This window comes from Lutra lutra, chromosome 17 (assembly GCF_902655055.1).
Source record: "Lutra lutra chromosome 17, mLutLut1.2, whole genome shotgun sequence".
Classification (NCBI taxonomy): domain Eukaryota; kingdom Metazoa; phylum Chordata; class Mammalia; order Carnivora; family Mustelidae; genus Lutra; species Lutra lutra.
This window is the reverse complement of record NC_062294.1, coordinates 9,487,036-9,775,393: the sequence shown is the minus strand read 5'-3', so window position 1 is coordinate 9,775,393 and position 288,358 is coordinate 9,487,036. Positions and strand designations below refer to the sequence as shown.

The 288,358-nt window shown below is 45.4% G+C and overlaps 3 protein-coding genes and 1 non-coding gene across 6 annotated transcripts; 3 read left to right on the top strand and 1 right to left on the bottom strand.

The window, feature by feature from the left end:
* Positions 1 to 55,681: 55,681 nt before the first annotated feature.
* NUDT7 (nudix hydrolase 7) lies at positions 55,682 to 65,958 on the top strand. Its single transcript, XM_047712206.1, has 4 exons — positions 55,682 to 55,807; positions 57,938 to 58,091; positions 60,194 to 60,352; positions 65,295 to 65,958. The coding sequence occupies exons 1-4, from the start codon at positions 55,773 to 55,775 to the stop codon at positions 65,661 to 65,663; spliced, it is 717 nt and encodes a 238-aa protein (XP_047568162.1). The 5' UTR covers positions 55,682 to 55,772; the 3' UTR covers positions 65,664 to 65,958.
* Positions 65,959 to 104,298: 38,340 nt separating this feature from the next.
* Positions 104,299 to 240,078, top strand: VAT1L (vesicle amine transport 1 like). Its single transcript, XM_047712388.1, has 9 exons — positions 104,299 to 104,652; positions 127,175 to 127,304; positions 131,696 to 131,911; positions 161,647 to 161,789; positions 171,265 to 171,368; positions 173,754 to 173,809; positions 177,360 to 177,554; positions 235,140 to 235,223; positions 237,483 to 240,078. The coding sequence occupies exons 1-9, from the start codon at positions 104,420 to 104,422 to the stop codon at positions 237,579 to 237,581; spliced, it is 1,260 nt and encodes a 419-aa protein (XP_047568344.1). The 5' UTR covers positions 104,299 to 104,419; the 3' UTR covers positions 237,582 to 240,078.
* LOC125090066 (small nucleolar RNA SNORA15) lies at positions 130,625 to 130,770 on the bottom strand. Its single transcript, XR_007124172.1, has one exon. It is a non-coding gene; the product is annotated as a small nucleolar RNA SNORA15 (small nucleolar RNA).
* Positions 240,079 to 269,840: 29,762 nt separating the features above from the next.
* Positions 269,841 to 279,028, top strand: CLEC3A (C-type lectin domain family 3 member A). Of its 3 annotated transcripts, none has more exons than XM_047712604.1 (4): positions 269,841 to 269,921; positions 270,963 to 271,215; positions 275,659 to 275,742; positions 277,452 to 279,028. In XM_047712604.1, exons 2-4 carry the CDS (start codon positions 271,101 to 271,103, stop codon positions 277,841 to 277,843), a joined length of 591 nt encoding a protein of 196 aa, XP_047568560.1. In that variant the 5' UTR covers positions 269,841 to 269,921; positions 270,963 to 271,100; the 3' UTR covers positions 277,844 to 279,028. The 3 variants fall into 3 exon arrangements, with proteins under 3 accessions (XP_047568560.1, XP_047568561.1, XP_047568559.1); XM_047712605.1 differs by having other exon boundaries at positions 269,859 to 269,921; positions 270,960 to 271,215; XM_047712603.1 differs by lacking the exon at positions 269,841 to 269,921 and having other exon boundaries at positions 270,598 to 271,215.
* The last annotated feature ends 9,330 nt before the right edge of the window (positions 279,029 to 288,358 follow it).

The following is a 288,358-nucleotide window of genomic DNA, read 5'->3' as shown; positions in this document are numbered from 1 at the left end:
TCCTGTTCCAGACGCGCTCCGCTCGGCGGCGCTTCCTACCGCGGCATCAGCCTTCCCGGCCGCCCGGCCACGCTCCCGCAGGACACTCATTCACACGGGCCGCAGGGACATCTCCGCCACTCGCACAGCACGCCACCTGGCATAGGGATGTTTAATTTCGCAAGCCGTCTTTTGTTTACTGGGTCGACTTTTCAAGGGGAAAAAAACACACCTCTGGCCGCCCGGGAGCCGTCTAAGGCTGCCAAACGGCTCCCCCTAGTGGCCGGTAGTGGCCTTTCGCGGGGAGTCGTGAATCATTCAGGACTGGGGAAGGACGAAGACCCTCCAGGCCTGCAGCTCTGGAGGGCCACTGTCCAAAGGGGCACTAAAAAAAACGGCAATAAAACAGTACATTGCCAACCGTGTGCAGTTCCCGCCTCGTTTATTCCTTTATTTTGCCAGTGAAGATCATTAGAAAATAAATATCATTTGACATTGCTTGAAATTCATAAAGCGCTACCAAGATGTCCTTCAGGAGGTGAGTGGATAAACTCCGGTCCATGCAGACAATGGAGTATACTCAGCACTAAAAAGAAATGAGCTGTTAAGCCATGAAAAGACACGGTGGAAACTTCAATGCTTATTCTTAAGTAAAAGAAGTCAATCTGAGAAGTGATTCCAATCATCCGCCATTCTGGAAAAGGCCAAACTACGGAGAGAAAAAAGATGAGCGGTTGCCAAGGGCTGGAGGGAGGAAGGAGTGAAGAGGCAGAGCACAGAGGATTTTTACGGCAGAGAAACTGTTCTCTATAATACGATAATGATGGCTACCTGTCATTATCCGTTTGTCCAAGCCCATAGAATGCCTAAGACCGAGAGTGACCGTCAAGGTGAATTACGGACTTTGGGTGATCAAACGTCAGTGCAGTTTCACGGATTGTAATAAATTGATCATTCTGGCAGGTGATGTCCATGTGCACGAGACTGTACGAGTACGGGGCAGGGGGATGTGGGAAACTCTGTAATTTCTGCTCACTTTTGCTCTGAATCTAAAAGGGCTCTAAAAAATAAAGTCTATGTTTAAAAATAAAAAATGCATACGTGAATAAAGAAAATCCAGGGCGAACCCTGTTTTGGACATGTCAATAACTAATTAGAAAGATGTAGACCCTTCCTCCTCCAAGCGTGGTCTGAGACCACCAGCATCAGTACCACCTGGGAGCTCTTTAGAAATTCAGAGTCTCAGGCCCCACCCAGAACTGCTGAGTCAGAATCTGCATTTGAACAAGATCTTGGAGCGATTTCTATTAAAGCGTAAGACACATTGGTATAGCCTGGTCCCTACCTTTAATGGAGCTTCCAGCTCCATGAAAACATTTGAGGAGGGGGGTTTTTGGTATAGTTTGCAACGGAAAGAGAAGCAAAGCAAATATAGTAGTAATGAATTTCACACTTTTGATTTCACTTCTTAGTTCCTCTACCCACAGGTTTTTCCCACCCGAGACATCTTTACCTCCTCCGCCAAATGTCGTTCAATCAGAACCACTGGAACTTGCCACATGCCTGGCAAGTGAGAGATACCGGGCAAAGACCCTTTTCTTAAAAAGCATATAGAACAATTAACAGGGGATTACAGTTTTGTCTGGCTCCCCTGTTAGATTATACAGGTCAACAGGAACGAGCACAGGGGCTCCTCTTGAAGGGGGTAAGAGAAAGTAATGAGTCATATTTTGGGGGGCATCCATCACATGCCAGGCACGATTTGCTATCTCATTTACTTCTCACAATGATTTCACAAGAGGAGAATTATTTTCCTCCTTTACCTGATGGAGAAACTGAGTTACTATGTAGTTCGGCAATTTGCCGAAGATCTCACAGCCGAAAGCAGCCACAAAAAGGTTACCCCACTCCAAGTAAGGGCAGCCCTTGAAAACTAGAACTAAGTATTTCTTTATTTAGCCATTTTAGACTCAGTACCTAACATAATATCTGGCAATAATAGAGGTTGAACACGATAGTTGTTTGACATTTGAATAAATGAATGATTATCCACATCTGTCAAGGCTGAGAGAAAGGATGGCATACTTGTCTATAATACTCTAATTTGATGTTGATTTTTTTTTTTCTTTGCCTTGCATCAGGCCTCGAAAACAAGGATAACTGCCACTATCCCTTTCTGGCACTTACTATGTGCAAAATACTTTAAATCTATTTGAAATTTGTTGTAAAAAATTTTTTTAAAGTAATGTACATGAAGTAACTTGCCCAAAGTCACATTGTCAACAGACAGCATTTACTAAAGGCTTGCTTATGAATAACTGAGTGAATGAATACACAAACTTACAAAGCCCGACAGGAGTCGGAATGAAATCCCTCTAGGCCTCTGTGGCCTTGAACGTGAATACAAATCCCTCACTTTTATGCTTCAGGATGGTTTGCCCCAGCCTAGAAAGGCTCATGAGAGATTTTTCCACATGAAATCCTGGAATAGAAACAAGACAAATGCTCTATTGACAAAAAAGTTAACTGCTCAGGTTACAACCATTTATAAATTAGATTTGGAAACACTGAAGACACACCTGCCCCCCGGACTTTGAGAGGAGATCCGGGTCATAGCGCCCTGTTCATCTGTAATTTGGCCAGAGATCCTCCAAAAACACCACAAAACCTGATTAATTTGAAATAGATGAACTTCTACGTTCCTGGGCCACACGACATTGCAGGCCAATTATCCAACCTTTCAAGCTTGAGAAAACACAAGGAAACACACTATGTATTTGGCCACACGCCTTGCTCTCGACTTTTAAACCCCTATGTATATTTTAATGGCAATTTGACCCATTTGGTTCCAATTATTTGCATTAGATGCATCAGAAGCAACTTTGAAAGAAGCTACGCTCCAGTAACGTCCTCAGTGCTGTGCTAGACTTGGACACCTTCTCCATGGGTTCCCCCAGCAGAGTCAGCTGGGTGGAATTTGTATTAATAAAATATGGAGATTAAGAGCTGGGACCCCAGAGCCAGACCCCCGGGGTGCAAATCCCCCATCTCGTGGTCATCTCACTGCTTAGGATATGTGTGACTTTGGAGTTGCTTCCCTTGTCTGAAAATGCATAAAATAATAATAACCCCCATGGGGTTATTAAAGATTAGCCAAATCCATGTGAAGTCCTTAGGGAAGTATCACAGCGTGCCAGGCATGATTTCAATCATGTATTGTCTGCAGCAATTTGGAGTGTATTACTACGCCATAAGCCACAAGTAAAAGAAAAATAACATCAGCGTGGCTTGTAGATGAGGATTTATTTCCCTCGCACATAAACACAGAAAGTCCAGGGTGAGGGTGATGACCTCAACCCACCCAAAACCTGATGCTCCACCACACTCCACACACGATCCTTTCTTTCTGATCCACGATGGCGACCCCCATGCCAGCCGACTTGTCCGTATTCCAGCCAGAAGGAAGGAGGACAGAGGAGGAAATTACAATCCTCCGTTCAAGAACACTTGCCAGAAGTTGTGCACGTCACTCTGTTTACATCCCATTGAACAGAACTTAGTCTCGTGGTCACGTGTAATCTTAAAGGAGACTGGGAAATGTAGCTCTTTATTCTGTTATTATTTAGTCTATCATTACTACTGCAGGGCAAAAAAGGAAGGACAGATATTGGGCGACAATTAGCTATCTTGGCCACGATTCAGAGTAGAAGATAAAAAATACCATTGTGGGGGTGGCTTGGGCCATTTTAAGGAGTTACTCAGTTTCCCTGATTATCTTCAGTGTACACAGGAGGTATACATGCTGTTAAGCTTGTTTGTTTTTCTCCTGTTATTAAAAAAGAAAATACCATCTGCATCTAGGATGCACACCAAATGGAGATCTTTGGATAATGGAATGCGGTTGGAGAAGACTGCAGCTTTTACTGTGCGGTCGGCTGCCTCCGCATTCTGTTTGCTTCTAAATCCCGTAAGTATATGCTGTACGAAACACTAAATAAATGTTTATTCTAATTATTGTACAAAACTGACCGCAAATCTCTTCTCTCCAGTCTCACCAGAATTGTACCCATGGAAGGCTTCAGATGATTGCAGATTTAAAAAGAAAAGGAGAATCTGGTGACTTTGAACATTGCTTCAGTGAAAAAGGAAGGCTCCCACACTCCCAAGGCCAGGCACTTTCCTGGCCATCGTAACTGAAAAGGAGATGGCATGCCCATAGACTCAGGGTGCTCCTCCCAAAATTCATGTGAGACAAGACACCTTCCCAGCCCATCTGAGCCTTTGTGAATAGAAGACGTTGACAACGCATACATAGATAATAGGAAACATATGTTTGGCCAGTGAGCTCACTTTTTGGTTAGGTTTGAAGACTGTAACAGATATTCTGGAAGCTTCCCCAGCATCCTACCCTACTCTCTCCTTCTGAAGAGTTGTATTTGCCAGCCTTGTGGTTCGGCTGGGGATTGGCTTGAGTCAATCAAAGAATGCAACCCTGTGTCCACAATAATTATTTCAGAGTTGGGTACTGCGATGGAATGAAATGTGAAGGAAAACCGCTGGCCATTCCCTTGGGACCACAAAGAGTATCTGGTCTTAGAATGAAGGTGGCAGATTAATAGCCTGTATTACTTATACAAGGTGAAGAGAAATTGGTCCTTCATGGCATTGTTGAGGCAGGAGACGGAACCTTGTAAAAGCCCACGGCCTTTGAAATTCACAAGCCAGTAAATTCTCCTACAGCTTCATCCCCTTGTGTTAATGGTTCTGTTTAGTGTTCCAGTTGACTCTGAGTCATTAAATGAAAACCTGAAAATAGACAAATTAATCAGGAAGTCATAACCAAACATCTGTCCTATCAGTCATACCAAGGATGAAATGCTGCTCTACCATTTTGCCACATCTGGGAGCCCAGTCAGCTCATTGGAAGAAACATGAGACTCAGTTCTTTATCAGGAAATTCGAGGTAACGATAATGGTCTCTCAGGATTGTTAGGTATATAATCTACAACGTGAACAAAACGGCCCAGGACCAAGCCCGCTTCCTAGACAGAGAAACCAAGGAAAACACAGTAAGATCACACATGAAGGGAAAAGGAAGAACTTATGTTTACTGAGAATTAAATTCTGTATGAAGAAGCTCTCTAACACACACCCAAAGAGGAAGATGGATGGATGGATGGACAGCAGTGGACGCCAGACTTCACAGGACATCACGAAGATAAAGGATCCCAGACATTCCCTGAGCAAAATTTACATATAGTTTAAAACAAAACAAAACAAAACAAAAAAACTGTTTATGGCATAGCTCTGTCAGTTTTGCAAATGCATATAATTACATAACCGCCATCACACCCCAGGAGCGGAATAGTTCCACGACCCCCAAGTTTCCTTCTGCTCCTTTGAAACTCACTCCCCTCCATCCCCAACTCACACTCCCTGAAGATCAATAAACCACTGGCCTGTTTCTGTCCCTGCGGTGTCACCTTTTCCACAAAGTCATACAAATGGAATCATGCACAATGGGTCTTTGAGTCTGACGTCAGGCACTCGGTACAGCGCACTGCGATTCATCTATGTTAGGTTGTAAATCAGTCCTTTGTTTTTACTGCTACCCCTAAACATTTGATTAAAGCTCACCTTCTCAGCCATAGGCACCACAAAGATGATGATCTTTGGGCACGGAGAGATCGTGAGCCCCCAGTTTTATATATGTATTTGGAACTGTTGAAGGGAAAGAAGCATGTTAAAGTGTGCTACGGACTGAACTGTGCCCCCCCCAGATTCTTGTATGGAAGTCATAACCCCAATGTGACTATATTTGGAGATAAGGTCTTTAGGAGGTAATTAAGGCCAAATGAGGTCATAAGGGTGAAGCCCTAATCCATATGATCCCCAAGATATGTCTCTCTCTCACATTCTCACTCGCTCCCCCCCCAACCCACCATGTGAGGACACAGTGAAAAGGTGGCCATCTACAAGCCAGGAAGAAAGTCATCACCAGAAACCAGCCCTGCCAGAACTTGATCTGGGACTTCCAGCTTCAAGGACTGTGAGAAAACACATTTCTGCTGTGAAAATCTCCCAGGCTGTGGTACTTCATGACGGCAGTCCCAGCAGACTAACAAAGTGACTCAGAAGAAAGACCTGGAGTTGGTAATCAGTGAGATGGGTTTGGTCCTAAACATCTGTTTCCTGTTTCTGTGGGAGGGGGATGAATATAACCTTCCAGGCACGCTCATTACGAAGGCTAAGCCACTTGGGCAATTTATGTAAATTGCTCAGCACAGTTCTTTGCACCTGGAAGAGCTCAGTATACAGCACCTCTTACTGGCTAGCTCTGCATCTGTCCCTGTACCCAATATGAACCCTTACACACACAGGGATGCTCTGGAAATAATGGTTAAACACTGAAATGAAATGAGCATGCCAGGAGAACTGTCTGTATTTTAATTTAATTTGTAAAAAGAAATCATTGATGCCAAAGGATGTTTCTGACATCTGACACCATCAATTTCCTGTTTACCACAATCTAAACAGGAAAGAATCTTATAGTAGTCATTTTCATTTTAGTATAAGCGGATTTCAGTCATCATTATCATAATTAGGTGCTAAGCTATTTACCAGCAATCATAAAAAGAAAACATGTGTATCTCCCTGAAGCACAAACTCTCTAAAACAAGATGGGAACCATTTGGAAGAGGGGGAGAGGAGGTGGGAACAGACAGTGAGGTACTTTCTTTTGTGCCTGAAATCGAAATTGGTCCTTCTCAGGGCTATGCAGGGAAACGGAAGGTAAAGAGGAATGCAAAGGGTGTTGTGTCTCTTGAACTTCGCAGCTCCCTGGGGAAGGAAGGTGGCTCTATTGACTCTCCTTTGACACCCACGGGGGTGTGCTGAAGTCAGCTCATTCTAGCTCTAGAGAGCGGACTGTACACTTTGCCCAATTCCCTAGTCAGGGATCTCATGTTGGTAGCTTCAAATTGGCAAATGCTATAAAGCAGGGCTTCCCTCCCTCTCCCCAGAGCCGGCTGTTCAACACTGACCAGCATATCACTGGGTCCGAGGCCTGGCTTGCTACTGCTTCCCAGGGGAGGAGACCAGAGCCACCGAAACCACCCCTCAGAAATCTCTAAGACGGGTGGAGGGAGAATGGATAGCAGCTGTCAGATGAAGGGACCAAGAGGAAGGTTCGGGAACATTAAGGAAGCCCAGAATTCAGAGTTTGGATGTAAAACCGTTCTTGATCTTTTACCATTTCTGAAATTCGGTGGAAATCTGTGACTCAGTTCTGAGAATTAAACCATATATGGTATTGGAGAAAATTATCCTCCCAGATGCTGACTGCACCTGCTAACTTAGCAACAAAGTTACTGCTCAGTTACTCCCAGGGAAAGTGTTAAGAACACGTGCCAGGATTTAGTCACCAAGAAGATGCCCAGAGTGAGCACATTCACGCAGTGTGTTTGGAACTACCCAATAACTTAATTTTTGCTGTTGTGGGAGGAGTCACAATACAAAATAAGAACAAGTTACAAAAGCAGAGTGATTTTAATGACCAGAGTTGTATAAAATGTAAATGCCTTGAAGGTTATACAGGAGTTAACTCTGAGTGGTGTGGTTCGTGGTTACTTTTTTCCTTTTGACGTTTTTCTAAATTTTGATTTCTTCATAGTGAGAATACATTACTTTTTGAAATGAAAAAAGAAATGCTATCTTTTTTAATTAAGTAAACTCTACGCATAACATGGGGCTCAAACTTATGACCCCGAGATCAGGAGTCCCAGGTTCCACTGACTGAGCCAGCCAGGCACCCCCAGAAACACTACGTTTTTTAAAGCCATTTCTCCCAACTAGATAATCTGAGAAGTTAAAAGTTTAAACTGGTTTTTAATTTAATTGATTAAGGAACGAAGTTTAATACCCAACATAATAAGGATCTTGAATCATTGATTGTACCTGTAACAACCATAACTATTTCTTTTTCCTCTTTCTTCTTCTGGCAGGAATAATATTTACTCAGATTTACTAAGCATCTTCCTTATATCAGCCATGGTACCAGGTAAATGAAATACATAACTCATTTATTCTTCAGGGGAAAAAATAAAACCCAAGAACAGTTACTATTTATATCTCCACTTAACCTACGCACAAACAGGGGCTTAGAATGGAAAGAACTTGCCCAAATCCCCACAGCCGGGAAGTGCCAGGCCTAGTATCAACTCCTAGTTAACGGAAGCACGAATTTTGTGTGGATCACAAATGATGAAGTTAATCTTTATTTCTCACAGGGTCACACCTTTAAAGAAATGGTAGGCTTACCAATGACAGTGTTAAAGATCAATTCACATTTCTGGTTCCCTCGGATTCTTTGGGCTGTGATAATAAACACAATCTCATCAACAATTGTTGATAATAATACCATGACCCACACTGCAGGTACTTATCTAAAACATAAAGTAGCTTTTCATCGGTACACTACCAGCGTGACGAGAGGCAGTCAACAACTTACTAAATTTCTGTATACTTTAGGTATACAAGGCAGGTATACAAGAATTGGCAGATTCTGGGGATAAGAGTATTAAATAAGGTAAACACAGGCTCTGTCCTCATGGAGCTTCTAAGAAAGTAAGGAATCCAGTATGCAAGATGGGCGCTGTGATGGGGAACCACAGGGTTCACAGGGAAGCGGCCACTCTCTCCCTGGACATAGTAACGGGCACACTCACAGCTGTGACCAGCCATAGCCCAACCTGACCAACTTTTTTTTTTTTTTATAAAACTGTGTGTAGCCATTTTTTAAATCCCTTTTTTACTCTTTCCATTCACTCTTCCAGATCTTTGTGAACCAATTTCTAAGGATCCAAAGATTTACAACTAGAAAAGACCAAGATTCCTGCAAAATGCCTCTTAGCAATATTCCGGGAGTTTGAGTCCTAGTAAGGAGTGGGCTGTGGTGACCGCAGTAGAGGTCTTTCCAATATTCTGCTCGAAACACTAACACTCGCCCTGCTCAGCCCCTGCTCCTTTAATAAAAGCAGTATCTTCCCTTCCTGGATTCCCAGAAACCACCTGACACAGACCCCTCAAAGGACCCAAAGATTGCCTTTTCCCCGGAGAGAATCACAGCGTGATGTCTGGCTGGCTTTAAGGGTGGGTGTCTCACCTTCCTTTGTGTCGATACACGCATCCCCCAGCAGAGGGCAGGAGTGCACAATGCAGCCCATTCCTCTTTGGGTAGGAAAAACCAAAGGAGACAGGAGAGCCCAGATTGACCAGCATGGAGGCAGATTAAAGCATGGAATCGATCACTACCTGTGTCCTCTGTGCTTGACAGCATAAGAAATATTCTGGGCTGAGAGTCAATATGTGTGGGTCCTAGTGTTGGTGGAAAGTCAGTCACTTCGCCTCTGGGTCTGGTCTGTGCTGGTCTCTGCCTTCCCACAGCCAGCATTATGGCTGGACCAGCACTTGGGGTTCTTAAAATGATCGCAGGACACCCTCGGCAATAACCATCAAGTAACTTAGAAGAAAAGAATACTTACAAGTTTACAAGTCTTGGAAATGACATAGGACACCAGGGGCCACATAGCAAGGTCACAGGTACAGAGAGAGAGAGAGAGAGAGCAGGCCTGGGGTTCTGCTTTTATTGAGGTGGAGGGTGGGGGGCCTGGGGTTTCTCCGGCTCACTCTTCATTGGTGATTTTAAAACATAAGACCCAGAGTTTAATTTGCAAGAAGAGGAAAAACAGGTGGCCCTCATGGTCAGTTACAGATCACTGAAATCAACCAAGATCTCTAAAACAAAGGAGCCTGGGGGCTGGGGGGGGGTGGCCTGGTTTTTATCTATTCCTGCGGCTGGCAATATGTTTGTTTGAGATAGCCTTATTTGAACTGGGTGCCTCTTTGAAACGGATGCCTAGGCAATCACAGCTTAAATCAGACACTTGCATGACAAAGAGAAAAAAACAATTGTCTGTGTTTCCACTCCAGGCTTTCAGTGTCCCCCATGGTGAAGGCATTATCCTAGATTTTATTTTTTCCTGAAATTTCTGTGATACTATACTCCCACCTATCCTGAAGTTACTCTCTCTTGAAGCCCTAACCTTGCTAAAATGTAAATCGGAGTATGTCTCCCCAGTTTATAATCTGGGAGTGGGAGTTAGAACTCGAGACCATTCCCACCCCCAAGGCTCCAAGTCTGTCCTTCAAGTAGAGGGGCAGGATCTTCTTTCCGCACTGGAGAGTCGGAGGTCGGGGCGGTTGCAATCGTAGTAATAATAACAGGATAATATTTATGGATGTGCCAGGCAAGGTGCAAAGCGCTTTACACGGGTTAATCCATTAACTCCTCCCACCAAACCCATTATCCAGATGAGGCAATGGTGGCACTGGACGTGAACTCCAGAGAGTGAACTACCGCTGTTCTCTGTTACTGTGCGCAAGGACTTAGGGGATGGGAGAGGAGCTGACCAAAGACAACTATGGCTCCTAATTCGGACCAAGATTGGCTCATTCATTCACTCACTCATACCCTCTCTCAGTAAAATATGCCAAGTGTCCACTTTGTCCTGGGAGCTTCCTTAAGCCCTGGAAGCCATACAGCTGTAATGAGGACACCTCTCCATCACGTATTTTTCTACCACAAAGCTCAGCAGCCTGGGGATAGGACAGATTGAACACTGACCTGGAATTGCAGTAGGCACAGTGACAGGTGGGGTTTTGGGGAGATGGCAAAAAATTCTAGGGAGGCAATGGTTCAGACAATCAACCATGATTTTTTTTTTGCCCCGGGAGTCACAGCTGGTCAAGATTTTATGAACCTTCCCCCACCCCCGCCCCCCACCCAGCTCTTTTCCAGAATGGTCTTCACTCTATGATGCTAAATGGGCCAGTTGCCCCTGAGGAATGGCCAGGGCTACAAGGTTCCATCAAAGCTCTGCCATCGACCATCTGTGCAACCTGGGAAAACCATACTCTGTCTGAGCTTATCTCCCTCATCTATAAAATGAGGCACCATTCAGATTCAATTACTAGAGAAATACTTTTGAACCGAGTAGAATGTGCCTGGCACTGTGTTTGACACAGAGGACACAGTGCCCTCCTCCAAGATTTCACATTCTAGAACATTCTAGTTATTTTTAATCTGTAATTATAAAATTGCTCCTACCTTCCATGGAAGGTTCTGCAGGGTACCACAACTACTATTACTAATAGTCTATGTTTTAGCACACCTATTTTGGACTAAACTCTACATATGAATTATTTTTGTAATCCCTTGCCATAACCCTCTGGAGCAGATACTGTTATTATTTCCAACTTACTGATGGAAAAACTGAGGATTAAAATGATTCAGTCAAACTGATAGTGAGAGGTAGTAGAACCAGAACTCAGACACAAGCTTGTTTGTTCCTAATCGCTATGGAAACGGAGAACGAGGGACCCAGCTCTCCTAGGGGGTGAAAATTCAAGCCAACAATTTCAGATGATGCCTGCCTGCCTCCATTCCTGAGAATGAGTTGTGCTAATCTTATCAATTCCTCTCCCAGAATTAAATTTCTCTACTGACTCTTCAGTGCTTATCTAAGAAAAGTTGGCTTAATATACAGAAATGGGATTCAAGGACTCTTGATTTCTTCAAATGTTTCCCATAAATTTTAGTCCAGAGCTCATCAAAAGAGATGTGAAAAGATGTGAAATGTTCATCGGGTGCATTCCCCCCAAAATAACACAGTCTTGTCTTAGTTAATTCGTAGCTGTTGGTTGAGAAATGCCATTTATTTCCAGGGCCTGCCTTGGATACAGCACAATTATGGAAAGGGGCTGTCAGCACTAATTGCTCTATCATATGCCCAAAAAGTCCTACGGAATCTGAAATGCTGACAAGAAGCTCAGATTTAGTGGGAAACATCTGTAAATCACAGATCTTTTAATATCAACTAACATGGAGAACATTTCGGCTTCAATGACTTACTAACTCCCTGAGCCATCTTTTTTTTTTTTTAAGATTTTATTTATTTATGTGACAGAGATCACAAGTAGGCAGAGAGGCAGGCAGAGGGACAGTGGGGGAAGGGAAGCAGGCTGTCTGCTGAGCAGAGAGCCTGATGTGGGGCTCAATCCCAGGACCCTGAGATCATGACCTGAGCTAAAGGCAGAGGCTTAACCCACTGAGCCACCCCGGTGACCCCTGAGCCATCTTTAAAGTCTGTGCTGTTTTCTTTCCTAAGCCAAAGAACGGAACAGCCTTCAGAGCTGTGTGTAAAAGAGAGGACAGCCCAGCACAGGGAACATAGTCAATGGTAGTGTAACAGCATTGTATGGGGACAGGTGGTAGCTGTACTTGTGGCGAGCACAGAGGAATGTGTAGATGTGTTCAATCACTATTATACCCTGGAAACTCTTGCAGTATTGTATTATAGTTTACACTATACTGCAGTACTAGTGAGTAAATAAATAAAAGAGTTAGGGCCAAGAGTTACATAATGTTTAAAATGACACTTCAGATAGTCTAGCTAACCTGAACAGAAAATTTAGTAGGTTACTGCTCATTTTTTTATTTTTTAAGTTTTTTAAAGGAGGATGCCTGGTGGCTCAGTTGGTTAAGCGTCTCCCTTTGGCTCAGGTCATGATCCCAGAGTCCTAGGATCGAGTCCTGCATCAGGCTCCCTGCTCAGTGGGGCAGAGGGTGGGGGTGTTGCTTGCGCTCTCTCTCTCTCTCTCTCTCTCTCTCTGGCAAATAAATAAATAAAATCTTTAAAAGAAAAAAGTTTTTTAAAGGTATAATTTACACACCATAAAATTCATTTAAGTACAATTCAATGATCTTTTTAGGAAACTCTGAGAATTGTGCATTCGTTACCCCAATTTAGTTTTCCCACATCCTGTCGTCCCAAAGCGCTCCTCTGTGTGCCAGCCTGCACTTACTCCTCGTTCCCACTCCCAGATCCAAGAAATCCCTAGTCCCCACTCTATCTCAACAGGTCTGCCTTCCTGGGACACTTCATCTACTTGGGATCATACAAAATGTGTTTACCTCTGGTTACTTTTGCTTGGCTTATGACTTTGGGGGGTCATCCATATTGTAGCAAGGAACAGAACCTTGTTCCTTTGTATCAATCAGTAGCCGGAGGTAGACCTTTGTGTATTAATTCACCAGCTAATGGGCATGTGGGTTGTTTTCACTGGGTTGTTTCCATTTTCTTACAGTTGCGAATCAGGCTACTATGAACATTCTCGGACAGGTCTTTGCTCAAAGGCAGGTTTTCAGTTCTCTTGGGAGGATTCGAGGGAATGAAATTGCCAGGTCATGCACTAAAATGGTTGTTTCATTTCTTTTTTTTTCTTTTTTCCCCACTTTGTTTCACTATCCTTGTACTTGTAGCTTTTTCAAGAACAGGCAGAGTTTTCCAGAGTAGCCGTACCACGTGACATTCCCGTGCTGGTCACTTTTAATAAGACACATTCTTGGGAGCACATTTTCCAGTTGTTGCATTCACTCCACAATGTTGAGAATTTCAACAATCTTTAATCCATTGGAGGCTTTCTGGTTTTAAGCTGCTTCGAACTTTGCTGTTGCTCCACGTGTCGCAAGAGGTTGTAAAGGGAATATTATGCCTCTTGGCAAAGAATCCAATAGGTATATATTTAAATTGTCACACACACCCCCACCTTTGCACAATTCTCTTACTAGCTCCATGCTACTATGGTGAACTCCAGCCCCAGACCTAAACCTGAGTCAAGCCCCCCTTTTTCATGCTGACAGAAAGGCAATGTGTGCCTTTTGCTACTGTATAATGCCCCAGCTTCTCTCTATTCTCTCTAACTGTATTTCGCTAACCTGGGTCTGCTGCCATGGTCAGCATGGACTCTGCTTCATTGTATGCACCCGATAACTGTCTATGGATCAATGAATGAATCTATGAACACAGAACACGCCTGTCTGTTGAGTCTATCATCATAGTCTCTTTATTTTTTTTAAAGATTTTATTTATTTATTTGAGAGAGAGAGAGAGAGAGACAGGGAACACAAGCAGGGGGAGTGGGAGAGGGAGAAGCAGTCTTCCCACTGAGCAGGGAGCCTGATACTGGATCGATCCCAAGACCCTGGGATCATGACCTGAGTGGAAGGCAGACACTTAACCACTGAGCCACCCAGGCACCCCTATCATCATGGTCTTAATCACAAATAACTAAAGCCTGTTATAAATGCAGATCATGAAAGACTCAGATCTCTGCCTAGATAATTTCTTACTTTCTTCAAAAATAACTAGCATTGGGGCGCCTGGGTGGCTCAGCAGGTTAAAGCCTATGCCTTTGGCTCAGGTCCTGAACCCAGGATCCTAGAATCGAGCCCCATGTCAGGTTCTCTGCTCGGCAGGGAGCCTGCTTCCTCCTCTCTCTCTCTCTGCCTGCCTCTCTGCCTACTTGTGATCTCTGTCTGTCGAATAAATAAATAAATAAAATCTTTAAAAAAAAAAAAAATTAGCATTGATTTAATCCCGAGGGTCGAAAGGAGGCTGTGAGCTCTAGAACAAAACTCCCTGTTCTATCTCTCATCAGCGTGTGGCCTCAGTCTAGTTAATTTCACCAAGCGTCGGTTTCTTTAAATGCAGTGCTGTGAGGATTAAATGAAATAATCCACATAAATCCCTAAGTTATTATTTTATGTCACCATTCTAACGTTTATTGCATATTTACTAAAGTCCTTACGAAAATGAGCATGGGGGTTGATGTGTCTTGCTTATAAAGGCAATATCTCCTGCTCTGGGCACTCCTAAAAAGTACTGATGCCTCCCACACGCCCAGGGAGTCTGGGCTCACATCCATATAACAATCTCAGGTCATCAAACCAACCTCCAAATTATAGCCATTTACTGAGAGACTGTAAAATACTAGATCATGAAAGCCAAAGATAATAAATGGCAATGAAGAGATCTATTGTGCATGCACGTGTGCACACGCACACACACACACACACACCCTTCCACTTTCTTCAATCTCGGTGGATCCCTATAATTTCAGAACCGGCATCCAGGGAGATTCTTGACTAAGGGAGGCTGGTTTCAGCACAACACCCATTGTCAAGAGCTCCAGCTCGCCTGTTGTGGCTTCACTGCACACTACCCACCTCTCCTGTCTCTCTCAGGGGGGGAATGAGCAAAAGCCATTGGAAGCCTCTTTGGAACCCTCAAGAGGGACAGCAAACCACAGCCGTGGAAGGAGCATCTCACCACACGCGGTCCAATCTGAAAACAAGCAGTTTACTAGTCTGTGCTGCGTCACTGGTGCTGCAGTGACCGGCATCATCCGTCTCGGGGCCATGGGAGACGGCAGACCCAGGAGGTGTGATACAGCTGTGCCTCTGTACACCTGCTATTTACGGAAAACTGCCATCTTTCGAGGCCAAATTTGATTAGGATCCTCACTGACCACTTGCTACTCTTGGTCAAATCATGTAGCTTTTCTTTTTTTTTTTTTTTTAAGATTTTATTTATTTATTTGATGGAGAGAAAGCACGTACACAAGCAGGGGGAGCTGCATCAGAGGGAGAGGGAGAAGTAGACTCCAGGCTGAGCAGAGAGCCCCATGCGGGGCTTGATCCCAGGACCCTGGGATCATGACCTGAGCTGAAGGCAGACGCGTAACCAACTGACCCACCCAGGCGCCCCTCATTTAGCATTTCTGAAACTCAGTTTCCCTATATGGAAAAGGGGATTGCATACTTGCCTGACTCATTAGGATAATTACATACCATAAATGTAAAACCGTCCATCTCCCTGAGATGGAAAAACAAAGGTAAGCGCCTTTTCAAGGCTCTCTTCTCCATGAGTTTGCATACTTTCTTTCACATCAGTCCTCCTGTCTATACTGACTGGCTGCCACTGAGCTGATTTGGTTTTTCCATCTGTATATTCTGATGACCTCTACTGGATGGTGAGGTCACTGTGTCAAGCAAATGAATGAGCCTGCTGAGAACAGGAGGTCCCCTGGCCCGAGGGTGCCTGGTTGCCTGACAGGAAGACTGAGCAATGGGGAGAGAGATGACCCAGAAGAGGTAGCTGCAGCTTCCTCAGCCAGCCTCAAGCTCCTGAGACAAGGTCACAGCCCCAGACTCTAGCAGAACACTCACCCTCCGAAAACTGGTAGCTTCTCAACCCCACCTGTCTCCTGCCAAGACCACTGGACTCCAGAACACACTTCTCCAAAGACAAGGAAAGTTGCCCAAAGGGGCTCAGAGTGACTTTTCATTTCAACAAAGGCTAAACACTGGCTCCTCAGTAAGAGGGTACAGTCTGGCATCATGGCTAGTAAAACCTGCCATAATTTATTACACTGTTTTCCTAATTGCTTATGAAATTTATTCTACAATACTGTGTAAATAATGTCAAGATTCGCCATCATGAAGTTTACTCAACAGACGTCAGCTGTCTTCCACTTAAGCAACTTAGAAACAACCAAAAATGAATTAGGATTATTGAAAGCCGACGTGGTAAGCTGAGATATTAAATTCTTAATGCCCCGAACATAATGATGTAGTTGATTTTGTGTTCTTGTTAGTTGCGGCTTTATCATTTTGCATCAGTGATCCTGTGAAAGCGTTCATTTTTTTGCAAGGCTCATCGGGCGTTGCTATGGCAATGAGAGCTGCTCTGACACACTCCTCCCAGCCCTGTTTGCTGGCTTTTTCTGTAAACACTTAATTATGCGTTGCATTCTGCAATCACTGTGGTCGGAAGAGAGTTTGCTTAGCTGATTTCAGGATAAAGATGAGTCCCCCTCATAAGCGCATGCTTTCATAAGTCTGTTGAGTCTGATTTTAATAAACAGAGTAAAATCAGGAAACCTCTAAGAGAAAATCAAACAAATAAGAAAGCAAAGATTCTGTCTAATTATTTCTGAAAAACTACCCATATGAAAGCTTACCAAAGTCTTATCAATAACTTTAATTCCATACTAAAAACCCTGACAGTTTGGGGAGGGGTATGGATTCTTCTAAACCATACAACCTTAGCAGGGAAATCAAACAACAGAAAACATTTCTGAGGACTATTCTGCTTAGGAAGAAGGTTTTATCAAAATATAAGGGGCTTCTTTAGGTCAGGGATTCTCAACTCAGGAATGGGCTTCTGGAGTCTGTGACCTCCCCAACTTCCCAAAAGTATAGGCAGAATATTGTTTCTTTGTGTCTATGTGTATGTTTTTGGAAACAGGACCCATAATTTTTATCAGAAATTCAGAAAATCCTCAGACAAAAGGTCTGAGGTAAAGGTCCACTGATGAGTGTAGTCTAGTGAAAAACACCCCTCTTCTTCTGAGAAAGCCTATTAACTCTGCCTGCCATGTTTGACTGCCAAATGGGGGAAGGGCTCTTTGGCCATAGGGACCCCTCCCCCACGTGGGTTCCCCATCCAGGTCTGACTCTGATGCAGAGGTGCCTGAATGTAGTGAACTTCTTCCTTGCGGGAAGGAGCAAGCGTTGGATGAGATGTCCCAAATGAAGAAGCGAACTCACCCACATGTTCTAAATTCCAACAAATGCTGTGCCCCAGTGAATGACTCAGTTTTATTAAAGTGATGTGATTCAATGAGGCCACTTCCTTGACAGATGCTGGCAGGAATCAGATCGCCATTTGATGCAGTTTTTCACTAGTTATTGACTGTATACCGGGAACTTCCTTACACACACTCCGTTTATGTCCTTGTGACTTTAGTGTACTTGGTCTACACTGAAGCTAGAAACAGAGGCGAGGGTTTAGAGTCAGACAAAGCTCAGACATACCCACAGAAGCAAATGTGGAAACGAAAGAGGCAGAGAGGAAGATCTCCTGCAGGTCAAGGATTCTGGACCTCACTGTCACTAACGACACAGGGTTAGGATTCATGCAGCTCCTCAGAACGCATAACACACTCACCCCAAGACTTGGGGGCTCAAACTCACATCTCCTCCTTATCATCTCTTGTGGTTCTATGGGGTAGAGTGGGAGTAGCTGTCTCTCTTCCACCATGCCTGGGGCTTCCCCTAGTTTGACCCAGTAGCCAAGGACTGGACCATTGAGACCACCCGCCATCTTTCTCAGTGTAGCTCAGCCTCTCTGAGAGCTTGCTCATGTGGTCTCCCCGACCTGACACTCTCAGGGGGATCAAACCTCTTACATGGTAGCTCAGTTCTCTAGATCAAGTGTTCCAGAGGGCCAGGGCAGAAGCTTCAAGCTCCTTGCTCAATTCTAGAGAATCGAGAACATCACTCCATTTGTCAAGAAGACAAGAGAGCCTGTCCACTGTGAAGAAGAGGGGGACTTGGCTCTACACTTCAATGGAAGGAGTAGCAAAGAATGTTTAGCTGTGTTCAGCAGCTCAAAAGGCAGGATGGACGTATTGAATAACGCTGTTAAGTAACAGCCCCAACTTCTATACATATACATTATGGCAGTTACCTCTGCAAAGCAGTCCTGTCATCCCATTGTACAGATGGGAAAATTGAGGTTCTGAGAGATTATGTGATTTGTCCAGATCGTGGCAGAGCAGGAATTCAACCCAGGACTGTCTGCAAATTCTGAGCCATTCACTTCTACCCTTCCTGGCTCTACCATGCTTTGATTCAAGTTACAAACACTATAGCCCATGTTTTCTTCTCTCCTTCTCCTAACACAGGACCTATTTGGATCCTAAAATATAGTATGACCACTCATCTTTTCAGGGGGTGGGTGCAATATAGGCATCTTCCCAAAGAGATCACAGAATCACACAGTAGGAGAGCTCTGGGTTCTGAGATGAGAGATGGCATCTTGGCCAGCATCTTGCCTAAGATCACACAGATGACTCGGGGAGAGGCCTGTGCTGGACAGGGCAGCTTCTGGTCCTACCCCGGGCACTGGCTTCTTGTCCATGTTTTTTGGCATGTACAAGCCCCTGAAAAAAAGATGCGGTGAAACCAGTGATCACAAGTGATAGTCCCTTCCTCTCCATTCTGTATAGAGCTGCACCTTGTCTAAGGGAAGATCATTTACACTCTAATGAGAGTGCTTGAAGTGCATTTCTTAATGTGCCTGGAGATTTCTGTCAATTTTTTCATCTAGTCCTAATCGAATTGAGCCTAAAGCCATTTTCAGCTAATTACAGGAAATGCTTATAATGGGTAAATTAAGTCTCCTGCTAGACTGGGAGGCTCACCAACCAATATCTTTTCTTCTTTTCCCCAAGGCTCACTTTGCTTTCTTCTGAAAGGGCTTCTCACTCCCCAAACCTCCAGAATACCCAGCCATGTTAGAAACTTCCAGAGGTCAGTCTGCCCCAAGATAGAATAGGAATCCACCAATTAGATGTCCAAGAGCCCTGAATTTACCGACCACAGTTGCTAATCATTGTAGTGCAATAAATTGCTCATTCTGTCTTTATGAATACAAAAGATGGTTTGCCACTTACTTGGAGGCTACAATGCCTGCCAAAAGCAAAGTGGTGGGAGTTGGAATTACCCCAAAAAGAAAAAAGAAAAAAACAACAAAAAAAGAAAAGCTTTGAAAATGGGAAAATGCCTGTTTCAACGCAGTGCTGCTTTGCTTCCTTTCAGAAAGGAGCCGAAGCAAACTCTGGGTCACCCAGCCCTTGGTGCTTGTGTTAACAAAGGGACTGGAGAAGGCCACAGTGACAGAGAAAAAAACACTTGGCTGAGATTGGGCCTAGCAGGAAGCCCAGCTGCTGACAGAAAGACCCTCCAAGCCAGCTACAGGCTATTCAGCAGGATTATCCATCACATAGCCCGTGAGGTTAAAAAGAAAAGAAAACCCAGAAAGGGTAGATCCTCATGTATTTCTCCAATGGTTTGCCTCAAGATCAAATATGTTAATCATCTATTCCCATGAATCTTTAGCATAGTTAATGATGTGTCTGCAAAATAAATAAAACCAAGCATAGACTCTGTCTCCCAGGCTACACGTCACCCAGTCGACCTACACCTAACTCCTCACAATTCGGGCCCCTCCCTCCTCCCTGCTTTGACGCCATCTTTGAGGACATCTTCTGATGTCTTCCCCTCTGGTTAATGTCCCCCCCACCCCAAGGTCAAAACAGAATCTTATTTTGCCTTCTTGTTAGTCTCTAGGACTGATCAAATGTTTGTGATGGCTACTCAAATAATCAACCTGACAATACTTGCAAGAGAAAATGGACGCCTGGGGGAATTAAAATGTTCCACTGAAGGTTTAGCCACCATTTAATGGCAGGATTTGAATCCAGGTCTCTAGCCTCCAAAGCTTCGGGTCTTTGCTATCCCCAGCTGTGAAATGTTGCAGCCTCCCCCCATTAACACCCCCAGCTAGGATTCCTTTCTGCCAGTCCCCTGTACTAGCCTTGTTATTTCTTAGAGTATTCTAGTCATCTCCTCATGAGGCTTTATCATTGCAACCTTGTCCCCTTATCTATCCATCCCTTAAATTGCTTGTAGGATGGTTTCTCAAGCCTGGACCGATTGAGGACGTGATGATCTTGGAGGTTTGATGGTATTAAGATGGAATTAGGAAAAAAAAATAAGATGGAATTAGGACAGGGAGCTGGCAGTGCCTGAGCCTCACATTTGCCAACCATCCATTAGTCCTCTGAGGAACTGGAGACATGGAAGCAGTGGGAACAATGGCACCTGAAGGATGAGGTTCCACTGTGCAAAGACTGTGCTCATCGCCCTTCAAGTGGGGCTCCGGAAAAATGGGCTGGTATGCCTTTTCATCTTCCCCTCACCCGAGATCCAAATCTGTCACCAACCAGCTCCAAAGGCCGAAGTCTTGAGACACATGTGAGAGACAGAGGAGAAGGGACAGTGGAAAAGCAAGGGAGGGAAGGGGGAAGAGAGAGAGACAGAGATAAAGAGGAGGAAGATGATAGTGGATTGGGGAGATGATAGTGGATAAGGGTTTTTGTGAGTAACAGGCTTCTGGGTTGGGTTCTAAATGGGGAATAGGACTGTGTACAAGTTTGTCCCTCTATCTGAAGCAGAACTGGAAGGCCACCAGATATAGGAAACGAACAGTGAATTCAGGAGTCAAGGGAAACAGTAAAAAATATAAGTTGTGGGGTGCCTGGGTGGCTCAGTCAGTTAACCGTCTGATTCTTGATTTTTGGCTCAAGTCATCATCTCAGGGTCATGAAATCAAGCCCATGTCCAGCTCCTCACTGGGCATGGTGCCTGCTGGGTTTCTCTCTCTCCCTCTACCCCTTTCCCCATAAAATGTAAGTTGTCTTTGAAACAACCAACAGCATTCACAGGAATAGTTCTTTCAGGGCTTGGATTTAAAGACTAAGATAGCAGCTTGGCACCTACAGGTTAAGGGGCATGGAGGCCACTGGGAGGACATACAAGCTGTTATCCTGTAGGCTTGCTAATTAAAAGCACAGGACCTAAGAACAAAATGCCTTGGATTTAAATCTTGGCTCTGTATCTAACTGGTAAATCTCAGGTATTTGTCCTTGGTATCTTCATCAGTAAAATGGGGAGAAGAACACTACCTACATCTTAGGGATGGGAGAGTAAAATGAGACTGTGCTTATAAAGTGTCTAGCACAATTTCTAGTGCATACTCATCAATAATTGTTAGTTACAGTTACATTCTATTCAGCCAGAAGGTCCAGGCACCCACTCCAAGTTGACTGCAACCACCACATTGCCGGGTGAGGTCATTCTAATGTGGCAGTCTAACATGCACACACTGTCTTGTGGATAAGAGGAATATCAGCCCTGTGCTTTGTGAACTGGAGAAATTGTTGTGGGGAGGACAGCCTGGAGACCATGTTGGCCACAGTGTTAGGATTCTCAGCAGACTCCTGGAATGTTACTATTGAACTGAGCCCTCCAGTCCCAGCAGGTTCAGCACTGCAGGCACAGAAAGCTGAAATGAACAAAGCAGGTGCTGAGTAGGAGTACATTACAGCTGGGTATCACAGAGCTGCAGCACAAGTACTCACTTCAGCATCATAAAAACAAAATTCTCCCTGTAATAAATGTTGCTCTAAACTCAGCAACATTTATCCCACCAGGATGCTTTCCTGACCAGGCTGAGGGGAGTGCCCCTAAGGTCTAAAGCTCTCTTCCACCCCACTTTCTATTAGACTTTTCACACAGCCCCTCAAAACAGAACTCCCAACCTTCCAAAAAAACAAACCTGTTACCCAAAAGACCGCTCCGAGTCAAGATTCTGAATTGCCCACCAGTTCAGCTGCTTGAACTGCCTAGAGAAACACATGGGGGAGGGTTCTGAGAGTGAATTTGAGCTCAGCGGTTAAACACACAACAAGTATTGTTGGGTCCATTATCAAAGGAAAGAGACTGAGACAAAGTTACGCAAAGCCTTATTCTATGCCAAGCATTAGAAGTCAGACTGACCGGCCAGGGCCGCCTCTGAAGAGAGTGACGCCCCTTGGTCTTACAGGCTAGTTTTATAGGTCACAATCGCAGACATCTACATATGTGGCTTTGGCTGATTGGATGTCTCCTACCTGTGTGTTTTAGTAACAGTTACCTGGAACCGATATTAGTAACTGTTGAGGTGTTTATTAGACAACAAAATGGCCTTGTTTTAGGTGTGTGTTTTAGCAACAGTTACCTGGAACTGATATCAATAATTGTTGAGGCATTTATTAAACAACAAAATGTCTACCTAGGCAACATGGAGTCACTATGGCTAAGTAGGCCCAGGCAGGCCCTAGGGGTTTAACATGTTTTAACGTGGAATCGACCCCAACAGTATTTTAAGTAATAAATATTAGATACCAGTAACTGACCTGGAGTATTCAAATAGGCAGATTTTGCTTGAGGAGCTTTTCAAACTATGTTCAAAATCCATAATTTGCCTTTTTCCTGAAGTGTGTTGCTTTTGCAGATACGATTTTGCTAGATTTAAAAAACAGGCTATTAAATTTAGAACATCAAAGAGCAGAGCCTCTGTCTGTTCTAGACAGAGGGAGAATATGAACAAGACCTTCATGTTGGGAAGGTCAATGGTAAATTCAAGAGGCATTGATCAGCCATTCTGGAAGGCACAGACCACTCCTAAGGTGTGTGTCATGCTGCAGGATACAGGGAAAGGCTTAAATTCCAGGCTAAGCTGCTTGAGTGTTTTGTTTTTTTAATAAGAATTTTCTGTCCAAGAGCACAGTGGGCTAATTTTTGAGGGAGTGAGCCCTCTGGCTCTGGAGGTGATCAAGCATGGCCAATATTCTCTGTCAGAAATGCTGCAAAATTCAGACAGGAAGGTAAACTAGATCAGGGGTTATAATGTAAGTCCCATAGAGTTTGCTTTTCTTAAGAGGTACAGGGATTGGGGGAGGAAGACCATCAGTAACAACAACACATTTGGGATGTACAGGAAAAGCATCCAGAGTTTCTTGAAAATGTAGATCTAAAGATATTGGGCCCACTCTCTTCAGCCACATTTAGGACTGGCAGGCATTGCTGAGTAGCTGTCTACTCCTTTAGATGGGTCGGGCCCTTCTATGGGCTCCCCCTCATTAATTTCAAGTACCTGGGGTGCCCCTGGAGGTATCTGCAGATCTGACCCAGATCAACAGGGAGCAATCATGCCTTGACCATTCTGTACTTCCATTATCTGGCTGTAAGGGGTTCTCAAGGTCTTGATTTAAAACAGGTCATCTAGGCACTTAAAAAACAAAATTCAGTACAGCAAATCAGAAGATCTAATTGGCTTTATGAAGCCACTCACGAGTCAGGCAGCTTCCCATCTAGCAAGGGTACTCCCAGGAGGAGTACAAAATGCTAGGTTTTTAGAGGAAGGAGGGCGGGGCAAGGAGCCATCAGCCAAAAAAAAAAAAAAGAAAGGATTGTTTCAAGGACGAGGACCCTGCCTCACAGCAAAGGGCTAGGGGTCAGTCTTCTCGTACAGATTACCTCATCTTCCCCTGGGGTACAGAGAGGGCCTTTGTGACAGATCACTTTATTGATGCTGATCAGAAAATGCCCGACTGACCAGTTAAAACTACATTATAAGGGAGGCTGAAACTACAGCTGGGGGGGTACGCCTGGGTGGCTCAGTGGGTTGAGCCTTGACTCTTGGGTTTCGGCTCACGTCATTATCTCAGGGTCGTGAGATCGAGTCCCTTGCCAGGACCACTTGGTGTGGAGCCTGCTTCGGACTTTCACTGTCTGTCTCCCTCTACCCCTCCCCCACTTGAGTGGGCACACTCTCCCTCTCTCTCTAAAATAAGTAAATACATCAAAAAAAAAAAAAAAAAGAGAGAGAGAGACAGAGAGAGAGAAACAGCAATTAGGTCACGTGTTAAGTTCAGATTTGGTGACCTCGCTTAAGAGATGCCATTTGGGGCCTGTGGTTTTCTTTTTAAGAAGTCTCACTGTGCTTTCTGGAGAAGGGCAAGGGACAGGTCCCCTCTGATTTATCACCATGCCCTGCACGTCCCCTGATCTGCATTTTTGCAATAACATTCCCCTCCAATGAAAAGATGTCACGTCTGTCATAAGCCTCCTAAATCTGGAATTCATCCCAAACACGCGTGAGATGAAGCAGAATCAAAGACTCCCAGGTTTAGAGGGGAGGGGGGGACTGGTGATGTCGACACCATGAAATCAGAGGCTCCTAATACTGTGCTTTCTCCCCAGAGCTACTATTTCCACAGACACTTGAGAGGTACCTCATTTGTATAATTATCTGAACTCTGCACGTAATGAATGGGAAGCGTTTTGAAATCAAATTTCCTTTCCACTCTACTATCCCCTCTTCTACCTCAGTGATGCTTCTTTTTTTTTTTTTTAAAGATTTACTTATTTATTTATTTGACAGACAGAGAGATCACAAGTAGGCAGAGAGGCAGGTAGAGAGAGAGGAGGAAGCAGGCTCTCCAAGGAGCAGAAAGACCGATGTGGGGCTCTATCCCAGGACCCTGAGATCATGACCTGAGCCGAAGGCAGAGGCTTTAACCCACTGAGCCAGGCATCCCCTCAGTGATGCTTCTAGAACACTTCTATGATTGTAGTGGAGCAAAATTTCCATCCAAAAAACGTGCCTCTTTGGCAGGCGGATTGTTTAAGGCTGATTATTTTTAGGAAACAGAAGACCCAAGATGTTTGTCTTTTTGTTTCCCCTCAACTGCCTAAAGGAAATTAGATGGAGGACCTACTCTAGGAAGGGAGCCCTCACCATAGATATCTATAGTGTAACATGAACTAGGTGTGGTAGACAGGGAGGAACCCAGTAGGGCCCGTTTGATCAAGGTCCTCTCTATGTTCTGTTGTTTCCGGATGGCCCAGCAAACTGCCTTTCTCCACTTTGATGCCCCAGACCCCTACCCCTCTCCTTAGTTCAGGATGACACATGATCTCATTTTGTCTGTCTTGGGAATATTTCATGTCTGTGCAGATTCCTAGTAGGTATTTGATTAAATCTGATTTTCTCCTGTTAATCTGTGCCGTTTCAATTTAATCCTCAGACCAGCCAGAAGAATCCTAAGGAACAGAGAAAAACATTTTCTCCCCAATGTGATACTCTCATGTACTTGCTTATAATCATCCAACCTTCTCTTTACCTGCAGCCTCACTCACAGAGGGAGATGTTACATGTGAGATGATGTAGACAGTACAAACAGTACACAGGAGAGCCTCTTATGTTTTGACAGTCATGTATATAATTTAATATGTATTACATAAAACCATAACTTAGCACATCAAGCTCATAACTTCATTTTGAAATGTAACATTTCTTTAAAATATTTTGTTTAAAATTTTCCTCCCTAGATACATTTAAGTGAACAAGATAAATTAATTTAAAGAAAACAACAACTTTAATAGTATTGATACTATAGGTGGGGGAGGAAGAAAAGTTTTCACTCTATCCTTCCAGATTTTTTTACTTAGACCCTCCTATAATAAAAAACAGATCAACAGAAGAGAAAAAAGGAGGTATTTCATAAAATGTACACTTCATGTATGCACAGGAAATAACCAGAAAACCAAGTAACTCCTCCATATGGCCTAAGCCACCACCTTAGATACTGTTTCCAGCTAAAGACAAAAGAAGATGTTGGGGGCAGGGGAACACATCCTGGCAGATTACCAGGAAAAGAAAAGCTCAGTGAACAAGGGTAAGGCTGCGGTACAGATTTAAGCCTGTTCCTTGTCCACTGAGAAGGATTTCTAGAGACTGGAGTCATGCTTCTGCTCAGAGGGAAACACTCTTACAAACAGAGGTTTTCCTTATTAATGTAAATGTCTTAACTGAAGGTTGCTGGGGGGAAGGGGGTAGGGTGAGGGTGGTGGGGTTATGGACATTGTGGAAGGTATGTGATATGGTGAGTGCTGTGAAGTGTGTAAGCCTGATGATTCACAGAGCTGTACCCCTGGGGCAAATAATACATTATATGTTAATAAAAATAATTAATAAAAAAATGTGAATGTTTTCTACTCAGTTTTCAGAGCTTTTCCTATGTCTGCTAGTTCTTAAAAATAATCCACCTAAACTGATCCTTATGCCAAAGAGGCACATTTTGGGGTGGTATATTCTGCTCCCCTTCAGATGTATATAGGGAAATATCATGAGCGATGTTACTTGAATGGTTGAAATTGGGTTTTAGAAACACTGACCTGCAGGAAAATGTCCACTTTTGGACATTTGGACATTGGAATGTCTTAATTTTTTTAAAGTATTTGTTTATTTATTGAGAGACAGAGAGAGAGAGAGAGAGCAGGGCAGTGGGGGAGGAACAGAAGGAGAGGGAGAGAGTGAATCCCAAGCAGACTCCACACTGATAACAGATCTCGATATGGGGCTCGATCTTACAACCCTGAGATCATGACCTGAGATGAATCAAGAGTTGGACATTTAACCCACTAAGCCATCCAGGCAACTCTTGGGATGTCTTATATGCTCATCACAGCCTGGCCTACCATAAACTTTCCAGTCTCATCTAACTGCTTCTAATCTCTTCATCTAATGGCTGCTAATCACTATGTGTCTGGGAACCTGCATGCTTATTTAGGCCTCAGGGCCTTTGCACATACAGTATCATTATGGCTGAAGTCCCTTCTGCTCCTGTTTCCATCTGGTGAACCATCTCACCTATGTTGGAAAGTCTCCCCAGCCTCGCTAGGCAGATCTAACTCTCTACTTTGTCCCCTATAATTTTTTTAGTATTTACCCTATTCAAATATGCAATCATCTGACTCTATTTGCTTATGTGTCTGACTTTACAACTAGGCTGAGACCCAAGAGGTAAAAAAATGCCTTACTTATCCTTGTACACAGAGGCACTTAATAAATGCTTACCAAAAAAAAAAAAAAAGGAGAGTTTTTCCAATGATCTTCAAGCCAAAGCAGTTTTTCCATTTTACTCCCTCCAACCCTTGCCCTGGTTCTAATTTACTCTTCTAGAGACTATGGAAGCAACGTGATACTCACTTAAAACATGAAAGCTGAGGATGACATTTTAACAAGGCACCATCTCTCACAGATAAATGACAAGGCAGGAACACACACTAGTGACTTATTTTTCTCCTACAGCACTATGCTGAGAATTTAGAACGTATCTTTATTCCCCAAAGACTCCTTCAGGAAAAGAGATAAGATCCCATCATGAGTCATTAAAATTTTTTAAATGCTAATAGCAAGTATAGTCACACAGAGATGAGGGAGAAGAGAACGCTTCTTAAACTTGCCCACCAGCCCTCTCTCCCCAGCCATGCTCTCCACCAGGGCAACCTCCCCTCTTCCCTGGCAGGTGTGATTACTCACAGCTGTCCCCACCACCTCAACTCTGCCCTCTCCCATTGTACCCAGGACAACTTCAAAGGCCTCCTGTGGTCTTCATGTGGCCCTCGTGGTCCCCTCCAGCCCCTCAGGGGACTCAATGGCTCTACGGGCACTAGACAGGACAAGCTTTTCCTCCAGGGGCCTGTTCCACCTGTAGCTTTCACCCCTGGCTCTGCTCCAGGCTTCTCATTCAGATCCTGGCTTAAATGTTGTGTCCCCAGAGGGTCCTTTCTGGATCTCTCTATAGAAAGCAAGTGCCTCTTCATTTCCTGGTCAGCACATTCTGGTTTTTTTTCTTTACCATTTTCATAAGCATGTGTGTGTGTGTGTGTGTGTGTGTGTGTGTGTGTGTGTGTGTGTTTAGTGTGTTTAAGGCATTTGTTCTTTTTTTTTTAATTATATTTTAATTCCAGTATTGTTAACAGTGTTAAATTAGTTCCAGATGTCCAATAGAGTGATTCAACAACTCTATACATTACTCAATGCTTATCATTTGCTTTCATTTTTAAAAAAGTAAGAACTTTTAGGTTAGACTATCCCCTCTCCCTTGTTCTTGTCTGTATTCTAGCACCTGGCTTAAGGCCAGCAGCACAGCGAGGACGTGTGCATCTGAAGGGAGGAAGAGAAGAGAACAAGGGAGAGAGGAGAGGAAGGGAGACAGAGAAGGAGAGGAAGGGAGGAAGACAGCCGTCATTTCCAGGAATCCTGTTCTTCCACGCAGTGCATCCATTCATTTCCCTCCAGCAGAATTCCACTTCAGAAGTTGAGAATTAGTGGAAAACGGTGTTAGGTCAGTCAGGATGGGGGAAGCAGGAGAGGCACGCAGAAAAGTGTTCTTTGTCTGGAGTATCAGGACCAAAGATGTTAAACTGTATAGACACCATGATTTGGCTGATAAATGCAGTTATGCCTCTAAATTGTTGTTGTTGTTGTTGTTTTTAAATCCAGGTAACTGTTACCTATTCCTTTCCTCATCCTCTGTCTTGCTCCCCGGAAGGAGTAGATAGAGGTAATATCTCTACACCCAGTTGCCGCTTCTTCCGGGCTTTCACCGATGCTTTATGTGTCTTCACTAACTATGTCACATGGTTTTAAGAGGATTATCAGTCTGAGAGCGGGAAAGAAGTCTTTACCCAAGTGTCATAAGCACATTCTGAGCGCCGTGTAGAAGTACAGTAAAGCTATCATCTCTGTATGCTCATGAATTTAACAAAGGCATTTATTCCAGACTTTGTCTCAATAAAACATATTGAGTTCATTTCTCCCTCTGCTCCTGTGACGTCACACTCACCACTCTTTGCGCCTATGCTCCAACCACACTTTTCTATTTTCTGTCTCCCTTGCTGGCTCCTTCTACTTCCCTTTCACCTTAAATGTTGGGCGTTTCTCAAGACCTCTAGATCCTACGTACTTCTCAGTAAGAATAACACCAAGAATAGAACAATAGCAAACACTTCCCAGGAGCTATTCTTCTGTGAGATTTCCTCAAGCTTTCTCATTTGCCTTGCCAATGCTAATAAGGTACCATCCCCTACTGAGTTCTCTATTCTAGAGCACAGAAACTGAGCCACAGGGGTTCGGTAAGTTCCCTAACCTGGGTAGCATGGCTGGTCATGGACACCATGACCTCAGTTCCTAACCATAGTTCTCTACCTATGGTTCTCAACCAGAAGCAGTTTCGTCCCCCTGGAAATAGGTGAAAATAGCTAGAGATATACTGGTTATCACAACTGGGGGTGTGGGGGGGTACCACTGGCATCAGGGATCAGAAGTCAGGGACACCGTTAAACACTCTACCGTGCACAGGGCAGGTGCCCCAGCAAAGAATGATCCAGCCCAGGATGTTAATGGTGCCAAGCTGAGAAACCCCGGTCTATACTTCTTTTGTAACATTTTACAAGGTGAGCTTTATCTGCCCTCCGAAGTCCAACCTGTAGGCTAAATATACTAGGATTAATATTCTTAGCCCTGACTTCTCTTTTGACTTTTCCAATGCTCCTGCATTTGGATATGCAACTTCACATCTCCGTTAGGTATCACAAATTCCTTGTATCCCAAACTGAACTCATGGGCCTTCCCTCCAGTACACATCCTCCCCCATGGCTCCCCATCTCCACAAACAGCACCACCACCCAACCATCTGCACAAGCCAGAAACCCAGGAGACCCCTTGGCCCTCCTTCTTTTCCCTCACCTCCAATTCTATCCGACAGAAGTACAACAGATTCCACCTCCCAAGCATCTCTGTGGTCCCCCATCGCTCTCCACCACCGCCAACATCACCCCCTTGGTCCCAGTTTCCCGGCAGGCATTTCTAGCTTGGGCAGTTACAGTCCCCTCCGGAGCTTGGCTTTCCCACTTCACATCAACCAGGGGACCTCTCATATATTATGATCTCCCAGAAGACATCATTTAAGAATGGCTATGCTGATTTAAAAAGAAAAACAAGTTTGAAAGCTATTAAATAGCTCTTTCCCCCAGCTCCAAAAGCATCCTTCTATGAGCAGATTTCCCAGTTTGGCCCTTGTTTATACATGGGTATCTGAGCAGATGGCTCGTTTAAAACAGGATGTTTAGAACCAAGATGGCAGAGTAGGAAACCCCGGTTCTGTCCCCCAACAAAGAAAAATAATGAGGCAGTCGCTTGTGAGTGAAATTACTCTGGAAGAACTCAGAAGTGCACTGAAGAAGCTGCTTCAACACAACCTGAGACTCGTGGGAATATGTACCTGCGTCTTTTTTCTCCATCTTAACACAGTGCCTGACACATAGAAAACACTTAATAGATTTAATAGATTAAAAATAAAAAGACCCTGGATATATAGCGAGCACTTTGTAAGCACTGGGCTCTACACTGAATGATGGGATCGCATTGGTGGAGAAGACTGGCCTGGTTCCAAAGACCTTACACTGAGGGCCTTTGCTGATCATGAACCAAACGTCTTCCCAGTTCAACTCTTCCAATAGGGAAGCTGTTCCCTTTGTTCCCGGTAGCCAGAGTCCCACTGGCCCTATCCTCCAGAGAACACCAGCTTTGGGTCCTTTTCCATTTACTTTAATTCTTTTTTTTTTTTAAGATTTCATTTATTTATTTATTTATTAAGATTTTATTTATTTATTTGACAGACAGAGATCACAAGTAGGCAGAGAGTAGGCAGAGAGGCAGGCAGAAGGGGAGTAGGGGAAGCAGGCTCCCTGCTGAGCAGAGAGCCTGATGTGGGGCTCGATCCCAGGACCCTGGGATCATGACCTGAGCCAAAGGCAGAGACTTTAACCCACTGAGCCACCCAGGTGCCCCAGGATTTTATTTATTTGAGGAGAGAGAGAGAGTGCACACGCATGAGCAGGGGGAGGGGCAGAGGGCAAAGCAGACTCCCTGCTGAGCAGGGAGCCCAGTGACAATGCGGGCTCCATCCCAGACCCCAACATCAGGATCCAAACCGAAGGTAGACGCTTAACCGACTGAGCCACCCAGACTTGCTCCTTCCTTAATTCTTGCGTGAATTTCTCTCACCCACTCTGAGGTTTGAAAGGCTTATTTTTCACGATCTTCATTTTTTGGTTTATCCCCCTAGGACTGAAAGCCTAGCCAGAGTGACCAGGCAGAATACGAAAAATCGATGCGTTGTTGCCCTGAGCGTCCTCGAGGGAGGTTATGCTCCCTCTATTGATTCGCTGGAACACATTAAACCCCGGGATCGAAATGCTGACAAATCCTTGCCTATTTTCATGGATTTTATCAGCCAAAAAGATAAATTTTGTACGTTTCCTGCCATCACACAATTTCTGCAGCCTGCAAGAGCTTCTGGCTTCAGACCACCACAACTGTTTTATTCGAATCCAGTATAAAATGCTCTGGAGAGTAATTGATTTATGGCTTAATGACTTTCCAAACATAGCATGTTCTAGGACAAATTATCTGCAGGGAACAGCATGTGATGATGGAGTGTAGAATTAAAGCCATGTTAAGGATTCTTCGTGCTGCTTCTTGTCACCAGAAATCATGTGATTGCTCTGCTCTTCCACATCCCCTAAGAGATCCTTGAACCTCTGGCTCTTGATTGGAGAATGTCTTACATTTAAGGATGTTGCTTGCCCTCAATGCAAAATAAGAAACGGTCAGAGAATGAACGTAATGGGACAGCATGGTAGAACAGGAGTAGAAATAAATTGAACACCCGGAGGCCTGGCTTCAATCCCCTAACACTGTCACTCACTCCATATACACAGATGTCACATTTCTCCTTAGCATCCCGACCTGTGGCATAAAGAAGCTGGACTAGATCAGAAACCACAAACCTTCCGGAAGCCAACATGTTTTATCAGGTCACACAGCACAAAACAAATATAAAAACAAACACACAAACTAACATCAAAACCCAACAGAGACAAGGTTTTTCAACTAAAAAGACGTCCACTCAAACTCCACATTTCCAGGCTTTCCTGAAAAAGCAAAAGATTGGGCCACCACTATCCGCATTCCTCGTGGACACGGCTGTTAGAAGTGTGTAGCTGCTAGCCACTTTCCCTGGCGCCCTGGCAATCAGTTTATCAACATTGCCACACTCTTCCTATCAAGCCCTGGTATTGAGGCTGAAGTGAGTTTTCATTTCTATTCGCATTACTTTGTTGTTCTCCTTTTGTAGAGAACCACTTCATTTTCCAACTCACGATAGGGGAAAAGATTATGTACAGGGGCAGACAGACAATGAAACCCACGTGCTTCAATAAAAGTGGCAAAGAGAAGATATTTTTGTGGAACTGAAGACTATTTCTAAGTGTGCCCTGTGCAAACAGAGTGTGTCCTTGTCTAACTGATGCAACAGGCTGATTTCACTCATTGATGCTGCCCATCTGGAAGGCAGGTGTTAGTGTTGCTATCTCCCGGATGGGAAGATCTCAGGGGTCCCTCCTAGTTCTAGAAATTTTGTCTATGAAAAACACGTGTTCTGCTACTAGAAAAGCCATTTATAGGCTCCTGGCTGGCTCAGTTGGTGAAGAGTCCCACTCTTGGTTTCAGCTCAGGTCATGAGCCCACGACCCTGAAATTCAGCCCTCACATGGGGCTCAGCACTGGGAGTCTCCTTAAGATTCTCTCCCTCTCCCTCCCTCATCCCACCCACTGATACAAATGCACGAGAACTCTTTCCCTCTCTAAAAAAAATAAAAAGAAAAAAATACTTAAATATAAGAAGAAAACAGAAAAGCCATTATTCACCTTTTAGGACTCTCTTTCAACCGTAATTCACATACCAAGAAAATGGATGTCTCTGAAGAAAAGGATCTTAACCATATTAAAAGGGAAGTATGAGTCGACGAAATGAAACACTGCTTGTGTTCACAACACATTATATGGGATGAGGCCATCAACATAATAGTCTGTTTCCATGAGTAAAAATCACCTACGCTCTTCGGCAGGGGCAGAAATGAAACTGCCAGCATGATGGGTGGTATATTGATAGGCTGCATTTGCAAAGGCAGCTCATTTCTCTCTGTGTACATCAGCACCCATCACCTACAGCTGGAATTCTGAACTTGGAATCCATGGACCCAATTAGGTCCTGCAATGCAATAGGCTTGAGAGTCTCTGAAACATTTTAGAAAGTATAAAATTTTGTACACCCATGCACACAGGTGTTCTTCTGAGACGAGGATCCAGAGCGTTCACCAGATTCCTGAAAGCCCCATGACTCCTCACCTCCAGGGTATCAGCTAAGCTAACCAACTGTGCGTGTTTTTGCTGGGGCACAGTTACAATGACTGTCTTTTCAAGACGCGAAGCCGGGGTGCAGATTTGGGCACAGAGCTGGACACCAAGACGGGATCTCGAAATGACGACTGTTCCAGGAAACCCAAGACATCTGGTCACCTTAGAAAGAAGGCCGTCAGGATGCGATGCGAGCTGGGGAAATGCAGTTTACCAGGGGTCATGCCGAACCAGTTTGAACAGGCCGCTGCCCTGAAGACCACAGGGTTACTGGCAGAATCAGTACGAGACTCTGGATCCTTTATCATCCTTTGCAGTGGCCCTTTTCACATCTCCATCCCCTTGCATTTATTCCAGATCAGACCCTCTACCCCGCCTCCCGTCCTACACACACACACTTCTTGTTCTAGTCCCATTGGGAGAAAGCCAAGCCAAACACCTCCTCTGGTTGTGGCCTGCTGTCTCTGGCTTTTCTTCTACCCCGGGACACATGTCAGGTTATTTACAATAGTCTATGCATGTATATTCTCCCTTTCTTTTTTTCCTCCTCCTCCTCCCTCCCCACCCCCGTGCTCTCTACCCTCCCCACCTCCTTTAGCAGCTGTGATTTCAAAGACTCAAATTTTGATCAGAGAGTCTGTATCCCAGTAACAAACAGGAAAAATGGAAAGAAGCCGAAAAACCTCTCAGACACTAAGTTTCCATTTGTCAGTCAACCCACAAAAGTTCCTTCTGCCCTCTCACTTGGGCACTTGCTCTTCGGAGCGCCGTCCCAGAACCGGCGGCACCAGTATCACCTGGGAACTGGCTGGAAAGGCAGCGTCACGGGCTGGTAGAATGAGAATCTGCATTTAGCAGGGGCAGGGGGTGGGGGGTGCGGGGTAGTGGGCGCGGAGACTTGGACACGCGATACAGTTGGAAACGCTGCAAGACAGGCACGCGCGCAGCTGGTGGTTAGAGTGCCCCAGCTGGTCAAAGGCTGTTATTACAGCCATCTTCGGGGAACCGAGAGAGAACACGTTGTGCAGTAAACTAGCTGCATACACAGATCACAGGGGTGTCCCTTTTTCCTTCACGAAGAGTCAAAAATGGTCCCTTTCCAGAACACGAATGCAGCATGATGGACTATTGTTCTAGTTGTCCAAAACCTGTCTTCTAACGGCAGCTCGGCCACTTGCCTTCAGGTCACTGGAATTCCCTAATGCCTTGTTTCGTCTGATTCAAAATTGAGCAGATATTGCCTTTCCAGTCTATGGGGCAGCGGTTCTGTGAATGTCCAATGGAAGGGAGTACAGGGTCATGGCTGAGAATGAATCCGGACCCTAGACTTAGCTCCAAATGCAAAGTATTTGTCCACCACTCCTTAGCTGAGTAGCCTTAGGTAAGCAGCTTGCCCTCTCTGTTATTATAGTACCTCTGCCATAAAGTCGTTGTGAGGATTAAACAGTGTAACATTTTAAAAAGCCACAGGTACTTGGTAGGTACACAGTAAACAATGGGTCTCTCTTCCCACCTGTGTGAAAGCCTTTTGGTACACTGGACACACGGGTTTTGTTCTCAGTCATGGGTGGGCATGCAAGGCGATCACCCCTAGATGAGAATTAAGCTGTCACTTGTGGCTTACCAAGGAATTTCCCAGACCTCTGTCCCAGAGGCACGGGGACCTTATTTTGAGAGTAACTCAGGACTTCTCTGTCATGTGTAGGGAGCCAAGCCATGCAGTCACAAGGCTCTTCGTAAAAACGTATGAAACGGTATTTAATAACGAGTGTTGACTCCTAAATGCTCACAAATGTTAACTGCTGGCATTGCTGTTGTTTTATTTTTAGTTTCATAGGAAATTATCTTGTGATAGATTTTAAAAGCCTAAGAGGCAGACAAGCCCCGCAGGGTCAATCAATAGGATCTCCTCAATTTTCCAAACATGACTTTATGAAGCTCATTTTGTGTAAATTAAAACAGACCCCTGTTTTGTGAAATTATCGTGTTGTAAAGGCTTTACAGGTAGCATCCCATCTGATCCTCACAAAAACCTGACGGGTTAGAGGGGAGTAACACCCCCATTTCACACAGAGCAAGACTGAGACCCAAGGAGAGAAAGAGATTTGTCAAGGGCCACGCACCCTTCAGGAGCAACTGAAGCCGACCCCGGTCTATGAGAGCAAAAGCCCTTGCTTTTTTGTTGCACGAGCCTGTCTCACTCTATTGTTTGGCTCCAGCCAAGGTCCAGTTCACTAAATATCTGGGAGAAAAGAGTATGAGAACCACCAGGGAGATGGGACTGTTGCATAGCAACCCTGTGCTTGAGCCTGGTGAGGGGAGAAAGGCTCCTCAAGTTTTTAAAGCACCTTCACTAAAAATAGCCCAAGAAATGACAGCTAAACACAAGGTCTCCTCTGAGAAGAAAAAGCTATCTTGCAACTGAATGTCTTTGCTATTTGTCCTTGAGAAAAGCATGTGAAATTATGGGAGGCTGAGCACTGGCAGCTTTTCTCAGCAAACCCACTACTTCATTCCACTCCTTCACCTCAAAGGTGAGGGTGCGTCATTTGTACGGTAGCCGTGACGTATCTACCTCCATATTTCTTCCCATTCCAAAGCTGGAATCCTATCCAGGTCACGGGGAACACAGCCTACTTGATTGCAAAACATGGCCTTCAGCTTCCCTGCATTAATCTCCCAGAAGTTAATCACCTTGGTCGGAATCACCTTTGGTGCAAATGTTTCTAATGCCTACATTTGTCACTCCCGGAAAAACCATATCAATTATCATGGTACCAACTATAAATCTCATGGCTTCTAACGAATATTAGATATTTAATTAGATCTTGAAAACCCTCTCACCCAGTACCTTAAGGGTCTCTGGGCCCTCTTCTGAGGCTGATCACTAAAGAAAGAACTCTTTCCTGAGTCTACTGTCTTCCTCCGGCCATCAGAAAATGCCCATCAGACTAACTACTAAGCCTGAATATTGGCTGACCTGCGTAGGCACAAGAAACAACAGAAGAAATGTAAATGCAGCCATTTGCCCACAAAGAATTTTCAGGTGAGTTGGCCATTTATTTATTATTCAGGTGTTCCATAAAAATTTATTAAAGCAGAAGTAATGGTCCCCCAAGATATTCACCTCCTAATCCCTGGAACCTGTGAATACGTTAAATTACATAGTGAAGGGGAAGTAAGGATACAGATGGAATGAGAAGTGCTAATCTGTTGACTTTTTTTTTTAAGATTTTTTTTTTAATTTATTATTTGACAGAGAGAGACACAGCAAGAGAGGGAACACAAGCAGAGGGAGTGGGAGAGGGAGAAGCAGGCCTCCCGCTGAGCAGGAAGCCCGATGTGGGGCTCGATCCCAGGACCCTGGGATCATGACCTGAGCTGAAGGCAGACACCCAAGGACTGAGCCACCCAGGTGCCCCTAATCTGTTGACTTTAAAATCACGAGATTGGCCTGAAGAAAAGAAAAGAAAAGGAAAAAAAGGAAGGAAAAGAAATTAAAATAGTGAGATTACCTTGGATTATCCAGGAGGGACCCAAGGAAATCACCAGTGTCCCTAAAAGTGGAAGAAGGAAGCAGAAGAAGAGAGTCAGATGAGTATCTGACTGTAAAAGAAAGACACAGAGAGATGCGACATGGTTGGCTTGGAGGATGGAGAAAGGGGCCATTAGCCAAGGAATGAGGGCAGCCTCCATGATGGAAAGAGCAAGGAGATGCTCTCCCCTAGAGCATACAGAGTCCCTGGAGCCTGCCAACACCTTGATTCTGGCCCAGTGAGACCCTTTCATACTTCTGAACCCCAGAACTGTAAGTTGATAAATTTGCACTGTTTTAAGCTCCTGGTTTGTGGCAATTTGTTACAGCAGCCACAGGACACTAATACAAGCTCCATTAACAGCTCAGAGCTCAGTACTAGGAACGTAGGGAGAGGAAGATAGCCACTGCCATGACCCTCTTGCAGTTTAGACTCTGGTGGTGTAGACAAGAGGGAAAAACAAAGAACCACAGTCTGCAAGATGGGCAATAAAGAAAAACCAAAGAAGGGTTGACAAAGAGACTAGCAGAATGGGAATGGGGGGAATTTAGTTTGGAATCATGGGAGGTATTTCTCCAGATATGACATTTCAGCCTAAAGGAAGAGAGGGAGTTGAGAGGGAAATAATTCCAGGTTGAGAAGACAGCACATGCAAAGTCCCTGAGGTGGAAAAGAGCCTGGCACCCTCGAGGCACCCATGGAAAGCCAATGTGGCTGGAACGCAGTAGGCCAAAGAAAAGGAAGTGTGAAATGACAGTGACCAACAAAGAAAGGGCGGGTCATGCTGGGCCTCACAGCCCTCAGTGCCAGTTTGCATTATCTGCTAAGAGTTTTGGGTTTGAAGGACTTTAAGTAGAAGACTGACATGATGCCACTCGAATTTAAGCAGATCCCGTCTGCTGCTGTACAGAGAAAGGGGTTGCAACGGGAGGACACAGAGACACCAGGTCTTGGCCATTGTCCACATGGGGAAACGAAGGTGGCTTACCCATGGGTATAACTATGGAGATGGAACGTCAGGTTCAAGATGTATTTTGGAAAACTGCATTTACAGACTAGTTGACGGGCTGCCTGTGAGAAGTAAAGATGAAGAAGTATAGCACCTGTCTTTGTGTTCATTTTTTATTACCACTGCTACTATTTTCTTAAGCAAGAGGGAGAGAAGAAGTAGGGCGCCATCTTTACCTTCTACACTAGTCAGCTCTTGCTTCCATGGCTCTTTACTCAACAAGTCTTTACTGAGTACTGACCACGAAGCAGGTGCTATTTTAGGTACTAGGAACAGTGCAGTAAACTCAACAGGGCCCTCTCCAGGGTGCTTAAACTCTAGTGGGTTACGTAGCTAATGAATAATTCCATGCAAGCACGTACAATGGAATTTCAGGTAGTCACAGGCTGTGAAGAAAATAATACAGCGGGGCATTCCCACTTCAGGTGGGATGGAAATGCTGGCTAACTCGTGGAAACTACGAGTTCATTATTTAGTCTAACCAGGACATGGGAAATAGAGATGTTAATTGTGTGGTTAAGATAATTCATAATAATGGCAAACAGGGGTTGTCACGAGCCCCGAGACAGCTACCCTCTTTTTCTGTCAGACAAGATATTGAGGTGAATCCTGGATTGGGCCGTGGAGAATGCTTTTGTCTCTGACTGAAGGAACAGAGTAGATAGGTAGGAGGGGAAGATGAAAAGGCGGAGCGACAGGAAGGGGAAGGCACAGAAAGGGCAAGGCCAGCCCTCAGTGAGCACCAGGCTTGTCCCACCCAGTCATGGACCAACAGACATAGCAAGGTTGCTGATGACACTCGGGCACCCGTTTTCCTTGGTTTCCACAAGAGGGGGGAGTAAGTGAGGAGGAAGTCCACTCAGGCTAATGATTTACTCTCACAGATGTGCCCAAGCTCTACGATTTGTGTAGAATACTGAAATTCAGAATTGCCCCACAAAATAACATTGCCTTTGTTTTCAGATATTACCATAATCATTGAGACCAGAAAAGCACAGCTCCCCAAACCAGAGGTGAACCAGCCACAAACAGTAACAGTAGTCAGGTAAGTAAACTCTTCTGAAATTTCTCTCTGCTGAAAATAGAAGGCTAACAAAATTCTGAGCGCACCAGAAACACAGAACATACATTCAACTTTGGGCTTCTTGACGGCAGTGGCTGACTGTACAGCATTCGGTCAAGACCAAGTACATAACAAGGGCACATGATGATGTCCTAAGATTAACAAGTGTGCTTGAGCAATAAATTAGTAAAATAATAAAGTGTTACTGTATAACTGTTGCTTACAAAATTCTGTTCTGTTTCTTGACATAATGCCTGGGACACACTCTTTGGGGTAAAAATGTTTGTCATCTATCATTATTAGATCAGGGGAGAGACTTAAGAAATAACAAGCATTTATAAAGCAACTTTATGAAGTATGGACACTATGCTAGATGAGATAAGACAAGACATATGCCACGGAAGTACCCTTGCTTTTGGAGAGGTTTCCACCCTAGAGAGAAAAAAGAGAAAGATAAAACATGAAAATTATTTTGATAGTTGATGTTAAGAAGGAGGAGGAGGAGGAGAAGAATGTCCAGCATTTATTGAAGTCTTCATATTGTTTAGAATTCATTAAAATTGTTTGTGTATTTCATCACCGTTAATCCACACAAGAGCCTTATGAGGAGACCACCAGTTTTATCCACATTTTACAGAGGAGAAAACTAAGGAACAGAGAGGGTAACAAACTTGCATAAAGTCACACAGCCTACAAATAGTAGAGCTGGGGTTCAAATCCTTATAGCCATGCTCATAAGTCTTGTTCCACAGCACTTCCCTGCTACATAGTTAAAGAGGAGGCATTTGATCTACAGAGAAAATAACAGTGAGTATTAACCGCAGCCTGATACCCCATATTACACACCTTAAGGCTTCCTCCCATTTCTCCAGAAATCCAGTGTGAGAGAGGAGAGGGGGTTCTCAGCAAGGAGGGGAAACACAAGTTACAATTTCTCAGCACTCAGACAGCATCACTTGTGCCATAGGTGGAGGGGAACTCAGCACTGACCCCCAGGGCCAGAGGGATTGAGCAGATTCCCCCACTTTGTTCTCATGAAGCAGGATGGGTTCTACCTGCACGATTCAGATGCGGCTGAACAAACACTTAGAGCATAAATTCTGTGTTTCAACAAATATGGGAAAGGGTGTTTGTAGAAGTGAAAATGACTCCTGTTTTTTTCCAAAAGTTTGAGTCATAGGCAAAGAAAGGTATCTTGCTCTCCTCTTTCTCTCACTTTGCTAACATCTGTCTTACAGCAAGGGTTGTCCTGCTTCTCAGTCTGGAGGACAAGACGGGGAATGGTGCAGACTTTGGTGAACGACCACCACTTGTCTCCAGCAAATTGGTGTCATTTATTTATTTATTTATTTATTTATTTATTTGAGAGAGAGAGAGAGAAAGAGAGAGAAGGAGCAGGGAGAGGGAGAAGGAGACTCCCCGCTGAGCAGAGAGCCTGATGTGGGACTCGATCCCAGGACCCCAGGATCATGACTTGAGCTGAAGGCAGATGCTTAACTGACCGAGCCACCCAGGCACCCCAAGTGTTTTGACCTCAAAATGTAGTATGCAACAGAATTCCCTGAGAATTTTCATAAAAATAAGATTCCTGAACAAGAAAGCAAAGATTCCAGTCATGGGGCCCAGAGCAGTGTTCTGGAATCTGCATTGAAGTCACCTTATAGCAATATTAACCAATAAAAGCATAATGTTGTGCTATAATTGCAAGCCCCATATATAACTTTATATTTTCTAGTAGCTACATTTTTAAAAGGTAAAAAGAAACAGAAGAAATTCATTTTAAAAATGGACTTCATTTTAGGACATCTGTGGCTCAGCCAGTGAGGGGTCAGACTCTTGGTTTTGGCTCTGGTCATGATCTCAGGGTTGTGAGATTGAGCCCCTCATCGGGCTCTGCACTGAGCAGGGAGTCTGCTTGGGATTCTCTTTCTCCCTCTCCCTCTGTCCCCCCCCACCTACTCTCTCTCTTTAAAATAAGTAAATAAATACTTTTTTTAAAAAAATGTACTTCATTTCACTTCATATCTATCATTTCAGAATGTAGTTCTTATTAAAAAAAATTCTTCTTTTTTTCCAAATCTCCAAGATTCGGTGTGCGGTTGACACTCCCAGCACACCTCAGTTCATAGTAGCCGCAGCCCAAGTGCTCAGCTGTCATTAGCGCAAGAGATCCATCGTTCTCATTCAGCTTTGCAAAAATCATACTTGCATCCATTCCCATTACTTCAATAAAAGCTGCCTGGCTTAGTCTGTGTGGGTTCCTACAACAAAAAACCACAGCCTGGGTGGCTTACACACAACAGAAGGTCATTCATCACAGTTCTGGAGGCTGGAAGTCCGAGCTCAGGGTGGATGGTCGGGCCAGGGTGGTCAGGCAAGGACCTCTTCCCTTCAGACTTCTCACTGTCCTCACTCAGCCGAAGGAAGAGGAAGCTCTGTGGGTCTCTTTTATAAGGGCACTAATCCTATTCATGAAGGCTCCCCCTGTATGACCTAATCACTTCCCAAGGACCTTGCCTCCTAACACCAGCACACTGGATTTTGGAATTTCAACATACACGTTAGGAGGACACAAACATTCACACCAGAGCTGTGCTCCAGGCCAGACAATGTATTCGGCTGCTATCATTTGCTCCAAAACGCCCCTCCACACTTGGAAAAGGAGATTCAGTTCCCAGACCAGGTCTGCCTCCTATTAACGTCATGACCTTGGATAAGTGGACACTTTACCTGACAAGATCCCAATTTCCTCACATATAGGTAAATCTCTTGAACTGGAGATGCTTCTGTGAAACTCGGTATGCTCACAAGGGGATTATCTGTCCTTTTGCTCCAGGAAAAGAGCATTTTTCTTTTCCTCCAGTCTTTGTTTTGTGATTCCTCTCAGGGAGGACAAGGTGAGGCACGGAGGACCCGTCCAGTCCTTTAGAAAGCTAACCAGGTGGCAGCAGTTCTGTGAGGCCGAGTGACAGTGAATCACCAACCCGTCTAGGAGGTGGCCATGCCTGGGAGAGTCTCTCTGAAGAAACGCTGCTCTCAACTTCATGGCCACCTATGAGGAAGCTGAGGATGTCATGTGTGCAGTTAATTTAAACTTCTGGTGTTAGTTAGGACAAGTGAGACAATGCTGGTAGAACAAACAGCCCCCACATCTCAGTGGCTGAAAACAAACATTTCTTTTTCCCTCATGCGATATATCTAGTATATGTCAATATTGAAGTCCTACCCCACACTACCTCAGAATGTGATCTGATTTGGAAGTAAGGTCATTATCCCAGTAATTAGTTAAGACGAGGTCAGCAGGAGTAGCTTAGGTCCCTAATTCAATATGACTGGTGTCCTTATAATAATAGGAAGTTCAGAGACAGACATGCACACAGGGAGAGATCCATGTGAACATGAAGGCAGAGATGGCAGTGATGTTTCTAGAAGCCAAGGAACACCAAGGATTGCCAGGACACCACCAGGAGCTAAGGAGAGGCTGGAACAGATTCTCCCTTGTCCTTTCCCTCAGAAAGGACCAACCCTGAAGACAGCTCAATCTTGGATTTCTAGCCTCCAGAACTATCAGGCAATACATTAAGCCACTTAGTTTGCAATACCCTATTACAGCAGCCCTAGCAAACCACGGCACTCTCCCTCAGGAGCCTGCCATACTGTCCTGTAGCTGTGCCACATGGGACTCATGGCCTTCTTGGCAGTAAGACTCAGGAAGGAGCTGCCAGAGAATGACAAAAGTGACACAGGCTACTTCTGTCAAAAGGCTGTTGGCCAACACCACTCCTACAGGTCCTGATGCAGAGCTGAGAAACAGGGACAATGTCTGGTGAGCCTCAGTGCCTCCAGCACCCTTCTCAACAGGAACTCTCCCCATGGACTGAAATACTAACACCAGTGAAAAAAGCTTTGCCAGGTGGAAACTACATCATCATGCCAGTCTTCCCCTTGGTGAGTTTCAGGGCAGTCAGAAGAGAAGGCCACTAGGACTGAACTGTCCTAATTATAACGGGCTGTAGGGACGATGGTGTCAGGACAGGCTCAGCTCAGAATGAGTTCTGGGATGGGTGAGTATCCGTCCTGATGGGTGAATAATGAGCGAGAACGAGTTACGTACACCATGCACTCATCCCTCTGATTCTAGGGGGAGCAGACACAGACGTTGGGGCAACATTTATCTCCACAACAGAAAAGAGGTCAGAACCCCTGATCTTGGGCCTCGGTCCCAAATGACATGTGAAAATCCTTCCTTAAACATGTATATCCCTTTACTGTGTTCTCTCATTCAGTAATTCTCAACACTCTCAGAAGGCAAGCATTTTTGATAAAGCGAAAGGAAAGTTTTGCAGAAGGTAAGTAACTCTCCCAAAGTCACATGGTGTTAGTGACTTTTAAAAACCAGGATTAAAAATCCTACTTTTCTCATGGATCCTAGCAGAGGACCTTGCCATACTCCCTGGTGCAGGGGCTTAGCTCTCATTAGCCACTGGCAACCCCCCTGGTCTCTGTTCTAGAAAGAAGTTTGAAACATGGAAAGGAGGCACTGTGCCCAGCAGCCCTCAGTAAGATACACGCCTTGAGCCAGCATGTAGGGAGGACCTAAACAAGGAGTCGGTCACCATTATTTCTCTTGACCTTCAGGACTCCCCAAGGTATGGCTGGTTCTGAAAGATGGATGGGCTAGAGCCCTGTTGCTCTAACACATCCGAGGGAAACCAGAGCTGCACTGCTCCAGAATTTAACAAGCAGGCCGATGTAGAAACACGCGTGCAAACCCCAAGCCTTTAGGTGCTCGGGGGACGTGATCAGGTAACATGTCCCGAAACATCGGCTTGAGCAGCTTCTCAAATGTGCAGCATGAGAAAGATTATTAAAGTGTTTCTTTTAAGATGACTTTTTAATTGCAGAATACTAACATCCCAGCATCCCTGCCTCACTGAGCGGAGGGCAATATCTATAAAGTGTTTGTGTGTCCTAAGAGAAAGGCTGGTACATAACTGCAAATTATTGCGACTTCCGCAGGTCATGCGCCGAGATGATCTCCCAGCAGGTCGACCATCAGAAATCCGCCTCTAATCTGGTGGTTTTTTACAGCTCGTCACCTTTTCTTTTTTTCCCGGAGAGAATGGAAAACGAGTGCTGTATGCCTACTCCTGGTGCTTTCACGGACCATTTATCATATCAAAGCCCATTTGTCTGTGTACCAGCCTAACCAAATTAGGTAAACAGAGATCCAGGAGGAACCAACAGCTGTTCACGAGACAAGTAATCACAAAACACAAAGCCTCGTTGCAGCAGCTGCCACCTAAACACAGTTTTCAAAAATACGGCAGCAGAGGCAGTTTTAGGACAACATCTTTGGGGGACTGTTCATAATGCTTTGTTTCAAACGGAGGCTTGGATTCCCCATTCCTTCTTCTGGCCACAAAGCCCTGCAGATCTGGCCTTGCCCACCTCCCCGAGCCTTTCCCTGCCTGCAGAGTGCCACAGCCTGGGCCGAAGATACTCCGTGCCTCACTTCACTCCCTCCTCACAGTGCTCTGGGGCAGCTCTAAGGATCGCTGCCATTTTCCAGAGGAAACAAGTCAGAGAGGTTGAGGGAGCTACCTAGGGTCACACAGCTAGAAAGGGGAAATGCTCCTCAAATAAAAACACTCTTTGTCTTACTCTTATGTGTCACTCAGTCATGGGCCACATGCTCTGCTCTGGTCTGGGGATCCTTAAACAAAACCTTCAGACATTTTCCTGAGATGGAGCCCGCGTTGGGCTCTGCGCTTGGCGTGGAGTCTGCTTGAGATTCTCGCTCCCTCTTCTGGCCCCTCCCACTTGTGCACATACTCTCTCTCTCTCCTCCTCCAAAATAAATAAATAAACCCTGAAAAAACATTCTGACATTTGTTACTAAGGTAAGGAAGACTTTACTCAGGGTTATTGCAACGGGTGTTGAGACTCTCACCGCAGCGGAGAGAGATCAGGCTCAGCTCTGAATACGACTCAGAAAGTGGGGATTCATGTCCAATGAGCAAAGTGGACAGTCAGAGGATGGAAAATTACTAGGAGGTGACATCAAGGGTAGCAGCATTCTTGCAAAACTGACTTACCAGGATTCTTGCCAAAAGTCTTATACCTTGCGGTGGAGGTCAAGGTCAAGGTCTTATAAGGTCATGGACTTACACCTAGAAGGGGGGGGATGAAGAACTTGACCAGGTGTCAGGGTAAGGTGATCCCCATTAAGCTGACTTAACAGGAGTCTTGTTAAATTGGCCTAAGGCAACCCAAAACAGGATGGGGCATGAGCAAGGTTGATGCTTCATAAGAAAGAGGGCTCTGAGGAGCCAGACTGAAATTTGGTCACGGAGGGTCTTTGGTCAGAGAGCTGAAGTGAACCAGGCAGGCATTTCTCCTACCCTCAGGGAGTGCTGGAGTCAAACAGTGACAGTATTGCCGCCTATGAGGCCCCAGGAGTCCACAGTGGGCCAGCAGCCTCCCCTGGGTTCCTTCTCCTTTATCGGTATCTGACCAGGTGGTAGAAGGTAGAGGGTGGCGGCAGCAGAGAGGAGAAGGGGTAAGAGGAGTTCTTGGAAGCCTGTGTGGGTAGGTTTTTGGACCGTCCAATAATCCATTCGGTCCTGAACAGGCTGCCAGCCCAGAGCTGGGTTTTGGCTCAGGTCTGTATCCCTTAGTTTCTGGCCGTTTCTCGCTGGCTGTCTCGTCCAAGGTGCGTCTTCTAACCCTGAGGTACCACTGAGATTTGGACAGTGCCAGGGCGTTTGCTGGCTCTGATAGAGAGGTAGCTCCAAGAGCAGGGAGACTGGGGAGATCACGTCCTGCTTGCTTATACTGGATCCTTCTCAGCCCTGCATTTTGTTAAACAAGGGGGCTCTGGTCCTTACCAGCAGCGAGAAGAGCCTATTGCTTGTGGACATGCAAGGACAATGTAAGCTGGAAACATTTAATGGGCTGTAGACGTGGGACAAAAAAAGAGAGGAGGCTTCTTGTTTTCCTTCCTCCCTCGGCTACCTGGAAGTTCACAGATAAACTTGAATGCAAGGACCATCTTGCCACCTTGCCTTCCTCTTCTGGGATAATTTCCTCCTCTTTCCCACTTACACAATCCATGTCTCCAGGCTCCTTTGGTTTTAATATCAGGCAAAGCACCTTAAACTCTTCTCTAATAGGCAAGGTATACATTACAAATAAGAGACATCTGAGGGCATGTATATTACGTATACATACATACACATGTATATATTAAGTAGCAGTCAAACAGACACAAAAATACAGAAAAATTACAAAAAAAAAAACATGTTCAATAAGGAGTAAAATGTCATACGTGGATATTGCCATTGGAGTGAAGTGGCTTTTATGCAAATCCTAGCTCCGTCTGTCCTGCTCCCTGCTGTTCACCTGTTTATCTGTTCGGTCTCAGGATGTTTCTCTACAAAAGCAAAGAGAGGTCTCTACCTTGGAGGGTAGTTATAAGAATTAATTAAACCCATCCACGTAAAGCAAGGAACACGCGTTCCCACAATGTCTCACACATGGGCCCTCAAGAATAAGCGGCTGTCACTGATGACGATTTTTTGATATAGAAAGCGTATAAACATTTTTCACAGCATTAGGGAAAGGAAAATGAGCATCCCGGGGCTGCCACGATGCAGGAGGGTGTTACCAGGGGTACCTTTTTACCTCTACTAAACTGACATACCTTTTAATGTCAACCGGAGGTCGGAGTTGAGGCATGGTGATGGCCACTGCCAACATCTCATTGCCCACGAGACTATACAAATTAGCCTACTTAGCTGCCCAGCTCCTATCTGGGGAACAAAATGTTCCTTTAAGCTGAAGAAAGTACAAACAAACGTAAAAGAAACAGTTCTGCTTTTTATCCCTTCTCTAGAGCACCTCTATATTCTGAATGACAACGCAGAAAGGAAATACAGCCCGACAGCAGATGTCTTTTCCCAGAAAGATGACTCACCTCCTCCCTGAGTGTCCCACTGAGACTTGTTCATAAGGATGGCGTCCTTTGCGAACCTCTGGTTCGCATAAAACATAGCATGTTTTATGCTATGCATTTTGCTTCCGTGTAGATAAAGTGAAGCAAGTTCATTATGAATGTAGTCTTGTAAAAATTTATAAAAACAAATTGCATGCATACAGCATATATGTATGTATATCACTGGGCATGTTGTGTGCGGCGAACACCAGCCAGGAGTGCGAGAAGATGGAGTGGCCCACTGTCCCAGCGTCTTGTCCCCAGTAAGAGAACCACAGCACCCTCTGGGGACAGAAGGGTGACCCCCACATCTCACCCCTCTTAGGGTTTTGTTCACTATACAGCAAGGTGGCCACTCCTCTCTCTCTCACCTCCTCCCAGCTCCCGTCTCTCTCGCTCCCACACTGGCTGCCTCTGTACCTTGAAGGGCTTTCTCTCACCACTGGCCTCCCCCTTGTCTTCAAAGAAAGCCAGCTTCTCCACAACCCTCCGAGAGCTTTATTCTCTGTGGTCTCCTTCCTCCTAGAGTGATTGTCTCCATCACCAAAGCCATCAAAATCCTCCTGTCCTGGGGGTGCCTGGGTGGCTCAGTCAGTTGAATGTCTGCCTTCGGCTCAGGTTGTGGTCTCGGGGTCCTGGGACTGAACCCGCATTATGGTCTCTGCTCCCTGAAGAGTCGCTTCTCCCTCTGCCTCTGGCCCCCCGCTTGCTCTCTCTCTCTCTCTCAAATAAATAATAAATAAAACCTTAAAAATAAATTCTCCTTCCTTCAGAGCCCAGTTGAAATGTTTTCTTCATTCCACATTTAGCCAAAACTATGTATTGCTATCTGGGTCCTGCAGCAACAGTGGTGGGGAGAAGACGCATTGCTTCCTGTCTCCCAGAGCTAAGGTTTTAGTGGGGAGAGGCAGGGAATCATGCAAAATTAACATATATGATATCATCCAGTGATGAGTGCTTTGAAGAGAAATAAAGTAGGTTAAGGGAAAAAGGAATGGGGGTGTTTTAGGCAGTATTTGGGGCAGCAGATCAGGATTCCCCATGAAGATCTCCTTTATCCCCAGGAGGAAATAATCCATCCTTCTCCTACACCCCTGCCCAGCTTGCCTTCAGCAAAACACTAGTTCCATTCAGTGCTAGCGGGTATCATGGGGCAAAAGGAACTCTGAGGCCAAATACTTCAGAGAAAAGCTGGCATAAGCAAAAGAAAGGAGACTTCTTTACAGCTGTACTTTTTGGAAACTTTGCCATGTTAATACAGATCATAAATCTGCAAGAGGAGGGTCGCCTATAGCTTTTCCCAAACATATCTGACCGTGGCGCTCTCCCACAGAGCACTTGACGGGCCTATGTTTGCTTGGATCCCACTATGGTAAATACCATATTTCCCCTTCTAAAACATCAAATTTTTTTTTTAATTTATTTGACAGAGAGAGAGAGCACAAGTAGGCAGACAGGCAGGCAGAGAGAGAGAGAGAGAGGAAAGCAGACTCCCCACTGAGCAGGGAGTCCCATGCGGGGCTCGATCCCAGGATCCTGGGATCACGACCCAAGCTGAGGGCAGAGGCTTTAACCCACTGAGCCACCCAGGCGCCCCTAAAACATCAAATTTTTTTTTTCAAAGATTTTACTCATTTATTTGAGACTGAGAGAGAGAAGGAACATGAGTGGGGAGGGGCAGAGGGAGAGGGAAAGGGGGAAGCAGGCTCCTTGATGACCCTGGGATCACTACCTGAGCTAAAGGCAGATGCTTAAGTAACTGAACCACCTAGGGCCCCCCAGAACGAACGAACCTGTCTTTAACGACAGGTATGACACCTGATTTAACAACAGGTATGACACATGACAACACAGCTCACGCCATGGAGAAGAAGGCATCAACAAATAAGCACTTTCATTGCTAACAGATTTTTGTCTTGGGTAAATCTAGAGGCCTGATGCAAATCCTCACTGATGTGATAGGAGCAAGGACAGGAGCCGGTTGTGGTGTCCGCTGGGGGGGAATGTGAGCTCACATTTGTTGTTGTTGTGGAAGAAAAGAATAAGGATGCCTGCTTCTGGGCTCCAGCCCCCAAAAATACTCCAGGAAGAAACTTCTAAGAATTTTCCCCAAAGCATGTGTTTAACTAGACATTAGGTACTCGAGCTGATATTTCCAAGAAGGTTGCAAGATGACTGGAAACTCAGAAACTACGACCCTCAGACTGTGCTAACTGCTGGCCACTAGACACACGTGGCTATTTAAATTACCTGAAAGTAAATACAATTTAAAATATTTTATTCCCCCTACTGTCTCTCTTCCTGCCTCTCTGCCTACTTGTGATCTCTCTCTCTGTCAAATAGATAAATAAATTCTTTAAAAAAAAATAAGGGGTGTCTGGGTGGCTCAGTGGGTTAAGCCTCTGCCTTCAGCCCAGGTCATGATCCCAGGGTCCTGGGATCGAGCCCCGCATCGGGCTTTCTGCTCAGCGGGGAGCCTGCTTCCCCCTACTGTCTCTCTGCCTCTCTGCCTACTTATGATCTCTCTCTCTGTGTCAAATAGATAAATAAATTCTTTTAAAAATATATTTTAGTTCTTGGGTGCCTGGGTGGCTCAGCTGGTTGGGCCACTGCCTTCGGCTCAGGTCATAATCCTGAAGTACCAGGATCGAGCTGCGAATTGGGCTCCCAGCTCCATGGGGAGTCTGCTTCTCCCTCTGACTTTCTCCCCTCTCATGCTCTCTCTCTCTCTCTCTCTCTCCCTCTCAAATAAATAAATAAAATATTAAAAAAAATACTTTGGTTCTTCAGGCACACCAAGGACTCACACACATCTGGTTGGCGGCCACTGCATTGGAGAACACAAAGATTATTTCCCTCACTGCGGAAAGTTCTACCGGACAGCGCCGCTGGAAGCATAACCCTCTACTACCAGACCCTTGAAATTGCTCCAAAACAGCCTGTGTCCTTTTCTGAGGTCTTCCACCGAAGACCTCAAGCAATGACCAGCACCCTCCGTCCCCAATGACACTATTCTGGGGCAATTTTAAGACAGCCAACCATGGGACAAACAGGAAACCAGAGGCAAACAGCAAATTGGCGGCATCTTCTCAAAGGGCTTGTCCATCTGTCTGCCCACCCACCAGTGTATACCAGTTACACCAGGAGAGGCTGCCTGCCAGGGAGAGTATTGTTCCCGAGAGCAGAGTGCAGATAGTGTGGTTTCTGCTGCGGTGTCAAGAATGGGTTGGATAAGGCATCAAGATGGCTGAGTGATGGCATCCGGATTTGGGGAGGGACCTGAGTTTCTGCCTCCCCCCGCCACACACACTTGTAAAGGCAAGAGACTTGAGCCAGGGTTGAGTGGTGAGTTCTTGGTGGCCCAGGGTTGAGTTGTGAGGACACGGAGGGTGAATTCCCAGTGGAGCAGAGTCTGTGGTCCCTCCACAGACAGAGCTTCCCGCACACGCTGGAAAAATCTTAAGCCAATTTCACAACTAATTCACAAGCTAATTGGGACCAGACTGCTCCTCCTTGTGTGGCACGGTCACGCCATTCCCTGCATCTGAGACGGAGCCTTCATTCAGATTACAAATTTCCCAGCACAGTTGCTACTGGTAATTAAACCTACTTGATGGTTCCATTACACAAAGATTACATGACAGTAAAGGAATCAAACATAACTAATCTTTATCTCATTTCTAAAGGGGCACAAAAATGAGAACCAACAATGGTATAAAACAAATGAATGATGCATGCCCAACAGTTTTCGTGGGTTTTTTGTTTTTTTTTTTTTGCTAGCCTGGCTCATCGAAACGCAGAACTTTAACCCATTTTAATATGCAAGTATATATCTGTTTTATTGTAACACAATGAAAATTAAAGGTGGATGAAAACACCATGAATTACTTTGAAAAATCACATTTGCGGTGCTTGGAAATAAATTCTCAGCAATTTATGTTTTTGTAATCTAGGGCAGTACTAATAGCATTTCCCTGTAATCCCTACTTAACCTTTAATTCCTAGTCTACACCCGCTGCCAAAAATCAAGGGCTGTCTCAGGCAACTGACTTCGTGGCTCAAATGCCTACCCAGACTTCCTGGGCTGGGCTGATTTCCACTTTTATTTTATTTTATTTTACTGTCTTATTTTATTTTATTTTAAGATTCAAGTTCCATTTCTCCTCGCTTCGAAGCATACACTTATACCACAATTACCCAAAGGTCAGGACACAAATGGGGATGCTCAGGCCCCAGCTGAGTCCGTATCCCTGAGGCCACAACCCCAGAACCTACATGTTTAATCAGCTCCAGGAGATTCTTGCTCACACCAAAACTACTCACTGCCGTATCTGACGCCAAACCCTCCAGAGCAAAGACCAACTTCTGTGTGTCTCCGTATCTCTAACACCCAGCTCCCTGCCTAGCCAAGAATGGGCACTTGACCCGAGAGTGTACTGAACTAACAGGCCTTTAAAAAAAAAGAAAAAACATCAAGGGCCGCATCATGTAGGAATCCGTCCAGCCCAGCCTACCGTCTACTAAATGATCCACTCGGCTTCCCTGGAGCCTCTCCTGAGACGGATCTGCCTCAACTGTCAACACCCAAGACCAGAAAGGAAGAGTGTTCCAATGGTACCAAGAATTATAGTTGCTGGCAGGGGGACCACCCTCTGCCCTTCCTTCTGAGGCTGCCGTATTAGCAAGTGCTGGAAGGAGGTGGCTTTGATTCTCAAGGTCAAACATCTCCTTTGGGAAACCTTAAACCAGTGTCCTCAGGCTTCACAGCAGAATCACCTAGCAGCTTGCTCAGAAATGCATGTTCCAACGTGAGTTTCACCCTGAGGTAAGTACCTGTGGGGTGGGGTTTGGGACACTGAGCTGTCCGTGCAGCATCCTTGCCCCCAGATGATTCTGATGCTGAGGACCCCTGACCCTTAGAGAAGTTCCTCTTTAAACCTAGTCCTCGGGGCACCTGGGTGGCTCAGTGGGTTAAAGCCTCTGCCTTCAGCTCAGGTCACGATCTCAGGGTCCTAGAATCGAGCCCCGCATCAGGCTCTCTGCTCAGTGGGGAGCCTGCTTCCCTCCCCCTCTCTCTGCCTGTCTCTCTGCCTACTTGTGATCTCTATCAAATAAATGAATAAAATCTTTTAAAAAATTAAAAATTAAAAAAAAAAATAAACCTAGTCCTCAAAGAACTCCCTCAACTCCCTCTCCCAAAAAGGGGGGAAGGCTGTGGCTCCTTAACTCAGTCGGATGTGGGGGTAGGGGAGAGTTGATGGAGGATGGGCCTGGGAGCTGGCAGAGGGAGAGGGGGAAGTGTCTGCTTCTAAGAATTTGGGGCCCTTCCTGCAAACTGAAGAAGGAGAAGAGGAAACTCGGATTGCCTCGGAAAATAATGCTCAGTGCTAAGTGTTCCCTAGGATCTTACCGGCTCTCCACAGCCTACCTAGACCCCACTGCCTACGTCCAGGCAGAATTCATTGTTCGGTGCTGCTCCTCACTCCCCAGAGCATTTGGTCCTTTTTCTGGATTAAAGCACTTATCTGGCATTAAAGCTAATTGTTTGTTGTAGGTCTTTTCCCCAGACATCCTTTGCTCCTGAAGGCTGATTGGTATTTTCTTATCTCTGTGCCACCCCTGCTGGCCATGAGGTACTGCTCAAATAAAGCTTCCAGGTGGGTGGACTGCAGATAAGGTCCCCCCGACCCCCCACGCCTGCGATGTGCTTCTTTGATGGAACTGCACCAGGGAGGTGTGAGCTTTGCAGGCTGGCCAGGACCTCGTCACAGCTTTGCCTCTCTTCGACACATTTTTCCAGAACTATGTCACTGCCAACAAATCTGTGTGCAAACACTACAGAGACAAGACATTTGCCCTAAAACACGATGCCGATTAACCTTGAAGCCTGTGTTGTTTTGCAGGTGCAGAGACAGACACACACCCATACATATATAATCTTATTATGATGCATTTCACCTTGCCATGTTCCCTGTGCTGTGGCTTCCAGTCTTGCAAAAGTATTTTTACAGCAGAATTTCTGATCTTGAAAGAAGACGCTGTATGTATAGCCTTGGCATACAGCAGAGCATCTTGGGATGCCGCGTTATGCATTAAAGTGACCCAAACCCCTGCCACACTCTGACTTTCTGATCTGGGGAGTGTGTGAATTTTCCCGAAAGTTTAAAGCATCTTTTTCTGCACCTTGGGCCCAGACTTTTGGGACACCCCTCTGATCACCTCTGGTCTCTCCCCACTTTCAATCCTTCCTCACCCAGCTTCCACGGAGATTTTCTGGAAACCCCTGCTCTGATACTCCTTTCTCTTCAAGAAGTTCAACTTCCATTTTGCTTTGGCTTCCAAAGCCTTTTTCTCTCTTCCCAGAGCTCTACTCTGCAGAGCATCCCTTCTTGTTCCAGCTCTGCTACCCTGCCTTACGCTTGGAACAGGACTCTTCACCTAAGCTTGGCTTCCACCGTTCCCTCTGCCCAGAATGTCAGCTTCCCACCTTGTGCTCTTGAAATCCCACGTATCTTTGGGACTCCACTACAGCTCCAGCTGCAGCTCAGTGGGTGGGGTCAAAAGCCAGCTTCTGTCTGAACATGAGCCAGACACTCAGCCATTTTGAGCCTCATTTCGCTCACCAACAAAATGAAGATTCAATCAAAGGGGGTCTAAAAAGAAGAGCAAAGAAAAGCCTCAGACAATGATTTTCAGCCCTCACCTTAATCTTCTGAACCACATTCGCATCCCTTCTCATCCAGAGCTGAGAACACACTGAATTATGAGAGCTGAGGCTCATGTTTATTACCACCCCCAATAGACCGGGAGGCCTTAGAGGTCACGGGGCCCCATCTTAGACATGGCTAGCCCACAGCTGGTACACAGTGGATATGCGATGAGAGGTTTAATTAACCTCCTCACTCACAACCAGAGCCAAAAATTCACAGGTCAGTTGCCTCTGGGAAGCAGTGTCAAAATAAAAGAACACAAAGGTCAGAACCAGCTAACCTTGAACCGTAGCCATGTGACATTATTTAAGACACGTTTGTATTGCCTAATCTGGAAAGTGAGGATGGTAATGGCTCTATGGAAATAACTCTACATCGTGTGGTTGCTCAGATTAAGTCACCAAGGTGGGTGAAAGTGCCATCAACATTGTCATTTGGATGTCATCAAGTTTTCAATTTGAGTTCTTCCAGCCTCGGCAAGGACTGGCCAGTAGAACATCTGAGCTGAGCTGAGTGGGTTTCAAGATCTTAGGAACTGTGGCTCAACTGTTCCACGACCAAAGACCACCCTGTGACTTTCATGGGGCTCTGGGCAATTTTGTTTTTGAGGACCCCTTCCTCCTTAAATGAAACAAAATAATTATATTTTATGACTGCACTGGTATAAGGAAGGATATAACCCAGGCTGCATTCATTATTTCATATTGCTTATCATTATACTCATTTTCTTCTGCTGCTTTTAAAGATTATTCATTTATTTATTTATTTGAGAGGGAGTGAGCATGAGCAGGGCAGGAGGTGTGCAGGGGCAGAAGGAGAGGGAGAAGCAGACTCCCCGCTGAGCAGGGAGCCCGACTAGGTCCTCCATTCCAGGACTCCAAGATCACCACCTGAGCCCAAGGCAGACACTTAGGAGCCATGCAGGTGCCCCTCTCCTTCTGATTTTAAAAGAATATAAATTGAAACATTTTTGTGAGACCCCAAAGTTCCTGTGGGCCCCAGGCGTCGTACCTCCTGTGCCTCTGCCTGATGGAGAAGTCAGCCTGGCTTTAATTCCCTGATGTCTGGTGTCTTACAAGTGTCAGCTCAAACCAGGCTTCTTCCCACTCACTCTTTCCTAACCACTTCTGGGGTCTTTGCACAGACTTGTTCTCTTCCTGGAATCCTCTCCCCTGCCTCTTTCCCTTACTTACTTTCCCCACATACCTTGCAGTAGCTCTCTGATGATCACGCTCCGCTTACAGCCCAGACTGCTGAGGCTTACCCCCAGTTTCTGACCCAGCAGCTCTGGGGGGGGGGGGGTGTCCCCAGAATGTACATTTTTTAACAGCGCCCAGGTAATTGATGCTCACGCTCTGGTCCGAGTACCACACCTGGTGCACAGCTGATTTCCAGGTCCACCCCATTTCCACCTTCTCTGATAAGCCCTCTCTGACCGGCTTCACCAGCGTTTCTCCCTCATATGCTCTTCAAGGATTAAAGGTCTCTGCTTTATCTATGCAATTGTGTGATCCATCTCCCTCACTCTCTCTCCCACTTGTCTGTAGGCGCCACCGGTCTTTTGGCTCGCTGTGGGATCCCCATCGTGCTAGCACATAGTAGGCGCTCAGTGAACTGCTGCTCAGAAAAGTTGAACCAACTTAACCTCCTAGAGACAGTGAATGCGGGTATCAGAATCCTCTCAAACCACCAGCACTGCATTTGTGCGTTTTTCCCCCTTCCCTTTTTTTACAACGATCACCCTTAGAACTCCTCATTCGCTTCTCCTTCAGAGAAAGATTAAGCGGCTGAGCAGAAACCGTGTTGGCCAACCCCAAACCTCCCAGCCCTAAGCCCCTCCCTCCCTCCGTCCCGCCCCTCCCTTAAGGCCCTAGGCCCCGCCTCAACCCCCGCCTCCTAGGCCCCACCTTCTAGGCCCCGCCTCTCCCCCAGCCCGAGGCCGCTGCTGCTCTGCGCATGCCCGCCCAGCTGAGGGCTTCCGCGGCGTCTCCGTCGGGAAACAAACTTTCTCCTAGATGTCACGACTCTGTGCATCCCCGGAGAGGCTCAGGTAAAGCCTCCCCCGCCCTTGGCGCTCCGAGCAGGGCCTGGCCTGGCCTTGACGGCGGTGCCGGAGTCTGTTCTTGCCGAGTCCACCTGCCTACCTGCAGAGCCTGCGCTCGGGCGCTTAGCCTACTTGGCTGCTCGCGGGCCCGGCGCGGCCGAGCTTCGGCCCCACGGGCTCACACCCAGCTTCATAGGTTCGCGCCCCCTCCCCGCGGGCAGAGCGTGTCCCCCTGCCCAACTGCCTTCCCTCTTCAGCCCAGAGCTTCTCTGGAGTTTGACCCCCAGAAACCACAAGGCTGCACCAGGCAGCTCCGGGTTCAAGGCCCCAGTGGCCACTTGCAGAGGTGACCTTGGGTCTCTCAGTTGCTACCCTCTCCGTGCCTGGCCAGGATCGAGTCCTCGCCTCGCCGGGCTGTAGTGAGGCTAGAAGGAGAAAAGCGTGGGAAGTGCGCTGGATGCGCGCGTGCTTAGAACAGGGTGGCTGCTGCCATCGTGTTTTCGTGGTGGTTATTCCAAGGACCAGCCCCAAATATGGACAGGCACGTTTTTGCAGACTTTTGCTACTGCTGGTCCCTCCGGCCAGTTCTGGGGGCCTCTTAAAAGTCACACTCAGTCGGCCCGGAGCAAACTGGGCTGGTTTTCTGAACGCAGGCCGGTGCTCATGGGATGCACCCCGGCATCCACTCCAGTGCCAGCATGCTGTGGTTCTTTTTAGGTATTTGGTCGTTTTTTTGAAATCCACTGCTGTCACCCACCCAGTTTAAAGGAGCAACCCGCCACGCAGACAGAGGCACAGGGTAGCAGCACCTCCCGCAAACCACTGCCCATCTAATGCCTGAGACACTGATGACAGTGGTTACCATTCGTTGGGCCCTGGCGAGTGCCAGTCACAGTATGTTAACAGTGTCATCACATGCTCACAAATAGCTCCAAGCGTGTCACAGATGAGGAAAGCAAGGCTCTGAGAGGTTCTTCCTAAGCATCTGAAAACCAGTTCTGCCTGACTTAAATTTCTGATTTCGCTCATGATGCAAGACTGCCTTTCCCCCAGAAAAATGAAAACCGAACTGTTAGTTTCTAGGGCTGCCCTAACAATGTACCACAAATGTGATGGATTAAAACAACAGAAGTTATTCTCCTATAGTTGTGAGGCTGGATGTCTGGACCTTCCTGCCCGTTGGCAGTTCTGATGGGTGTTGATGTTGCTGAGCTCGAGGTAACATCACTCCTCTCTCTGCCTGTGTCTTCACATTGCCTTCTTCCCTGTGTGTGTGTTTTCTCTCCTTTTACAAGGACGCCAATCACTGCATTTAGAGCCCAGGATGATTTAATCTCAAGATCCATAACTACATCTGCGGAGATACTATTTCCAAATACAGTCACGTTATGAGTCTTCTGGGTGACATGAATTTGGGGGGAACTCTATTTAAACTACTACACAAACCAGCAACCAAATACACCAGTCAGAAGGACCAACACATTCACCATCATGTATTCAGGGCACCCAATGTGCTTATTATGAATCCAGATACTTGCACATTATCAGTGATGGTCTTCAAAGTGGGTTCCCCTGGTTCACAACATCACCATCACCATTGCTTGGGAGTTTGATGCTAACTTCCAGGCCCCACCCCAAACTTACTGAGCCACAGTTTTGGGGTGGGCCCAGCCCTCTGGGAGAATCTGTTGCCACTAAAGTTTGGGAACCACTGTTATAAGGCAGTTGAAGACATAAGGGTTTGATAACCTAAGGGCCAGGTTAAGAAAAAGTCTTTTACCTGACAGTTGTCTAACCTTACAGTGACTTGTTTACCAAACCTGTCTTACTTGAATATACTTAAGAATTAACATTGAACTCTTGCATCGTTGAAAGAGTATATTAGCATAATTTCTACTTAAGTTTCAAAGTGCCCTTGTGTACTAAACTGTCTCCTTAGTACTTTTTTGCTCATTTTATCTTGCCAACAGTCATGTGATTTGGGTGTTATCATTTCTGCTGTGCTATTAAAAAAAATACAGTGAGAGTCAGAAATGGTAAGCTCCAAGACACACAGTGAAACAGAAACATAGGCAGGACTAGGAGTTTTTTATCCTAACTCTGGTTACTAAAATGTTTGGTTTGTTTCCATTTTAGAAAAAGTTTGATAGATGATGCTAAGGCCCGCTTAAAAAAGCATGATGTTGGAACGAAATATTCTCACTTGTCGTCTAACAAATATTCTGTCCTTTTACCATTGTTGGCCAAAGAAGGAAAACTCCAACTGTTGTTCACCCTCCGGTCGGAGAAGGTAGGTAACCAAAAAGCTCCTGCCATTCAAGTTCCAGGACATTTGAAAACCTCACAAAAATTATTTGCCACTTGCACACATTTTGGGGCTGTGGATTCTTAAGTGAACTTTCAAGATTGTGTTCAGGGGCCCAAGAAGCCACAGGGTAACATGACATTTTTGGGGAGAAGTTTTAGAAAGATAAGTAATTTAGCTAGCAAGTAATTTGAAATACTTTTAGACCAGGGTTTTTTAATCTTGGTGCTACTGGCCTTTGGGCTGGGTGACTCTGCCGAGGGAGCTGTTCTGTGCATTGTGCAATGTTTAGGATCATCCGTGGGCTATAGGCACTAGGGGCCAATAATACAGACACCCACACTCCTTTGTGACAACCACAGGCTTCCCCAGATGTCCCTGAGGGGTACAGTGCCACTGCCAACAGCCACTCTTTAAGCTTCCCACCCCAGGTACAATGTGGAAATTCTAGAGCACAGAAATTAACAGCCTGGGCACTGAAGCTGGCTGCCCATGTTTGAATGCAGGCTCTCTCCTCGCCAGTTCTGTGACTTTGTCCTAGTTACTTCTCTGTGCTACAGTCTTTACTTGCAGAGGTCGGACAGAACACTGCTGCTTGCTTTGTAGGGCTACTGTGAGGATTTCCCAGGGAAACAAATGGAAAGCGCCTAAACCACCCCAGCACTTGGCAAGGATTCTGGTCAGTTTCAGCTGCCCTCAGTATTGCCATTAGCAGACAAGGCCTAGGTTTTCAGAGAAACCATTCTACTTTTAAAGAAATGTTGGGCTGGGAATGGAGTTCCCTTGGGTACACCCCTGGATATAGTCATTCTCCTTTGCTGTTGAGGTGCTTCTGAGGAAAGGCTGGGGAACCAGTAACTTTAAAGTTATCCAAGTACAAAAATGAAAATGGGCCATAAGAGCATGGCTTTCGAAGCAGAACATCAGTAAACAGTATCCCCTGAGCGGGGAAAAGAAAGCCAAGGAATCAGCTCAAGTTTTGTGGGTTTGGGTTCTTCTGGGTTTGGGTCAGGCAACAGTCACATAAACACAGGAAATAAGAAAATCCAGGTTCCAACAAGAGATAACCTAACAGGAAACCAGGGGACCTGGGTCTGTTCTCAGCTCTGCCAAAGAGCAGAGAAGGACGTCAGTGTTATTTTTCAAACTATCAGACAAACAATAATGTAGACAACTGAGGCAAGACTGAAATGGATTTCTGGTTACTTTTTCACCCATGCATTATGTGAGAATCATCTTAGACCATAAACTCTGGTGTGCAAAGATCACATTAAAAACAAAAAAAGAATATTTAAATCTCAACACCTATCTAAAGAAATTCCTTCCCAGGTGTTGCTGGAGCTATACCTCTCCCTGAAGTCATACAAGTAGGGTTCATGGGTTTCCTCCCAGTAAATGGGGAAGGGGCACCTGTCCTCACTCCCTTCTGCTTCATTGTGGGCTCTCCCACCAGCTCTGGAACCTAGAGCCAAGTTAGCCCGGGTGATCGCAGGGTCCTGAGATCGAGCCCACGTCGGGCTCCACACTCAGCAGAGTGGGCTTCATATTCTCTTTCTCCCTCTGCCTCCCACCCCCCATCCCCACTCACTTTCTCTCTCCCTCTCTAAAAAATAAAAAATAAATAAAATGGTTCATTTTAGATTATGTAAATTTCACCTCAACTAAAAAAATACTTTTAAAAAAATACCAGCATGTGGCCCTGTTCTGAGGGCTCAGTGGAAAAACTTGTGAAGCGGCATGTCCAGAGCAGGGTAAGCCCTCAGTCAAGGCTGTCTACTGATAACATTGCCCTTTTTATTCTACTTCCTTTTGGCTTTATTCTCCCATCAGTGTAGATACGTTTTCATGCATATGGCATCTTTTAGGGGCAAGTAGAGAAAAATTACAAGTGAAGGAAGTTCTCAAAAGTCATCTTTTAAAAGGATTCAAGTAAAAAATTTGGGGGGGTCTTACTCCCCGCCTCTTATTACCACCCGGGTGGGAGTGGTGTCTGGCACAAAACTGAAGTTCAGTAACTACTTACTGAACAAGGGCGTGGTGCCAGAACTGGAATCCCAAATGGAAGCTCTGTTCTTTTTGATATCCAGCTACGAAGGTCACCTGGAGAAGTTTGCTTCCCTGGAGGCAAGTCTGAACCCGCAGATATGGATGATGTGGCCACGGCGCTCCGGGAAGCCCAGGAGGAAGTAGGGCTACATCCTCATCAAGTGGAGACTGTCTGCTGCCTGGTGCCATATCTGCTTGACGTAAGTGCTAGAGTGGACCTGGCTTGCTTCCGCTCTCATGGCCACCCAATGGACCTGTAATCATTAGCATTCCACATGTGGCCAAGCAAGACAGTGCTGTCCACGAACTCAAGAGCCTCGCTCTTATGTGGGTTTTGCCCCTTGTGAGCTAAGTGGCCTTGAGCAAGCCCCTTTGCCCGTCTGGGCCCCTCTTACCCCATCCAGAAATGAAAGGACTGAACTCCATCAGTGGTTTTCAAACTGGATTCTGTAGAACCCCGTAGATGCTTCAGAATTCTTTAAGATTCAGTTGACATTTATTTTTTGCCAATATACATTTCTTCTGAGAACTCATTTGAAAAAAATATCACACACTTGAGCACGCCGTGTTCCAAATTTTAGCTTCTTGGAGGCCATCAGTGCCTTACTTTTGTCTTGAGTACTCATTTTTATACATATTTTAGAATCAAGCTTCTCCATATCACATTAATTGAGCAGTACCCTGAGATCACTAGGCAAGCTATCTAATAACTATTACTATTTGTAACTACATTTTGCTATGAATCAGGATTTCCTTGATTGCATGCATACATGAAAAACAAACAAACCACGAAAGCAACAAAATGAATTCTGGGGCTGATATAATAGCCAGATCTTATTTCACATGAGCTTATGACTTGCATTAATTGACTTTAGAAGGAGTAAATGTTGTAAATTTGTGCTTGGTTAACAGCATTATTTTATTGGTTTAAAATTTTTAATGTAAACTTGCAATATTAGAATAGGTAAAGATCTATAGAAAAGTTGCAAAGATACTACGGAGAGTTCTCATATACCCAAACCCATTTCTTCCTATCATTAACATCTCACGCCACTGGTGTCTACTTGTCACAACTAAGAAACCAATGTTAGTACACTGCTATTACCCAAACTCCACACTTTATTTGCCTTTTACTAATTTTTCTACTAATGTCTTCCTTTCTGTCCTGGATCACATCAAGGATACCATATTGTATTTGGTTGTCATATCTCCTTAGTCTCTGGTCTGTGACAGTTTCTTAAACTTTCCTTATTCTCATGACCTTGACACTTCTGAGGTGCTCTGGTCACGTATATTGTAGAATGCCTCTCCATTTGGATTTATTTGATGTTTTCCTCATGATTAAGCTAGGGTTTTGAGTTTGGGGGAATAATACCACAGAGGGCAGTGCTCTAATCATATATTGGAAGTAGGGATAAACTGTATGTTTTATACATTGGACTTTCAGGTACATTTTCATTTCCAGAGGAGAGTCCCACTGATACATAATATTAGAAAACCAGTGGTTATCACCATCCTTGATGTTCCATTTGCCTCCCAGTCTCGGTGGCACAGTGTTGTCATGGTCAGTAATGCTGAGCCATCCATCTTAATAGGTCCGTTTTCAAAACAGAAAGGTCACCACTCAAGGGAGATTTAGTTTGGAAGAAACTAATGACCTCTCAAATAAATGCTTCCTAAATGAGAGCAGAAAACGTGAGATTAGGACAAGAAATGTATCAGTCACTTCCTAGGCAACTATGTTTTCTAATGGGAACCCCTCTGCTCAGCTTCTGCAAATCCCTTGGCCTATTTGGGAGGATTTATTTTAAAACTCCGTCGACAAACTGAACCCTCATGGTAGAAAGTTCCCACAGTGAGAGTAACTCCATTTCCAAAGCACCCGGGAGCTACTGAGTCCTGCCTGTGAGGGGCAGAATACAACAGTCTCCACAGGAGAATGTCTGGTCTTCAGGAGATCTCGGTGGGCCAGATACTCCTGAAGCCGGAGCTTTCTAAAATGACCTCCTCTTGATACAATAATGCCAGTCACATTATCAAGAAGGTAGAATGAACAAAGGCTTTCAAGAACGGTATCCTGTGTTTGGAAGTGTTGGCGAGGGTGGGTTTGTTCTTCGGACTTTGCAGATCTTTTAAATGTAGTGCAAAATGTACTAAAAAATCTAGTGCAAGAAAAAATTACAAAAGTGTAATTGATTCGACGACTACTTAAAAGCAGAACCTAATCCAGTGGTTTTTAACCCATGCTGATTTTGTCCCCCGGGGAACATGGCGATGTCCGCAGAGGTTTTTGGGTGTCAGAGCTTGAGGGGCTCTGGCTGTTTGCCACCTGTGCTAGCCCTGCAGGTTAGCGGGCGGTGGGCCTCCAAGCCCACCCCCGGCGTCCCTTTGCCGTACGTGTACGTACCGCTCTTTGCAACGGCCTCAGGAGACTGGTCTCCTCCTCCTCTGTACATGGCCGATACGTTTCCATTCATTCTTGTTCACTTCGCTCCCTCTGAAGCTTCGATTCCTGTAAACATATCAGTGCCTTTCAGTGGTGTGTCCTTTCCTGAGAATGTTTCTAAAAGCATGTGGCCTCTTCCAGGGGCCCTGAAGTGTTCCTCGTCTCTGGGGCCACGGCAACAGCCAGTCTCCACGGGATCCCAACTGAGCAAGTGGCTGAAATCCGGTCTTTCCTTGGTCCCACGATGTCTGCCATGCATCCCGCATCCTTTTTTCCTTCGGAGACAGACACCTGTATTTTGGGAACAGTGTGTCCAGACCTGCTTTTCATCCGCAGATTTCTAAAACCTCTCCGACTTCTCTAAACTTGAACCATGCTAAACGTGCCTGACTTCCCTTCTGAAACTTTCAGTCTCAAACCATTCTCTCCCTTTGTGGCTTTGATTTTTTTCCCCACCAGTTACTTCCTCAGACTCTGACAGGCGAGGCCAAGGGCCAGCACTGGCCACGCGAAGTTGCTTGTCCACACCCGTGCCTCGCAGTTTGGCCCACAGAGTGAGGATGAATTTGTGCTCCCAGCTCAGCCCTCGGGAAGCCCTCAGCTGAGAGCTCTCCACAGCAGCGTGTAAGCCATGTGCGAGGCTGGTGCGTCATCTCTTTGAAATGTGGCGATGTTTGTGTCTTCAGAGCCTGTAAGCACCGTGCTCTAGAGTGTGGGCAGCAGGCTGGTGAATCCCGGTTTCTGCCAAGTACTAGCTGGCGCTGACCTTGAGCAGGTTGCACAGGTCTCTGATTTCCACTGTTAAAAGCTCCTTCAGGGTCACGCTGTCGTGCAGAAGCAGGGAGAGGGTGCTGGGTCCTAGACCAGCGCCCCAGAGGCTATGGTCACTTCATGGTGACAGCAGCCACAAACTGCATGCTGAACCAACACTGCGAGTTCTGTCCAGAATGTCCCTTTCATATTCTTAATTATGTTTCTGAAAACTCACACCTGCAGCTTTCCACCCTTCCCTGCTCACAGGGAGCCTGGAGGGCCTGAGAACGCACTTGGCCAGATAGTCCTTCACCAGTGGCTGTGCTGAGGGGCATGACAGCCCAGCTCTGTGGTGTACTTTGCCCCAGATGCCCCGCAGGGTCCTCGCCTGCCTTCCTCCCAACGTCCTGCTTTGTCCTGAGAGCACTTCCTTAAGAAATCACTGGCATCCGAGTGTTCCCCATCTCCCAGAGACCGTTTCTGGGAGCCCTGTGGCCCAAGAGGCTGAGCATTCACCCAGGGCCAGGCGGTGATTGCCATTGGTGGAACGCCGCTTCTGCCCTGGGGCCACTTAGGACCCCAGATTTCCCACCCAAAGGATGGCTGAAGACTATGCTCCCGTCTTCCACCCCTGGTCTGGACATTGACTTTCACCATTAATTCAGTTAATGGTCTGAGTGATCACTGTTCTTAAACATGCTTCAGCTGTCACTCCCTTGAGAATTTTCCACAGACCTGTTTATCCTGCTCTCCTGTCCCAGCCTCAAGGTACAGCCCTGGCTTTTCCCAGCCCCTTTCTTTCTGTATGCCCCCCTCAGAATTCCAGATTCTTCTGCCTTTCCACGTCAAGCTTATGCAGCTTTTATCTTATTATTATGCAGCTCCTACACTAAACCCCAGGCCTCCCCGGAGAGTCCCAGCAGGTCTGTCACTTAATAACACCCTGCATTCATTTGCAAGCAATTGTGGTTATAAATAGAAATCCCCGCCCCCCCATAAACATCTGTTATGTAAAATAGTTCATATATAATTATAAATGCAATTTCCCATAATTGGGTGTATGCCACAGTTAATATGTCACTTTTCTATTGATAAGGTGGTACATCCTTGTCTGTACTGACAGGGAAAGGTGTCTCACGTTCATTTTGAGGGCTGCAGAGTATCCCATCATACAGATACACTTGTAATCGACCTACCCTGAATGTCCATCAGTGGAGGAGTGCTAACTTTAGACTGGGGCTGTTGCAAATAATGCTTCAGTCCAGGGGCACCTGGGTGGCTCAGTTAATCGTGTGCCTTTCGTGCTCAGGTCATGATCCCAGGGTCCCGTGTTGGGCTCCCTGCTTAGAGGACAGCCTGCTTCTCCCTCTCCCTCTGCTGCTCCCCATGCTTGTATGCTCACACTCTCTCTGTCAGAGAAATAAATAAAATCTTTAAGGAAATGCTTTAGTCTTGTATCTTTTCTCACTTGTAAGAATTTATCATACCGATAAATTTATTCAAATGCAATTGCTAGGTCAAAGGGACCACATTTTTTTTTTTTAAAGATTTTATTTATTTGTCAGAGAGAGAGGAGAGCGAGCGAGCACAGGCAGACAGAATGGCAGGCAGAGGCAGAGGGAGAAGCAGGCTCCCCGCCAAACAAGGAGCCCGATGTGGGACTCGATCCCAGGACACTGGGATCATGACCTGAGCCGAAGGAAAGGGACCACATTTTTATAACATTGCCAGATTGCTCTTCCAAAAGATTTTACCAGTATGTTCACAAAAATACACTTTCAGAGTCATCTCACAGATACTGCCTCAGGAGGGGTGAGACTAACCCCATTTCACAGGGGATATGACTACTCATGTCTGGAGCAAATTTTTCCTCCTTCCCTCCCCACCTTGTATCACTGACTGGACTGTTTTCTTAATTTGTGTATTTTGTTTTCTGCTTTTAGAGCGACACACTGATAACCCCAGTTGTCGGATTTCTAGACCACCACTTCCAGGCCCAGCCTAATCCCGACGAAGTTAAGAGTGTGTTCCTGGTGCCTCTGGACTATTTCCTGCATCCACACGTCTACCACCAGAACTACCTGACATGCTGTGGTCATCACATTCTTTTTCATTGCTTTGAGTACACAAACCCTGAAGATGGTGTCACTTACCAAATCAATGGGATAACTGCAAAATTTGCCCTGTTCCTTGCCTTAATTATTCTGGGGGAAAAACCCATCTTTGAAATGGAGTTTAATCTCAATGATCTAATTTCATCCTCTGAAGAGATCTTCCTGAAACTAAAGAAGCATGCTACAAGTATGTTATGACTTATGAGACCACCATCCGAATAACTGAGAGGAGTTTGTGTGTGCTTATCCATAAGAACAACAATAATGCGAGCTGTTGGAAACACAGGTGCAACAATTTCTCCTGCAACATGAAGGGGAAAAACCTTGCCTTTTTCCCACTTGCCCTGTAATACCTAAGAGAGCGAAAGGTTTTGCAAAAGTGGAAAAATGTGTTCATGATGTTGCATAATTTCACAACACAGTATGTTAATATTTTTTTTCTACACATGTATCTCGCACATAGTAGGCACTTAATAAATATTTGTTGACTATATGACCATGTAGCATTTATTTTATTCGTGGGAGGTAATACCTTTCTGTCTGTTGTTCCACATGACTAGAAACTTCTGGCCAGCCATCAGAAGCTATCCACATTTTCCTCCCTGGCAGTAGAGTCGAAGCAAAGCTCCTAGCTCCCAAGAAGAAACAGCATTACCCAGGATTCCTTACAGTTAAATGTAAGCTCTGGAACTTAATGTGGGCTGGATGTGAGTGAAAGTTGACCCTGCAGGTCATCTCCAATTGGGAGAGAGAAGCCAGCTTCCTTGGACCCTTTCGAGAAGCTTCAACATAGATTTACCTGCGGCCTAGCCTTGACCATACAAATGAGGACAATGCCTGGGGGGGATGGTAGAACCCAAAGGGGGTGGGAGTTTGGATCTCTAAATGCCTCTTTAGAGTAAAGCAACCTGTCACCCTATGTGCTGTTCACTTGGACCTATTACGTGAGAGAAGAATAAAATTCTGTCGTTTCTGCCACTGTTACTTGAGGTCATTTTGTTAGAGCAGAGCTATTACCCTAATATACCGTAACACTTGAAAAAGGCTCGATGGATGTTCACCCAAACTTGAAGTGTTGCCAGCAGTTAGAATTTGGGATAATGTGACCTTTCACACATGGGTTCTGTGACATGTACAAGATGCCCGTGGGTGTTGATGGGTTTAGCAGTCATCATCCAGAGCAACTGAACTGAAGGAATTGCAGAGACCCATATGCCCGCTAGTCGGGAGAGATAATGTTCTCTGTCTTCAGAGGATGAAAAACACTGGCTTCGAGCACAAGACCCAGACGAAAAGACAGACATTCTGCACTGCATCCCTGGAGACCCAGCGCTTCTTACGTGGGCCTTTCCGTACCTCGTGCCTTCAAGTCAGCGGGAATTTCTTCATTTAACTGTACTGTTAACCATCCTGCACGAGGTCAGGGAGACGAGTGCATAAAGCAACATAACCTTAAGTCCGTGACAGCAATTATCCTATCTGACCGACTGCTACAAGAGTTTCAGAAAGCCGAACCTGTTATAGGAAGATGCTGGTCTAGTTGAAAATGTGATGGCCGCACCAAACTCATCGATCAGCCTGGCAACTGCCCACGGCTTCAGAGTTTTCCTTTCCTGAGTGCTGGCAGAGGAAAATGACCGATCGGCTGCTTTATACCCATAAACGGAAATGGCACAAATCTGGCTCCAACCTTGAAAGCAGATGTTGGGTAAGCGTCTCCATTAACATTCAGTAACCGGCCCCGCATGAATAGGCCTAAACTGTGTCCCAGCAATTATAGAGGCATTTGCAAATGTGTATTTACCGTCTGACAGCAGTGTACTTGCCTGGTGGGTTGTGGAGCCCTCTGGCAGTGCAGAAGGCCGCCTTCCCCAACCGTTTGTTTTTGTGAACTCCTCAGATCGGCCTGCTTTCTAAGAGGCGTTGGCCCAGCCCAAGTCTACAATTAGAATGACACCCAATTCAAGGGGCTAAATATTTAGCAATGGAGGTATTGCCTCCCCTTGCCCCCCCCCCTTTTTTTTTCTTTTTCAGTGTATTTCCTGTATTTTAGGACATCTATGTTCAGGGTTCTAGTTAAACATCCTTTGGTTAAAAAGAACAGAAATCTAGCAAATCTGGCTCAAATGAAAGGTTACTGGCAGGGCAGAGATCTCAGGGAATCTGCAAAACCACTGAACAAATCAGCTTCAAGAAGCATAGCAGTGGGGAAGGAGCGCCCCAGCTAGTTACCTCAAAAGCAAAGAAGTTGTAAACCTTCCCTTTTGCGTCCTGCCATTACTGGGGCAAGAACCATCATCTGGGTTGACTGATACAGGCCTGCAGCTCAGTGTGTCAGTCTCCTGGTCCCCGGAGGAAGCTTCATTTAGCCTAGCTTGGGTCACCGGGCAGGTTTCCTATAACTTGTGGACATGGTCAAGGGTGGGGGTTGGGACCACAAACGCCCCCAACTCTGAGTCCTGAGAGTCATCAGGGTGTGGGGAGGAGCATTTCTGAAGAAAGCGGGCTAGGCGAACATTCCAAAACATTTACTGTCTCCAGTCCCTAAATTCTGTAGATTGTGCCATCCAGACAGCTCTGCTGGGTCTCCTTCTTTGCTTCCCTGCAGCCTCGGTAAGCAGGTGGTTGAGAGCTGTGAGTACGAGAGTCAGGGTGCCCACATCTGAATCCCAGCTCCGGCATCGGCCCGTTCGGTGACCCATTAGCAAGTGACTCATTCTCTACAGGCCTCAGTTTCCTCTTCCGTAAGTGGGAGAAAGAAACATTTTGTTTTAGGCCTTTTGAAGGGATTAAAGGAGTGAATACATGTGACGCCTTTACTGAAAGCTCAACTAAGTGCTCAGAGCAATGCCTGGGAAGTAAAACTGGCCCGTTACTGGCCAGCTAGTAATTATGGCATTATTATAACTACCAGGTTACAGTTTAACAATAATCTCAAGTACTGTCATTTCTCTGGCTTGGCACATCATCATTTCCTTATGCCAGAGGTTCCCGAACTTTCTCGGTTCACAGTGAGCATCCTTGACATCTCGGTAATTTTTTCCAAGTGCATGTAGGCCAAAAGAAACCCTGACTAATTTGGTTTGTTATATTGTTACATCCAACATAATTTAATAAGTGTTTATGTCCTACTAACTTGGTAGCCATTTGAAGATACACCATATCCTAGAAAAATACTGTGTTTATTTGAATCTTTTAAAATAACCACGATTGCTCACCAATGAGGTGTATGCCACACATGTAGACTGGAGAGTCAAATACAGTTTTGGGATAGGAATAAACATGGAGACACAGAGAGGAGGGACACCTCCTGTGGGACTCAGGGGACCATCTCAGAAGAGGTGGTGGCAGGGCTGAGCCCTGCTGGATCAGGAGATGCTACCCAAGTGAACGGCATGGTGGTGGTGATGAGAGGGACTAACACTGGTTAAGCACCTGTGCTATACCTGGCCCTTTACTTTGATGACACCTTTAACCCTGACACCAGATATCTGTGGTGAGCATTATTCTTATTCCCATTTTTAGAGAGAAAAATTGAGGACCAGAGAAGTTAAATATTTGCCCCTGGTCACAAGGTTCGTAAATGGAAGAGCCAATATCCCAACCCACATGTATGAATTTTTTGGAGCCTATAGTCTTTACTATTACCCACTGACTCCAAGGCGAGGCTTGCTTCCTAAGGACAGAGGCAAGAAGAGAAGGTTAAGTTATGTTTCCCTTGATTCCCTGCATGGGAGGGAAATACAATACAAACTTAATAAATTGGAGGGAGAGCAGTGTTTGTTTTTGCCTTCATCATGTCCTCCAGCTTACACAGCTGACACTGCACACGGTGAAATGACTAATTAGCTAGGATGATTTTAATTAAAATGGAACTGACCAATTAATAAATGCAAGTGCTAGCATACTTGCTAATTTAACAACTCTGTGCTGCTCGCTTTCCAGTCTAAGAACCGAGATGGGGAAACCTTCCTTCACCCCTCGGACAAGATGATTTAACAGAACTGAAGTCTTATTCTTGTTTCCAGTTGGTTTCTCATCTGAGAATAGCACAAGGTTTCAATACAATCACTGGAGTGATCATCACTCAGTCCAGCTGTCTTCGACGGGGTGTACTTGGGCTGCTCATGGCGTCTGTGTGTATCCTGCACTCAGAATTCTTGACTGCCTTCCCATCACCACTCTGCCCCTCCCTGCACCTTCCCATTGTCGAACAGCACTCAGATTTTAAGTGTCCGTTCCTGTGTGCCCGCCATTCATTCACCCATGCTACACCACAGCGTGGACATAGCTTCATGCCACCACTTTGCCTATCTGTTTAATATGTGTGTATCTTTGTGTTTATTCCGGCTATGACCCAGAAAGGAACAGATGGGCATGCCAAGAGACCGATCAGGCTGACTTCCCCTGGACTAAATGAAGCAGGGATCGATGGCCAACCCAAAGGCAATATCTCATTTGGTGGCTAGTAATCTCTGACTTGTGTGGTCTACTTAAGTAATTAGGCCACATCTATTAGATTTTCCAAAGAATTTGAACAGAGCCAGAACATAATACTTGCTCAGGAACCACTGTGGGCCATGTGCATAGTGATGAGTGAGACCCAAAAGTCAGAGTTGAAAGGTTAGTTAGCCAATAATTGGTCGCAATGTGTCTTTAATCTAGGCAGTGGTCGTCCTATCAGAGTCTACCAGATACAAGTGGAAGAAGAAGAAATATTTCCTGAAGCAATTTAAAGATCCTTTTTAAAGGGTTCATATTCAAGTCCATAAATTTTTATTTTATAGGTATAGCCTTGGTTTGATATTTCCTTGACGATAACTTTCCTCATTTTTCATTTTATATTGTTAAGCCTTTATTCTGTACTTCATCATGGTTGTCAATGCATTTCTGTTTCCCTTTCCCCCCCCCCCCTCTTTTTTCCAGTTCTTTCTCATGTGAAACCAAAGCTTTCTGGTTATTTTGTTCTACTTTCTTAATTCACTTGTGTTTCTTTATTAATTTGTGAATGGATTCCTCTCTGGGCTCATTTCCTCTCCTTCCACCAGCCTGGGTTTTTCTTCTAAATCTGCTATATCCCACGGAGCCTGTAAAGCATTCTGAGAAGTTGCCTGCATTTTTTTTTTCTGACTATAAATCTAAATGGCCTAATATTGAACCAAATGATATACTGGAAATAGTTTTGCTAGAGCTCCTAACCTCTTATAAACATTTACCAATCTATCTTAGCCCCCTGTAGTGAATTGAATAGTGACCCCAAAAGATATGTCCAGGTCCTAATCCATAGTACCTGTGAATGTGACTTTATTTGGAAAAATGGTCTTTGCAGATGTGATTAAGGATCTTGAGATGAGATCATCCTGGATGAAAGGGCCTTGTATACGGGCCCTTTGTAAAGGTGGGCCTTATCAGTGCATGGAGAGGGAGATCTGAGACACACACAGAGACACAGGGAAGGAGCCACATGAAGATGAAGCAGAGGTTGGAGGGACAAGCCACAGGCCCAGGAACACCAGGAGCCACCAGAATCAGGAAGAGACAAGGAAGGTGTCTTTCCTAGAGTCTTCAGGGGAAATGTGACCCTGTCAACACCTTGGGCCTCAAGGACTGCAAGAGAATGAATTTCTGTTGTTGAACGCCAGCAAGTTCATGGGCAATTTGTTACAGTGGCCCTAGGACATGAATATCTCCTGGTTCTGAACACTTCCCCCCACAATTTTGAGGAATAGGTCTTCCCTCTGCCTAAGGATTAACATGGAAACAGTCCACTGTTGACTATCTAGGGACTGGCACACAGCCCAGACTTTTAATCAGTATTATTGGTTCAGTAATTCCCTTGGGATTAGGACAGGCAGCACCAGAGCCTGTCTGCCTGCTCTCTGGAGAACATCCTTGGGTGTTCTCACTAACTAGACTGTAAATTCTAGTGAGTGGTTGCTAACTAATTAGTACTGCTAGACCGTAAGGTCCACGAAGGCAGTGATGACTTTACCTTGTTGGCATTCCCAGGGCATGGCAGTGTCTGGTGGGCAACACCTTCCAGTGTTTTCTATCTCAATAGCCTGGAAATCTGAGTTGTCCTTGACACTGTCCTTGCCCTTACTCCCTAGCAGACATAGTCACCCTATCTCCAGGTCCCCATCAATGCAATGAGCTCCAGACCACTTCCAATAGCCAATTCTTACATCTCTGTTCCCGAAGATTTTTCTAAATCTATAGCAGGCAGGTTGGAAGTGCCTGAAAATTAATGGCCCCCATATCAATCCTCAGCCAATGACTAGAAGAACTGGGTATATCAGTAGTCCAGCTTCTTCACCCCTCGGGTGGGATAATTCTGAGGTGTGATTCTTCATTGACTCCGAGAATGAACTACATTCCAGTCATCCACTATGGGAGCTGGCTTAATACCTCACTTTTTAGTGGCTGCCTTCTTTTTCTTATCTCATTTCCCCATCCCCTACCGATGTGTCCTGTATATTCCAATAAATTACTTGAGTTTTCGTCCTAGAGTTTCTAGTAAACTCAAATTATTTCTACATCCAAACTGTTGCCAGACTCCACTGATTTACCTTCTGAATATCTGTCAAAGCTAGTTTTTCATATCTCTACTGACATCAACTTAGTTGAAAGCATTGTAGGTTTCTGCAAAACATCTGTCTGGTAACCACTGCTCTGTACCATGTTTCCCTACAGCCAGAGTTATTTTTTCAGCATTTAAATATGATCATATTTTCTTCGAGACATCGTGATGACTTCCCATTGTTTTTACAGGAAAGACTAATGGAGCATATAAGCCCTGTATTCTTCTCCTGCCTACCTACTCCAGCTGTGTATTGTATCACTTGCTCCCTCCCTGCTCATCCCACTCCTATATTACTTGCTTTGCTTTAATTTGTGAATGCCACAGGACTCTTGCACAAGCTGATTCTTTAGTCTGCAATGATTTCACATTAGCCTTTGCCACTTATACTCTCTTACTCATTGTTCAGATCTCAGCTTCTCAGGGAAGCCTCTTCTGGCATCCTAAGTAGGTCAGTTCGCCTGGTGATAAGTTCTCTCCGTACCATATACCTCTCCCCTATCACTCCTATCACAGCTACATTATTACATCCCTTTGTCTGATTCCTTGACTGATGTCTCTTTCCTCCTGCAGACTCTGAGTTCCACAATAGCATGATCATGTCTCAGTTTTGGTCCATCATTGTACCCTACCATTTAGTGCCACACTTGGCAAAAAATGGATGCTCAAAACATATTTATTAAGGTAAAGAATAAAACTGAACAGGCAAAGAGGCAACTATTTCTAATCAAATAGCCAGTCTGGTGGGCTGAGGAAAAATCCAGTCTTTTCCAGATAGAGTACTTGACAAAGATCAACCAAGATGGCTCCATGTTGTTAATCAACCCCATTCACTGCATGAAGGGGACAAAGTGCCCTACCCAGAGTGAATCAGGGAGGCGCTATCTTCAATCAGTAACTTAGCTGTCCCCATACCTTGGTTGTTTCCATACCTAGCTGCCTTGATATACTTTCCTAGGAACACTAGAGGGCAAGAACTAGATCCTCTTCATCATATCTCCAATGCATGGCACATGTTGGGACCCATTCTTGCACATTTGGATAAAGTTGACTTGAATCTCCACTGTAATTCCAATGCAAAGTTCAATGTCTAATGTTCTGAGGCTTATTCAAACCCTTAAGGGCTTACATTTCCAGGAATTACCTCTGGTTCAATTTCCAGCTTCAGGGAATCTTAGTTCCCTGTTCTGTATCTTCAGGTCTCGCCTTCCTCCCCTCCCCCCACCCCAGTGTCAGCCTAAATCTGGTCACAGACCACCCCTCCATGTTTTTTTTGCAAGATGCCTTATATAAAAACCTGTGTGCCTTTATTCAGTTGGAGACTGAGAGGCATCTGCCAGGTAAGCAGACTGTAACATGAGAGAGCAGAACTTAAATTTGAATATCATGTTTTCTTTTTCTTAAAAAGGTCCTGCCCATTTCTACCAAACCAGGCTCCAGGTTGACACTATTTTCCGCACTCTGGCCCTTGCCTTCTTTGCTCTCTTCACTCATACCACCAAAGTGGCACTCATTTCTTTCGTGGAAGAGTTGTATCTACTTATTAGACTCCCTGCATCTCATGACCATCAGGACTTACCTTCCACGTCCAAAAAGCTTAGCAGTGATTTTTCCTAAATAAAAAGAATTCATCTAGATGTGGCACATGGATTCCAATCACATTTTTTCCTCATTCCACTGAACTTTTTTTTTTTTTTAAATGAAATGACAGGGTCAAGTGAGGACAGGCTTATAGCCAAACTCATGGGTGCTAGGTTAAAAAAACACATTTGTGCAAAATACTTTTGGTCTGTAAATGCATTGATCTTGTAAGAAGATAGATGAGCCTGAAAAATGGTGGTGGGAATGATGATAGGATTGGAGGTAGGAGCTGGAGTGGGAAGTTGCATTTGAGAAGTGGGTGGGAAAAGAGGGAAGGGGGGGCATGGGTTCAGATGGAGGTGAAGAGAGTGGGAAAGGAAGAAAGGAGCAGTCAGTAGACCTTTGTGGGGAGGAGTTTGAGAGGAACAACCTTGAAACACCTAGAGGCGGTTTTGGGTCACCAGCCAGGAGAGTGGGGGCATTGGCCCTGGCACTACCTATTAATATGCTGTGTGACCTTGGGGACATTAATCAACCTGTCTGAACCTCAAGTTTCTTATGTATAAAGTGAATTTGAACTAGTTGCTCTCTAACAACTTCTACTTCTGTAACCTCTCATTCTGGACCTTCTCCAGCCATGTTTGAGCATAGATAGGTATCTAAGCACTTTTACCTACGTTTCACAAAGGAAAAAATCTGACTGAGGAAGAGAAAAGAATTGCTTTTTGTCTACTGTTTGAAGCTAGCAGCGTGCAGAGAGCTCATTATGAGAAAATGCCATTTGGGGAGATTAATTAAAAACTCTGACATTCAGAGCAGGGATTTGGGGCAGGAATGTACAAGTCCAGAACTCTGGGTAGAATTAGACAGGCATCTAAACGTTGAACCTTATTAGGTACCTAGCTAGGCATTAGGAGGGGGACATTTGGAAGCCAATATTCCAAACCCAAGTGCTGGTTGGCTTTGTACGTTTTGTTTGAATTATTGCACATTTAATAGGGTTTGGCTTCACCGCCTGTGCTCAATAGTCTGTTTCCTTCCAATGCAATCCCCAGAGGGGCAAAGGCCATATGGAACACATGGGTCATTTTGTAACTTAGTAAGTGAGGCGAACGTGTATCCCCCCTACACACACAGTTAGGGAAAGAATGGCCAGCACGTGGTAAGTACTCAATAAATGGAAGGTACTATTACTCATATCAGCAAAAAAAAAAAAAAAAAAAAAATCCACACTATGCTTCATATTATAATAGAAGCGCAAACAAGCAATTTTTTCCAAAAATCCTTACCAGTCAAAATAACTATTTTTCTCAGGGGCTTCATTGGCACGCTCTTTGATTCTAGGTTTCCCCCTCCACCTCTGTCACCTGCATTCCACCAGTCTTATTCATTCTGTGTCCAAGTCAGACCCCAAATCCACCCAGTTCTCCGCATCCCCCGTGATACCTGGTTTCAGCCACCATCACCTCCCACCTGGACCCACAACAGCCTCCTACCTGATCCCTTCCTTATGTCCATTCTTGACCCTGTGTCCTTCACATCTGCAGTGATCTTTGGAAAACATGAGCAAAATAATGCCACTTCTTGGCTTAAGCCCTTCTTGTACCTTCCAACTGTGCCTATAAGGAAGTTCATGCTTGTTTCCTGGCTGACAAACTGGTACATTCTGGACCCTGCCCGCCTCCAACCCCTCTCACCCTGGGCCACTTAGCTTCCTTCAACACAGTGTTCCTTCTCTCCCTGAAGCACGCGAGGGTCATCCCTACGTAGGGGCTTTGCACCAGATGTCCCCTCTCCTTGGGATGGTCCTGCTCTGGTCTTTGCATGCCTGGCGTTGGTTTTATCATCAGTTCTTGGTGTACTTGTCCTTTTCTGGGGGAGCCCTACCCTGATGCCACTCTCTATTACAAACCCTTATTGCAATTTTCGGCATACCACTTCCATATCTAATATTCTTGTGTGTTTATTTACTTGTGTTTTTTCCCTGTCTCTCCCACTAGAACATAAGCTCTGTGAGTATGGGAACATTTTATTAGATTTTATTTTCTGCCAGGACTTCGTAAATGTATCTTGAGTGCATGAATGGATTAGTTTTATTGAAAACTAGGTGGCCAAGTCATAATTCTTTGCCACAAAGAATTAGGTCAGCACCATAATGAAATCATATCAATGGTGAGGTTAAAAATTTCCCAGGTATTTCAATTTTATTTTTATTTTATTTTAAAATCGGTGATTTGTTTCACCCTGGGACAATTTTTTAACCATTTATCCATCTTTAGTTTTAACCATTTGTGCATCTTTAACAATTTGAACTACTTCAGAATTGTTAATGTCTTTTGTTTTCTTTTTTAAAAATGTCTAATTTACTCCAGCTAATTAGCCTGGCTCTGTATTTGTATACATTAGGAAACAAATCAGGACAATCTAGACACCCAAACAACTTGTGAACTGTTTAAATAAATTTTTGTAAATTATAGAAAAATTATATATGATTTCATTTCTGTCAAATAATTTCATTCATACCTCTCTTTTTAGATAGATATTCACCAAGGTGTTTGAAATTGTCTTCGCAGGAAGGGGGCTGGGATCGTGCTACCCTTTAACACAAAAACTTTGAAAGGCTATTATAAAGTGTAAGGACTTGAGATGTTTGAGTAGGAGGATAGAATTTAAAAAACAAAAAAAACCCAACCTAATGCCCAGAAGAGAAAAAGGAAGTAAAAATCTAAATTCTGGAATCAAGAGTTTCAGTTATAGCATTCGGCTGGGGATTCAGAGAACGGTGGTCCTGGCCGCATCTTTGGTGAGCATTAGCTCGGGTGCCCGGGCAACACTGTGGTGGCCTAGGGATGGCTTTGAGACTGTCTTCTCTAATGTTCTCTCTCCTGCTCATTCCCTGCATGTCCCATGTCAGCTGTGTACACCCCAGTGTATTATATCCGTGTACCTGCATTACAAACTGGTCACGCGGAGAACATTTAGAGAAGTCTGAGATGGTTTTCTGAATGTATGGAGGATACGTGTGGCTATGACCGCTCCCCTTCTTGGGCATGTGCTTTCACCAACTAATCCTCATGCAGGCTGAGCCATGGCCCAGGACATGAATTAAAACTTGCCAGTGGGGACGCCTGGGTGGCTCAGTTGGTTAAGCGGCTGCCTTCGGCTCAGGTCATGGTCCCAGCGTCCTGGGATCGAGTCCCATATCGGGTTCTTTGCTCGGCAAGGAACCTGCTTCTCCCTCTGTCTCTGCGGGCCTCTCTGCCTACTTGTGATCTCTCTCTCTCTGACAAATAAATAAATAAAATCTTTAAAAAAAAAACAACTTGACAGTGATGTGGTCCAACAATGTGCAGGAGCGTGAGAAGCTAGCGGGGGACCCCACCACACACAGGTTGTCAGGAAAACCACAGAGCCCCCCGGAGAAAATCAACCTGGAAGAAAGTCTAGAATAATAAACTAATATTGGGGAAAGACTCTGAAAGGTCTTTTGAATTTCTGAAACGAGAAATCAGGCGCCTGGTACTCCTCCTGCCATTTTGACAGTGCACGTGTGCAACTGTGGGAGAAAGCGCATGCCTTCGGAGGGCCGAAGGTGTGAGATCTCTGTGGCCTTTGAGGTTCTCAACACTCCTCTGTCTTAAACAATGTTGATGTAGATCTAGCCCAAGACCATCCCCAAAGACTAGTTCTCCAAGATGGGAAAAAATATTTTTCAGTCTTGCGAAATTTTAAGGCTGCTAAATAATCACAAATGCCCTGAACTGAAGATTTCTAGTATGGCCAGATAGAGGTAATTACCAAAGAAAAAACATATATTGTACCTACAAGAGAATCTGAGCCTTTACATATAGAAGACACTTGCTTCTCATTCTATAGATTCTTAATACAAGACCACAAGTGGGTCCTTTAGTGGGATTCATGGATTTTGAAAACCTTCACTGGTCAGGCAACTCTTTGCCCACAGCCTCGTCTTCTACCCACTCCTAGTAGAAGTGTTCGGGTCTACAAGGATCCAAGCAACGAACAGAATGAACAATAATGTGTGCTTACAGAGGGTTTTCTCGCTATGCTTCTGGTTTAGCTGTTGTTATGATCCTATGTGCTAGACGGGGAACTGTTAGCTCCATTGTCCAGCGCAAGTAAAGAGATTTGTGATGTCTGATGCTCTCCTAGAGAACAAGGCTAATGCAGAACCACACTCTAATTCCACCTGCTCAGATTTCAGGTGAAAGACAGGAGAGACGTCAGGAACATTACTGTAAGGCTCTACGGTAGCTGTGTGTTTTGGATGGCCCTAGCGTGTTTTCAGATCTCCTTCAGCCTTCCGTCAGGGGTGACTTTCCTCAATCCTCTGCTTCGGAGGCTCCTGTCCTAGATCCCAGTGTTGTTCTTCCTCTCTGGGCAGCAAACTTCAGATCTTAAGGAGGACCTTACGGAGGTGCTGGGGGGGAGAGAATACCATTCACTCTTGTGTCCTAACAACTCAATGCAATAGTAGGTCTGGAGGACAGGCCCTTCCCCTGGAGAAACACTAAAAAATAAACTAAACAAAACAAAAACACTAAGCAGACAACAGAGTGGAATCTGTCTGCCAATTTCTTTTCTATCTCTACTTGAGGCAATCTGACAAAATTCATTAATTTTGACCTCCAGCTAATAACGCATCAGGAGATAGCTGGCTGATGAACGCTTTCATTTGGAACATAAGGCCGCTGATGTTTGCAGGGCAACCCAGTTAAATTAATGCTTATGCTGTGTTAGTGGGGGGAAATAAAGTTGTGTTTCTTGGACTGAAGTCATCAGATAAATTGGCTGTAAGTACTCAGACCTCAGGGACAGCTAAATGTAAACAATTAGATTATCTTGGGCTACTCACATTTTGCACTTAACTGTTCCTTATAAAATTTCCCTTCTCCAGCTCTGTGGTTGAATCTTGACTATGTTAATGAGAAATGAACCAGGCTATCTATTATTTATTTCTCAAATTATCCTCACTTACTAAGAGTTTTGATCAATAAGAATTAAATCATGAAGGGGCCAACATATTTAAAAAGTGATACCCCAGGGCACCTGGGTGACTCAGCGGCTTAAAGCCTCTGCCTTCAGCTCAGGTCATGATCCAGGGTCCTGGGATCGAGCCCCACATTGGGCTCTCTGCTCAGCGGGGAGCCTGCTTCCCCCAACCAACCCCATTGCCTGCCTCTCTGCCTACTTGTGATCTCTGTCTGTCAAATAAATACTTTTAAAAAGTGATACCCCAAAAACACTTGGGTTATAGAATTCTGTTGTCAGATTTAAAGCCCAAAGGAAAGAATCCTCCCTGTACCCCTACCACTTCCACACACAAAGAGACTACTCCACAGAGGATTAAAATAGATGGTACCAGCCTCAATTTTTGAGAACCTGGCTGCTGAAATAAAGAGGGTTAGGTCAATATGAGATACTTCAAATAACAATAGTGTAGATTCATAATTGCTACTGCCATTTTGAAGTCTTACTTTGTATTTTTTAAAGATTTATTTATTTATTTTAGAGAGCAATCATGGTGGGGATGGGGAAGGAGAATCTCTAGCACACTCCCTGCTGAGCATGGAACCGAATGTGGGGCTTGATCTCAGGACCCTAAGATCACGATCTGAGCTGAAACTAACCATCTGAACCACCCAGGCACCCAATCTGAGCTGAAACTAAGACTCTGGCGCCCAAAAGACTGAGCCACCCATGCGCCCCAAGGCTTGTGTCATATTATTCTAAAGCAGAGATCTGCAAACTCTGGCCTGTTTCTGTAGTGTTTTGTTAGAACAGAGCCACACCTATTCCCTGATACATCGCCTGTGGCTGCATTTGCTCTACATTGACAATGTTGAGCATCGCCACAGAGACCCATGACCTACAAAGCCACAGATATGAATTCCCTGACCCTTGACAGAAAAAGTTTGCAGAACCCTGGTCTAAATGGTCTTCCAGCATTCTCCTTTTTAACCCTCACAAAGGCTTTGAGGTAGGCTGATGCTATTTCCATTCATTTGTCAGCTGAAGAAACTGAGACCCAGAGGGTATCGAGTAACTTTTCCAAGTAAAGCTAGGGTTCAATCCACTTCTAATTGTAAAACTTACAATTGGGAACTGGGATAGGAGTCTCTAAAGGGTGGACTATGGGCGTGGGTGCAGAACGTACAGGGAAGGCCCTTTTGTATCATGCAGAACATAAACATGATCCAGCAGCCAAAGGTGTCCGCACAAAATTAAAACTTCCCTGCCCGAACATACTCTTTCCTTTCCCCTCCTAACCTCTGACGATCTTTAATAACTTAGGAAAAACTCAAGGATTTCCCTATATGTTCTAAGCCCCGGAACAACAGGACACAAAACAACACCAATAAGGAACTTGCGGGAACTCTCTGGCAAACTCTTATCTCAGGTCATCCTGTTCCATCTCAGACTATAAACCCAGCAATGCATAAAGACCAGCAGACAGAGTGGCTGCTTGAAGGAATCCATTTCCGAGACAGCTTGAGAATGACAGGCACTTCACGTAGATGAGTCCTGACCTCCACCACCGCCTACAGCATCAGCATGAGTGTTCCCACGCTAATGATGAGGAGCCCACCACCGCCACAGCCCTGGTGAGGGGCAAAGGACATGGTCTTCCCCCATGGCCCCTGTTTGGCTCCGATACCATTGCTCTTCCATTCTTGTTCTGGATCTGCATGTTCTCTTCCCATCTTAGTCCTGCCACACTCCCTGGGCTTGCCGAATGCCTTTGGCTTCTCTGATTTGACCATTTGGGAGCTCTGTAAAGGCCAGCTCATGCTTTTAATGCTTAGTCCTCCACTTCCTCCTCTACCCACCAAGAGGAAGCCTTTTACCTCTAGACCCTCTCAGCACCCGTGCTCTAGAAGGACTCCGCCCCTCAGCTCTTGGACTGTCACTTAACCCGAAAGAATGCTCTGGCAAAAGCTCTCGTTCTCTCTCAGCCTCAGTCTTGGCAAGTCCAATCTCAATGCTGGTAACACGTGCCTATTTCCCCTGGGGATGTGAAGATCTCCACCGAGGCGGGCTCCAGACATGGCAGAAAAACTGAAAATATCTCTTCTCCTTGCAAAGCCCCACAGAACATGCATATTATTCCTTATTGAGAAAAGGTGGTGGAGGGAAATAGGGGGAAAAACCCACTTATTTTGGATCTGTTAGGTCTCACTCCATGTGGGTGTGGCCACTCTTTTAATAACTTTGGCCTTCAAGTTGTCATCTGTCATCTGCCTCATTTGCAGGCCTCTGAACTCCCAACCAAGAGGGCACTGAGGAATCACTGGTACCATCATACACCCATCCCAAGGCCACTACCACATAGACTCCCACCCAGTGGATCTCTGTCTCTAAATCTCTGTGCCCACAGCTGCCTCTCTAAAACTCTCCCTTTGCTCAGTCCAGTTTGTGTCCACCCACCGCTCAAGTCCGCTGCTTCTCAAAGTGTGGTCCCTGTGCAAGCAGCGCGGTCCTCACCCAGGAGCTTATACGAAATACAGAATCTCTGGCCCTTCTTCAGACCCAGTGAATCAGAATCTGCAGTGAAACAAGATCTCCGGTGATTCTTGCAAAGTTGGGGAAGCATGGCTCTATTTTATTCTTCCCCAGTAAATACCATCTGTAAGTTCTGTCCCATCATACATGTTACCTGGTGTATTGGATTCCTCCTGCTGGTGTAACAGATTATCACCAATGGAATGGCTTTCAAACCCCACAGATTTATTCTCTTGAACTTCTAGAAGTCCAAAAGCAGTTTCCTGGACTGAAACCAAAGTGTTGGCAGGGCCATGCTCCTTCCAGAAGCTCCCGGGAGGAAGCTCTTCCATTGTCTTTTCCAGCTTCTAGAACCACATTCCTTTGCTTGTGGCTCCTTCTCCATCTTCAAAACCAGCAGACAGCATCTTACTTCATTCACCCTTCACATGGCCTTGTGTCTCCCTCTGCTTCCTCCTTTAAGGAATCTTGTGGTTACATGTAGGGCCCAAATAGATATTCCAGGAGAATCCCTATATATGAAGATTTATATGTAGTGTGTGTTTCTCACTCACCACCACCTTAATTTAATCACACCTACAAAGGTCCTTTTGTCACCTAAAGTAACATTCACGGTTCTAGGGAAGAGGGCATGGGTATTGGGGGGACCATGCCTGGGGCTCCATTCTGGCACATAGTAGGTCTTTCCTAAAAGTCAGTTGACTCTGCTATTCATTTATGGGTGCCACAGTTAGTACGTGCCCACCCAGACATGCCTTCGTGGAGACAGGCAACTAAATAAATTGACTGTAATCTATCTTAATCAAATATTAATAAACGTATCCCTTAGGTTCAGATGTTTTCAGTGGAAGACGTAATTAACCTTCTAGCCTTCACAAAAGAGGTGAAGGAAGTCCTGGAAAACGAATAAAAACTCAGCAGATGACTGAGGCAGGGAAAGCCACTGCAAGCAGAAGGGAAGGCATTTGACAAGCACAGAGACATGAAATAGCAAAGCCCATTCAAAAAGCTGTAAGGATTAGGGGGAAGAAAGCATCAGGATGAAGCCAGGAGGAGGAGAAGATGACGCAAAGGCAGTCAGTAGGAACCCCATGAGGCAGGCCTTTGAATGCCTGAGCCAGGAAATCGGCGACCACCCTGTAGACAACAGGCAAGCATTACAGGGTTAAAATCGGGGTACTGACAAGATCAGACCTTGGGGAAGAAAAGTCATTCTGGTGACCATTGGAGGCTCTTTTAGAAAAGCTCGGCACAACTGAATTAACGTTCAGTTAGTGGTAGGTGTTGGAACAAAGAGAAGCTTGGTGTTTCTCACGCACCACCACACTTGAACTGCCGTCGCAAAAGGGACCCAGAATAACAAGATGTTCTGTTCCAAGCAGATGCCACCCTGATCTGAGCGTGGCCACCACTGCTCAGTGGTCATCGATGTGCCAGTTGCCGCCTCAGTCCTTTTTAACTAAAGAGGGAACACCAGGTATTAAATGGCAAGAGAGCACCTTGCACAGCATGCCTGGAAGGCACCTGATTCCTTCAAGACGAGCTCGATCTGTTCTCTGCTCAGCGCTTCTCAGACTCAGGAGATTTGCACCGGTTATAGTCAACGGTCTGTTGGACGGGCATCTGCAGGCAGTTCTGCCGGTCGGCAGGATTAAGGAGCGCTGGCCTGACCGCTTGAGTTTTCCTTTGGTAGTCTGAGATCCCTGAGCCATCTGGTTCAATGTAGGTGGACAAGCATGAGTTCTGGCGTGTGCAGAGATGGAGCTGACAGTAAAGAAGCTGACGGTCACAATGATCACTCGATCACTTCCTCTGTGCCTCGCACACCTGCTTTACTTCACTGCCTCTAATCTCCACGACAGCGTTCCTAAACCTTCTGGATGTCACCCACAGGAGGAAATTCATTTTCTACTGTAATGCATTGTACACATACATGTGCATACACATTCCATGAAAACTATACACTGTGGGTAATCCATGATGGCATTTTCCACTCCATTTGTTCTATTTCACTTTTTTTTTTCAAAGATTTTATTTATTTGACAGATAGAGATCACAAGTAGGCACAGAGGCAGGCAGAGAGAGAGAGAGAGGAGGAAGCAGCCTCCCTGCTGAGCAGAGAGCCCGATACGGGGCTTGACTCCAGGACTCCAGGATCACGACCCGAGCCAAAGGCGGAGGCTTTAACCCACTGAGCCACCCAGGCGCCCCTGTTTCACTTGGTTTTTTAAATGCTGGTCATCGTGTCCCAGATTGACTTAGTGATCTGTAGTTCAAGAGTAAAAGGCAAGCAGGGCTGTCCCTGATCTCCTAGCAAAACAAAGGTGAGATGCGTTCGGCACCATGGCCCAGCGCAACACAAACCTGGTCTGCTGCATCTCCCTGTTCTTCCCAACCTGTCATCCTGTGTCCCAAGGCACAGAGCCTCTGCTAGTGGGAGAAGTGCTTCAGCGCAGCAGAGAAGGGATACAGCAACCACAGCAATGAGGTAACAAATACTAATAGCTAATGCCTTCTAAGCCCTGTTGACGCGACACCGTGTCCTGAGCGCAAGTGTAAGAGGCTTCCTGATTCCGGCGATGGAGAAACACACCAGAGAGACAACACACGCAATGCAACATGTCCTGAGCTGAGCGCCCAAAGTTTTGCGTTTGCTCCACTCTTGACCCTGACCCCTCCTAACCAATTCCAGTTTCGGATTACTTAACTGGATAGGGGACCGATTACTCGCTAGACGCCAGGAAAAGGATCTACTGGTTCTATTATGGATCAAAAGTGCTAAAGCCATTTGTAAACTGTGCAAATGTCAGTTCTTTACTTGTTTACCATTCTTGAAAGGCCCACTTTGCAAAGAAGATGGAAAAATGTGAAGCCCTCAGCTTTGTCTTTTCATCAAAGAAGGCAAATATGAAGGTCGTGGTGTTCCTTGCTTCAGACAGGAAGAAGAAAAAAACAAAAAGGCCTCACACAACAGGGCATTTTGCCAAGAACAAAAACAAAAACACCCCACAAAACCAAAATCTTATTTCCTTCTGAGAAAGGTAATGCAGCCATCATCCACCTAGCTGACCCCTCGTGGGGATCTGTCCCTTCTATAACCATTGGGATATCGGCGTGGGCCCCGGAGACCCATGCCCACCACCATGCGCCCAGCAAAGACAGGAACATTCGATACCCATGCTCTGCCTGTTCTTAGCTCTTCCAGCAATGCCTTCACTCATGAAAACTAGAGAACCAAGGGGCAGAACTTGCATGAGAAATCCGGAGCCCAGTATCAGAAGGAACAGCTCTACAGACTCTTAAAAATTGGGCCCCCGACAGACACCCACCAGAAACCCTGCTCCCAGAGCCGGCTGAGATGGGTGTGCTCAGGAAGCACTGAGTTAGACGGTCCTTCTCGTGTGTCCCTGTGCTTCCCTCTCACCCCCCACCTTTGTCCACACTGTTCCTTCCCCTGTGACATCTGCTCCCTGCCACTGTCTTACCCAAATGTTGAATGTCCTTTGGTGCTGCCTCAACATTACTACACCAACCTCTGCTCTCTTTTCCCCTTTCTCCTTCCCCTGTCCTGTCACTGTCTCTCTATCTGTCTCTCTTGTCACACAGCACTTTCACGTACGTGAATTCAGTTCAATGAAAATATAAGTTCTCAGATCACAACAACACCAAATTCAAGAAACATAATTGTATAAAGGAAAGACTGTGGGTTCAAATCCCACTCTGCCTCTTACCAGTGTATAAGCAGATCCTTCATACCATCCCACACCAGCCCTGATGGTATAAAACCTGGGATCTGGGCCACGGTGCTGGGTTTTAATCCTGCTTCCAGCACGTGGCACATAGCATGTCACACATTTGGGCAAGATGCTAACACCTGTAAGTCTCAGCACCCGCATCTGTAAACTGAGGAAATGACAGTACCTTCTTCCTGTCGTAGCCCTGAGGACTGGCGAGGTAACAGGACATGCACGATGACATCATGGCTGCTGAAGGCTCAGCTTCGTCCTCTCTGGACCGCTGTGAGGATGAAGGGAAAGGCTATGTGAGGTCCATAGCACTGTCTCTGGCCGCGTGAGTGGCTCAGCAGCTGTCCTCCCTGTGGGTGGCTGGGGAGAAGGGACACCCTCATTCCCTCTGGCTCATTCTTAGGGGTTCTCTCTGTGTCTAACGATATACTTTGCCCATAGAAGGTTCTACGTTAGTAGCTGCGAACAGCAGAACACCACTTTGGGAGCAGGTTAACCGAGATCCCTCCCAAATCTCCTGAGCCCAGATCTTCCAGGAACGGGACGAAGCCACAGAGGTTCAACTTGCAGCTGGTGAGATGTGCTCAGGAGATGTAAGGGCTGGGCGCTATAACCAGAGATTGACGGGTGAGTACCTCATTCCTCTGAATCCAACCATTCAGTCAATCAGTCAGTCGATCATTCATTCGTTCATTCCATCATTCATTCATTCATTCAGTCACTCAGTCAGTCAGTCAGTCATTCATTCAGTCAGTCAGCAGGGAGGCAGGCAGGCAGGCAGTAATAAATGAGACCATTCTTTTCCTTCTCTGAGTTTACTAAACCCAAAGAAAACGTGTGTCTTCAACATTTCCGTCTGAAACATCAATTTCGCCAGAGTCAAGGGCCTTCATCCCAGCATTCCAAAAAACCAAAGTCATGAGGACTGACCCCTCCTGCCAGACAGACTGAGAGCAAGAAGCATCACCATAGCTGACACAGCATTTCCCCTACGCACAACACAACCAGCCTATGGCCCCGTGGAAAAACACAGGGCAGGAGGCCAGGTTCCTGCACCATAGCCCCAAATGATCTCCACTTGCTGTGCACCTCTGGGTGAGTTGCTTTACCTCTCTGAGCAGACAACAGGTGCATGCTTTTTTTTTCCCCTTGGTTCTTTTTTTTTTTTTTTAATTTATTTTCAGCTTAACAGTATTCATTGTTTTTGCACCACACCCAGTGCTCTATGCAATCCGTGCCCTCTCCAATATGCATGCTTTTTTATATGTAGATACAACACAGCTTGTCAGCAGAGCCCCCATACTCTGCTGGCTACTTGGCATTTGTTATCTCATTTTATCTTTACAACAGTCCTGGGCTGGGATTTGAACTAGAGTTGATCTGACTCCAGATGCCACGTTTTTCAATTTTTCAAAAAGTCAATTGGCTTGGGTATCCTCTCCATGATTTTTACCTTAAAAAAAAAATGCCACGTTGTACCCCTATTATTATTTTCCAACTTACATACGCTTATCTTAAAGGGAAAATATATTTCACTACCATGGAAAGAAAACTGTTTATCACTTGAGAAGATCAACTCAAAATGAGGAACAAAACAATGTTATAAAAAAAATTCTACGCAGATATCAATGCTTACTAGTACGTATCCAGGGCTCCCCAGAAAACAGATGATACTCTCAAATGGGGACACCAAAGAGGATTTAATGGAGAAATTATTAACAGCGGTGCCGAACAAGGTTAAAGGAAATTAACCTGGCAAGTGACAGGAGCAATGACCCACCAGGGTAGGCTTGATAGATTTAGCAAATAAAAACACAGGATATCAGGTTAAATTTGAATTTCAGGAAACCACAAATAGCTTTTTTAGTATGCTATGTCCCATGCAATATTTGGTGCCTACTTGTACCAAGATTATTTGTTGTTTATTGGAAATACAAATTTGACTGAACATCCTGTACTTTTCTGGCAATGCTGCCTTAGGAGGGAAAAAGGAGGAGAAGTGGTTATTAGAACACCACAGAGCACAGCATCTGGAGGAGAACCAAGGGGGCAGGGAAGGAGCTGGGGGAATGAAGATCTAAGCGCTTGCTTCTCCTCCAGTCTTCCAGTCGCCTCCTGGTGTTTCCCGTTATTAGAAGAATCCAGAAACTAGTGGGCAAGTGAACCTGTGGACAGTCTTCCAGTTGTTTCCTTGGAGAACAGCCTCTCAGGGCACGAGCAGGGTAGAAAAAGGAGAGTGCACATCTCTAAATCTAATTTCTTATTCTTAAACAAAGGGAGCCAGGGTTAGTTGGAGAGGTGTGAAATATTTCCTAGCACCCCACCTGATACTTTCTCCTTCACTTCGCCAGAAGGTATGGGAAAAGGAAAACATCGTCATGAAGTGAGTAGTGTTATCTAATGTCACGGCCATGTACCACCTAAGATTATCTTGCACGTGGTGCACACTTTGGGAAACCGTGCTGTAGGGTCAATCACTGCAGGGCCAGGACTGGGGCAGGGGAAGGAGGCACTGGCCTTGGATGTGCAATTTAAAGCGACACCAACAAAGTAATCAAGGTCAGAAGAGTCTAATGCATGATTTCTGGAAATCGGAAGGAGTGCAAACATGCATAATTACTGAAACGTCGATAGTTTAATAAAGACAGGATCCACCCCTGCGTTTGCAGAACTCCTTCTTATTTGTGTCCTCCTAATCCAGGGTCTGTAGGTAGTATCTGCATTTGGTAGGTGTGGTAGTACCAATACTTTTCACCTCTAGGGAGTACTCTTTAATACCCCCAAATTATTAGCATCTTATCTGAAGCTCCCAATAATCCAGGAGGGAGCCAGGAAAACAAAATCATTCCTATTTTATAGTCACGGATGGGTGGTTTTAATTAGGGACCTGGGTTCAAAGCCTGCATCTGCCTCTTCTAAGCATGCTAGAAACCAGGGGCGACTTGTCAATAACCTTCCTGGAGCCTTCAGACTTTCAGGTGAAAGTGCTCCCCTCTGCACTCCCCATCCCCTGCAGAGCCTGCTTAGCACCCCCTGAAAGGTGGTTTCTAGAACGTGCAGGGAGAGCCCCTCTTCACTGAAGACTCTTGGTTTCCTACCACACTCATTCACTCTCACTTACTTCCTGTCTTATCCATGAAAGGAGCAGAGAGAAGGAACGCTGAGGGACTGAACAATCATTTTCCACCATATGTGCAGAGAAGCAAAGAAAGGGGGTAGGAGAACAGCAAAATTTCAGAGAGAAGCAAAGAGAAAGCACCACACGGCCCCCCAGAGACCTAGAAAATGCTAGTCTGGTTCCCAGATTTCTTGTGTTCGGGCCCCATCCGCCCCTGGCATTCTTCCAAACACCATCCGGCTTCTTCTTTAAGCCCATGGCTAGAGGTTTTCTTTTGCTTTTAACAAGGACGTAATGAAAAAGCAAAAACCACTTTCACAGCAAGCTAATTAATTCACCTATAGCTCTTGGAGTTTCCATGGCTTCCCCCCTATTTGGAGTGAATTTCCCCCTCTCCAAACAAGAGGTAGAACTGAATTATGAGATTCATAAAATATGCCAAATAAATATTCATCACTGCTTCAACTGCTTATTCAAAATCACTCCTGGATATTTACAGATTTTCTTGAAGACTCTAAAGCATGGCATACTTGGGGCCTCTCTGTACTGTCCGAGCTTTGAACAGAGCAACGGAACTCTCTGGAAGACAGCGATTGCTGTGACCATGAACTTACTGTAGGTTCAATGACTGTGCGAAGTATGACTCTTTGAAGAAGACGGTCTGGGGATCTGTGAGTCAGACACGGGGTACAAATTCTAGTTTTGCCACTTATTTGCTGGGTGGTGTTGGGCAAGAAACTTAGTCTTTCTGGATCCTATAAATTAGAAATTTATAAAGTGGGAGTAACATCTTCCTGGCAGGAGTTCTAGAAGAATCAAAGAGGATGGTGTACATGAGGGGGAAATGAAGTTGGCTCCAACATACATGGTGCCGGAACATCACATTTGTTTTTCCTAATAAAATTTAGCCTAATAGCCTTCTGCGTCTCAGCTACAAACAAGTAAATACACGGAGTGAAAAAGAACCTGTGGTAATGACCGATGCCACCAGGATGGCGGGAAATACAACAGTGGAACTCCTTCCAACGTGTGAAGGTCCTAGAGGCCTTCACAAGAGCAGAGCATCCATTCAGGAGGCTCCTGGGCCTCATCGATATGCTCCTGTTGCTTCCAAACACAGATGAGAGCAGAGGCGTTGCCGAGGATGCTGAGGGTCCTGGTACCTGGGGTCTGCTACCTCTCCGCTGTGCTGGGAGTGGAGTAGGGGTCCCGATCACTCATGGGATGCACAGTCCTCCCTCAATCTGAAGAAAGGCTCTCACACCTGTGAGAGAGGCACCTATGACCTGGTGCTTCTGCCTCCCCAACCTCCCAACCCCAGAATCTTTCCTTTCCGTGGGAGACATTTCGACTCTCTGCATTTGCCTTGGCCAGAGATGATAGACTCACAGCCCGCAGAAGTATTTTATTCTATTTTAAAAACTGAATTAGTTGTTAAGATTTAGAAACTAGGTAAAAATAAACTTTGGCACACAGAAACAATGGATTACCGAGCAGCTGTAAAGAGAACGAGGAATGATCTCCATGAACTGATTATAGAGTGATTTCCAGGAGAGATTGTTAAGTGAAAAAAAGCGAAGAACCAAAAGGCATATACAGATTGTGTGAGTAGAGACATAAGGAAAACATACATATATGCATTAATATTTTTTTTTAAAAAGGAAACACAAAGATAAGCCAGAAAACAAGGAACTTGGTTACCTACTAGGCTTAGAGAGGAGGCATAGGGAGGAAGAGATGCAAAAGGGAGTGAGCTTCTCTGAGTATACCTTCTCGTATAGTTTTGACTTTTGGAAGCATGTTAATGTTCCACATACTCAAAAAATAAAGTGCAATCCACAAGGATGACCAGGAAGGAGAGGTTCAATCCAATGGGAAGCAACCTAGGGTCAGTCGGTCGCTTACACACTCAGGGTCAGTGGGAGAGAAGGGGTTTGAGTTAGACCAGCCAGCCCGTACCAACCCTAGGGTCAGTGGCTTCCCTACGTCATCATTTTGGCACCAATTCTCCCAGCAAGTGAACAGAGATGAGACCTTCCAACTCTAAGCATTTGAGGTCATGCCTTAGCACTACCTGTTTTGCAGTTAGAAGGTGAAAAATACTTTCTTCCTTTGGAAATTCTATGTTTTTCATTCACTGTCCTTGTACCTCTAATCCTTTATTTCTCCCCACCTTGGGGCAAAGGGGGTCCCACTTTCTTTCTTTCCTTCCTTCCTTCCTTCCCTCCTTTTCTGGGAGAGCTCCCTGGGAATAAAGACGCATCTTCATCTTGGACTCTGCAAATGCAGCATCTTCAAGGCAGCTGGGGGCTCCCTCTGTGCTATCCCAGAGGACCTTCTCTCTTTCCCCACCCTGTGTCCTTTTACCATCTATCGGCCTAGACTTGGTACACTCTCTGTCCCAGGAGAGGGGCAAGGAAGGGAAGTAATCCCACCCCAAGGTAAATATTTTGGGGTGTTTAAAATCCAATAGACCAAATTCCTGCCTTCCCCCCAACCCCAGAGAAGGAACTCAAAGCCAGTTTGAGCACAGAACTCTGGGAAATGAAAAGCACAAGTGAAAGAGTCCTTCAGGAGATCCTTTGGGACCAGGTGGCAGCTAGTATGATGAACAAATACGGGCTTTGGAACCAGTCAACCTGGGTTGAACCCAGCTTTTCCATGCTCTAGTGTGTGCATCTCAGTTTCTTGTAAACGTCAATAAAATTAAGATAAATGTACTTTCTACCCCATAGGCTATTGTGTCAGCTAATGAGATGATATATATAAAAAGATCATACACCACATAGCTATTCAGTTACCAATTAAAAATTACTTCTTTCCATCAATAGAGCTGGGAGGGAAGATGTATGCCAGACTTCTTTTCTTAAAACAAAGTCATTTAAAAGTATTCAGTATAAAAGCAGTATATGCTAACTGTAGAAACATTATAAAGTACAGATATGCATAAAGAATAAAAATTTCAGGATATTCATAAAATAATCAAGCACAGAAAATCACCATGAAGACCTTCTTTGATCTTTCCCAATCATCTTAACATTAAATACATAAGCATGTATGGAGGTATTGCTTATGTGGATGTTTTTTAAACCTGTTTAACATATTCGTCCATTGATAATGTTTTCAAAGATCCCATGAATTTTAATTTTATCTCTCATCCTCACTTCTGTTGTAGAAGTTAAGATTTCCACATTCAGAGTATTATAATTAATGCCACAGTGAAAAATGCTTAGAGTGGAGATATTTGCATACATCTTTACTAATTTCCTTAATATATCTTTCTAAAAAGGAATTGCTGAGTCAAAATTTACATCTTCCAGAGGCTTTTGTTTCACAGGCACAAATTTCCTACTCAAATGTTTGTACCACTTTTCACCTCCCAAAACACTCCACGTGGATCTTCTGCCCTATAACCCAGAGTCACACTGGCCTGTAGCAAAGATACACACGGACACAGTCATTACACGCTTTACAAATTTCCTGGCAAGAGGAAAGAAGTCAGCATTCAAATTTGTATTTATTTGAGCTTATTTTTTCGGATGCATCTTGCTTACCAACTGGAACATTCTTAAATAAATCACTGTCCTATCCAGATTGTGTGTCTTGGGCCTTTTCCATGAATGCTGATGGTCTTCTCGCTTGAACTGTGTCTATCTGAAAATGACTTTCGCTTCCGAGCATATGCCTTTCCATGAAATCCCAAGTTAATACTCAAAAATACAGATGGAAAACTCTTGAATAGATTATACACCCCATCTGTTTCCAATACTCTTCTTATGGGAATAATTTTATTTTTTACATAATTATAGAAAAGTTGGCAAAGCAAATTTACCTAGGACCCTAGAATTTTTTGTTAAAAATAATAAAAGCTTCATTTCCCCCCAAAGAAACTCTGGTATGATGACTGAAGTCAGCGAGAACTGCTGCTCAAGAAGTCTTAATTAGAAGGTTTCCTTTATGTTTTATTTCCAGGAAAATACTTTATTTTCCAGACTGGAAAGCCATCTCACCTTTGACTGTTCTCCTACTGTTTTTTTGTTTTTTGTTTTTTTTCTGTAGGACATTTGGTTTTCTTATAAATGCTTTGGTCTTTCTTGATTTTGTACCCATGTGTCCTTTCTTCAAACCACAACTGAGGTTCCCTACCCTTTAAAAGATCTCTTCCCATACCAAGTGGAATTCTTTTTTGCTCTATTCTAAAAATTGCACTTCCCTTCTGGCTCCTGCCTAAAGATTCATTGCCCCAATCTGTTTGTGTTCAAGAGCTGAAGACCTAACAGAAACTGTCTCTTTCTCTCCCTTGTCACCTTCTTCCCTCCTTTAAGCACACATTCCATGCCTACTTTTGTCCACAAAGAAATAAGTAAGACATGACCCCCGTCTTCCAGAATGAGATGTTCTAACAGGCATGAAATGATAAGACTATATTGTGCTTATGTACCAAAAACACTTCCCATTTCCTTATCTGGAAAACTTTAAAACTTTTTTTTTATTTGACCACTTTAATACTTTTTGGGGACACTTTTGTGGATTGTCACCAGCCAGCCAAGCTTTCCCTTTGCCTCTTTAACTCTGACATACTAAAGAAAAAAGAAAAGGGAAAGATTGGAGGGACATCAGTCAACTTTTTCTGACCCAGCATCTAAACCTCCTTCCTATGTCTAGGGAATACCCCACCTGGAACCCTGAAGGTAGACAAAGCGTGAATCCCACTCTAGAACCTGATGATACAACATGTTTGCTTTGCCAGCCTTCCCCCTTGTTCGGATGCAGGCTTGTGGTTCATGTGTTACCGATCAGATTCACACCCAGCTTGGGCTTTGAAGCAAGGAGGCAGAGAGCTAATTCTGGGGATGGGGGGCTGGAGCAGTGGAGGCCATGTCAAGGTCTTAGGGTCGACAGAGTAATGGAACAGCAGTGGTACCCAGCGTCTGCTGTGGGGGGTGGTGGCACAAAGTGGTTCCCTGTTTATCAGAAATGGTGAGAGCAGTGTCCTCACCACAGAGCTTCCTTGGTGTAATTTCAGCTGGGGTCCTATCTTCTTCCCAACTCATGTTGTTCTAGCAGCTTTCCAGAGCCTGGACTCTGCAGTCCTCCCACAGAGCCTGTGAGTGACCCAACATACCTCCAATTAATTCCCTTCCTTTCTCTGTCAGATCATTCAGTTTCAAGTAAGAACCTTGATGGAGAAAAGAACCTTGACTGAAAAATGATGCAGTATGTCACACGACGACCAAATGACCTCAGAGGTACAGGACTGACTTTGTGCAGCAGCTGGAATGCAGAAAAGTCAGGGGAAGCCTAGGTACCAAAGGATAGTACTGGAACTCTGGGTTCAGAAGAACCTGTCCCTTGGTGATGAGCGCCATATTTACACCACAAAACTTGATTTTGTTTGACCAAACAACACCACCCATTGCCTCAAGCTATTGCTGTAATTTTGACTTATAGTCCTTTTGTTAAAATTGTAATGTGTAAGCATGTTTTGCCTTTTTGAGTCATTTTTAAGAGCTAGAAGCATAAGGATATTACAGTTGGCTTGCATTCATGTAAGTAGCAGGATGGTAATAATAGCTTAAATCAATATGCTACAGCAGGTGCCAGCACTGCCCAACCCAAGTGCCCTTAGCACTCCCCTCTGCCCTCCTGAAGCTGCTGGCTTGAGGACCTGCCGCTCTCAGCCTGAGGGCTTCTGCTGTGGGAGCCAGTCGGCCTGAAAGCAGGGCAAGCAGGAAGTTCTGAAAAGTTAATGCTCCTAAAAGCAGCCCTCAGCAGATCATACAGGGGGAATTCTCGTTGCCTAAATACCTCAGCTTCATCAGTGCTGCCCTTGGAATAACTCAAAGGCAGGTTTTCCGCTCTCCTCCATCATTCTCCAGGGGTGATGGGCCCCAGATACAACTTGCTCGAAAGTGCACTCGTTTCCTGGTTCCTTCCAATCCTCATCTACCTCCCCACTTCATTACTACTGCATCCTGGGATCTGCTCCCAAACAAGCCGTCTGAATGCACAGCCTAGCCTCAGTGTCTGCTTGTGGGGGGAGGGGGGTGCTTAGCCAAGACACGTGCACATCGTCAACATTGTACGTTCACCTGGATTGCACCTGTGTGAGGGACTGGCGGGGACCGCATGCATTCACACACACACACGTATCATGCAGGAAGACTGATTTTCCAGCCCAGTCAGCTAAGGGTACAGGAAGTTACTGGAAGAGTGATAACTGCCCAGAGAAGGGGCAGAACTAGCACATTTGGCATCGTTTCTCTGGGCCCCAGAGCTCCTCACAGGGGTCATAGCTGCTGAGGACACTGTGCACCCAGCATGGGGTTTTGCTTTGTTACTGCTGCTGTATCTTCAAGCTCGTGTTACCATTCTAAAAGATCTTGCCCTAACCATCTATACACCGCTGTTAATGCAAATGTTGCACACATCTAGATCTTCTGAATGTTTCTGAACACAACTCAGCATCACCAAAGGTCAACAAAGGTCCCAACAACTTCCTATTGCAGGATTGGGGGAGGGGTGGAAATCGGGTCCATGCCCAGGATCCCTAAACAGCATCCCTGCCCGTACCTTGCCAGGATCACAGACACTTGGTTAGTTTGTTCCATTTGGGAAACTACACAGCAGGTGGAGGAGAGGAATGAGGCCACAGGAGGGCAGCCGGAGTAGTGGGTGGCTCATCGCTTGGGGTGGGGGTGAGCTCAGAGTTCACATTAGCAGTAACACGCTGGCTGTAATGTCACACCAGCTCCACTTACCCTCTGTCCTGTTCCCCCTCCATCACTGCTTCTCCGGGTCGAAGCATCAACCCACCGCAGCCTGCAGCCTGCCTCAACTCCACTGTGGGCATGATCGAATTCAATCCTTCAGATAAAACAAAACAAAACAACACACACATACACTCACACAAACTTAGTTCCTGATAACCAGCTGGGTGAAGGGGTTCATGCAATGCCAAGACTCCAGTTCAGTACCTGGGAGACTGTCCTAGTCGGAAAGGCAGGGGTATCTTGAATTAAAGCATGTCCTTTGACATTCTCCTCAACAAAATACAAATTGTCACTAAAACAAAACTGCCCAGGATGATTTAGCAGCCTTCTTAAATCAGCTTCAAATTTATTCAAGTGTCCGGTGTGAAAGCGGCAGAAAACAGGCTTCTGAACACTTCCAAAGGACAGGCTCCGGGTTGGACACATCGCCCTGGTGTGTGCTGTCATCTCAGGAGCTATCATTGCCGATCGACGTCATTTCTGCCGAGACAGCCCTGGTGCCAGGCCACTGCCAAGAGTGATGACTGATGGGACCTCAGCCCCTGGGCTGGAAAGTCCCTTGAGCCTCAATTAGTCCAAGCATCTCCTTTTACCACCTGGAACAAGGACATTTCCAAAGTCACACAGGCAGCAAGTCGAAAGCACAGGCCTCCTCACTCACAGGCTCTAAGGATCCATGGCTTCCAGCAGGATCTCTCGGTTCTGACACTGTGGCATTTGGGGCTGGGTGATTTGTTGTGGGTGTCGTCCTGTGCATTGCAGGATCGTCAGCAGCGTCCCTTCCCTCCACCCATTAGATGTCCACAGCCCCAGCTGTGACAACCAAAACTGTCTCTAGACACTGCCAAATATCCCCAGACCGGCAAAGTCAGCCCCAGTTGAGAGTGGTGGCTTAGGGCAAGAGTCGCAAACTTGTATCACACGAGCTACACTTGGCTACTTGTATCACACGAGCTACACTTGGCTACTTGTATCACACGAGCTACACTTGGCTCAGCTACGTTTGGCTCATCCTATGTGGTATTTGTTAGGATTTTAAAAATCTGGGAGATTTCACCTAAAAATCCAGACTTCTGGCTTCTCCTGAACATCTGGAAGACCTGGTGTACATTCTGTGAGCATGTGTTCTCGCAGGGCCAGGAGGGATTGGGTTTGTCGCTTTCTCCACACTCTCTCTTGTGCCCCACACCAGACACTTGATTGGTTTCACCATCTTCTTGGGCCCCATGTTACTGTGGAAGTCTTCTCAAAAGCGCTTGTAGTCTTATGTTCTCTAGAGCAAGCCTCTCGGCTCATCGAGGGCAGGTCATGTCCTCTCCTCCTTTTGGTTCCTCTCTAGGGTCTAGCTCCAAGGAGGACATTCAGAAATAGTGTTCCATTGATTTGTCTAGAGCAAGGTCTCCCAAAAGATACCCTGCGGAATGCTGGTTGTGGACTTCAAGGAAAAGGAGGTAGGAGTGGAGCAAGTTTGGGTGAAGCTGCCTTCTGTGTCCCCATTTGGAGATTCAAAGGTCACACTGTTATCAGGCTCTAAATGTCCTTAAAGAAAGCTGCTTGGCTGCACTTGACCTAGAGTGTCTCAAGCAAATTTGACCACAGAGCCTCCTAGTACCATAGGCCTAGTCACTCTTCCCAAGAAACTACTGTTTTATGGAATGTACTTTGGGAAAGATTGGATTAGAACTCTAAACTTTTTGAATTAAACACAGTTGTTGAAATACTAAGAGCTATGACAAAAGCAGTTACCAAGTACTCACAAGAAAGAGTGATTTTTTCCAAGCACAGACATTCATTTGGGCTACCTCTTTTAATTTCCCACACAAATTTGTGAAGTAAGTATGATCAATATCCACATCTTACAGATTAGAAAATAAAGGAACAGAAAGATTAGGGAATTAGCCCATGATTACATAGCTAGGAACAGTTCAAGCCAAGATTGGAACACAGTCTGTCCAACCCCAGTTTCTACCACTTATCCTCTACCTATATTGCCCTGCCCCCCCCCCCCGGGGCCTTGGACCACGTTGTTGATATGTCTGTCTCCCTCACAAGATGTGTACCAGGCCTTAGTCATGAAGGAAGCAGAAAGGGAACTATTGTCCATTCACCTACTGCTATGTGTGGGAAATGATACTTGGAGGAGTTTGGCACGATATCTCATGCAGTTTTTCACACCATGCCTCATTTAATTTGGGCAACTCTCTTAACCTCTTGGAGTCTAAAAGCCACATAGCTAGTAACTGGAAAACTGGGATCTGAACAAGTTCTGGAAATAAGGTTATGTGTGCCTTCCACTTTGCTTATTGCACAGCAGGAATACAGGGACTGGAGGGATGGATGATGGGTGGATGGACAGATGGATGCATGGATAAATAGATAAATGGATGATGGATGAATGGATGGATAAATAGATGAATGGGTTGATGGGTGGATAGATGGATGAGGGGTGGATGGATGGATGGATGGATGGATGATGGGTGGATGGATGGATGGATAAAGAGATGAATGGGTGGATGGATGGATGAGTGGATGATGAATGGACATTATTTCTTGCCTTAGTTTGGATAAATCACCCCACTTTGTAAAAAGGAGGTGCACATTAAAAGGAATAGTGTAGGATGCCTGCCCATGGAAAGCTTTTCTCCTAGGACTGGAGTCTTCTAATTTCAGAACAGGCAAGGCAAAATGTGCCTTTCTCATACTGAGCATTTTCAATTTACATTGAGATTTTGTCACTTCACACATCCGCAACCAACTGGAAATGGGTCAATAAAATAAAAAAGGAAACAAAACTCTCAGGGAAATCAACTCTTAGCCCCAAAACATCAGGGAAATAAGAGGCTGAGTCAGCCAGAGGGTTATTTCATCCTGATTTATAGTATGATGCTCTCAGCTTATAAGAAAAATGGTGCTGATGGGGTGGAGGAGGGAATGTTCTTCCTTTCTGGTTTCTCTTGCACTCCATCTGAGGAGTAAATGCTTTGTCTACTTCTGAACCTGCAACTTTACATCCCCATCCCTTTACCATTATTCACGGTGATCTACAGCAAAGTACTTTGGGGGAAAACACAGCTCTCTGCAACAGTTTAAAGAGTCAGAGCGCATCACTGTAGTGATGGTTGGTGCAAGAAATCAAACAGCCTCGAGCTGGGGGAAAACCCTAGATAATATTCGGAGGCAGGGGTAAAAGAAAGCACCTAGAAATTATCTTTTGGCATGAGCAAGGGCTCAGAAACATAAACTACTTGATTTAAATTCCTTACTCAGTCCTAGGTGGTATATTCTCCTTACTTAGCCAACCACGTTTACCAAATGATACTAAACAATTGATAAGATCATCTCTCTATGGATAACAGGATAAGAATGGGTGAAATGTTTCTATTTCTATTCATACATGATCATGATCATACAGAAGTAAAATGGTTTTCAGTGTCCTATGATTAGGATCTTTTGGTTATGGAACAAGAACTGGGTTTTCTTATTAACTTCCATTATAAAATGACAATTTCTATGAAGAGGAATTCATATGGAGAATTCCTATGATGAGAAAATTCCAAGAGGGTGGAAAACTGCCTTAAAGAAGCTGGTGAGAGAGCAGCACTGGGTCACAGGGGTTGAGATCCTTGGACCATGTTGTGCTCTCGGGAGGCATGGGAAGGACTGGCCTCCATCCTCCACACGTTCTCCATTCTCCTCTAGTGGCATCTCGATAGCACAGCTATACCTCTCAGTGCTCTCTGTCCTCTCTCCCATAAGTCATAGAACCCTGACTTTTACCTACGACAATGTCATATAAGTAAGAAAAAAACTATATGTCTTCATTTCCTTTTTAACAGGATGTGGCCATGTGACCAGACTCTGGCCAATAAGAGGGAAGTAGATGGAAGCAGAGGACTCCTGGAGTCTCCTTTAAAAAGAAGGATGTGGGTCTTTCCCCCTCCCACTCATCCCAATCCTGCTCCCTGGAACGTGGACATGAAGACTGTTCCTTGAGCCATGAGAACGGGGGCTGATCCACACAGAGTTGAAGTACAGAACGGGAAGGACCGTCGATCCTTGGTGACCTTGTAGAGACTCCGGTCCATCCTTACGCATGCTCTCTTCTCTAAGCCCCTTCTTTGTTGTTGTTGTCTGTAGCTGAATCTACTACTTTATCATCACTTTCACAGGGAAGCCTTCTCTGACCCTGTAGGCAGCACCATCTGTCTCTTCTTTACAGCACTAACCAGGCTGGTAAATGATTTCATTACTTATTTAATATTTTTGGTTTACTATTTGTAGCAGAGTCTGTCAATGCTCCTCCCACACACTCTTGGGACTCCTGCCTGCCATGTGCCATGATGCCATGTGCCACTGTCTGGTGGCCTTACACTGAAGTACCGGCCACGCGTTCAGGATAGCAGTCTAGCTGCTCACTCCAGAACAGCCCCCACATGGGGCAGACTTGAGGGGCAGATGGTTAGCAGCCCCCACCAAGAGCCCTAGACCAAGGGCTGCAGGAGTTGGTAGGCACCCCATTTACCTTGCCTCCTGATCAGGATGCCTTTGAGGTGTGTTTTACGCCCTGATCTAGAGATCTCCAGCAGAATTTAACTGAGCCAATGACAGTGATAACTTGCTGGATAATGCATCTTCTATCGACGTCTTTCTCTTTTTGGTCTCATTTCCACAGACCCCTATTTCCTGGAACCACCACTCAAATAAGTCATTTGCTTTCAGAATGAAATGAATGAAGAGAAGTTTGCTTCTGGGGAACCCAACCTCAACCAATATGTGTCTCTGTGGGACACATGCAGCCGCTTTAGGACCAGGAATATGTTCGTCTCATTCACCACTCTACCTGCAGTATTAGCAATAGCCCAAGGCCAGCACGCAAAAGATGATGAATAAATGTCAGTTCACTTTTTTGTCTCCTCTGACACATCTAGACTCAGTCGCTTGTGACTGGTCCTACGAGATATAATTAGGAAGCTTACTCTACCCCATTCAGGATGGGCTGCAAACCTATCCAGTGCTTCTCTGAAAATAATTCTGTGCCCATGGCAATCATCCTCCATTATCTTTTAAATTACACCAACACAAACTATAGGACATTATGGCCCACATCCTTCCATAAGAGCCCTTGGATTTTACTAAGAGTTTTCAATGGCCAGGATCTGCTACCTTTCTTTAGCATTGACCTTCTAAATTTGTCTCCTTCCTCTTGACCCATTCAGTGGCATTTTGAAACTCTAACAGCATATAAAACTACAGACATTATAGCATAGTGGGTAAGTAGCCACATTTTAGACTCAAATGGTTCCCACTTAAGTCGCATCTCTACTGCAGTCTAAGTTGGTGACCTTGGGAAAGTTATTCAGTTTATATTAAATTTCCTCCCATGTAAGAATAATAGTACCTATGGTACAGGATTATTTTGTAGACTAAATAATATAAGTTATGTATAATAAATGATCCTACTTGTATTGAGGAAAATACAAGAAAATAAATATTAATTTTTTAAAACTTTTCTTAAGAGGGAGAAAGAGAGAGAGAGAGAATGGAAAGGGCAGAGGGAGAGAGGAACCCAAGCAGGCTTTACGCTCAGTGTGGAGCCTGCTTGGGGCTTGATCCCAGGACCCTGAAATCGTGAGCTGAGATCAAGAGTCTGGCACTTACTGACTGAGCCACCCAGGTGCCCCAAGAAAATAAATATTATTGAAGGATATAGCTAAAGACATTGACGGCTTGCCATAGGTGACATATTTCCCAGGAAAGTTACGGAACCATTCCAAGTTATTTAGGAAACCACTGCTAAAACTGCACTATGATTGTTTCCCATATATTCCTATTCAAAGACCTCACCTCTATTGGCCACTCCCTCAGATGGCCAGTACCTTGAGGGATTCCTAAATTTGAGTCTACACTCCTCTCAAAGGCTGTTCTCAGGCCATAGGCAGGTCTATAAAGCTGAGCTGTAATACTGAGTTCCACCAGAGGCGGCCGCTGTTCAACATCGCCCTACAATGTAAGCTATTTCCCAACCGAAGCTCTAAAGTGAGTGAATGCCCAAGAAAGCAATTTTACAAATTGAAAATAGATTTATTGTGTTTATTTGGAGGGGTGCCTTGCAGCATGGCTCTCGCCACATTCCACCAGAGAGGAGCAGGTTTGGGAATACTTAATAATCCAAATAGTGGTATATAGGACTCAGAGGAAGGCTTTCCTCCCCTAGAAGCACAGACTGCGGTGTGTTTCCTCTTGGTTGTTGTGACAATCAGCTGCATACCAATTATAATCCAGGGTTTGTAAACAGCCAGAAGATTCCCTTGGAGGGAGTAATTATACTTCCTTTAACATATAAGGCAAACGCTTTTTCTTAAATATGCTATGTGCTGACTGCAAAGTAAATTTACTTTACAGATGCTAAAGGAAAACCCTCAGGATAAAAGCAAGGAATCTTGGTGGGACAGAGATATTAGGAAGCCAGTGAATGAGCAAAGAACATAAACAATGCCATGGAGTATTATCATTCAGGGGATGAACCAGCTTGGCCCGTTCAAATAAACAGGCATAATGAGATGTTAAGAGCATTGATGCTAAGATTCAGTTTCCTCTCCTAAAAAGATTTTATTTATTTATTCGACAGAGAGATCACAAGTAGGCAGAGAGGCAGGCAGAGAGAGAGGAGGAAGCAGGCTCCCTGCTGAGCAGAGAGCTCGATGTGGGGCTCAATCCCAGGACCCTGAGATCATGACCTGAGTAGAAGGCAGAGGCTTAACCCACTGAGCCACCCAGGCGCCCCTTCCTCTTCTGTAGAAGAGGAAGCTATTCTGAGAATCTCATTATAAACCATACCTGAGCACTAGATACCCCAGAGTGCTAGATACCCCAAAACAACATCATATACTGTAGATGTTGTCAGCCGCAAACCCGTATCCCCTTCCAGCTCATCATCCCCTCTACAAGACAGTGGCTTCCTAGTGAAAGCGTCCAAATTTCTCTGCCTGGGGCTTCTCTCAGCTCGGGTGCATGGGGCAGTTTGGAAGTGCCAGGGAGTTAACACTTCTAGGAATAGCCCTTTTTTCCAATCGTACAGAAAATTTAGTGGTAAATACCTATTTCCTTGCTTTCTGGGCGGGACAACTCTGAGGCTTGTTCCACAAGGGTCCTCTGTGGGTTTGAGTCCCCTTCGTCCCTGTGCTAACCTGCTTATTCATGCACCTGGGATTGGCTTCTCTAGCTTCCCAGTCTACTTTCCCCCTTCCTGATGGGAGCCTCCTGGGATGACCTCCAAAGAAACCCCACTGGCACTCAAAGTCTCGTTTCAGGATAGAATCCAGCCTAAACACTGGATCTGACAATGGAAATAGACTCCCCAACTTGGACAGTTGGGTTCACAATGACATGTTCAATTCACCAAACAGCCTTGTCTGTTCAGTTTCCTATCCAGCCCTTCTTCTATCCTATAGCCACCGCCTCAGTTAAGGCTCTTTCTATTTTTCTGTTTGTTTATTTATGTCGGCACCATAGTCTCTAAGCCATCTGCACACTTCCAGTAAGCCTACCGTCTAATCCACCACCCACTCAGTGCCAAAGTTATCCTAAAATACAGTCATACCATTCCCTGGTTTGTTCGTTGTTTTTTAAAGACTTCAGTGGCCCCCAATGCCTCCACAATTACATCTTAAATTTTAAAACATGGTATGTAAAACACCTCAAAAGCTGGTTCCAATCAATCTTCCAGCCCAGTCTCCAGTGACTGCTAACCACACCGATGGTCTGCCCACACAGAACAAGAAGTGCCTTCTCCTTCCACCTGTCCCCTTTCTATGTATTTGAACGTGCCTGTAATCTTCTCTGAGGAACCTGGCTTACCATTCAAGGTCTAGCTCAAACTTCTTCACCTCTCCAACTCCACGCAGGACCTCTCCAACTCCATGAGCCGGTTCCCTCCTATGGGCTCCCACAGTAGCATGTGGATTCACCGGCTCATTCATTCACTCAACAAAGGCTCTTCTGAGCATTTTCTACTATGTACCAATCATGCGCTAAGCCCCAGGGAAACCATGCTGGATAAAAGCAGAAATCACTCTTGCCCACAGGGAGATCACAGTTGGAAAAAGGAAACGGACGTTCATTATCAGGTGATCGTATAAAAGCTCATTACAACTGCCATGAGAGTTTTACCATAAAGGATGCAGACCCAACCTGTGGATACACAGAATGGGTGCTTAAGTTGAAAGTGAAGTAGAAGATAACACCGGATGAAGAAGTGGCACATACATTCCAGGCACACATGGTAGGAGGGAACACAGTACTATTTTTGAGGAAAAGAAGAGAGGCACAGGGAGAATGGAAGAAGTACTCAGACCATTCACTGTGTCATTTCTATTTGTTGGCTGTGTCCTCCCTGCTTCATGCTTGAGAACAAGCTCCTTAAAGGTTGTCACTGAAAGTCCTACCTGCCCCAGCATTTAGCACAATGCAAATAACCCTAAGTAATGTACCCTTTTTATGGATGAGGGAGCTGAGGATCAGAACGGTTGAGTGAGTTGCCCAAGGTCCCAAAGCTGGCAGTGGCTGCACAGGAAATAGAATATAAACCTATCACGCCCCCACTACAATCTTTCTATAAACAGCTACAAGGCAATCTCCTTCCACCTGAGCCCTCCATTGGCAGGGGGTGCCACCCAAGGATCTGAACACAAGGCAGACGCTTAACCTACTGAGCCACCCAAGCACCCCCCAAAAGTCCAGGTTTTTGTATAAGTTCCTTTTCAAAGGGCTTATAATAAAACCCAAAAAGCCAGTTACTCTGTGTGTGTGTGTGTGTGTGTGTGTGTGTGTGTGTGTGTGTGTGTGTTGGGGAGGGAGTGTACACTGATCTTCTGGGGATCAAAACAAAAAGAGGACCCTTTCCTGCTACAGAATTCTTGTCTGAAATCTCTCTGATGGCCAAAAATGGTGCGGGTAGGGAGAATTAGCCATCATAAGAGGTTCCTGGCGACGCCTGGTAAAGAACATCTGCACTGACCCAGAGGGTCTGGAGTGAAAAGACCCTGGTTTAGACTCTTCAGGAGAGTAAGTGGGATTTCTCGTTTCCCGCTTCCCAGAACCTCTTCCCCTTTCCAGCCGGTACCAGCGATTTGGGAAACAGCCCCCTTTCGCGTCTGCCCCGCCGGGCCCCTGCAGATCTGCGGGAGAGGCGGCAACCCGGACTCCAAGAGGCATCCTCCAGGCCCAGACATTCCTCTCTGTCCATTTCAAGGCGCCGAGCCTGCGCCGTAAATAACAAAGTACTGCGCCCACCGCGGAGGACACTGCGTCCTCTCTGTGTGTTTTATCCGCGAGTCTTGGGCAAGTCTGGGCCCAGGGGCTTCGATCAAGAGCCCGATTTGAGACTGGCTCTGGGACTGGAGTAAAGGCTCCGCTTGGGCAGCGAAGAGAGGCAGGCAGCGGGGTCGGGGGCGGGCGGGGGCGCGGCTCTTGCGAGGATTACGGCGGAGGCTGGGGACCTTGGCGCGGCTCGCAGAGGCTGCAGCCATTGCACCGCCGAGCATCCCACATTCAACAGGAGGAACCCGCGGGAGAGGAGCCCGAGCCCACCGCCGCAGCCGCCGCAGCCCGTGCGCCCCGCGCCCCCGAGCGCCATGGCCAAGGAAGGCGTGGAGAAGGCGGAGGAGACGGAGCAAATGATCGAGAAGGAGGCAGGCAAAGAGCCTGCTGAGGGCGGCGGCGGCGGCGGCTCTCACCGCCTCGGGGACGCCCAGGAGATGCGCGCCGTGGTGCTGGCCGGCTTCGGGGGACTCAACAAGCTGCGGGTCACCAGGAAGGCCATGCCTGAGCCGCAGGACGGGGAGCTCAAGATCCGCGTCAAAGCCTGGTCCAGTATCCGCGTCTTTCTCGCTTTCTCTTTGCGCGCTCGGCGTTCCCGGGGCGGGGGTGGCGGAGCCTCGGCGGGGCCGCTGCGCGGGGAAGAGTGGCCGTGGGAGCCTCCTCCGCGCCCTTCCCGGGTCTCAGAGCCTCCCGCTGCCGGCGGCCGGCTGACGCTGGGGGGGATGCAGCGAGGTGGCCCTCGCCCTCGCCAAGCCGGATCTAGGGGTGACCGGAGGGGACTGTGAGCTCTTGCGCGGGGGAGGAAAGCGGTGGATGGTGGCGCCCAGCACTGTGGTCTGGAAGATTGCGCTCCGGGGGCTCTCCGTCGGGTAGGACAGCCCGGCTGCCAGGAGAGGGAGTTTGATAACACGGTTAAAAAATAATAACCGTCGGCTTACTGTGTACCAGCCTTCGTGTTTAGAGTCTTACGTGTGCGATCTTATTTAATACTTGCTGGGACCCGATGAGTTAGGTACCATCATTACACCCCGTTTCAGGTGAGGAGACCAGGGCGCAGACAGTGATTTGCCCAACATCTCGCTGCCGCTACTAACTGACCAGGCTAGGATTTGCTACTCGATCTTTTCAACCTCTGTGCTGGGTTTCTGCTGGCAACAGAGTGCAGGGCTGGGGAAGTGCGTTCTCTCTCCCCACTCCTGCACTCTGTCCCTCTGATGCCCTGGTAGGGAGAAAGGCACTGGGAAGCAGGGGGTTAGGTCCTGGAGCATCTCAGCTCGGTGAGCAGTGAGGCCAAGACTCCCCTTTTCCCCCACGAGCGTCTTCTGTGCTTCTCCAAAATGGAAAAATAAACAAACAACCCGCGATCTTCTCAGAACTATCCCCATCTCAAACGCAGCTCAGCAATCTGAGTGTCCTTCCATTCCCCACTCCTCCTGGGGGAACTTCAGAGTTATTCCCAGCTGGGATTCGCTCTGGAGGGCTTAAGCCTTTCTGCGTGCTGTCACTATCGGATCATTTCTCTGAAGTTCTAGGAGGGAGGGCTCACCGCTCCCTGCAGAGGGTTCACTGGACCCAACACTCTTGGGTTCTTTGTGCAGCAGCGTGGGAAGCACCTAAGGGGAATTTGCTCTCAGCACAGTGAGGTAGACTTACCCTTTCTCATGTCTGTATTTTAAAGCCCCCAGTAGATGCTGCTCCCATAAGCAGCAGTCGGCTTACCTGTTCCTAGGTTAGACCCCAAACCTGGACTCTGGGACCATATGCAGAGGCAAGAAAAATGCAAAGGAGATTCTCCTCGCATTCACTGCTTTGGGAGCAGGTGCAGGATTCACATGCCAGGCTGGAAGGCAGCTGGCAAGAGAAGCGGGCGCCGGTCTCTGACTCATTCCTCACACATATAGCGGGTCACAGTTGCCTCTAAACATGACTCTTGAGAATTCAGGGTAAGGGAAGAGGATTTTGCAAACTGGGGGATCCGGTACAATTCTGTTTTGTTAACTCTGTGAACCAAGCTGATTGGTCCCAGAAGACAGAGCTTACGTCTGCCCTTTTCACCAACAAATCCCCAATGTCCAGCATAGCCTAGTGCTTGTCAGACACTTAGTCCTTATGTGGAAGGACTAAGTTATTGCTGGATGAGTGGAGTAAGAAAAGACGCTTGGACCAGAGTTGTTGAGTCCTTATTTTTCTTCACTTGCTGGTGGAAGAATGTCTGCTTCGTAAAACTAAAACTATATACTGATAATTTTCCTTCCTTAGCCACAGATCAAAAATATTTTGTGTGTGTGTCTGTGTGTCTGTGTGTGTGTGTATGGGTGTATTTCATTATGACTCTCCATTCAGGGTACATTCAGTACCCTGAATGAAATGAGAGTGAAAATGTTGAAGCTACTTTTTAAAGAAAAGAGCATCATTTGCAGTACAAATAGGTCTGGGTTCTCTAGTCTTATGCTAATTACATAGATACTGATAGGAACTGAAGCATTTTGAAATAATAAATGTCAAGATGAAAGCCAGGAGATTGCTTTTCAAAGCCAGATGCACCAGCCTGTTCTTTATTGGAGACACACACACACACACACACACACACACATCACTGCAGATTCCCCACCCCAGTTGCTCAGAAAGCCAACGAGGAATGGGGGAACATTTGGGATCCAGTATTGCAAAGGGCCCAGACTGATTTTCATTTCCCCAGGCTGGAAGCAGAGTTAATCAGTTTTGCAAGGAGGGACTGAAGTAGGTTTGTGAAGATTGCCCTCTGGGCCTTTCCTCCTCCACTGGGCTACAATCAGCTGGCCAAAGATGCCTAGTGATTGTAAGTTTAGCCTTGGGAGCCAGGATGACTCATTCTGTATTTTTATGAATCAGCTGATGGCTTCCTGGATGAAGGTCCCCCTTTTATCTGCTCTCTATTTTTAATGGGAACCTCTTATCATCAAATAGGATATGCTGTTTGCTTGGGAATAAAGCATAGTCCATCTGAACTAGCATTACTCAGACCTGGAATGAAGGTCGAAGTTGGTTACTCTATAAATTTTATGGAAATGGAAGAGAAGAGGTACAGGGAAATGCATATTTTGTTTCATTGACCACCTCTCATTTATGGTCCAGTGTGATAGGTTTTATGGTAGAGCAAACTGAGGCTTGGAGATGTTGAGTAATATGCTAAAAACATCACACAGACCGTACAGTTAATATTTGAGTCTTGGTCTGTCTCTCCTTAAAGCTCTGCTGTTTTCCTTTTATTCCACTTGTCTTCCTCCATGGAAGAGCCACAGGAAATATGATTTACCTCTCTGGACCTTTGGCATGCAAGCTTGCTTTTCTTACTTTCTTCAATGAATATGGTTCCTTTGATCTTTTTATGTTTGACTTTAGAGAACATTCTCTGGTGATTCCCAGAGTAATATGGCTTTTCTCCCCAATTGGAGCTATGCTGGTCAAATACAGCTCAAAAAGAAACACTTTGGAGAGTGCAGGGTGGGAGGGATTGCAGAGTCTTCTAATTTGCTACAAGAGCATCAGCTTTGATGGGGAACCCCTTTAATCAACCGTTCACTGAGCAATTTACACAGCAAGTAGTTTAAGTGGCCAAGCAGAAAAAGCACATGGCCTTTGGAAGAAGAAGGATCTGGATTTAGACCCAAGCCCCATCAGTTCCTACCTGTGTGACCTCAACAGACACATCTCAGCTTCTCCAAGCTTGCCATGCCTCAGCTGCAAAATGCAGAGAATTCAATGAACCTATGTTGTTGAGACGATCAGATGCAAGAAAGAGAATGGCACTAAATAAGCAGTAGTTGTTGTGGCTGTTGTCATCGTTGCTGTATCTATGCCTATATGACTGACTTCCTGACAATCTGATAGTTGGAGGCCATCATTTAAATCATGTAGATAATATAGGCAACGTCCTGTCACATTTGCTCCGTGATGAAGAGGGAGACCTTCCTAGACATGAGTCCCAGCCCTGCCACTTGCTAACCATAGATCTTGGGTCTTGCCCCCTAGAGGCAGAGCCCAAGACAGAGATGCTTCTTTAAGGGTTGATTGAGGGGGTGCTCTCAGGAGAATGGGAGCAAGGGAAGCAGGACAAGGAAGGAGTGAGGCAAGGATTTCGTCTCCCCTGGCTCCCACCAGGATTTCTGGAGCATGGATTGTACATAGAGTCAGTTTGACCTTGAAGCAATAGGGAAAGACTTTGTGCCCCTGTGCGCGCACGCACACACACACACACACACACACACACACACACATATGCACACACACACGCACACCCACCCCAACCCTCCCCCACTGTGCCACGCTTCTGTTTGAGCTCCATTACTCTGGAAGAGGGATGGGGGTTAGGGCGCCCCACTGAGCCAGGAGCTGCCTGCACTTCCAGCAGTGGGGGGATGGGTGTACTGCCCTGGAAAAAGAGATCCGACTGAGGTGCAGACATTGCCCTCTATGCTGGTTGACCTTGAGCATGTTGCTTATTTCTCTAAACTTCAGTTTCCTGATCTATAAAATAGAAATAATAATAGCACCTCCCTTTACAGTGCTGTAATGGAGCTGAAATGAGATACAGTGTATAAAGTCCTTTTTGGTGATGCCTGGCATATAGGAAGTGGTTCATAAATGATTGCTATTATTATTTAAACTATTATTCTTGGTTTCCACAGCTACCATGTACAGTATATAATTCAAACTGGACCTTTTGGGGTGTTAAAGGGGTCACTGATTAATAATTACTCTGGAGCAGGAACAGATCAGAAATTGTTCTAGGCAGATTAGGGTACATGGTCCCCCCCATAACTGCTAAGGGTCAGGTCTACGCCTTTGCTGCCAAAAATCTTGTCCCAGTGAGGCTTCTCTTGGACGGAAGCTAGGAGGATTTGAGGCCGAGGGTCTCCAGGCTGGGCTGCAGAAATATATTTAAGTGGCCATTAACAAGCCTTGTCTGGTTTTTGGCTCAGATTGGCTTGTGATGGAAAGGCACTAATGGACTGGGGACATTTATATTCCCCAGACTGATTTACAGAGAAAGGCCACATGAAACTGCTAGAACGAGAGCAGTTGGATGAAAAATGGTCCCAGCCGGTCATGGCTCTATTGGCTGATCTGAAAATGGGCTGAGGGCAGGCCACACTAAAGGAAGCCAACCCACGGTAGGACTCTAACAGTCACAGGGGTGGCACGCATTGGGCTAGGGGAGGGAACTAACATTTGCCAAGTACTTGTCAGCAGCCACACACTGAGTTCCCTGCTGTGTACTTAGTTTCAGTTTATCCTAACGACAACTCAACAATATCAGTACCACTGTCTCTACTTTAAAGATGAGAAGCTGACATTCAGAGACATGGGACGATCCCCAACCACTAATCCAAGTCGGCCTGTTCCTGGACTCCTTACATCTGGGAGAATCAGAAAGACTCAGTGACAAAGGCACAAGAGAGAAAGGCCTGAGAGGCAGACAGGCACCAAGCCTGGAATCAGGAATACAAAGAACAGTGCTTGGGTTTGACTGATTCGAAGTATAAATGATTAAGACTCAAAATGGTACAGTGCCATCTCGCCCTCCCAGAATGGCCATTGTATTTCTAAACCACACCCATGTCCCTTCATTGCTGACGGACGGGACCCTTTAGAGATCTACTTAAGATCAAATTGCTAGGACTGTTGGTGCAGAATGCCCATGCTGATTAAACACAATCACCACTCCTTGGATCCACTGAGGACATTCAAGTTCCTTCCTCTGCCCTCTTTGCTCCACTGGGCTATTGCTACATTGGCGACTTGACTGTAGAATACCCCCAAACAGCACAGCGTTAAAGTGTCACTGATACAGCCAATCTAATGAAACATGGCCAATATCATCTTTCCCATGTGTATTCAAATAAACAAGTGGAGCGCGTAAGGTTAAGTGACAGTGATGTTTGTAAAGCTGAGAAACTGCTTGGAGGGTCCCTAGTACCCAAGCCAGGAGCCTCTCTGGCATGGAGGTGGGAACAAGGTGTTCTGGATCTATCTGCTGGATAGAGATGTCAGGATTTGACAGGAAGGGATGACTCTGTGCTGACTCACTCTGAGCCCCATTTGGTGACAAGGAGATGGAGATGCTACTTTAGGGATCTTACTTATTCATGAAAGTTTGCATCTGCCCATGAACTGTGTCCTCCCTGGTGAGGGCTGGGGATAGTGACCATGTCTGCTCTTCACCCAATAATGGGACAGACGTCTTGCCCAGAATCAGTGCTTCTATTTCATAGAAAAAGGAAGTACAGAACATCTCATAGAACATCTGGCATACAGTAGGTTCCCATAAATAGCGCCCCGATCTTAATTATATAGCAGGTGGCCCGTGATGGGCAAAGGAAGCGATGACTGATAATCACGCTCATCCTCCCCTCTCCTTGCACCATCTTTGGAGCAACAAAAGCCCATCGCTCTCCTCCATTTTACATCAGACCCTCATAACCCCATTAGGTTATCATGCTTACTTCCCAAGAGAGGAAAGTGGGACTCAGAGCTAAGGTGGAAAGAGTGAGAAGCTACAAGAGTTCTGAGTTCAGACCCGAACTCTGCCTCACCATGGCTGTGTGATCTTAGTCAAAGAGTACTTTCAACTTGCCCACATCCTCATTTTGGTAATTATACCCACTTTTTGGTGTGTTAGGAAGACTACAGTGCTGACTGTCCCTTGCACACCGTGGGTATTCAAGAAAGGTTCTTTGCCCTCCTCAGTCACTCAAGCTGTAAAAAGATTGGTGGGAAATGGAAGCCGTCCTCTGGTCCTTGGTCCTGCTGTTCTACCAAACTACAGTGGCATCAGGGAGCAGGGGGCTGGCTTTTGAGTCTCAGTCCCAGGGCTGGAATGGATCTTGGCTGATCCACACCAGCAGCAGCATGATTTCTCAGGTAGCTGGGGTGCAGAACAGTACAGCCTCTGGAGTTTGTTCCCTCTCATTCAGAGGAACCCAAATCCCACGACCTTCGGGTCCATCGCTGGCATTCAACACTGACAACAGAGCTCGCTCAGGCATGGGGGAATGGCATCCCCATGACCCCAAGTTCCTGTATTTCTCTTAATAGGGATCTTTTTTGGCTCCTTGGCATTTGTCATAGAAGAAGAAGTTTAATTAGATACAAGAGGAGCCTCTTCATAGGAAAAGGGCAGCAGGCGTGTAATCTCAAATTAGTTTGATTCCTCTGTGTGTGATCTCACACAGAAAATCAGTTGGAGCTACGGTATTAAAATGAGTAAATTTAATGTTTGAAGGCCCAGGAGACAAAATATGTGCTTCGATGAAGGAGGCTGTTTCATCTTTGAACGTGATATTTTCTTGATGAAAACATGCAGTCAGCTTCTGTCCTCAGTCCCGTTCTGTCAGTGACCCTTGACCCCTCAGCTACACCTCACCCCTCTGGCATCATCCTGGAGCCAGGAGTGTGCTAAAGAGTGCTTTCCCAGACAGAACCCTCTTGGGAAGTGAAAGCATTGGGCCCTCTTACTCCAGACTTATCTAAACGGCTGTAGTCCCCAGAGCCCAATGCAGGATCATTATCTTCTGTGAAGGGAATGATAATGATTCATTTCTTGGGCTGGCATTGACTACACACCCAGACTAGATGAAAGGAAGGATGCTTTTTGATTATAGTTAATGTCTGAAGTGAAACAGACCTGAATTCCGATCCTGGATCTGATGGTGTTAGCAACCTGTCCAACCTTGGGAAAATGTCTTCAGCTTCTATCATCTCAGTTTGCTCAGCTGTAATGTGGGTATAATTACAGCACCTATGGGGTACTTTTTTGTGGGAGGGTAAAAAGAGATAATACGTCTAAAGTATCTAGTAATGGTGATATATTTAATATTTGTTGAACAAAGTTCTTGTCACATAGTATATGTTAAATATGTCTTAGTGGTAGGGAGGAGACACAAAGAATAGGACATTACAAAGTCCCTCCATACTTCATGAAGTTTTCTGGATGGAGTCCCTATTCAGACTCCAAAGGGTACAAGATCCTTATGTCAAAAGTAGCTCGGGGGCAGCTGGGTGGCTCAGTGGGTTGAGCCTCTGCCTTCAGCTCAGGTCATGATCTCAGGATCCTGGGATCAAGTCCCGTATTAGGTTCTCTGCTCAGTGGGGAGCCTGCTTCCTCTTCTCTCTCTTTCTGCCTGCATCTCTGCCTACTTGTGATCTCTATCAAATAAATAAATAAAATCTTTGAAAAAAAAAAAAAGTAGCCCAGACAGCATGTGCCATCGTGCCATGACATACACAAGAAGATTCAGATGAATTCCTGAAGGAACAAGAGAGGAAATGGAGCCAAAGATGTACTGTGCTCCTACTATGTGCCAGAAGCTGAGCCAAGATCAGAGATCTTCAAAAAGAAGACCAGTCACTTCTGCTCTGACTTCTGTTTCCTTTATTTCAGTCATGCCAACCATCATGGTGAAGTTGTCTCTGGTTTTCTAGGCTCTCCCCTCTTCCCTTCCATGTTTTGTCTTCTCCTCACAAGGTAGCTTCATGGGCTTCTCCTGCAATGAGCTTCCTTCCTGAGACTAGGAGACATGGTGGCCTTTTGCCTCAGATGGCTCGTGCAAGGTTAGCAAGGCCCAATGCAGAGCCCCAACTTTTTCTCCCAATTTTCAGATATCAAGGAAGGAATCTTAATGGCCCTTTATGAGTCACATACCGGCCACTGGATCTCTCTTTCTCTCTCTGCCTGACCCAAGGGAATGACGGGCTTGGCCACGTTTACATCTCGTACCCTCCTACCCTGAAGAATGGAGCATAATGATTGCCCTACTAGGAACACACGAAGTGAGTGTGTATGTGTGTGTTGGGGGGTTGGGTGGGTAGATACTCTGAAAGGAATGGAAGGCAGTTAACAGAAGACAGGGGTGAGAAACACACCAAACTAATCAAAATGGTAGCCACCATGGGGGATGGGAGAGTTCAATCTTCACCATAAAAAGTGATGAATCAGAGATGGAACTGGAGAAGCCAGCTCTTTTCCCTATCCTGGGACCTTATAGTCTCAGCACAGAGTGACTGCATCAATTTAAAAAATGACATATATCATATTTTCAGCTTGGAGGCCCACTGTCTTTTAAATTTCTTTGGTGATCCTGGAAGTTCTAGAAACTTGCTCTATTATCATTTAACTGGTGAACACCAAGCCTGGTGCTTGGTTAACAGTAGGCACTCAATAAATGTCTGGGGAATTAATGAATACATTACCAACTTTCCCCCCAAATGTTAGGTGTAGCTTTCTACAGAAGTTACCATAGCATCAGTACTGACTTGCCTAATACAGGCGGCAGCCGGTCCACAAGCTTCCCTCTGTCCCCTCAGGTTCCTGTGACAGGGGCCTCCATCTCTCCAGCGTGTGGGGCTTGGAGGGGAGACTTGAGATGCTGGAGGAGCTCTGTTTGCAGACAGTTTGGTTTCATCTGTCCTTGATACCATCTGTTCTCTCGAAACTGGACGTTCGCTTTTTGAATTCTTTAATAACTACTTGCCCTTGGCTGGGAAGTGTGGGGTCTCTGACTTCGCAAGATGCTCTGTCGTTTTCTGTTCACTGACATCCCGCAGCACCGAGTGCGGGAGGCCAGGATCTTGGAGAGAACCCTGTGGGCTGTGTCTGGGGACTATTATTCCAGGAGGACTGACTCAAGCATGCCTGTCCCGTGTGTCCACCTGGGGACCCGGGCGTCAGCAGCCTGAATGCGGAGACAGTATTTGACCAGACTTAGGCAGTGCTCATGTCCCAATAATCATAAATATCCCATCGTTACATTGTGCACTTCCCCTCATGCAATGGTATAGGTCAGTTACATCTCGGTAAAGCTGGAAAGTAAATACATTATTTCAAATTACTGGGGGGAAAAACCCATCTTTTTAAAACAAGCAGTATAGTATGTCCGTAACTCTGTTCCTATCTTCCTTGGTAGGTCTCAGGACCTTCCCCCTCCACACCTGCCAGGTGGGTGCAAGGGTTTCCTGCCCTGACACAGGCAGTTCTGCTGGTTGCCCCACTGATTCTGACCCCCTCCTCTTGCCCTGTTCTGCCCCTCCTACCACACCCTGGAGCCACCCCGCCATGTTTCCCATCCTCTCCATCCCGCGTGGTGTGCCCCTCTGCTTAGGGCTGTGGGCATCCTTTCCACCCGTTTAGGTTAAAAGCAGCCCATGCCACCTTATGTATTCATGCCTCTGCTGTTCAGAGCTAATAAATGTAACACTCTTTGGTTAATTACTTATCGTCGCTATTATCGTAATGGCCTTTATTGAGTATCTGTGCTAAGTGTTTCATAGGCATTTCTAGGATACCGAACATTTCACAGATGAAGACATAGGATCAAAGAAGTGAGGGAACTTGATAAAGATCACACAACTATTAGACAAAGAGAGCTGATGTTGAGCCAGGTTTCTCTTTCCCCAGGGCTTCATCTTCCTGGCTTTTATACCCATTTTCACTGCTCTGTCCTAGTCTCAAACTATGAAGGGTGTGAAGGGTGATTTCACACCACAATCAAGCTGTTCCCTTCCCACCCTGCCCACCCTTGTATTGCCACAGGTGGCTTCATCCTGACTTACTCATATTCTCCAACTCACGGTTGCCTTAGGATGATTTTTTTCTTTTCCCCAGAAGGCTTAGCTGCTCTTCATGCAGACAGATCCATAGGGGGGCACCTCCACTGGCCCTGACAGCCTTGAGTCCTACAGTGAACGCTGATGAGGCTTTCTCTGCTGCCTGTTGTACTCTACAGCCCCCTCTCCTTCCTCCCAAAGCCCACACACCCGCTTCTTCCAAAAGACTCCATCAAATTACAGACTTTCCTTTTTTTTTTTTAAGATTTTATTTACTTAATAGACTTCCCTTTTTTATTCAAAAAAAGATTCCTTGTCTAAGATCAGAAACAATTGTTTTTCATTGGTCTACACTCCACCTAGTTCCATCAGCTCATGGGGAGCTATTAATTACATATTATTCCTGTGACTGGTCTGAGTGATCTTGTAAATGGATACTTTTTTACCCTCCCCGCTAAACTCACTGACATTGTACTTATTGGGGACCTAGTAATAAGCTCTGAGTCCGCATTCTACAGCCGGAACCCAGGATGTGAAATGCGGCTAGTCACGCGCCCACCCTCGGGAGGGGTTTCTCTGCCTTCAGATCGTGGAGAGCCTTCGGTGTGCAACTGCAGAGGAGTCTTTCCTCTGGGACTGCTCTTCCATAGGAGATAAACAGCAAAGGCAATTTTCACCCTCCTACTCCCTCGGAGCCTCAACCTCTCCGTCCTCCGCCAACAGCACTTGCAGGAGACCCGACTTCTTGCTTTTGCTCTTTTAACATTGTCTTTGCTTTTCCTATTCTTCTTCCTTCCCTTTTGTATCCTTGATGTAGTTGGGTCTGTTCACTCTCCAATAGAAGCCCAACTTCCAATACAATTTCAAAGCACTGTCAGATTCTATGGAGTCCTTTGGAAAACACCAAAGCTGGATCCACTTGTGCTCCAGAGAAAATCCTCTCAAAAATTTCCTCTCCCCATCTCCATCCCCCCTGGGCCTCCCGCTAACCTCCAAACTGCCCCCACCCCCCGCTACTCTTCAGACTTCCCCAGACTCTCAAATCCTGCCCTTGGATCTCCTGTCTTACACATTTATCTCTGCTCGCCTTTCACACCTCTTCTTTTATCTTCCAGAAGTAAATCTTTGCTCTCCCCGAAGCACATCAATCAAATAGGACTTTGATCCTCTCCGTTCCCCTCCTGCCTGCTACACCAGCGGACACGCCAAGGCTGCGTGGCCGAGGTCATCCCCTTCAGCAAGAAGGAAGGGAAGAGCTTGGATCACTCCTAGCTATTTTCCTGCAGTAACCTTCCGTGGACGCATAGTTTTTGCAAGAGCAGAACACACCCTGTGCTAAGCAGTGAACACAGAGGCGTGGGTTTTAAGACCAGCTCTGCCTTGGAGTTGCTCAAAGTCTATGGGAAAGATAGCAGGGTTGTGCTTCTGCTACTACCTCCTTCTTAGGCTAATCCCATTTAAATACTAATTAGCTAACCTTAAAAGTTCAGTTCCTTAATCACTCTGGCCCCCTGTTGAGTGTTTGGTAGCCACATATGGCCAGTGGGTGGACAGCACAGATACAGACATTTCTACCACTGCAGAATGTTCAGCTGGGTAATTTGCTGCTCTAGTCTTCACCTTATCTTTTGGTACTGAAACAACTCTTTCACTAAACACTGTTTTTATCAGTAGTGATGACTTAGGGGGTCACTGTCATGTTAAAGCCAAAATGGACTGTTTCTCTATGGGGCCCTCACCCTGCTGGGTCTCCAGTGAGACGTTAAGCAGGAACCGCTCTGCATTGTCTGACACTGCCTTCTCCCTGCCGTTGAGAGGTGGGATGAAACAAAAGAGTTTGGGAGAACAGGAGCAAAGGATACACCCCTTCCTAAGGGATACATCCCTGGGGACACCTGCAAATGGGGATTCCTGCAAAGCGAGTTAGGAACTGCCCTCTCTGTGCGAGCTATGACCCTTGTACCATCTCTTGTTTTGGGGAGTGTCACACCATGTAGTCACTTATTTGTTTATCTCTGAACTCCTGGGAAGGAGAGCCACCGTTGTCACCGCTGTAACATTCATGCTGAGGCAAGCCCCCAGCTGTGGAGGGGCTGCTGAATTTAAACGGAATTAGATTGAATGTTCTACATAACCAACCACGGCCAGATGCCTGTTTGAAGTCAGAGACTCCATCAACATCTACCTACGGAACACGGAGATTTTAACCTTCTTAGGAACCTTCTCAGGAACAAATACCTGCTGTGTCCCCAGGAGAGGCCTAGGGTAAATGAGGAACTCCAGGTCCAGAAATCAAGGGGTTCATCTTGGCATCAAGGAGAGCTTGTTTTGGATCCATCAGTACCATGCTTTTCTGTTTCTGTTGAAAGCTGGCTCTTGATATTTCGATTTTCAATCACTGGCCATTTGGTTCCATTTTTGGAATACTACTGAAGTAGGTTTTGAATACTAATTTGGACATAGGGTTGGAATATATATTTCCTCTCTCAGAGGGAATGAAACAGACATGTACGACTCTAGCCCAGACTACGCTGCCCTCATCATCATCTGTAATTTGTGGATCAGGATCTGTGGGCGGGGGGACGGGGGCAACAACAGTATTATTGACTTCATAAGCAAAATGGTAGATTACAAAGGACATCAAAAGTGCCAGCGAACTCTGTATGTCTCACATGGCCACAGTGGTCTGTTTATCTGGAAGCAGTGGTTAGAGAGGGTGGGTAGGGTCACGCGGAGCCAGATGTGGGGGGCCTGTGTCAGGAATCACAGGCCAGTGATGGGGAGAGCAGAGTCTGAGCATTACTTCCCACCTTCCCACCGCTGATGGAACACAGGTGGCTTCTCTCTCCTGAGGTCCATCCGGGACAATTCTGGCTGCTCTCCAGTGAGAGGCGCCATTTGAAATCTGTGTAAAAGGTGTCCTTGTTTTAGACAATGAGTGTTTTTTTTCCCCTCCCCTAACAGATTGCTATCAGTCCTGAGATAACAGAATGGGTGCTAACACAAACCCAAAAAGAAAACAAGAAGAATTTGGAAGCCAGATTTTCTGAGATCAAGGCCTATTGTCCTGGGCTTTCTCAAGTTATCAGCTGAGATGAAGAAACAAAAACAGAAATGTCAGCACTGGGGAGATGAGGGAATGACTCAGACATCTGCTTCTTTGCCCCCGCTTGGACTGGGAGTTAAATACTTTGATGAACACAGCAGCAGCAGGAGAAGTGAGGTGGAAAGAGGACGCACCTCCCCCTCCGTGTGCAGCTTGTGCTTTGAGCACAGCCTCACGGTTGGCCCTCCTGGTGTTCTGGGAGCTGGCTGAGGCACCCATGGACACTCCCCAAGCCAAGGGAATTCCACACTTCCCACCTGCAGTCTGACAGTGTTCTCCTCCACGGCCACATCCCTCCCAGCGTTCTGTGACCTCCGACTTCCCACAGACCCACAGGAAGCCCCAAACTCCTATTTTTCGGGAACCTTCCCAAGTATTCTGACAATCCATCTGCCTTTCCCTTTCTTGTTTTTCTTAGTGTCGGTCCCTTCCTTGGTGCTTTGCTCCCTTCAATTCCTGCCTTTCCCTTTCCTCTTATTTTCTCAGGTCCTGGCGTAAAGATCTTATTCTCTTTTCTTCCATTGGTTATAAAATCTCTGGACCTTTCCTCCTCAGGGGCCACCATACAAAGCTCCATAAATATGTACCATCAGTGACAGCTGCTCTGTGCCCACAAGGAATAAAACCTAGAAAAGAAGAAGGTGCCTCCCGTCTTACAGCGGATATTGGGTACACCACCCAGAACCCCTCTGAGGACCCAGGACCTGGAGTGATGGTGGCCAATCCCTCCTGGCTGTGCCCCTGAACTCTCTCCCGGGGAGGCAGCTCTCATCCGGGACTAGGTGATGTGAGGGTATGAAGGCCTTGTCCCCTGGCCTTGATTCATGATGACATGAAGGGCCGTCCCAGCTCTGGAACTTTCTGTGGATAAACTGAGTCTTTTTTACTACCACATCAGTGTTGAATTTTCTTCCTCTACTCAGCCAGCTGCCCTCAGGAACACACAGTTATTGTTTCTAGAGCTCTCCCCTTCACACTTCCTTGCCTGCAAATCTCCAGCTCAGAGAGAGGCTGCTTCCCAGGAAAGCTGACCTGTGACACCTTCTTTGTGTCATGATGGTGGAGGTGAGGGGGTGGGAGGGTGACAATGCCAGCAGCTCACGTTTATTGAGTCTTTCACTGTGCGTGAGGTGCTCTGTGTCACATGCCCTGTCATACAGCATCCACACCAACACTGCACGGTGAGCACCTTGCTACCCCATTTTGGAGATGAGTAGACGAAGGCTCAAGGACTTTAAGCAACTCACTTGAGAGGGGGACAGAGGGCTAAAGCTAAGGATCTACATTTAGCTTCGGTGGTAGCGGAGGACCACCAGGACAATTCCTGGGTGACTCTTTTCTGGGGGTCAGTGTTCTGACTTCATGGTGATCTTGTGGGACAGCGTATGTCTGGTGGCTGTGTGAGCTCTCCTGCTTATCCTCTATAGAGCCACCGATCACGCCGTACTGTAAGCAGCTTTTATCATTTCGAGGGCCCCTCTTCACTCCGGGGAGCCAAGCCTTAGGATATGCTCAGGAGGTAGGAAGGGCTCCATGGGACAGATGAGTCAAGGAGCTGGGAAATCTGAGTGATGCTCTCTCAGAAGCAAAGCCCAGTAGCCAAAAGCACAGCCCTGAACTCACATTATTTGCTTTTGCACCTTTGTTTCGAGAACCTCAATGTACCTTGGTTTTGTTCCTGTAAAATGTCGTAATATGAGCGATCCCCTAGCATTGTTTTTGTCTTTGTAAAAATCATGCTTCTAAAACACTTAACGCCATGCCTGCTACATAATAAGTATCCCCGAAATGTTATCTAGCCACAAATAATTCCTTTTGTCCCCATGCCCCATCATCAGAGAAACTAGAATGGGGGTTTCCACATATCTGCCCGTTTCTGGTGGGGGGAGTGCTCCAACTGTCACAAAGCTCTACAAAAGAACATGGTCTCACTGAGTGAGTACTGGTTACACATGAATTCAAAGGGTGTTGGACATGTTTCAGAGAATGTAGGAGCTCATGATTTCAAGAGGCTTAAAGCATATCGGTTAGTTCTGTATTTTAGATTCCCTCCCATGACATCTTTCATGATCTTCATAAAAACCCTAAGTCACCAAGAACATGACAACCTCTATTTTTGTTCGCAGTTTGGGTATAGGCGTTAGTGGCGTGATAACCACACTTTCAGAGGATACAAATTCGGGAGGAAGAGCCAGTTTTTTGGATGAAAGAATGAGGATCCAAAAAGAGCCAGACAAATTGGCATAATGAGGCTAATCTAGTAAGACCGCATTTCACAAGGGTATGTATAATCCTTTGGACCAGGATCAAAAAAATTCAAGGGCCCTGGAGGACAGTGAGAGAGCTTTCCATTTTCTTATCTATTTAATCATCGTCTATTAATTTTTACCTTGCCTCATTCCAAAAAGGACATGAAGTAGCTTAAAAAGAAAGGATACTGCAGCCAGTTCCCTAAGTGGTCCCCAGACCAGCCGTGGTGGCATCACCTGGAAACCTGCTAGAAATGCAGAGTCTTGGGCCTCACTCTAGACCTGCTGAGTCAGAAAACTCAGCAGGAAGGCCCAGCAATCTGTGTTTTAAAACCCTCCAGCGATTTCTGATACATAATAAAGTTTGAAATGCATTATATTAGAGTTTAAGATTATTTTTTTTAAGATTTTTTTTTTTTTAATTCATTCGACAGAGATAGACACAGCGAGAGAGGGAACACAAGCAGGGGGACTGGGAAAGGGAGAAGCAGGCTTCTTGCTGAGCAGAGAGCCCAATGTGGGGCTCGATCCCAGGACCCCGGGATCATGACCTGAGCAGAAGGTAGACACTTAACGACCGAGCCACCCAGGCGCCCCCAATTTTTTTTTTTTTTAAATGGAAACTCCAAAACATTCAGAAAATTAAGATGAAGTTAAGTGTTAGGATGACAGAGAGGACCAAGACCATAACGTCCTGCAGCTGGATAGGGGCAGGGGGAGTGCTGCAAATCTGGCTCGGAGCTTCCTACTAGCCAGTGCAAAGAAAGGAATATAATTAGTTTATAAACTGCTGGGATTGGAAGATCCGTAAAAACCAGTCCCTGTGCTGATATTCCTGTCTTCATAAAGAAGCAAATATATACTGTAACAAGTGATATGCTCAACAATATTCCCTCGTAGGTAAAAGAACAGGTTTCCGAAGGGGATTGAACCAATAACGAGGCAATACTTGGGATTTCTCTCGGGTGTGAGATCAGAATGTATGATGGAGTTCTGCTGATCTGTGTCAACAGAAGTAAGCTGCTGGAAGAGGGAGATTTTCATCACACTGTTCTCTGTGTGGTGGTCTGACAATGTTTGGAGTCTCACGACCAGTGCTGAGGGTACCAACAACGGGGGGAAGGAACTAAGAGGCAGGAGATCTACAATCCTTCCATATAAACAACCCCTCCCTTCCTTTCACCTAGAGAATAAGAGACAGGGGAACTTCTCCATATGTCCTTGCCTCTTTTTGGCTAAACATTTTGGGCCAATATCATTTCAAATTGGAAAGTTAATAAACTATAGCTGGTTCTTCCATCGTCCACTTGGTGGTATCCTATAACAAATCCCTTGTGTCTTTCTTCAGTATCATTAGCATATCCAAAAGCAATGGACAGCTCCCAGACCAGGAGCCTTGAGGACAAGAATACAGACAGACTAGTCCACCATGCTGTAGCCCTAGCAGTCGAAAGTGCAAGATTGGAAGTCATACGAAAAGGGCTCGTATCCCAGTTCTGTCACCAACTATACAACCTCAGGCAAGGCACTTCACCTTCTCCATGCCTCTCCTTCCTCGTGCACAAAACGGAGACTGAAATGGTCCACACGTTAATACATGCAGCAGCATTGTCACAAGAGAAACATTTGTTGAGTCTAGCAGAATGTAAAATGAAGGCAGCTAAACCTCTCCCATGACACATTACAGGGTTGGCGTCCATCACTTAGTAGATAACAGAAAATAAAGTATCGAGACTATGGCAGGCTTGCCTTCCTTCTAAATACGACCTCAGCATCCCAAATCAGTGTCTTTTTCTAAGACCACCAAGTATCCCTTCCTGTTTACCTAAGCTTTTTTTTTTTCTTAAGATTTTAAAATTTATTTATTTTTTAAAGATTTTTATTTATTTATTTGACAGAGAGAGAGCACAAGCAGGCAGAGAGGCAGGCAGAGAGAGAGGAGGAAGCAGGCTCCCTGCTGAGCAGAGAGCCCAATGCGGGGCTCGATCCCAGGACCCTGAGACCACGACCTGAGCCGAAGGCAGCGGCTTAACCCACTGAGCCACCCAGGCGCCCCATTAAGATTTTAAAATTTATTTATGTGAGAGAGAGTGAGCACAGAGAGAGTGAGGCGGTAGGGGTGGGGAGCAGAAGCAGAGGGAGAAGCAGAGAAGCAGGCTTCCCATTGAGCAAGGAGCCCAACACCTGTCTCGATCCCAGGACCCTGGCTTAATCCCACAACCCTGGGATCATGACCTGACCCAAAGACAGATGCTTCACCAGCTTAACCAGCCGGTCACCACCACCCTTCCCCTCCACCTCCCATTTACCTAAACTTTGATTTGGTAATATCTTAAGGAGAGCACACAGGACAAAGGAGCACCAAGTAAACAGTTTGGTGTTTACTTGGTGCTGAGGAGGCACTTACCTGGGGAGGGCCTCAAAGGCTCAGCCAAGGCCCCACCGTGCACGGATGACCATATCTACTTATATCTAAGAGTTCATGGTGCCCGGGGTTACACAATAAACAAGGAGTTTGAAGACCTTGATTCAATTCAAGTCTCAGCTCTGCCATGTGCTAATTGGTGTTGTCTTTGACAACTCAGGTTTCTTATCTAATGAGTCTCATTATTCACTTCTATTTAATGGGAATAATAACATACACACTTGTTGCCCTTCTGGGATTATTACAAGGCTTCATGAGATGTGTGTGAAAGCACATTGCAAACTGCACTGTCCTGTGACATAACAAAGTATAATTGTGTAAAGGGGCTACCCCACATCTCCCTGTGTCTTCTATCACGTCTCTCATCCTTTGCTTTGAGATTTTGGGGGTCCCTTTGTCAAACCTGTCTTCATAACCCTTTAAACATAGCTTTTGAGTAATAGTATGGGAAGAAAAAGTTAAGGTCTTCTTTATTAAAATTATACTAATCTTTGGGGCTCCTGGGAGGCCCAGTGGGCTTTGGGGCACCTAGGTGACTCAGTGGGTTAAAGCCTCTGCCTTTGGCTCGGGTCATGATCTCAGGGTCCTGGGATCGAGCCCCTTGTCAGGCTCTCTGCTCAGCAGGGAGCCTGCTTCCCTTCCTCTCTCTCTGCTGCCTTTCTGCCTACTTGGGATCTCTGTCTGTCAAATGAATAAATAAAATCTTTAAAAAAATTATACTAATCTTTGAGAAAAGTAAGATTACCTAGCAGAACATTTTATTAAGCACTTTCCAGCACTATTTTATTTTATTTTTGCAACAATCTTAAATGTTTAAGAACCATGTAAATATTAGGTAAGAGAGAAATCTGAAGATTACCCTCTATGTGAGCCTGGGTCATGAAAATAGTCCTTGCCATCCCCAATGTCTCTGTGAAAATCAGGTTATCTTAGAGAATACTGGAAACTATAATTAAGAATATGTATAGTTCAGCAAAAGAAAAGTGTTAGCCCCCACCTAAGTCCATGGCTTCACTCTTCACTGTCTGTGTGGCCTTGGACCAATAAACTTACTATCTCTGCACAGTGTTACTGGTTTTGTTTTTTAAAAAAATGAGGTCAGGGTGCCTGGGTGCCCCAGTGGGTTAAGGCTCTGCTTTCGGCTCAGGTCACGATCTCAGAGTCCTAGGATCGAGCCCCACATCGGGCCCTCTGCTCCTCAGGGAGCCTGCTTTCCCCCCTCTCTGCCTGCCTCTCTGCCTACTTGGGAATCTCTCTGTCAAATAAATAAATAAAATCTTTTTTTAAATGAGGTAAAAAATGTCTGTCCAGTGGATGATTTAGGGTTATTGATTACAGTATTTGTTTTACTTTGTTTGTGTCTTTTGGTTTCGTGAGACAGGGACCACACACGTAACCCAAACAAAGAGGTTCTGTTCTAAAGACAGGTGTGGAGTAGCAAAAGAATTCGTGAATCAGAGGGCAGGAGGCACACTGGGCCTGGGCCGTCCCAAATATGGAGACTGGACCTTCTCACTCTTGGGAACCTGGCACCGAAATCTGGGAAGCCCACTCTTGGTCAGCCTGTTGGGTTGCTTCTGTTGCTCTTCCAAGTCTTTTCCCTTTAATTTCCCTACATACTGGCTTTTTCACTTCTGCCTTCCCAGAGTGCAGGTCAATGGGGCCCTCTAGCTCAGTTTTATCTTTTGATGTCCTTCCTGACGAAAAGTTGTTTTTATTGATATGTGTTTCCTAATTCAGAGTTTTGGAGAGAACACTCATAAGAAGCAATGGATTCCTGCTTAGGTTAGGAATGGCCGCTCCTCCAACCTTGGGCACCCACTGTTGCAATCCGCTGTCAAGAGATAAGTGATAAACATGGCCCCTAGCACACGCCACTTTAGCCAGGGCCGTGGGTGAGGTTCCCATGAAGAGATGCTGTATGTAAGCGTTCAAGTTCTAGACTTTGCTTGCATTCAGATCCTGACTTTGACCGTTTCGAAAGGTGAGACCGTCAGCAAATTACTTCATCTTGCTCAGTCTCTGTTTTCTCGTCTGAACAATGGATGTGATAGTTCGTACCTCGTAGGAGTATTGTTGAGTCTTAAATAATGAAAGTAAACTACTTAGCCCAGTTGTTGCCATAAACTGAACCCTCAGTAAAGGCTCGCCGTATCCATCTCAGGAGCAGGTGCGTGGACGGGCACCTTGCACAGGTCTGGTACAGCGCGTAAAGGTACTCCATTAATAAATGTTCACCACTCTTTGTGTGGGCATGAATACTGGCCCATCCCTTGTCCCCTGGAATATACCCACTTCCAGTTTCTTTCCTGAGGACAGGCGGCGTTCTCCACAACCCCAGCAGAATTGCTGCTTGCCTCACTGTGGAAATGGAATGCTACAGGCTTTTCTAAAGTCGGTCGTACTTGGCCTTTCTCGCTGGATTTGAGCAGCTGGCTCTCAGCTTACAGTGGGCCCACGTCATGCTGCATGGGGGTCCAAGGCAGCCCTACTGAACAGCATAACAAGCTTCTAGGATGCGACCTCCAGGGGGGCTAGCAGGTTTACAGAACTGTCAAGTAATTTCTTCTGCCATTGTCCATCAGGGTGTTGGGAAATCGTAAGTTTTCACATAAAGGAAAACACTGGGCTAAAATATGCAGGAAAGAGATGGAGTGCTTGATCTGGGACATAGAAATTCCTTTTATTGTTATGCGGTGATGCTTTCTTCATTTGGTTGGGTTGGAAAATGGGCTGTTTCACCCAAGTGAAGCTTATGGGTATAGCCAAGTTTTCCTATCACAGTTCTGAAACTGTTTTTAACTCTTGTTCAGTGGGAGTCTTCCTAAAACGTACCATGTACTTCTGCCTTCTCAAGAGAAGATACACATCTGAGTGCTAGCGTTTATTGGACACTTACTGTGTACCCGGCATCTTGCTTAGGTGTTTACCTGTCACTCATTTTCCCAACACCCCTGTGAGACAGGTATGACCAGAGCCTCCACTTCACCGACCAGGAAACGGAGGCTTGCAGAGGCTAAGGAACTGGTCCGAAGTGACACGGGCGAAAGTGGTGGAACCAGGACTGGTGCCCAGGCCGCTCCAGGCTCTTAAGAACCTGACCGTGCTACTGGAGAACAGTTTGGTTGATCAATGACCCTACGAACTGTTAACCATCAAAGCGTAGGATCTCTGGAAGTCTACATGCACATCTCGGAAATGTGTCCATTCCTCCGAGCATCCCTTTGCTCCTTTTTGAAAGGCCACTCACACCGGCAGTAACTCTGTTTGAGTACTCATGAGTACACTCCTTCACCTGGCAGGTGCTGCTTGGTACCTGCTATGCCGCTGTGGGTCTGGTGCATGCCAGGTGCTCAGGAAACAGAGGGACACGAGGCAGGCGGCTGCCTTTGAGGAGGACACGCATTAGCGATACTTTAGCTGGGGCAGGAAAAATTCAGGCTGGGGCAGCCTGATATGTGGCCAGGAAAACTTTGAGAAGGTGGCCGCCCTTGAACCCATCTTTCAAGGATGTCATCCTCCTCATCGTTACCCACTCTCTGTGGGGGACACTGATGACCAGGAGATCTAGGTAGAGTTTGATGTTTCCTTGGCTCCAAGGCAGCTGAGGAAGGAATGGGCAAGCTGTGTTTCAAAAGTGGTTCGAGTCATCTTGCTTGGAAAAGAAGGACCCTGGGACAGACCGAGGAGTTTTCACGCCTGTTTCCTATAACCCGAGTCGTCTTAGAATGGTGGCTTATGAAAACAGTTAGTATACTAACTCTATATACTCATTAGAGTATCTGGTGAAAAAAATGTGTTTTCTCATTTGATTAGTAAATGAGTGTTCAACGCAGTTTCTAAGACTAGCTCTTAAAAAGAAAACAGTTTTATTGATAATATTAAAATTGAGTATATGATTTTCCAAGGGGATGACTTAATATATTTTATCTTATTTTATTTTTTTTTGGCTTAATGTATTTTAATGATAACTAATGTATTTCAAAAGTAATATGTTAATAGAAAAGACCTGGTCCCTTTTCTCATCCAGAGAGAACTAAGATTTTTGAAACAAACCCTCCAGTATCAATCTGTTTGACCTCACTTCCAGTTACAGTCCCCCAGTTGGATGTAACATAGTCCCTTGATGGCGGCTACTTGCCATTATGGGTGCTGTGGATGGCACAGTGCTGGTGTGAGTTTGTGTGCTGACTGATATGTGAGGTTGTTTAGAGACCTTTTGAATCTGTCCTTTTTCTCTCTCTCTTCTCGTGGACTGGCTGATGGCCATGGTGTCTGGCTGCTTTCCACGTGTCTTCTTATGACTCCTTCCTAGTATATTCTTCCCCCACGAGGAAATGCTAGCATGGCTAATGACAAGGTTAGCCAACACGTGTTGTTAGAGTAGGAGTAAGCAGGCTCTGCGAGAGCACAAAGGGGCTGTCTTGTACATCGGAGGGCAACGTCCGCAATGGCTATTCTAACTGCCAGGAAAGCATCCCTTGTCTGTAGAGATAATTGTTTTTGCTTTATTCATGACTTCCAGTCAAATGACTTACTATTAGGCATATTTGTCAAGAAGTAAATAAAAAATAAATAAAAAGAAAAGAGAGAGGACTGGGGGAAGGGAGAGAGGTCCAAGAAGGGGACAGAAGAAAAGTCCAGCCAAGTGCATTCTCTCGGATTCCATTCTGAACGTCTCTCTTTTTACATTTGCCATTCACAGTGGTTTAAACTTCATTGACTTGATGGTGCGACAGGGGAACATCGACAACCCTCCCAAGACCCCCCTGGTGCCAGGATTCGAGTGTTCTGGGATTGTTGAAGCTCTAGGGGACAGCGTGAAAGGATATGAGGTAATGTGCTGACTAATGATGGAAAAAAGTCATATCCATTTGGAATCTGTTGGCATATAAAAGATGATGAGAAAAAAGTCTGAGAGAATCTATGGTGTGTGTTATTATTATATCTTACTGGTAGGTTTTACTAACATGTTTATAAGTGATAGGATTTTCCACATGCCTCATGCCTTTCTCGTGTACTGTCTTGGTTGGTCCGGGGGACAGCCTGGTGAAGTGGCCAGGGAAAAATTTGTCTTCCCCTTAATTCATGCAATACAGCTGTTAACAAGAATATCTGGCCTTGGATTAACTAGGCTTGCATAACCCCTCACCCTCTCCATGGCTCCCATTTTTCCACCGCCTCAGGCTCAAAAACCAACTACAAAACATAGAAGTTGAGCAGAAACATCCTCTGTATTTCATAATTTGGTTCCTTTCAGTATCTACTTAACTGATGCATTTAAGTAATCACTTATAAATGATCCCTTTTTTTTTTTTTTAAGATCTTATTTCCTTATTTGACAGAGAGAAAGAGAGAGATCACAAGTAGGCAGAGTGGCAGGCAGAGGGAGAAGGAGAAGCAGGCTTTCCGCTAAGCAGGGAGCCTGTTGTGGGGCTCAATCCCAAAGGCAGACGCTTAACTGACAGAACCACCCAGGTGCCCCTTATTAATGATTCTTTTGGACACTGGGAAAGTGACATTTTTGAATGATGATTTTTAAAGACACAGGGTAGAGATACTTGCCAATGAAACAGAATTGGCCAGGGGTTGATGGCTTTGGGAACAGGGCAGTGGATAAAAAGCATTATTATATTTTTCTATTTTGTACGTGTTTGAAATTCTCCATAATAAAAAATTTTTTATCGATGAAAAGATATATGACCCTTCCTACCACTGTAATGCAAATCAAATAGAATCCGGTCTCTAAAAACTGAAAAACTGTGGGCAAATCAATCGCACAAAATTGCAGCAGTTTGGAGTGAGAAAAACCAATGCCAATCAGGTTCAAGAGCTCTCGCTCATAACTTAAGTGCTTCCCCAGGGAGAAATGAACAGAGCTAACATTTGAGAGTCCACCATAACCAGAAACACGGGCAAGTCATCCTTCTTCAGCCTCACCACAATGCTGACGTAAAGACTGCTATTATCCCCTTGGAGATGAAGTTCAGAAGGGTACAGGTGTTTCCGATGAGGCCGGAGAGGTAATGGGACATGGATTCAAGTCACCAGATCTTCACGCCTGTTCCCAACCTGCAAATGCTGCAGAGCTAAATGCAGAAAGGAAAATCCTATAGAGGCAACGCCAAAATGCCCTTGGCCTTGAATTGGAGCCTGTGGCTCAGGCTCAGTGCATCTGAGCCTCAATACACTCTGAAAATATCAATATGTTCCAAATTCCCTGGGATGAATGTCTGAAAAATCTCATCCCACACATCAGTCTTTTTGTCACTGGTTTCCAGATAATACAGCAGAAAAGTGTTAAGAAAGACATAAACGCACTTCCACCTTCCTTTCATATGACTTTGCATTTTCTGTCCCCAGGTTAGCAACAGACCCAGAGGCAGCGCCATCTCTCCCAGCAGTGCTGTGTATGAGGAACAGTATCTGTTCTTCACTCCTCCACCTAGTCCCGAAGAAGATCACACTCCTCATGCTATTAATCCTGAGCCTTGCACAAATACTCCATTATTTTAGAATATAACAGTAGACAGTGATGTCATTGGCCTCGGTTTCGAAGGAGGTCATACAGTGCTTGATTATATATTTTTCCTTTATATGTGATCCCTCTTGTGCTGCTTAGGCCTGGCTTACTTCCTGTCAATCCTCTCCTTCATCCCCCAGTCCCCTCCAGTGACTTTCAGCTGCACAAACAAATGATAGAAGCCACCTGTAGGTTTCCAGTCTGGGTGCAACTTAGGGGAAAACCGATACTAATATTCTGCCTAAAATTTTGACTTGAGATTTTCAACCACGACGTCGGAGATGGACTATCATAGGGCAGCACAGTGAATAGCTGTGGTCTGATGCATTGCAGGGGAGGCTTACGAAGTTGTCTCCAGAGGCACAGCCATAAAGGAAAAACTGGGGCTCCGTTACCCAGCACCAATTTCTTTTTATTAACAAAATCAAACAAGGAGGTGAATTCAATATTTAAAAAAAAAAAAAAAAATAAGCTGCCTGCGTCTGGACTCAGACTAGATCCGATGTGATGGCTAAACCACTCTTGGCATTTTTATAAGGAAGCGATGGTGCAAAGTTGAAGGAGAGCCCTGGAGCGGTCAGCCCTGCTGGGATGGCTGTGACCATCACTGTCGAGGGGGCTGAACTACTCTTCACTGCCCTCTGTGTTGACACTGGGGCCATCAGCTACCCTGCGGTACTATGTGTCTTTGGGTTTGCATGATGCTGTGCAGAAGAGGATGCCAGTGTTAGAACTTGGCTATCCTCCGGTCCAAGTGGGGACCAGATTGGACATTTAAGATGATAATTCCCAACATTCAGCCGCTGGTCTTCAGCCCCTCTAGGGATTGGAACACTCACTGCTACGGGGACAGGCTCTCCTTTACATCGGTTCCTTCATTAGACAGCTGTGCCTTCTGCTTCGTGAGACACAGTGGGTCTGTGTTTAGTGTGTGATCATTGACCTGTGAGTTCCATGAGACCAGAAACCAGTCTGTTACAGAAGTCAGTAACACTGACTGTTCTTTCTTCACCTTGCATGCATCACTGCCAAGTATGCTGTATGTATGTTACTTACTTTCCCTAAGGACCCCTTCCTAATACATGGAAGAAATGTAAAGAGTTACACTAATATTCCCAGAGGCGGTCGGTCCACCTGGCGTGCACCCTAGAGACTCTGTCTTCTTTGTAGCGCTTGCCCTAGGTGTGATGGGTTAATCATTTGTATCCGGAGTCCTCCTTGCGAGACTCAAATCCTGTCTCAGCTACTCCCTAGCTACATGACCTTGGGCGTGTGCCTTCATCTCTCTTGGCCTCCATTTCAATGTCTGTAAAATCTATAACTGTTCATCTGTAATGTGAGCTCTTATGGACCCATCTCAAAGGAGGCTTCTGTTGTCATTTGTCGAGTAGGGAAAGAAGGGGAAGAAGAGAAATGCTAAGCTATAGAGAAAACAGGAGACTCCGTTATAAATACATAAAACTAAAGCACACGTATATAAAAGCCATTCATTTACTGAAACTTCACTCTGACCACAGCGATTTGAATGTTGTGTTTGAAAGTCACAGTCCAAGCAACTAACATCAAAGGGCAGAGTGGTTCAACTTCACCAGCTCTCCACAGCTCCTACAAGCTGCTACCATTGGTTCACTCATTTCTGTTTCCCTTTAATGACGATATGCTATGAAAACACTTAGCAATCCATCATAACCACTTTAAAGAATGCTTTTTTCTTTTTTTTCCCCATGATGTCTGGCTATGTAAATAACTGATAAAAAGAACACAGTACTCAGCCATGCCTTCATAGGGGTTTTGTAAAGATGAGATGAGTTAAAACATGCGATGCCCTTAGGACAATGCCTAATGTATAATATGTGTCCAAAAAAGGGCTAGTTGTTTGTCACACCCCATGGCACCCTCCTGTTTTGCTCTAAGTAAGTCTGGTTGTTCTTGTTCAGTCTTCTGCACTTCGATTTACACACGCCTCTGATGTACCCCATCTCACGTCTACTGTGATCTGTAATCCGGTGCTAACCTTGGATGCAAATGCCCCAATAAACTAGCCTGGCAGGGAATCCCTATGGAGTGGCAGAAAACAAATGAGTAGATTTTACTCTCAGTTCTGCCTGTTTAAATTTCCTTATGGCTTAGTTCTCCTCGACTCCAAAACAGAGATGAGATGCAAGGCTCAGTTGGTAAAATGAGCTTCTGACACTAACATGCTACGGGTGTGATGTGATGACATTGTACATTTATGCTTGGGAAGGAGGGTAGAGAACCTGGCTTCCATGGCCTCCAGCAAGTTTTCATAGATGAGCTTCAGAGCATCCACGAATGCCTTGGAATTGGGAGGCAAGTGAGAGTGAGCGTATTTGAGGGTTTGGTTTTCTTTTGTTTTGTTTTTTTCTGGGAAGGAATCTATAGTTTCCATTAGGTTCTTAAAGGGATTTGAGAAGTCTTGGGGTGCCTGGGTGGCTTAGTTGGTTAAGCGTCTGCCTTTGGGTGAGATCATGAGCCCAAGGTCCTGGGATCGAGCCCCCACATCAGGCTCCCTGCTCAGTGGATAGCCTGTTTCTCCCTCTTCCACTACCCCAGCTTGTGTTCTCTCTCTCTCCCTCTCTGCATCAAATAAATAAAATCTTAAAAAAAAAAAAAGGAGGATTTGAGAAATCTTTCAAAAAAGAGTAGGAAGCTTCCATTAACCTTGTGCCTCCCCATTCCCAGATTGGGGACCGTGTCATGGCATTTGTCAATTACAATGCCTGGGCAGAGGTGGTCTGCACGCCGGTGGAATTTGTCTACAAGATCCCAGACGACATGAGCTTCTCGGAGGCTGCTGCATTTCCCATGAACTTCGTCACAGCCTACATGATGCTGTTTGAAGTTGCCAACCTTCGAGAAGGGATGTCTGTGCTTGTGCACTCGGCTGGCGGTGGCGTGGTAAGTCAGTTGGTTGTGCCTCCTCTTCCTCAAAATCATAAGGGTGAAGTGGACTGAGAGCCAGCTGGCAATGAGATTCCTATGTGAGCTATGTCCGTTAGTGGCTGTGATCTCTGTGGTTCTGGATGAAGCTCACGTGCGTGGCAGAGCTCACACAGATGATTGTTTTGGGGGTAGGATGAGCGTCTGAAGTCTGAGAGGTCTCCAAGATGGCATGTTAGGACTCAGTGGATCTCGGAGATGGTTTCAGTATTGGTCTCACAATGGACTGTTACGCTGATCATTATGCGATGCCTCATGAGTCATGCACTACTACTATTATCTGGAGCACCAAAATGGTGGATGACCTACTTCTTCGATAAATCACCATGGATTCTAGGTTGTTCCCATCGTCATGACGTCCCTATTCATTTGTGTTCTGATATCTTTTCTTGAGTGGGAGAGGTGAGTGGAGGTTGTATTAGCACACTGGGAATGACACATAAACCTAAAATGCCTGGGAGAGTGGTAGAACATGCTAGTATCACCCATCAGGTGTGTCTTTGATAAGGGGAGAGGAGAAATAACAGAAATACAAAAGTGCTGCCTTGCAGATCAGGGGTGGTGGAAATTTCTTCTGTGGTTTGGATACATCTCAGTGCCAGTCAGTCCGTCCCTACTGCACACCTGCTGCACAGCAAGGACTGTGTTCCCATCACAGTCTACTGGGGTCCACGTAGAACTTTAGTCTTTCTGAACGTGAGAGATATGATTTGTTCATCCAACACGTATTTACTGAATACACACTATGTTCTGGATTCTGTGGGTTAGAGATTAAAAAGATAAGTTCCTAATACAGCCTTTAGTAGGGTTTGCTCTTGGTATTGGTGGTTCCGTGGTTTGATGAGCTCAGAAATGAACTCGTATGCTTGGGTCTATCTCAAAGATGTTTTCATTGGAGGTTCTGCCATCATTCATTTTTTTTCTTATCTTGGCTTTCTACGGCTATCGAAACCCTACCTGGTATAAAGGATGTTTCTGTTTTCCTTTCCAAGAAGGCAAACTCACACACGAAAATGTGAAGGCAAAGACATGAAATTTTAGGAATGCCTTATGAGGAATATATTCCATCGCGTTAGCAAATGTGCTGATGTCTTCTGACCATGAGTAAAGATATAATAAAAGCTAAACATCCTTAGAAAAGAAATGGATTTCAGTGCCAGTGAATCTACTAGCAGCAGGCAAGCCATTTAGAATGCTGGCATTTATGGTCTCCATGTGCTCAGCATACCAAGTGCCGGAGACTTGTTTTCGTGTTGTCAACACAAACTCCAGTCTCTACAGTGGTGCTGTACCCAGTTCTGCTGGGGACCAGTGTTTAAAACATTGGCACTGATGAGGTTTCCTTTTGTATGTTCATCTTTTTTTCATTTTGAGTTTGTTCCTGGAACCAAGAGGGGCATGTGTCTCACTCTTGGGGGATAACAAAAGTTTTCAGCATGCCTTATCCTGGGCTTCTGGACACTAAAACAGTAAGATCCAAAATGTCAGACAGATTAGGCAAATGGGAAAGGAGCAATGAGATTGGAAGACAAGTAGGTGCCCATAATGCAGACTCTGACGTCCTAAAGCTTTGCTGCAGATCCTTCCTTCCTAACCAGCCACACGAGTTAGTGTTCATTTGAGGGAAACAAACCAATTAGTGGGGGAACCATAGCTAGTCCTGTGTTAGGAGACTGGAAGTAGCTCTCCGTGGTTTCTCATAGGAAATATATGTGGACATACAGTAAACCACCCTCCCCAAAGCTGTTAAAATAAATGCAGCTATTTCCGTGATGCTTGTTCTTATGGTGTGCCCTGAATGTCAGCTAATAGCACCAAAGTAAAGCAACATTTAGTGAAAGCAGATACGCAGGGCCAAAGGGATGCGGTCTGTTTTAACCTATGGAGAGTTTAAAGGTGTCATTGGACGGCCCAGCTCTCAAATGAGTGGGTCTCCTCGAATGATGTTTCTCCCAACCGAGATCTGACTGGTAGTGTGCAGCACTGAGTTCAAGGTGGCCATTAGGACTTTCGGCCAACTGCACGTCCATGTATTAGGTCTAATCAGTCATCTCGGGGTTGATAAGATGACTGATTAGACCTAATTAGGTTAGTGGCACCTAGGTGGCGCAGTGGCTTAAGTCTTCAACTCTTGATTTTGGCTCAGGTCATGAGCTCAGGGACATGAGATCAAGCTCCACGTCAGGCTCTGCACCTGGCATAGAGTCTGCTTAAGATTCTCTCTCTCCCTCTGCCTGCCCCCACGTTCTCTCCCTCTCTATAAAACCAAAAAACCCCACCTAATTAGCATAAAGTTTCCTAACTCAAGTTACTATGAAGTTTGCAGTTCTAATGGCACCAAGACCGCTGTCTGGTTGTTATCCACGGCTGGGGAGTTTGCAGACAGAATGTGAGGAATCCAGGCCTCAGCTGTAATTCTGAAGGACACTAAGACAGCACCACAGTCCCTTCTTATCCAAGGGGGCTTTGTTCCAAAACTCCCCACCCCCGCCCCATGGATGCCTGGAACTGTAGATACACTAAAGCCTATGTACCATGTTTTTTCCTGTCTGTCCACACCTAGGATAAAGTTTAATTTATCAGTTAGGCATAGTGGCAGATGAACAACACAGTGAGAAACAGAATAACAGCAACAGTGTATCGTAATGAAGTTATAGGACAGGGATCTCTCAAAACGCCTCATTGTACTGTAGGCACCCTTCCTGTGACCATGTGAGATGGTAAGATGCCTCATGATGACTAGGAATGAGGTGAATGATGTAGGCTCGGGGATGTAGCCAGGATCCTGCTGGCCTTTCCGACTGTCTGCTTCTGGACCTGGGTTGACCACAGGCAGTTGAAACCACGGAGAGAAAAACCGCAAATAAGGGAGGGACCACTGCGTAGGAAAGCAATTCCATCCTGAGCAGATTACTTTCCCAGTGGAATCGCCCCGGTGTCTACACTGCTCCGTCACATCTTTGAACACACTTTCCCCCTGACAAGAGCAGAACCACATGGCCTGAGAAGGTAATGCCCCTGATCGTATTTTCAGAATCTGGTAAAAAATGGGCCTACAGTGTCGTAAAGGGAAAGTGAGTGGGGCTCGGGTCAGGGCCTTGCGACCAGGAATTTGCTGCCCGTCCCATTTAACAAGCTGGTAGGGCCCGGACTGTCTTGGTTGGGATGTGCTTGGTTTCTGCAGGGTGGCACTGCTGTCACTCACGGTCCGTTGTGGCTGAGTCTGACATTTGATGCTTTCCAGTTTGGGGCATTCTTTTGCCTTTTCATCATGTCATCTGAACAGAGAGGCGCAGCCTGTGACGGGCCACAGATCTTGGAAAGGAAAGCAGAGCTCAGCTTCCAGACAGACTTAAATGGCTACTACTCAGTTATTCAGTTGTACTCATTAGGGATGGGGCACTTCCCTCTGCCACTGAAATCACTGGGAGGGAGCAACCACAGATGGGAGAGCCGGGGTCTTCGGAGGGGGCACCCGAGGCTCCCCCACCGCAAATGGTCCTCTCTGAATGGCTGACTCACCATACGTCATGTTAACATTACACTGGTAGAGCCTGGGGGGAGTTGGGGTCCTCCATGTGCTGGAGGATTTGGACCTGTCGGATAGTCATTCCGTTTTATCAGAAAGGACACAACCATCTGCAGAATCACTATGTGAGAATATTTTGTTGAAAACAAAATCATCATTGATCACGGAAGGCCCCAGCCTCTACCCAGCCAACCTAGCCAGCAATGCAGGAGCCATGGGGAGCCCTTCTGCATGGGATAATTTTCCATATCTTATGATTCAGTCCTTCGTTCATTTGCTCATTCTGCACAGAGGTACAAGGGCCTGCCTAGTTCCAGATTAGGCACCAGGCATTCAACAGAGAAAAAAACCCAGACTTTCTCCTTCCAGCAAGAAGCCCTATAAATCAAAAGTGGGCAAAGAACTACAGAATCACGAGAATAACTTTGCCAAGTGCCGCGAAAGGGAGATCCAAGCCGATACAGTGCTTCTAAGAGGGAAATGACCTGGGGCAGAGGCGGGGGAAAGGGGAGGCAGCGGGGGGCGGGAGAGGCTTTCACAAGGAAGTGGCCTTTGCACTGTGATCTCAGGATGACACGCAGGCACCCTGGACAAGAGTGGAGGCGGAGGTGGGATGGAGGGTAGGGCATTCATGAGAAATAGAGGCAGGGGTAGGTATAAAGAATTCTAGACAACAGGGCATTTCTTATACCCACCCACCTCCCCTGCCCCTCCCCCTGGTTTGCTCCTGGCTCCTGCCTCTCTCTGCCACTTCCCTGCAGCCCCCATTTGATTGCCTTTCCAAGCAGTCTCCTCTCTCAGGGCAGCTCTGTCCTTGCAGCCGGCACACCGATCTGCTCCTGTTGCCCCTGCTTATACCCCCCAGAGACTCCCACTGTTGGTAGGTTCAAGTTCAGTCTCCTGAGTTCAGTCTTCTGGAACTTGTCTTTCTCTCTGGCCACCTCCCCCCACCCCTCTTCTTTCAGCAACACCGAAGGACTCACAGCTCCCACAGGTGTGTGGCCGAGCTGGCTGTCCAGCCACATTCAGCGTTTTCAAGCCGCCTTCCCCCGCCCCGGCCCTGTGTCCAGCTCGGGCACACACCTGAGCTCAAGCCAATGGGACATGGCAGAGGTCACGTGATGCCCACCACTTGTAGGCCGGCCCTTCCTGTGAGACCCTCCGTGCTCTCTGCCCTCCCGTTTCCCAGCAGATGCCAAAGCTGACCCGGGAGCTTATGCCTCCCACTGCTAGGACCCTCAGTGACTGCCTTTTCATGCCGTGTCCTGTCCCTGCCCCATGGCCATTTAGACTTTATTCGAGCAGGGGGAGAAAAGAAACTCCTGTTGTTTTAATTCCGGAGATTCCAGGGATCACCTGTTACAGCAGCTAACGTGGCGTTCCCGTTGCCCCCCACACAGAGCATCTGGCTCTCCTGCATCCCTGGGCTGCGCCCACCTCCTCCCTCTGCTGTCCCTGGGGTAATGGCGAAGCCATGGCCCCTGGAGGCAGAAAGTCTACGTCCAAAGCCCATCTCCTCGGGCAGGCTGCTCAGTCCCCTCCTTCACATAATGGAAATACTAACATTACATTTACTCGGCAGAGGGTTTCTATGTAGGTTAAATGAGGTGATGCTTAGGAAGCACTTATCATGGGGCCCGACGCAATGTGTTAGCTGTTATCATTATGATTATTACGTGTTGGTTTGCCCGTCTTATCCCCTCCCCCAACCGGTAAGCCCCCCTCCATCACAGCACCTGGGTCTTACTCTTTTTGGTACCTGTTTCTTGCCACTTAATAAGTGCAGTAAACATCTGTGAATCAAAAAGCTGTCACAGGCCATGTTCCTATGTTCTAGAAGAGTTATCTGCCAAGCAAAGGAGAGCCCCATCACTGAGTTAATCCCAGGGGGAAGTAAACAGCATTCCTGGTGATCCTGTACATTTCAATTCTCTTAAGCAGTCCTCAGTGATCTTGCTCATGCCGTCCAACATTCTGAATATTCTTTACAGAGTTTTTTTTTAAATCTGCATTCTGTGTGCATTACTCATTGAATGAGGTGCCCTTTTCATGGCCCCATGGCTGTCCCACCTATCACCCTCTCCATCACTCCACAGTCCAGCTATCCTTAGTCCGTATCCATCCCTGAGCATCCCAACTAGCGTGATGTGCATGAGACCATAGGGCCTGAAGGAAACAAAGACAGACACCAACTTGTGTTGAACAAACACTAGTTGTGTAGTAGAATCATTGAGAACGTGACTCATCGTGTTCCTTGTAACAGCTCTCTCCTGTTGGAGCCCAGTGGACAGCACACGGCAGTGAAGAGATGAAGCATGAACTCTAGAGTCAGACCCCAAGCCCACCTTCACAACTACCCTAAGACTCAGTTTCCCCATCTGTAAAATGGGCTGATACTAGTGCCAGCCTCAGGTAGTACTTGTGAACTTGGGGCAGTGCTTGGCACGGGACAGACACCCAGTGAAATCCGGTGATTATAATTTCCTAGGTTAAGGGGCTCAGTGTTGCTTCCAAGGCTGCGGTGTTCACTAGCAGGAAGGATCAAATCTGAGTGCACTCAAATCTGAGTGCAAATATCCAGCGCCGGGAACTCCCGATCCCACAGCAGTGGCCTTGGAAATGTGTGCACCTCCCCTCGTTTCTTCTGCTGGCCCCACCTTGTACCCTAGACACAGAGGGCTTCACTAGAGCAGGACCTCCTGCTCCCCAGGGGCTACAACACTAGGAAACGAAGCCTCTGAAAATTTAAAGGGAACAAAGTGGTTCTGTCATATCCTTCATGAATAATCGAAGTTACGAGGATAAATGGTATGGCAGCTTAAGCAGCAAGGGCTGAGCCTAACTCCGGGATGGTTAACTCCTTGTTCTCTTATGACCCCAAGGAAAAGGCCCTCACCTTCCTAAATGTCAAAGGTGCTTCAGTGACATGTCACGGAACAACGCCCCACCTCGCAGCTTCTGGAAGCCTCTAGGGCAGCCGCTGGTGCTTGGAGCCCTCACGTCAGCAATATGCCTTCGGTTAAGGAAAAATATATCTAGGAACACTTCTTCCAAGCTATGTCTGTGTCTGCAAAAGCCTCATTTGATCTTTATTCTAGTTGCTTTTAACTCCTTTAGAGTAAATCATGACTGGGTCAAAGAAACTATCTTTATCTTAAATATTATAAACGTTAAATTTGGCCTCGGAGATGGGATTCATTCATTCAATCACAGTTGAATAAATGTATCCATTCACAAGGGGATGAGGGCTGAGAAGATGGAGCCCAGTCATTTCCATCCACTGCCTGCGAGGCAGATACTATCACATCCCCACTGTGACAAAGAAACGGAGACACAGAGAGGTTAAGTGACTTGTTCTGGGTCTCACAGCCACGAAGAAGAAAGAGCTCGCGTGTGAACTCAGGCCCCTCTGAATACAGACCCCACGTTTTCAAGGACGAGGCGGTGCTGACAGTTTGGCAATCCTGGGAGAAGCCCTGCTTCTGCTTAGAGTGAGCTGAAATGGATTCTACTCCATGGGTTTTGTTGGCGGGGGGTTTCCCCCAGGAGCTGAGGATGACCTGGGGTTGGCCCAGGAACTGAGGGGTACTCAGAAGGAGGGGAGGATCTTGTGCTGACAGGCCCAACTAGTCAAGCAGTCATGCAGACTGAGCACTCATGGGAGTTGCCCTTGATGTCAACTGTCCAGCTGAAAGTAAGCGCCAGCTGCTGTGTCGGTGAAGGCAGGGATGGTGTGATCTCTTCATCCCTATATCCTGAGCACTGAGCCAGGACCCGACACAGGTTGTCAGCTGAAAGACATTGGTAGAGGGAATGAAGGAAGAAAAAGGGAAAGGGAAAAGAAGGGGGCCAAAAAGGCAGCATTGAAGTTATGGAACATAAAGGCCCAGATCCCAGAGTCAGAGCTGGTTTTCATCCTAGGTTCTCTGGTTCCCAGATGAGAGACCTTGAACAAGTACTTTAACTTCCTTGGACCTTGTCTCTTCATCTGTAAAAAAAAATGGGTATAATACCTAACTCATCATTTTTACATGGTGTTTTAGAAGAGTGTTATGTAATGGGCTTTGTATGCTATCTGGTACCCAGAAAACTCAACTGTCAGCAGTTATGATTAGTATTATTATTACCATCATGTTAGTATTATCATTATCTGATTAGCCAGCGGGCAGCAACCAGTACAGTCAACTCGTGTGCTTGAAACCTAGAGCAACAGGCAGCTAAGGCCCATCTCAGCTCCCTTTGTGGGTCTTCCCTGACAGCCGGCTGCTGGGTGACCCCGGGAATCACTGGGATTGTCACACAAGCCCCTTTCAAACATCACTTTCCTCAAACATTAAGACATGATTAGACTTTAAGGAAAATCTAGCTCCATAGTTCCAGCCATTGGACACATGCCAAGAACTCCAAACACATGAACTGGTCTTGGCTGAGTTGATGGCGCTCTGGGGACCCATCCACTTCTCTGGCGACACACCCAAAAGGCCACAGTTGGTTTTCAGACTATTATTGCCCTTATTAAGATGAAAAATCAGTTCAGTGGGGAAAGAGGGAGCTGCATAGCCAGAAGCAGCCTGGTCTGTTCTCACAGACACCACCAGGATGTCGGCCACATGTCTGGTACCCAGCGCCCCTTCTCGACCCTGCGGCTCACTCCATGACACTCAACACTGTCCACCCCTCACGCCACTCAACACACACACCTGGGCTTCTCAACTGTGCGACAGGATGCTGAGGTGAAATGGAAACCCCGTCTTTCTTACACGAGCTGGAGTTCTTCTCTCACCCTGCCCCATCCTTCCCACACTTAGTCATAGCCCCCCTACCCCAACTCTCTCCTCTCTCTCTCTGCCTGGGCTCTTTCTCTGTGTCTGTCTTTCTGTTTCTCTGTATCTATCTCTCGCTTGCTTCTTTATTTCTCTCTTTCTAGGTGCATTTCTCTCTTCTTCCCTCCCTTTCTTTCTCTTTTTTCTCCTTTCTTCCCTCTTTCTGTCCCCCCCCCGAAGCCTGCAGCCTTGTGGATATGGTACACATTTCCCTGCTGGCAGGACAGGTCTGTGACTGTAGAACACAGGACTCAGGCACCTGCTTGACCCAGAGAAGACTGTGCTTAGGAACAGTCCCTAGAGTTAGAGCTGGTCCCTAACAATGAGGAGGAGACCAGGAGGTAGGCGTAGTGGAGGAGGGAAAGGTGACAAGGACGGGCAATGATATGGAATCTGTACATGTGCAAGGAGCTGACCAGGACAGGAGAGAAGGAGAAAGAAGTGGCAGTGAGTGACGGGCAGAGAAGTGACCACATAGCAGCCATGTTGATAATTCTATGCCTGTCCTTACCCTAAAACCCACGTGGAGTCATAGACAGTTTTGAGCAGAGATTGAACTCGTGGTTGACATTTTCATAAGCTCCCGTGTTGCCAGAGGGGGAAGAGATTGAAGGGGTCAGGGTGTCAGCTGGGTGACGCAGAGATGGCTGTGTTCCAGACTGTTCTCTCCAACTTCCTTCATGAGAGCACTTCGAGAGGGGCAGTATCCAGGACCCTGTGCTTTGGGCTGGAATCTTCACAGTGTCAAGCCCGGATAATGCTTTCCCATCCCTGTGCCAGCCAGAACATTGGACTAACTCCACGACATGGCCCTGAGCTGGGTCAGCAGGGCCCTGGGCTTTAGGCCTCTGTGGTGGGCTTCGCCAGCAGCATCAAGGACAAAGAGGTGATGTTATTCTGGGATCGGCTTAAAGAAGGGAAACTCAAATAAAAGACTAAACCTGTATTTCTCTTTTTGGGGGCAAGTTATTTAAACTCTTGGGACCTCAGCTTCCTCCTCCTCATCATGAAATGTTGAAGTGAGCATTCAGTGAGCTGATTCACTGGTTCCCAAAGTGTGGTCCCTGGACCACCAGCATCACCTGGGAGCCTGTTAGGAATGCCAGTTCTTGGTGGGCCCCACCCCGGACCTACCACCCAGTCAGACATTGGGATGGGGCCCACAATCTGCATTTCAACAGGCACCCCTCAGAGGGACGCCAGTGCAAGCTCCTGGCTGAGAACCAGTGTATGGAGAGCTTACACAGAACAGAAGTTCAGGAGGAAAGAGACATCACTGTCACCGTGTGGCAGAGCTCCGGCACGTGTAAGGCCCAGGAAACACAGATGCAGGGAGAGCGTTAGTGTCGGCGTCCGTCCCCCGCACCGATGCGGGCTGGCTTCTGTTTATCTTGGCACAGAAGTGGAGAGTCTTCCGTTCCAGACCCACCTGTTTGCAGCTCCGTCTCAGCAACTGATGGGATGGTTTAACCCCATTGTGTAACCTGCCTGAGCCTCCATCCCCTCGTGTGCCAGGCTGGCACGAGGGCACCACGCTCCCGCTGTGGTCCCTCAGTCAGTGAGAGGAGACACTCCCCAGTGCCAAGCCACCCTCCGGATGAGCACGTGCAGGAAACGGCACCCGGGATGCGTCCATGCCATGCCCCCCCCCCCGCAGAGATAACGGTAACGTAATAATGCCCTTGTATGCGCCTCAGCACTTGCTAGTAAAAGCAGACACAGATCAGGGAGTCAGAGCAGGACCTGGCACTTAATACCCACTTAGCTATTTTTAATTGTTCTGTTGGAAATGACGTTTTCATTGCCAAGTTCCAATTTTTCAAGTTTTATGAATTTTATGTACAATATATATGTTACAGAGACACGTAAAATTAGGCATGGCAATGTTGGTTTTTTTTTTTCTTTTTCACAAGCAAGCCGTCAAGTGCCCTGCACCCATTCTTTTACTGATGCTCACAATGACCCGATGAGGTATATTCTATGGTCATAACACATTACGAGATTTGGGAAACCAAGGCTTGCTCAAGTGAAGTCAGTTATCCGCAGCCACGCGGCTGGCCGAGCTGGAGGTGGATTCACACTCCGATGGGTCCTTCTCCAAGAGTCTGTTTTAAACCACGACGGTAAGGCCAGGAAGTGAGGATGGTGACAGCAGGTCCAGGTTTACCCATCTGCTCCATGCTCCTGCCTGCTTGCCTATTTTGGGAGCATCGAAGCGACCTTGCTGCCTGCTGTCTTTTCCGATGGCATACAGGGTCACGTTGGCCTGACCAGCCAGGTGGCAGTAGGGGCAGGGAAGGTGGTGGGTATGCACCGAGCCACTGACGGGGAGGGATGGCCACGTTACTCCCCGCTTCCCCAGAGCCCCGACAGAAGGTCAAGCCTAGTAGGGTTGCCAGATTTAGCAAATATGGATTTTATCTGGCAATCCTTACTTCCCAGGGGCCCTCTGAGTTCTCCCACAGAAAGTTCTAACCCTTCCAGGGAGTTAATTACACTAGGGAGGCTGAAATCCTGGATTTAGGCGATTAGGAGCTACATCCAGTGAGGAATGCATTAAGGACGGCAAATATTTTAAGCCTCAAGAAAACGCACTGAAAGGAGCCCTGTTCTCTAGAGCCCAGCCCCAGGATGAGAAGCAGCTACGAGTTCAATGCCAAGACCTGGACTCCCCTTCCGGCACCATGCAGGGGCCAGTCCTTACTCCCTGCTTCTCAGGGCTCTTCTGCAGCCACACAAACCCACAGCATGGAGAGATGACAGCACCCAAAGCCCGAGGCTAGGGACGATGGTGGAGACGAGGCTTCCTCTGCCAGGAAGTACATGAGGCAGGTGGTAGATTCTATTTAATCACTCAGCAGACCTTTACTGAGCATCTACTATGTGCTAGGCAGCATGCTAGCTGTCTAGAAGGCAGTGGCACATAAGGAAGATAGTCACACAGCCAGATAACAAATACATATACATATATACATGTTTTCTACATATGCATATATGTACAAGTATATATGGATATTTTATATGTGTGCATGTATATATTATATATCAATATATAATATATATTTTATGTATATATATAATAAAGAAAGGATCAAGATGCTATCATTGAGAATAAGTAGGAAGAGAGATGCAGATTGAATCTTCAAAGACAACCTCACTGAGTGAGTGACATTTAAGCAGAGACAAGGAGGCCATTATGTGAAAAGCAAGAAAGAAAGCTCTTTGTGGGCTTCAGAAAGCAGCAAACCCCCCAGGCAGGAATTGCCAAGGGTACTAAGTCATTGTAAGGGGACAGTTCTCCCTGTCTCATCAGGGTCACTACCCACTAGGCTTTGTGGCAGGCACCCAGACGCCCACCACACTGCCTCCCGGAGGTCGATGCACAGTCCGGGTTCATGCCAGCGTGCACGGAGGTCATTTTCTGGTTTGAGTTTGGCCCTTGTGTGGGCAGGCTGGTTGCCTACGGGAGTGACTACCCCTGGAGCATCCCTCAGCACATGAGTCAGGGGGTTGGGGGATAAATTCCCAGAGCTTCCTCCCCCTTGGTGGGAGGATAAGCATTAGCACCATCCACACAGCCCCTCAGAAGTCCCCACGAGGGATGAGTCCAACTGTTCACCTGTGTAAACCATCTGACTGGCTTCCCCTTCTCCCGGGCTTCTCTACCCCACTTCCCCATCTGACTTCTTCATTCCCATCTTTGGGATTCCCAAGTAAATTACATGCACACAGATCTTCATCTTAGGGTCTGCTCTGGGGAAAACCCAAACCGTCTGAACAAGTCATTTATGATCAGTCAAAGGTTAACTCAAGCAACCCTCCCCATCATCCCCTCAGCCACCTCCAACCAACCTCCATATCTACTGTCATGCCTGTCTGTCCATCTTCCCCTTGCAACCACACACTTTTCAACCCAACAGGCTTTGCTAGTTCACTTAGTTCCTCTGCCTGGCAAATTCTCATTCATCATTTTAATGTCACCACCTCTTAGAAGCCTTCCCTATGCTCTCATCTCTGTACCTTCAACATTGTTTTACTGATCTTGTTTTCACCAGACTCCATCCATCCATCCAACAGATACGTATTAACTACGTCTAGATGCAAAGCACTAGCATGCCATACCTGTCCACAGGTCCTCCTGTCTAGACGGATCTTCCTGATGTCAGAGTAGGTCTTAGGTGCCTATCTCTGTGTTTCTAGCACACAACACAGGATCCAGGATGGTGTGGGTGCTTGGCAATTGTTTGATCAAATTAAACTGATGAACTTCACCTGTTCCAGGCAGACAGCATCTGTGTAATGATAATGAGATTTTTAATTATGCAGAGGAGGATACATTATTAAGTATGTACAATTAATAAAAGAGTATGTTTTCATCAAATTGTGAGCTACATGGAGGCACAGTTCCATTACATAATATAGCTTGTAGATCGTTAAACCAGAGACCATGTTTGATTTACCAAAACCAGAATGTATTCTCAAAGCAGAAATGGCCCTTGGCAAGCTCTATTTTATCACTGTGGATCATAGAGTCTGGAATTCCTGCTCTGCCATCCAGCCTTCTCTTTAGAACTGTGCTAACTAAGCCTTCTGACCTCAAAATTTCATACTGGTAGGGTTGCCATTTAAAATACATTACGCGACCCTACCCACGAGCAATATCATCTAAAGAAAGAGTCAGAGTTCGTCGAGTAAGGACCCAGTCTGTATTGAAACACTGAGCATCTACACTTTGTCCAACAAAGCGTTAGACACGAAATATACAGCAGCAGATAAAACAGATTTAGTCTTTGCCTTCTGAAACTTACAGTCAAAGATCTATGTACAAAGATGTTCCCTGAAATATGGCTTATAAAAGTGTGGCATTATTATTTCCTGTAAGACAGGGGTTGGTTAAAAGGAATTATAATAGATCTACATAATGTCAGATTCCCCAGCCATTCAAAATGATGATGTTAAAGAATTTTTCATGACCCACAAAAATGCTTACAATATAAGCTTAGGAAGAAAACAATAATCAGGACACACAGTGGTATATCCAGTGTGATTCCAGTTCTGCGGACAATCAAATATTGATGTCTCTATGTTGTAAAACTCCGGGCACAAAGTAAGCCAGAATATATAGAGGATTTATCTCTGGGACATGGCATTGTGGTTGGCATTTTTATAGTTTCCTGTATTTTCCCAGTTTTATTCTTTACCATGGGCATGAACATGTGTTGCTTTCATAATAATACTTTTTAAAGAGCTTAGTAGAAATTTCAGAATAGATCCTTCCACTGCAAAATGTGGCATTTCATCCTCTTGCGTATCAGAAGAGCTTGCTAAGATGTTCAGGGTTTGTGCTTTGCTTGGGGAAGTAATAGCTTCCGGCTTGCCAGGAGCTCTTTGGGAGTGAGGAAGCAGACAGGAAGCTCAGACCCTGGGAGGGGTTTACCTTCAGCTTCTTTGCTGATTGCAACCTATAAATATTTAGTGGCCAAAAGCAGTGGGTTTGTGGGTGGGGGAGGGGTCAAAAGCCAAACCATCCCCCTCTCCCTCTGTCCCCCATGCTTCCGACGTACAAACCTGTGGTCCTCCAACTGGGTTGCTCTCATACAGTCCCAGTGAGGCACTAGAAGCTTGGCAATAATGGGCCCCTGTGCACGCTTTTGCTCCAGTGGAAGATAAACAGCCTGCCTGCCCACCAGAGTGTGGACTGGGAAGAGCCCTAAAGTGCGGCAGATCACGTGATCCAACTCGCTGTGTGTAAAACGAGAAGGTTAAATGATGCGGCTGCCTAAAGAAAAATACCCATTTACGGGGCCATGCAAGGAATTTGTCTTATGCAGACATGTAAAGAGAGCCTGACCAGCCACTGAACAGTTCTAAAATCGGGTGGCGAAACCCAGGAGACCACAGGATGACAGCGCTGCCTTTGCAGAGACTGTGAGATGTTGTTATATCAACACTGAGTAGCAGTGGAATTTCTCCCTACTTTTGGCGGGGGGCTCTCCTCATCTTTTTGATCTATTTGAGTTTGGTTATATGATAGTAGGCTGTGAACATAGAATTTTCTAGAACTGCCAATGCTCAGGTGGAGGGAGATGGTCCCACCATGACATGTTTCAGAGGATTTCCATCCTACAAGTCCCTATCCACTGGACAGAGTTCTATTTGCCAATGACAAGAATTGGGGGACTGGACACGGGAAGGATTCAGGATGTGGGAATGATGTTAGGAATATCAACAGAGCAGTAATGCAGGCTGTGAGACCCCCAAGTGTGTTGGTCAGTGGGCCATGCCTCCTGGGAGCAAAATCTACAGGGAGGCTTCCCACAGCTCAGTGAAAATGAGAAGAACCACACAGTTGCCTGAGAACAGACTGGCTCACCGGGGAGGCCATTCACTCTCCACTCCTGTCTCATCAGGTTGCATCCTGGGAGTACATACTGGGAGCGGAGTCAGGCTTTCTGCCCCACATGGGTGGGTGGAGGGCACCGACCAATAACATCCATCGAAAATGAAAACTCCAAATCTAGGCTTTCGATGCTCTTCATGCCCCCTGCCCCGCCTTGTGCCACCATGTGTGACTGCCTGGTCAGAGACTTTGTTGGAGAAACGGAAGAGGGGTCCAGCAGGCAGGCTGCCCACCCCTTCGCGGGATCACATCTGTCACTCCTCAGGCCCACCGAGGGGCGGGCACCATTGGCACGCACATGTGTGGAAGCTAACGTTCCGAAAGCTCTCGTGACTCGCCCAATTCCAGATGGCTGCTAAGTATAGTCAGGGCTATTCCAAAGGCAATCCATGTCCAGAACCTTCCGCCTGCTGCTCGTATTCCCAGAACACTGCTGCGTGGTGCGCGGCACACATTCAGTATGCACAGGGCACCACGCCCTGATTTATGTGCTGCACGCTTCAACAGATAAACGTGAACTTGATGGGACTGTGAAAAGCAAACCATGAAAGGACCAGGATGCTGCCTTACTGAGATGTGCCAAAGGAGCAAAAATGGGATGAGATCCTCTCGCATTCGTCTGTTCCCACATTTTTATGGACACCTTCTGTGTGCCTGGTGTTATGCAAAGACCGTGGGGTCCCAACGGAGGCCACTGAAGCCCTAGGGTTGGACCTGATGGTGTCACTGTAAGCAAGAGAGAGGCCTTGATACACAAGATCAAGTGTGGAGTAATTTCACACTTGCTACACTGGCAGAGAAAGTCAGTGAACTTTGAAATTTTGCTGTTGATGTGGAACTTCCCAAGCTCTGGGAAGTGAGCTGCTCCTTAGAGAGAGTGGGTCTGAGGCTAAAGAAGCCGAAAGCGCCCAGGATGAGGCTGAGCATCCCCGTGGAATTGCCGTCTAGACACTGGCCTCTGCACTTCGCACCCCCACAGGCCCCAAGATTAAACGTGCTCTTGTCCAGAGGCATCTGATGCCTCCTCTGCTGGGATGGGCTCTGCAATGCCAGGTTCAGAACCTCGGCCCAGGGGTCTGAAGCTGCAGAAAGAGTCTCGACCTGTGATCTCCGAGGGCAGGCAGCGGGGAGCGGTGCTTTGAGAGTTCGGGTATTTCGTGCGGTGGGGGGGGGGGGGGGGGGGGGGGGGGCGGGCAGTTGCTTTCCGGCGAAGCTGCTGACGGGATCAGAAGGTCAGGCTCCTGTTCCTGTCCAGGGCTCTGATTAATGAGGTGCCTTCAACGAACAGGGACGCTCGGGAAAAGGCATGCAGGCATGCAGGCAGACCGCTGAGCTGTGGAGACCGAAATCTGAGTGAAGATGCTTCCTTTCTGCCCGGCACTGAGGCACCCCATCTCCCCAGATCTCTGCAGTTGGGGCGCAGGCAATGTAGTCGATGGGCAAAGCTGGGAGTAGGGCACGCAAGCATATACTTCCTAAGCCCCTGCTTGGTATGCGACCCTGTGCAGAGCTTTTTCTATGTGTGTCTATTAACACTCATTCAACCTTGTGAGGTAGGTGTTATCCCAGTGTTAAAGATAAGCTGTCCGTTCAGAATAAGTGGGCCACTGTCCCTCAGGTGATGAGTGGTGGACCCAAGGATCAAAGTCCCACAGATGCTGACATCTTCGCTCTCCTCTTCTGGCCACCTTGATTTTCCTTGACTTAATATTAGGGGGACCACTCTAATATGTAGGGTGACCCGATCTGCCTGGGGCACTTCCAGTTTATAACTCTTGGATGGGGAAAGGTAGTAATAGTATCCCCCTTTACTCTCAAAGAATATCCTAATTTAGATGAGAAATTCTATGATCACTCTACCTAACAAGGTTTTGGTGGAAATAGATGCATTTATCAAAACCACAGCCCCAAGGTGCTGGTACAAATTGTCATTTGGCTAGAAATGTGAATCCGGCATCCCACCACGCAAATGTAATCATCCAGGAAATTTATCCAGATGCACTGTGTGGAAGGCAGCCAGCCTGGAAGTGGTTCTGCCCCACCATGATTTGGAGCGCTGTGAAGGAGACTTTGCCATCTGGTGGACTGGACTGGCTCCCTGGCTAGGATTCCAGTCACATGGTTGCTGGAATACAAGTCTCAGGCAATGTGGGAGTCTATGAACTAGGGATTGGCCTATGGCCACCCGTGGTTTCCATTAGTTCATAAGTAGTACTGATGGGAGACCCAAGATTTGAGTCTATGATCCCCATGAGGGCTGCGTAGTAGGGTCACCATGTGCAGTTGGGCAAGTTGTATACTGCACAAAACCACTCAATCCCTGGGACAAAAGAGGGATGCTGTTTTGTATTCTTTTATTAGATGGTCAGTCAGATGTGGCCACAAGAGGAGATAAAGGAGAGGCTCAGGAAAACAAGGTTTATTATACCCACAGGTCCTAAAGACATGGGGGCACATAGGACCACGTGGGAAAGACACCAGGGGGTTCAGGAGGCAGAGGACAGCAACAGTAAATGCACTCTATTGGAGTTTCTGTGGAAAAGCAAGGCAGAACAGTATGGGCAGCTTAGGCTAGTGTGAATAATTTCAGTGGGGTCTGGGCTATAGGGATGGTCTCTATTTCCCTGGAATCTGGCCCTGGGGTGATCCAGGCAGAGGAATATTGCCTCCGGGGTATATGGACCAGAGAGAGGATGTCTGGCTCTGGGTTCATGAGCTTGCATATCGATGGCATGCTCCCAACTGAGCCTTTTTTTAATTTCTAAGATGGGCTCGCCCAGGGAAGGACAGTGCCCCCCTCCCGCCCAAGCCAGAAAGATTCTTTAAGATGCCAAAACATGTAACTTACAGAAAATTCAAAAACTTTACAATATAGATGCCCACATTGCAGTTGCCAGAACTCCCAGCTGTGCCTGCCAGGAGGTAGGGGAGTGAGGAGTGGTGGCCGGACATCAGACCCGTCCAAGCCAGCTATCTGCCCTGCAGCTGACAGTCATAAATCCCAAAGGGGCCCAGAAGAAGCTGTAGAGCCGGGAACTCGCAGCCTGAGATCCTAACACAGCACATAGCAATCTTTCCTGTGGGAAGAACAGAACGGCCCTAAATTGGACTGTCGGCTGGGCCCTGTCCTAAGCATTCTAGTCTGCGCTCACCAACACTCTGCATAGTTAGCTTGTTCTCCATTCTATGGATGAGACCGCTGCAGCTCAGAGAGGTGAAGGATCTGTCCAAACTCACACAGCCCAGCAGTGGGACAGCAAGATTTCAGAATCAGGTTTGCCTCACTCGAAGGTGCTCATCATCACTCAGCAGGGAAATGCAAATCAAAACCACATGAGATACCCCCCGCCTCCACCTGCTAGGATGGCTATTCTCAAAAACAACAAAGTAAGTGTGGCAAGGATGTGGTCGAAAAGGAACCCTTATGTACTGTGGGTAGGAATGCAAATTGGTACAACCGTTATGGAAAACACTATGGAGGCTCCAGAAAAAACTAAAAATAGAACTGCCCTTTGATGCAGCAATTCCACTTCTGAGTATCTATGGGGCGCCTGGGTGGCTCAGTCAGTGAGCGTCTGTCTTCGGCTCAGGTCATGATCCCAGGGTCCTGGGACTGAGCCCTCCCTGCTCAGCGGGGAGCCTGCTTCTCCTTCTCCTCCCCACTCATGCTTTCTGTCACTATTTCTGTCTGTCTCTCTCAAATAAAGAAATAAAATCTTACAAAAAATAAAAATAAATAGAAGAACTGAAATCAGGACCTTATCTGCACTCCTACATTCACTGCAGTTAGTATTTACAATAACGAAGACATGGAAACGACCTGAATGTCCTTCAACAGATGAATGGGTAAGCAAAATGTAGTATAGGCAGACAGCAGAATATCATTCAGCCGTAAACAGGAAGGCTCTCCTGCCTTTTGCTACACCATGGATGAATCAGGAGGACATTATGCTACAGGAAATGAGCCAGAAGATCTTATGTTAAATGTTATCACAAACAAAGAGGACAGAGGGAAGGAGGGTATAAGCTCTGCCCTCTTCACAAATGTTTAAGTAGTCGGTGCACTCTTGTTAACCAGAGGCTCTATGCGGTACAGGACCCCGCCAGGACTCATTTGTCTTGCGTAACTAAAGCCATGCACCCTTTGATACATCTCCACTCTGCCACCTCCAGCCCCTCCCACCCTCTGCTTTTGTGACCTGGAGTGTTTTAGATTCCTGATCTAAGTGGATCGTAGGATTTGTTCTTCTGTTGGTGGCGTTGCTTACTGAGAGTTTCAAGGGATGTTTGCATTAAATTCATGAATATGTACATATTAAATATGTATAGGCTTTTCCTTTTAATCTCACTCCAAGTTTGTATTTTTAAAGTCCCTATTCTCTCCGCCCTGTATGCTGAGCTCCTTCCGGAAGGCCCTTGGAGATGCTGTGCTCTGGCCCTTCCTGCTAATGCGAGCAACTCAAGCTGAAACGGCAGGAGGGTTAGGATTCAGGATTTCTCTTTCTTCTCTGCCTACCATCCTCTCCTTCTTTCCTTTCTTTCTTTAGAGAAAGGGAGGGGGTAAGAGGGAGAGGAAGAGAATCTTTATTTTTCTTTTAAAGATTTTATTTATTATTTATTTGACAGACAGAGATCACAAGTAGGCAGAGAGGCAGGCACAGAGAGAGAGAGGGAGGCAGGCTCCCTGCTGAGCAGAGAGCCCGATGTGGGGCTCGATTCCAGGACCCTGGGATCATGACCTGAGCCAAAGGCAGAGGCTTTAAGGCTTTAACCCACTGAGCTACCCAGGCACCCCGAGGAAGAGAATCTTAAGCAGGCTCTGCACCTAGCATGGAGCCTGACTTAAGGCTCGATCTCACAACCCTGAGATCAAGACCTGAGCCGAAATCAAGAGTCAGATGCTTAACCAACTGAGCCACCCAGGAGGCCCAGGACTTAGCATTTCTGCTCCTGTGTGTCCAGGGCTCCCTTTGGAACCAGCCTATTTCAGGTCTTGCTCGGAAGAGGGGGCCTCTTACAACCTGTTTCCCTAAGGCCCTACTTCTGCATCTCTCCCAACCCCTGTCTTGGGGCTGCCCTACCTTTTTGCTCAAACAAACAGGCACGACAGGATACAAGACTGGCCTCCCTCTGGATCAGAGCAGAAGGCTGAGCTGCTACCAGCGCAACCTCTCAGTTGGACCCTGTGTTCATGGGACCACCTCTTAGGAGGAACTTCAGAGATGTTGAAGTCCCTTCTCTCCCACCCTCAGTCCCCAAGCTGTGTGTTGTGCTCAGTGCTGCACAGTACTTAGGAGACCCCGCTGTGCTGAGACTAAGGGCTTTAGGCATCGGGAGGGGAGCTGAGCTTGTGCCTGGCATGGGAATCATTTTTGCTCAGTCCCTTCAGGAACACATCCCTCTGTCCCCAGAGGTGACCAGATTCTGAGAAGCTGGCCTCTACTGGCAGGCGGGCATGGGTGGGGGTCGCGGGCGGAACCAGGGCAGCATCTGCAAGACACTGAGCTAGGAGGAACCAAGGCTGTGATCCAAGTAGAATAAGGCTCTGGTGACTGCGAGAAATAGATTTCTACGGTCACACCTGTTTGACCCTGATGTTCTCTCTCTATCCCTCCCTCATCTTACCTTTCTCCCCATTCCATGTGTATGCTTGAATAGGAAAACAAGAAAATGTTTATTCTTGGCAGGCATGTACGTTTCCCCCCATCTCTGATAAAAAGTTGTAGCTGCCGAATGGGTGTGGGGTAGACTTTGCCCGCATCCAGCGGAGGGATAAAGCAGAGAAGGGCTTGCCTGCATCCCCAGTCCCCGCCGTGGGTCGCCCTCTGACCTCGAGAGTCCTCTCTGACCTTTGCTATTTGTTCTCCGGACTTCTGTTTACTGCTCTCTCCTACATTCAACGCGCAGGCACTGGGAACTAAGCAGTGGGCTCAGTGAGCTAGATAGAGAGGGCAGTGAGAGGTGGTCCTCGCCTTAAGGTGGACACCTGGTGGAAGATGCAAAAAGAGATATTTTCTCAAAAAGAAGAGAGAGAGGCAGAGGTGAAGGAAGAAGGGAAGGGAGGAGGTGAGCGGGAGGGGAGGGGAGAGCAGAATCATCACAGCGCGGAGTAAAAGATGGTTGAGCCGTGATGTGTGTGACTTTGGGGGCAAAGCAGGAGACATTAACTCCTTCTGGGGATTCCCTAGGAGGGCTTCCTGGAAGAGGCGGCTTTGGAGGGCGATGGGGGGAAAGCTGCTTACTGAGAACCTGCTCTGGGTCAGCCTTGGGGAGTCACATCACTTATGTTGTCTCCTGAGTTCCGCACTTGACCTCATGAAGTAGACTTTGTCATCCCTGATTTGAATAAGAGGACGCGGAACCTTGCAGGTCAGGCGGCCGCTCCAGGGCGGAATCGGGTGTGGAGCCAGGAGTTTTAGGTTGCTCTGCAACCTCTGATGTGTTTCATTTCTATTCCATCTACTGGTGGTCAAGAACAAAGAACTCAGGCTTAGTGACAAGGAGGTCTGGGTCTAAATGCCTCCTTTTCTGGTTGCTAGTACTTACTTTCTGTGCCTCCATTTCTGAGCCTGTCTTCATGGTGGGAGTATGATGTTGAGAGGGTAAAATGAGATGTCTGAAGTGCCTTCAGGGCTTGACAAAGAGTCACGAGCCAGTAGGAGAGGGTTCCCCTTCCTTCTCTCTCTTCCGTCTTCAGACCCACAACTGTCCTGGAGCCAGACACCGTGGGTTCGGTTCTTGTCTTGGTATCGCTGTGTGACTTTGGGCATTTACACAACTGCTCTGTGCCTTAGTTCTTTCATCTAGAAAATGAGGACGAAACAGCCCTCAGCCTCCTGGAGGCTGTGATGCAGATCAGAGGAGCTGTGTTTGTGAAGCACAGAGACCCTGACTGGCATACAGGAAACTCCGCGTGCAGATGAGGTGGAATAAATAAACCTACACTTGTCACCGCTCTGCCCTACTGCGTCTCAACTGAGCGCCCCCGGAATGAGCTCAGTGCAGAACAGGCAGGGGAAAAGGTCTACATATTCACCCTTGCAGTCTCAGATGGGCAGAGCTGTGAACGGCTTGGAAAACCTGGATGTTCAGCGCAGAGCTGAGCCCTGTGGAGCAGGGGGGACTGAATTTCTCCAAGTGCCCAGAACTTCAGACCCTGCTAATGGGGATGGTGAATTATTTTCTCTCCTTGCACCTCTGACTCACAGAAGACTGTGTGAGTCATGCCTGTTCTATAGGGTCCCACATCGCAAACCCATGGGCTGTGATGTCAATCCCAACTAGGAAAAGGGGGTTGTTATGATGCTATCATTGACCACACTGGTAGAAGGGAAACTTTATAGAGTGCTGGACCTCAGCAAAAGGCTACAGATTATAAATATAAATATAGAATTATAAATTCTATAAATATATATTAATAACAAGGCCCCACCTTGGTTTTAAATAAAATATCTGATATTAAGATATTCTGAGCATCATGGGGGGCTCAGCCTCTAAATCATGTGGAGCAGAGTGGGTGCCAATAAGGATGATATGTATCAGTGGTTCTCAATGTGAGGTGTGTCAGAATCTTCTGGAAGGCTTGTGAAAGCTCAGAATCTCAGGCCCTGCCCCCAGAGTTTCTGATTCTGGAGGTCTGGGGTGGAAACTTTTCTTTTTTTAAAGATTTATTTATTATATATAGAGAGAGCAAGCAGGAGTGGGAGAAGGGGCAAAGTGAGAGGGAAAAGCAGACTCCTTGCTGAGCAGGGAGCTCAACACAGGGCTCTATCCCAGGCCCCTAGATCACAACCTGAACCATGGCAGACGCCTAATCAACTGAGCCACCAGGCAGCCCTGAGAGGCCATGTAACCTTCCAACGCTGGTGCTCCTGGTTCCAGCACCACTTACTGAGAAGCACTGATCTATATAACAAATAAAAGTAGGAAATAAAGATACTATCTACCATGTCTTCCCTGGAATGTGTCTACTGCTTTTTTGGATTAAAAAAAAAAAGAAAAAAGTGTCCGTACTTCTATCTTGAGCAATAGATTCCTCCTTTTCTCTCATCCTTCAGCCGAGGGGCTGCTGGGGCTCCTTGCTGTCGCAATTCTCTGCACATGTATGTTAAAGGGAGTGTCGTGGGCCAGAACAACAGGTCTGCAGTGCAAACAAGATAAAGAAAAAGAAACCTGATTCCTAGAGTGTACTTGGAGAGAACATGGCATATTCTTTGCTGCCTTTGATGGCGAGTCACATGGATCAGCCCCCACAGTGGGATTTGAATTTCCTCTCCTTCTAACAATCGAGTCGACTGAATTGTTGAACAGCGAATGACAGCACTGATCCGAAATAAATGGTTCTAAACCTGTCTCTAAACCCAGTGTGGGAATCTATATTGTCATAAGAAAAGCAAAAGCTCAGCTCCGGTACGCAGTGTACAAGATTCTGCAAAAATGTTCAGTTAGCATTCTCAGTCTAAGGGCCTCTATGCATTGACGAAGATGAAAAGAGAAACTGACAATTCTTTGGAAGAAAACAATCTTTCCTTGCCATTTACCCGAGGAATCCTGTCGGTCTTTCACAAGCTCGCTTTGCTAATTCTTTTCCATTCTTTGACTCTGCACGAGTAAGCTGTTTAAAAGTGAAGACAACCTTGGAAGGGATAAACATAATCTTATTTTTTTTGAATGATCTCAGAAATGGTCAAGTTAGCAATAGAAGGCTCCATTTTTTTTCACCAGACTTAGGGTAATGAGCAAACTTGCATTCTTTTTTGAGAGGCTTCTTCAAAAAGATTTTCTTTAGCAGCCGAAGAAGTGGTCAGTGTGCACTGGGAATCTTAGGACTGGAGAGGACATAGAGTCTACTTTCCGTTTTATCTTTTCTTTCCCCCACATGTCCTTTTTAGCACATGCCTCTTGTTTTCTGTACATTTGGAAAAATGTAGTGTACAAATGTGGTCTTATACCAGTGGTTCAGTCTTTGAAATTGGTGTTCTCAGCATCCTGCTTTAGGTGTATAATTGTACTTTTAATTCTATACTTATTTTATTAAAATAGTTGTCTTTACAAGAATGCAGGCTCCAGGATGACAGGACCATATATAATTTGCTAACCTTTATCTTTCCAGCACCCCTCACAATGTCTAATCTGTTAGAAGCACTAACTAGCCCCAGTGATAGAATGAATGACTCCATGAAGTAACAGAGGAACCAAGATTCAAAGGATGACTAGACACCAGACAGGAGAAAAGACAGGGAAAAGGTTCTATGCAAAGGTCCTGTGGTGAGAAAGGGGTGACACTTAGCAAAGACTGAGCATTTTTCCAAATGGCTGAAGCTAGACTTTGGGTATATGATGGGAAATAAATCCAAGGAGGAAGTTGTCATTTGTGTTATAGAGAAAGCCATCCATTCCTCGCATCTTCTTAGCTGAGTCTGTGATGCTGATTTCTAAATTTCAATGCATTGACTGGATCCACGATCCTACCTCTGCATTGAAGGGGAACCCAGAGTTTCTACCATGCTCAGTCCTAATCCCAGAGCAATGAAAGCAAAATCCTGCCATTTCTTGAGTACTTTGTATGTACCACTCAGTATACTAAGCCTTCTCTGTAGATGCATTTGCTCCTCCTATCATTTGTCTGCTGTGCACGGATTTTCCTGAACAGGATCTTACTCTGAACCACTCGTCTGTTGATAAGGGTCGGATTCCAGTGACCCCAAACCACTCCCTTGTAAATACTGTCCTTGGATTTCTCATTGTTGCGCACTACTTGGGGGACCCTGGCGGCCCTGGAATTACGACTGAGCTGGCGGAAGTCTGTTAACCCATATGAACCTGAGACAGGGCTATTTTAAGAGGGGCTCAGAGAAGCCTTCCAGATTGATGCCAAGGACCCAGGGTTCTCTAAGTCTTCAGTTCCATGTCTGCGACTCAAGTGCTTAGCTGGACGCATAAGAAGACTAATGGCAGAGTGGCCCTGGGGTCAGGGAGACCTGAGTTTGACCCCCGGGCCTTATCACTTACAAGCCAGATTACCCTGGACAAGTTCCTTTCCCCGTCTGAATTCCTATGTTCAGGTATAAACAGGAAATAAAAGCATTTACTCTAAACATGGTTTGGGGATTGAACGGAGCCCTTAAGCACAGTACCTGGCCTACAGTGAGGCAAAGGGAATGGCAGCTGCTGTACTTGCTAGCCACAGGCAAGGAAGGCAAATGCTTGCTGCAGAATTCTTACATTCTAAAGAGGGACAGGAAAATCAATTAAAAACAAGTATGTGCAAAGCTCCATTGGCTGCTGTTGCTGGGAGAATGGATTGTCTTGTTCATTTTATGTTCTGGGTCTGTAGGTAAATTGCAAAATCCTTTTTATTGAAAATTCATTCCGTCTTCCACAAATGTTTATCGAGTCCATGCTGTTTTCTAGGCACGTGGGAGAAACAAGGATAAATGAGATGCTGATCCAGCACTCACCTTGGGACTTGGAGAAGGGAGAGTACAGATTTTCTGTAAATGTGAGGGAATGCACACATCCTGCTTCCCTACAGAATGCTGAGTATTATTTACTTTAGATCACTGAGGATCTTGCAAGGGCCTCTCGTTGCCTTAGTGCGTCAACAGAGAGCTCAAAGCGGGGGTGCTACTATGGATGTCCGCTGAACTTGCTTTTCTCCCCAGGATGATTTATATCATAATTCAAATTATGATATAATATATATAATACTTGTACATTATGCTAATTATATATTGTATGTGATGATGTACTATTACACTAATTATATATTACAAGTAGAATATTATAATAGATATTATATATGTATGCATATAATACTGATTATACATATATACACAATACTCATTTTATATTATTTTAATTATACATATTATGTATTTATTTCTGTATTTTATAGCATATAAAATATTCACGTATTATGTTATATAATTGTATAAATACATAAGTAACCCAGTTACTTATATGGTCTCATTGTGCTACCACACCTATCTTTTCCTTAAAAATGGAAACGGTGAAGTTCTGCTCAGGTCAGATGCTATACATTAATTGAACCTGTGCTTTATACCTACTGTGCAAGGCTAAAGGAGTGGCAATCTGCGAAGTGATGGGGGTTCCCGCATTACATCACATTCCTGTAGTTTCTCATGCATCCACTGGATAAGCGTTACCAAACATCTGTCAGATGCCGGGCTCTGCCCTGGGTACTGAGGTACAGACCCAGATAGGACATGGTCCCTGGCCTCACGGAGCTCACAGATGGGTTACTCAGCAGCCCCCTTCCAGAAGGCATTGGTGGCCGATGTCCTGGAGGAAGGAACCACCAGTCTGTGGTGGCGCAAAAAGAGGCAAGCGACCCTGCCTGAGAAGGATTTCTGGAAGAGGAGTTGCCTAAGGGGGAGTGGTCGTGCTCTGAAGATGGAAGTGGAAGGACAGGCATGACAGGTAGGGGACAGCATGTGAGGACGTAGTGTTCATGTTAAAATAGTGTGATACGTTCAGGAGATCAGGATGTTAGATTTGCTGACATACTGTCAGGTACTGCTGACATAAAAGCAAGAAAAATAATAATGGTATTCCTAGGACAGTGATGGCAAGTACGGAGCGTTCACTGTTGTGAGGCTAAGCCCTTGGATGCGTTATGTCAAACAGGCCCACGGAAACCTTAGAGCCCAGAGAGCCTTACACCTTGCATATCGAGATGCATGACCAGAAGAACCGACAAGTTACTCGAGCTTGCTCAGCTGGCGAGTACAGCAGATCAAGGTCGGCCATCTTACCCTAGTGGCCTTGGAGCAGGTGTGTAAACCTAGTCTCCTCCTCAGCAAAGTCAGGTGGAAGTATCGTTCTGAGAACACCATGGAATGAGGGATCGTGGCAAATTTCAATCCACGGTGGATCAAGTGCCTTGTTCTGTTAGGGAGCGTATGGTGGAAAAGTGGAGGGACAGCATGTTCTAGCATGTTCTGAGGCAGATGGGGGCAGATCCCAGAGCCCCAGCCTGAGATAAACTTAAGGGTGTGCTTTTCACTCTGCAAGCCATGGCAGGCACTGGGAAGTTTTGAGACAAATAGTGAGATGCTCAGTGTTGTGTTTGAGAAAAATCACTCTGCCCATGGTGCCAAGGACACAAGGAACAGCCAGGTGTCCAGAAGTGTGTCGTCATCGACAAGGCAAGGAAGTTCAACAACCCAGATGAACAAGTAATAGTCACAGAGACGTGAGTAGAAACAATGCACTAACCGGATATGGGGCTGAAGAGGAAGAAGAGTCAGGTGACCCCGGCTTCCTGACTTTAGCCTAGTGATACGTAAATGGTACAGTTTCAGCCACTGAGGCAGGAGATGCAGAAAGAGGAACATTATGGGTTGAATCGCACCCCCCCCCCAAAACCATATGTTGAAGTCCTAACCTCCAGTATCTCAGAAGGTGCCTTCATCTGGTGGTAGGGACTTTATAGAGGTAGTCAAGTTTGAAATGAGGGTAGGTCCTAATCCGCTGTGACTAGAGTCCTTGTAAGAAGGGGAAATTTGGACATAGGTTGGACACCATGGAATGAGGGTTGCACAGCACTGGGATCATGGTGAATGTCAATCAGTGGTGGTAGAGGGAGGACCATGTGAAAAGGCCTAGGGAGAAGACAGCCATTTACAAACCAAGGAGAGAGGCCTGGGCCAGACCCCTCCCTCACAGCCATTGGAAGGAAGCGACCCTGCCAACACCTTGATTTTGGACTTTTAGCCTCTGGAATGGTGAAAAATTTCTGTTGTTTAAGTCCCCCAGTCTGTGGTATTCTGTTAAAACAGCCCCAGCAAAGCAATAGGAGTAACTCATATGGAGAGAGCTAAGAGTTATGTTTTAGATGAGTTGACTGTGACGTGTTGTTTGTGGACAGCTAGGTGGAGACCGGCACCAAGTGGTCATTCAATACACAAATCTAAGACTTGGTGGGGGACTTGGGGCCAGAGAATAGACAGTGAGGCATGTCAGTCATTTCTGGCCCTCCTGCATCCGTCAATAGCATAGTGTGACCAGTACATAATAGGAATTTGAAAAAGTAGTTGAGTAGATAAATGTCATGGTGGCCTACGGACAGTGGGCTGGAAGGACCATACAGATCCTGGAACTATTTCTAATCTCCCATCCCAGCACAGATGAGGTTAGCTCAAGCCCTGCTGAATTTTAGAGGACTGCAAAATGGAATGCTGATATTTCCACTCACCAAGAAGGATAGTCCCCTCTTTGTTCTCTAAAATCAAGTGATTAAAAAAAAAATTAACCAAATGTCAAAGGTATTCTTAGAGAATGATAGCCTGATTGGAGTCTTAAGTTCATGCCCATGTTCTGAAATGCTGACCCCCCCAAGTCAGTAAAATGTCTATTTTAGGCAGCAGCTTCAAAGGAAGTCTGCTTCGCTTAAAATGTCAAAATAAGTAGAAAGCATGGCATTACAGAAAATGGCAAGAACCAGAAGTTAGGAGACCTTGCTTCCAATTGCGATCTGCCTCTGAAGAATTGGGTCCACTTAACCTTTCTGAGTCACCTTTCCCTCATCTGTGGGACAATGATGGGGAGGGAGTAATTGGATGATCTTCTAAGTCTGACATTCTAGGATTCAGTCAATGTTGCTGTTCATTGCCAGCGTTAGGAAGAATAACATTTCCAAAAATAGACCTGCCAACCTGATTTAGTCCACCAACATGAAGACACATCATGAAGTGATAGGCAGAAGTTAATATCCCAGGTGCCTTTGGTAGAATAATCCCTGCCTCCTTAAGATGGGAGACAGAAGACTGGAAAGAACTTGGTTTTAGAATGCACCTTCATTAGCAGTAAACTGGATTTTTGCTGGAAGGTTTCTGGACTCACATGATCACCGTATTTTGTCCAATGACTTACAATTCTGACCATACTGAAAAAGGATGTGGAAAAATCACTCACTCCTAACGATGTCTGTGATTTCTCTTAGACCATTCAACATTTAAACCTTATGCATTTGCCTTTTCTTTGTATGCCTGAATATCTCAGCCATGAAAGGGACCAGAGGATTAAGATTTATTGAGTAACTTATATTAAGTGTCGTGTTTTGGGCCAGCGTTTGGCCTGTGTTATGCATGGTCTTGTTTAATGTGCCCCGGATTGGATGCTGTCACCGTAGCTTCTCTGCATGCAACACTGCCACAGGTTGCATGCTTCCAGCTTCTGTCTAGCTGTGGGAGCGTGCTTGGTTCATGAGAACAAGCCAGACGTACCTGGGAGTTACTGCTGCAGGAGCAACTCCTGACTGATGGCAGATGGAAATTTCGTGAATAAATAGTCCAGCCTGCTCACCTTGTGTTTGGGGAAAACTCCGAGGTATATTCTATACCTGCTCAGCGAGTGCCTCAGAGGGACTGAGTTCCATTTACCCAGGGTGGGTGCAGACTCAATAGCACACCCTTTACTGGCTGCCTTCTGTTTCTGTCTCGATACCCCGGTATTTCCTGTGGTCATACTCCAGATCAAGTACTGACTCTCAAATCCCTACTGCAGGGTCTGCTTCTGGGGGATCCCTGCTAAGACATCTCCCTATGGAGATCCTATGGAGTATGTACCACTATTGTTAATTAGATAAGGAACCCGAGATTCAGTGTGGTAAAATAATGGTTGTTAAGTCTTGGTATTGGGGTTTTGCTGTAGTTATCAACCAAGGGAGACATTGTCCCCCAGGGGACTTTCTGAAATGTCTGGAGACAAACTGAGGGGCGCTACTTGCACCTAGCATGTCGGAGGTTAGAGTTGCTGCTAAACGTCTCACAATGCCCACTTGAGCCCCCACGACAAACACTGATCCAGCCTACAAAATGTCAGTGGTCCAGGTTGGGAAACCCTGCTCTAATCCAGCAAGACGGGCTCTTGGATGGTAACTCTCCTGTGTGACTTGTCTATTGCATTTCACTTCCAGGGCCAAGCTGTGGCTCAGCTGTGTTCCACTATCCCCAATGTGACTGTCTTTGGAACAGCTTCTACTTTCAAGCATGAAGCAATCAAAGACTCCATGACCCACCTCTTCGACAGGAATGCAGACTATGTGCAGGAAGTGAAAAGGTAAGGTGTGCACCCTAGACAGTACCGGGTGGGCCCTTGCTTCTCTCACTTTCTCAAAGAACAGGAGCACTCGTTCAGAGGAGGGCAGATGATGATAATAGTAACAACAATCAGAGTAAACATATATCGGGGGCTGACTGTTACTAGCTCTGTGCTGAATGCTTCATGGGTATGAGCTCATTTAATCCTCAGCAACCCTGTTATGACCACCGCCCCCCCACCCCCGCCATCTAGGAGAGGCTAAAACTGATGAACAGTGCAGGTGAGTAAGCTGCCAAACTAAATTATGATAGTGGCTATGACATGACCTTAACACAGAGAGGTTTATTTCTCATTCATTCACATACAAGACAAAGGAAATGTGGCCTCGGACCTGGGTGTGACTGAGAGCCGCAGAAGGAGCAAAGCGGTGACACGATCAGATTTGAGTTTTGAAGAGTCACTGGTGGTGTGCAGAGAAGGACTGGGAGGTGGGAGGTCACAGGCAGGGAGATCAGGTAGACCCACGGTGGGGAACGTGGGTTTCTAACCTGACCCATGCTCCATCTGTGGTCTGGAAGCTGTTAACTACGGCCCCGTGCACGACAACACGGGGAATCAGGTGGAAAACCCAGCTGCCTTGAGATGATTTGTGTGTCACATCCCCTATCGCTGCTCAGAATAGGGGGAGGCTGACGCTCGGGCTTGGCTTCCTCCAGCTCCTAAGGGGATTCAGACACATCTCAGAGCTGTGGTTTTGGTCTCTTCATGTCCTGGCACTAAATTGTATGATACAAAGAAATTCATTTGTCCATCTCGCATCATAATAGAGAAACAATTTTCTCCAAATGGAAGGACTTAGAGGATGGGAAATATGGTTGTCCAAGGGGATAGAATTAGACCAGAGTAGGTGAAATTTGGGGTTTTTTTTTTTTAGAAAGTCTTCTGATGGTCTGGATTTTCAGATTTGTTTTTAAATTTTAAAGGTAGAGATTTGCACAGAGTTTAAGTTTGTCCCGGTATTTCCAGTGAGAAAAGACCTTCCAAACTAGACATCAGAAGTTAAGCATCTGTTTCTCAGATATCTAGACATTGCAGGCCTATTTTAAAGACTTCCCGGATAGATCTCTGCCAACTTTCCTAACCCTCAGGTAGCTCTTCCTTCTTGTATCTTGCATCTCTCAAGCTGTGGTCTTGAAAATGAACTGCCATTGTCCCCCCAGCAGGTTTTGCCCTTAATCCCTTAAATGATAATTTTAATTTTTCCTCATTCATACCCTGACCCACTTCGTACCGGGTGCCTGCCATGGGCCAGGTTCTGTGCTAGGGCAGAAGATCTGGCAAAAACAAATAAACAAAAACAAACAAAAAACACCTTAAGAGTCACTGTCTTCATGGAGCTTTGAGTCTAGTTGGGGAAGAGGAACAAAAGCAGCATTTTAAAAATTGACTGATTTGTACTTTGGGTATATGCTTTAGTGGAGAAATGCAAGGTGCTGGTGAACATATGCAGACAGGGAGATCAGACATAGAGTCTGTCAAGAAAGGAGATTCGGGCTGAGCATTAAAGGGTGAGAAACTGGCCAAAGGAACAGCATTTCTGAATAGGTGGAACAGCATGTGCTAAGGCCTGGGGGTCAGGAACGACTTGGTAAATTCAAGAATCTGAAAGGAGACCAGGGCAGCTGGAGGGAGTAGGGTGTGGGAGGCAATGGGCAATGAGCATCAGGAGGTGACTACTCTTCTAAAAATGTGACAGTGAGGTGTGCCTGGGTGGCTCAGGTCATGATCCAGGGTCCTGGTGTCAGGCTCTCTGCTCGGTGGGGAGCCTGTTTCTCCCTCTCCCTTTGTTCCTCCCCCTGCTCATGCTCTCTCTCTCTCAAATAAATTAAGGACATCGTAAATGAATGAATGAATGAATGAATGAATGACAGTACATAACCAGAGAGCTCCTGCCTTCCCCATTTTCCCTGAAGAATTTTCCATCCCCTCATCCCTTCACTGTCCTCAACCTCCTACCTTTCTAGCCCCCAAGTCACTGATTCATGCTAATGTCAGACCAGCAGAAAGTGACAGCATCTGAGACCTCCAAATGTGACTTCTCCTGATTGCTTGTGTGTTTAAGCAGAGACCCTAGGATTCCAGTAAAAATGACTAGGAAGTCGCAGATGGGTTCAAGCCCTCCGTCCCACCAACCCTACCCTCAGGAAAGAATCCAGAAGAAGATACAAGCAAGAGGTACTCGGTGCCTGTCGCCGAGCCCAGCATCGCTTCTGCCTCAGGGCCGGTGCTCGACACAGACCAACAGGGAGAGTTACAGCACTCTCTGTGAGGCTGAGATTTCAGAACTGGCCTCCATTAGCGACAGCTCGGAAACGGTTCAGTGCGTTTTGCTACACCCACACACTTGAGTATTATGGAGCCCCTAAAAAAAGATAATTATGAAGATTCTGTCACAAAATGAAAAAATACCCATGGTAGCACATGGAGTGGAAAAAAAGCAGAATGCCAAATTCCAGCTACACTGTGATCACAGCTTTGTATAAATTCTTGGCGCATGAAGACAAAAAATGAAAAGCAAGTGGGGAAAAAAAAACCCTAACCACTAATATGCAACAAGAGTGCAATGGAGAGTGATTTCTCTTTGGTTTCTGAGCACGGATCTTGTCTGCTACAGTGTTCTGTGCTCTGTGTTGATACAGAGGGGGAGAATAATAACATCAAATTTCCCGAGATGCAGATTTTTTTTGTCATCCAGTCAGTTGGTAAGCTTCTTTTGAACAAGATCTCAGCCTTCAGCCTGGTTGAATGGGCGCAGGGGGCACAGTTGTAATAGAGACCTTACCTTTACGTCCCTTGCCCCTTGTCTGTTTATGCTCGAAACCAAGTGGAAGAATTAGAAGCTTTGACCATGTGCATCTCACTGTAAGGACTTCAAAAGTTAAGAGGAGAGAAAGACAGAGAGAGAGAGAGAGAGAGAAGGCGCACCAAAGTGGGCAGCCCCCAGCAGGGGATCTGAGGATGGGAAACATCTCAGTAGGTTGTGGGAGGCGGGGAGCGAATGCCAGCAAGGGGAGAGGGTGCAAGCCAGGCTCTGCTGGCGTCCACTGCCTCTGCTGACCCGTGTGACTGCACCACTGTGTGTGCCCCTCAGACAATCCTGCAAGGGGAAAGCTCCTCATTTTGCAGGCAAAGAAACTGAGATGGTGGAAATCATGGAGAGTCTAATCACCTAGAGAGAGCAGAGAATGTGATCAAGAATGGATTCCTAGGGGCGCCTGGGTGGCTCAGACGCTTAAGCGTCAGCCTTCCGCTCAGGTCATGATCCCTGGGTCCTGGGATCCAGGGTCCCAGGGTCCTGGAATTGAGCCTCGCATTGGGCTCCGTGTTCAGTGGGGAGCCTGCTTCTCCTCTCCTGCTCCCCTGCTTGTGCACTGTCTGTCAAATAAATAAACAAAATCTTAAAAAAAAAGAACGGATTCCTAGAGGTGGTATGGCTAAGTATTTGTACACATTTACTAGGAAGCCTACTATGGACCAGGCACTGTGCTCAGTACCCTGTGAAAAGCCTCTTGTGCACTGGGTACTGTGCTCAGCCCTCTGGGGGAAGACTACTATATGCCAAGAACTGCACTCAGCCTTCTGTGCCCCGGACACTGTGCTGGGCACTAATCCCTCCATCATGAGCTCGGAGGTGATGGCTAAAGCTATGGCACAGATGAGTTCTCAAAGAAAAAGGAATTCAGAAAGAGAAGCACTGAGCGGAGAACCAAGGATCCGCCTGGAGGTGAAAGTTATAATAAAGGGGATAATTTCTTGGCAAAGTCAAGGGCTTCTCTCCCAGTCATGGCCCTGTTGGACCTACCACTGCTCAGGAAGAAATACGCCACTGATCTGTGTGGGTGGGAAGCAAAGAGACGGCATTCGCAGTTAAGGCGCAAGGGGTTGTGGACGGAGGAAGGACAGGCATGAAGACCTCGATCGGCAATTCCAAAGTATTTTGCTGACGCATTTGGCCCAGAGAATCCTTGAGCTGGGGCTCTTTGCGTTTGCTTTTTGAATCTGCAGAGATTTATGGGAGCAAAACCCTAAAGCCCTCACCCTGTCTGCTTTTTGTGCAATTATGATTACACACATGCAGGCGAGGCAGACACCGCCAGAGACGGGGGGGTTGCTAAGAAATGAGGATGGCCCCTGAGCTTCCAAGGGCTTAGCTAGCTCTGCTTGTGATGTCCATGACTGTTGCATTAAAAGGAGCTGCTGAGGTGCTTCTCTGTGAGCGCGAGTAAGGGAAGCGCTGCTCCAAGGCTACTTGCGGGACAGACTCAACTGGGTCCAATTCTGTCTGACCCACTGGCTGGACTTCTGATGACTGAATCGGGGATGGAGTATCTTTTCAATTTTCCAACTCACCTGAAGGAACTTACCTAGCCTTACAAGGAGCAATAACTGCTTAAAGATTTGACAGAAACAACCAAAGCATCCTCAGCCTCAGGGCCTGGGGAAGGACATCTCCCTCTCCTCGGTATCCATCTTGCTCTCACCCTCCACCTCCACCCCACCATTGACCTTCCAAAGGACACAGGGACAGCACAGGGGCAGGGATTTGTGGCTTATGTGACCCCTGTGTATGTGCAAAACCAGAGTTACCTGATTCAGCTATCACGACGCCAAGAGAGGTGTGGGGAGAGAGGAACACAGGAGATCTGTAGCATCTCCCTCCAGCAAGAAGCCCAGGGCTCAGCTCCCAGCTTTGGTCAGCCCCTGCTGGGAGCCTGTGTGCCTCATGGTGGCAGTGGTGGTCACCAGGGCTGGCTACCACCCACCTATGAACCCCTGCCCTGCTGCTGGGGCCCTCACTTGGTTTCTAGATGTGATGGAGCAAGTCTCCTCATTCCCTGTGGTGGGGCCCTAGGGTACGCTGCCTGACCCCATGGAGCCTAAGCTTCCTTCACCATTAAGTGGGGATAATGATGGTCCCTGAGTTATGGGGTTGGGACATCCTCAATGAGACACAACTTAGGAAGTGCTCAGCACTGTGCCTGACACATGGTAAGTGCTCTTGACAGTAGGACATGCTCTCCTAGGACGGTCAAGGGGATCAAGCGTCTGCTCTAATGGTTTCTGGGTTGGTGGTTCCACCCACACTGACATTTACTTGGGTTCATGGTTGGGTTGTTGAGGTTTTGCCATCTTTCCTTTATACTCTTTTCCCTGACTAAAAGAACTCTTTTTAACTTGGCCCACCCTGAAAAAAATAATAAAAAAACTACCATGGACCCGGAAGTTACCATGAGCCAGGCCCTATGTTCCATGTGCTTCAGTCCATCCAAGCTTCACAGAGAAGCCTGGGGCAGGGGTTAGCACTGTCATTCCCTTCTACAGATGGGGACACCAAGACACTAAGAGGCTAAGTAACTCACCTGAGGTCACACAGCATGTAGGTGGCAACAGGATGCTTAATACTGAGATGAAATTCATATTCCTAAGCCCAGAGCTATGCTGCCCTTACGCCAACCCCATGCCTGCCCACTACTCCATGTTACTTGTCCATTGTGGCAGACATACTTAGGTCCTTCTGGAAGGAGACAGTGTGCACACAGAGTCTCTCATTATCATGGTTGATGCCCCAAAGCCTCTTCCTTGGGCCTATTTGGTGCTGCTTGTCCTGGGTCAACCTGTCACAACGTTTTCTGCACAATGCCCTTCCTTCAACACCCAGTCAATTCTTGTTCATCTCCCAACAGAAAGATCTTCTTCCGTTGTCCCAAGTGGCTCCACTGGAGCTGTGGTGACTGCCTGGGCTGTCCATTTAGCCTGTCTTCCCTAGTATCCATGAGCTCCCTCATGGCAGGGAGGAACCTGAGCCCGCATCTGTGTCCCCACCCAGCTCCGCACACACACTGTCCAGCATGAAGTAAGCACTAGTGAGTGGTTGTCCAGTGGCGGAAAACTTAGGACAGATGTGTAGGACCCTGACCTTGGGCCTTTCCTATAATCTAGAACTGAAAAAAGCAGCTTGAAAATAGAAGCCTCCTGGCCTGTCTGTTTGGAGTAACGTGGTCTAACTCTAGATATACCTATACTTATTTTTAAAGACAACATTTAAACCAGAATTCTTCAAAGAATAAATTAAATTGACTGCTTCCCAGAGCTGCTTGCTAAAACAATGCTTCCATAGTTAGATTGATTGGAACATTTATTAAATCTTATATTCAGAAAGGTGGCAAGGCCATTGCTCGGGAGTGAAACTGGACTGAGGTTTGAACGCAGGGTGTACCAGTAACATAAGCTTGGGCAAGGTGCTGCGTCTGAGAAACTCCATTTCCTCCTCAAACAAGTGGAGTTAAAATGCCTGTCTCAGACTTGTCATGAAGATTAATTCTGAAATGCCCGGCATACAGCAGAGCTCAGAAAATGTGAGTTTCCTTTGAAGGAGGCACACATATAAAAATGTGGAAATACCACTCAAAATGTTCTCTTCGTTGTCCTGCATTCATTCATTCATCATTTATTTAATCATCTATTCATACAGTCAATCAATATTTGTTGAGAACTAACACTGTGTCCTGCAGGATAAGGAGGACTGAGGATAAAACAGCACAAACATGGTCCCTGTCTCATGGGGCGTACATTTTGGTGGAAGAGACAAATAAACTAGAATAATTACAGCCCATGACAAACTGAAAAGTGTCTTTAGTACAGATGTTAAAGCACAAAGGGAGCTAGAGATAATCTAGGGCTCCCACTCTAGGTGGGATGATTAGTAAGGAACCAGCTCTAAGGAGACTGGGGAAAGCCTGTTCTGGCAGAGATTATAGCATATGCAGAGGCCCTGAGGCAGGGATATTTTAGGAATCGCTACAAGGTCAGAATGCCGTGAGCAGTTAGTGGCAAGTGAGGATGAGGAAGTGGGCAGTAGCTTAATGTGGGCTGCCCTGCATTTCTGCAGAACCAGAGGACAGAGCAAAAGGTCTAGAAGGGGCAGCTAATTAATTGGCAGACTGTGGGAGAAAATGTACACTCACAGAATATAAATGTGAGGAACATCAGGTAGGAAATGAGCACTTGGGGCTGGGCAGGTCCTTTAGGGGTACCCCAAAAGGTGTGCACAGCCCAGCATTTGGGAGGCTGCTCCTGAACACAGGTGGGCATCTTACAGCAAAGGAAAGAGGTCCTGGGAAAATGGCATTCGTGGGGAAGAAGGTGGCCCAGGAGGGCTGGTAGTAGAAGCAGAGCAGGGTCCTACTTCCACAGGAGTGAACACACTTGGTAGGAGTGAGGAAGATAGTAACGTAGCTACCCAGCCCATGATGCAAGGTGTGAAGACCTGACCACCAGGTGTGAGGCACCAATCTAGAGCCCACCAACAGAGTCTGTGTTCCAATTCCCACCTGACTCTGAGGCCTCATCTTTTTACATTTTCTTTACTCCAGCCAAACTGGATGCTTCCTAGTCTTCCTGCTCACTGGCTTCCTCCCACCACAGGACCTTTGCATATGCTATTCCCCCAACCTGGAACATTATTCTGGCCACTCTTTACCTAGATAACTTCACTCTGCATTTTCCCAGGGATGCCTTCTCTAGAAGACCCGATTGGGCAAACTCCAGATTGACATGGTCTCATGGCACTAGATGCCATTCAATTTCAATTTAATTTTTTTTGTGTGTAATTATAGGTGAATATCTACCGAACAGGAATTCTAAAAGGGGAGAAGTCAAATCTGTTTGGGCTCACCACTATACCTCGAGTGCGTAGTACAGTGCCAGGCCCAAATATTGAATGAACCAATTAATTGTTAATAAAAAAAAAAAATAATGCCAGTTTGGCTCCTGAGTAGTTGGCCTAGACAAAAGTGTGGAGCCAGAATCAGCAGCATCAATATCTCCTGAGAACCTGTTAGAAATGCACATCTTTGGGGCCCACCACAAACCAACCTAATCAGAAGCTACAAGAAGAGGGGGAAGGAGGGCAAACTACCTGTTTTAATGAGCTTCCCCCACCAGGGAGATTCTGATGCTTAAGTTTTAGATCCACTGGCCTAATTCCCTGGTTCTGAATTTATAGGTTGGACTTGAACAGATATGCCTTTATAAATAAGCATTCTATTAGGCAAAAGCTAAGCTGATAATTTTTGATGCATCTTTGTAATGACTAGAGTTTGTACTTGACTTGAGGGCTTTCAAACATCATGACTCAGCTTTTGAAAGTCACAACTCAGCTGTCCTGGGGCATGGGGCAGTTGACTTAGTGTCTAAATCCTAGAGATACACATGCAATTTTCTACTTATGAAAACAGGATCTAGCTGTTGACATGAACTATGAACTCAGTTTGGGGATGAGGGTGGAGGTAGAAATACTGAGCTGTGTGCTAAGACAAGATAATCCTGCAAACTCACGAATCTGAAGAGATGCCATTCTTGTCTGAGCAGAGCAAGGCCTAGCCATAACTGGGAGCCCTGGGGGCATGAATAGCTTCCCTACAATCCCCAGAGCCTTCCTGTTTACAGCTCCCTCCCACATTATATCTTCTAACAGTGGAAGCCCAGTAGATGTTTGTTAAATGCATGAATAAGTGAGTGAATCAGTGAATGTACAAATAAATTAATGGAGGAAGGGATCAAAAAATGTTTCGTCTGCTTAATACAGTATAAATATGGATTCTCTCTACTCTGGAACCTTCTACTGCTATAGGAAGACCCTCTCTACTTTTTTATTTTTTCCAAGATTTATTTATTTGAGAGAGAGAGAAAGAGAAAGAGGGTGGGAGGAGGGGCAAAGAGAGAGGGAGAGAGAGGATTTTCAAGCAAACTTCCTGCTGAGCATGGAGCCCGATGTGGGACTTGACCTCAGGACCCTGACATCATGACCTGAACCAAAATCAAGAGTCATCTGCTTAACCAACTGAACCAACCAGGCACCTTGAGAACCTGTCTATTTAACCCTCTTCCTCAATGATTCCATTTTAGATTGAACCTTGAGATTGAATGAATACAAGTTTACGAGTTAAATTAATGTGATTCACTGAGGAGAGAGGGAGAAGGGGAGAAAAGCTAGTCCCTGCTAGACTGGAAACCCCATGAAGACAGAACATGTTGGTTTTGTTCCTCCCTCTCTGTTTCCAGCACCTTGGACAGAGCCTAGCCCATAACCCAAGCTCCATACTTGAGGTGGCTAGGTACAAATTAAAATGTATGAATTCAATGAGCATGATGTCCATGCTCACTTTCCTAACTCAGGCTGGCTCCTGATATAAGCCACCAGCCAGATTTTTAGCTACCTCCAGCTCTGTGAAGTTCTTGAGTGGGACCCAGGAAGGTAAAATTAGGCCTCCTGGCCTCCTGGCCTCCAGGCTTCCTGGCCTATTTACAGCTACTCCCAGAGCTCTTGTTTTTGCTGATTCTAGGAGTAAACAACATGACACAGAAAGGAGGAGCCATCAGAAGTATGGTCCCTAACAGGTGACGTATCTTACTTTGTCTTCACACCATTTAGAATCTCTGCTGAAGGAGTGGACATTGTTTTGGATTGCCTCTGTGGGGATAACACTGGAAAAGGTCTCAGCCTTCTCAAACCACTGGGAACCTATATTTTATATGGTAAGTGCTGAAAAGAAGAGGGGACATGGTCTGCAACAGGGAGCACGGCACGCATGCTTACAAAAGCTCTGATGAATGAAATGTGTTGATGTGATGGGGTAATGAGATTGGGAGGGCTTAATTTTTTTGAAGATTTATCTATTTGGGGGGTTAGGGGAAGAGGGAGAGAATCCTCAGGCAGACTCCCCGCTGAGAGTAGAGCCCATCTCAGGGCTGGATCTCACAAGCCACGAGATCATGATCTGAGCCAAAACGCAGAGTTGGATGCTCACCTGAATGAGCCACCCAGGTGCTCCGGGAGGGCTTCATTTTTAAATGTTTTACATAATACTGCTATTTCCACTAGTTACTTTAATTATAAAAGTAACATGTGTGCTTATTGCCCTACTACCCCCATGAATATTTCTCATTCCAAAAGGGTTTGTAAAGGCAGGCCAAGCCAGTGTATTCATTAGCTTGATGCACAGAAGGCGGCACAGGTGGGAAATACTAATGGCTTCAAAGGAAATTCAAAAAATGAAGGAATGAAGGACCCACAGTAGAATGGGAAGGGTGGCTAGGATATGGGGGTTTTAAGGAAGAGTCTTCCCTTTTGGAGATGGAATTGCAAAGGATGACTCCTTCCTATTCTAAATCACTCCTATATGTCCTGATCACAAAGATGCCTGAATGGTTGGGACACACCTCTGCTTCTGCAGCCCCTGAGATGCTCTTGAGGTTGAGGGGACTTATGAATGATATCTAGGAGATTTTCCTCCGGCAGAATGAGATCCCCAGAACCGCCTCCTTCTCTTCTCCCTCTCCTCTGTTAAATGATTGTAAACTAATTTAAACATTAGTCTCTACAAAGTCTTTAGTCTCTACAAAGTCAAATAAAAGCCTTTCTGAAGCCAGATATCATATTCCAAAGCCAAAAGATACTGGGGTTATCCCATGTTTGAGATTTCTGGCACTTCTGCCCTCCATAGGTCCAATAGAAAATTGAGCCTTAGCTCTTTATTACTCAGGAAAAAATACTCATTTTCCTGCTAGTCATTGAGAAGCCTATAAAGAGATATTTGAGAGGTATAAATATTTAAGCATCTTTTTGTCATGATTATGACAAAAAAGAGGGAATAAGCTTCCCATTGCTGGAGTGTTCTGGTATTTTCAATAGTGGCCACATAGCTGAAAGTCTTTGCAAGTGGATGCATAATTCTTCAATTATTACTATTATTGATAATAGAAGCTATGAGAGTCAATGCACAATATGGGGATATTGGATATAACTAAGGTGTGTGTCAAATATTGATGGACAATTTATTCTTTCTTACTTGTTCACCAGTTCTAATTTTGCCCCAGATCTATGACGTCACTTGGCAGAATACAATTTTACCATCTCACAAGGATCTAACTGATTACATTGATTACTAAGTAACCAAAGCCTGGTACCATGATGCTTGGTGGTAGTCACCCCATAAAAGCAGATCAGTGATTAACTGACTGGTTACTAGTCTACTGAGACCAAATAATGAAGTTTCAATTATACACTGCTTTTTCATTAAATAATGGTTCTCTGAGAAGGACTTATTCCCAGCCTTTGGAGACAAGGGAAGAAAGTTGTTGAAAAAGCACCAATATGGCATCTGATTTACTAAGAGCTTTCATCCCCTCCGCATCCCCAAAAACCACACAAAGGGGTCTTTTCTCTCTGTAAGAGCACCTTAGGAAATCTTCCTAATACCATCTCCCATCTTCCCTCTGAATATTGTTTGTTCCCTTTAGCTAAGTTCAGTTTCTCACACCATTTGTCTCAAGTGGTTTTGTCCTCTCTGCTCAGATTTCTTTGGAGCTAGTATGTTGATCACACCATTTCCTTGGCTTCTGAACCTATATTCACTCTCACCTGCTCTTCTGTACCCCCATTTTCCCACCCATCTAAATTCGAGCTCAGTCCCATCTCTCCCTGCTACTTAAGTGCCCAGACCAGCCCAGAGCCCAAAGCCTTTCACTTGTTAAGGAATCAAATTCAAACCATGAGTTAGGCTCACATAGGACTCCATTTCCCAGTCTTGAAGAATGGAACCAAAAAGACATTTCGAACAACTTTTCATTTTTTAGGATGTGGGCCTAAATCATGTTTTTGATACATGCCCAATTTTCCAAAGTAATCGGATGGTCACCTCAAGAAATACCACTTTCTCTTTGATCCAGTGACAGCTGGCCAAAATCAGGTCAACTTGATGCCACCTACTCCCTCCATTTCCCTCATTTTTCCAAGGCTGAATTAAAGTTGTTTTCAAGCTCTTGACAGTTCTGGACCAAACAACTGTCATTCTTCCATGTGTAGCAAGAGATGTTGCTTTTCACTAGCAATAGCTTGATTTGGGAATCCTTCATTTGCAGGTTCATCCAACATGGTGACTGGAGAGACCAAGAGCTTCTTTAGCTTTGCAAAGTCAGTGAGTATCTATATGTGTCAAATGTACTATGGTTGTATGGTGATTTGCACGTTGTGAGCTCCTCTATGCTTCTTATATTCTTCAATGTCTAAAGACATTGACCTAATAACCTAAACCTTGTTTGTCCTTCATCCGCATCATTCATTTTCAGGAAAGCCTATGTTCCCACCCTGCTCACTACACATAAGTAAGAATGTGTGTTTACTTTGGCTGCTTCATCTAAATGAAGCAGAGAGGTAGGAGCATCTGAGAAACTCAGAAAAGCTTTGTTTTGATTTCAGCAGAGATTGCTTAAGTTTCTGTGTTTTTAATCATTGGTCAAAAATAAACTTGGCATTAATGCATTTTACTGGTTTCTGCCCAGGTCTCTGGGGGGTACTTAAGATTTCTCTGTATCTCCATTCTACTGAATTGGAGACACAAATGGGATCCTGCAATTTTAGCAAGCCCCCAGGGTGATTTTAGACACAGGCAAATCTGAGAACCACTAGCTTAAATAATCATGCTCTGAACGTAGCGGTTACTTTGAGATTGAGAAACCACATCCCTGGGCATTCCAACCTACTTGGATCTGTATTCCCACATTAGAGCAATACTTGCTAGAACTAAGCTAATTAGGGCTTGAACTTCAGTTTTTACCCCTGCCCCCCAACAGGGAACTGCTGCTTCTCAGGAGGGCTTGCTTTCGTCTCGTCTCGTCTCCTCTCCTCTCCTCTAGCTTCCTAAGCAGCCAGTGTGTCACTGATTGATTCACTCACTTCATGAGTGTCTTCTGAGCACCTGCCATGTGTGCAAGACACCAGGGCATTGCAGTGAGTGACATGGGCACATATCAGCCCCTTGTGACTCTCACATTCTAATGAGGGAGACAAACGGAAATAGGTGAAACATATTAATAGGATGATTATTGTAAATGGTCATAAGAACTCGGACAGGGATTCAAAACAGGATGCAGGATTGGGTGGAGGCATTTTGAATAGGGTGCCCAGGGAAAGCCACAGAAATCATTCTAAGTGTGGCACTACGGGGTATTCATGTGCCCCCTAAGTGCCAACATTGGCTGCACAAGGCTTCACCCCCAAACACCAGTGATTCTGGAATGATTTGTACTCCCTGCCCTATGACATTAGAATTAAAGGGCCTGCCTTTGTCTTTGAACTTCAGCGTTCAGGTCAAGGATCGCTGCAATGACAGAATCTGTAAGGGAGCAAGAACAGAGTGTGAGGAAGGATTCTGTCTGGAGCTAGTCCCCTGAAGATAGGCTTTGTGCCACTCGCAGCTGTTTTGTTGCTGTGGCTGTAATTAACGTGATGCTGATAGCCTGCTGTGGGGAACCAAAGTGATCCCAAATTACATGCAATTGTAAGAAGTGTTTTCCCTTTCTCCCTTAAACACATAATCAGAACACACAGTGTTAATGAAATAATTGCAGTGTGCCCAGGTTCAGTGAAGGCACGCATGAAAACACGGCCAGGATGGAGGTTGAGATTCTCCTGCCTAAAGCAGGGGAGCTGATTACAAGAGTGCTGTATAGCTGGAGGGCAAGAATGAAGACTATTTCCTTTTGGAGGCCTGGTCCGATATTAGTCAGTCGGTGAGAAGTAAGATGAAGATAGGGCATGCCGAGGAGTGGAATGATGACTTTGTTCTAGAAGATTCTAGAAAGGAATTTTCTTTTATGTATTGGAGAAAGGCCCAAAAAATAAGGCCATACTTGGAACTATACAAGAATTTCTCACTCGGATATCCTAATTATGTTCCACCTTAAAACTCTTATGGAGCTTGTACTCACTCTGTCCAATACACCATTTGCTTTTTGACAATAGCAATGATTAACAGTGGCTAACATCTAGAGAGCAATCGGACACCAAATTCAGAGCTCCTACTCACTAAATCAAAGATAACAAATATTTTATATTTATAGAAAACCTACTCCAGGTCAGACACCGTTTTAAGAACTTTCTATATATTAACACCTTATTCCTCATGATGACCCTGTGAGGTGCAGTAGGGAAACAGCACAGAGTGGTTAGGTGACTTGCCTCAAGTTGCCGAGCTAGTAAGTGGCAGAACTGAGATTCAAAACTAGGCGTCTGGCTCTGGAACTTAACCATAGCTACAGGAATTGCAGATTTTACAAGCGTTCATTTCACAGACATTCCCTGAGACAATGCAGATGCACCATGAAACGAGTCATTAATCATTTCTCTGCTTTGTTTTTGTGGGAAGCCAGCCCAGGCCAAATACATGTCTCTCCTAGAGCTGGCCCCCAGGCTTTCAGGGGATGTACATTAGTAAAGAATTTCGTGCATGAACCTTATTCCTGCTTTTGACTTGTCTTTCTCACACTTATTTTCCTAACAGTATGATTTTCCCATTTCAAAAAGAACATATCAAAATCTTTGGCGAGCTTTTGTGAGCTCCCACAATTCAGGAAAGAGGCGGGATGTAAATAAACACCCCAATAATGTAAACATTGTGAATGTTCCTATGTGCCCACCACATTCCAATCTGCTTTCTGGTTTAAACGATTCACCACTCTCCTAGAGCCTTTAGAAACTGGAAGTTGGCATTCTAAATTCTAACCAGCACCAAAGGAGATGCAGTTAAATCAGAACAAAGCAGCTGGATAACCGTTTCTGGATTATTCACTTACTTTCATGTTGGAAGTGGGGGATGAGAGGCTAGAAGGGAGAGAGCCACACTTGCCACCTGTGCGTATCCTGTCAAGGACGTTAGCGCTATCGGCGTTTTGGGTCTGGATAACTCTTTGTCATGAGGGTCTGTCCTATGTACCGTGGGATGTTTACCAGCATCCCTGGCTTCTACCCACTGAATGCCAGTAGATTCCTCTCCCTTCCAGACACCACAGCAAAAACACTCCCAGACTTTGCCAACTGTCCTTCAGATAAGAACCGCTGGCTTTGTCCCAACACTATGGCTCCATGCTCCACCGTGCTGTGCCTTCTGCCTGTATCACGTTCCCTCACTCTTCCTCTGCTGGATTCCAACCCACCTCTCCAGCTGCACCATCATTCCGCCTAAGAAAGCTGCTCTTGTGGCTGGGTCACCATCCTACCGAGTCCCCACCACACTTGGTAGACTGCCACCCCGCTCTTTCCCTGCTATTCATAAGCTAAACTCTTCCAGAAAGAAGCCTGGGAGGAAGCACTCTAGCACGGTCTGCAGCTGAGAGCTATGAAGCACAGAGAGGAATAGGGAGCACAAGTAGTACCAGGATTCATCTCCAGAGCGGGCAGTCCTAACCCTGGGACTCAGGGTTCCAGTGACATGTGGCCTGATAGCTATTCTCGGGATGTTTGTCTCTCTCTCCCGCCCAGACCTCATGCTCAGCACAGAAGCCTCACTGCACTCCCAATGCTGTCTGGCTGCATGGCTGCTTGAAAAAAATACCCCAACAAGGACCTCCCACCCCTTATCCCACCGGGCCCCCTGGGACCCACCCTGCTGCAGCCCTGTTTTCCACCTGCCAATACTGTGAACGTGGCTGCCGTTGGCTCCCCGTAATGGGCACCTTCTCTCCTTCCAGTGGTGGCAGGTCGAGAAGGTGAACCCCATCAAGCTCTACGAAGAGAACAAAGTCATCGCGGGGTTTTCCCTTTTGAACCTGCTCTTCAAACAGGGCCGCGCGGGCCTCATTCAAGGAGTGGTGGACAAACTCATTGGGCTCTACAACCAGAAGAAGATCAAGCCCGTGGTAGACTCCCTTTGGGCCCTGGAGGAGGTAAGAATGACATTGTCCTCCGGCAAATAATCTCTGCTGAGCCCAGGGAGATTTGGGCAGATACACAGTCTTTTATTCAAAGATTATTCTCCAGGTTTGTTTGCTTTAAATGAGGGTCCTAAGACTCATTGTCCTATAGCATTGGGCTTCAGAGGTAAGAAATTCTCTAAGTTCCCTAGTGATTCTCAAATCATGTGCCTCAACGTACCACTTGTACTATGAGCTGTTCTCAGATAGGCCACCAAGTTTTCACGGGTGTGGATGAACTCCCGGCTTCTCAGAGGGCATGACTATGGCTGCAGCATCGTTTGTATCATCCCCTTGTGGGTGGATGACATCAAGGTGGGGGTAGACAGTGGCTCAGAGCCCAAATGTTTTGTGTGCTAGACTCAGGGGCTGGGACACCCTGTGAGATGAGACGCTGTTAGCTGTCCCAGTGGGCACTGTAATTATGCACGAATTACTGGATCTAGTAATGAATGGAGTGTGTTTGTTAATGGATCTGCCAAAAGTTCTCGGATTGGAAGTGTTCCTTGATCATGAAAAAGATCAAGACTTTGTCACGTAACGTTTCAGGACACTGAAGCATGAACTAGCTGCATTGGAGCAGATGGGTCATGCTAGGAGGAGGGGGGGTCTAGAAGAGCCTCCAGGGTCAAGGAAGTTCCGGACATTTGGGTAGCCAGTCTTGGTAGCTACGTGTGCGGAGAAAATAAAGAGGTAAAGCCCAGGTTTAAAGAGACATTTCACTGAGTAATCTTCCTCGGTCGGGCTGTTGGCTTCAGGGAGCCATGAAACTCCCTGAGAAATACCTTAAAATATGTGGGAATGTGTTCTGTGTTTGTTTGGTTTTTGTATTTTGCATGGGTGAGTGCCTCACAATGCAAGAAATCTTTTGTGCTTTGGGGAGTCACAGACATCCTTGGGAAAGCTAATGAACATAATCTTCTGTGGAACAGATAGCAGGTACTGTCCTGCAATAAAGCTGGTACTGTTTGCCTAATGAACTGTGTTGGCCAAAATCCTATGGCTCCCCTAAACACAGAAATTGCCCTAGAAAAAGCTTTGTGGGGGTCCCCATGTAATCAAGTAGAACTGACCTTGGGTGAGTGGACCAGAGGTACACCTGTATTTGCCGCTCATACTGCAGTATCATGAATGGTTTTTTTAAAAACCAGCCACCAAAACCCTGGTGTCTTCTGCTGAAGGAAATACAGGCTTATTGTAGGAAAGTCCTAAATTAAGAACAGAAGCGTAAGGAGAAAATGAACTGCAAGTGCACATTCCAGAGATAACACTGCCAACATTTTGGCTTGTGTCCTTCCAGTCTTTTTTTCTTTTGCAGATGGTCACTATGATTCAGTTTCTTGTTAAATCAGATAATCATGCATTCCTTCTGCTGTGTAATTTCCAAGATGGTTGGCCTACTGTTATACTTTTCATGGAAATGTTTTTAATTCACCGAGTCAGACATCCCTGTGGTATTCACTGTGGTGTCTCCATGGCATAAAGAAGGGCTGACTGCATGGTTGCTGGTTCTCAGTGATCAGAGAGGAGAGAAAACTGGGGGTAGTCAAGACAAGGGCTAGGAGATGAACGACTGTGGGACAGGGAAGAAGGCTTAAACTCAGTGTTCAAAAGGGAAGCATTTAAGTGAGAGTTGAAATCCAGGAGGGGTCCAGTTCACCCACTGGGTCCTTATTCTCATAAATGAAATCATTGCTTGGTCACAATAGATACTGGATGATTACTATGTGCCCAGCACTGTGCAGATGCTCGAGACACAGTGGACGACAGCCAAGATACATGGGTTTCACAGAGCTTACATTTGGAGGGATGGGGGAGGTGCAGAAGATTCTGGGCAGTGAACAGAAATCAGCAGGGTATTTGCCAATTGTCCTAAGTTTCTGAAAGGAATTAAATTAGGGTGTATGTTGGCAAGTAAGTGGAGTGGAGAGACAGTTTCTACAGACCAGTGGTTTTCAACTTCTTTCTCCTTATTACCTGTCCCTGTGGGAGAGTTTTTAGACTTCTCTTCCAGATGAATCCCCTCTATGATATTTTAATACCATGGGTATACTATCTCTCTCGTTAACAATTCAGCTACCTACCTTTCCTCTAGCAGGCTATCCTTCTGGTTATGTCCTGCATGTGTATCTGTGCTTTATAGATTAAAAGAGTAAGATTTTTTTTCATCCTCCAAGAACCAGTTTTCACCCCTGTGAGGCTGGTATCACTCCCATCAAAAGTGCCTTCTGTAGAATGACTTCACACAAGAAAGGTTGGTGTCATTGGAGCTGGGATGTGAAAGAGGCTGAAAGCTATAAAGAAAGTGCCTGCAAGGCAGAGAGACCCTCAAAAGTAAAGGACAAGGATTAGAGGGATCGGTTATGTGGCCCCTTTCCACAGGTTGGTATGAGCAAATGTGGGAATGCTCTTTATCCAAAGGATACATAGTGATTCGAAGGGGTACCTGCACCCCAGTGTTTATAGAAGCAATGTCCACAGTAGCTAAACTACAGAAAAAGCCTGGATGAATGGACAAAGAAGATGTGGTGTATATCTGTGTATCTATCTATCTATCTATACATACACACACACACACACACATGCACAGGAACATTACTCAGTCACCAGAAAGAATGAAATCTTGCTATGTGCAATGACGTGCATGGAAATAGATGGTATTATGCTAAGTGAAATAAGTCAAAGGCAAATATCATATGATTTCACTCATATGTGAAATTTAAGAAACAAAACACATGAGCCTAGGGGAAAGGAAGGAAAAACAAAGTACGAGGGAAACAGAAAGAAGGGCAAACCATAGGAGACTCTTCACTATAGGGAACAAACTGGGCGTTGCTGTGGGGAGAGAGATGGGGGGACGGGGTAACGGGGTGATGGGCATGAAGGAGGGCACTTGAAGTAATGAACACTGGGTATTGTATGAAACTGATAAATCATAGAATTCTACCACGGAAACTAATAATATAGTATGCTAATTAAATTGAATTTAAATTTAAAAAAATGGTTAAGGAAAAGAAAAAAAAAGGAGTGTCTGACTTGGTGAGCAGGGACCAGATAGAAATCCGGATTGTAGCCTAAGCCCCATGGGAGGCTGCTGACGGGTCATGGTCAGGAGGTGCCACATTGGGACCTTAAGGGTATGATCCACCAGGGAAGAAGCAAAAAACGGTGAGGCTGGAGGCTAGGCTGCAGCTGTAGAAGTCTGATATTCAAGGAAGCTCTTGACCGACTTAGGAATGGGAGGGGGGCGCTAAGCTGAGCTCAGCTCTCATTAGGGAGGGTCTGCTCACTTAAGGCAGTGGGGGACAGAGGAGCCCCGTGCATGTGGGAGTTAAGTCAGGACAGGCTCGGCCAAGGAAGCAGAGTGGAGGCTCTCAGGACCCACACTGACCAGAGATGGGAAGCTCAGGCGGCAGCTGCGGTGGACCGAGTAACGGATCCTATCCAGGCAAGTTGGGGACTTCCCAAATTCACCTACTTGCTCTCCTTTCCACTCAGGGCACTGTGGCCTGAGCTGGCCTCCTTCCGGCAGTGAGCTCCTGACTGGCCCCTCCCTTCTACCTCCCATTCTCCACCAGCAACCCAAGTGGACTTATCTCTCTCTAACCCAGACCATGTCCGCCCCACTTAAAATCCCGCCATGACTTCCCACTGCACCTGATACGCAGTCTGAACTCTTTCCTGGACTGTACAGCCTTGTCTGGTCATAACTCCTGCCCCTCTCGTCATCTTCTTGCTGTCCACCTCGCCTCCTCCATCTGAGTTTCAGTGGCCTGCGTGTCCCTGGTCCCGAAACTACCTAAGCTTTTGGGAACAGATGTACTTTGAACACTCCTCCTCCAGATTTCGGAGCTGCTTCCTTCTACCCATTCGTACCTCAGCTTCCACGTGACCTACATAGAGAGGCCCTCCCCAAAGCCCCTCCTGAAAGGGGCTTCCTACACAGCCACCCACCCAGGGGTTTCGTTTTACTCTGTTCAACAATCTCCATTGCATTCATCACTGGTTGAAATGATCTTGTTCATCTGTTGGCTTGTCGAGACTTGTCTCCCTTCCACTAGAAAGTAAACCCCAGAGAAGGAAAGACCCCGACTGTGCTGTTCAAGACCCCAGTGCCTGGCACAGAGTCGATGCTCAACAAACAGGCATTTCATGAGTGAACTGATGAATCCAGCAATACACAGAAACAGGACTACGTGGGTATTGTGTAGGTTCTACAATAACTATGCATTGAATGAATGAATAAATGAGTCAATGAACAAGACATACTACTTTAAGACAACTTGGGCCCAATTGGCATTTTGGCCAAGCCATCCTTTGCTGGGGGGTAGAGGCTGCCCTATGCTTTGAGGATTTTTAGCAGCATCTCTGGTCTCTACCCACTAGATACCAGTAGCGCCCCCCACTGCCAGCCATGACAATAAAAGATACCACTAGACATGGTTGAACGTCTCCTGAGTGGGATGGGAGGAGGGGCAAAACCTCCACTAGTTGAGAAACACTGCTTTAAAAGAAGCCATATTGATTAAGATTGTCACTAGGAAAACAAAGCAATCACACGTTCCTATGGCAAGCTAGTCATCCACAAAGGGGAGACAGACAGCCGTTGCCTGTTTGCCAACAAAAACGTCCACAGCCACTCATGAGGAACACCCACCAACTTTCTGGGGGTTCTTTTCCACAATATTTACAGACATCTGTTTAGAGCTGCAGTTGGGCCAAACTCAAGTTATTTATCAAGCCCACGCGACTCTTCTGGGCTCGAGGAGAATAGAGCATGCTTATTACTGGCGAACCTCAGAGGGATGACTGTAATGTTCTCCCCCTCCCCTCTGGTAAATGATTTCATAAAATTGCTTTTCAGGCCAGCTCTGGAACTTCATCGATGGAATATGAAACCCATAGGGATTAAAAGAAGATTTTCTTGGGCTCTCTGAGCCTGCAGACTAGAAGATTTAATAATTTCAGAAACAATTTAGTGTTTCTTTTTAGCCATCTGTCTTTGACTTTATTGTAAATTTAATACACGAAGCAGAGATATGCGCCAGCTTCAGGTTTGCCTCCAGATATTAAATGTGCAGCTGTACATTAAGTTAGAAAAAAGCTCATCTTTCCAAACAGTCAGAGGTGGGAAAGGAATGAGACATATTTGTCAACCAAGCAGCAGTGACATTACTGAGACCTACTATGTGCTAGTACTATTTTGGGGTTCCCCGACCCTTAAGTTTATGGTTTAGTTTCTGAGACAACACCGAGGTGTTGGTCATCGGGTACTGTTTTCAAGGGCAATTGGATTTGAAAACGAGAGGGAATGATGTTAATTAAGAATGAGTGCTCACGGGCTGCCTGGGTGGCTCAGTGGGTTAAGCCTCTGCCTTCAGCTCAGGTTATGATCTCAGGGTCCTGGGATCGAGTCCCGTGTCGGGCTCTCTGCTGCACAGGGAGCCTGCTTCCTCCTCCCCCCCCCCCCTCTCTGCCTGCCTCTCTGCCTACTTGCAATCTCTGTCAAATAAATAAAATCTTTAAAAAAAAAAAAAAAAGAATGAGTGCTCATAAGAGGCTCCAAGAACGAGGTGGGACTTGGTTGAGATCGGAAGGATACAAATTCTCTGGATGACATTGGGATTATGAAGCAGGGCATTCCAAGCCGGGGGACAGTGAGAAAATCTCAGAAGCAGGAGTATGGGGTACGTGGGGTTGAGAGGTCTGAGCAAAACACGGAGCAGAGGTGGCTGGCGAAGGAGGAGAGGAAGTATGTTTGGTCCGGTCAATGGAGTCACATTGACAGCCTTCACCGCCAAGCAGAGAAGTAGGAGTTGACGTTCTAGGGGAGGTGATTGCTCTCTGAGAGTGCGGCTTAAGGAACATGGCACCATCTGACTCTCAATTTCTGGAAGCCTGTCCTGGTCTTAAGTCTGACGCTAGTGTGATATACCTGTGACTTATATAGCTCTGATTACCAATGCCTTTGCCCACCTGCCATTTCATAGCACGGGGAGGACTCTGTGACGAGCTGACCCGAGTACCCCCTCAAATTCATATGTGGAAGCCCTGGCCCTCAGGACTTCAAATGGAATTGTATTTAAAGACAGGGCCTTTAGAGAATTAATTTAGTTAAAATGAGGCCATGGGGTGGGCCCCCATCCAGTCTGACTGTTGTCCTTCTAAGAGGAGGAGATTAGGACAGACAGACAGACACCAAGGATGGACACACAGAGAGACCGTGTCAGGACACGGTGAGAAGACAGCCATCTGCAGGGGCAGGAGAGAGGCCCCAGAATATAACCAACCCTTGCTGGCACCCTCACCTGGGACTTCCAGCCTCCAGAATGGTGAGAAAATACATTTCTGTTGTTTAGGACTCCAATCTATGGCATTTTGTTATGGCGGTCCCAGCAAACTCATATAGGGTTGCCCAGAGATCTTTGGCAATTTTAAAATCTTTTTTTTTTTTAATTAAAGGCATTGTCTGTAGCATTTTACAAGATTATTTACGTAATTGTCTAGGTTTGCACTCTCTGATATGGTACCACTAGCCACAGGTGGCTATTTAAATGTAAATTAATTAAGTCAAATTAGAGAGTCAGTTCCTTAGGGCTCCTAGGCACATTTTAAGTAGTCAATAGTCACATGGGGCTGGCAGTTACTGTATTAGACCATGCAGAGATAGAAAAACGTGCCGGTTGTTGCTGAAATCCTGCTGGAGCTGATCTAGGAAATGATGTCATCCTTCTGTTGAAAAGTAGGAAAAAATCTGCCACCCTAGCAATCTGGCATGATTACCTTTTAGCAAATTATGTTAATTATGCCCTTCCTTGTCCATCTCTCTTTGCCTTGACTGTCGTGAAGCTAACTATCCAAATGCAGTCACTTATTTAAGTGGCCCTCATTGTAGTTCCCCTGCGTTTTTCCCTCCATGTTAAGAGTTGGGGTTTAATTACGTGTGCCTTTCATCTTATGCCATCACAAAACCTACACAGAGATAGGTCTGCCTAAAAGAATCAAGGAAGAAAAAATAATATAATGCTGAGCTTGATAGGGACATTTACCTGTCCTCAGCAAGAGGGTGACTTGCTAAGAGACAGATTAATGTTGAAACGGAGAGACAGTGGAATTACCCAAGAGACAAGGCCAGGTGGGCGGTGTGATTGTCAGTGCAAAGAAATGGCAGCTTTGCAGCACCTGGGTGGCTCAGTGGGTTAAGCCTCTGCCTTTGGCTCAGGTCATGATCTCGGGGTCCTGGGATTGACCCCCGAGTCAGGCTCTCTGCTCAGCGGGGAGTCTGCTTCCCCCTCCCCCTCTGCCTGCCTCTCCGCCTACTTGTGATCTCTCTGTCTGTCAAATAAATAAATAAAAACTTTTAAAAAAAAGGCAGCTTTCGACTCCAACACCAGACTGGGAAGTTAACAGAAGAGGAAGCCAGGCATCAGACACAGTTGTCCGAAGTCAAGCTAAGGAGGCAACTCAAAGAGAAACCATGGAAAGTCCCACTTAATTATGGCAGATGGCAACTGGCTGGCATGGACCCTCTTTAAAGATTCAGAAGCTTCTTCTGAGGCATGGTTGGGGGTAGGGAGGGTATTTTAAAGACATCACCCCAAAGCAGGCAATGTGTGTTGTATCATGGGTACATTAGTTTGGAGGACACACTGAGGGCATATGGTCTGGCCAGGAGGTCACTGCAGATTTTGAGGCATGGGTAGGTGAGCCCCAGACAGAAGAGGGGCAGTGGGATGAGAGAGACTAAGCAAGTTGGAGTCATTGGAAGAATGAAAATTGGAAATAAAAGAGAAGCAGAAGTCAGAGATGACCAGTGGTGTTGTAACCTGGGAGACCGGGAGTGGGGTGCTGGCAAATACCATTTTACTTAGCAGTGGTAGACACTACCGCAAAAAAATCTCAAGAGCTTGGTTGTGAGTTTGGTTTGAGGATGATGGTTGAACATGCAGATGGAGATGTCCACAAGTCAAACCCCCGGTGACACGGAGATGAGAGAGGAGGATACTGGCTGCTACCATTACTACTGCTGCTGCTACTGCCACCATTTCCAGAGGATTCACTGTGCGTCGGGCACTGTTCCAAGTGTTCTGCACGTATCAAACCACGTGGACCGCCCAACAGCCCTAACATCCAGCCGCCATTCTCCCCATCCTCCAGGTCACCAATGTCAGGCTTTCAGGAAGCTACACTTGCCCCTAAGCTCCTGCTTATACTGAATTTAATGAAAATCTGAAGCCCAGGGAAGTCTGATGCAGAAAAGTTAATGAAAAAAATGGCAGTGAATAAACTCAATGAACAAAAGAATAAGCAAAATAATCACATTAGTGAACACTTGGCATGGCTTGTCTCTGTGTGCTGAGCACTTTCCGTTGATTAACTCACTGCATCCCCACAGTAACCTCGAGTGAGGGTACTGTTACTATCACCATGGCACAAACGAGAAAATGGGTTCGTGACGAAGGTGCCCCAGGTCACACAGCTGGTGTGTGGCCAACCTGGCAGTCGCACCAAGACAGATCGGTTCTTGAGTCCGTGCCACTTCTCTGCGGCCAAGGGAAGAGGGCTAAGGCCGGAACCCCAGCATCCCCCAGCTTTCAAGCAGCAGGCGAAAGACGAGGCATCCACAGACAGGGCAGTGGCACGGGGACCACTATGGCCGTCTGACAGGTCATTAGTGTCGGCTGCTGCTGACAAGTTGGGAAGTACATAGAGGAAAAGCCTTTGGATTTGGCCCTGGGTCATGTTGACCTTTCAGAAAGCCCTCTCAGTAAGATGAGGAGGGCAGAAGCCTGGATGCAGAGGGTCAGGAAGGGAATGCGTGGGTAAGGCAGGCTGACAGCCAGCATAAGCCTCCCATTGAGCAGAACAAAAGCCCAGAAAACAGCCAGGAGGAGCAGGCTCCAGGGCGGGGCTGTTTAGAAAGTGGACTAGTGGTTGCCTAGTGCTGGGGGTTTGGGGGAGAATGAAAAGGACCACTACGAGGTATGGTGCTTCTGTTTGGAGGGATGAAAATAGTCTAAAATGACAGGTGGTTGCCCATCGCTGACTATACTAAGCCCATTGCATTATATACATTATATGCACTCTAATTCATTTTGCAGTATGACAGGCAAATCATATCTCAATAAGACTGTTACATCATTGGAAGGGATGGAGAGAAGGGTTGTGTAGAGTCGGGATAAGGGGAGATGGGCGGAGGTACAGCTTGGCAAGTCCAGATCCCCAGCCTCAGTCCTTACAGCATCTTCTCTGCATGGCCTTGTGAAACCATCCGTGTATCCTGGCCCCTTCCTCTAGTTCCCAGATGAGGAAACGGAGTCCCCAGGAGTGACGACTAGTTTGCTTCATGTCCCTAAGCTTCATTCTTCCTTTGCCGCACGTCCCCCTTTCTCTCAAGGAGAATCCTAGATCTTTCAGTTCAGCACAGTCACTCCTGCCCCAAACGCACACACACGTTCCCAATTTCCACACACAGTCTCCCCGCAAGCCCGGGTCATATGGGTTTTCTGCAGCTCAAACATCCCAGCACCACCCTGTCCACAGGCCGTGCCAGGCACCTGCCCTCCATCCTGCTCTGAGCTGCCCAACAGATGAGCAAACTGAGACACAGCTCTGGCTAGCTCATCCATCGGTGGTGGGGCCACCACCACCACCAATCCTGGAACCAATCCTGCACACACTTTGACTTTAATGCAGAGACCCATTTCAGGCTTCTGACCTGCACAACTGTAAGAGAATAAATTTGTGTTAAGCTACTGAGTTTGGGTGGGGGAGGGGGTGGTTGTTATAGCAGCAATTGGGAATTAAGACCTCATCTAGTCAGCAAATACAGAGCTGGGCTCTGAAAACGAACTTGTAGTGGAAGATGTGGGTCCACACTGAGGGAGCAGCCAGGGTGGCAGAAATGAACAGCCAAATGGTTACATAAGGAGGACGTAAAACCCACAGGAAGAGAGGGGAGACCGAGGCGTATCCTACAGCCTGGGCCCAGGCCCAGAAGCGGGAGAAAGAGAGAAGGAGACTGGCACATCCGAACCCTGGGAAAAGGTGTATGTGGCTGAGCGGAAAGTGCTGGGGAGGCCAGGAGGCCGACCGTGGAACAGGGGGAGGAAGTGGGCAGGCACAGGCTCCTACCACTGCCCAGCTGTGCCATCCTCACTCTGGCCAACTGGACCATTGCGGTTTTCAAGAGCCCGGGTCTCTGTTGCCCCGTGCCCGTCTTCATGCTGTTCTCTGTTATTTCTGCCTAGTATGCCCTTCTCTCACCACTGTCCTATGAAATTCCTGCCCCCCTTTCAAGATTCAGGGATGGCATTGGCTCTCCTGCAACAGGATCCCCAACATTCCCCAGTTGTGCCATGTCCCCCAACCCCAAAAGAGGAACCCCTGTGCTTGCTGCCTCCATCAACATGTTCATGGACAGTTACCTATGAAAAATGGAGAAAAGGGGGAAAAAAGATAAATGGAGAAAATAATATGTTCCAGCAGTTTCTAGTTGGAGGACTTAAATGATCTCATGCCTGAGGGCTATTAAGTGCTCGCTAGCTATTAGTCCTGCAGGGCAATGCAGATGTAGCCCCCTCCCCGCTGCCAGGTTGAGATCTTTGGGGCCAGGGGCTCTCAGGCAAGACACCAAGCAAGGAGAACACAGGGTACGCTGTGGAGAAGATTTCTGGGGCCTCCAGGCAGATGTGTCCATCAGCCCGGTGCAGCATCTAAGCATCCAGGCTCTAACCAGACAATTTTGTATCCATCAGAGACCACAGTGTGTTGCCGGATTAGGGTTATTCACAGCTAAGCACTCCTCCTGGGAGCTCAACAATGAGTACATTTCTGCGATGATGAAAATGATCGCTTTTGCCTTCATGTCTATCGTTCGGCTGAACATACATCACAAAACTGCAGTTTCTTGTGAGCCAGGCACAGAGTCAATGCACGCTGCTCTTGACTGTTTTTAAAAGACCTAGACAAAATTCTGCTGCTTCCGAGGCTAGAAATGCCTGGTTGCTTCTGTTTGCTTTCCAAGTCGATGGAGCAATCACTTTATAGGTCTCATTTGCAAGGTGACACCAGAAGGACCGTTTGCAAATATTTTCCAAGGTATCTGTACTGATGTGTTAATCGCAGATTCTGACCTACTCGCTAGAAGCAGAGAAGGAAGAGAACTCTGCGGCAGACCCAGGTCATCGGAACACTAGAGCACACACATATCAGAGAATGTACAAAGAATGGCCGTATCCTGGCAGGTGAGAATGCTGTGGATTTTGCTTCCCCTGCCACTTGCGGAAGGCACTCTCCACCCTGAGCATCCCGTTCCTCCATTGAAAATGGGCTGCCATAGCCAAGGACCACAGGCTGAATGGCTTAAGGCAACAGAAATGTATTAGTTTCATAGTTCTGGAGGACAGAAGTCCCAGATCAAAGTGTCAGTGGGGTTGATCCCTTCTGAGGGTTTAGTGGCATCTTTGGGGTTCCTTGGCTCATAGACATGTCACCCCATGATTGCCTTTGTGTTCACATGGGATGCTGTGTAAGTTTCTGTCTCCAAATCTCCCCTTCTTATAAGGACGACAGTCATTGGAATAAGCCTCCCCCTACACCAGGGTGACCACATCTTAACTAATTACATCTGCAAAGATCCTCTTTCCAAATAGTAACATGCTGAAGTCCCGGGGGTTAAGACTTCAACATACGAATTTTCAACAAGGACCTGAATTCAACACACAACAGATGGTGAGTCGGATGTACTCAGGATGGGAAAATGTTTTGTGAACTGTAAAGGGTTTGAAGAGATAAATTTTTGTATAAGGGTTAAAAGAACAGGCTCCAGAATCAGGCCAAGTCCTCCTTCCATGGGTGATAGATGTGAGGCCTTGGGAAAGCCACCTGAGTTCACTTCTCTAAGCTTCCCTTCTTCATCTGTGAAATGGGGGTAACAGCAGTACTTCCCCTATGGGGTCGTCATGAAAATGTCATAGATGGTGTGGGGCCAGGCTGTGGGGCTTGTCCTAGCACCCTGTAGAAGTCAGCTCTGTTCCCATCTGGGCAGGGATGGGTTGGGTGTGGCCCTGCCTTTCTGTCTCTTATAATTCACCCTCCCAGGGCTGGCCACCCCCTGGTCTGCCACCACTGTGACGCCAACAATGGTTTTACCATTGCTTCTTGCCTTTTGCTTTTACTCCCTTCCAAAGGCATCATGTGGGCGCTGCTTTCTGGAACAGAAGCTCTAAGCAGCCCCAGTGATAAACACATGCTCGTGTTCGGATCCTCTGGTTCTCCAGCCCTCTAGACTCTGATCACTAAGCTATGAGCTTGTTTGGGGTGGTGTTGCCAGGAAAGTGCCATGCTCTGGTCAGTCATTCAGTAAACTCCAAGTGAGCAGCTGCCTGCGGAGCCCTGGGTGAGGGACAAAGGAACGACGGCAGAGCCAGTTTGACATTGACACTGAACCAGGCACTGTCCTGGGCGTTTTGCAGGCCTGGGCTCGTCTAGACTCACAGCAGCCCTGAGGACTGTAAGGAACTGCTATTTCCATGCCGTAGAGAGGACACGGAGAGGGGTGAGTGACGTGGACAAGGGCATAGAGACGAAGTGCTAAAGCCAGAACTCGGCTCTCAAGCTCGCTCTCTCCTAAGCCGTGTTCGTGGCCGTAGCCTGGCCCCTTCAGAAGTGGGGGTGACTGTGTTCTGGGCCCTTCTCCCTGCTTGCCCAGTCTCCCTGATTGGAGGCCACTTGGTTCAGGGGAAGATGAGTGGGTTTCAAGACCTTGGTGCTTCCTTCCCTAACTCCAGTGAATGCAGGCGGGTGACTTTGGGTTACAAGCCTCAGTTTCGTGATTCTGTGAAATGCGGCCGACCGCCCTCGCTCTTCTTGCTAGTTTTAAAGTCTAGTGCAAGCCATGTTTATGCTGTAAACTGCGTACTGTCTAGAAATGCCTCGGACTGGGTGCTCAGTGCAACCTTCGTTTCTTCCTTTCCACATCCCTTCCCAAAAGGCATTTTCGTGGCTTCCCTGGCACAGACACACACTATCCTTCAGCGGATTTGTTCTACAGACCCCTGCTGGGTGAGGATGGGGACATGGTGATTAAGCTGACAGCCACACGATGTTCACCTCAACCCTCTGTAGGTGGCCCAGTTATGTCTGTGATTCAGATGAGAAGGTTGAGGCCGAGAGAGCTGATGCCTCCTCCAAGATACAGGAACCTAATGGCCAACCCCTGAACGTGGGCTGTGCTTAGAAGTGCAGAGACATTTCAGAGAGGCTGCATCCCACCCTCCACCTTCTCTTTGCACAGCATTTTGCTAGCCTTTGGGGCATCAAGCCCCCCAGTAAACCCATAGTGACAGGCAGGACAGATGACATTATGCCCATTACACAGGATTTTAAAAAGAGGTAGCCCATCACGGGCTTTGTTCTCATACCTCTGCTGCCCCTCCCCCATCCCCACAGCTGTAGTTGTAAGTGCTCCAGCTGTGCCCATGAGCCTGTTATGCTTGCTCAAGGAGGGACACAGCAGCACAAGAAAGTGGAGGTGTTTGGTGTGGCTCCCTGGGGTTAGGGTTTCAACATATGAATTCCGGGGGGAGAGGGGTACACAAACATTCAATCCATAACACTTTCCAAATGCCCTAGAGACCTTCCTTTCTCACACAAGAATTTCAGGTAAAGAGGGGTGCTTTCAATATTGTTTGGGCAACTCCGATTCCTTCCTTGACCCACTTTTTCTTTAAGAAAAGACTTTTTTTCACTTTCCATGCAGGTGCATGGAATAATTTTTCATTTGCTTGTTTGCCAACTTGCATTTGTTGAGCACCTACTGTTTACGGAGCCCAGAGCTAAGCGGGGGAGAGGCAGAAAAGCAAAGCAGCCTTGAGGAGAGTGCTGGCCCGAGGTAAAGCGGTCATGCAAAGAGACAATTTAAATACAGTGTTGCAAGCTCAGTACAGTAATGGGAGAGGGTCACAGGAAAGACTGGCAAATAGAAGGAATTCAACTCTGCCTGAATGCTTACATGGCTACAAAACACAGAACACCCCTACCTGTGGGGGGACTGGGCTTTATTTCCATGTTGTGGCCAACTGGTGTGGAGACAATGGGATGTTTCGGTGCTTCAAATCCTGAAATAATTTTCCTATGACTAAAAAAAGAAAGGTAATATTAAATGTCTTGGCATGGCTTCGTTATCTTTAAGGAAAAAAAAAAGAAATTGGGGCAGAATCAAGAAAGTGAAAGCGATAGCTGAGCAGAGACACCTGACATTAGTCTCACTGCCCTCCTTCCCTTTGACAAGATTCCAACTTTACTTTTTGAGTTCACAGATTTGATGCAGAGGCTTCTTCAGATCTTCCCTGGAGGAAGCTTCTAAGAGCAAATATGGAAATACCCCTGCTACCCCCATGGAGTTCACGTTCCTGTCTGGATCAAATGTTACGTTGCTTCCCTGCTCCCGGTTTCCACGTGGCTACCATGTGCCCGTGTCCTCCAAGGTCCTCTTATTTGCAAGTTGACTTCCTTCGCTCTGTTTTCTGGGCTGGCAGTCTTCCCCGCATCATTATTCTCTGTTTATGTCATTAGATGCAATTTAGGTTTGTTGTGTTACTGGATCCTCCCTCCATGCTTTCCAAGTGTGACTCACTCTGCAGCTCTCGTCCCCCATGTCTGCACTTCCCCCAAACTGTTCGTGAGCTTATCCCGGCCTGGCAGTGTTGAGAAGCACGCCTTTCAAAAAAAAAAAAAAACAGCCATTAAAAATAGTCAGGAGTGGCTACTGCTTCTCTCACTGGCATTCCAAACATTTTATCAGATCTAGGAAGTTTGGGCTCATGTTGGCTGCAGGTTTCATTTTCTTTTTTCTTTTCCTTGCTGGTCGTGGCCCGAGTTTCCTCTCACCATCCTTCTCTGCAATTCTAGGATGGCCTTGGCACACAGCGGGAATTCCTGTCACCATCTTCCACTCGACAGTGAGTGTGGGATGAACAGGCTCTTCTCAGATGTGCTAAACAGTAAACTTTTTAACAAGTGCTTTCTTTATTCACTCTTCAAAAAGTTTATTGATACCTACTCTGTGCTAGGGAAAGTTCAAGGAAAACAGCGTCCCCACTGTCTTCGCGTCTAGAGTCTGGAAGGAGAGAGGTGTGGTGTGTAAATCCATCAATTCCAGGACAGTGTGGTTCTCTTGGGAGCACAGCAGGAGCAGGTCTGGGGAAGTCAGGCAGGGCTTCAAGGAGGAGGTGGACTTGATCTGGTTCTCCATTCTGGGCCATGTGCTACTTAACACTGTGCTTATCACAATAGGAGGGTCATGTGACAGATGCCTACAGTCAGTGAGAGGGTGTCTTAGGCTGGGATTCCCTCAAAGCAGAGCCTGGGGTACATGCTGGTGTGCAAACTTTTATATGAAAAGTAATAAGGAGGGGGGCACCTGGGTGGCTCAGTGGGTTAAGCCGCTGCCTTCGGCTCAGGTCATGATCTCAGGGTCCTGGGATCGAGTCCCGCGTCAGGCTCTCTGCTCAGCAGGGAGCCTGCTTCCCTTCCTCTCTCTCTGCCTGCCTCTCTGCCTACTTGTGATCTCTCTCTGTCAAATAAATAAATAAAATCTTGAAAAAAAAAAAGTAATAAGGAGGAAGGAAAAGTGAGGGAGAAGGAGAACATTCAGGAACCGAAGAAAGGTTATGTTAGCAAAGGCAGCTACTGCTTTCACAAGTGGGTTCCAACTGCATTCTTCCAGGAGACCAAGGCGTTCCCCACAGGAGCCATTATGAGGAGGATGCAGAGGGAAGGGAGTGGGTAGGACTGGGCTGATGGACGGGCAGAGGCAATATGAGGCGTGGACAGATTCAGAGTCCCAGGGATGCAAGTCCAAATTCTGTCTCCTCCCTCTCTGACAAGTGACCGAGTCACTCTGAGCCCTTGTCTCCTGAGCTGCTGAAGTCAGATCGGCTGTGGGTAGACTGGATGAGTCAGCACCACTAGACCCTCTGTTCTTGGGGAAACTCCAGAAATGCATCTCAGAACTGCCTTCCAAAGACACCAGAGGGGAAGTGTGATGATCACTGACCACCAGCCCCCATTAGTGAAAGGGGCTGCCACAGGCACCCACTCCCAGGACTCCTGGGCTGTGCATGCCCGTCCCCCACTTTCACATCAGGGACACCTTGGGGTGAGGCACAGGTATGGGCAGGGCCTGAGGCACTGCCTCAAGTTGGTCCCAGCGGCAGTAGCTAGAGTATGAAGGGGACCCAGAAGATACAAAGTGCCACGGAAGAAGGGTCTGATGCAATGAATGTTAAGTGTCTTTAGTGAAATAAGACACAGAGACTTATAAAGTGGTACGTCTTGTGAGAGGCAGCACAGAAAGTTCCCAGAAGGAGGTACACACAGTGGGATGCTGGTAAATGTTTAAGCAACTGGCCTTGGAGAAGATAGGTCGCGTTTGCCGATTTCTATGGTGTAAATACTCCAACCAGGACCCATAGCAAATTATCAATATGACGTCCTCCCAGAGTGCACCGTGGGGAAGAGGCTCGCACAACCCGCCCTTGGAGCTAGTGTCCCAGGTACACACACCCTGGCCACAGGCTCCAGGGTTGATTGACAGATGATACAATCAGTTGGAGGATGGACTCCACCAGGCACAGCGCTCATTCCTGCTGGTCTCCCGTGTGAGCAAACCCTAGCTGTGTGCTGCTTGACCTGAATATTCTGTGTAAACATATGAATTCTTCCCACATGGAAAAGAGGGATCCTGAAGCTCCCCTCGATTCTCCAGAGCTCTGACGAGGGCCCCACTATCTGACGAACAGGCACAAATAACGTTTCCACTTCAAGGGAAGGAAAATGAAAAGTTGAGAAACAGAGCAGCTGCTCTTTTCTCCTACAGGGAAGTTTCAAAGACTTCCAGACAGAGGTAAAAACGGACTTCTCAAGGCATGGTTCATAAGCATGAATGCCAGTGGTTTGGGAAATTCGGCTTATGGCATCACTTGGCATGTGACATGTTAAAGACTTGGAGAAGTCAGCATTAAAGAAACCGTATCAATACCAGTGAAACGCCCACTGCCCAAAGGCGCTACTACATCACTCTCATCAGCATCAGCATCTTGCATATTAGGGCACAGACTGCGTGCCAGGCGTCACGTTGAGTCCTGACGACAAGCAGATAAGATGCAATCACAGTCCCCATTTTATAGAGGAGAAAGCAATGTCTTACTTAGGGAGATCCAGGAACCTTCCCGGGGTCACATGGCTAATAACGGGCATCTGAACCCCAACAATCTGACTCCACAGCCTTGCTTGTAACCGTGACATGTGAACACTGAGTCCCATCCTGCAAAACAGGGCTGCACCACTCAGGAATAACCAGCCAGTGTCTACACCACCCTGCTCCATCCAATAAGGCCAATGTCCAAACTGGAAAGTCAGTTTATTGACTGACAACAAGAAATAACTCCAACCGTAGATCTACAGTATTTTCGGTTAGCCCCATGTCCCTGCTGAGGGGAGGACAGGGGGATCCAAATGCTAATCAGCATTAATAAATAATAAATAATAAAATAAATAATAAAATAATAAAACCAAGGTCCTTTAGTTTTAATAAGGAAGTAACAAAGAGGTCAATTGGCAGTTTCTGTTACTTGACCTTGCTCCCCACTATCAGCCTTGACCTTGCTCCCCACTATCAGCCCAGGGACTGACCCTCTCATCCTCTGGCTTGCCGCCCTAGGCCGTTGGGCAACACTTACTGAGGGCCGCATTATTTTCTCAAGTTCTCTGGTCATCTGCCCTTTTGAGAGCTAAAGCTGCTTGTTCACACAGGAAGTATTTAGAGAACTTTTACCGCAGCCCAGGACCACGAGAGACTCTCTGAATTATGAAACAGAGCCATGGTGTGCGGGAGCTGGCTCCTACCAGCTCACAAGAGCCCACTGCTCGATAGTCAGGAATTCTGCGAGCCAGTCACTCAACAAAACTAGGATATTAAATATCAAGGTACATAAACTTCTAGCTTAAAAAATGATATGGTAAGAAAAGGTAATATAGACTTAAAACCTATCAGTTCACAACTATTTTACATTTGACGACCTGCACTCTTGGGATTATCCACCCGTACTCTGTCTGGATGGGGAAAGTACTGTCTCACGTGGCTATTCTGCATTGCTCACGATGCTAACTGCCATGACATCACTTGGGTAGCCTCAGAATCAGCCACAGTGGGAGGATTTATACCACGGAAACCAGGGCTTGATTTTGTGGGGCTGTGGGCTGTATAAACCCAAGAAAGTAAAGGAGAAAATGTGAATACTGCAGATTGAACTTGAAAAAGTGTCATGGCTGGTGACTGAAGCTGAAAGAGGTGACAGTTTATTGAGGAAAATCTGGAAGAGGGTGAGAAATAGCTTAATAGTTGATCAGATATCAGTCATAAATCAGGGTCAATAACACCAAATCTATTGGGCATGCCGCTCAATTTGTCAAAGTCATGATTGAATTGTGACCATCGGCCGGCTACCGATAGAACGATTCCGTGAAAAACAGCAAAGGCGATCTATGACAATGAGTCAACTATATGGGCTTTAAAATAAAGAGTAGTGTGTATCCTGTTATTACCTGTAAATTGTGGATGATACATTCTCTATGTCAGTGAAATTATAGTAAATGTATGCATGTCCATATATGCATATATATATATAAGTATATATATTTTTTTCAGAGAGTCAGCTGTTAAACATTTACCAGCATACTGCTGGCTATTGAGCATGATCCTAATACTTGAGAACTTAAAGTCTGTTTGGGAGGGAAACAAATGGTATGGATAAAAGAAGAATTAGGGGACAAGGAAACATATGACAAAGGAGTACATTGTTTTCTATGGGGAAATGTTGCAGAAAGCCTGTTAAGTAGATGGGAGGGACCCATATGGGAATCATCAGTGAAGACCTCACAGAGAAGATGGACTTGAGTAGAACCTTAAAGGAAGCACAGAATAGGACAGTGCCGAGTTTGGGTAAAAACAAGAGTAAGCAAAGGCTTAGAGGCAGGAGAACCTATTGTTAGCATTCCTGTACCGGTTACCCAAGACAGAGCCTATAGGGATGCATGAATGAATGGAAAACTAATGGCAAGCAGGGGTGGGGAAGATGAGATGGGACCAGAGGGAGGGTCTTAGAAGTCAGAAGTAGACTCTAAGACAGGGATCCAAGTGCAAGGTTTTTGTTTGTTTTTTAAGGATCTAGAACATTCCGGGGGAGGTGGGAAAATGAGAGAGGAAAAGAAAGCAGTCCCTGCAAGGTGCATTAGCAAGCCAGCTACCCCTGTGGGTAATGGAGGTTAATCCTAGGAGGGAACTATGAGGCACCACAAAACTCCCATCTCAGAGTAATCCCACCTGTGGGGCAAGGAAGCAGGAATACTTAAGCATCAACTTCTAATGGTCCTTGGTTGAAAGCTGCTCTGAGGATGGGGAACGTTAATTTTTTTACACTGCTGGGCTGCTGTGCAGGCAGCATTAGATAGAGAAAGCCTTCGGGGAAAGAAATGGGTGGGTGGCACTTTGGGATCAGCAACGATGAGGGTCTGCTATACCCATTAGTTTTGGGTTTGGTGAACTCAACAGTAGGAATTCACTTGAGCATGTGCTTGGACAAAGAACTGTCCTTGGAAAGGCTGCCTCCCCAGGAACTTTCCCTATGACCGGATCCCCACAACATGGTACGGAAGGAGGTACCAGGGGTCTGCAGTGTTCATAAGATCAACATTCAAGTCCCCCCTGTACCACTTAGTAGCTACGTGACTATGAAACTCAGAAGATCCTGGTCTCCTCCTTGTCTGTAAAATGGGGATATTACTGTGCTCTCATAAGGTTGTTTTGAGGATGAAAAAATACGTAAATATGAGGGTGGTTTCTAAGATGGTATTTTGTTATTTTGATCACATGTAGAAATATCAAAGAAACAAAGAAAAGTTTTTAAAAGAATCTGTAGCAGAGTTTCCTTTTTTGAACCTCCTCCTAAGGGGATCTTTCTTATGGCATATTGAATTCTGTCCTTTCTTTGAAAGGCAGGCACATCTTCAAAGCGACCTCTGTCATTTCTCCACTTTGTTGTCAGCCTCTTGTGCGAAGAGTGCCCTCTGATTAGTGGTGATTGCTCTCATGGTGACGTTAGTCATTCTCACGGTAACAGCTGGGCCAGCCAGGAGCTCTAATACACACTGCTTTGATTTTAAAAAAAAACAAAAACAAAAAAAAACAAAAAAAAAGCCGTCTCTCTGTATTACTTTAGTGAATCAAAAGGTTATGATTCACCCAGCAGCACTTGAAGGATTTCGATAAGAGATATTCTTGAGTAATTTGTCTCCTTGGCCTAACAGAGCCTCAGAAATACAACCTGGATTCTCAGAATCACTCTGGAAGCCTCACTTCATTAATGGAGGGCCAATTTGGATGGAGGATGAAAGGAAAATAAAGGGAGAGATTAGAGGAAGTCTAGGCTCATCATCTCAGTAAGTATTACTAAGAGAGATGGGAGGTGGAATCAGAAGGGGGGAAAAGTTAAAAGAGATAAAAAAAAGAGAAGGTTAAGGCAACTTTAGCTCTAAGATATATGTATTACGTGGGAAGACATGTCTATGCTTTGTCATTTCAGTGATATTACCTTTATTAACGTAGTTCCTGTAACTTTATCTCCTTTAATATTGGGTAATAAAAGCTGCTAAAAGGACTCAGGTCCCACTGCAAATTAACGGAGATAATTAAATTCATCCTAATGCAGTCCCAGAGATCCCCGCTCAGCTTGAAATCACTGCATTTAAGAAGGCGCTTTTCAATCCAGCTCAGAGAACTAACCACATTTTCCTCATGTTTTGGAGTATTTGTAGCTTCCGTGAATAGGCAGTTTACATGGCTACAAGAGAAAACCGAGGCTTAACAAGACTGGTACAGGGGGTGTGGAGATTTGGTTCTTTCTGTCTAATCTAGGGGTCCCTCCGCTATCCTGCCTTGATCTTCTGGTTCCAGTAAATTTCTTGAGATGTAGGAGAGGTTTCTACAGAAGTATTTTGAAGAGTCATGAGAAAGGTATGTGATTTGTTTTGCCTTTGAGAAGGAGACACAGGTTGGAAGGATTCTGAATTCCCAGACTTCCCCATGTTCATACTTGGGGGAGACCCAGGAATGGAAATCACCTGAAGTCAGACACTAAATTCCTGGATCTATAAGGCCCCCCAGGTGCAGCCCCTTCCCATCACCCTGGGAAACAAGAAATTATAGGACACCCACCTAGGCAGGGAAATGAGAAGAGACATAAGCCTGAATCTCTTCTACCAAAAAGACACACTTTGAAGAATTTCATGGTCCAGTAAGTGTGTGAATGGGGAGCTGTGGGAATGCAAAGCAGAGGCATCAAGGGATTTGCTAACTGGCCCAGGAAACTGGAAGGTTCTCTCACTGACCCCACACCAGCCGGCCCAGCAAGCTGTTTATTCTGTGTTGTCTTAGAGGCCAGGAAAAGAGGATACAGTGAGCCCAGTGAACTAGTTATTGATGGAGATATTTGGAAATGTTGTTCTCATGAGAGCCCAGCTAACAGCACTACCTTCCACACAGGCAGCTGTGGTAGAACTCTCTCTTCCACAGACTCATACTCACACACATTTTGTCCATTCTTTCTTCTACATTTCTCTTGAATCTAATCTCTTCTCCTGCAGCCACTGTTTCTCCCCACTACCCACCGTCTTCTCTGTTAGACTAGTTCTCTGGCCACTTGTCTCCTTGCCTCCTTTCCCCCTGACCCCTGCTCCCCTGAAGCCAGCAAATGTCTGCTGGGAGCATAGGTGCTGCTCATGGAGCCCTCTGTGTATCTGAGCTGTCAGGAGGATGGAAAAGTCACCACTTCCGATTGTTTCTCAATATCCAGCACCAGCCCTGAAAAGACAGGCTTAAAATGGAAAGGAAACATGTCAGCCCTCCAAAGCTGATCATGAGTATGCATGCCATGGGACAGTGAACAAGGTTTCTTAGTTTTCAGTCCATAAATAGTCTTCTTGGTATGAGCTTCCAGGGTTCCTGTCTTTTGTCCTCCCCACCATTTCCTGGTCCTTCCTCTCTCTTGACACACCACGGGGCCCATGGCTTCATCCTGGAGTAGCACACCTGGGTATCCCTCCAATCTCCATCTTTCTGTGTCTCCAGAGAGGCATACTGCCTTTTACAAGTGACAAAAGGCATCTACAAGCCAAACACATGTTTCCCTTGATGACATGCATGCCCCCTCCCATAATAGGTTTTCAATATATTACTTTTTTTTTTTTTTTAATTTATTTGACAGAGATCACAGGTAGGCAGAGAGGCAGGCAGAGAGAGAGGAAGGAAAGCAGGCTCCTTGCTGAGCAGAGAGCCCAATGCGGGGCTCGATCCCAGGACCCTGGGATCATGACCTGAGCCGAAAGCAGAGGCTTTAACCCACTGAGCCACCCAGGGGCCCCTCAATATATTACTTTTTAAATAAATGATTTCTTTCCACTCTTCCACCCAGAGGCAATCCCCCTCAAGCACACACACCATGGAGGAGGAGGAGAAGGTCACACGAATAAAAAATCCTGTCCTACCAAGAATTCTTTCATACTCAAACCAAACATCTTCTCCAAAGAGCCTGCTTTGCACCCCATGTAAAGTCAACCGCTCTCACCCCCATGCTTCCATGACCCATGGGGTTTCCTCTGCCCTATCTCCTACTACACCCTACATAATTCTTTGCCTCTCTTCCATCCAGCTCTGAGCTCCTTGGGGGCAGGAAACTTCCTTTCTTCATCTCAGGGTTCAGAGTGTTTAACACAATGCCCAGCCCGGGATAGGCTCCCAGTCCATGTTTGTTCAGTGGGATAAGCTCTCTCTTTCTCTCCTGAGTTTAGCATGGCTATTAGTTAAAATTAAATTGCTCAGGAAGCAGGCATTATCCATCATTCCTTCCTATCTAGCTTCTTATTTATTCACAAGAGCCTTGGTCTGTAAACAATGCTAAGGTGTCAGTATCACCTTTCACAGTAGACACTGCCAGTGGGGAAGGGGAAGGGTTGCAACCAGCCGGCACTGATGAAAGCATCCAAGTCTCATGAGAGCTTCTAGGTGTGTATGTGTGTCTTCTGCTCACAACCTGGGTGTCCAAGGGGGAAAGTGAGAGCCCCTCTTGCTTCCCGACGTGCAAATCTGATTGGGCCCTTTGGTGATGGGTGTTGTACTTAGACCAGAATGCTATTTTGATTGGAAAGGATGCTGGGCTGATTAGTTGAAATAAAACATTCTCCAATTAACAGTAATAGAGTCAGAGCTGGAATGTGAAGTGTTCAGCAACAGCAGTGCCAGGCAGCTTATTTAAAATTAATTAGAGGTGGAAATATGTGGAACGGAAGAACACTCCCCTAGCCCCCCCCCTTCCCTCCTCCACAGGACTGGGAAAGGGCAGGGGTGATGCAGGTTTATACAAGTGTTGTTGGGTGAATTTGAGCTGTCATCTCAGATCCCATTTCTTCCAAATGAAATGAAGTGAGATGAGTGAAAGTGTATCAGTATATGAAATAGAGATGAGACTACAGAGAAAGAGCAAGAAATTAGAAAATATCCCTTACTGTCTAAATCTCCTTGCTTTTGGACTCGCAGAGCAGGACTTTAGAAAGCAAGAAATTCTCGGACGCGTTCAATGTATCTCATTTACCTGAAATGCAAACTGTATCCAGATACATCACAATTCCAGAAGGGACAGCAAAGTCATCGCTGTTGGAACCTTACAGAGGTGCGAAAGCCTAATCAGTCAAGACCTAGTTCAGCACCGGGGGACTTTTACTTTTCACACAATGATAACCACAGGAAGGGAAGGCTTGGCTGCTTCTCATCTGGTCTGGGGTGGGATATGAAGTTTCAAAAGGTGAAGGAGAAAGAAGAGGCAGGTCCATTCACAAAGAGTGGCCGGGAGTGTGGCAGCCAGTAACCCAGCAATGGGGGAGGAAAAAGCAGAGTGGACCTCCACCCAGCTACCCACAGGTCCCACCAAAACACAGCTGCCATTTATAACGGGAACAGAATGACTCTGCATGCTCATTCGCACTGAAAAACCCCACTCAGTTATTGTTCAAAATGCTACCTGATGATCAGAAGACTATCTACATATACATGTGTATACATAACATACCTCTGCAGAAGAATATGCATTCTATAAATGTACATGGTGTGTGTGCACAGACACTGTATACACACACACAGTGTAATGAATCCATTAGAAAATAACACAAATATCCATTCTTCCAAATGAGCAGCAGTAGCAAATAAGTGTTACCTCCTATGTCTCATAATTTCAAGGGTTTGCAGTGGCTACCTGGAAATCCATGCTGGGAAGGATTCAGAGGCTAGATTGCATCTTAGAAGGAAGGGCCATTACTGAAAGGTGATATGACTGTCTTGGGACCTGGGAAGCGAGTGCTGACAGGCTTCTGACTCTTTCCAAATTGAAGCAAGTGAGAGCCCAAGAACGCTGTAAATCAAGACCTTATTGCTCTGACTCCTCACGGAATGGCTTTTACTGAGTGGTGTGTTGGCATTTTCCTCTCTGGCCCTGAGAAATGCTGCAATAGAAGAAACTCACTGTTGTCTCATGGGGGTGTTTGGAGAACTTTATCCATGTAAAGCCCCCCTGGATGAGGACCTGTAAGAAACATCCAGTGGGAGAAAGGATGGTATTTCTCTTAAGAAACTAGTCGGCTCTGATCTGCTGGAGACCGCAAATACTGTAATAAATTACACTTCCCCCTGCGCACTGGCTATGGGAGCCAGAGAGGGGCTCCCATGTAAACTCGTAGGGTCTTCTGTAGCTATTTTACTCATCTTACCCCCGATTTTATGTCTCCATTACCGTCTTCCCTTTGTCCTGATTTGAGACTTTGGGGCATATGTATTTTTCTAAGTCCTCTCAAATGCCTCTTCAATAGGTAACAATCAGGGAATTGTGTATGCTTTAGGAAAACTTTTCAGGTTAGCACCTGTTGAGACAAGTCCTTGCAGCCTGGAAAACTCGAGCACCCGTGTAGGACACTGCATTTGGTAAATGAAGAATGACTGTGTATGTGTGTGTGCATCTGTGTGTGTGTGTGTGTGTGCATCTCTGTGTGTGTGCGTATGCGTGCCGATGTCTGCACATATGTACGTTTGTGAAATGCATGCAGCTCTTCTCAGGTTGTGGAATTAAAAGGCACAGTGTTTTAGCTGAGCGTCTCAGAGCCGCAGAAGCACCGGAATTACCAGGGCTGGTTCCATCAAGGCAGCCGATCTAGACAGGTTTCAGCTGAACAGACAAAGGAAGCCTAGGCCATTGTGAGAAATGCACTGCTTATTAATGGCTATAAGGGACTGTTCTTCCTCTGCCTTGGCCTCAGAGTGAACGGAGATTAATTCCTTATGAAAAAAAAAAAAAAAAACCAGGCAGCTGCTGGTGGCTTGTCACAGCTGGGATGGTGATGTGGGGAGAGGCAATTTGGCAGTGACAGCAGATGTGGGAGCTTACAGTGGGGAGAGGCGGGAAAGAAAGCAGCCACTCAAATGGGGGCAGAGAGGGAGACGGGTGCTAACGTTTATAAAGCTCCTGCTATGTGCCAGGCACTGTGTGAGGCACTTTTTAGAAATTCTTATTAAACTTCCATACCCCAAAACCCTTTCTACTTGATGGAGGAAGAAGCTTAAGGACAATCAGCACCCTTTTATCTTTATGTTGTATAAATTCTTTTTTTTTTTTAAAGATTTTAATTTATTTATTTGAGAGACAGAGTGAGCGAGCAAGTGAGAGGGAGAGAGAGCACATAAGCAGGGACAGAGAAGAAGCAGGATCCCCTGCTGAGCAGGGAGCCCACCCTGGGGCTCTATCCAAGGACCCTGGGATCATGTCTGAGCCAAAGGCAGACACCTAACTGACTGAGTCACACAGGCGCCCCATATCAATTCTTTTAATAAATGTTGGAATTCCAGTTAGCTCAAAGAAAGCTCCAGAGCAGCAGCTTAAGCACAAAGGACAACACTACTCCCTATAGGCAGGTAGCTACTAATAGGGAGAGCCAGGATTTCAACCTAACTTTGCTGGGCTTCCTGACCATGCAGTCCACTATGTGTCAGTGCCCCCGCAGAGTGCAGAATCCCTGGGAGCTCTGAAGTGTGGATTCCAGGGCCCCGCCCAGACCTTTGAACTCAGAATCCTGATTATGTGTACATGCAATAAATCTTGAGAACCACAGCACTAGGCTTGGTGGCCTCTCAAAGCCAGGGCTATCTTGCCACAGTGCTGGGTTTTGGAAATTTCCCCAACTCACGATGCCCTCCCCCAGCAGCAGACCTCATAACCTGCAGATACCCCTCCCCTCAGTACACGCACACTTCAGCTTCCAGAGGGTAGTAGTTCTGTGGAAAGGGGCAGCTGAGTTTTCCAGCCAGCAGTAAGTAGCTAGAGACTAGGTAGGGGCCAAGAGCATCCATTAAAAGGAGCAACCATAGAGACCTAGAATCAGGTATTCAAATCCTTGTCCTTGGAAGAATTGATTTTATCAAAGTCAAGCAGACCTCTTCACTTGTAAGTGAAGCTTTCTGTTCTCCTTTGGCCTCTGTGTGGTCACTGGACTTTGTTGTCCGGGCTTTGGTTTCCCAAGCCATAAAATGAAGGGGATGGGCAAGGATATCCCCCAAAGCTCCTTCTGGCTCAAATTTTCTACCTGAGTTGTTAGATGCAGCTTCTGAAAACAAACTGCCTCCAATGAAAAGAAATGGCTGCTGAGAAAACCATCCCAGCACAGTTCTCCAGAGCTTAGTGGCCCCGTGCTGGTGTGTACGGGATGCATTTGTCAACTGACCGTCTCTCCACACGCCTTAACGTCTCCCTCATAGTTTGGGGCCTGCCCTCCTACCTTCTCTCCCCCCAGCATTCATGAGGACAAGGTTTGTGCAATTTCGAACCTGGATCCCCATTGTCTCCTTCCAGCTGTGGGACCTTGAGCATTCAGCTCTCTGAACCTCATTTTCTCCAGTGCACATAATACATAGATGTCCTCTGGGGACCTCCTTTCCCCTTAAAAAGCAGTATTGACTCAGATGCCCAGCCAATCAGTCCTATGGTCTGCAAAAGTTGATGCTCTCCAATATTCTCTCTATTCCGATTTGGTGGTCTTCCCACGAGTGTGGCAGGGCTGTTTCCCCTGGAGGCACCCTGATGTCAATTTAGCACCATCACTGCTTCATATACCCCCACCATCCCCCTCCCCCACAATGTCTGGCACACTGAGCTTTCGTGAAATTTGCTTGAGACTCAGGAGCATATGAGGGTGAGGGTAGGGGTCACATCAAGGTACATGAGTCCTCAGCCTTCTTTAAACTGTCCCTCACTACCCCTTCTTTCTGTCGTCCCTCAACCCGGTCTCCTGAGACCTTCAAATTCTTTTCCCTCTGTCTGGCAGAGTAATTTCTTCCTTTCTAAGACTTACTATCAGCAACTACTTAAGCCCCAGGGCAGGGAAAATGCCAGCTCATTCTCTGTCCCCTTTTCGTTTTATTAAAGGATTTCTTGCCAAGTATATGGCCCTCTCAGGAAGAGAAATTCTGATTTATAAAATTGTTTCTACCTAATCCTGGGCACATTGAAGGTAAATACACCCTCTCTAAAGGCATTTGAGAAGATGTGGTTCTTCACCTAAAGCTCCTGGCAGAGTGTCCAGCTCTTAGGAGGTCCCTAAAGTTAGGAGCCCATTTGCCACCACCCCCTCCCCCAACCAATCCTGACAGTAGCATGGATGGACTAGGGTGGGACAGAGGAGGCACTCGGTGCAAAATGTGGGGAAGAGCTCTCAGATTCACATGACGCCTTCTTAACTCTCATCTTACCCTGATCCCGGATATGGCACTTCTGCCCTTCATAGTTACTTGAATCTGATGAGTGTGAATTTGAGCCCACCTTTCCCGAATAACCTCTATTTGAGCTTAAGTTCCTTGAGCTTCACCCTAGTTATAAAATCAAGCTCCTACCCCTTAAATGTAAGGAAGTGTTGAGGGGAGTGAAAGGTGTCCATATGTTAGAGAGATTTATTCAATAAATGCTGCTTTCCTCATCCCCCCAGCTAATATAAGAAAAAGGGACAATTTCAGCTTCCCAGGTTCTGGTACTTTCTCTGCTTCGTTTAATAAAATGAACTCAGCAGGAGAAGAGACTAACCCAAAACATTTTTCACGGTTTCCCTTCCTAAAATCAATTTTGCTTTCCCCCAGCATTGTGAATGATACAAAGTCTAGAGGAGAGACTAGAGGAAATTGAGAGTATTATGGATCGTGGACTTGGGGAGTCACTGCTGGATCACAAGGCAGTGCCCTTTGAGAAATCTTTAAAACAACACAGAATTCTGGAAGCATCATCCTTCTTTAATCCCCACCCCCCACCCCAACTCTTCTTGCTTTGAAAGTCCTTGACCATGAAACTGACTAGACGCTTTACTTGGTCCTTTGATGATCAATGATTCATGTTCATTTGATCCTTTCCTGCCAATGATCCATCATTAAAGAATAATGGGAAAAAAAGAGAACACTCAAAAATGTGATAGTTAAAAAAAAAATCTGCACACAATCAACTATCTCAGAATACAAAATAAAGTTGGCTCAGTCCTCCCCAGCCCCACCCCCATGCCTTTTCTTTCTTTCTTTTTTTTTTTTTTTTTTTGCTTTTCTGATTTGCAACTTCCCAAACCCGTGGCTCTGGCTGAGCCTTGGTTTTCAGCTCACAGAGGCAGTCCTGTGCCACTCCCCTTGCAGTCTCCCTCTGTGGAGGCACTTCTCCCCCAGCCTGTGACCTGGAACCGACTCTGGCTCTTCAGGTCACTCCATCATGACTGCCTGAAGTTACACATCAACCAATCACTTGCTCCGTGAGGAGGAGGTTACATATTTACATACTGTACCCCTCCAGCTAGGAATATGCAAAACAACGTAAAAATCATCAGCTACTTATTGAGAACTTAGTACCCACCAGGCAGTTAGGAGCGCTTTGCATAAAGTGAGGATTGCTATGCCCCTATTTTACAGGTGGAGGAACCGAGGCGGGGGCACAGTTAAATAACCCGATGAAGGTCAAACAACTGCTGTCTCCCCAAGGTCACCCTAGATACACCCATTGATTCACATCAGGCCCTCTGCCCTGATTTGCAGTTCAGAAAATAAAACTGCCTTAGCCATTAGGTTTTTGAAATTCAAATTGTTATAATTAACATTCCTGATCAATGGTTCTAACTCTGTTTTCATGGAAATCAAGCATCATTTGACCTCTGGTTTGATCCTTTTCTTTCCAATGAGATGCCTCCTCTTCCCGTTATCAGAATCTAAAGCAGTTCTCTTTGGTGTCTACTGGGCTCCAGGGGAACATTTTCAGCACAGGACTTATTGACAAGGCTGTTTTAATGTAGCTGAATCCCATCAAAGACCTCAAGGCTGGCTTCCCTTTGTCAAGTCTTTGTGAGGACACTGAGACCTGGTTGTGGACCATTTGCCGCCCTTATGGTACCCAGGAAGCCATCATCTCTCGGGTCACCAGACTCCTGACAGACGTGTATGTCAATAACTCTATTTATGAGAAGAATTATGTAATCACAGCTCAGTGCCCAGCACTTGTAAAAACTGTTCACTAATTCTACTATTGTTAACTGTGAGGATTTAGCTCTCACTATTATTACACCATGAAGGGAGGACTTAGGGATAAAGGGAAGTTGTCTCTTAGAGCTTTTAAAACTCCCTCAAGTACCAAGGCTTTTTCTAATATTTCATTACGTGTAAGACAAAAGTCATATCCAAATGTCCCATTAATTGGTGTCACAGAAACCCCTCTCTTGGGTGGTATGCCCTACCTTTTCCCCTTAAGGTATTTGTACCTTACTCTCTCCACCCCAGTGACATTTAAAGAAGTAGTTATGATCAAGAGAGTAAGATCTGAAAGCAATCCCCTCTGAAATGACTTGTTTCATATTACTTACCAAAATCAATTATAAAAACAGGTGCACAAAATGTCTTATACTGATAGAGGACTCAGACAAGTAAGAATTTTTTTTTTTTTAAGAGTGTTTAAAACTGGGGCACCTGGGTGGCCCAGTGGGTTAAAGCCTCTGCCTTCGGCTCGGGTCATGATCCCAAGGGTCCTGGGATTGAGCCCCACGTCAGGCTCTCTGCTCCACAGGGAGCCTGCTTACCCCTCTCTCTCTCTGTCTGCCTCTCTGCCTACTTGTGATCTCTGTCTGTCAAATAAATAAATAAAATTTTAAAAAAAGAAAAAAAGAATGTTTAAAACTTTCCAGGCTGCTGTACCAGGAAGTTGTTATTTTTATGCTACATGGTACTGATATACTTTAAATGCCCTTATTTGAGCTCTGAATTCTCTAGATAGATGGAATAAGACACCTTCCTTTGTCTCCAGAAACCCCCTCTCTCTCCTTCAATAATTAGCCCTTGGCTCCATGCCTCCCGAACAGTAGGGCACTCTCTTCCAGGCAGGGATCACTGGGGAGGGAAAGACCAGCAATATCTCTCTACATCGGTGAGAACAGGAATGACACGAGCTCTCCGCGCATGTTCTTCAGAACATATATTTGTATTGTTCCCTGAGGAGTTTTAAGACCTGCTGAATTTCTTTTAGTCTTTAATACTTCATGAATAAAACCTTAGTGGCAATTCTCAGCTCTAGCAAATCATGGGTATGTATGTTCCAGAGAACATTTAAAATATAAAAGTAAATTTCAGATGGAAGTAAACAGCCCCATTTTCCCAAGTAGTCAACATACCTCAAACCAATGACATTTCTGGAATGGGGAGGGAGACAGGGAATCAGGTGGGAATTTTTGGGTGGAAATGAAGGCCCTACAGAATAAGGCAAAGGCCACCCTCACCCTTTACTCAGAGCTTCACATTCATAAGGTGGCACGAGGGAGGTGCTTTCATTACCTCTGTTTTATAGTTGAGGAAACACTTAGAGGTGAAGCAAATTATCTGAGGAGACCCAGGTAGTAAATGATAGAACTGGGATTTGAAGCCAGCAGAACGATTCCAAAATGCACCACCCCCACCAGGCCACCATCCTATATAGCACAATACACTCTGCTTTCTCCATGCCTTTCCAGGAATAGCACCATATTTCCAAATGAAATCTCCAAACCAAACCCATGGCCCCCACTCCTTATCCGTTTTGGAATGGACCACTACTATAGCCCCTTCCCCAACCCACATGTCTTATCCTTCTTGGAACAAGCCACCAGCACCCCCAGCCCATATTCCTTATTCTTCCTGGAATTAATCACCAACATTCACTCTGGGGCTATATTCCTTACCCTTCGTGGAGGGAACCACCAATTCCATCCCAGTCCATATTCTGTGTTTCTTAGCCAGGCATGGCCCCACTGGTAGCCATTGGGTATTCTTCACTGTTACTATACTGGTGTTCTTTGGGGTCCACTGCTCAGCTGTTCGCTGTGAAATGGCCACCTCCCCCAACCCCATCCATCCGCCCTATCATCACACTGAGGAGGAGCCCCAGCAGTTCAGTCTGACATTCAAGTTAGTGAACATATAGAGAAGTATTGGTTTCAGGATGATATTATCCCTTGAATGACTGTCAAAGCAGGGGAGATAGGTTCCTACATTGGCGGGGGGGCGTTATATAGATGGCACCTCAGTAAACTGTACTCAACAGCACACCCCTGATCCTCAGCCAGTGTTCTAGATGGGTCTCTTCTTGCCTCGCCTACATCGCAGAGTGAATTCCCCGACACCCAGTAAAACCCTGTGCAAGGCATTGCTCGCCCTTAGTGCTTGCACAAGGTCAATCCCAGGGCACTGAAAGCCATGACTGCGAAGAAAACCCTTTGCTCTTGCTCACAGGAGACCTACATCTCTTCTTGGCCTGTCCCGACATTGCAGAGTTGTCTGAGGGAACGTGAAGATAGATGTTTTCTCTCCTACCCGGCATATTTGTCCTTCTAGAATGAGCAGATGAAGAAAGGAGGGCTGGTTTCTGACACTTTATTCTTTCTGGCTTGACTCTGACCCAGCCTGAGACATAAAATTCAGCCTCATTTATCGAGTGCTTATGATGTACCAAGCTCTGTATTAAGTATTTTAAATTTATCTCATTTAAATCTCATAATTCTAGGGGTGGATGAAGTATCACCTCCATTTTGCAGATAAGGCTTAAAAAAAAAAAAAAAAAAGTGGTCACTTGCTCAGAAGCACAGAGGGAGAACTGCAGTTCAAACTAAAGTCAGTTCTACTCCAGACGTCAAGAGCTTAATCTTTTTATTAGACTGCTTCCCAGATCAGAAATTGCCTCAGAAGAACATTCTTCTGTTGAAGGGGGTGAGTGGGAATTAAGCAGCTTAGTTCAAACAAAAGGACATCATCATACACAGAATGACAGAGTGGAAGTGAAAGTTTAATAGTTTCTTTTACCGACCTACCTAACCTACCTACCTATATACCTACCCACCCATCTGCCTACCTACCTGTCTATCTACAGAGATAAGGAAACGGAGGGCCAGAAAGAGAAAACAACCTGGCCAAAATCACATATTTTACCTCTAGGAAACAAACAGCACCAGCCTACTTAGAATTCATTTTTACATCAGATTTTCCATCAGGTGTTCCATGTAAGATTAAGGCCCGTAGATCAGGGAAGAAAGTGAAGGTTCTGGGCTCAAATACTAGGTTTGCTGGTCTACAAAATTCATTGGTTATAGGAGATCTACCCCAATTTCATTTTTGTGCAAAACAGTACTTTTCCTGAAGTGATATTATAGAGGAAAAAAACCCCATCTGCATGTAAGTGCGGAATGTTGTATAGTGGAATCCTAGTGGAAAACCATAAAATCGGTATATTTAGTAATTCCTTGCAAACCCATGAAGGGATATGAAAAATACATAACTTGCTGAAATACATGGGTCTTAGTGAATGTTGGCATATGGCAGATTTAGGAGTAATTAACTTCAAAATGTTAAGGAGAAAACCCAAATTCCATACCTAAGCAGTATGTGGACTTTAACTTGCTATTTTGATAAGAAAACTTCTGACCTAAGGTTAAAAAAAATTTTTTTTTTTTAAGTATCTTTACTGAGCTGTTTTACGACTGCCCATGTGTCCTCTAAGGGCGTCGTCCAGTATTATTTTGCTTTGTGTTTCCGTTCATCCATCCATACTTGGGCATTTAGTGCACAGTGATCTTTGGATTCTTATTCTTTTGTTGCAAGGTGGGGAGAAGATATGCAGGAAACACATCTTATAAGCTTGAACTGATGTATGTTTAAGAAGGTTAAAGAAGGGGGCGCCTGGGTGGCTCAATGGGTTAAGCCGCTGCCTTCAGCTCAGGTCATGATCTCAGGGTCCTGGGATCGAGTCCCACTTCGGGCTCTCTGCTCAGCAGGGAGCCTGCTTCCTCCTCTCTGTCTGCCTCTCTGCCTGCTTGTGATCTCTGTCTGTCAAATAAATAAATAAAATTAAAAAAAAAAAAAGAAGGTTAAAGAAGGGGTACCTGGGTGCCTCAGTCGTTAACTGTCTGCCTTTGGCTCCGGTCATGATCCCAGCATCCTGGGATGGAACCCCATGTCGGGCTCCCTGCTCCAGGGAGCCTGCTTCTCCTTCTCCAGCCCCCCTGTGCTTGTGTTCCCTTTCTCGCTATCTCTATCATAAATAAATAAAATCTTAAAAAAAAAAAAAGGTTAAAGAAAGTTCAGCAGGTTTCTTTCATGTAGGACTTCTTGTTGACAGCTTTAGGAACGGTCCTGTCGGACCTAGTTGACTGTGGAAACTCTTTACTTTTGTAGTTCACTTAAAATCTCCTGAGGCACAAGTGTTCCATGGAACACAGTGTGGGAAACTACCTTCTTTACAGAAATATAGCTATGTCTCTGCCATCAGATTGTCAGTGCAATAGTTCAAACTTGGGGGAAGAATAGGATGGTGCTTCCCTACTTAGAATCCACGGTAGAGACAGAGCATGTCCGGGGAAAAGAATGCCACCTCCTACCAATGAAGCAATCCGTGAGATACCACCACGCATTATTCATGCCAGCCATACAAACCCAGGCTTCTCTTTCTCTCTGCTCTGCCCACAAACCTACATTCTTGCTGGCCTCCATGAATTCACAGAAATCCAAAGGAAAAAGAACAGAAGGGGTCTTGTTAACAGGGTCTGCTGAGGTAGCGCACAAGAGAATGAGCGTTGACTGAAGCGGGCTAGAAGTGTGCACACAGGGACAGTGCGGTGGGAATATCCTCCCACACAACTCTCATTGGCTAAAACCAGTCAAAGGGTCCTAGCTAACTCTAAGGAGGCTGGGAAGTGTAATTCTCCTGAGTGTCCAGGAAGGAGACGAGAACCAGATATGGGTAGCATGCATGTCTCTACCTCAAACCCTTCAGTTCCTGATCATTTCAGTGGCCAAGAGAAGAAAAGGACATTGATAGGATAGACTACTTCAGGTATCACATCTTGCGGTTTCAGGTCTCTGTCTCATTTGAGATACATCTTAGTTCCTGTTTTCAACTGGAGAAAATTGTAGTTCAGAACGTAGCTTGCCCAGGGTCCTTCAGGTATTATGTGACAAAGCCAGAATCAAACCCATAGCTGTCTGACTCTAGATGCTGTATTTACACCTTACAGGGCTGTTGTGCAGACTGATGAATTAGAAATCCAGTCATTCATTCACTTATTTATTAAAGACCTACATATACCACCTGCTATTCAGGATGTGGGTGTATAGTAGGTAGAAGAGTGGCCCCCAGACATGTCCATGTTCTAATCCCTGGAAATAAAGTATATATATATATTTTTTTTCTTTTTGGTCCCATCAAATAACAAAGATCTAAGATTGTGATTAGGTTCAGGGTCTTGAGATGGGGGAACGGTCTTGGACCAGCCAGGTGGGCTCAATGTCATCACAAGGGTCCTCTCAAGAAGGCGGCAGGAGGGTCAGAGTCAGGGAAGGATTTTAGGATGCTGCCGGCTATGAAGGAGCAGGAAGGGGCCATGAGCCAAAGGACACAGGCAGAATCCGAAGAAACAGAGTCTCCCCTAGAGCATCCAGAGGGAACAGCGGACACCCTCATTTTAGCCCAGTGAAAGTCATTTTGGATTTCTGACCTCCAGAACCATGAGATTAAAAGTTTGTGTTGTTTTAAGCCAGTAAGGTTGTGGTAACAAGAGGAAACTAATACAGTGGTAGGCGGAACAGTGCTTTGAAAACTGTGAAACACAAAACAGCGGCCTCCACAGAAAACTAGGAATTACAGCAGAGAAGACGAGACAGATGGGTTTATCGTTCCATCGGAAACAGAAGAGTACTCAGTTGTGTGCGGTCTTCACACAGCAGAACTTTGAAGCAGAGCTTCAGAGACAAGCAGGAGGTGTCCCTTTATGACAGGTCCCACATCAGAGGATGGAAGGGTGAGGATGGGCAAGAGGACGGGCCACATCTCTGGGAGGGCCCCTGCAGGCGGGAGAGCAATTTCAGGGCAGTTTAACAGACCCGTCTCGCGGTCGCCTCTGAAAGGGACTCTGATCCGGTCTTCAATTTTGGGTGGAGAGGAAAATGCTTCAGGATACCCTGTTGCCTTATGGACCCAGAGAATGTTTCTGCAGGCGCTCTTTTCTCTCCCTTACGTGAGCCACGCCAAATGCAGACCAATTCTGCTGGGTTCGGACTTTCAGGTGAAACCAGCACAAATGATTCATGGGTATAAGGCATCTCTGAAGAAACAGTAAGAGATTCATTTGCAGAGGGGAATTTTTCTCAGTTGTAGGAACCGTCTCTTCACCGAATCTGATATAATTCTAAAGTGATACCTCAGATTTTTATGGAGTGCAATTAAGAAATGTCATTACTGTTCATTACAGATAATGAAATAAATTGGCAGTGCACGTAGAGCTCGGATCCTCTACAGAATTACGACTCTCAGGGAAATCGGAGGTGAGCAGCCTCTTGGGGGCACTAGAAAGTTTTTAAGTATTTCCAGTCGGCTGGAACCTTGTGCCCAGGACTCCCTCCATGGCCCAGAAGATCCTTCCCTTACCGCAAATCTCAGAGAGAGACAGAGAGGCAGAAAAAGAGGCAGAGAGAGAGAGAGAATGAAGACCAGAACAGGAAGTGATCAGTGTGAAAAAGGTTCAGACTCAGGTTTGGGCCTCCAGCCCGCGCAGGACACAGAACTGCTCAGTACCGTCCATACTGGCGGTGAAGTCATGCCGACCAGCGTCTGGCACAAACTGCCTGGGAAACCACGGACAAGACATTGAAGCCCTCTGAGCTGCAGTTTTCCATCCATCAGACTGAAGGGATCACACCTGTGTGCGGGGCTGTTTAGCATTCGGATGTATCTAAAGAGCCCAGCACCTTCTAAACATACTAGATGCCAAATAAATATTCATTTCATTCTCCAGAACATGCTGGCTCTCTCTCTCCACACCTCCTGAGTCTTCTCTTCCCAGAATCAGTGACATGTGCCTGGGTGAAGGGAGAGCAGGTAGGGAGAAAGGGAGAGGAATGGTTAAGACGTAAGGAGAGCAAAGCACCAATGATCTTTCTTACTGGCTCCTTAGGCTGACTAGGGAAAGGCGTGGTAGGAACAGGGAGAACCTAGTTACCTTAATATATGGACACTGGAGGTCGAGGGGTTCTCGTACTTCTGTAGCCATATGCCCTCGGCCGAAACCTCTGGAGCAGCATGTGTCCCATTCCGGAGCAGAAGAGAGTAAGGCTCAGGGTGAAGTCATGACTTGCCCAGGGTCAGGAAGCTCAGTAAGAGGAGCCCGAATTTTCTCAAATCACTATGCAGGCAGCTCTTTCTGCCACAAAGCACCTGCCTCCCACCTTCAGGAAAAAGCCAACGGAGAAGCGAAGGAGCTGAGTTCTGAGACCAGGGAAAGGCCCACTGGCAAGGCGAGCTGGATCTCTAGAGTCACATGACAGAGAAGACCAGCAGAGCCCACAGCCAGCTGTGATGCCCCTACGAGCTGAGGGTTCAAAAGGTCTTTTAAGCCAGAGGTTTTGAGAGAGTTGACAGTTTCCTAGGAAAACATTCCCAAGACTTGAGATACAACCACAGTCTTCTGATGGGAGGGGCTAAGTCCTGGAAAGTTTAGGAACTGGGAAGATGTGCAATTCCGAGAACAGAAAGCATTGTTCTGAACAGGTGAGATGGCTGCTCACCGCACCACCGAGGCTGTTGATGATGGTGCGGGCACGAGAAAAGCCAGGGCTCATTAGAAGGGTTCTGAACTCACCCAGAGAGAAGACTGCTGCTTGACTCCTGCCTTCCGTCTAGGCGTCCTCTGGTGGGTCCCCTCAGCTGCCTGCCACCACCTGGGAAGGGGGACGCTAAGAACATGCGGGGCAGAACCCTTCCTCCTGTGGGCTGTAGCCGCTGGGGCTTACGCCCTCTGAGGACGGAGATTGGGTTTCTTTAAGAGTGTGGAACCACCTGGGGCCAATCCCGAACCTCACCCCTGACCCAGGGAATCAGAGGTTATTGGAAAGGGGGCCAGGGTCCTTCATTTTATCAGAATCTCCTGGAGACTCTAATTCCCACTGCAAGTTGGGAACCCCTGTTCTAAGTTCCTATCTTGTGTCTCTCTCCCTTTGCTACTGGACCCAAATTCAACAGATACTTAATGAATTACAGCTACTTTCCAGGCTGTTTTAGTCACTTAAGCTACACCTGTCAACAGAACTAACAAAAAATTAAAAAAAAAAATCTCTAGGTCTTACATTGTACAGGGTGGGGGTGCGGGATTGGGGGAGGAAAATAATAAACATAATAAATAAATTGCTTTTCACTCTATACTAGAAGGTAAGAGAAGCTAAGAAAAAAAATAGAAGGATAAAATGGAAATGTTAGAGTGGGGATGGGAGAGAAGGGATGAGTGGCTGTAAGGTATCCCAGGATCCTTTCGCCGCTCCTGGAATGAGGCTTCTGACCTTGCCATCTGCACCCATCAGGACTACTCAGCTCTGGACTTCCTACTCCCAGCAGCTTCTTCCCCTGCAAGCGCTTTGCTGCCCCCTAATGGTTCCCAGGGATTCCACCCACAGAGGACAGTAGGGTAACCCTTCCACTGTGGACCGGAATTTGTCACTGCCTCTCCAAACTACCTCTGGAGAAGTACCCATCCACACCTCTCTGTGGGACCCAGCACTTATCAGTTCTCGGAAACGTTGCAAGGACTGGAGATGGACTGGAACCACACTCAGTAGTGTGCCGGAACCAGCGTGCCCCAGCTCCCCGAGAGCCCACGGCTCTGCACTCTGTTCAGCTCTGCATCAGTGACATTGTAAGGTAGCTTAACCTCAGCCGTGGTGGGAATCATTGCACCAAGAAATCAGCAAGCGCTACAAATCGGGGCTCTCTCCCGCACCCACACCAGATACCAAACAAATGTGTTGTTACCCAATTTCCATCACACTGATGGTAACACTCCTGTGCCAGATATAAGCGCCCCGAAACTTCATCCCGAAGCCCCCCGCCCCCGACTATCAGGTAACCTGGATGTGGTTTCTCTCTTGCTTCCTGGGTAAGGGAAGACCAGAGGGTTTGAGATTCTGGACCAAAAAGATACACAGAAAGGCTTGGAATGAAACAGCAGTGACATGAAGGGATAGAAGGGGTAAAAAATTCCTGCACTTAATTTATTGGCTTATATCTTGTTTTTGTTGTTCTTCCCTAATAGCCATTCTACCCTCAGACACTGAGTTTCCAGGGCGTTATAAATTCAAACAGTTGGCAGAGCCAGTGCTAAAAGAGCTCATTAAAGTGTGTGTGTTGGAAAGGATTGTCAGTGTGCTTTATACACAATCATCAGTTATGGCAGATTTCTCAGCAGTGGTTTCTATCACTCTTCTTTAAGATGCAATGATGGAAATGAGATAATCACAAAGAAGTTATTCAGTGCATCTCAAATTGTTCCACACCAAGTCTCCAAGGTGGGAGGAGGGGAATGGACGTCCCCAGAAGGCTAGGCCTACAGAGTAAACCTCTTTACAAGTTCAAAATGGCGTGGCAAGCTTTAGCTGGAGGAATCCTCGGGAATGTTTTAACAATGGGAGCTTGAGGGTGTGGAAAGCTCTCATTTGTAGCCATTTACCGGTATTCATGTGGAAAGATTCCCACCATTGTGGTTTTCAAGCACCCGTGTTCGGTCTACTGACTTGCTGGGGGCAGGGACGGTGAGGACGCTAGAGCCCCAGAGGAAGCAGCAAGAACATTCTCATTCCTTCAGATGGTCCATGAGACGTACTGGCTGGGGGTTCTGAAACACCTGCACCTGAAAATCGGATGGAACCTCCCTCCCACAATCCTATTTCCAAAGAAAAGCCCAAGGCAGGAAAATGAAGCAACTGACAAAAGGTCAAGATTCCTCTGAAGCACTGAAGCCAGAACCCGGAGCCAGTGGTCTTCTGAGACCAGAGCCAGCTGCCTCTCCTTCTCTCCTGCTGCTGCCACATGTGAACAAGTGACGGCAGCTCGCAAGTCACTAAGGATGCTGGCCGAGACTGTCGGCATCCATGTTGGCTGTAGTGTTCCAAGAGCAGTGGAAGGAGCCGGGATTTTCAAGTCAGGCAGACCTGGATTTTAATCCAGACTTTGTCACTGATTAGCTGTGTGTCCTTAGGCAAGTCCCTTTCCTTCTCACTGCTGATTTCCTCCTTGACATTCTTTGATCTTTATCCACTGCCCCGTGATCCTGAGACTAAGAGATGATGTGGTCTTCATCCAGAGATGAGTAAATTATTGGAGTGGGTAATGTCTGAGCTTTTAGTTAAGCCTCATTTACATGTTATAACCAATGCTCAACTCAATAATTAAGTAAAAATTGCAATGGTGCACTTGGGCCAGACAGGGAAGGAGAGCAGCGCCCCCCACAGGTTAGAGTGGTAATGGCCGTGGGGAGAGGGACCTTTGGAGGGGAGATATTTTGAGGGAACAGCTTTCTCTCTCCCCCTCTCCAATTAGTGACCCTGGCAACCCAGGAGGGGATCAGGCTAAGGGAGGCTCCAGGGTCGTGCAGCGCCATGGGACCATGCACAGACTGGTCACTCACTAGCTGTGTGGTCTCTGGCAAGTCATTGAACCTGAAGGAGCCGTAATGTGTCTAGGACCACAGAACACAGGACTCTCAGTAGCAATGGCAGCTACTAGGATACCATTAGGATTGCCAGCCCTCTCTGTCTCCCACGAATGCAGGACCAGGGAGAGGGGGCATTGTTTAAAGATGATGTAGCCTCAGAGCCGACTCTACTACCTGATGCTTGGCCAGAGACCTACCTTCCCCTACAGCTTGCAATTTACAATGCCTACCTCTTGGGTGGTGGTTCTCAACTGGGAGGGATTTTGTTCTCCAGGGGATCATTGGCAATGTCTGGAAGCATTTCCGGTTCTTACAAGTGGGGGACTGCTTCGGGCATCCAGCGAGTAGAGGCCGAGGATGGTGCTCAACGTCCCACAATACACAGGACCGCTCCCCACCACAAAGAATGATCTAAGTGCCAAGGCTGCAGAACACACTCTAAGGAGTTAGTGAGCTAGGTCACTTGGAAGATGTATTTGTTCTGCTGGAATACTGGAAGAATCCCCGGAGCTCCCGTGCTAAGAAGGAGTGACATAGCCTCCATGGCTGGGACTGCACCTCATCCCCTGCGGGCAGAGTTAGGGACCGTCCTGGGACCGCAAGGGTACATCCTTCATCTTCCCACAATGGCTCTCACTTCGCTTGCTCCTGGTGACTGCCTCCCGTGTGACATTCAAAGGCATGTCCCAGCAAGGCAGCCTCACGCAGCAGCACCTAGTTGCCAGAAGAGCAAAACCAATCTCTCAGAGCATGAACTATTTTCACCTCTTCGGTCATCAGGTCTGGGGGAACACCCGCATACTTGGTGTGCAACACTCTTTGGATGGCGATTCCAAGACACTTTTGTTTGGTTGGTTGACTATTTTGTTTGGGATGGATGGATGTACCGTGACCTCTTTACTGTCTTGCTTACAGTTCCTCAGCATCTGTATGTCATTTACTCAGCCTTTCAACAAAGCTTGTAAAGCATCTGCTCTACACTGGGTCCAATGTTAAGGGTTAGAAATGAAATATTTGCCTGACATTCTTCGCCTGGTGACAGGGCCTCTGTGCTGTAGGAAGGGGAAAGAAGTGGGCTCTGGGGTCACATAGACATACACAGCTGGTTTTGAATCGTAGTTCTGCTTCCTGCTAGCTGTGTGGTGTTGGGAAAGTTACTCAGTGTCTCTCGGCTTCAGTGTTCTCATCCTTAGAAGCTGCGGTGATGCCCCAAGCATCTCAGACTTTTTATAGAAACACTGAATGATGTAACAGTGACGACAGAGTAGATTTTAAATACCCTGTCTCCCTTCTCTAAATCCTAGCTCTTCCCCGTTTTCAGCTGTGTGACCTTGAGCATATAAAGTTCTACGATTCTTTACTCCCTCCTCTGAAAGTAGAAATAATGCACCTGCTATGTATAGAATTGATGTGAAGATTAAGGGAGATGCCTGTAAACACGGAAACCGCTCACCGCTGGCATGTTGTAAGGACTCAGAAAACATACCCGTTATCATCACTACTATTACTATCATATTGCCTAACACCATCAGGGCTCCAATCGCTATTTTTGTCCACATTATTATTCTGGATCTAATTTCAGTTACTTAAACAGCTGTGGGTGGCTGAGAGGCGGGTAGACCTGCCTCTTCTTTGTGCCAAGACTCTGCAGACTGATGAGCCGTGGTAAAGGGAAGCAACCCGGGCAGGTGGGACCTTCATGGGGGCAGGTTTTGCATAATTCCACCTGCACACACACGGAGACAAATTAAACACTCTCCCAGGCCTTCTTCAACCATGGGGTAATTTCTTTAAAACCTGCATGGAATCCCAACTAATCAAAAACGATGAGGCTAGTTACAGATTCCTCGTTGTATACAGGACTGTCTGCTGTGTGTTCACACAGATTGTCTGGGTTGAGTCAAAGTCTGTTCAAAGTGCTCAGTGATAGAACCATCCAGAAGCTAAGGGACATAGTCCGTCATATCCATGGGACAAAATTGTTCTATCATCTGGTCTTGTAGCTCCCACAGTGCCAAGAATTGCTTTAACAATAAAAGAGCCCGAAAATTAGAATAATAAGTGGCCTGTGGTACCTGAACTTGCTAAGATTATCAGCTCATTCACTTGAAAACATGGCTGATTCCAGATTACAGAACTTTCAAAAAATTATTTTCTTTTTAAAAATGATTTTCTTGGGACACCTGGGTGGCTCAGTGGGTTAAGCCTCTGCCTTTAGCTCGGGTCATGATCTCAGGGTCCTGGGATCAAGCCCCACATCGGGCTCTCTGCTCAGCAGGGAGCCTGCTTCCTCCTCTCTCTGCCTGCCTCTCTCCCTACTTGTGATCTCTCTCTCTCTCTCTCTGTCAAATAAAAAAATAAAATCTTAAAAAAAATAAAAAGTAAATGATTTTCTTCAAGTAGGCAAAATAACATATACTCAGTGGCGACATTTAAAGGTATGTCCTATTAAAGAAAGAGGAAAAAACAAACAGACAAACATGTATATTCCCATCACCCAACAATAACCCTTGTGCATACAGTCAATCCTTGAACAACATAGGTTTGAACTGTGTGGGTCCACTTACACATGGATTGTTTGCAATATGGGACTAAAAATGCATTTTTCTCTTCCTTATGATTTTCTTCATGACATTTCTTTTCTTCAGCTCACTCCTTTGTAAGAACACAGTATATGGAACATATAACATACAGAATATGTGGTAACTGTTTATGTTACTGGTTAGGCTTTCAGTCAACAGTAGGTTATTAGCAGTAAAGTTCTGGGGGAGTCTGGAGTCAGACATGGATTTTCAACTGTCTTTGGGGTTTGGGCGCTGGGGTTGGTGTTCTAACTGTGGTGTTTTTCAAGGGTCAGTTGAACTTTGTTGCTTTTTTCTTCCAGTATTTTTATATTTGGGGGGTGGTTTTGCTTTTCTTTGATTCAAGGGTTTGACACTTTTTAGAAAATTAGAATCATGCTGCCAAACAAACTTGGCAGACTGCTTTCTTCCCCCCTCTCAGAGACTCTTACCAAGCACGTCAGATTACCATGGCCACATAGTGTGCCAACAAATCAATATGTCAGAGTTTACTCAACTGTTTCCCCGTTCCTGGACATCCAGATTTTAACTTTTTTGTTATAGCTGGAACAAACATTTTGAGTATAATTTTTTTCCTATTATTATTCCATTTGTAGGATTATTTCCTTGGGCTATATTCTCAAAAGTGGAATTACTAAATTGGAGAAATTTAAAGGCTTTGCAAGGTATTTTTTGAAGACTTTTTAAAGACTCTACAAACATTTTGGGGCGCCTGGGTGGCTCAGTGGGTTAAAGCCTCTGCCTTTGGCTCGGTTCATGATCCCAGGGTCCTGGGATCGAGCCCCACATCGGGCTCTCTGCTCAGCGGGGAGCCTGCTTCCTCCTCTCTCTCTCTCTGCCTACTTGTGATCTCTGTCTATCAAATAAATAAATAAAATCTTAAAAAAAAAAAAGACTCTACAAACATTTCCTACACTACTTGACCTCAGTTTCTTATTAGTGTGGGTGAATTGCCATCTGCCTCCCCAACTTCTACCAAACCCTTTGTCTGTTATGAGGACTTTCCCACATCTACTGTTCCCCCAGAGAACCCAGAAGATCTGACTCTTGCCCAAAAGCCATCCCTCAGAGAACAGTCGAGTCTGACTGCCTAATCAGTGAACCCCACTTCAGAGCAAGAATGACTCAGCCACTCCATCCCCTACTGGCCAACAAGTTGGCTGAGGTAGGGGGTCCTTGAGTAGGAATGGGAGGTTGCTGGACCACACCTCCCTCATCTTCCTACCTCCCACTCCACATTGACTCTGTGTGCTGTCTCGTTGCCATGGCAACCTCATCTTGAGGCTAATAGCTATTCCCTAGTGCTTAGGAGGAGAAAAACTCAGCTGACAGACAAGCAAGAAAGATGCAGGAAAGAAGATGCTAGCCCCCCACACCACCCCCGCGTGCCCCTCTGAGCCTTGGCAAATGGGCACAGGTAATTAGAAATTAGACGTTAGCGTCACACAGACTCTGACATAAGGAAGGTTCCAGGGCTAGCAAGGTCATCTGTTTGCACAGCTAATTAAAATGGATGAAGATAAATCAAATTACCTCAGATCTCATCTCTGCTTGATGGAGAATCTTTCAAAACATAGGTCATTTTAGAGGACCTTTCTATCCTTTGGGGAATTATATGGCTTCTACACACAGCCTGAAACGGTCTTAAAGGCGAAGTGGGATTTAACAGCACATCCCACTGCATCTTGTCAGTTCTACCTCACCAGCATCCCTAATTTCCAGATCTCACTGGTTTCCCATCCCTCCTTGTCCAGTGCCCACTGTCCAGGGTGCACCTCCGGCTGTGTCCAGGTGAAGGCCCCTCCCACTCCCTGTCCCCACAGAAGAGCCCAACCATCAAAACTCAGCACACAGCGTCCCCCCTCACTAAGGTTCAGTTCCCTGAATGAGCCATAAATCCTCTTCCACGACTCTGTTCTTGCCTCAAGTACAAGCATTTCCTCTTCCTGGAAGATGCCTTCCTATCCTCAGAAACCCAGCACAAATGCCATTTTTCTCTAAATTGAGTCATTTCCTCTCCTGGCTCGACCGCCTCTTCATTCATCCCTCCAATATAGCTCTTCCCACGCTTTACTGGAACTGAGCGTTCCGGTGGCCTCCCCGCTCAGCAGCCCTGGGCTTGTCTACGGCAGGGGCCACGTGCGTTCGTCCCCCCGAATGCAGCCTGGCACGGGGTCGATACTGGAAGTTATTACCTTCTCAGAGCTGGGCTATTTGGTTGAAAGGGTACATTCTTTTATCTGGGGAGATGAAAATAACACCTCCAGCTTCTCTAGCACCAAGTTTCAAAAAGCCCTCAATTATAACATCATCATCATCATCATCATCATCATCATCAAATAGAATGATATATAATGATACACTGATGATATATTTGGTATATATATGACATACGGGCTCCTAATGATAGGGTAATGGTTGGGCATTTGGGTGCTACAGCTGTTGTCATGGTTGTTGTTCGGGGAGCAAAGCTCGAGGTTCATGTTTTATAAGCTTTTTGGCAAATTCCAAACATATTCAAAAGCAGTGAGAGAATAACGACCGCCCTCCCCAACCCACATACCCGTCAACCCGGCTCCCACAATGATTAATGTTTGGTCACTTTTGTTTTCTTTCTTGCCCCCGCCACCCCACTATTTGTCAGGAGTGTCTGTGGCAGCCCCAGACGTAAGAGTTTCATCTGTCTGGATTTCATCAACAGTCCAGGTTAAAAATCCTAGCTCTGCCAGCCACTGTGTCTGTGACCTTAGGCAGGTTAATTAACCTCCCCGATCCTCATTTTCTGTGTATGTAAAATAAGAATAATTATGGTACACCCATCATAGGAGCAAATGGAATATTCCATGAAAAACACTTGATGCTTAGCCTTTGCCTAGGTCCTGTGCAAAGTGGTCAGGATTGGCCATCAGAAATCGCTATTAGGATCACCGTCATCACATACCAGTTTACGGCGCAGTCCCAGCATCTGGGGCACGAAGGACAAATGACAGTGCCCATCAGTAACCGTGCCTCTGGCAGCAGAATGAGGGCAGACCAGGTGGAAAACCTGGCACCTGGGACCAAATAGGAGGCTGGGAAAATCATCCTCCCGGATGGGGCGATTGAGATGGGGAGACCACACACACGGGGAGGTGGGAGGGAAGACCTCATGCTGCTGGGCTGCACAGGGTGGGGTCTGAGTCTAGATTCTGGTGGCCTGGAGAGAGTCGGGGGTGGGGAGATCATGAGTCTCCTCTGGGGCAGCACGGGTGGGACAGCCTCTCATGCTGATGGGGCGTCCTGTGATGCGGCATCCTCAAGGAGACACTCTGATCGTGCTAACACGTGGCTCTCCTGTGTGGCTCCTGGCTCGTTTACTTTGGAGTCACTTGCGCATCTCCAGGAAATAAACACCCCATGAAATAGTCCTGCTCTGTAACCTCCATTCACTACTGGGATGATCAAAGGGGAGCTGCTGCTTTCCTCGCCATCACTTTTATTTTTTTAAGTGGTATTATTTCTTTTATTTTTTTTACTACATATAATTAACATACAGTGTTACGTATGTTTCAAGTGCCCAATGTAATGATTCTGCAGTTCTATGCACTTCTCGGTGCTCACCGAGAAAGGGCACTCTTCATCCCCACCACCCGTTTTCCCCAACCCGCCACCATCCTCCCCTCTGGTAACCACAGGCTTCTCCTCTGCAGTTGAGAGTCTGGGTTTTTGGTTGTCTTTTTTGTTTTGTTTCTTAAATTCCACATATGAGCGAAATCATATGGTATTTGTCTTTCTCAGACTGACTGATTTAACTGAGCATTATACCCTGTGGGTTCCTCACAAAAAATTAAAAATAGAACTGCCTTGGGGCGCCTGGGTGGCTCAGTTGGTTAAGTGACTGACTTCAGCTCAGGTCATGATCCCAGAGTCCTGGGATCGAGTCCCACATCAGGCTCCCTGCTCCTTGGAGAGTCTGCTTCTCCCTCTGACTTTCTCCCCTCTCATGCTCTCTCTCACTGTCTCTCTCTCAAATAAATAAATAAAATCTTGTTTAAAAAAAAACAGAACTGCCTTATGATCCAGTAATTCCACTACAGGGTATTTACTCACAGAAAATGAAAAGGCTAATTCAAAAAGATGGATGCACCCCCTATGTTTGTTGTAGCATTATTTGCAATAGCCAAGATATGGAAGCAAATCTGTGTCCATCCACAGATGAATGAATAAAGAGGATGTGAGAAATACATATATACGTATATATAATATTTATATATATTTATATTATATATTATTACTCAGTCATAAAAAATGAGATCTTGCCAAATTTGCAACAACACAGGTGGACCTAGAGGGTATACTCACTATTACTTTTAAAACTTACTCTACAATGAACACATGCTCGTTGTGGACATTTTTATAAACACAGAAAAAAATAAACTCTCACTTCTATGTGGATTCGAAACTAGCCACACCTACAAAAGCAGAGAATCGGAGAGCGGTCACCAGAGGCCGGGGGAGGGAGGACTGTGGAGGCAAGAGCCAGAGGGCGCCAAGTTCAGTTTCACGAGATGGGTAAGTTCTGGAGATCTACTGTACGGCACAGGGCCTGCAGCTAACACACTATATGTGCTGCACAGCTAACATCTGCCAAGGGGTAGATCTTATGTTGAGTGCTCTTATCATAAAACATAACTACAACGTAATTATTATAATGACGAGAACAAGAGGAAGCTTTGGGAGGTGATGGGTAGGGGTATGTTTACGGCTTTGACAGTCGTGATGGTTTCACAGGTGCACACTTATCCCGAACTCATCAAGTTGTAATCATCGATTATGTACAGCTTTTACATGTCAATTATACTTCAATAGGGTGGTTTAAATAAATAAGTAAACATTTGAAACAGAGATAATGAAGAAAATGAAAACTAGCCATATCCTTACCACTCGGATGTAGCCAGAGCTGTTGGGTTCATACAACCTATTGTTATCTTTAGTTTGTGTTTTACAGAGATGCGGTCACACTGAATATACAATCACTTACTCTCCTTATCATGTCAATAAGATACAGAGATATCCTGTAGTTCTCCTATCCTACTCCTGATGAACCTTTTTCTCCAGTTTATTGCCTTTAAATAACAAATAAGGACTATTAGCTCCTGAAGTAGTGCCTGTTTTACTCATGCAGCTTTATTCTGCTTCTTTTGAAAAGCTGTTGCTATCAGTAAACATAAGGAAAAAAATCAATTATTTCTCCTGCCTTTCCTATTTGAATTGTTTATCACTGGTAATTCCATAATAGATGAAGGAACATGTCTCCTTATAAATTATGGCAGCTAATAATCAATTAGTCCTTGATTTTGGACTTGTAACCTCCAGAGCTGTCTGAGAAATTGTTGTTTTTTCAAGCCACCTAGTTTGGTGTACTTTGTTTCTGCAGCCCTACACAGCTATTACCCAGACATTACCGTGTGTTCATAATTTTTTTTTAATGAAAAGAATGAATAGTGTAGCTGAAGACTCGGTGTGATTTTTTTTTCAAGGTGTTATTACCAGATTCCTATCTATATGCAAGCAATTATTTACTTGGTTGTAGTTATAGCGAAATGCAATTTTATTTCTGGACATTTGTTTTCACCGTGCAGAGCACTGATTTGCCTATCTTAGTTCAAGGACATACATCTCTACTAGCCATTGGGTCACGCTAGATCCTACTCTCCTTGCTCAAAAAGAAACAAGGCTCCCCCCTGCATTTCCAGCCTGCAACTCTGCTTCTGATTTTTCCGCTCGTGTCACAGCAAGATCTGGCTCATTGTGACCATAGGTTGTGGGCTGCTCAATAACTCAATAACTCAATAACTGGATTCTAACTGGTGCGCGCACACGTTTCCTATGACCCCACCTCCACACAGATCATCCCCTCCACGATGAGCACAAGAAACTCAGCTGCTGAGTCCTTTGAGGGGCCACACAGAGCCAGTGAATGGGTTTAATTCACTGTAAAAGAATATCCCAAAGGTTTCTTGATGCACTGAGCAAAAGTCAGGTTGTTTAATGTCCACACAAGGGTGCAGAACCAAAGCTGACTTCTGATTCCTTCCCCGTTGCCCTGGAATGGGAGGGGCTATAGCTGTGGCTTTCGGCCGCTTCCTAACACCCAATGATATACAAGCCACGTATTAACTAGGCTCTTCCCAGATATGAGAAAGGGGGAACACAGGCTCACTCTCTGCGAGGGATCTTAGTCGAGCAAGGGGTTTATTACCTTTCCTGTTCCTTGCCCAGAGTCAGCCAAGCACAGGGCCTGATTTAGAGTGGGCAGTCAGCATTTGTTCAGTGAAGAACCAGCTGAGCTCAAGGATCTCAAACTTGAGAGGCCCTGAATCACCTAGAGGGGACTATCTCCACGGTCTCCACAAACAGGTCTAGGCTGAGCCCGATACAGCACTTTGAAAGCGACGCTTTGTGATTCTGATGGAGGCAGCCTTCAGTCCACACTCTGAGAACCTACTATCGCCAACGAGCTGTTTGAGGTCAGAGACCGCCTTGTGTTCCTCTCTTACTGAGCACCTGCTGTGGACCACACACTTTCTAGGCCTAGTCCGAGGACCAGAGCAGAACCTAGTTTCCTGTGGGCAAGTGCCTTTGGGTGCTGAGGTGTGGCAGCTGCCTGCCCTTGAGGGCACAGAGCTCAAGTGGGAGGGGTGCAGAGGGGATCCTGAGCAACACACTCCCGTAATACGACAAGAGGGTCTCAACGAGAGGCGATTTTGCCCTCCCAGGGGACATGTGGCAATATCTAGAAACATTTTTACTTATCAGACTGGGGAGTGCTACTGGCATTGAGTGAGTATAAGCCAGCGATGCTGCTGAATACCTTGCAATACATAGGACAGCCCCCTCACAACCGGGAATTCTCTGGCACAGAATGTCAACAGTTACTCGGTGACAAACTCTTCAAGAGGGATAATAAGAATCATGCCAGGGAACCAGTAAGGTGCATACCCAAGTAGAGAGGAAGTAACGTGTTACTGCTCCTACATGCAGGGACCCAGGCCCCAGAATGTTCCCTCCTGTCTCGCACTTCATCCCAGGCTTGCATACCTGGCAACCATGCGCTAGGTGCTGGCGTTACACAGGGCTCAGTTGGAGGCCTGGCTCCTCCACATCCCACTGTTCCACCTTGGGCAAGCCACTTTCCCACACTAAAGCTCGGTTTCAGGGGTCCTCCATGAGCAACACGGACTCCAGAAGAAAAGGGGGAGTGTTTTTAGGTACCCCTGACTGACAGCCTGACAAACTCCCACTTACCTCACAGGGTTGATGCAATGAAATGAGATCATGCCTGTAAGATGCTTTGCTCGGTGACAGCACCTGCTCAGTGCTCGTCCTGTGTCAGCTGCTGTGATGACAGTGAACAATGCCCCCTACCACCCCACGGAGGGACTGCCTCTGCCTTGTCCTTGACGTTTACCTGGTTTTAGATCCAGTTCTTTCCTTGCGACTCTTGCCTTCTAACACAAGGTATGGACAGACAGGTGTGACTCTCATATCACTACGGTGCTAGGTCCAGAGCCTCTAGCCCTTCCCTATCCTTTCTCTTGAAGCGGAGGGATCCTCAGCAGATCCCCCTTCAGTCAAAGTGGTGGAGAAACAGCTTCCTACGTGAGCACTTGTTTGCAGGGGCCTCTAACACAAGCACCACACCTCTCTTACTTCCGTTGCTTACACTGGCCATTAACCATTGCCAGACAGCTTGTGCCACACATATCTGCTCTGGTGGCCACCTCGAATTTGGCACCCTTGGCATCCTAGCCCTTGTCTCAACTACAGCTATGTCTAAATGATGTAATCAACACTTCTCAATTCCCTTGGGTACTAAAAATGCCCCCAAACACCTGCACACAAGCCCTTGCGTGCTTCTAAAAGCTACTTAATGTTTCCCTTTTTAAAGAAAATAACAGCCATCCTTGAGGACCAGAACTAGGGTGGGGCCATACAGGTGACGAGGGTTAAAATGTAAGAGGGGCTTCCTCTCAGGTGCCGACCCAGCACATGCATGACCCTGAGAATGAGTGCCTCCTTCAATTCTGTACCTTTGTCACCTCCTTTTCTCCATCCTAGCCCACACCCTGCTTTGTTGCAAAGACCCCATGTGCAGCTGGTCCAAAAGAGCAGTTGACTGAATCATTTTTCTGTCTTTCCAAGTAGGTCAACCCACGGTCCCTGACATTTTACTTTTTTGGTCACTCTTCCATCTAGGTCAAAATCTGGGGGCTCGCTCACTTTAGACTCCTGGAGCTACTTGACAAAACACAGAAATTCCAGATTTCAAGTCCACATGCAATGAATGTGTTACTTTTCAACACCCGCTGTGTATTTTAAGTCATCTCAAAGATGGCTGTTGTTAATGGGAGTAATCTTCCACAGATGACATTGGTAGATGTGCTTCTTAATTATAGTATTACTCATTTCTTCCTTTTCAAACCTTTTAATTTATCACCTAATAGGCACAGTGATCCATGGAATAACCCATCTTAATTTTTTTCCCTATTTTAGGTGGCTAGGCTTATTATTATTCATGGCACAAGCCAAATGCTTTGATTATTAAGTGGTGTCATTTGTACCGTAATGACTTTGTGCCTTTCACACCATTCAAAAGGAAATTGAAGACCATGAAACATTAAATGAGATCCCAACAAAGATTGAGCATTGTTAACTTTCATTACTCAAGTGTGGAAAAAAACGGCCTACTCAGTTAGAAGGCAACTGGAGGTGGAAAGAGTATCTAGATTTGTATGGTCAGTGTGGCCACTGCATCCTTGGAAACTCTTTGGAATATAGCACCGTAGGCCCCAACCACGCTTGCCAGCATCTTGCCTCACATTCGGGTTTGCTCTTTGTCGCTCCCTGGTCTCTTCTCAGTCTCTCCTTTCCCATCCCGCCCCTTCTGCTTGGAACCGTCCCTCTTCTTTTTTGTCTTAGTTACTCCCTACTCATCTTTTACATCCCAGCTCAATTACCACCTCAGGGAAGCTCTCCCTGACCTTCCTTACCAGATCCAATCCCCTATTCACACTCTCATAACCGCATCTTAAAATTATCAAGCGGCAATCTTACATTTATTCGAGTCATTCTCTGACTGTCTATGTCTCCCACAAGACCATACACTTCATGAGGGCAGGGGATCTTATAGGTGTTTACTCACCATTGTCTTCCCAGCCTTCCAGAAACCCTGCCTCTCCTCTCTTAGTTCCACTGAAGACAAAAATAAGAATGACCGAAACTACTGCTCCAAACAAACATGGTCTGACCCCGTTCACTTCCCCGTAGGTCGTGCTTGAATGCCATCTTGAATGCCAGCGGACTTTGTTGGAGCAGGAACCAATGGTACAGGATCAATTCGGATGGGTTGCGATCCACAGGGGCTAAATAAACAGATCGAGAACACATGTTTCTAATTGTGAGATTCTTTTTACTATGATTAACCTATTTAATAAGCAAAACTGTGAGGATGTCGGGACAGAGAGAGCATATCTGTTTCATCCATTATACACAGTTCCTGAACGGGGCTTTGGCATTGTTTGAGTGAGTGACTGCATGATGGACGGAGGGAAGAGCTGTTCCTGTTGAACGTATTAAGAAGGTGAGGAGCAGAGATGAGGCAGCTTGCCGGAATCACCCGATGAGTCAGAGCAGAGCCTGGTGGTGATCTCACTCCCTCCTGCCACCATCCACTTGGGATGGCACCAGGGTAGCCTCCCAAGGAAAGGAAGTATCAGAAAACATTCAGGCAGCCTCTGTGCTCAGGGTCCTGGCATCGTGAGATGTTTTAATGATGTGACTCAAATTTCCTCCCACTGTCTGGATGGGACACCAGCAGGATCCCTAGCCCTGGAAAATCCAGCTGCCAACATCAAATCTGGCCAGCTGCATAGCTGGCAGTCGTATCTCAGACTGGATGTGACGGACCATGGCCCTGATGACAAACAGACAGGCCACCCAGACAGCACTGAGCAGGCCACCAAGAGGCAGCTGCCTGGGCCAGGGGCTCTGGGATAAGGGCCAGATGAAACAGAAACCTCTTGTGTGGCTCAGCCACATGGCATCTCACTCTCTCCACATACCCACTTGCTCATTCATTCATTCATTCTGGAGGCTGTCATATGCTAAATACTCCTATGCACTGGGGTCCCTGAGATTGGTGCCGCTGTCCTACCATCTGGAGCTGTGCTCTCCAGTATGGTCGACGTGAGCCACGTGCAGCCACTGGGCACTTGAAGAGTGGCTCATCTGAATTGAAACACGTTATAAGTGTCAAGTATACCCTGGATTCCAAACACACTGTACAAAAGGGGAAAAACGCGGTGCCTGGGTGGCTCAGTGGGTTAAGCCTCTGCCTTCGGCTCAGGTCGTGATCTCAGGGTCCTGGGATCGAGCCCCGCATCAGACTCTCTGCTCATCGAGGAGCCTGCTTCCCCCACCCCCTCTGCCTGCCTCTCTGCCTACTTGTGATCTCCATCTGTCAAATAAATAAATAAAATCTTTTAAAAATTTTAAAAACAAAAAGGAGGAAAAAGGGATATAAAATATCTCATTAAGACTTTATTATACTGAGTATATACTGAAGTGATAATATTTTGGATAGATTTAGTTAAAGAAAATATATTATTAAAATTAACCAGTTTCTTTTTACATTTGTTAACGGGAGTAACTAGAGAAATTTTAGAACCTCTGTAGTTCACTTCCTATTTCTACTGCACGACGCTGGTCTAGAGAGTTGTACTGTAGAGAAGAGGGGCTAAGTTCCAAACTGGGGTAAGGGTGACATTACTAGCTGGCCCAAGGTGCCCAAGGGAGCCCCTGGCCTGAACTGCGAGGGGCGGGGGTGGGGGATGCAGAGCAGCTTCCAAGGGTTCGCATCTAAACCAGCCACAGGACAAATGTGAGTTAGCTCCAGGACCAGCGCACTCCAGGAAGGAGCCCAATCTATACAAAGGGACACAACTGAGAAGCCCAGGGAGCTTCAGGTAAGTCTCCAGTAGCCAGAGAGGGGGAGGTATACGAGAAAGCAGTGAAACCAGAAAGAGCGACCGACGTCAGTTCCAGAAGATCAAGTCCGGTGCTGTCCAGCAGAAGTCCAATGAGAGCCACACACAAATTTTTCAGTTTTGTTGTAATCACATTCAGAAAAGCAAGAGTAAAATTGTGATAAAAAGTAATGTCCTCACAGTTTTACTTTTCACTTTAGTGATATATTTTTCTTAACCCAGAATATTTAACACGTTATCCTTGCAATATGTGATGTATGTCAACAATTCTGAATGAGACAGTGCATAGTCTGTCTTATTAGGTCTTTGAAGTTGGCCAGCTGGTTTACACTGAAATCTGTGTTGGCTCCCGTCCAAGGGTCCAGTGGCCCCCGTGACTCGTGGCTCCTGCATTAGGCAGTGCAGGTGTACTAGGCTTTTCTCGAGTGCAATGGGAAAAGTTTTTAAGCAGAAGTGTATCTTAGAAAAATGCCAGCCCCAAGAGAGAACAAGCAGCTTTCTGGAGGTTCTCACCATCACCAGCTTTTGGGCACTGTCACCTACAGAGGTGGCTCAGTTTATAAACTGGTAATTTGGGAGCAAGGTCTTTTTTTGCAGACTCTACCTTGTGATGGGATTATCTGAGGGCAGCTTTGGAGAGCAGAGGCAGAGCCCTTTACCAGTTGTTGTTTTGTTTTTAAAGATTTTATTTATGTATTTGACAGATAGAGATCACAAGTAGGCAGAGAGGCAGGCAGAGAGAGAGAGAGGAGGAAGCAGGCTCCCTGCCGAGCAGAGACCCCAATCCCAGAGAACTCAATCCCAGGACCCTGAGATCGTGACCGGAGCCGAAGGCAGAGGCTTTAACCTACTGAGCCACACAGGCGCGCCCCTGTCCCAGGTTTTGTCCAGAGTCCTGAAAAGGCGGAACTGCTCTCTCAGTTCCCAAGCGGTTCCAAGTGGTTCTACCCACCTTTCAGATGGTGACCGGGGGCAGATTCCTTCAATTTTCACCTTTGGGGTTCTCTTCTGTGAACCCGAGGTGTGCAGATAAAAAGCAACCTATGTACCTCATACATTAAGCAAAGCCTCATACTGTGCCTGGTAAAGAATTGCTCAAAAGATTGTAATTCCTTCCTCTAAGCTGTCATCAAAAGGACTCTTTCACACACTAAGAGCAGCATAAGATGTCAACGCAGACAGCATAGCTGGGGATCAGACCACTTTAGTCACCTCTTAGGAAGACTCCTAACCCTTTCTCTATCCCCCACAGAAGAAATTTCAAGGAATCAGTTCATTTCGCAGGGCCCCCTGAGTAGCACAGCTGGTTAAGCGTCTGACTCTTGGTATCAGCTCAGGTCATGATCTCGGGGTCCTGGGATTGAACCCCAAGTCTGCTCCACTCTTGGTGCGGGGTCTGCCTGAGAGTCTCTCTCTCCCGGGCTCCCCCTGCTCCTCCCACTTGGGCACACTCTCTCTCTCTCAAATAAATAAATGAAATCTAAAAAAAAAAGAAAGAAAGAAAGAAAAGAAAGAAAGAAAGAAAGAAAGAAAGAAAGAAAGAAAGAAAGAAAGAAAGAAAGAAATGTCCCCAAAATATGCAGATTAGAGCCAGCCCTTCAGGGGGCTTTTTTTCTAGCATCACAATAAGCTTTAACTGGTAGGAAAATAGCTTTTCAATTTCCGTGGGCTCTGTCTTATTGGAAAAGCAGCACAAAAATTGTTCTGAATCTCCAAGGAGTTACCAGGTGCTTAATGACTTGCCAGGGTAATCCACAACTGAGTTCTGGGAAGTCATTATGTGAGACATCACCTACGACCCTCCTCTGCCTTTGAGAATCAGATGAAACACAGTCTGGGTGAACTGGAAAAAGCATTGGTTTTGAAGTCTGACAAACCTGAGTTTAAGCCAGGATCCTGGCACTGAGAGCCATATCATCTTTGGATGAATTGCTTATATCTTTGAGCCTCAAGGTACTTACCTGTAAAATGGGTGTAATATCGATCTTGCAAGGTAAGAATTATGTAGGGAAAATAAGAAGGCTACTTATCTACTGCAGCACAACAAATTACCCCCAAAACTTAGAGGCTTAAAACAACACTTCTTATCACACTTTATGTGAGTGAGGAATCTGGGCATGGTTTAGCTAAGTCCTTCAGCTTAGGATCTCCCAAGGCTTCAAACAAGGTGTCAGCTAGGGATACAGTCTCATTTCCAGGCATAACTGGGGAAGGATCTGCTTCTGAGCTCTCCCATTGGTTGCTGGCAGGATCTAGTTCCTCATAGGCTTTTGGACTGAGCGTATTGGTTCCTCACTGGCTGTTGGTGGGAGATCTCCCTCAGTTTCTTGCCATGCGGTCCTCTCTATAGGGAAGCTCACAACATGGCAGTTTGTGTCATCGGAGGAAGAAGGCAAGAAGAGTCAGAGAGAGAGATTACCAGACAGAAATCCGTCTTTTATAACCTAGTCTTAGAGGTGACATCCCATCACTTTTGCTATATTCTGCTGGTCAGAAGCAAGTTAGGAGTCCAGCCCACATTCAAGGGAAGGGGATTACATGGCTGTTAAGTGTCAGGAGGAAAGGACGGTTGGGAGCCATTTTGGAAGCTGTCCGCCATGATATTGAAACATTCTCAGTAAATAGTTGTTATGACCAGACATGACAGCATTTTGAAAAGCAGTGTTCATCACAGAAATAAAAGAAATATATTGGCATATGTATTAGGGTCAGGAAATTTAACAGTCTATAAAAGACTAACAGTCTATAAAAGAAGCTGATGCTAACCAATGCTAGGTTTTCCAAAGACTACATTTAAAGATGCATTTAACTTATATTAAATACTGATTTGAATTTCATAATCAAATAGCAATGTTTGGAGTTAAAAGGAGTTAAAAGGCACTAATTTTCCCTACCAAATCCCTTTCTAGATATTTTAGGATGTCCATGGTATTATGGGGATGTAAATAAAAACATGCATCCTGGTTTTCTCAGTTAGCAATATTATGAAGGCTTTTAATCCTGCTTTATGTTCTTCAATAAATAGCAGCTTAATAGCGACATAATATTTCTATTCCATTGATAAATGTAAGAGCCGTGGTTTACTTAACCATTCCCTTATTCTCTGATGTACAAGTTGCTTCAGTGTTTTGCCATTAAAAGCAAAGCGGTGATTGAATATCTTTCGTGTGGCGAGTCCCCCCCACCATTTGGATTATGTCTTTAGGATAAGTCCCAGAAAAGCAATTAGAGTATGCACACTTTAATGGCTCTGTCAAGTTTTTATCCAAATGAGAAGAGAGCTTCGTTTTTTTGAAGCAAACACTACTCCATCAGCCCCAGACTGAATTCCTCCAAGACAGACATCCTAGCTTACTTAGAACAAAACAAAACAAAAAAAAACAAAAACCATGGTGTCTAGCCTACAAGGACATTTGATGAATATTTTGTGGACTGAATGAGTGAACAAAAATATTTAAAAATCTGAGACTTTAGGAAAAATTTACTCTGGCTGATGTGCCCTGTGTCTCTTAGAACTTCACGGTACTCCCCTCCCCACCCAACTCATCCACCCCACCCCGACTCTTGTTTTTTAAGAACATTTAGTCTTATTGCAGGAACTATCACTTTCAGTCCTTAGACCCAGAAGACCAAGTTGCTTGCACAAGCTCCTATTTGCACCCCCTGTTCCAAACCATCGCTGGCTTAGCGGCCAACCTTGAACCACAGCGCCCCCACGTGGGCAGCAAGTGGTTTGGGTTTTCTACCTGGGCGATTTCTCACCCAACCATTGCTTCTTTTTCTCCTCTCAGGTGAAGGAGGCCATGCAACGGATCCACGACCGGGGGAACATCGGCAAATTAATTCTAGATGTAGAGAAGACCCCGACTCCACTGGTGAGTCAAAAGTAGAGGGTCCGTTCAGTTCAACACAAAAGGGCCTATCTGGTGCTGGCACAGGTCAGGTAAGGGGAAATGCAAGCAGTTCTGGCTGGCGGCAGACCAGTGTAATCAAATGATTGTGCAAATGAGCGATGAGTCCCAGAACTGGGACACAGGCTAAAACAGAAAGGAAGATGCTCCAGTGAGAGCGTTTCAAGAGCAATCTGAGGACAGTCAGGAAAGGACAGGATCGATCTGTGTCTATTGCAAGTGCTGTCTCTTGGCTGCCATAAGTGGGAGGGATTCCTGGTAAATCGAATAAATTCACATTCACATATTCAACAGAAGGATGCCACCTGCCTCTGAGATGCCTCCTGATGATTGCACTGATTTTGCTTCCTTTAGTCAGGATGACACCCTCACATCCAGGGATCCCATCAGGAGTGAAGCATGTCATGCTCACAGCCTAGCCCTCTTGCAAGGGCCACTTGCAAGTGGTGGGCAATGTAGTGTGGTGGTCAACACACAGAGTGCCATCAGACCGCGTGGCTTTGAAACCTGGTTCTGATCTCCCGTGTGAGACCTTGGGTGATTATTCCGCTGCTCCGTCTTCAGTATCCCCATAAAGTGGAGATCGATCAGTTCTCACAAGTCAGGTGGAATGATACAAATAAGGCATTGGCTGGTTCATACTAAGTTCTAGGAAAGGTTTAACAAAGCCTTTTTTTTTTTTAATTGAATGATTCCATTTATTCTTAATGATTCAGAAACAGGCAATACTCATGCACGAAGCTAGTAGGATATTAAGACCTCTGGCAGGGCCCCATGACCAGGCAGAAGCCCAGCTGGGCTTTTGGAGAGCTGGAAATGCCCTGTTTCTTCATCTGGGTGGCAGTCACACTATGTATCCATGCAACTTAGGAAGGGTTTTTTTTATTTGTTTGCTTTCTCACCTGTTTAGGTTTAAACCTGCATGAGGCATTTGTAAAAGAGAAAGAACTAAAATCTTTACATGTTTTACTGTGTGTGTGTGTGTGTTTCCTTTTTGTTTTGTTTTGTTTAAGTGTTTCCTTGGGTTTTGTAAACTTAATGTAGTTCAGGAGTGATAGTCATTTCACTCAATGAAGGATGACTTCAGGAGAGAGCATTTTACAAAATGCAAGTGACTGATAACAATAAGTACTTTGTTTATTAAGTGCTTCCGAAGTCCCAGGACTCTGCCAGCAAATGTTTGAAGGCAGATGAGGGGTTGAAACCAGGGAGAATGGGGCTAGGCCCCAGGTTTTCTGTACACCTATGTTGTTCTTAAAACACATGACCAGATCTATTTTACCCTACCAGTAGAGGAGATCTAGAGCCATCCTGGAGAGTTTGTTGCTTTTAAGCAGGACAGTTGGCATCAGCTTCCTGCCTGTCTCTATAACACATGAGGTCCTCTTGGGCCCTCAAGCTCTATGAAGGCCTCTTTGACCATGGGGGTCTGTGAGCAGAGCAGGAGCTGAAAAGCCCAACTCTGAGGGCTCAGGGCCTGCCTTGGCATACTCTGTGGTCCTTGTTCCGCAATCTCAGGAGGGCTCTTACGAGGCTTTGGCTAGAACCAAAGTACACATCTTCACAGAAAGGACATTCCAATGGTGGGGATGTAGACAACAAAGTAGACACACACAGCTGTTAGTTGTCCTGGCTCTTAGGAAGTGACAGCATCAGGATTTGAACCCTGGCCCATCTGTGCTGTGGATGCTATGAGTGTCCCCATTCCCCCAGCACCTGATCCCTCTGTCTGAGAGCCTCCAGCCACAGGAGCGTGTTTGGACAGTATGTATACAACTGGCCAGAGATGTCGGGGAGAAAACCCACCGTGGCCATTCCCTGGATTCTTATCCTTCATCTGGAACAACTGTGAGATGTGTCCCTCACTGGCTCCCAGTGGTCCCCAGCACGAATGAGCCCCAGCTGCCCACAGTAGGAGCCTACTTATTAACACATGCTGTGCCAACTTCCCTGCCTTTTCTGCCTCATCTCCTCCCTCCTTACCTGTGCTTCCTGGAATCATCTCCCAAATTCCAAATATTTGCACTCAAATCCTTATCTCAAGAGTCTGCTTCTTAGGACATCCAACATCAGACAGCCAGCACCACACTGCCTTCCTGGGGAAGAAAGCGACCCTAACTCTTAGCCCTCAAAGAAGTCCTTCTCAATGGGCCTTCCTCAGATGCACAGAGAAGGTAAGAGACAGCCTGCAGACCCTCTAAAATATCCTCTGTTGACTTGCAGATGGCCAACGACAGCACAGAGACCAGCGAGGCGGGAGAAGAGGAGGAGGACCACGAGGGGGACAGTGAGAACAAGGAGCGGATGCCCTTTATCCAGTAACCCAGGACCCAGGCAAGAGAATGTGAAGGATGGTTTGGAACAAGAGGAGCCCGTCGAGAAAGCTCTTCTGTGCCCCAGTGAACAAATGCTGTAGTCCACTGTGTGTTGTGTTTGTCTGCAGTCAGCTGAGCTAAAAGCTGTTGATCACTGTTGTTTCTGAAATTAAGTGCCAAGCCCATCCATGCAGTATTATGTCCCTCCCCCATCTGTGTATTACACTCCCCCCTCTCTCCTACTTCAAAACCATCCATCTTTGGGTCCTTCTTGACAGTTCTAGAACAGCCTTGCAAATTAATACAAGCCCACAGGCCCAATGCCTACGAGACCAGACATGGGCAAAGAAAAGTTTGGATTGAAAGGTGTTATCATAAAAGCACTGTCCAGATCCTAGAATTCTTCAGGCCAATGACACTTTTTGCTGCCAGGCACCCATGATTCTGACAAGGGCACTTGCCAATGTGGCTGGCAAAAGGAGGGTAGGCCAGGAGGTGCTTTTATAAGCCTATATGTTTAGGATCTCTCCAAATAGTACTTTCCCTCTCCCCATTTAGGAGGCAACTTCCTTGTATCCATTCAGTTGTTTATTGGTCAAAAAGGTTGAACCACTCTCCTCTCAGCCTCTGATGCTTGATCCATTCATGGGTTTTTAACCATCAACACAGGAAAGTAGATGTGGATTTTTCAGGACAGAAGATGGGTCAACAGCATGAGTCTGAGTATCGGCCACAGAGACTTCTCCTCTGAAACCAGGTCTCATGAGCAAAATACTCCTCCCTGCCCGCCATATATGTTTTCTATTAATTTCAAGAAAACTCACCATATGTGGGACTATTTCAGAAGTCATTACTGAGATTTGCCTACGTTTGCACACTCCCATGGGCATTACCAATTTCGCTCTTTCAATTCCAGGTAGTTAACAGCTGCCTTGGCTGAGGATCCCCCAAGGAAGACCTCCCTTGTAGACCATATTAGGAAAAATAAATAAATAAATAAATGAGTATCTCTTTTCTTGCCAAAGCATGTTCTGACATGTAACAAACTCTAGCGATACAATCAGCTGATGTTCAGTATCTGATGCCAAATGTGCAGTTCCTCTCCTCTAAAATATGAAATTATGGTGCAGGCTCTATTGGAAGCCCCTGCTTTTTGGAATTCAGGGACCAAACTACTTGATTATGCACCACTGTCTAATTTTCCAGCTCCTAAACTCTTAAGAAACCCCATACCCCGCTGCACCACATGTCTTGAGGTGAACAGTTCCCCTGAAGGATGAGAGAGAGGCTCAATGTCTCCACAAGGGGGTCCTTATTCCCTCCTCTCACTTTGGCTCAAAGGGTGACTCTTTCACTCACAAACCAAGCTGGAGACCCAAGGAGCCCATGTGATCAGCGCCCTCCTTCACTTTGTCTTCTGGAAGACCTTGGAGTGCTCCTGACTCCCCCATCTCTCCACCAGTGAGCCTTAGGGAAGACCCAACTCTTTCCCTCAAACGATGGGAAGGAATGCATTCCAGCAATTACCTTTTTATTTCCAAAGTCCTTTTGTAACAAATATCACCTCATTAATCATGTTCTTTTTTCCTATCCTAAGCTTGTGATGGTGACTTATTTATGCCAAATATTTATCTGAAGGGAGTTTCTCCTCATTGCAAATGTACGTGTAAAATACGGGGAGAAGAAAGGGTGCTGCCATCTGATGAGCAGAGAGATTAGAGTATCTCAGAAGAAGACACTCACATCATCTGTTCATACCCCAGGACTCACCAATCTTTCATTTCTGGGCCACTCAGAAAGATAATGTGGAGGTTTATCACCCCCCCCCCACCCCCCACACACACTTTCACTAAACGCTGTGTTATTGGTCATATTTCTCCCCTAACCAAGCTGATAATGAGGTTTTAAGAAGAACCACTACCCAAGTGACATTCCTGGTGAGCTGGACAGAAATGGCATTTTCTAGGGCTGGAGTAACAAAGAGCCATTGGCCAAATCAGGGCTGTCCTCTGCGAGGGGAGTGGGAATCCAAACGGCCTTTGTTCTGTCCAGAGGAGAGGCGTTAAAAAAAAATCATGCTTCCCCAAATCTGTTTTTCAACCAGCAAAATCTATACAGTCATCACAAATAATGGCAGTTGGCTAAAGAAAACCCTTTTGTCTCTTCAGAATACCGAGTCAGAAGAGTAAACTAGAGTTTGACTATCAAGGTCCAGTTACGCCATGAGGAACAGGAGAAAGAAAAATGCCAAAATTAGTCGTTTAATGCACTCTCGTTTTAAGCACCTTCTTCCTGTCACGTGATTGGTTTTCTGAAGGAAGTATAAAGAAAGACTCAGTTTGCCTTAAAGGAACTGTGAAGGCTTCTCTGTCATTTAAACTTGATTGGAGTGAACTGAAACATTGTCTAACGTATTTGTGGCTTTAGAGCTTTTGTTACATTGTGCCTACAAAGCAAATTATGTTTACATAAAATATATAAATAAAGTATTCAGCATAGCATAACCTCGCCTGGCATTGGTGACTCCACTTAAATAGTTGTTGGAAAAGCAGCCCCACTATTAAAATGGAAGAAGTGGGTGACAAGAAAACATATATATATATGTGAAGAATAAGAAACAAGAAAAAATATATATATGTGACAGAATTTTCAAATGAAAAACTAAAAAGACTGTAGAGAAGATAGGAGTCGAGATGAGCCTTTAAAAGAAACATTCGACTCACTCAAGCAAGAAAGTATAACCACTAAATAATGTAACTACTAAAGACATCATATAAAAACAACAATAATTATAATGGTGCTTATAAGGTACCTACATATGCTGTTAAGAGAGCTACATAAAATTAAATAATATTTACATTCACTTGCCTACCCTGCCAACAGCCCATTTTATAGGTGACAAGACTGAAGATTAAGGTTTTTGCACTTGGCCAAGATCACACAGTTAGTAAGTGGTGGGGCCAGGATTTCTAGCCAAGCTAGAACTCATGCTCTTAATCATCCTATCATGCTTCTTGGCTTAAATAGGGTGAAATATGGTGCATTTTAAATGACCATCCCTTGTTCCCTAGAAACTCTTCAGATATTGTTTCCTCTGATTTCAAGGATATGTTTGTAAACTTGTTTTGCTTTGTAGCAAATAACATGCATATCAAGAAGCATTTTTTTTTCTGGCCCTCCATCCTAGTGTTTAGTGAGGTACTGATTTTAAAACTCACACATCTCTCTCTCTCTCAAAAACAAAAACAAAAACAAAAAACAAAAACAAAAAACCTCCTCATACATCTCAACCATTTTCATTTTCATGATCTAATATCCTCGAGGTAATCAAAGAGATACACAACAGTAAATCCTCAAGGCTAAGATTTCATGAAAGAGAATTCATGATTAGGGAGTCTTTACTGTGTTTCCCATATTCTCAGCAGGAAGCCAAAAAAACAGACCCAAGACCCATGTCAATAAAATGCCACAGACACGTAAACCTGAATTTGCAAGGGAGAAATATTACTCATGTTGTCAGTGAAATTCCTTCAAAGTGCCTGCACAAAGGATTTTCTTACATAATCTGATTTAATGTTCACATACTCCATATAAATCTCACGGTCTCACTTAGCCAGCGCTGGTACACTATCCCATTTAAACACAACCCAGCAACTAGAATCTAAACTAAAATCCACATCTTCACTTACAACTCAGAATGGGGAACAGCCGTTGGAAACAGAATTCTTTTCAGCACTGTGAATGAGGTTTGGGTGGAAATGGAGGTAAATCTTTCAAAAGCCATCCGAGGCACAGGGAAATGTTTGTGGAGAAGCAAGGAGGTGAGAGCTTCTGAAGGGCATACTGAGGAGTGGAGAGGAGAACAGTGGAGCTGAAATCCACACATGGGGATGGAGTGGGACAGGAGAAAGATACGATGGGAAGCCAGTACCAGGTGTGGAGGTCTCTGAATGCCAAGCCGATGATCCTGGATTTCTGTGGAAAGGAACAAGGTGTGAGGTGGTGGTATGGCCTTAAAGTTCGGGCATGGAGGTGATTACCAAGAGTAAATGTGGGGTTCAGTGCAAACAGGGATAGGAGATGAGCCTAAATATGGCTCCAGTGGGACATCAAGTACCTCGATTCTCTGCTGTACTGCTTTGGGTCCTCTGGAATCAGACACTGAGTGTCAGAGCAAGGACTTGAGTACCAGCAGCAGCATTGGGAGGTGATTCCAAGAAGCACAGCTCGGGGAAGAAGACGATAGAACAGGAAAGGAAAGAAGCCAGCTCAGGGTGTGTTGATGAGCAAGTTACCACTGTAGGGGAGGTAAACAGGTCCCCAAGTTTTCTCATTTGAAAGATGAGGAAGTTGTCATATTACCCATCAATCCCCATGCATTGTTAGTAGCGGGCTGCTTCTAACAACTGTATTGATGCCCTGATGCTCCTGACCTTCTCCTTGTGTGAATCATGCACATTACTGTGGCCAAACAATGCCCTTGGATGCACAGCCACAAGAAGCCACTAGGATATGGAGGAGCAGCAAGGTGATCTGGAACACATAAGTTCTCACAGCTCCTACTGTAACTCTTCAGGGAATTTGCTTTCTTCAAAAGTCCAAGGGGGACACTGTTGAAGCTTTCCAGTAACCATAGTCCAGGCTTACTAACTACTTCCCCACTCCAGCTATTCCATCACACCACCCTTTCTGTTTTTGCTTTTTTTTTTTTAAACAATTTTACTTATTTATGAGAGAGCGAGCGAGTGAGAGAGAGCATGAGCCAGGGGTAGGGGCAGAGGGAGAAGCAGACTCCCCAGTGAGCAGGGAGCCCCATGAGATTCGATGCAGGGCTCAATTCCAGGACCCAGGACCATGACCTGAGGTAAAGTCAGCCACTTAACCCACTGAGCCACTCAGGTGCTTTGTTTCACCTTTTATTTTGTTAATTGGTCTCTTGACTTGAAGAATATGGTTTCTGAACATAGACGGCCAAAATGCCTCCCTTCACCCAACCTTCACTGTGACGAGTTCCTTCACTGGGGTCTTCCTACCAAATTTCAGGTCTCATCACTGGGGCCAGAAGATCTGGGACTCTGTGTTAAATGAAGACACATGTTTGTTCAACAGATTTTTAGTGAACATTTACTGGGTCCTAGAAATAAGAGACAGACATCTCCTCAAGAAATTCACAGTCTAAAAAGAAAGAAAAATAAATTCACAGTCTAAAACTGTGCTATCCAGTAAAGATGTGAAGATGAGCCACATACAAAGTTAAGTTTTCTAAGAGTCAAATTCAAAAAGTAAAAAATATATATATATATTTTATTTAACCTAATATACAGAATGTTATCATTTCAACATATAGTCCATATGATTATTAATGAGACATCTTACACTCCATTTTTCAAACGAAGACTTCAAAGTCAGGTGTGTGGTTTAACACAGCACATCTCAGTTTGCCCTGGACACACCACAAATGTTAGAGCTTGTGAGTCGGGGCATCCATTCTGGACAGGCAGGTCTAGGGAACGGGCAGAAATGGACGCCAATATATGCAACATAGCTTCAAAGAGGCAACGTCGGAGGGTAAGTGTGAGCACACGTAGGGAGGGATCAACTCTGTGATAAAAGAGGATGTCAAGGGAAGTGTACACAGAGGAAGTGATGCTTGAATGAAGTCCTTTAAGAGGTGTGGGTGTTGTTCGTGAGCGTAGTGTACCTGATGCACACAGCATTGTGCCTGGAACGTAGCACAATCAACACTGGCTTCTTTTCCCATTTGTTAATGCAGGGAAGAAGGGTGTGCTTGGGAAATACTCAGTAGCTCCCCCACCCCCTTTTTTAAACAATAGGGAATATATAGATCTCAATGTTTCACTTCTAATTTGATTGTGGGAGAAAAAATATGACTGAATGTTTGTGACTCTCCGAAATTCCCATGTTGTAACCCTCCCTCTCTCCCATGGGATGGTATTAGGAGGTGAGCTTTCAGGAGGTAATCAGAATTAGGTGAGGTCATGAGGGTGGACCCTTATGAATGAGATTACTGCCATTAGGAGAGTCCAGAGAGAGCTTGCTATCCCCTCTCTCTCCCTACCTTGTGTGTGGATACAAAGATACTGGCAGTCTGCAACCAAAAAAACAGCTTTCCCTAGATCTTGACCATGCTGGCATGCTGATTTTGGACTTCCAGCCTTGAGATGGTAAGAAATACATTTCTGTTGTTCAGAAGCTACACAGTCTATGACCCTTTGTTACAGCAGCCTGGGTTGTCAAAGACAAAAGTGTTTTTGCCTTCTCTGCCTTGAGCAGAATGAACACAGCTCCTACTACCAGCCAAGCTAAGATGCTAGGAAATACGTCCCATGAGTTATTCAAATTGGCACCCAAACATCCAGGCGAAGGAGTGACTCAGACAGTAGCAACTGCACCCTCAAAACACCACATGCGTCCGTACCCACATGTGTGGTGATTAAGAGCATAAGACTTCGGATCTTGCAAATTGGGGATCAAAACTGGGCAAATTGCTTGGCATTTGAGCTTTCCCCTACTAAAATGGGGATAATCACATTGTCTATGGCCTCGAATTGTGATGAAGATCAAATTTAACTGTGTATGTGTAACCAGACTGAAACCACGACCCACAAGTTCCAGTCTGGAAGCCAGATGGTAAATGCTTTCAAACAAGGTTTTCCATTCACTCAACAAACATTAATCAAATATCTAACATGTTTTCAACAAGGTATTTTTTTTTTAAAGATTTTATTGATTTATCTGACAGAGATCACAGGTAGGCAGGGAGGCAGGCAGAGAGAGAGGAAAGGAAGCAGGCTCCCTGCTGAGCAGAGAGCCCGATGTGGGGCTTGATCCCAGGACCCTGGGATCATGACCGGAGCAGAAGGCAGAGGCTTTAACCCACTGAGCCACCCAGGCACCCCACAACAAGGTATTTTTAATGTCTTAGGAAAAATAATAATACATAGCCTCTGTCATCCAAAAACTTACAATTTAATGATGTGATAACAAATAAATTCTATCTCTTCTGCAAATGGCACTTTATTTGTAAAGCCTGCCTTGGACTTTTATGTGGTAAAGAGTGCTATAATGGGTGAATAATGTCCACTGGGAGCAGGTGAGGAGAGTTGTCCAGGGGAAGTAACTATCTTTCCGTATATGAGTGGGGAACCACAGGACAGGCTCAGAGAATGGTCCATTTAGCTATTGCATGCACCGAGAGAAGAGACAAAAGATGAACAAAACTGCATTATAGAAATCCACAAAGGTCCCTCTGAGGGTTCTGGATTTTTACTAAAAGCATAGGGATTAATCAAGGGATTACTAGAGAATGGAATCAGGCAAGAGACTAGGGAGTATCTTCCAAAAATAAATTTCACCATTTTATTTGGTCCAGTTTTGGGAGGAAGAACAGATTGGGAGGGGGGACATATTGGTACAACCGCTCTTTGGTTTGTCCCCCAAGGCCAATCCATTGTCTATCTGCTCATGAATTAAGGTACCTACTAACCCAGCATGAGTGGGAAAGAAAGAACACCTCTTTCTTTCAGGAGTGATAAGACAAAGAAGGCTGGTGATGCAGACTTTTCCTGAGGACTGGGGGGGCGTGTGTCCATGGGAGGTACCCAGAAAGTAAATCGCCATGTACCAGAGCTGGGCATCAAAACTAACAGAGGCCCCAGATGGCATGCTCACAAACACACGCATGAAGATGGAAAATCGCTTTCAAAAAACCGTCCCAGTTTAGCATTCAGAGATTTCCATAGAATGAATTCAAATCAAGGCAAACGACAAAAACAAAACTAACATTTACTGAAGATGTGCTATTTGCCAAGCATTTTTACACATACCTTCACTGAATCAAAACAATTCCTTGGGAGAAAAGAAAAAAGAAAAAAGGCAGCAACCCTGCTTTCAGATAAGGATACTACGTTGCAGAGAGGTGAAGTGGTCTGCCCATATTTACTCAGCTGGGGAAGATGGGGGCCAGCACTTCCAACTTAACATCTCCCAGGTAAGACCGTCACTCCCTTTTCCTCTGGACAAAGAACAACTTCTTCTCCACTAGCTCTGGTGGGACTCAAGGTGCTCTCAGGAAGGCTTTGATTCGTCCGCCTTGGGTCACATGTCCATCCTAAACCAGTCACAGAAGCAGAGAATTAGAGTCAAGGGATAAACGCCCAGATTCCCTTTCCTCTGCTGTCATGATTCTGGGCCATGTTCCACACAGAATCTCAAAGGTCCAACTCCTGCTTCTTGATATCACCTTATAAATAAATGACTTGCACCCAAATCCTTACCTTGGAATCTATTTTGGGGGAAAATAGCGTTTTTAATGTACTAACTTACCAAATGCAACAACCTTATAAAGTGATACTATTCCCATTTTACTGAAGACAAAGTAAAGTTCAGAAAAGTTACGTAAAATGCCCAACACTACACATAGCAACTGAGTTTCCAGAATTTGGGCCCAGAAATCAAGCTAAACTCTCTCTAATGCCTCAGTCACTGAAAACACACAATACCACTTAACAAATTGGAAAAAAAAAATTATTCAAAAGCCAAGCCAGTGTCAATTAAAATGACTTCTGGGGCCAGCCCTTCTCAGTTTTTCGAAAGCCTGCCCAGGGAGCAAGAAGGGATTATTTTTGTTTTCCTGACTCTGGAGAATTCTATCCAAGGCCAGCAGGAGGGGGCCCAGCAGCCTAATGAATTAAAAAGCTGTGCTGGGAAGCAGAGAGTCTGACCAAGGCACACATCACAATGCATTTGATCTCTTCATCCTTTGCAAAAACAAACAATCCTTTGCAAAAACAAGCATAAATACTTATTTACTAAGCCCAAGCTAATGCGCAGGTTGACTGCTGATAGTAAGAGCTTGTCTGACTATTGTCTTTGAGGGCAGATGACTGGATATCCCAAGGATCCTTTGAGATTCATCAACTAGCAAGATAGGAAGTCAGTGCACCTTTTTGCACTGACCCAAAGTAGTTTATTGTTAACTAGATGAATTAAGAGGATATCCAAAGCTCTCATTCTCAATCAGGAGCAATCTATCTATCTATATGTAAGTAAGTAAGTATGTATGTATGTATGTATGCATCTATTCTCTAACTTTGCTAAGGTAAATATTATTAAGGAGACTCCCCTCAAGTCTACAAATATTTACTAAGCTTTTGCTATGTGCATGGCCCTGTTTTATGTACTGTAAAGGATCCAGAAATAAATATGGCTGGCACTGCTGGTAAAGAGCCCACTGTCTAGAAGACAGAGTAAGAGGGACCCAGTCACCCAGAGAAGGCTAGCAGTGTAAAAGGGAGAGATGCATGGGGCTCTAGGGTGCAAAATAGGTAGAAGTGACGTTTGTACAGATGATAAGTAAGTCTCTATGGAATGGAAGTGGTGGGCACTGTAGGCTTTTCCTGCCAAGTACTGACTGCACCCTACTACGGCTCAGTGTTCAAAAGCAGGGACTCTAAAAATAGATGCACTAGGTTTGAATCCTGACTCCTACAGTCACGGGCTGTATGACCTTGCACATATTATGTGTTTGACCTTGCACACATTACGTAATCTCTTACTTTGTTGTCTCCTCTGTAAAAGGGGAATGACAACACTAAAATGTTATCATTAGGTGCCTGGGAGGCTCAGTTAGTTAAGTGTCTGCTTTTGGCTCAGGTCATGATCCCAGGGTCCTGGGATGGAGCCCCGCGCTGAGCAGGAAGCCTGCCTCTCCTTCTCCCCTCTGCTCAGCTCTCTCTCAAATAAACTATTATCAGTTTATGGGATCTCTTAAATCAGTCAATAGATGTTAAACTTTTAACCGATGGCCTGGTACGTAATAACTGCTTTATTTTGAGCTGTTCCGTCAATTGCACCTGATTTTCCTTTGGGGAATGACCCTGCCTTGTATGTTTCACGGTTCCGGTAAGTCAAGGTGCTCTTCCCTCCTCTAGCCAAATGGAACTCGTGACCCAGGGAAAGCCAAATGGCTGTTCTAGTAACATGAAGTTTAGGAAGAGAGATGTAAACGCAGAAAAATGAAAGAAACGCATCACCCAGGTGGTGGTGCCCTAAAGAGCCTCCTGTGATCCCCTGACACCCAGGTCCCCAAAGCTACCATGTTTCTATTTTCCCTAAGCTTAGATCTTCAGGCTTGCCTTAGATTCTGTGGGCAATCCCATACGTACAGTTTAAGTAAGCCAGACCTAATCTTTATTGCATGCATAAAGAAACCTACCTGATTAAAAGAGGGTTCTTCGAAATTGGGCCTTGAGTAACTTGGTGAGGTTGTAATGGGGATAGTTCATTTTCCTGGCTGTATTCCGTATTTCTCAAAGAAAGGCCAGGACATAAAACCTGGTAAAGGATTATTATTGCACATCAAGGAAAAGAGGTAGTATAAAAGAGAAAGTGTGCATGACCAAATGGAGGCCCTTTGAAACATTCTAAGTTCTTTTTTTTTTTTTAAAGATTTGATGTATTTGTTTGACAGAGAGAGACAGAGAGAGCAGGAACACAAGCAGGGGGAGTGGGAGAGGTAAAGCAGGCTTCCCGCCAAGCAGGGAGCCTGATGTGGGGCTCAATCCCAGTACCCTGGGATCATGACCTGAACTGAAGGCAGATGCTTAACCATCTGAGCCACCCAGGTACCCCACATTCTAAGTTCTTAATTTGGACACAATGGTCAAATATTTAAAATACAAAAACAAGAGCCAACATATCCATATAAGAGCAGCATTTCCTAAATTTCTGTTATTTGCACACCAACATTTCTGTGATTTTTGTTATACCTGGGTCCAAAATATCATTAATATTTTTCTTAATATTCTATATATGCATATACACATATTGTATAGAATTACATTATTTTTATTTAAATGAACTCACTTTTAAGCATAAATTTTTAAAAATTCTATTGCTACCAGAAAAGGAAAATGAGTGTCATTTACCATGAAGAGAAAGTAATCTTAAACATTAATACAATGAAGGCAGGTTAGGGACTCCCACCACCTAAATATGGGGTAATTTGAGCATCAAAATAAATGACGATATTAATGGATTATACAAAAATGAATAAAACTTAAAGATCTATGTGTCCACCATTAAATAATAAGTAATTGCCATTGAATGCCTACTAATAAATACAAAAGAAATGTTAGAAAATCAACTAGCTGCTCAGTTTGATTTAAAAAAAAAGGTTATTCACCTAGTCTCGAAATAGTTCCCCACAAATTACATATTAATTACAAAGTGAAAATGATTAACTTTATAGTTGAGAAACCAAATGATCAAAGGCAGCATCACCAATGTGGACACACTTATATTATATGCTTCTTAATACAGTACACTGAGAAGGACGCAATATCACTTCTGTAATATTCTTGCCAGAATATGCATAACTGGATTTATTCATGAGGAAATGCCAAACAAGCCCAAAATGAGGAACATTCTAAAAAACAAAAACAAAAAGCAAGAAACAAAAATGGTACTGTACTGTCCCAAAACAGCCAGATCAATAGAGCCAAAGAAGGCTGAAGAACTATTACAAACTACTACAGAGATAAGAAACAGGACAACTGAAGATAACTGGCTACCCTGAGTTGAATTCTGGACGGGGGTGGCAGGGGAGGGAGGGAGCTCTGTAGAACTTCATTTACAACTGATGGAATTGAATGCAAACAGCAAATTAGACAACAACATTGTATCAACAGTAAATTGCCTGATTTTGATCATCAAGAGAAATTCCTGGTTCTTAAGGAATACACATTTTGTAGTACTTTAGGTATAAAGGGGAATAATGTCTCTCCAAAATTCACTCAACTGGTTTAAAAAATATAGGGAAAGAGAAAGACGGGGGGGGGGGGACAGGAAGACAAAGAGAAGCAGGGGAGAGTGGGAGAGAGAGAATTACATGACAGATGGGGCAAAACGTATCAGTAGGTGACTTTGGGTGGAGAGCATAAAGGAGCTCCTTACACTATTTTTTGCATCTTATCTATGAGTTGGAAACTAGGTCAAAATAAAAAGTTGCCAAAAGAATACTTAAAACTAATATAATACAGCATTATTAGTCTAATTAAAAACTGTTGTCTCTTAGAGTCTCTGGGCTTCAGGTCAGTTTCCTGTTAATAAAAAAGGGATTAGCAAGTTCTGTAAAGATTTTAAAAGACATCCCAACATCAAATTAAAACTGTCTCCCTGACACCATAATCAAGATTTAAAGGGAATTGCGTGATCCAGCATTCTTAATGTATGTACCCCAACCGTGTGACTCTCCAGCTTGAGGGAAACTGCTCTCCAGCAAACAGGGCTTAGAGAAACTGGGATCCATGAGGCAGCTGGAAGTGGGGGAGGCGGGCAGCCAGGCAAGCCTGACTTTCTTGAGAAGACATGCCAGTGCATATAATTTAATAACCTGGTTTTGTCTCTAAGAAATGCACTTTGCACATCACAGTTTTGAAACAGATCTCACTTCTGGGTGGTGGCCACGTTTTCTCCAGCCAGCCGGTTCTATTTAAATGCTGGCTGAAGCCGGCTTCAACAATGAATCATCGACAGAAGTTTTGTTTCCTCCACACCAGGAAACTCAGATGGAAAGAGAAACCATCTGTCAGCCACTTCTATAGCTCGTCATTCACTGCCAAGCGTTTGCAGTCCCAAAACTGAAACTGATTCCCCAGAATGTTCCCAGTACTTTGGAAGGGCTCAATTTTAGAGGCACTGAAGTGCAAGGAAGGAAACCAGAGCCAAACCCACTGAGTATTTTGCTGTGGTGCTGGAACATCCTTAGGGATTCCCAGCATCAACCCCACGAATATTTATGTATCACTTACCAAGGCAGGACCCCCTGAAAAGCACTCTGCATGGTTTATTTCATTTAATCCTCTCACTATACGCTCTCCTTTTAGAGATGAAGAAATCGAGGTAAGGAGAAGTGAAATAACTCGCCCCGATTCCACAGCCAGCTGTGTGGTGCCAGGATTCAGACCCAAGTTTGCTTCCAGAATCCATGTGTTCAGCCCTCATCAACCACTACGCTGCGCTGCCTCACGGGAAATAAAGGGGCATCTTGCTGGGGGGCTGCCCGCTGAAATCCAGGATGCCCACTTAAAGTTGAATTTCAGAAACAAATAAGTTTTTAGTATATTTATGTCCCAAATTGTGCATAGGACAGACTTATACTATTATTTGCTATTCATCTGAAATTCAAATGCACCTGGACATCCCTCTTGAATTTTTCTTTGCTAATTCTGGAAACCACAAATATGGTGGAACCCAAACCTACAACCTCTGGCTTTGAAGAGGTGCGACTTAGCTATTGGGCCACAGGGCTCGACTATACAGGTGGGACTCGGATCTTCTGGGATCTTTCACGAAAATCTACGTGCCCCCTCACTTCAGAACTTTCTAGGGATGGGAGGGTAGTGATGTATGAATTGCAGAAAGATGCCAAATAATCCTACAGGCAATTATTATGAAGAACTAAGGAGTACCTGTGGGCTGACCCTACAGTCCTGGGTGTGGTGTGTTCAGACAGAGAAGCCTAAACTGCATACCAAATCATCACAAATTTAGGGATTTCAAACTACAGGATTATTATTTCATCATGTCCATGGATCAGGAATCTGGACATCATTAGATGGGTCCTTTGTGTAGGTCTCACAGGCTTGGAATCAAGGTGGTCAGCAGGCTATATTCCCTTCTCAATCCCAGGGCCCTCTTCGACCCTCACACGCGCTCATCTGCCGTCTCACAACATGGCAGCATATTCCTTCAATGCCAGTGGAACAATACTTCTAGCTTGATGGGTAGCCTGGACCGTCTTTTATGGGCTCACCTGATTGGGCCAGACCCACTCAGGATAATCTCCCTCTTAGCTCAAAATCACCTGAGATAGGACCCCAATAACATCTGCAAAATCCCTCCACCTTTGTCATATCCTGTATTAATGGAGAGTGAATTACAAGTGCTTCCCACATTCAAGGAGAGGAGATTATACAAGGGCATGGATACTAGGGTGGGAATCATGGGGGGAGGGTTTGGAGGAATCCTTATTTAGAACTGTGCCTATCATATACTCCAAACATCAGTTCCTTTTCTGCAAAATGGGAGGAACCAGTACCTGCCTTGCACTATTGTTGAGAGAATTGATGGGAAATCCTAGACAATGAGCAAAGCACAGTTGACTCTCCCATAAGGAAAATGGCATATGCCTACAAGGGATCTCTTGGGCGGGCACTGAAAACAGTTGGATGGCCCTGTTAATATAGTAAATAAGGGGGCGGCTCTAAAGTTAGACTACAGGGATTTCAGAAATCCTGGCCCCATGATTACTTTAATACCTGGGGGCTGTAGGTCAGTCTTGTCATTACCTCATGTAACCATAATCATGTTTTTTATATGTAGAATGAGGACGCTAACAGCTGCAAGAAATGAGTTGCCATAAGAATATAATGAGATAAAAAAAGAAAAGAAAAGAATGCAGTGAGATCATACACAGAAAGCACTCTGTTCCGTGGGTGGCTCAGGGAAGGGCTCAAACAGCATCAACTCATGGGCACAGCTGTACAACTACAGCCTTGGTAAAGGAAGGAAATCTCAAGAGAGCACAACGACAAGTATGTCTGTGACGAACTTTAAGCCTCACTATACAGCCAGACATGTGTCTCAAGAAGATGTCCTTGAACTTGGACTCTGGAGGGTTTCTCAGGAACACACACTAGTGTCAACCAGATCACTTTGCCTGCATCCTGGGTTGCTGCTGCCTGTCTCCGAAACACTCTCTTTGGGGTTAGGCATCCTATTTGCTTTTATGAAGCTTTTCTGGAGGGGGAGGAAAAAAAAAACTGGTTTATTTTTATACCTAAAGGCGGGGAGGGGTCAAGATTGAAGGCAGTAGAACACCAACTGCTAACATTTTAACTCTCTCTGATCCACACCGTGACAGAGGATTTCTGTTTCCCATGTTTATTTTATAATTCTTGGATTTGTACAATGACCATGTGTCCCCGTGCATATAATCCAGAAAACAACAACAACGTACGTGTGTGTGTGTGTGTGTGTGTGTGTGTGTGTGTGTGTGTGTGTGAAACTGAAGGTGGCTGGAACCTCTCTGGACTTCTGAGAAGGCCCATGAGAGCCCCAGCATGGCTCCTAAGAAAGTCTGATGGAGGGGTTCTCACACTTGGGTTATGTGTGAGAATCGCTTGCGGCTGGTTCACAGCCAGGGCAACCACAGGCTGAAGCACTGCCAGGGACCCAGATTCGCAGTCTGGTGATCTCTAGGAATTGGCATTTTTACACACACCAGCCCCAGGTGATTCTGCTGCATTTTGAAAAACCCTGCTTAGGAGCCAGGCTCCTCCTGCAATGGGATCGAGCTCTGCGGCCGATCAGTCCAGGGTCGCTTCCATCAGGAGGCCCGTCCCATCCGTGGCTCTGTGGGGAAGGGGTGCGGGACCTTGTGAATGGAGTGGAGGGGGTGGGGTAGTGCAGGGAAGCGGGGAGAAATTGCCACTTACATCTTTGGGCTATCCATATATTTAAGGAATTTAAGAAATGTTACATTTACAAAATATACAGATCTATAATAGTGTGAAAAGTTTTTTTCTATCCTATCTGTGGTTTTTTATGACAATGGAAATAATTTCTTTTGTCTGTGAGACCTTTTGTGAAATTCCTTGTCTAAGTGTGAAGCTTGTTGGTGAAAACGGCCTCCTAGCTCCCTGCACCTCCCCATACTCCCATGACAGGCCTTATCTTAGAAAGACATTCAAGGCCCCTCAAGAAGGCTCTGGTCAACCACCCCTGCCCCATCAGGGCAGCCAGGCACCTGAGCTTGGACTTAGCATGATGCTCCTGCCACCTAGTGGTCAGATACACGTGGCTAATTTATCTTCACCTCCCCTGCTTTCTCATTCTCTGATCCAACAAACCTTTGTTAAGGGCCTATGGTGTTGTCAGGCACTTTGCCCGGCTCGGAAGGTAAATAATAGTCTTATTTACTGGAAGGAACGCTACCAATCACTTAGTTAAGTCAAGTCATTCCCAATGATGAAACTGAGCTCAGGTGCCTCCGAAAACTCACCTCAAACATTCTTGCCTCTGTGCAACAGCGGGTGTAAACGGAAATCACCCATGCTGGGGCTTTTTTGAAAATACCACCTGTCCATTTCAGGAGGGGCCTGCTCCCAAAGTTTCATATTCAGAAAGCCTCAGATCTCTCAAGGTAAATACATTTTTTAAAACTCCACAGATAAAATTATTTGTGTTTCCTCTCTCTCTCTCACACACACACACACATACACACACAGTTTTACCTCATGAGGCTCTAACTCCGTTTTCAATGTGATAATGGCATCTACATGGCATTCTAGAGTTTACAAACTCCTTTCACACCCACTATTGTGTTCAACCTTCACACAACAGTGTGCAACCATAACTTCCATCTTCCTGATGAGGAAACTGGCCCTCAGAAAGGCTACTTCTGCAGGGTCCCACAACTGATCAGTGACAGGGCAGTGTCTCAAATCCAGATTCTTATTGGTTTCAAATCCCATCATTTTCTGCTATTTTGGGGTGCCGCTGAATGGTTGATTGGACAATAGTATATAAGAGTCCAAGATTGAAGGACTGATCTCATCTGGGGCCAGTCATTAAAAGAGGACATATTCCAAATTTTTATTTAATAAATATTTGGGGGGCACACAAGGTGCAAAGCATAGGGAAGGAAGAGTTTTAGAGATAATAAGACATGGTCCTGCCTTCAAGGGCCTTGGTGTCCCCTGGAATCACCATATATCACATTATCTCCATTTAGACCTCATTGCCCCCCGCCACGCTCCCCATAATACATAGACACCCATCCATGGTGGTATGCTGACAAACTACCTCTCCAGAATTTCTAGAAGCTATAATTAGCTGTTGATTTGTATAAATTCTCCCAACATAGTCAATTGCATGCTATCATGACTTTGCAATGAGCTTGCAAATTTCTCAAATACTTACAATCTGGTTCTGATGTGCTGATAGTATTTGGTTCCCACACACACTAGGGCCACACATATAAAACAACACTGTTATTGCACTAGCACTCTATTCTTTTCCAATTACTGTCATAAAATACTACCACAAATTTAATAGCTTAAAACAACACAAATTTATTATCTTATAGTTCTGGTGGTCAGAAGTTCAGGAAAGAGTATTCTTGGCCAACATCAAGGTGTCAGCAGGACTATATTCCTTCTGAAAACCCTAGAGAAGCATCTGTTCCTTCTTTCTCAGCTTCTAGAGGCTGCTGTGTTCCTTAGCTTGTGGTCCCTCCCAGCCATGACATCACTCCAAACTCTGCTTCTATTACCACATCTCCTTCCTTCTACCTCTGACCCTTCTATCTATCTCTTTATAAAGATCCTGTGATTACACCGGCCACCCAGATAATCCAGGACAATCTCCCCATCTGAAGACTCTTAACACATTTGGAAAGCCTCTTCTGCCATGCACAGGTTCCAGGGATCGGGGTGTGGGAATCTTTCAGAGGCCATTATTCCATCTCCCACAAATGCACTGATGAAAGAACGCACAAGACCCTGGAAGGATGGACTGACCAGCACTCACTTGGCACATTCTGGGTGTCCAGAAGTAAAGAAGCGAAGATTCTAAGAAAGGGAAGAGTGCTTCTTCTCAAGGTATGTCCTTTGGGAAGATCCCGGTAAACAATCAACTGGTCCAGAAATATTCCACAGTGGTGTCATCTTGTTGCTGGTCTCCAAGTGCATTAGCAATATCTGTCTGTGTCTACAGCTATTCTCAGAACACTGTCACATAGGAACCACACAGAATAGGCCTACAGTGGACAGGTACTATGTTCACTTTAGAGATCAGAAAGGTGGGGCTCAAAAAGGTGATGTGTCTAAGGTCAGAAACAGTGGAACCAAAACACAATTAACCCCCACATTTTATCCCCAAAGCCTTACCCATTCCATGATTATGGGCCCAGGGAAAAAGCCGTAGGATAGGATCCTTGACTTCTACAATCTACATATTTGTCCCATCTATAAAGTAGATTTATGTTGGTTAGAATTCTTTCTGCTGCTAAAAACTCAAACTAGCTTATAGGGAAACACAAAACTGGGGAATAGGTGGCATTTCATTGGCTTTAAAATTTACAAGCTCCAAATTTACAAGAGTATAAGCTCCAAGACAGAAGGAGCCATATCTCTTTTGCACTTTGGTATTCCCCAGTGTGGTGCCTAGTGCTTGATACATAAAGTAGGTTCTAGTAGCAGGCATATTCATTGGTGACCCACCACGAATCATATCCTTGTACCATGCCATCCCCTTGAGGGGGGGGACAAACTTGTGACTTATTTCTAACCAACAGGTTGTGGCAAGCATAATGAGGCATTCCCTAGATTAGGTTACATTGTGTATGATGCCATCTTAGAAAACTAGAGCAAGAGACTCTCCCTTGCTGGCTTTGAGGAGGTAGGTTACCGTGCTCTGAGTGGGCTTGTGAGGGGCCGCATAGCTAAGAGCCATGGGTGGCCTTGAGGAGCTGAGAGTGCCCCCTTGCCAACAGCACTAAGACAGGGCCTCAGTCATACAGCTCCAAGGAAGCAAATGCTGGCAACAGCCTGAATGAACTGGAAGAGATGATTCCCCAAGCAAGCTTCCAGATGAAAACACAGCCCAGCTGATGCCTTGCTAGAAGCCTCTGAGCAGAAGACTGGCTAAGCCCTGACTCCTGACCCATGAAGATTTGGAAAATAAACCTGTGTTTCTAATAAATGAGACTCTAAGTTTGTGGTAATATATTAGACAGCAATATGAAACCAAAACAGTATTCAATAATTTGTCAAAAACCAGAAAAGATAAGAGAGGGAAAAGGAGGGAAATGGAAGATATAAACAGGCAGATTGGTTCTCGAAGATATTTGACTGGCACAACTAAATCCAGAACTTCAAAAGACATTGGCAGGCTGGTTCTCTCTCTCTCTCATGTGCGTGTGCATTAGTTGTGTGTGGATGGGTAGATAACATCCTGTGAATTCTGTCTGCCAACAACTATTCTTCAGTTATCTCAACGGGGGGAAATCAAGTCTTGCTGATAGTTCTGGGGTTTAAGCTCCAGAGAGGACTCTGGCCTGGCCTGGAGATAAGATTTCCTGGTTGGTCATATCTGGTTTATTGATCCACCTTTGAAACACTGAAAAGGGAGGTGTCCATCTCTACCCAAAGCAAAATTCATTTCTTGCCACAGAGATCTTATAACCGAGAGGAGAAAAACATACTGGCAGGGAAAAAAAAAAAAATTTGTTTACGTCCATCATGGGGGATAAGAAATTATGCGTCACGGGTACTTGTGAGCATTAGTTGAGAATATGTGCAACAGTTCTCAAAAGTGTAGATACCAGGAAACATTAAAATTCATAGCTTTCTGTGGGCAGAGATCTTTGTCTCTGTGGTTTACTGCTGTATCTTTGTACCTAGAACACTTCCTGGCATACAGCAGGGCCCAACTGATATTAACGGATGGACAAAATCTGGAAGAGGGATGCAGACAGGGACCATACTCCAGTCAAAACTAACCTGTGGCCTTCCCATTCAAAGTCCAGGAAACCACGGCTGACACATGCCCCTTTCTCCCTCTCGATTCTCCTCCACAAGCTGTAGAGGAAGTAACATTAATATTCCAGAGCAAGCAGTAAGGAGCATGAATCCTAAGTTATGAATAAGAGTTACAATTATATCACTAAACTCGGACCCTGTTTCCAGGAGAGTCTGATTAATATTTAATCAAGCCCTGTCAGATATACAAAGTAAAGGAGAAATCCCATTTCTCAGTCATGGGACTTCTCGTTCACAATGGAACATTCTATTTGCTAAACATCCACGATCTTGCTTTATTAAAGAGTTATGCTCAACAAGTCAATTGAACATTCCTAGGATAGATTTACAAATAAAAAGTCAGTGGAAAACTGAAAAGTTTACTTCTCACAATGATTTCTGTTGATCAGAAATAGGGAAAAAGAGGAGTGAGGCAGAGCAGGGAAGGAGAACAAACTTCCTGGAGTCCCAGGTGCCAGATCCTGTATCCTTAGGCCTGAATTATGAGACGGGCACTCCAGCAAGAGATACAGGCACAGTTAAATAACAAACCAAGCAAATTACAGTGATCAGCTTTCCAAAGAGAAAGAACTTGACATACACCCTCAAGAGTTGACAAGAAAGCTCTGAGATCGTTGAATAAGTCCTTCCTAAAGAGGTGGGGATCTGAAAGGTCAGTTGGATTCTGTCAGGTCCAAGTTTTTGGCAAACCCTCCTGGCTGTCTACCCAAGAGCCATCACTTCCCCACCTCTCCTTTGCTGCTAGAACACTGTTTTGTTCAAGAATCTGGTAGTGTGCCCTTTGTGTCAGATAAAGTGGGCCTACCTGTCTAGGGGCAACCCTGTGGCCCAATTCAGGCCAATGAGACCTTAAAGGGAACTCTGCTAGGGGACATCTGAGCACGAGCTTCCTTCTGTAATAAAAGGGAGGCATGTGGGACCTGTCTTTCCCTGTGGTTCCTTGTGGTCCCATGTGGTCCCATGTGGGACCACAAACCCTGTCTCTGCTTTCAGAAGTGATGCTGTGAAGATGTGACACTTGAAGCTATTGTAGCCATCTTATAACTGAGGAGAGGTCCCCGAGAATTGCAAAGATGCCGATGCCATACCCAAGGTTAAGCCACTGCATCCACATTGGAACAACCTCCCTCTAGATTTTTTATTATATGAGAAAAAATATAGCCCCATTTGTTCAAGTGGCTGTTACATACAGCAGACAATGGCCCTAAAATGTTTCAGATTTATAGCAGACTGTCAGGATTTTAGAAAGGATTTTTACATCCCTCGTGGATAACAAACCACCCCCAAATTTGCAGGCCTTAGATAACAGGTATTTTGCTTCCTCAGAATTCCATGGGTCTAATGCTGTATAACAAATTATCCCAAAAGTTAGCAACACAAAATAGCAAAGAACATTTATTATCCTACATAGTTTCTGTGGATCAGAAATTTGGAAGTGGTTCAGCTGGGCCGTTCTGACTCAGGGGTGGACCTCTTTATAGGACTGCCTGAATGTCTTCATGACATGGCAGCTGGTTTCTTCCAAAGCAAGAAATCAGAGAAAGAAGTAGAAGCTGCAATATGTTTTATGACCTAATCTTGAAAGTCCCATAGAGCCATTTCCAGAACATCTTATGAGTGACACAGGTCAATCCTCATTGTAAGAGGGAACTATACAAGTATGTGAACACCAAGAAGTGAGGACCACTCACTGGAAACTGTCCTGAAGACTGGCCATCATCCACTCGCTAATTCTGCTATCAGAAAGGGTTCAACCAAAGAAGCAAAGCCATTACGATATATACACATGTGCGTACACCTACACATATTACAGGGATTTCTGCAAGAACACACGGGTGCCTCAGTCCGTTAAGTCTGCATTTGGCTCAGGTCATGGTCCAGTAGTCCTGGAATGGAGCCCCACCACATGGTGGGGCTTCCTGCTCAGCAGGGAGTCTGCTTCTCCCTCTTCTTCTGCCCCTCCCCCCTGTTTGTGCACATGTTCTCTCTCTCTCAAATAAATAAATAAAATCTTAAAAAAAAAAAACAAGGGGATTACTGTAGGATTTGACCTTATATAACAATAGAAACTAGTTAGATGGTCTCTGTAAGGCTGTAGTCTTCATGCCTGAGGTCCATAGGGCTGCCCATGGGGAAGGGAAGATGGAAATAAAGTGAAGGAGAAGGAAGACAAGTCAGAACCCATGAGCACACGCCAGAACCCTGATCAATCTCTCACTGCCCCCTCCTTCGATGTTGTGGGTATTCTGCAGGGGAATCCAGTGCGTCACCATAACTCAAAATACACAGGGAAAGGGATTCTGGAAAACAGCTGAGCCAGGCTAGCTGACATCTTTCACAGCCACTGCATGAAGGAATAGGGACTAGGACAGGGCTCAAGAAGCTTCTGGAGATGTTCTGCTTGCTTTACCTAGGTACTGGTAGCATGGCCAGATATAAATTTTATGAAGAATCAGAAAGCTGTATACTTGCAATTTGGGCACATTTCTGTACATATGTTATACTTCAATAAAATGTTTACCTTTATTTTTTTTATTTTTTTTAAAGATTTTATTTATTTGTCAGAGAGAGAGAGCAAGAGTGAGCACAGGCAGATAGAGTGGCAGGCAGAGGCAGAGGGAGAAGCAGGCACCCTGCTGAGTAAGGAGCCCGACGCGGGACTCGATCCCAGGACTCTGGGATCATGACCCGAGCCAAAAGCAGCCGCTTAACCAACTGAGCCACCCAGGCGTCCCTAAATGTTTACCTTTAAATATGATGTATGCTTTATGCAGAAAGCTTAGAAAATAAAAAGAAACAAATGCCATAATCTCAGCACACAAATGTCTCCATTAGTAGTATATATAAACCATAAATTCTGGCTTATAATTGCTTTTTCCTCTTTAGAGATATACTACAGCCATTTTCCATGTCACTCAATATCCTTTTACAGCAGAATTTTAATGATGGCTTAGAAGTCCAATATATTAATCCCCTTTGAGTAATCCTCTTCCCATTTTTGGTTGGAGAAATAATTATTTTATTTACTCTTAAACTGTCAGTAGGCAAAGCCAGGACTGTTTGCTCTTTTATTTCCAACAAGGCATACTCAAGGCAAGCAGTGGGTTTTTCAACTGCAATCCCAGATATCTGGTATATATTTTGGAGGGTGGCCTAGTCCCCCTGAACAGAAATAAATTATAGAAGGAAGCGGGCATAGTGAATGCTGGTCTTTCAGAGACATCAGCCTGTTACCTGGACTTGCTGTCTCCACACCCAAACAACCAGGCTCTGGGAATATTTCCTGTCTGGTTTCTACTGGAAGGAACCCTACAGCAAAAACCAGCATCCAATGCAAATTGGATGGCCCTTCTCTACTCATCGGGGAAAAACAGAAGCTGAAAACGTCTCCTGAGATGAAAAGTAGACACTCCTAAAACACTGACTCCTTCACTGTTTACCAGACATTCAAAATAGATGTGCTGGTCATTTCCTGAAAGCAAAGAAAAGCTGGTTCATATTCTAAAGCCTAAAAGCTTTCACCTCTGAGAAAAAGAGCAGTGTTTCCAAGATACCAGTACGGCTCTCCAGTAAGCCACCATGTTGCTCCATAACATGAGGAACTTCTCCACATCTCTAAGAAAAGATGTAACATTGAAATCTTCTTCTTACATACTTTTTTTTTTCCTGGTGGGAAAATGGGCACATCCATTTTTAAATAGAGTTCTGTATGATGATGGCATTTGGGGCCTTATTAGATGATATTACGTATGGCCAGTGAGCACAGAAATACCTGAATCCTGCCTTGGCCCACACAACCCTCCTCCTTCATGCATGAAGGACAGTGGAGAATGGAAACCCAGGACTGACTTGGTCAGCACCCAGGACTGACTCAGTTTAAACTCCACAGAGCACTCCACAGTGTACTGGGTTAGAACACAGAACCTTCCCACAAATTTAGGAGCTTCTGTATCTTTCTTAGCCCAGACCCACATCTCAGGACCTCACCACCATCCATCCAGTTGAATATTACAGAGAAGTAAAGAGACAAGAAGAAATGCTCTTTGAAGGAAGCAAAGAGAAAGAGCTAGCCATCCCCATGTGAAACCCTTTAAAGAATCAGTGACCTTGCCTGCTAGGCCACGTGGCCTAATCTGTGTCTTAAAACTGATCCTCCTTGTATCTCCCCCAACCTCATCACTGTTTACTCCTCCTAGGAAGGAGACAAGCTAAGGCCTTCTCCTCTTTACCATCAAATATAATTTGCAATATGTATCAAGAATCTTAAAATATTCATCCCCTTTGGCTCAGTAATATTAAATATTACTTACTAATGCTTACTATGAGCTAAATGTTGTTTTAAGTAAGTGCTTTACAAGTATTAATTTAAGCCCCACGACAACTTATATTCTAAATACTACTTTTGGGGAAGGCTGGGTGGCTCAACTGGTTAAGCGTCTACCTTTAGCTGAGGTCATGATCCCAGGATTCTGGGATCGAGTCCCTCATTGGGCACCTTGCTCAGCGGGGATCCTGCTTCTCCCTCAGTGCTTCCTCTCTCTCTCTCTCTCTCTGATAAATAAAATAAATAAACCTTAATTTTTTTAAATAATAAAGAAAGAAAAATAAATAAATACTACTATCATCCCCTATTTTATAGATGGGGAAACCAAGATTGGGGCGGTGAGAAAACTCAACTGCTGGTAGCAGGGTCTACATTTGATCTCAAGAATCCAGACTCCAGTCTGTGTAGTCCAGCATTAGACTATGCTGCCCTTCAGTAAATCCATTTATACAACAGGGTGTCTTAAGAAAATATCTAGAGCATAAAAAAATATGGATGTATACACAAAGATGTAGATCTCAACCTTATTTATAATAAAGGAAAAACTGGAAGTTTTTTAACTTAACTGGTTTTAAACAACCAGCACGAATTCAGTAAAGTGAGGCACATGAACTATGTGTCCATTAAAACGATGTGCAGGGGCGCCTGGGTGGCTCAGTGGGTTAAAGCCTCTGCCTTCGGCTCAGGTCATGATCCCAGGGTCCTGGGATCAAGCCCCGCATCGGGCTGTCTGCTCAGCGGGAAGCCTGCATCCTCCTCTCTCTCTCTGCCTGCCTCTCTGCCTACTTGTGATCTCTGCCTGTCAAATAAAATAAATAAAATCTTTAAATAAAAACGATGTGCAACAACCTGGATTGTTGGCAGAGCAGCAGGTGCAAACCCGTGGCTATTGCAGACCTATCCAACACTTCCACCCCATGCAGAGTAGCCTTCCTCTGAGTCATCAGCCAGCCTCCGACTGCCCTACTAATTAGGGAAGAGTCAGGCCAGGTTCCCAGCAGAGGCTCTAGGACAACTCACCAAACGGACAATTAGCCCCATCCTGACAGACAAAAACTTCACTCAAGTTTTAGGACCTCAAGAAACTCAAGCTTCAAGGATCAGAACCACTCAACATTCCCATCTGTTTAATAGACATTTGCTATTGGACAGACTCTGCTGGCGGCATGTTGTAGGTATTCACTGACCTCATCTCTACCTAGGAGCTGGGTACCGTTGCACCTTCTCTTCCTATGTGATAGGAGACACTGTAGCAGGGGCAAACAGCTGAGAAGTCATAGAGTCAGGACCACCAAGGTGGTCTCTTTCTAGAGTCTTCAGCCTTAACCCCCACCCCACATCCCTAGCATTTCCACACAGAGCTTGTGGTGGGCACACCTTCTGCCCAACAGCCTGTGGGCATGGATGTGTGTGGCCCCATGGCCAACACATTCCTGCACTGAGAGTGAGGGATATGCAAGATTGTGTGTCTAGACCTGGGTCTGCAAAGAGGCTGGGGTAGAAGCAGGGACTGGGGCAAGAGACTGCAGAGGGACAAATGTACCCCCACTTTGCACCCATACACCCCTTACTCTCCTGCCCCCAAGCAATAAGCAGAGCCAAATATGGGGGCATATGGGAAATCACTGTGCCTTCAGTTCAATTTTGCTGTGAGCCTAAAAAAAAAAAGTCTACTAAAAAAAATTAACTTTTAAAATTCTACTTACTATTTTCCTCACTGCAATCTGATTTCCATGCCTTATGCCTTACAAAAGTTGCCTGGAGTCATTTTTCTAACTGCCAAGACCAATGTTTATTTTAGTCTTTTTCCTGTTTTACTTCTTTGACACATTTGCCAGTTCTGTCTCCTCTCTCCTCCCCAAGAACCTTCACCTTAGGTTTAAAAGATGTGGAATCAATAAAGAGAAGCATAGTTTTCCTCAAGCTTTTCTGATGACTGAGTCCCTTTCCTGTCTCCACCCACCCCTTAAGTATCTGGGACGCTATGGGTTTATCTCTGATCCTCCTCTCTTCCCCATGTGAGTATCCTGGGTTCAGACCCATCATCAGTTCCCCACTGTTGATGTATCATTGATTCGCTATTCACAAATTACTGATTCTCTTAAAGAACTTTTTAACTTCATTCCAGTGTCCAACTATTATTACCCATCAACTAGATAAATCCAGCAAGTGTCTCCTGAAAACTTTAAGACTGACTTGTCCAATACCAAACCTGTTTCGATCTCTTGATCCTCTCCAACTGCTGCTTCTCTTCCTCTATCTCTTAATTTATCTCAGACTCAAAAGAAATATAAGTAAAGCCTTGTACATGTAATTCATTGAACTATTTGGTTGCTTTTTACTATTCTTTATGAGAAACATATTGTGGACATAATTTCCTTGGTCTAACCCATCAAGGACAATTTCTTCAGCTTAGCCATGCAGGGTTTCAGCCTTAGGAAGCACTTTCTGGAGAGAGAACCAAAAGGCAATCCCTTCTTATCCCATTTAAACCGGATAGAATAGCCTGACTGTTTAACTGAGCCAGCTCAAGGGGAACACAAGATGGCTTTAGTTCTATCACTAAATTTCCACCAGTGAAATGGTCATGGACTTAAAAGTTGGAAAATTAGTTAATACCCAGAAAGGCAGATTTTCTCAATGTCTCATTCTGCAATCTGCAGTCGTCTTGCTCTAAATACAGAGAGTCCACAAGTCTTTGAATTCTAAGGAAGAACAATGACCTCGTTGTAGTTACCTGAAGGCTGAAAACTGTTTCCACCAGGTCCAAACTTGGGAGGCCTTCAGAGAGGAATCAGGAAGGTTTTCCACTGAGGGCTGCCCTTGATCCCAGGAGAAGGGAGGCGAATACTGACTTATTTGTATTCTTGGACCATCTTGGCAGCAGGGCCAGGCAAAACTCACAATAAATTTGAAACGTTGGTACACCTAGGAAAAGCAGACCAATGGAATGTTTGCTTTCCTTAAAAAAAAAAAAAAAAAAAGAACTGTTCACTATAGTGGGTGCTTGGAGGATGGGACAGAGGGATAACTATTAAGGGGGCAGACTGGGTGGCTGCAAGGAATGACTTCAGATTGAAGTCAGTAAGCGCTAGGACATTATAACAGTGATGGTGATAACAAGAACTGATTTATCAATAGAAAGTGCTCATAGGAAGTATCTCTTATGTATCAGCCACTATATTGACTGTTTTCAGGGAATCTTTTTAATCTTCCCAACAATGGTGGCAGATGGTCATTATGACCCCCAATTCATAGGAACGCGAGGCTGAGAGAGATTAGTGAGCCTGCCCCAGTCACACAGCTGGTAAATGAGAGAGCCATGATTCAACCCCAGTTCAGTGTCATTTGTGTATCTGATACTGTGTGTTGCTGTGGGAGGTGAGGACTCAGGTTAGGGCCAAGGATGCACTGGTGTTAGCCACTGTCTGGAAGGGCTCATGAGAAGGCAGAATGGGATGGAGCCAGAAGAACACTCAGTCCCAGAAGAGGGAAGGGAGCTGATTCAAGCTGAGATCACACACTAGAAACTAGCTCAGAGAAGGAGCAACCACAGGCCTAGAGCAGAACCCAAGAAACTCAGGCAGAGTTTGTTGTAATATCAGGGAAAACCCAAAGAAATTAGAACAATGGTAGAAATAGTATCAATAGATACTGTCCTTAAGATTTTATTTACTTGAGAGAGTGAGCAAGTGAGGGGGAGGGGGGAGTGGGCAGAGGGAGAGGGAAAAGCAGACTCCCTGCTGAGCAAGGAGCCCAATGTGGGGGATCAATCCCAGGACCCCAGGATTGTGACCTGAGCCAAAGGCAGACCCTTAGCCATCTGAGCCACCTGGGTGCCTCTTGAGGAGACCAAGTTTGACTAATACTTAGAAGATGAAGATTCTTAGAAAGCTCACTTCATTCCCTAAGGATAGGTCCACCTTCTCTCTCTAGAACATGCCTTCCTTATAGGATTTACAGGAAAAATCCCAACACAATTGTTACAATGAGATTAATTGGATCTAAACCTCCATTCTCTTTACTCCAAATTCTCTTTGTTGAACCACTTCATGTAATAGACATTTATTAAATGTCCACATTACTCATTTTGTGAGGCACTAAAATTGTGCTATCCAATATGGCAGCTGTTAGCCACATGTGGCTATCAAGCAGTTCTAGTGGACAGTTTTGGTCTAGGAAATCAGCAGAGAACAGGGCAAGAAACATGTCCAAGGTAAAAAAATGGGAGAGATACAAATACATAAAGTAAGTAAAAAAAGGTTGAGAAGTTTTATAATAAAGTATGTTCAGTATGAGTTCAAATGGGGTCAAATCTGCGGGCTGAGGCCAGGGCAAGGATGAGTGTGAGGACCTTACGGAGACATGAAGCCTCATACATCTATGTGATGGGTCTTTAGGAAAGCCTACGCTAAGGTGTGACTTGCATTTTAGACACATGCTGTAGGTTTCTCAACATTCCGTAAGACAGATCAGGAAACCCCAGTCAGGAGAAACGGCAAAGTCTGATCATATAACACAACTAAAAAGTAACAGATCTGAAAGTTTAACTGGAGTCCTTGCTCTTTATGTATATTCAGTGCTACCCCATCTTAGCAGGGCTTTTTTTTTTTTTTTTAAAGATTTTTTATTTATTTATTTGACAGACAGAGATCACAAGTAGGCAGAGAGGCAGGCAGAGAGAGAGAGGGAAGCAGGCTCCCTGCTGAGCAGAGAGCCCGATGCGGGACTCGATCCCAGGACCCTGAGATCATGACCTGAGCCGAAGGCAGCGGCCCAACCCACTGAGCCACCCAGGCGCCCCTTAGCAGGGCTTTTAACTCTCTTCCTAAACCCTGTCCTCAGCTGTCTCTTCAAACTCCCGGATACCTTTGCCAATCACAGCTACAAGTAATAGCCCTAAGTAAAAATGAGACAACTTGCACCGACACCATAACTGATCTTTCCTTCAGGCATTTCAACCTCATCTCTGCTATATCCAACTTCAGCCCTACCACTTCCCCTAAATGATCACTTGAATCTCTGAACACAGCCTTCAAAGATTTCAGCCTTGGAGATTAACAGACAAACAGCAAGGGGGACGATGGATTTGTTGGTTAGACACTCTGGAAAACAGCAGCAGCTTAGAGCAACTTTAAAATAGCAACCAGTGGAATAAACACATCAATTACACAGGGTGGTCAGGAGACGTGTTGTAAACAGTAATTTATTAGGGAAATTGAAACTCTGGTGACAGTTTGTAAATCAGAACCAAAATGCTTTCCAACTAAAGGCAGTATTTTTATGGTTCCTATTCCCTGGCTATAAATGTGTACTTCTTCTTAAATAGTCCTTTCAGAAGCCCTGGTCCAGCCCAGGAAACAAGCTGGTGACATCATCCCACTCCACAAAAAATGGATTGTTTAGCCTCCAAGAAAACTGAGTGAGGCCTGCCTTCCCCAAGGACAGCGTGGGTTCAGGGCCACCAGCCCCCATTACCTCCGATGTGTGTGTAGTTCTTGATGTGATTTTTTTTCCAGATCATTACCATTTCCCCCCACCCTGCTATTCCTATTGAGGTTCTGGGGGTGAAGGCCATGCCTGATGTCAATCAGCATTTGGGACAGGGACAAAAATCCTTACCTTAAAAATATTCTCAGATCCTACTCTCATCTTCTTCCAGCCAATCCTGTAGTCATTTAGTTTCCAGTGTTTTTTTCCCTAAAGGAGGATGAACTGGACTTGGAATCTCAACAGGAAGAAGAAAAGTTAAAGGACAGCTCTATCCTTGTCTGGCCTCAGGGCCAAGCACGTGCAAGCCAGTTAGCCTCTCCCCAGTCCTGAGCAGGATGGTTTCCTAGCATGACGTCAAGTGTTATTATGCCAAATGAGTCTGTCTCTTTACTCTTCCAAGAGCTGAGTTGCTATTTCCTTGGTCAAGTGCCTTATTGCTGGAGTCTCAGAGCAGAGGTTGGAAAGGAGGGAAGCAAAAGCAAGAGCGTCCTGCCACACATTAGTTAATAGTTATTGAGCAAACACTGTGCCAAGCACTGTACTGCATGCATAGCTCAGCTAACCCAACATGGCTCCTGCCCTCTGGGGGCTTACAGCCCAGCCGGAGAGACTGACGTCCAACCAGTGAATCAAGTACATCAATTCATTTTTTTAAAATGAGTACCAAACCATGAAAGGGCTATAAAAGAAGCAGGGTACCTTCTTGGAGAAGACAGAGAAGGACCTTGCTACATTATGCAGATAGAGAAGATGTGTGAGAAGGTGATCTTCAAGTTCAGATCTGGAGGACAAGAAAGAGTTGGTCATACACAAAGTAGCACTAATTTGAACTCACGCCAAGAGTCTGAGTTTGGGAAGGGGTGACAGTATAGAGACAGAAAAAAATCATGTGGAAAAGCACAATGGGAATGGAAAGACAGAACTAAATATGACTCAAAGTTGGCAAAGGGTCTCCATGAAGGGAAAAAGTCACCAGGAAGAACCAGGTGGGTCTCACCAGGTAGAAGGTCCTCAGAAAACAAAGAAAGAAGTCCAGGTTTCATCTTATGTACAATGGAAAGATTTAGAAGGTGTTAAGTCAGAAAGTAATGATCCCATTAGTGATGTGTGGAGCATTCACTTAAGCTGGGCAGGAGCAGAGGAGCTGAGCTGGACCAGGACAAGAGCTCTTGGTGACTTCAGATGGGATGGATGATGGCAAGAAAGAGGAACCATCTACATAGAAGTAGAAACCACACGTTTCTACTGACAAGGTTGCTGCTGACAAGGCTGCAAGGAAGGCTGTTGCAGACAAAGGTCTGGGGTGGGGGCAGGCGGGCAAAGCACAAAGATTATTCCTAGCTTTCAGAAATGAACCCCTGAGTGGGTTGGGGACATTAACAGCACTGGAGAAGAGTCAGGAAGAATAGGCTTTCTGAAATCCATGGGATGTTAATGGGGAAAGAATCCAGAATTTTGCTTTAACCATCATGAGTTTGAAATGTCTCTGAGACACCCACCTGGAAGGGTCACACGGGCAACTGGAACTGTGACTCTGAAGGAGGAGTCACAGACTGAGAGATAAATGTGAAAGAGTCCCAGACAGAGACTGTGAAGCCATGAGAAGAAGGAAGATCATCTAGGGAGAGAGTAACAGGTTAGAGCAGCTAGGAGAGAGTCCTGAGGGGTACCAGGCAGTACCGTACAGAAATGAATCTTCAAATATTTAATTAGAACTAAAAGCATGGACTTCAGCAAAACTCTTCTGGATGCTGCTGTAATGGTGGATACATGACATTATACAATTATTTGCTAAGAAGCACGGAGCTGTATGACACAAATGATGGACCCTAATGTAAACTATAGGCTTTAATGGAGAGTAATAGATCAATATTCATTCATCAATTATAACAAATACACCACACACATGCAAGATTTTTTCTTTGATTTTTGTTTTTTTGCAGGATGCTAATAATAGGAGAAACTGGGGAGGGGGAAAGGCAGTCTCTCCATACTTTCTGCTCAAGTTTTCTAGAAATCTAAAACTTTTCTAAAAAATAAAGTCTTTAAAAAAAAAATAAAGTCTTTTAATTTAAAGGAATGAAAGCATAGGTTTTAGAATCTGGCTAAAAGAAAACAAATCCAAAAAGTGTCAGAGGCTTCCTGGAAAGGAAAAAGAGCCTAAAACAATATAGATTTATTTTGAAGAAAAAAGACAGCCTTTTCTTACAAATCTAGTTAGAAGATAGCACAAATCGAAGATCCAAGAGAAATCATTAGCTTTCCATGACTCTTCTGTAACTCAGAATCTCTTCTCAGAGGAAAGGATTTGAGAAGCTGGCAAAAAGTATTTTCAATCAATTGTAAGATCAGTTATAAAGCACTGATCATTTTCCCTATTCGAATCAAAGCACATTTTTCACAGGCCAGGTCAAAGAAGTCTTCTAGGGTCATTTAAAACTAGATTTTAAATTCTACTCCAGTTCCACTGGAATCTGAGTGATGTACAAGTACGCTTAACTTTCCTGAGGCTCAGATTCGATCATCTGTAAATGGAGAGAATATTTATCCCATAGACTTGCTGTGAAGAATAAACAGATCTGGTGCTCCATGGAATGAAGCGTACATACTATTATAATCAACGGTAAGGATGTTACAGATGCTGTTACTATTCCTATCATTAAGCACCAGGCATTGTGCTAAAGTCTTATAGCTATCACTTCATTTACTCTTTCCAGCAGCCCTATGAAGAAGGCATTCCTAGCTCTGTGTGAGAACAGGCCCAGACAGGTTCGGTGACTTGCCCAACAGCACACAGCTGATAAATGGAAGAAATACAAACCTGAACCCAGCTCAGCTTGTTTCCACGACGCTGTGAAGTGCCTACTCACAGACTGCCCAATCAGTATAAGGAGTCTGCATTGTAAGTAAACTCTTTATTCTTTATTTCACATTTACATTGCTAAATCATGTCAGACTTTTCTTTATCAGTGTTCTTGTTTCAGTGTTAACACATGGGTAGGGTACAAAGAGGCTCTCACAGGAAGGCAATGAAGACGGAATAGACTGTGGTTTTCCAAGATCCAGAGGGAATCAATCAGCCCTTGATCTTATGTTGTCTCAAAAAGAAAAAGAAAGATAATGGACGTCCCTTGCTTTTGATACAAAAGCCTATCTGGTTCCTAGTACTTGTCCTAAAAAGCCCATTGTTAAGGTAAGAATAATTTATACTAAGTCTTTCATTCTATTCTTCTGTTATTTCTATATTTTCTTTCAAAGTACTTTTTAAGTGTTTGGGGTAATTTCAAGGCAGAAAGTGTTGGGTGATGGGGATTTGCAAAACAGCTGGAGTTGATGTTTTACGTTAATTCTTACAGAAATAATTATTCACCTTAATTTTTTTTTTCATTCTAAGGTGTGTTTCCCAAAGATGTAATTCCTGATGAATTCACAAAATCCTAAAAGAAAGCTTTCTGTCTGATCATGGACCATCCCTTTGGCCATCCCTGTTATACTCTGTGAGCAAACCATTCCCAAGTTTCACTTGAGCTGTGTAGACCCTTGAGTGTGTGTAGACTCTGGCATCACACACACACACACTCATATACAGGCAGGAGCTTTCCTACTTTTGGGGGGGGGGGGGGTGTGCTTTATTTATTTATTTGCCCTGAAAATGGGACTGAATTTCCCACATCATTAAGTGAACTTCAGAACTCCAAATCCAGGGCTTAACTACTGGGGTCTTCACAGAGATACTCCAAACCTCCTGGACTTTAAGAAAGAAGAAGAAGAAAGCAGGCAAAGGCCTTAATCCCTTAGTTAACTCTGATTTACTCTGAAAATGCAAGTGAAGTAGAGAATATAATAAGGACATTAAAAACAAGAAAAGTCTAACATGAGACACAAGAACAAGGGGCCACGTCATGCTGTGGGCAGCCGAGGAATCCAAACATTTCGTCAGCAGGAGTCCAGCCCAACCTTCACACGCACTTTTATAAAGCTGGCCCCAGGCGCTCCAGGGCAAGATGAGGCTGTGCAGCCTTCTTGCTCTCCGCTACTTCACAGGAGCTGGCAAAGTGGGCACCAGACCTGACCAAGAGCCATGGCAAAGAATGGACTTGTAATTTACATCCTGGTTATCACCTTACTCCTGGACCAGACCACCAGCCACACGTCCAAATTTAAAGCCAAGAAGCACAGTAAACGCCGAGTGAAAGGTAATGGGGCTTTTCAGGCCAGCAAAATTCTAGGCGTGCGCAGTGTGGGGAGGGACTGGGCAATGTTCATTTCCAGACTCCTCCAGCACAACGGTCTCTGGTGATAGCATCATGCTATCATTCAGACATGGCAGTTCAGGGGACTGAGTGACCTTTTAATTTTCTGGAACATTTTGATATTTAAAGGAATCACACGTAGGTCCTTTTTTTAATAGAAAAAATGTCTGTACTGTATATCCTTTGTCAAGTGAGCTTAGCCGGGCAGAATGTTCTTCAGAGCAAGTTAACCTGGATAGGTGGATATCTTGTTATTATGAACAAGGGATCAAGTAGAATAGACTGACAGTAATTAGAATATACTGTTTCATTCCTAGATACTGTATAACTGTTCGAATATATTTGTAACATAACTATAATCTTATTAAAAGTATAGTCAAAGTTAGACCATTTTCTCACCGGTTATCATGCAGATATATTTTCATACCCTTGACGATATAAAGACAGTCTACCCTACACATTTAAGTTTTTTCATGTCAGAGAGAAATGGAACCTGTTTTTAAACTTAAAGATATGTCATTATGCGAAGTCATATAGCATTCAAAAATATTTTAATGCAAAACTGATTCTCTAAGCAATCCTAAAGTCTAGGTGGCTTGAAGTGGGTTAAGAGGCAAAAGAGAAAAAAACAGGGGTTCCTGGGGGGCTCAGTCAGTTAAGTGATCGTCTCTTGATTTCAGCTCAGGTCATGATCTCAGGGTCGTGAGACTGAGCCTTGCATTGGGCTCTGCACTCAGCGGGAGTCAGCTTGACATTTTCTCTCTCCCTCTGCCTCTCCCCCTGCTCACTCTCTTTTTCTCTCAAGTAAGTAAATCTTTAAAAAAAAAAATCTTGCAAAGAACAAAGATGAGAGCAATTTATTTGCAATATGCTGGAAGCAAAGCATGAGGGAAAAAGCATCAAGGGAGACAAAGAGTGATGTTTTATCTCATCCTCTGAGTCATTTTCATTTTCATTTCAGCGGATTTCAAGGTCAATATTATGACACTACTTTCTTATCGATTTCACTTCAATAGTAACAAAACACAGGAAACATACCAACAAAGTGCAAGCCAGACTTGACACACACGGATGGGTGGTGGGTAAAAGGAGGTTTGTCTTGGGTGGTGTGTTTTGGATACTATAAAGTGCCTTGCAAAGGGGGTATTTATTTCTATGATTTCAGTCTGATACAAGGTTTCTTCAGTGGAATCTTTTCCCTTATACAATATTAAACTTTCCTGTTACCTCTTTTAAATGGAAGATTAAAATACTTCTCAGGAGTGATAAAGTGTACCGGTGAAGATGAGGGCAGGGGAAAGAGGGAGGTAGGAGATACTGTGTGATGATAGGGTGTATTTTTGGTGTCAGCATCTCTTCACCGCTGGGAAGCAGTGGCAAAGCAGTGACCACCCAGCAGGGATGTGGGGAGGGGTGTGAACATGTGGATGCGTGGATGTGCTGTGGAGATGTTTCTGAGATCATTTGGTTCAGGTCATGTAGCTTTCCCCCCACCCCATCCCTAACCACACGCAAGTGTGCACACATGCTTTTCCTTGTTTGCCTTTTAACTGACTGTGCACACCTCTTTAGCATCATCCTCCCAAAGGAATTTTTGTGAGTTTTTGCTATGAAGTCCAAGAAAGCAGACTCTACAGCAGTAAGTGAAGCAGTAAGCCTAAACTTACCAAACACTTCTCTCTCCACTAACACATACAATTTGAAAACATTTTAAGTACCTGGGGATTATACCCAACTTTATGAAATCAAAAGTGAAGGCTATTTTTTTTCTCTCTCAAACCTCTTCACAGAATTACCCACTATTACTTATTGGGAAATAACATTCCCAGAGTTGTTCTAATGCAGAATTAAAACCTTCTATTTTCAGCCAAATAAGGACTGGCTATTAATTTATTTCATCTACCAAATCTTGGATAACTATCAACATAAGGGATGCATAGGTCCTTCTAGAGGCTGCATAATATTCCACTGCACAGAGGGGTCAGGATGCATGTCATCTGTTGTCTCCTGGTGAACTTCTTTTTTTTTTTTTTTTTAAGATTTTATTTATTTATTTGACAGACAAAGATCACAAGTCGGCAGAGAGGCAGGCAGAGAGAGAGAGTGGGGAAGCAGGCTCCCCGCTGAGCAGGGAGCCTGATGCAGGGCTCAATACCAGGACCCTGAGATCATGACCTGAGCCAAAGGCAGAGGCTTTAACCACTGAGCCACCCAGGTGCCCCTCCTGGTGAACTTCTGTGTGGCTTCCCATCTATTTTGTTTTTGATTTACTGCCTCAGTTAAGATACTCCTCTAGAAAACTGCAGCCTCATTACACTTTCCAACTGTCTCCCAAAATAATAGCGTCAACCTACACTGCTCCCATTGTCAGTATATGGCCATTCCCACACACAACTTAACATTATATCACAGCTTAAGCTCAGTCAACCACACCAAAAAAAAAAAAAAAAAAAAAAAAAGCCTCTCTTTTAATTTGGATTTCTTTGATTGTTAAGAAGGTTGACATTTCTTTGGTTGTTCATGAGGTGGAGGTATATATATATTCCATGGTTTTACTGGTGATTTTCCAGAATTAATTCTGCATTTCTACACAGAAGCTACTTCTGGAGAAAAACAATAATAAAATGAGAGGGAGTTTTTGTTGTTGTTTTTGTTCTACTCAAAATGGCAAACAAGGAACTTACTTAACTAAAAAACAAAATTTCCCTGGTATTTAATTCATAGGTCTCAATAAATTATATGTTGCAGAAACAAATAAAATTCAATTTTACATTGAAATAGTTAGTCCCTGTATTCATTGTAGACAAAACACGTCCACATTTGTCACAAAGGTTAGAAGGAGAAGCCAAGTCACCTGGATAATGATTCCCATAATGATCTCCCAGGAGCCTAATACTATTCATATCTTCATGCTAATTACAATGTTCCAGCCTCCCTGTAGAGGCTACATATTTCTATGGAATGGAGCGGGAAGCTGAGAAAGAAAGGGGATGACATTTGTATGGCTGACAACTTGAAACTTGGAAGAAAGTCTTCAGTGGTCTTGGTGAGCCTGGCCTCCAACAGTTGGTGGTTCTGCATTCTGAATGTACCCTTACATTTATTCTGGATTGAATGATCTCTTTGAGGAAATTCTTGGGGGTACTGTATTTCTGAGCTGAGCTACTGGATGCTTTCAGAAATGATGTGCAATATCTGATGAAACACAGATGGGTTCCACTCCTGTGAACCCAGAAGGCCTTCCTAACTCAATGTGGAAACACCTGGCTTGCAAAGCTTATGTTTAAGAGGATGACGAATCAGCATGTGTGGATTTAGGACTATCCTGAAAAATCCAGGATAGAACACAGATTCCTCATATGGTATCTGTGTAAGGAGGCAGGTGGTGACAGTTCATACCAAGCTTTAAACATCTTCTCAGTCCAAGGCCATGTGCTAGGGATCAGGCAATTACTGTGCAGGAGCAGATCAGAAGGATGTGAAGAGCACAGACTTGGAGTAAGACAGATTCAAATCCTGACTGCACCTTATTCGCTAGCTGGCCTAAAGCAGGTTCATTCCTGTGCCTCTATTTCTTCTGTGAACTGAGGACAGTAATGGTGTCTATTTCACAGGAATACTGAAAGAATTAAGCGCCTGGTGCACAGTGTATGATGGTTCTTAGTATTTTTTCTTTTTGTTATTTATTACAATTTATTATAATTTTGCCTCCAAAGAGTTCAAACTGTCTATTTCTAAGACAGACCCCATCAGTCCTAGAATCTTGTTCATTCATTCAACAAACATTATGAACAGCTATTATGTGCCAAGCACTGTGTGAAGCATCAGGAGCACCATAGACAGTAAGATACCCAAAATTAAGTAAGTAAAAATAATTACAGAGAAAAGTGCTCTGAAGAAAAGTAAAGGTTCAAAGAAAAGAGATTAGTCAGACAGATGCTAGTATAGAGATGATAACCAGAAAAGGCTTCTAGAAAAGATACTTCAGCTCAGTGAGGAGACAGACAAGTGCTGGAGCAAGAATGTTTGTTCCAGGCAGGAGTAACCCAAAGGAATGGATCCTGAGATGACATAACTTGGTCTAAGATGCTCTAAAAGTCAGTAAGTCTGACGTCTGTTGGAGGGAGAGTCCCACAGGATGGCGGGGGGAGGCATAGCAGCCCTCTCTCACAGAAGGATCATCTAGTATTATTACCACAACCAAGCTCTTATGAACCTTCATGGCCAACTTATTTTCACGCATTAATTCTCATGTACACTTGGCTCAGTTTCATCAAAACCACCCTCGCCTTAGATTCTGGGTTCCAAAGCTTTAATTTTATTTTTATCTTATTTTAATCATGCTTTTCATTCCTCCTACCCTACCCCACCCTAAAATATCCCCAGAAAAGGATGGAGACCTGAAGACTCAAGTTGAAAAGCTCTGGAGAGAAGTCAATGCCCTGAAGGAAATGCAAGCCCTACAGACAGGTAAGACCCGACTCATCAATGCTTCGTCTCAAAAGAGACAGGAAATCATGATTTGCCAGAAATTCAAACCATACCTCGGGTACATGTCAAATTCTAGGTGACACTTCTAAAAGAGACACTGACAACCCAGAGAGGTGTCCAGGAGAAAGGACTCAAAAGCTGGGGAGACAACTGTTTGGGGAAATCAGCTTGATTTCTCACTCCCTTCTCCTATATATGGATAGTATAGAAATACAAATACACATTTCAACAATGCATTTAAAAAATTTGTCCATAATTCTTCTCTAATAGACAAAGAAACGAATTGAAGCAAATATTGGTTGGCAAAAATAATTAGCATTCATTAGATGTTTACTAAGTGCCTACTGGGAGATCTGCTGAGGTTCAGCTAAACGCAGGATCATACGACTCACTCGGGCCATGTGGTGCACCAGATGCAAACAGAAGGCCACTGGTTAGAACCACAACTTGGCATTCCTCTTTACACAGGGGTAGAGCTCCCAGCAAGCTATGCCCTCTACACCTGCTGTCCAGGAGCGACCCTCCTTGGATCCCAGGGGTAAGGAAAATAGAGCTATACTGAATGGGTTCAAGAACAGACCTTGCCCACAAGGCTTACACCCACAGGATCCAATACCTTACATAGCAACTCCAAAAGCAGAACTTCATGGGTCCTGCAAGAGACCTGTCCAATTATGAGTTACCACTTTCAGGGAAGACTAAAGTTACAGCCTTCCATTAAGGATTTATAACTCCCAGACCAGCTATATGTTATCAGTTTAACGTCGTTTTTACCATAAACAATTTTGCCTAGTAATACTGTTGACATATTCCCTTTATCAGCTTTCTAGGAACAGAATTCAGAAGCTAAAGGAAGATCAAATGCCCATGTAGAAGGCAACAAAGTTTTGTTAACGCTTTACCCACCGTTTGGCACTATAAATACTCTACAAACATGAACACATTAGTCCTCCAACAACTTATGAGACAGGTGCCATTATGATTATCCTCATTTTACAGACGAGGAAACTGAGGCACAGCAAAATTAAGTATTTTCTCCAACAATTACAAACCTAACAAATGTCAGATCCTGGTTCTCCAATGCTTCGCCCTAAAACTATCTTTATGTTTGGTTTATCCTGGATAACCCGAACAGAGTTACCAGGGCTGAATTATTTGGATAACAAAACTACTGTTGCTCTATATGTCAACTCAGACTTTTGTTTGTGTTTGTTTGTTAACTAATTATGAACTACCACCCAGTTCCAAAAGTTCCAAGGAAACAGCACACAATAGAGCTGTGCAAACTAACGAGCATGTGTATATCAGAGCAGCACGAGGCCAAAAAACGGTTTAAGGGTGAGACAGACCTGGGTTTGTATAGTTATGATCTTATATGTTATGTAAGTTATGTTTTTATACATTAAGTCATGGCAAGTAACAATTTCTGTAAGCCTCACTATCCTGATATGGACAGGTCAGAGTAATAAAATCTCACTTCATGTGATTTCTGTGATTATTACATGAGTTCATCATCATAAAGTGCTTGGCACAGGGTCTGACACATGCAAAATCTCCATAAATATTAACTCATCACTATGATGACACATCATTCATTCCACAAATATTAACTGCTATTTTTCAAGTCCAATCCTGGATGTGAAACACTCAAAAGGCATCTTACTATATCAAATTTCACATCTTTACAGTCTGTCTCCGAGGCACAAAAGTTCACAGGAAATGCTACCTTGCTTCAGAAGGCTTGAAGCACTTCCATGAAGCCAATGAAGACTGCATCTCCAAGGGAGGAACCTTGGTTATCCCCAGAAACTCCGACGAAATCAATGCCCTCCGAGAGTACGGTAAAAGAAGCCTGCCAGGTGTCAACGACTTTTGGTTGGGCATCAATGACATGGTCACAGAGGGAAAGTTTGTTGATGTCCATGGAGTCACCATCTCCTTCCTCAACTGGGACCGTGCACAGCCCAATGGTGGTAAGCGAGAAAACTGTGCCCTGTTCTCCCAGTCAGCTCAGGGCAAATGGAGTGATGAGGTCTGTCGTAGTAGCAAGAGGTACATATGCGAATTTATTATCCCTTAATAGGGCCTTCTCAAAACTGCAAGATCAATCACGATTTATAGGCTGATGGTTTGTAAGAGTTAAGTCAGAACTGTCACACGGGCATCTGTGTCCATGGGAATACAGGAGTCAGCCAGTTTTGTTACCACATTTCCTTGTGATTTTGCCCTCCATAGGGTTTACGAGATCAGAAAATAATGATCCAGCTATGTGCACACTGTTAATGTGGCTTCTGCAAAATGGGCTATCAAACCCTTCCCACTTTCCCTTGTACAGAAAGGAGGTCTATGTTAAAAACACAACAGTTACCTGGACGATTTTCTCTTGAAAGTTTAGTATACATTTGATTGATGAGAATTCTCTCAATCAGAGAGTCTGGGTGTGATAAAATCCAGAAATCTCTCAGTCTGATGCCCCGTCTGTTCCGTCCCAGTCCCGGCACCTTGCTAGCCCATAAACTTTTCGGAGTTGCTGCATCCCCTGGTGGGAACTGCATCTTGTCACCACATCAGAACATAGATGTCTCAGAAGTGTTCTGATTTCACTTTGTTTTCTTCATGACCCGCTTCCTCCACCATATACATGCCCTGATTTTGAAAGTGCTTAGACAAGTTCTGAAAGGAAATGATAAAGGAGCATATTTGGTCAATTTCTAGTCCTAGAATTACATTACAATTCCTGTCTTGAACGGGTAACCTTAAGACGACTGTACAGCAAAATAAAGTAGGGAAAAAAATGTCTACTTTTTCCTGGCTTTAGTATCCTAATCCTCCTAGATGAAACTGAGGGTTGATATTATATGTCAGTTTCCTTTTCTACATTTATATACTTACGTATGTCTAAACAAGCATATATTAAAGTGTATTGGGGCAATCTACCTTCGGAGGTTGAACATTGGATTTAAATACTACTATTTGGGAGTCATACATCTATGTAACATTTTACTCAAATGCTATTTCCATTAAATAGTTTTAGATCATATAAAATAACTTCATTGCCTAATATGAAATTATAAAGCTTAGGCTTGGGGGAAATGGGCTTTTTATAAGCCAACAATTCTAAGTATATTCTGTTCTTCAAATAAGTGTCATTTTTTCCTTTAAATATTGAATATGTTTTATGAACAACATCTTTCTCTGCAAACTTTAATTACATGTGCTTGGAATTAAGTTTTAGTTTTTTTCATTGCACAATAATAAAGCCTGAGTTCTGATTGATGCGGATGTATTTGGATGTTGGTTAGTTATTCAAATTACTTTGGTTTATATCAAACGTGGCACAATTTGGGGGAGGAAACACCCTGGATCTGACTAAACTGAAGATTTATATGTCTTAGGAGAATAATTTTACATGATAATAAAGAATTAAGTCTGGAGGGAAGAGGAAAATATTAAAAAGAAAGTTGTACCTGCAATTGTTTTTGGTTGACCCTGACCAATCCCCTATTACATCACAGCCAGAATCCCCGCAAAGATTATGACACTAATGAAATTAGCAAAAGGTCAGCATACTCCAGGTACTGTGCCAAATTTTACCTAATTCTCATTAATCTCCAGAGCAACCCTGGGAATTAGGCTCTAGATTTATTTCACTTCACAGAAAGAAGAACAAACTGAAAAAAGAGAGATGTGCTAACTTGCCCCACATCACACTCCAGGAAGTAGTGGAATCGTGAACAGAACTCAAAAAGCTGACTCAGGTCCTACATCTTTGGCAACCATGGGGGAACTGTGACAATGTCAAGCCTGTTCAAGTAGGCAATGGAAGTGGACTCTAAACCATCCTCCCAGTTTCTATTATTTGGGGTAACATTTTGGGCAAGCAGATGACCTTGATAAGGCATTCAGTCTGAGTTTGTTTCAAAAGGGTGAATATATGAACAATCAGTGTTCATACAAGTCAGTGACAGAGTTTGGGCCTCCAGGAGATGGGGCTTATAGCTAAAATGATCCTTCTCCCAAGTACCCCAATCAGAAAAATCAAGAAAAGATTAATTTTTTTAAAAGATTTTATTTATTTATTTGACACAGAGAGATCACAAGTAGGCAGAGAGGCGGGCAGAAAGAGGAGGAAACATGTTCACTGCTGAGCAGAGAGCCCGATGTGGGCTTGATCTCAGGACCCTGAGATCGTGACCCAAGCCGAAGGCAGAGGCTTTAACCCACTGAGCCACCCAGGAGCCCCAAGAAAAGATTAATTTAAAAGAACAGATGAAGGTTAGTGAGAGGAATTCAAAATGAGTTTAGCATGAGGAAGAACAAATGGATAGGAGACAGAGCAAGACCAAAAGGAGTGGATTAAGAGATTATCCGGTTTGCTGAGGTCCAAGCTAATAACCTTGACTTTATTATTTGGCCAACAAATTATCCAAAAGCCATACCTGCAAGATTCAATAATCCAGATTTCCCTTTGGTCTATTTTGCTTGTTGAACACTACTTAGCAAACAACAACTGGTCTTCAGGAGAGATTGATAAATAGATCTTAACTCTCAGGCCAACTTTTCCGTCTCCATGAAAGTTACCAGACTAGGTAGAGAATGTGGACAAGCATCCTGAAGTCTGGCAGAAAGAGTCCCCTGAGCAAATTAGTAATGTCTCACACAAGCTCACGGTAGAAGGACATCACCATTTGCCAACATTGTCATCGCTAGGGTAAACAGCTGCTTCCTGAAGATATCAATTATATTCAAAGCCCAACCTTCAAGGCCCTACAAGCCTTCCAGAAATCTGATTCTCATCTCTGGAGCAGTGCACCTCAAACTTATGCCTTCAAATCACCTGAGAAACTTCTTAAATTGCAGACCCTGAGGGTCTTGCTATGGCCCTAGATTCTGTATTTCTAAAAGTTTACAGTTGAAAGCGAGAGTACTACATCACACACCACGGTCTGCTGGTAAGGGCCTAAAGCTTACTAGCCTAGACACAGTCTCTGATGGATTCCTGCAAGTCTGCTTTTCTTTAACTCAAATGTCAAGGGTAAGATCTGCAGTTTATCTGTGTGAAGAACAATCCTGAGAGCAATTTTTCTACCTACCACAGATACTGCTATCCATATCATTAAATGAGGTACAAGGTAAAAATCGATTAGTTAAAGGAAATATCAATAAGAGAGTCTTGAATTCATGATGTGAAGGAGGCTTTATTGAAATGATCAATGATTTCTTTCTCTTCCCTAGCATTACTGAATAGCATTTCTTAAACTAAAAATAAAGACAGTTTTAGTCTTTCCTGCTTTCAGAGTAGTGAAAACTAATCATATCCTCACCAAATAAAGCTCATGTAATGAATGAAGAAGCCCACAAATTCAGCTAGTTAATAAGCAGCTCATTTAATCTGATGTCAGAAATTCATGGGGTGCCTGGGTGGCTCAGTGGGTTAAAGCCTCTGCCTTCAGCTCAGGTCATGATCCCATGGTCCTGGGATTGAGCCCCACATTGGGCTCTCTGCTCGGCGGGGGGCCTGCTTCCTCCTCTCTCTCTGCCTGCCTCTCTGCCTACCTGTGATCTCTGTCAAATAAATAAATAAAAAAAATAAAAATCTTAAAAAAAAAAAGAAATTCAGAGGGTAGCTACTAACTATGAAGCACTTTCTTCCTAATATTGGAGGGACAGAAAAGAAGGAAGTTATTGTTCCTACACTCAAGGATGTAACAACATGGCACACAGGAGGAGAGCAAAACTATTCATTGGAGCATAAGTAGAAAATATGAGTATCTCTACTTACATATGGAAGTTAAGTGGAGTACAGGTTATTACTATGCAGTTCTACCTAAACTGAACACCGCAAAATGGTCAATGATTTAAATAAGTCTTTGCACAGAAATACCAAATTGAATGTATGCAAACAATTAAAAAAAACCAACAACATACACACACATGAACAAGCACCGCTGACAATTCTACTCCTAGTGTGACTGGTTCAAAGAAGCATACATAGCCCAAGCAAAACCAATTAGAATCTTTTCCAGTGGCTGCCCTCTGACATGAGGGCAATGAAACTGCTGGAAATGTTAAATTGAAACAAGTGAATTTAGGGCTTCTGGCAGAATTCTTCCCTTCCGAATGGATGAAACATGTAGGGTGAAGGAAAGCAAAGATATGCGGTAATGAGAAATGCTGAGGTGGGGTGGGGGATAGAAGAAATAAGTGCATACAGGTATGTGTTCACACAATGCGGAACTTGCCATTTCTGAAGTCCTGATTTCTACTTCTTTAAATTCTATGAGCTACTCCAACCCTTCAAGCTACACAAGACAAATTATCCTTTCCATTTGAGTTGGGTTTTTGTTGCCTATCAGCCAGGATAGGCTAGGTTACGATCTCACAGAGCTTTTATCTACATAAGCAAACATGCAATAAACAGGCAAAGAAATAAACAAGGTCATTTCTGAAAATGATATCACAAAATGTGGAAATATAAACACAACAAAATGGTATAACATAATGACAAAATGAAAACAGTAACAAGAAAATAAAACAGGGAGAAAAAGATGGAGTGACCAGAGGGAGCAATATTAGACATGATGATCAACTCTTTTTAAAATTTTTTTAAATTTTTTTTAAGATTTTATTATTTGACAGAGATCACAAGTAGGCAGAGAGGCAGGCAGAGAGAAAGGGGGAAGCAGGCTCCCTCCTGAGCAGAGAGCACGATGCAGGGCTAGATCCCAGGACCCTGAGATCATGATCTGAGCCCAAGGCAGAGACTCTAACCCACTGAGCCACCCAGGTGCCCCTGATCAACTCTTTTGGATACAGCTCTCCGTCAAAAGAGAGAAGAGCAAAGAAAGCCATCTTATAATCAGCAGGGCAAAAATCCAAGAAAGAGAGACCCTGAGAAAAGTGAGATACCCCAAATCATCCAGCAAGCCAGTGACAGGGCAGAGACTAGAATTCAGTTTCCTGTCTCCTAATGCAAAGCATGGAACATGGCAGCACAGTTCAAGGTCCGGTAAGGTCATATGACTTGGGAGTCAAAAGACCCAGACTGCACACATATGATAGATGGGACACCAGGTGAGAATAAAGTTTGGGGCTCCCACTCCTCATGTATCAGTAGGAATGATAGATCATTCCAGGACAGTGAGCTGAAATTTGCATATACAATTTATAAGCAAGCAATACTCTAGGGCATCTTTATAGTTTTGTTGTATTATAAAAACAAAACATCTCACCATAGAAAATCTGAAGCATAGAAAAAAAATTTTAGAAATTATCCTTTATCTCAGTCTTTATCATCAATTAATATTTACTAAGCATACACATCCAGCAGTGTCTAATTCTAACAACACCCATGCAGAGTTGTGGAGGATACTTCATTAGCCAATGTTATAACCAGCTTTATTTACTTATAAAAATAACCATTTTCCTAGCTTTTTCAAAACGTTCTTTCCATGGTTCCATAATATTCCAATGTGTTATTCCTTAAGGACATATGTAACTGCAATTTTTAAAACACTTTAATGATTAGAATTTTCCTTAAACAACTAAATATAAATGTTTTATATTTATTTAAATAAATGGGAATTTTGCTTTTTTCTTTTTCTGTAAGCAATTCTGTGTTTTGTTTTGTTTTTTTTCTTTTTGACTTTGGATTTTCAGAGACTTCCAGTGGGATTACTGAATGAAAGGGTGGGAATAACCTTAGACACTTTGCAACTTGGTGCTAAGCTGCTTTCTAAAAGGACTGTACAAACCGAAGAAACAGCAGGCCCTGTAAATGCCTCTAACTTTGGAGTCAGTCTATCCTAGGTTTGGACACCAGTATCTGTGTGTTCACTAGCTCTGTGACCTGGGAGAAGTCATGTTAATTGGCTGAATCCTTCACCAATCTGTAAGTAAGCAGAGGAAGAATGAAACAATAATTTCAGTGGTTCATAGTATCTGTAATATTTACCCTATAAAATTGTTAAGATTAAAAATAAACAGTTCAAATCCTTTTTGGTAATGCTTAATTTGGCAAATATTCATTAGCATATTGAGCTAACACAAAAACAAAAACAGGCAGTGGCGCTTGGAAGAAGCCTCATAGGTAGCCGGTAACAATATACATTGGTTTATTTTTTGGGTTACACAAACGGCATGTTGTGCTAAGAACTGGACCTACCCTGAAGAACATACAGGAGATCAGCATCAAATAAAAAGTTACCGGGGAACATAATTACAAACTATGACAAACGTAATCTTGAAATACCGTAGGGGTACAACGAGGGAACTTTAAAAGGTCTCAGGAAGTGATATGAAAAGGACAGACTCCAAGGGTGACAAAGCCCCGAGCCCAATGATGAAGGGGTATACTTAGCTCCATCCACTTTTGGAAATATTTACGTGTTTGGGCCCTCTGCCTGCTGACACTCCCAGGAGCCCGAGACAGGCTGGAGGGGTGGGGCCCTGCACGGGGCAGGGGAGTGGCTGCTGCAGCACTGTATCCCCCAAGAGCCTGGGCAGGCTTAGGAAGTAGGCGCGGGGCGATGGGCGCGGGGATCACGGGACCCGACGGTGGCACTGAGGCGCTGGCGCTGGACGCTGTGCTGTCAGGGCGGCCGCGGACCAGCTGCGGCGGCGGCGGGCGGGGTGGTTGTACTGGCGGTCGGCGCAGGGCCCGCGGGCGGCGTGCTCGCTCATCGCTGTCCGCTCCGGCCGGGTGCTGAAGCTGACCGTGCAGGACGGCGCGCGCGAGGCCCGGGGCTGGGCCGTCCGCAGCAAATTGTGCTCGATCCCCGAACCGTCCGCTTCCTCAGGCCGCTGGGAGGGGACTTCGACAACCTGGAAGGCTGCTAGCGCAACGGCCACTTTTTCATCAGGGTCAGCGTCTTCCAGGAGCACCTGTTCAGCCTCCTGGAGAGGAAGGAGAAGCGGCATGGCTTCTGCCTTCTGGGCACCAAGGTGAGGCGGGGCCTGGGAAAACACATCGCCTCTGACTTAGCCTCTCTACCCCTAATATCAGCTGACCACAGGGGCCAGCGATAACTCATGGACATGACTGTCTTATCTCGTTGCCTTGTAATGGCAAAGCGAGTCATCAAACCAGCTTTTTGACAGACAACAAGCAACTGGCTTCCTCATCTGTAAAATGCAAGTTAACATTGAGAATATCTAGGAAGTGCATACTACTACTACCTTGTAAGTTTTTGTGACAATTTTATGGGACAGTGCAGGTAGAAGGGCACTGTACAATCTGCTGCTTATAGGAGGGGCTTAGAAAATGAAAATTATCTTTGGCTGCAAACTGACATCCAAGGACTAGAGAGAAAAGGGCCCTCATCTTTTCAGAAGCAAATGCACAAAAATCAATTATAATGTGGCTCTGAGAAATTTCCCGACTGCTCAAAAAAACAAGATTAAAATGAAGGAAATTTTCCAACGTGCAGATTTAGCCAGCCCCATCAGCCCTAGAGTTTCCCTTTGAAGAGTGAACACTCATACTTGTTCTTAGCATGGCATCATTTGGGGTGAAAAATCCAGGCTGGTGTTTAGCCTTCTAACAGTATGGCTTTTTCACTTACACAAACTTACCTGGCATGATAAGCCATGGTTTGTTTCTTAAAGGAATTTTCTGAGTCCCACTGTGGGTTAATTCTAATTTATTTAGTGATTTCTTTCTCTCTGTACATATATTTCATCTCACAATAATCATATGATGTGGGTTTTTACTGTCATTCTAGCCTAGGGAAATTAAGGCTCAAAGAGATTAAGTAATTTGTTAAGGACATGAAGGTTGGAAGTTGCAGAGTCAGGATTAGAATCCGTATTTGCATGGCTTCAGGGTTAGTGTTCTAATAACCCATGTTGCCACTCGCTTCTGGGGGCATACTACAGATTAAAATTAAAATTAGCATTAACATATGGCTTTATTATCTAATTAATCTATTAGCACTCTCAACATGTACTATCATATTTATGTAGATAAGTCTAGAGAGGAGGCTCTCAAGGTCAAATACCCAAAGGAAATCAGGTACCAAGCAGGAATAACTTACAACAGATTAATGTTGTTTACAGCGGTAACTGACAGAACATTCACAGTAATCAAAAACAAAACAGACCCTGGTCACATAAATCATCTCGTTCCCATGTGACAAATATTTATTAAGTTTACAACAGAGCAGATATTATTGTAGAGTTTTAGACACACAGCCATTTGCAAACACACAAGATTGAAAAAGAATGCATTAAATTGTTAATCAGCTGTTACTTCTGGATGATAGGATTTTATGGGTGAATTTTATTTTCTTCTTTGTGTTTTCCTTATTTTACACACTTTCTAAAATAAACATATATATTACTTTTAAATTGAGAAAAATGTTTTATGAATGTGAGTGGACTTAATGGACCAACTTGTTTTGATATTTTTGTGCTTGTCAAAAAATTTCTACAGTTAAGCCCACAAATTCACTTGGAAGCTTAATATTTCAGTAACCAAGATTTCCACTGATATAAGTTGCAGCCTACTTTGTAGTAAAAACCAGACATTCTTAAAAAAAGATTTTATTTATTTATTTGTCAGAGAGAGAGAGCACAGGCAGAGAGAGTGGCAGGCAGAGGCAGAGGGAGAAGCAAGCTCACTGCCGAGCAAGGAGCCCGATGCGGGACTCGATCCCAGGACACTTGGACCATGACCCGAGCCGAAGGCAGCCGCCCAACCAATGGAGCCACCCAGGCGTCCCCAAAACCAGACATTTTTAACAGCTAGAGCACATCTACCAATTCAAAGAAAGGGGGTGGGTGAAGAGAAAGAAAAATAACATGAAGTGGAGACCAAGTCTTAAGAACTTTTTCACTTGCCATTAATACAGATCCAGTACCCAGAGACCACCTTTCATCCCAGGTTACAATCTAGGGAGAAGGTTATAACAATGGATACTCAATCTCAGAATTGTGGAGCAAAAACAGTCTTCATATGTACAAATTTTATAGGAAAATTCTGACCAGAAGCAAAATGTCATACCTATACTTCCCTCTTTTCAATTCTCTCAAATATTTTCACAAAGTTACTTCTGCCTAGCAATCTGTATACCACCACTAAAGAATAAGAGCCCAATCAAGAGATTTAAGTAAAGAACATATGGATGGAAAACTTAAAAATCCAAGAGTCTTTCCCTGAATCCAAGAACTGCCAAAGAAAATGACCTTATTTACAAGCATCTTCCAAGAAGGACATTCTTGGCAAATAACAACTCTCCAACTTCATTGGATTTCTCCAATTTCCAACAAAGAAGAAATTCTCTTTTATGCTTAATTTACATTCTTTCAGTTATCTTTGAAGCCCCTCTCCCTGTCCACCACAGAATGTTTCTGTTGGCTTTCTGTATTTTAGAATGCTAAGTGTCAACCTCTTTGACCTCAGCCGCAACAACATCTTCCTAGGAACATCGCCAGAGGCAAGGGAAGGAAGGGCAAAAATGAACTATTGGGATTTTATCAAGATCAAAAGCTTTTGCACAGCAAAGGAAACAGTTAACAAAACCAAAAGACAACTGACAGAATGGGAGAAGATATTTGCTAACGACATATCAGATAAAGGGCTAGTGTCCAAAATCTATAAAGAACTTAGCAAACTCAACACCCAAAGAACAAATAATCCAATCAAGAAATAGGAAGAAGACATGAACAGACATTTCTGCAAAGAAGAGATCCAGATGGCCAACAGACACATGAAAAAGTGCTCCATATCACTCGCCATCAGGGAAATACAAATCAAAACCACAATGAGATATCACCTCACACCAGTCAGAATGGCTAAAATTAACAAGTCAGGAAATGACAGATGCTGGCAAGGATGCGGAGAAAGGGGAACCCTCCTACACTGTTGGTGGGAATGCAAGCTGGTGCAACCACTCTGGAAAACAGCATGGAGGTTCCTCAAAATGTTGAAAATAGAACTACCCTATGACCCAGCAATTGCACTGCTGGGTATTTACCCTAAAGATACAAACGTAGTGATCTGAAGGGGCACATGCACCCGAATGTTTATAGCAGCAACGTCCACAATAGCCAAACTATGGAAAGAACCTAGATGTCCATCAACAGATGAATGGATAAAGAAGATGTGGTATATATACACAATGGAATACTATGCAGCCATCAAAAGAAATGAAATCTTGCCATTTGCGACGACGTGGATGGAACTAGGGGTCTCATGCTTAGTGAAATAAGTCAATGGGAGAAAGACAACTATCATAGGATCTCCCTGATATGAGGGAGAGGAGAAGCAACATGGGGGGTTAAGGGGGTAGGAGAAGAGTAAATGAAACAAGATGGAATTGGGAGGGAGACAAACCATAAGTGACTCTTAATCTCACAAAACAAACTGAGGGTTGATGAGGGGAGGGGGGTTGTGTGAGGGGGGTGGGGCTATGGACATTGGGGAGGGTATGTGCTATGGTGAGTGCTGTGAAGTGTGTAAACCTGGTGATTCACAGACCTGTACCCCTGGGGATAAAAATATATTATATGTTTATAAAAAATAAAAAAAAAATCATTGCCAAGATCTAAAAAAAAAAAAAAAAAAGAATGCTAAGTGTCTATACTGTGTTAGCCT

Excerpts from the sequence above, each read along its gene's own strand:
- VAT1L (XM_047712388.1), top strand. The coding sequence starts at position 104,420 with ATGGCCAAGGAAGGCGTGGAGAAGGCGGAGGAGACGGAGCAAATGATC. Across the intron at positions 131,912-161,646 it reads ACTCGGCTGGCGGTGGCGTG|GGCCAAGCTGTGGCTCAGCT; the intron begins GTAAGTCAGTTG and ends TTTCACTTCCAG. Across the intron at positions 161,790-171,264 it reads TATGTGCAGGAAGTGAAAAG|AATCTCTGCTGAAGGAGTGG; the intron begins GTAAGGTGTGCA and ends CACACCATTTAG.
- CLEC3A (XM_047712604.1), top strand. The coding sequence starts at position 271,101 with ATGGCAAAGAATGGACTTGTAATTTACATCCTGGTTATCACCTTACTC. Across the intron at positions 271,216-275,658 it reads CAGTAAACGCCGAGTGAAAG|AAAAGGATGGAGACCTGAAG; the intron begins GTAATGGGGCTT and ends AAATATCCCCAG. Across the intron at positions 275,743-277,451 it reads AATGCAAGCCCTACAGACAG|TCTGTCTCCGAGGCACAAAA; the intron begins GTAAGACCCGAC and ends ACATCTTTACAG.
- NUDT7 (XM_047712206.1), top strand. The coding sequence starts at position 55,773 with ATGTCACGACTCTGTGCATCCCCGGAGAGGCTCAG. Across the intron at positions 55,808-57,937 it reads GCATCCCCGGAGAGGCTCAG|AAAAAGTTTGATAGATGATG; the intron begins GTAAAGCCTCCC and ends TTTCCATTTTAG. Across the intron at positions 60,353-65,294 it reads TGGTGCCATATCTGCTTGAC|AGCGACACACTGATAACCCC; the intron begins GTAAGTGCTAGA and ends TTCTGCTTTTAG.